This window comes from Gallinula chloropus (assembly GCF_964237585.1).
Source record: "Gallinula chloropus genome assembly, chromosome: 2".
Lineage (NCBI taxonomy): Eukaryota > Metazoa > Chordata > Aves > Gruiformes > Rallidae > Gallinula > Gallinula chloropus.
The window spans coordinates 65,761,151-65,988,353 of record NC_140086.1 but is presented as its reverse complement, the minus strand read 5'-3'; the positions used below and the strand labels follow the sequence as shown (position 1 = coordinate 65,988,353).

The 227,203-nt window shown below is 39.9% G+C and overlaps 3 protein-coding genes across 4 annotated transcripts; 2 read left to right on the top strand and 1 right to left on the bottom strand.

Moving 5' to 3' along the window:
• Positions 1-2,308: 2,308 nt before the first annotated feature.
• Positions 2,309-163,082, bottom strand: LOC311189043 (dynein axonemal heavy chain 5-like; the record flags this gene model as incomplete). Its single annotated transcript, XM_084260627.1, has 76 exons — positions 2,309-2,527; positions 3,884-4,105; positions 9,171-9,379; positions 18,629-18,761; positions 26,759-26,947; positions 30,077-30,424; positions 31,671-31,792; positions 36,354-36,621; positions 41,031-41,195; positions 43,047-43,318; positions 44,430-44,808; positions 45,219-45,389; positions 48,507-48,689; positions 48,960-49,115; positions 51,947-52,141; positions 55,859-56,035; positions 58,732-58,950; positions 66,653-66,820; positions 69,488-69,703; positions 70,059-70,339; positions 71,650-72,314; positions 74,798-74,952; positions 75,771-76,013; positions 76,101-76,307; positions 77,633-77,962; positions 78,888-79,094; positions 82,414-82,581; positions 83,044-83,280; positions 83,400-83,489; positions 88,173-88,484; positions 89,387-89,604; positions 92,719-92,908; positions 93,934-94,068; positions 97,117-97,311; positions 98,519-98,706; positions 111,099-111,277; positions 113,882-114,054; positions 115,576-115,722; positions 117,347-117,562; positions 117,963-118,091; positions 118,290-118,556; positions 121,844-121,997; positions 122,101-122,300; positions 123,649-123,777; positions 124,112-124,223; positions 126,624-126,786; positions 127,846-127,982; positions 128,711-128,829; positions 128,983-129,387; positions 129,471-129,551; positions 131,535-131,738; positions 132,536-132,628; positions 133,684-133,847; positions 133,971-134,094; positions 134,214-134,301; positions 135,100-135,304; positions 137,764-137,915; positions 139,717-139,856; positions 140,813-140,968; positions 141,674-141,763; positions 141,858-142,031; positions 142,753-142,848; positions 146,416-146,617; positions 147,306-147,425; positions 149,098-149,279; positions 150,521-150,619; positions 151,756-151,849; positions 151,951-152,116; positions 152,213-152,399; positions 153,266-153,367; positions 155,864-155,935; positions 157,245-157,331; positions 158,182-158,256; positions 158,356-158,544; positions 159,579-159,679; positions 162,920-163,082. The coding sequence occupies 76 exons, from the start codon at positions 163,080-163,082 to the stop codon at positions 2,309-2,311; spliced, it is 13,968 nt and encodes a 4,655-aa protein (XP_084116753.1).
• A 6,323-nt stretch (positions 163,083-169,405) lies between these two features.
• On the top strand, positions 169,406-191,464 carry EXOC3 (exocyst complex component 3). The gene is made up of 12 exons (XM_084280411.1): positions 169,406-169,582; positions 172,697-172,916; positions 174,074-174,755; positions 178,604-178,721; positions 181,435-181,560; positions 182,992-183,092; positions 183,583-183,693; positions 184,290-184,440; positions 185,748-185,870; positions 188,430-188,591; positions 189,972-190,099; positions 190,549-191,464. Exons 1-12 carry the CDS (start codon positions 169,439-169,441, stop codon positions 190,718-190,720), a joined length of 2,238 nt encoding a protein of 745 aa, XP_084136537.1. The 5' UTR covers positions 169,406-169,438; the 3' UTR covers positions 190,721-191,464.
• A 2,614-nt stretch (positions 191,465-194,078) lies between these two features.
• On the top strand, positions 194,079-208,121 carry PDCD6 (programmed cell death 6). Of its 2 annotated transcripts, none has more exons than XM_084279984.1 (6): positions 194,079-194,198; positions 197,214-197,275; positions 200,516-200,560; positions 201,692-201,844; positions 202,486-202,595; positions 207,574-208,121. In XM_084279984.1, exons 1-6 carry the CDS (start codon positions 194,113-194,115, stop codon positions 207,670-207,672), a joined length of 555 nt encoding a protein of 184 aa, XP_084136110.1. In that variant the 5' UTR covers positions 194,079-194,112; the 3' UTR covers positions 207,673-208,121. The 2 variants fall into 2 exon arrangements, with proteins under 2 accessions (XP_084136110.1, XP_084136109.1); XM_084279983.1 differs by having other exon boundaries at positions 201,692-201,850.
• Positions 208,122-227,203: the final 19,082 nt, after the last annotated feature.

Sequence of the window (227,203 nt, the reverse complement as noted above, 5' to 3'; positions counted from 1 at the left end):
CATCTCATATAACCTCTATCAAACACGCATTTTTTTTTTAATGTTTACTTTTAACTTCAGTTGCTCAGAGGATGATTTGTTTTCATAGCAAGCAGCGAGCTCTCCAGGTGAGCAAATTATTTCAATGTACGTTCTTCATTTGAAGTTATTATCGAAGCTAATTTACTGCATACCCCCTCATACCGGCAGAAGATGGGAGAACACTACGGGTCACAACCTCAATTTCTCTACAGCAGCACAGCCCTTTCCTGCCTCAAGCCCCTCTTTATCTTTTTCATCGTTTCCAAGAGCAATGATCTTGAAGCCTGATCCTCCACCCTCCTCAGAAACACAGTTCTCAATGAAGTGGGGCGATGTGCAGCTGTACTGCAGGGAGGGCTGCTGGATATTTTGGGAATAGGTGGTTTCCCTCGGTAAGACAATCTTGCTGTCACTGTGTGTGGAACAAGCGCTGCTCCCTGCTCAGTGGGAGAAAGGGACCCTGTCCCTGGCTGCTCTGTTTTCCAAGAACAAATCTGGCACTTTCTGCTTTGACGTGGGCGGGAGTGTGAATATCAAACTTCCTCATGGAAGGAGCCCTGCAATTGCTAGCTGCAGAGCAAAACTCGTTAGGGGAAAGGATGAACTACTTTCTTAGTAATAGCTGAAAAGAAACTGAAGTGTTTACATGAAAATTGAAAGTGTTTACAGGGAGGAAAAAAAAAGTGATTAACAAAGCACTCACTGCAAGTCCTCCCTTCCTAACATCCAACAGCAATTTCTTTTGCTTTGAATTTGTGCCACCGAAACAAACCAAACATTTTCTGCCAGTAGCTGTCCATCTATTAAAAGAGCAGAAGTAATCACCCTTCAATTACAGGGCAGAGCAGCGGTGGTAACACACAGAAATTTCTTCAACCATTTCAGCTGAATCTACGCCCAGAAACAACGGCCTGTGTATCTCCTACTTTCTTTCCCTTTTTTTAAACCCTAAACTGATGCAAAACACAGAACAAAAAGCAGTTCAGAGATTGAGTTTGCAGGATTCGGGTGCCAACACCAATGGAAACCTAATAGAGCCAGATTAGTGTGCAGATGTGCTTACTCTGAGAACTTCAAACCCTTTTTCTCACTAATAATGGGGAGAGTCAGTGGGTTGCAGGGTCAGGAATAAGTTAGTACGTGCAAAGGCCACTGCTGGTGCAAAATTAAGCTCCCATGATCATTCACATAAAGAAGTGACTTTCCAAGGTGTCGTGGTTTTACACCAGCTGAGAGCTGAGATCCACGCAGTTGCCTGCTCTTTAAAGAAAAAGAGGAGGGGGAGGGAAGGGAAAAGGAAGGGGAAAATAACAACCCAAAACCAAGAAACCAAAAGCCCATGGGTTGGGATAAGGATAGTTTACTAAAATAGCAGAAAGATAAAATATAACAATGTTAACAGGACTTTAGAGCAAAAAATACATGAAACTGTTGATTCACAATGCAGTTTCTCACCGAACCCAGAACTCAGGCCGTGCCACCCAGAGCCGTCCCAGAACCCGACCGTCCCCCAAAAACCGTGTGTCTTGGAGCCGCCCCTGCTCCTCCTCCCATCAGCCCCCCTTTATACTGAGCATGACATAATTGGCATGGAATACTCTCTTTGGCCCGTTTGGGTTACCTGTCCTGGCTTCATCCCCTCCTTTCTCATGAATAGAGAAATATGAAGAGCTGAAAAAGTCCTTGACTGTCTGACAGCAACTGAAAACATCAAGGTGTTATCAGCACTGCTTCCATTTTAACACCTAAACACAACATTCCATCCGCTGCTACAAAAGAAGTTAACTCCATCCTGACCAAAACCAGGACACAAGGAAATAGTAGTCTCTGTAAAACCACTCAGTAAATTTGAAAAGGAAAAAAAAGCCCAAAGGAACCATGCACTGGATTATATGCAGATAAAGTTTTACCATACATTTAATTCACTTGTCATTACAGCATTCATAATGCTATGGATGATGAGTTTTTAACTACAAAGTTTATTGTATTATGTTATAATGTATTATGATGTCTTGTATTAGTAAGAAAAGATAACGCCTACAGAACCACCATACGTGTCAAAGCAGTCGTCACTGTCAGAAGCTCCTTTTCCCCAGTGTTCCCACTATGAGCAAGCCAGTCGAGTACACTCTCGCTTGATTTACAACAGCTGCCAAATTTTACACCTGCAACCTTTTCCTCTCTGATACTCCAAGGGTAAAGACACTTAGAACTGTGCACAGAGTAAACTACTGGCTGCAGGTGGACCTTCCTAGGCAGTCTGTTCTCTACAGCTATCTGCTGGTCCTTATTTTGAATTACAGAGCAGTGCAACCCCCCGTAGAGTCCAGTGATCGGGGTTCCGCGTCGTCCTCAGATACAAGGAGAAAATGTAGGTCAGATCAGTTCTCCGAGGCTTTTTGTAGACAGGGCAGGAGTAGACACTTCCGGGCTGCTTCCTGGGGTCGGGGAGCGCCGTTGTGCTAACAGCGTACACGTGGACTACAGGGAGGCTTGAGAACAGCACCTGAGGATGTACAACAGAGGCACGGGGCTCAGCCTCAGAGCAGCAGCACAGGGTGTACAAACTCCAAACGTTAGAACTACATTCAGGGATGGGCTTCAGCAAAAGCACCAGCACCTCTAGTGGGGGTTCATGTGAGAGTACAAGTCCTGTGCTCACTACCACACTGACCCTAACTTTAAGCCAGTGGCAGCTCAAGGATAACAGATGCCCAGAATCCTGGAAGGAAAAGAAAGCAGCAGACACTCTGAAAATTGCATGCCATGGAAGCAGATGGAAATTGGACAGGGTGGTTCAGGAGGGAGACACCAGTGCCTTTCTCCCTATCCTTTGCCCCTTTGGCTAGTGTTCCCCATTCTCTCCCACCTCCTGTTGCCTGAATGACAGGACTGGAGCTACAAAGACCAAGCTGCATTTAGCAGGCCTCCTTGTTAGCTCTGCACTGCTGGCAGTGGAGCTTCAAAGATCCAAGGTGCCCCTTAGGTGTTTATCCAGTCTAGGTCCCCTCAAATCTCCCTGCAATATAAAGCAGTCACTGATGCGGGGGGAGGGGGAAGAGAAAGACCGAAACCCAAGAGCAACACGGAGGCTTGCTAAATGCTCCAGAGCACTTGAGTAAACACCATGCTTGGGGGTGTCTTTTGACAAATCAAGCAACAGCTCTCACCAGAATCTTCAGCTGGCAAGGTTTGGTTTGGAGGACTTTGCTCTCAGCACAACACAGAAGAGTTTTACCTAGGGTGAGGAATTACCTCAACTCCAATTCCAGGACAGTTATCACCAGTTTGGTAAAAGTCTATAGCAGCCTTCCCTGGGCAGCAACCACAGTATCTAATCACTACCCCATAGCTAGGTTTTAAAGCTGCTTAGTCTCAACAGTAAAATGTAACTCCATGCACAAACAACTGAGCATAAGCCCAGAACTAATACTTTTCCTCCTATTCAAAAACAAATGCCAGGGATTTTGAGTCATCCAAACAATGACCTGCACAGCAGCTGTCACCAAACCCAGTCCCAGGCTTTGGAAGTTGTGACCGGATCCTGCTTGGTCAGTCAAAAGAAGGCTGACTGTGGGCTATCCAATTTTAATCAGACAGAGCTGTGCCTCTAGGACCCCTGAAGCCAAGGAGCTCAGCATCTGTTCTGCTCTAGTGCTGTGCACCCTAAATTCATTTTCTGACAGAAGCCTGTTTGTTCTGTTCTGGTAGGTAAACAGTCTTTGCCTTCCCCAGTTCGGCTAGTGTTTTACCTTCTTAAAACCTGCTGTGAAACCAATGCTGCAGGCACTCGAAATGTTTCCTGGTGTTCTCTGAGCACACCACGCTATGCCAGAGTCAGTCATGCTCACTTGATCCTTACCTTTGGTGTCGACTCGACCAGCTTACTATTTCTGCGGTCCCAACCTGCCCCTTCGAGGAGCAGCCCATGTATGTAAACCCCGCCGATGTCAGCAGGAGGAGGGCCAACAACATCTTCTTTCATCATCTTGGTCACTTCGTTGTGTAAAACAACACTGTCCAGTGCCCACCCTTTTGCTAAATTCATGCGGGTTGTCTCTTGCCTCATAGCAGTTAGGAAGCCCTGAGGAGAACAAAACAGAGAGTTTAAAAAAAATACTTGAATTTGCCCATTTCCAACTTCTTTTTTTCCTATGTAGGTGACATCAGCAGTATAAAACCTGAATCTTATGTGCACATAAAGCTACATTCAGTCGTGTAAACGTGAAGCTCTCCTACCCTTGCCCAGTACCTCGCATTCTTAGGTACTCAGTGTGCATGTGTTGGTGCTAAGAAGCCACCAAATCTGCTTGCTGAGCAGATCAGAAGCCGCAGGTACAACTCACCTCACATGACACACCTGCTTTACAAGCAGCCGGATGGAGAGAGGCCGGCACAGCTGCCAGCTGTGCTTTGTGAGCTCCCCAACACAGGTAATTGCTGTGCCACAAACAACGCTGGTGTTCCATGTGCTGTATTATTCATCTTTTTTCATACCAACATTGTAAAAGGCTTTTCAGTCAACAAACCATGAATGGTTTTAGGGCACACAAAGGAAGTACGAGCCCAAACCACGCGATTAAATAGCAAAGAGCCTCTGTCGCTTTGCTCGGTGCAAAGGGGTCAATATACTACAGCAACCTCCCATTGTAGACACTGGCAAGATAAACTTGCAGCACTTCAGCAGCACAGAAGGGAACTCACTCTCTGCTCTGAAGAGCTATGATCTCATGATATGGTTACACAACCAATAAGCTGTCAAAAGAGAAGCCAGTCTGAAGATGCCGGTTAGCTACTGTCCGCACACAAATGCTGCAACGCATGAGAAGTGCTTCAGCCCTGAAGAGGCAGGAGGGTAGGCTGCTTTGTGCTTCCAGTGGCCATGCTGTAGATCCACACCTTATTTTAACTTATGGAAACCCGTTTTCCTAGCTGGGACACAAATGAGTCAAACACAAAAATCGAAGATACAGGAGCAAGAGGGACTTACTGAGAAAGTCAGCTAGGAAGGAAGATGTTTCAGGACAGAGGAGAAAGGTTTCTGGGGACAGCTTTTTATTTTTCTTCACTATTCACAGTACAGGATGCTCTGTTGAGCTACTATTAGGGTGAAATGAATGGAAAGAAGTCAGTTGTGGAAACATGAACACGTTGGTCTACTGAATGTAGGGGCCAATCTTTGGCTGCTGGGACCAGAGTGCTTGTTGCACACACTAGGTACTCTGTAGCTGCACAATACCCTTCAAGCTGTGAGAACATGAGATGACATTCATGAACTCAGATGTTTCACTTAACTGACATTGGTTGCTTCTCATTAATGTAATTCCAAAGACCCCAGGACAAGTGTTTTCAAGAGGTTTTGTGATAGCAGAGATAATTCTAATTGCATTTGAAGGAGTTGAGAACTCTAGCATATAGTTAAGGGAGACAGGATTAAAGGCCAAGTTCTTCTATCAGAAATGCCATTAAATGAAAGCAGAATCCCTCTAGTTAATTTGCAGAATTTTAATTTGTATTAACATGCTAGTACCAATAGTTTAAAATACGTGAAGTGTTCACTGCCAGAAAGCCCCAGAGGGCTACTGGATCCCAGATAAACTGAAATATTAAAGAAAGAAGAGCCTGAAGAGGACAGGACAGAGCAATGACTGCATTAAGGGAATCAGTTCAAAGGCACTGTGGAAACACTGGAATAAAAGCAAGCTCAGAGCTGTGAGTTGTCTTCAGGGATGAGATTTAGACTGTAGAGATGCAGATCCCTTACTGAGATGACAGGGCCTATGTGCTGCCTGCAGTGGGACTTCCAACATTCACCTGCTCATTTGAATGAATCCTAGACAGTGCTTAAAGACCACGGCTGTGAGCAGCAGGCCCAGACGGGTGTCCCAGAGCAGGTGAACAGTGCAATTAACAGCAAGAACCAAGTGGCTTGAGGTGTCACTATAAGGCTCAGGTCTTGGCTCCTCCCAAACCCCTCCTTCGGGGACATAATGGACCACTTGCCATGACATTTGTTTTGTTTTCTGGTAATCTTGACCTTCTTTTTTTTTTTCTTTTTTTTTTTTTTAGTTGTATGGGTTTATTCTATGTGTGTGTGTGGATGTGTGGATGTGTGGATGTGTGGATGTGTGGATGTGTGGTTGGTTTGGGTTTTTTTTTGCGAGGGACATGTTGAGATGTCAGAAACGGGACAATTTATTTCTTCTTTCTTCACCTGCTGTTTCCTGAACTTCTCCTGGCCTGTTCACTGAAGGCTGCTAAAGCTTCCTCCCTTTGCCTTCTAACAAACCAAGCAAACTAACTCCAAACCTTCTACTGAGGAAGAAGCAGGCATCCATGGAAGCTGTGAGAAGAAGTACGGAAATCACTTGTCTATTGCTCACAATCATATTCCCTCCTTTACCTTGCTTAGGAGGTTTCTTGTTTGTCACTTATTTTGCAGTGAGTTTCTACAGTGGGCAAATGATGTCAGGTTTGCTAGAACTAAGAGGGCAGTGAGGAATGAAGGCATTGTACTTCATATTCTTATCAGCATTCACATTGCTTTGGCACCTAAGGGTCTTAGAAATGGGGTGAGGGTTCATTGTGCGAAGTGGTATACAACCAGAAGGACAGTCCTGCCTCACAGGGCTTAAGATCCATGTACAGGGCGAGTGACAGCAACTGGATTGAGAGATGCAAACAAGGAAACAATCAGACATTACCAGACACAATACGTAAACTGTGAGGGAGAAATGAGACCCATAGAGTGTCAAGGTTTTTTAAATCCAGTAACATCAGAGTAACTTCCAGAAGAGAAGAAAATTCATGGCATTTCTCATTTTGTTCACCCCAGTTACCTTGGCCCAATGAGGAAACAGGCAGGCAATCAGATTGCTTTTACATAGAAGCCTGAGCCTGCTCTCATTTGTATTGCTATAAATAAAGATTAATTTCTGTGAAATTACTGAATTTATCCTAGTGTATAAACAGTCCAGGAGAAGGCAGAGTTGGGTCCTATATTATTTTTTATTGCCAGGATGCCCCATTCTCCCAGTGCGATAAATCTACTTTATTGTCCTGTGTTATCCATGGCATTTATCCATCGGCTGTAAAGCAAATAGATCCATGCAAGTAGGCAAATTACAAATTACTCAGGAGCAGCATTTCATCTCACAAATGAAAGGACTTTTATAAACGTGCCATTGGAACTAATACTTCATCACTTCAACCTGAGAAGATGAAAATTCATTTTCTTAACGTATGAAATGCTGATTTTTAAACCCACCTATGTAACTACTAACAAAATAATAGTTAATTAAATAGGAAAGGAGTCTACTTAGGTGAGTTTCTGGTAGAATCAGCCACTCCCACAGCCTGGGTTACAGAAAATGGAGATGATATCACTAAATATCTGATTCTTAAGCTTGTGATGGTCAGCAGAAGTACATTTTAAAATCAGGTAAGTGTATGTCCTACTGGGTTTTTGCTCTCTGCACACTATGTATTTAGGGACTTTTAGTGTTATGAAGTGTTTAATTTCTGTAGTGGTCTACTAAATCACAACTTGTTCAGGGACATTGGCAGAAATCCAGATGCATGTATCCAAAAAAATGTAGGGTGCCCAACCTGGGCTGGCAAAATTTCAGAATGGACACAACCCCAAATCAAAAAAAGCCAGCTAACACAGCCAGTGCAAACTCTGTATCAGCTCTTGCTCCTCTGTAGCACAAAAGCAAACACCTACCAAACCAAATGCCTGCCAGGGCTGCGTCCAGCCCCATCACTGCACAAGTTACTTCGGGATATTTTCAAGAGCCGCTACCAATGTGTTGCTGACAAACCAAGTATGGAAGCACAAGCATTTTATTAAAGCTCCACCTTCTCTCCTTCACGCTTTTGCTTGGGAACCCTTTGCTGAGGGATTCTATGACCACATTTCCATGCTATAAAATGGTATCAGCAGACAGCTGACACGGAGAGGATAGATGATAGATGGCTATTTCCCAGCAGTAGCTCTAGAGAGTATTTGCCACCGTTACTTTCTCTATTCTAGGCAGCTGTTTCAGCTAGCTTTTGCATTGCTAACAAGTACTGAGATTAAAATAGATCTTTAAAATAGCTTTTTGCTAAGGCTTCACAGAAACCTGTTGGCTGGATACTCTCACAATGACTCACTTCCACAACTCACACTTCCCACAAACATCTGTGAATCGTAAAAAGCTTTAATGAATGTGGATAGCTGTGCAAAAGAAACTACACATCATCTAGGTATGTATACTCTCCTTCTTTTAACTCTGCTCTCAGCTGTTCTCTTTTTTGTGTTTCATTTTGTGCCAGGTTTTTATTTTAGATGGTGCTGACGAGAGGCTGTATTTTTTTATATGTCTCTGCAGACCAAGTCTGGCACAATTCTGGGGTGGTATAAATAACAAACCTTCCATTTCAAGGAACAGATTTGCAAGGATGGAAAGCCAAGTCCAAATCTCTTCTTCCTATGTCAGAGTCATGAAACTTACCTTGTTTTGTACTCAAAGGGATTTCCATACAATGAATGAAAAACAGATTACTGTAACAGAGGAGGGGGAAAAACACTGAAGTGTGAAAAGTTGTGTTTATCCAATTTCCATGATGCAATTAAAGCAACCAGAAGACACATTCCATTATTTCACTTACATTATTTGGTCAGACAAAAAAATTTCTTCAATAGAAGTTGAAGAAAACAGGTATTTTAAAAGGGTAGACAATGGCAGGATAAGGGGGAATGGACTAAAGCTAAAGGAGGGAAGGTATAGATTAGATAACAGGGGAAGTTCTTTACAGAGTGAGTGGTAAGGTGCTGGAACAGGCTGCCCAGAGAGGTGGTGGATGCCCCGTTCCTGGAGGTGTTCAAGGCCAGGTTGGATGGGTCCCTGGGCAACCTTGTGTGGATCCAGGCCTGCAGGTTGGTGGCCCTGCCTGTGGCAGGGGGGTTGGAGCTCTATGATCCTTGGGGTCCCTTCCAACCCAGACCATTCTGTGATTCTATGAAGTGAATTTATCCTACATTCCTCTTAAAAGTTGAATTTAGATTACAGTTCACATAGTCGCAATTGAGCCGGGCTGACGTTCTCTCAAGGTGTACTTTAACCATTAGACAGGAGTTAGAAAGATCCATCTGTCAGTCTTACCTGTGGATTAAAGAATCCCGTCATCCAGAAGACATTCGGTCGGCCATCCTGCAGCCAGCTGCTGAACTGCTGGTTTCTTTCAAGAAGCTCAGTAAACCAAAATCCTAAAGTAGCTGATTCCCAGGAAATCCTAAACCAAAGTTTTGGAATTCTAGCATCATACATGTTATCTAAAGCATCTTGCAACTCTTCTGACATGATTATGGTTCCTGGAAGATAAGTAACACATTCAGAATGAACTTTCCCCTGGCTCGCAAAGGTAATTAAAACTTCCAAATGACATTCTGAGTCTAATGAACCCTCTTTTGTTTTGCCTTAATTGTACACCGGTTTCCCTACAGCCTTATCAGTTTGCAGTTAATTTGCTCAAACTTGTAAGACCAGATTGAAAGTTAAAGGTGACGAAATAAATTATATTTTTGCTATTTTGATTGGAAATAAAGATTTTTTTAAAGAACAACTCCTTCTCCTGCACATATAATATCATGTTCACACTGTGTTTCACATTTAATTCACACATTTAAATTTTTTAATACATTTTAATGGTTCCTACATACATGATCAATGATAGAGATGTATTCTGCAACTCATCTTTATCCTAAACGTGCACTGACAGTGATTATATTCATGAAATTCACTGTTATTAATGATAACTTTGTACATTTCCATTATCAAGATTCCCAGTGGGAAGCAGTACATAGAATAAACCTAGAGGCAAGGTTCTCTTTTTCTTTTTTTCTTTTTTTTGGGGAGGGGGATGGGCAGCAGCAGTGCATAGCCTTATATTTCATGCACAGTACTGTTGTGTCCATGAACACATTGCCATTTACTAAGACAATGATTTTTCAGTGACACTCACTGGTCCATGTGCCAGAGGTTCCTATACCTTAGGAGTTTGTATTCACAATAGTGCTGAGAGCTGGCACACAGCAATGCCTCAGGATGTCTTCTCTATTCCAGCTAAAATAATTTAAGTTGTAGAAACTGGTGTGGTAGACCCCATTCCAATTAAATGTTCATGCAATACCAATGTTCAATGCATCGTCATATTTGCAACTGCTGCAGTTTCCACAGGGATTGCATGAGATACCAAGCAGAACTGGGTGGCTTCTACCACAGGACCCATAAAAGATAGGGAAGTGGTCTGAGTGACTGCACAAGAGCTGCAATGGCCCATCCAAATGTATCTGTACAAAAATGTGGCCTCAAATAAGTAAGCATTTCAAATCCCTTCCTTCCATTAAGGTTGGCAGGTCCCAGTTCAGGGGAAGGAGAACATGCAGAAACCAAACATCAGCTTTTAATTTAGGACAATGCAGTGACTACCCTAAACGCTCATATAACAGTGTGTGCAAATCTAGTACTTTCTACCATACATCAGTGGCAAATAGGTTTCATTTTCTTCTAGCAGATAATGACTGGCTCTCATTTATACACACCTGTTTTTGTGCAACAAATGTCATTAGGAAGCCATCAACTTACAAAACTGCAAATGTTAAAAAGAAACCACCTATCACACACTCTCTGTAATGGCTCTGTAGTTCAGGTGTGGAATCACGTTTTGGGATAGCTGAGAATCTTTCAGAGCACAATTAATAAACCTTCTCTTTCAGTATAAATCTTCTCCAACATATAACCAAAGGCATGAGCATTTAGGAAAGAAGACACTCTATGTCATGACACCTTTGCTCGGAAAAATGCGATATTAGCCCATAAATTCTATTCACACTCTGGAGGCAGAAAAAAATCATGCAACACATGTTGGTTTCAAAATCAGAGCAACTGTAATGAGGGTAGGGAACAACTGAAGAGTGTCCCGTTGGAGCCCTGGGGATCATGACCATCCAGACTAAGAACAAAGTCTTTCCTCTGTGGTTCTTCTTTGTTTTCAGGCTGATGCAGCCAACTTTCTCCTGCACCAAGCAATGTGACAGAGCCACATTTTCTTCCCTATTCCTGTGGGCAGGCTGGAGATTTTCAAGTAGGGAGATACAACCAGCCTCTGCCCCGAAGCATGGTGAAATATCTTAGGATGTCTGCCTGTTATGACTCAGAGCAGCTGCTGAGAACGCTAAGCCAGACTGTTCTTGAAGATGAGGTATGTTCACAGCTCTAGCCTTGCCCATATAGCTGCATAAATATTCCTAGTGAGTGGGTGTCAGCTCTGGCAGTAGGCATACAGTGCTTGAATTTCATCACTAAATGACATCTGTGGGTGTTGGGATGCATTCCTGCAGCTAAAATACTCCAATAAAAATGAAAATAATAATAAATAAAAAATTAATTGTAAGAAATAAAATCAGGAACACACGAGGAAAATAATGGTATCTTCCTGGAGAAAGGTGATAAATGCATTTGGAAAACTATATTTGATACATTCGATGAGTTGCACAAGGCTGTGTGCTTCTCACATTTAACTTCTGAGAAGCTCAGAGCACTGGTTACCGTATGAAGAGACTGAACGTCCTATGAACTTAACATGACAGGCTTGAACGTTCTATGAACCAGACGGGCCAGGTGTTTATAGATTGGTTATTTTGGGGTTTACTTCATGATATTCCCTTTCTTGAACAGCATAAAGCCTGTCTGAAAGTGGCTGATGAAAGGTCAGTCCAGCTAGGGTACCTCTGTGCTTCCAAAATAATACACACTGTAACCATAGCTTTCGCCAGTATATATACAGGTTTGAAATTAGAATTCACCTTTTCCATTACCCTAAATTTAAACCATTTCACTCTAAACCACATCTCACCAATCATGAATACTCTGAAAAAAGCTATGTAGTTCTGAGTGCAACTAGTTTCTATTGCTAATTAAAGTGATTGGCCCGTTCTTTTAAATTGATTTGGTTTCAGGGTGCCTCATTCAACAGACATACTGGCTTGAATGGACTATGTTTGGACCTTGTGTTATTTCAAGGAGTTGTCCCTTTTCACTACCACATCTACCACAAACTGAATCTGAAAACTGTGGACCTTGTAAAATTTGGATCTACATTTTGAATTTCACATGTAGGAAAGCCTGTATCTGGACTAGAGAAAGTTAGAAACAAAGGAAAAGGATCTCAAACTGCAGCATGAATCAAAAAGGGCTCAGTCCACTGGCTGATTCTCTTCCCACAGGCACAGATGTGAATCAAGATGATAATAATAACTGGAATAATTATGTAGGATATAAATTAGATGAGAAGAAGCTAGTATCTCCATCAAGTACAGTTTGCCAATAGCTGACATCATTATAATAGAATTGGAGACTATCCCTTGAGGACAATGCTTGATAGACAGTGAGTCTTTTAAGCTAGCCTTAAGAGTACACAGAGGAAAAAGCCCAGTGAAAGCATCATTCCATTCTTGACTGTCACAGTTGCAAGTATAGAAGTTGATCTAAAAAGCCTTTAATCCCCACTCAGGTTTACCTGCCAAGCAGCCAAGTTTTGTTATTGGAGCAGTCACTCCTTGCTTCCACCACAGCAACTTGTGGAGTTACAGCTGCCTCTTCCTCATTGAACATGTTGAAAAGGAAATCCCAACTTGCTTGCAACTTTGTAACTTCTCCTCCCTTTCTGCCTTGCAGCAGCAGCTAACTTGCTAGTGCTTTCTTTGTTTCAGGCAGTTTTTTGGGTGTTTCCTTATTCCTTCATTTGCACCACTTGGGCACTTCAGCACAGGGAACTGATTCCCAGGAAGCTCTCAAAAGTTTGTTTAACTTCATCACACTGTTTTAATCCCAAGACCCTCAACATTTCGTCACCTCCTTTTGCTCCTGGTCTCCAGAACAGGAAGAGTAAATCAGGCAGCTAAGCCTTGCAATGTACAAACATTCTCCATTTTTTACTGGAAGACTGTGGTATTCTCAGCTATGTCTAACCCGTGCCTCTGTCCTGTTTTCTGTTTTTTCTCCACCTTCATTGTCCAGTGCAGAATACCCTGATTTAATTCTTCAGAAGAGATGAAAGGAACTGAGAAACTTGAGCAGTGTGCAATTTTTCACACAGAATAGCTCAAAAGTCCCAGGTTTTCTGCAACAGCTAATTCCTTCGGTCAGGAAGGAGGCAATTTAAAGTAACCTTGCAAATTGTTCTGAACACTTACCAGATTCAGTAACATATACACTTGGCTACACATTCCAGAGGACTGAAAATAAAAAATCTAAAGCAATAAGTTGAAGATGAAAAACCATGCACACCCCCAAAAAGTAACGCAGATCTCTATGCTGAGCTAAAGCAATAGAACAGGAGGCAAACTATTTTCTGCAGTTTGTCCTAAATGTGCAGTGTTTGTTTCTAAACAGTTGTCCTGGCCAGCATCATGGCTAGTGTGCATAACACTTATTAAGAAGTCCAGAAATAACATGCCACACTTTGTAAAGAGAACAGGAGGCATTCTGGCATCCTTATCAGGATGAGAGGTAAATAATGGATAAGAGCTGCCAAGCCAAGAGTAACTACACCACAAGACCCATCCTCTTCATTCCTCATATGAATTCCCCATTGTAACATTCCATTAACATCCTCACTGAGTACTCTTAATCATCTTCAAATAAAATCCTCATCCAAAAGTGGAATACAGAGATGACCCCTGCAAGACTTACATACACACATACTACAAGAATCAGTAAGGTAAGTGCACAAGATCTTTCAGTAAAAAAAAAATCATAGGCCAAACTAAAATTGTATTAATAAGCAGTCTTAACGCATTACAAAACAAAACAGAACTTAGCCAGCCAGAGGGAATGAGTCCATGCTCCTTCCCTTTGTGTGAAGTTTACTTTCTTGCACACTCTGGCAAGACAAGTTTCATGAGCTGCTTTTTTTTCACCACAAAGATGAGAATGAATTATGGGCTGCCTCTTTCAACTCTTTTGGAGTTCATCTACATCCTTCTTGCAAGGTGCCACGTATAATCAACAGAAACAACTCGCAGCAATGCGATGCAAATGTTACTGTCATGATCACAGTGTCCTGACTTGGAAAAAGTGAATTTTCACCTCCCTCTTCACCTCCTGGGGGCTTAACACAAGTCTGTACAGATGACTTAGGAATTCTAAGTGCTTCCAGTTATGTATGTAGAACTATATGGTACTTCACGTCTACATGAAGTTTCACCATATCATTATATGAATGACAATATGGAAGCATATAAGCCTAACACTCCTGTTAGCATATGGCAGAAGGATGGTGAGGAGCTAAAAGCAGGTAACAAAATAGCTTTTGATAAGATAGTAAATCAATGACTGAGATGTATAGAAACTAGAGAAATGCATAAGTATTCTTCAAGGCTTCGTTATTAACAGGATAGAACTGAATTCCAAACATATTAGAAACACATGCAAAACCCCATAATTTTTTACTCTGTGATACCTGTAGTCTCACCTGTATTTTCTCAAACTTCAAACTGTCATAAAATATACCTGAAACATGTTAGTGTCTTAATTTTAATGAGTTTTTATGCATATAATTTGTGCATCATGTAAAGAATATGCACAAGATATGTAATAGTGTGGGTAAAAAGAGGAAAAAAAATCAGTCTCATTGCTCCTTAATACTATCCTTGTTCCTGATTCTACTGTTCCAAAAGCTCTGACTAACCTCTCTTTTAGTGCAGGATAAAAGTAATCTGTGATTTTTTTTTCAAGTGCTGGCATGTAGGTTATGAATGGTGTGCACTTCATGCATGAAAATATGCTAGCTGTGTAACATGAGGGGTGCCATATCACAGTTGCAGGGAAAAGATTGCTAAAGCCTGGTGGAGCTTCTCCAAGACAAATGGCATGAGGACTTCTGAAGTAGTTATTTGTATTGATTCCACCTTTTTGTGTTTTATGTTGGGCTTACTGCTTATGGCTCCCATAGGTATTTGTACAATGCTTGTCTTGCAAGTACTAAGAAAAATGCAACAAAAAAACCCTTCTGGACCTGTGTAAACAAATCTTTACACATTGCAAGTCATGTAAAATCTTTTAGAGGGATTGCTATAGTCTCAGGAAATACGTTAACAGGAAAAGGATTTCTCTCTTCTAACTTTGCAAGCACTGCACAAATAGCAGTGGCATGTATCATGAAAGGATAACAAATCCAAGGTTTCCAGTATGGCCTTCACTTGTTCATGCAGTAGGCAGTTCCAAAGGATTAGTCTGAAAACACAAAGCTATAACGTACAAGAAACAAATGCCAAGTGGATGCAGTTTTATGACCAAAGTAGAATCTAGATATACTCATAAATAAATGAGCTAAGCATTTGTTTCCTTCACGACGAGCCCTTAAGCAGAATGTTAAGTAGGTTAAAAAAAAAAAACCAACAGGAAATAAAACCAAATTAAAAGCTGGGCTTATTTCCATTGCCAAGGATTCAATATCCACTTTCAGTGTGAAGTTACTACAAGCATGCTTCACTGCTGAGATTCATGGAAGCCACTCAAGGGGGACTAGGGAAAACTGTCACAAAATCTCTCTTCTTAGTTTCTTCACTGATAGGAGACCCATCAAGGTGCCATCAAAACACTTACCACTCCTACTTCTTTGCATTGAGAACTAAAGAGAACACACACACACACACAGTCTCACAGATCAGCCATATTCAGTTCCCCTCTACTCAAAAACCTCTAAGAGAACAGGAATAACTTAATGGGTCATTACATTTTACTGCATCTAAAGAAACTATCTTCATTTGCCCGCTCCCAAACAAACATCCAGGGTATTAGTATTCTGTGCCAGAGGTCTTTATGCTTCCACAGAAGGAAGATAAGGCACATACACAGGAACGCTATAGCTCGTGTACTGCCCTACAAAGAACACGCTTCACCTTCTGCCAGGGGTTCAAGATCTGATGTTCATAACCAATTAAAACCTGTAGTTTTGTTTAAAGCCCCAAGTTTTACTGATCCCCAGATGAAAAGATGAGAAAACAGCTCTTTTCCTTGTCTCTAAAAAGGTTTCTCTATTTGGAACATTGCCTCTATTTAGGTCACTTGAGAGGACAATCATCACCGCTGTTTTCTGATTTATGTGAAGCTCTATTATACCAACTGTGAAAGGGCAATCAATAAGTAATTAAAACAGAACTAATAGTTGGGACATAACTGAGAGTACAGAGTGCTGCTACAATCTAATTATTAAGATTTGATCCAAAAAAAAATATCCCTCCGGGCAGCAATGTTTATTGGTAGAGATGCAGGCTTGTGGGACATGGCTGCCAACAAACATGTTGAACACATGCTGAGCATCCTCACCGCTCCCAACAGCTGAACACAGTTTTATCTGCCCTGTGGAGAAAACTGGCTCTGCTAATTCCCTCAACACCCCTCATGTTCAGCTGCACATGGGCTCTCACTTAGGTGGGCTTAATATTACCTCAAAAGTAACTCAGTGAGCAACAGTAAAATGACAAGGCTCATCTAGTCACATCCAACCTGCAGAGTCAAATATTCAGACCTCCTTTCACAAAGCTACCTGACACAACATGAAGATGTGCTATATTCTTAAACATAAGATTAGTTTGAAAGTTTAGATCTGCTATAAGCAGGTGCTCAGGCCTCAATAGGTTCATGAAGCCAGATGCATAACCAGGGCAGATGTCCACATTCACATGACCTGTTTAAGCAGACAGGTCAGTTTACCTCATTGTAAAGAAAAAGGAGCACCTCAGATGATCCGAGACTGCAGTTGACCAGTTTTGGGGAAGAATCTAGTATGACAGAGTTCGGGATTCCCCCCTTTGCTGAGACAAAAAAAGACTGCCTAAGTATTCTTTCCATCCCCAAATTAATAGCCTACGGCATGTACTTGATATATCACAAATCTGACAGAAGCCATTAATTGCTATTGTAAACTATACATCCAATTTTGTTTTCAGAGCAATTTTTCACTATATTTAACTTGCCTGTCCCTAGGAAAATGATATGCTGTAGAGAAGTGCACAAAAGTTACAGCATTAACTTGATTAAACACCTGGTAGAGGACTGTGCCTACCGTGGAACTGAATACTAAGTGCAAATGAATTATGTTACTCATCCACCCCTCTGCAGAATATTGTACACTTTGAGATTTAAACTGTACCTGTCACAATCAAGGAAAGATTAGTACTTTCTTGGATGGAAAGCTTCATTATAATTTAGTAGAAAAGGGACTCTATGCACATACAAAAGGAAATTTTCATCTCACTATCAAAACAGAAGACAAATGTTTCTCCCAGCTTGATCCTTGCATAGGTTATTACAGGACATGGAATCTAATTAGCCTCAGGCATACTTATGAACTTCTTTCCTAAATTCAGGGTATAGGCATGATGTTTCTGAAGCATGCATCGTTGCCTTGTAAGTCATACAAATGACAGGAAAAATCCTTGCTGATTTTTATTTAACAAAAATACCAATTTTTAAAAATCTCCCTTCATGAAAGACTTATTGTCAAAAGTCTAGAAATAGCCAGTAATACAGATCACAGTACTGCCATCACCTGTATCCAAAGGCAACAGTTTTGAGGCACTCCCCATGTCTGTGGGGACAGTTTGCTGTCTCAGACATTTTCTGCCTCTGCTGGAGGACAGCGGAGGTCACGGAGATCTTAACCAGTGGAACCACACTGTCCCTGCTTCATTTTCAGCGATTGTTAATTCAAGAAGCCTGGCTGCTCAACAGTATGCTTTCCTTCCTGGATATTTCAACTCTTGCAGATGAGCAAAATGGAAAGTGAAAACAAAAGCAGACGGTAACATCATCATCTCTTCTTTTTCCTCACTCCTTTTCTGATAAAATTTTCCATCTGCTTCTAGTTGCCTGTACTCTTGTTTTATTTTAACTACACTCGCCATTGCTCACTTTCAGCCAAATTCTCCTGTGTCTGAAAGACAGAGTGTACTGTTTCCAACCTCCTGTGCTGGCTAAAAGGTGAACCCTATCATTCTCCTTTAACTGGCACTCCCACTCACTTCAGCTTCAGTTTAGAGACCTCCTATTTGGTAAAACCAGTTTTGTGAACATTGAAAATCTCACCTTAAATTAGAGTCTTTACCACCTGTCCTCCTGAGTGCCCTGTCTCTCAATTACTAAGCAGCAACACTTCTACCTTGCTCTATATAATTATGTCTCGGCTTAATTTCATAAATGAGTCTGACGCATGACCCGTGAACCTAATCACACAATTCAGCTTCTCTGAGCTCTAGAGATCCTAGAGAGAATCACAGAAGTGTATTAGTGCTGTGGGACATGAACTGCAATACTGAAGCCCAAGCATACAGAATAAATTCAGGTAGAGTGTCCTTGGAGGTGCAGTCAGGAGGCTGTAAGGGACAGAATTAGTGGTCATATGATAGAGAGAAAAAGGAAAAAATGGGGGAAGGGAGAGAGTGAAAGAGAAAGGGGTAAAGAGGGAGGTTAGGAGAGGAAATAGTTATATCATATAAGCAATCACTAGCAATAAATATTGCACCTTAATTAGTATGATTTTTAATGTTGTAACTTACCATCAATAGCCAATTTGAGATCAGTCAGCATAGCTCGAACTCTTGATATAACGTGTTGCATGCGGTCAATTTCTTGACGGAGAAATATGTTTATGGGTTGTAAAGCTCCCATCTTTTGAAGCTGGGCTTTCACCTAAAGAATAGCACAACAAATGTAAAATTTAATCTCCTGTTTCCCATGCAATAATTTTTGAAAGCAAAGGGATGTTTTTTCAATTGTATCACACAAACTCCAGAGAACAGAAACTTTTCTGTAACAGATGGCCATGCAAGTCCTGTGCCAACTGTAAGATTTAGCACGCTGTGACTCATTAGCTTACCAAAAGGAGCTCCTCCATCATTCTAAGGAGGGAAAGTTCCCTCTTTTTTGAGGGGACACAGCAGTTCCTTCTGTCTTTGTTAGGCTGCAGGGTTTTAGATCTTAAAAAAACCCTCTAACAAACCCTCATGCTATAAAAAAGCATGTGTGATTGTAACTTCTGCATGTTTCCAAATTGTGCTAGGTGAACTTTCTCACCTCTTCTTGCCCTGCTGAGTTGAAATAATGCTACAAATGGTGTTCAACTTAACAAGCACAAAGATATATAAAAGCTGCTGCTTCAAATAGCATGTGACTCACACATAAGACAAGGTGCTTGTGTATGCATTATTTGAGAGGCAAGATTCCCAATAGTAATACAGATGACACAGAATCCTGTGCACCATTATGTGCACCATTTTGTAGGCCTTTTGGCCTTCTGAATTTTTAAGGGTTACAGCTTCAGTCATACTCAACAAAGAACATTTTCAAAACAGAATTGGTTGTCTGTGTTACTCAAGGACATGTCCCAGCAACAGTAGCAGAAGCATTCCTTGTCTCACATTGGCATACAATGCATATACAATATGCTTCAGGCATACGCTCTGTGTTCCATGTACATCAAAGGTCACCGCACACAACCGTGCATGAGAGAGGATTTAGTGGCATCTGCAGAAATCACGGTGCCTGTACCTTGCACAGTACCAGAATTTTTGACTTTTAAGACTTCAAGTGTTTTTCCCCACTATGACTAAGCTTTCAGAAAGCCAGTGGCCTTCTCTCTGTGCTTGCTACCACTCAGCCACGTGCATCATCTTTCACATTGAAGCAATGTGAACCCTGATCTTTGCCATAGTCTCTCCTTCTCTCCACAAGTGAAATTCTGGAAGGGGACTCTGTAACCAAAAAGAGATCTAAATAGTAAAATAAGATCCTGAATCCAGATACCTATATAGCCATTAATTTATTATAAAAGAGCTGGCCCATAGGATCAGCTTGTTTTAATAATTTAAGGGCTTATTTTGATCGTACTAACAAAAGACAAAGTCAGAGGTAGAAAGTCTATTCTTTCAAAGAGCAGAATATCATTGGAATTCTACTACAGCCAAGTAGAAGCCACAAGATTTGGTATAATGAATGCTATTTCATCATGGCCAGAAGTCCGCTGGATTTCACTCTGTGTTTTTTCCAGATGTACTATTATATCTCATTGTATACATTGTCTACTATACATTGTATACATATAGCAAACATTATTAAAAATCTTATTACATTGAGTAGCAATTTTCTGCATGAAAATACAGCAGTTGAGTAGTTATAATTGCTAGTATAAATGAATAAATGCTTTGACAATTTCCAGTACTCAAGTTTCAACTCCAAGCCAAATAAAACACTAAATACTCTTTTTCAACCTTATATGCTATTCTCCTTGTGAGACAGCTATAGCTATCAGCAAGTTTATTCATCATATTTAAATCACAAGGCCCCATGAGTTTGTGAGACAGAATGCCCAAGAAATAGATGCCAGCCAATTATGCTAATGAGTTGCAGTGTGACAGTTCACTTTACAGACGAGGTTAATGCGTTTCTTCCTGTAAAAGAGAGAAAACTACTAAAATCAGCTGTCACAAAACTAGGAATAAGACAATAAACCCTTTTTGGATACAATACACAATGAGGCATTCTGATTTTTTTTAATACAAAATCAAGAGAAAGCTTCTGCTTTCTGAAAATTTCACAGGAATTGATAATTCTTGCCATAATAAAAACAACAAAAAAAGTTTGATTTTTTTTTCCTGGAGCTTTTAGAAGTTTAGTGCATGGCACTAATAAAAAAGGAATGATAAAGAATATAGTCTATACATTTTCTCCTTTAAATAAGAAATCCACTTTTTTATAGTGTACAAAGCATGTGTTCCTTCTTGGGGATCATTTGGAGGAAGAATTTCTCCTATTTGAAGAAAAACTGCATGGAAGATTTTGTTGAAAGGGTTATTTTTAAGAATACCAATATTTACGAATCTACAAAGAAAAGATGAAGTATTCTAAAATATTACTGTTCTGATAATCTACAGTTTGTTTACTGAATTATCAGAATTTAAACATTCCTGATTTTTTTCACATATGTACAAATATATCTGCAATATTTTGAATTATGGAGCGAACCAATAATGCAGAAATTGTTAATCCATCTTAGATATGTTCACAGCACTCAGCCTGGAGCATTGAAGCATAAACATATATGAAAGTTGAATAAAGCTACATACTTCCTACCTCACTGTATACAAATCAATCCCAATATCCAGTGAGATTTACTAGGGGTAACATAGTGCCTTTCTTCAAAATCTTGCTGTTAAGATTAGTTTTAAATGCCAGCTCTGAAGTATGATTGACTGGTTTTGTATTAGACTTCTTATCAAGCAATCAGATGACTTACTTCCAGTGCTGTATATATTATGACATAAGGAGATAGATCCCAACTGACAGAAAAAAACTCAAAAGACAAACCTTGCTAACCAAAATAGCCTTTCTCAGATTAATATGCAAATTCCATAAATCCCACTTACGTCATCTCTTTTTCATTATGCAAACAGCTGTCATCTAACATAAAACAAGGTGATTTTTAAAAGGAGCAACTAAAATCATAATATTAATAGCTTTGTCTACATGATTTTGCAGTACATGTCCCTACTGTGTCAGATTCCTCTATGCACATTTCTTAGCTGTACTCAGGTCACCAGCTCCTTTGTCACCACATACTTTATAGGACATTCAGCAGAAAAGCAGCTGCTGAACTCATGCCATTTAATGATCAGTGATCAAATTACTATAGTACCAATGACCTATCATTTTCAGTAAATGCTATTATTTTCAATTAGACTTGGTTACTTGCTATACTCTTTGTCAGAATATATATGGGAAGTCCATCATTCTGTGAGATCGTCTAAATAAGAGGCCTGAATAAGAAAGACAAACTGAAGTCCTGTCCAAGCCAAAGCTCTTTATAAGTGGTGTCAAGGACCATTTTCCTGTTGTATACAAAGGAAATGGGTAGTGAAATATGCAGAAAATAGCTGAAGTTCTAGAGCTGGGTGGCCACTATATCTGATAGAGTTGGCAATTAAACCAGAGACACCTTAAAAAGCATCTACATTAGTATTTAAATTCAGTGTTTAAATTCAGATCCTCTCTTTTTTTTTTTTTTTAAGCAAATAAAACGCACTGAAAAGTAAACTCCAGGCATACAAACTGGCTTAGCTCCCTTCAAATTAAACTAACCCAAAAGTTATACTTCAGGGAGTCTAACGTACTCCAACTACTAATTGGTTCTCAGCCCACAGGCCCAGACTAGAGTTAGACCAAAATAAATTCCCCAGTAAAACATCTAACGCAGGCCCAGGGTCCTCAGATGCACTCTTATTTCCATGCAATACTTGCCAGAATAATCATAGCCTTAGCAGAGGATAAGACAAAATCAATACCACAGAAAATATTTGGGAAAAAACCCCAGTGCTACTTGGGTTAAAAGCCAGCCTCCAATAAAGTGCAGTGTCTTTGGAATGTCTCCATAGCTATTCCCTAGCAAGCTGTTTTTCAAGCTGCAAGGATCATTTTCATTATAAAACTCTCTGTGTGACAGGCTGACATTTATTCTTGCATCTGTCTTCACTCAGATGGACTGACTGGACCTAATCATTTTAGCATTAATCTCTCTGTTACCTGTGAGGCAAGACCCAGAAGCAAAAGGGGTTATGAAAGCAGAACGCTGCCTCTGCCTTTGGAGTGAGAAAAATGAAGACAGTTTTAGGTCAGGAGGAAGGTTTATTTTGCTTTTCCACTACTTGTGTCCAACTGCAGTCTGATAAAGAATGCAAAGGTGAATTGTTTTGCTTGTAGTCTTTTGGGTGGACGTTGAGTCAGTAGTTTGACTGGTGAGAGGAAGCATTCATTATAAGAACACAAAATCAAAAGAAGCAGCATGGGGTAAAATAGTTGCTCTGTTTTGGAATTGTTGATTCCAAAGTCATTGCCAAAGGCTAATAATTGAGAAATGAAGCCCTCTGTGTGACAGTCTGAATTTTCTCTGGATTCACAGTGCATCCAGAGCTCTGAATGCCAGCAAATAATTGGTTTCAGTACTGTGGGTCCCTAACTTAGTCTGCTGGGGTTTTAACTGATCAAATTCACTCCACACTTTCAAAAGGCAAACACACGGTCTGATCAAAGATAGCAAAGGCACCCAACATTTTCCCTGAGGAGTTTTTGCTTTTAATAACTTTCATTTGTTTCCTAATTTTTGTTATCCCTTTTCCCCACTGAGAGTATCTCTGGATTTCCAAAGACTATGACATGGACATCATGGCCTTACTGGAGCACAATATTCTAAAAGCAAACTCAAGCTGCACCACTAGGACTAATGAATGTTTTTCTTTTTACTGCTCTTATCCAATGAGGCGTGCATAGGAACTCTGTTTTGACACATTCCCTCAGTCTCTTACAATTTAGTACATTAGTTTTATTTGTTTCAGGATTGTTAAACTGATCTAGTAGGTAATAAAGTTCTGAATATAGGTAATAATGTCCCAAATGACCAAATGTTGACTTAAATTGACAAACAACAGAATTCATCTCATTCTCTTTCTTTCAAACACCACAGCAAGTAATTATAAAATCCATTTCATTCCTTATAGTTTTAAGTTTAATTTTATTCACTTATTCTTTTGTAGCTTCTGAGAAATTCTGATGTTTCTACCCTCAGAGAACATCTAAACTCTAAATCTCCTTTTCTTCTCTGACTAATTAAATTCTTGGTTATATATTAGTGAACTTTTTTTTTTCTTGGTATTTTAGACATCCCTCTTTTTAAACAATTTATGTAAACTTTCATTTAACAATTTAGCTTTTTTTAGAGCTTACTCCTGCCCTCTCCACCCAAGAGGTTCCAAAGCTTCAGCTCAGATGAGAAACATGTTTGATACAGATTTTTTTGCTTATTGTGTAGAGGTCACCACACTCCTGGCACTGTAAACAACTGCCACAGATGTGGAACTGGGAACTAATAGGAGAAAAAGAAAACTCCTCTGACAAAGAAAGCATTGGTAAAGACCCAAATGAGTTTTAACATCTAGAGAATAAGAGAAAGAGTAAATCAACCACACAAATTTAAAAAGTAAATATTGAAGAATCATGAACTACAAGAAATAATGTCAAATCTCTTAATACTGCAGAAGTAGAATCCGAAACTGTTGGAAAATGACCAGAGGATGCTCTGCAGAATCTCAAAGCAAAAGAGTGACTACCATGATACAGAAAGAAAGTGTAATTTTTTATGTTTCTGTGGAAAAGTACCATGTCATCCATCAGAAACATTGATTGAAGAAAGAGCATGTAAATAGAATGGTGTGATTAATCAAAGAGAAGTACACAGCCTGAGAAAACTAAAAATTACCTGGAGCAGTGATATCACATATTGGTGAAAGAATAAAAGAAACTTGCATCCTGAGCTCAGAATACATTTACACAATGTGTAATTGGGAGAAAAAGTAGATCCAACAGGATATCCTCCTACTGTGCCTGTAAAAATGAGGCAGGGGTAGGAAGGAGAGCAAGCTGACACTAACATATTAATACCTAATATTTGGTTTGTGCTGTACAAGCATGAATCTCCTTACTTGAATCATAAGAGAGCAGCTGTCAAGCAAACTGAAGCAAAAGAGGTTTCCTTGAAACTCAGAGAAGATATCAGAGTAGTGGTGCATAAGCAAAGATCTAATTGTGAGCATCATTATAAAGATGATTGCTTATAAGAAAATAAAAACCTGCATGTATGATTGGCAGACTATGAGAAAAGATAATAGCTTGTCATACTACTGAATGATGAGAGTGAAAGAGCTATGAAAATAATTGGTGGTGATTTTTTTACACACTCACATGGATAAAGTATATAAGCTTCCCAAATACAGTAGTAAAACAGAGTCAAGGGTGCAAGGTAGAACTTTCAAAAGAAACCCTCCATACTCTTTATCCATAACCACAGCTCCTGGCTCCGTAACTGGTTGTCTTCAAAGCCAAGACATCCAAGGAAGTGTCCAAAAAGGGGAGGTCAACTCTCCCTGTGTTATGTGTGGTTAACAGGACTGAGTAAGCCAAGAAGCAATGAGAGTGAATGAGACCAAGATTAAGCAGAAGAAACGCCAGAGAAAAGTACTAGTTGTTCAAACCATGTGGAAGTGAGATTTGGATTAAACAAGTGTGTGTGCATTTTACAAGACTAAAAGGCACTGTACAAATTCCCCAGGGGAAAAATCTGAGTGCAGAAATACCCCCTGGTTACAATATAAGTTCAGAACTATTGATGTCTTCAAAGTGTTACAAATTCTTCAGGAGGAAAAAGTTTTCTATTCAACAAGGGAATGAAGAAATGATCCTTTGGAGGATTTAGCAAATATATTGAAAGAAATTAGCTCAATACACATATTACAAATATGGCAAAACCATATAAGCTACCCAGGCATTCAGTATTCTATTGCTACTGCAAATTGAAAAGAAAATAGTTTGAAGGAGATGAATAAAACTAGGGGAAAAAAAGCTAGTTCCATAAAAAAAGCTTTATTCTGATAGTAAGGATAAGGGAAAAGGACTGAGAACAATCCAAGTTGTAAATTACAGGTGTAGATCCAAAGTGTAAATTATTAAATTTATTAAATTAGTAATTAAGTGTGCTTAACATACTTAATATATATAATTTTATTTATTTATCATATTTATTTACTATTCAATAATAATGTGAAAACTAGAAAAGTAACTCCATTCCAAATCAAAATCTACAAATAAATGATTTGTATACTATCACTGGCGATCACTTTAATAAGCAGGTGACAAGAAAAAGAGAGATACAAGTAGGCATGAATGGAAAAATAACTGCATGAAAAAAGCTGTTAAGAAACTTCACCAAAAAAACTTGCAGACTGTAAGGAGCTTGCCAAGAGGGCAATGAAAGGAGAAGTTCTGAGTAGACTTATGACAGCAGAAAAGAAGCTATTTATGTAAATAGTATTACATCTGAGACGAATAGTAAAACAGAAGACACAAAATATTGTCAGGGCCCCAAGACTTTTGGTTGTAACCTAAGTGGACTTTCTAAGTTTGCCAGAGAAGAAAATACAGTATAACATAACAAGCTGCAACACCGCATACTGGGGCTTTATAAGCTTGGACTGCAACCAGGGAACAAAAGCAATATCAGTGCAAAATGTAAGTGTAAATAATAAAATTGTAGAAATTAGGTGTTTTTAACAGTTATTGTTGAAGCACATGGCAAGACACCAGACCCTACTTACAAACTGATGCAAGAGTGCTTTATGCTGGATTTTTCTTCCTAATGAGACTGTTAATCAAAACTGAAGAGATCGGCAAATATATCAGTTCTGGCTCAAACTCCAAAAATCAGAGGCATGAAAGGCTCAGTGATAAAATCCATTATTCATAATGGTAGTATCATAATAAGAACAGGTAAATTGACAGCTGGAACCAGTATAAAACTATTGATCCTTCAGAAAAAGAGGCGCCAGTATCCTTCTCTAAGCTACTAAAGAGAACTTTCTGAAGTCTCCAATGACATTGCTGAGTTGACTAATTAAGTGGATTATGGCACCTGAAATATATGTTTCCAATGTAGCAATATTTTAGACAATACACAAAACCAGACTTACAAAACCCTATGCATAATTTTAAGATCTTTTTAAAACACCTGTCAGTTAAATTTAAGAAGCTCAATAAAGCTTACAAAACATGCATACATAAAACATCTGTACCTATAAAACAACACATACCTCATGAGGGTTATAATCTGGGGGTAACTTCTCTAGCATCTCATCAGCAAGACGCTGCACCACCGCTTCTCGGGTTTCCCCTCCTCCAGTGCTGCTGTCTTTGGGCTGGATGCTCACTATTGTGCTTAACGTCTCATTAGCCAAGTTAGTCTGGTAAGTTATATCTGCATTAGGATGAAGTCCAAACACCTTAAAGTAAAATGGGAAAAAAATAGAAGAAAAAAAAACCCAGACATTTCCTTCTAGATTTGAATCAGTGAAAGGATTCTTGAAAATGGATAAACAAGGAAGGAAATCCTCAGCTCTATAAAACAATAGATATTAATATGTCAGTGGAAGCACACTCACTTAACTGACAAAGGACCAAGCCTAAATTACACAAAACCAATAGAATTTTCATTCATATGAGTGTTGAGGTTTTTTTAACCAATCTTTTGATTATCTTCCCATGGCAGGCTTTGGATTGTGCCATGGAGTGCTGTCAAGGAACACAAACTGATTTCGTTCCACTGAATCAGACTAGAGCTTGGTGGAAACAGTGTAGACACTGACCCCTCACTACTAGCTCCTTGTCTCTACAGATCTATTGCTGTTTAGCCAGCTCAAGTAGATGCCCCTAATAATCAGACCAGTTACCATTTCTAACACATTTTGTTTTACTCAGTCTCTTAGGTTTATAAGGGATGCTTCCCAGTGAATAAAACACCACCCCTATCTGAAGATTTTATGACTGGTGATATATTCAGGATATTTTATGGTTTAGCTATTTTAGGTGCAGGTCTCCCAGTCCTTACTTCCCCTTCTTTTCAAATTGAATTATTTTATTTAAGATACAGCTAGCATAGAGTTACTGCAAAGCTGCCCTTTGTCTGAATGATAATAGCTTGCTCAGAAACTTCCACTGAAATATCCGTAAGTCTATAATTGTCAGGATGAGAATTGCAACTCTTCTCCAGGAGGAATTGTACTGTGACTTATTTCACAAGTCCTCATTTAATTATGGTCATTAACTGTCTCTTACAAACTTTGAATCACTGATCCAACAATGAGGAAGGCTTGTCCTCCAACTGAGCATCAAAGCCAAGCAATCTTCCATTTCTCATTTTTCACATTTTCATATTTTACATTAGATTTGGCATAATACAAGGAGACACTTCTAGTAGCCAATATTTATATACTCTAAGGATAGAATAAAAAGAGCCATATGTAATATTGTTGTGCTTGCAAATCTAGAAACTCTAGACAAGAGCGTCTGTGTCAAAGCCAGGAAACTGCACTGATTTACACCAGTTGTAGATCCAATCCTTACAATAGCACAAAGAACACAGTACAGATCTAATACCACATGTGAGAGAAAGTTTGTCTGTAACTGGCATAGAATTAGGTTCTAAGTAGGATTTAATATGTTTTCCACATAGCAATTTACTCAATCTGACTATTTAGTGCTTAAAAAAGTTAAAATATCAATGCACTTTACCTATCATGGAATGAAATACACATTTGAATATACCATCTTTTCCACTCTTGCTCTTGCATAATAAAGGCTGGTTGGTTTGGTTTTGCTCTAGCAGATTTTGGGGGAGTTATAGTTCAAGTTAGAAATACAAACAATATCTGCTATTGTGAATGCAAATTGTAGTGCTAGTCCAAGAGCTTCATAAATGCTGCAATATTGTCAAAGACAACGATGCTACATGGGAGACAACTCCAGTCCTGTGCTTTATGCAAGTAATGTATGAAGGAATAAAAACAAAGAAACCAGAGTAGTAAAGCAATGGGTGGACCAGTGCCCTGTATGACCTGTAAATTAACCAAGCATCCAAATTTCTTATTGGACCCAAAATCTCTGGGAATTTTGATTAAAAAGGGGACATTGAATTTTGTCTTTCAGGTTTTTCTAGTTTGATAAATCCTCAAAACCAATTGCTAAAGCTGTATACCCTTCTGAAATCAAAGTGATTTTCAAAGGGATTGCTGAGTTCAACAGCCCTCTTCAGAAGTCAGTGTTTATTCTGATCAGGGGTTGAAATTTCATCAAAAGAGCAAGGATACAGCAATCAGAGTTATTCAGTCTCTCTTTCTTAAGCAAAAATGGAAAGGGGCGGAAACAAAGATACGCTGTTTTGACTAGCACAATATCCTTTGTGGAACAAAGATGACTGGGAGCTTGAAAGGTTAAAGGTTTCCATAAGCAATTTTGACAGATTTTGGAATGACAGAAGAAAGTCATAGCTTTCTTCCTAACCTGTGTAAATGTGAAGAAGGAAAAGACGTTTGCATTCCTTGACTTGATCCTATTTACATAAAAGTCAAAGGTAAAAGTCCCCTCCAGCTAAATACATGCAGATATTTCTACAGGCATCAAAATACTTAAAAAATACATTGTAACACTGTGAGAGGGGAAAAGCAGATCCATGAAAGTAGCACCTGAAACCTGGTAGAATCAAAGTCAATACACTGACAGGAACCACTTCATGAGCTGGGCTCAAATGGAACCCATATGTTCATTATCATGGTTATATTTGCCTTCTACCTAAAAAAGGTGTATCATTGCCTTTGCATTCCACTTTTACTGAGTACCTTTGAAAAGACCTTGGTTCCATCTTTATACCCTCCCAACAGATATTTGATAAGATCCCACTTGAGCTAAAGACTTCCAGCTCTCTCATCCTTTCTACATATAACTGATGCCCCAGTCCCTAAATCACATTCACAGCCCCACTTTGGACTCATGTCAGTAAGTCCATATATTTCTTACACTGGGGAGGACAGAACAGGACACAGTACTTCAAATACAGTCTCAATAGTGCTCAACAGAGAGGAAGGATAACATCCCTCACCCTGTCGGGTCACCTTCCTCTTCTTAATACCACATAGGATAATGTTGGCCTCTTTGCTATGCGGGCACATTGACGGTTCATGGTCAGCTGGTTGGCCATTAGGACAACCAATGCAGGAATTTGCATTTCTCCTTGTCAAACTTGAGATTCTGCTCTGGGACAAGATATTTAGCCAGTTTTCAAACCACCTCACAGCACTCAAGAAAACCCCTAGACTGCTCAAACCCCACTGTATCACTCTCCCAGCAATAATTAGGATCATTAAAGTCCTCCAGGAGGACCAGGGCCTGTGAATGTAAGACTTCACCCACTTGTTTGAAGGCAGTCTCATCCACCTTTTCTTAGTCAGCAGATTCACACTAGACACCCACTATAATGGTCTGCCAGCTAATTTTGACCTATACATTCATGGCTTTGGAATATATACCTGATTGATTTATTTACTTCAAACTCCCTTTAATACTTTGAAATATTTTACCTGAGGTGTATCAGTCACTGGCAATTGCTCTATGTACTGGAGATAGTCTTCCACTGTTTTCCCTCTTGGAATAACATAATCTTTGTAGAAACAAAAGTTTTCACTAAACATATGCTCTCCAAACCACACCCTTGCATATGTATTCAGCAATGCTTTGTCAAGGTCATCAGTTACACGACCACCATACTGTACTTCTCCAAGCATATAGCGAACGCAGCTCCAGTTCACTCCACGTTTAACGTCCATGTCATCCAAGTGGTTCTGCACAAATTGCACACTGGCTGTGAAATCTGCCTGATTAAACTCATAAGGAATATTCCAACCCAGTGGACCAAACTTTCGTCTTTCCTGCAAAATAGACAGAGGTAAAGGTAAAGGTAAGAGTAAAAGGCTGAATTATAGTACTTGTGAAGACAAGAAGCACAGAAGAATACTTGAAATAGGCTAGGAATACAGTAGTTCAGTTGGGGGTGTATTTCACCAACTTTAAAAAGATTCTTAACACACAAGGCCAAATTGTTTGATTAATCATCTAGTAGTTAAATACTTCTTCAGTTACCATAATCAGTAGAGAGATGCAAACAATGAATACAAACATTAACAGGAATATTAATAATCTTCTTTTACAAAGAAAAAAATCCTCTTTGTTGAGTACAGCAAATCTGTGAGTCTAGAACTACAGCTTTTGGATTTCAAAAATGAAGCTACTTTTTCTGCAAAAGGATGTCCAAACTCACCAGCCATGACCACAGGCTGTTGTCCTCCTATGGACTAAGCATATTCATACCACTGATGTCTCTGCATGGTGCAGATGCAAGTAGCAAAAGCTGCTTCTTACTGAGTCTTTGACAGATGCAGCTGGCAGTATGTGGTTGTTAGGGCAATATCTGGTATTTAAACATTCTTAATTTCCAACAAGAAAGAAGCAATGGGCCAAAGACAAGCATACCACAGGCTTCTATTGGACCACAACGCATCAGTGCATGGATGCCAGTGAGTCAAATTAACTAGGCACCAAATATAAACTAAAGATTCTGCAGAATCTATCAATAGAATGATGAAAAGCTGTGGTTAATCCATAAAGCACATTCTTTAATGGAACTCTTGAAAGGCAAGACTCAAAATCATCTTCCACCTTCATTTCCTCCTACAGGTTTCTGTGCAGAAAAAGGATTCATATTCACCTGCCTAAACCTTCTCCTTGTGAAAGCAGCAGTTTTAAGACTATGGTTTTCCACCCCAAGTTGTACATTTTTTTAATGTGCTTTTATGATTTAAAATATTAGTAAAAATACAGTTGAAAGTCATATCACACAGCCATGCCCAGACTTTAACAGAAGAGTACACAAAATGATCATTGGTTGACTGTCCCTTTTTTACCTGAAATACCATCTCTGCTGGGGGAACATGATCAACATGAGCAGAGTTCTAAGACAGCTGCAGTAATAGAGGTGTGTTATTTTCTTCCTTATTTTATTTGTATTAATTTACTAATGTGGGATATCCATTTAAACATGTCTTTCATTCAAAAACTCACTGCATTATTAAATGAAAGATCTCTTTATGATGGAAGAAAAGAAGCATATTTTTTAACCTGAACAGTTGTGTGAAGAAAGGCCACAGCATATAGAAGTGGTTTCCACTGCGGCATGTTGCTCACTTCTAGGTGGTCCTGAGTAAGAGCTGAGTATGTTCGTTTTAAGCCAGCTTTCACACCTAGAAAATAAGCATAAAAAGGTATTATATGAGAAACAAAAAAATGCATGGAACCCGTAACTACAACTTCCATTAAGCAGAATTCTCTATTCAAATTTACAGTGTCATCTTATTTATAGCTTCAGATAATGTCTTTGAGTCAATTATCTGTTCATCTGGTCAAAGCAGTCAAACTTAAATTGCATTTTGTTTCAGGTAGATGACACTCCAAATTAAGCTCAGGAGTCTGGAAGAAATTACACTTACATAATCATATTCTAAATGTTACCAATAACAACTGAAACATAACTATTCAGCAACTATATGGCAATCAAAAAGACACCTAATGTCATATGAAATATGGTACTGAATATACAAAAGTTTGTTTTCAAGATTTCCATATAAAATGAGATTTTAGCTATACCAAAGGCATTTTTATTTAGATTTCATTCCTATAACGATCTCAAAATTCTGTATGTGTCTTCTCAAACTGGCATACAAGTACCAAGCTGATGACATCAGAACCCAAATTCGTAGTGGAAATCCTAATACATGGGGAGTTTTGTTTGGGCACTGACATTTCAAATCCCAGGAGCAGCTTTAGGCAGATGATACTGATACAATTTCAGCTTCCATGGAATACGTAAGCTCCACTACTCTCAGACGCTTTCAGGCAGAATTGTTGGAGCATCATCTGCCTTTGGCTGACAAGACCAAGTGTGAGTTACTGACACCAGTTCCCTCTTATGAAATCTTGCACCTAATCAGTTTAACACACGTCTGAAAAACATACAGATTTCAAGTGTAGTGAATAGATTGCTGAAGTCATCACACTTTCTATGACACAATAAAAGCCATTTTGTTTCTTTCCTACTTCTCAAAGATTCTGTAGAACAATATTCAAACCAATAGATTTTCAAAATATTATAAAGGTGTCATAAGAGAGTTCCAAAATCAAGAGAAAGTAATCAAACAGAAGTGCCTTATCACATTATGTTACCAAAATGGCAGGACAGCATCAGAAAACTAAAACTGTTTATATTTCATCCTGACTTAAATTGTTACGCCAAGCATATTTCTGTTACTAAATGCAAGTCATAAATTTGCTATAACCTGACAAAATAGCCTCTTGAAGCTATAGGGTGTGATCATCTGAATGATAAGGAGGGTCACAGTACAATAAAAGGATGTTGAGCACTGAATTTAAAAGAGGGGAGAAGAAAAAGAGGTAAGACACTTTTATCTGAAGACTAACTGCTCTTAAGAGTTGAGTTTATACACTGAATCAGGATGTCTTTCATAGGATCAGACATTTTGTAGACATCTTACTAATGTTCAAAGGAAGATGAATAGTGAAATAAGAGCTTTAAATGACTGAGGCATTAAATACAGCCTTGGATAAAATTTCTCAGCTCCTCCTGACTTCATTAACTGAAATCAGTGGCAACACATATATATAGAAGTGAAGGGTAAGTTAACACATAACACAGTTAAAGATGAGGCAGTTACAAGACAAAATAAAGTGTCAGGCTTGAGGATTTCTTTCTGCCATAGTCCAAAATAAGTAAACTAGTAAACTTTCTTCAACTCACATAACGAGTAGATGCATGGCAGGGTAGTAAGTTGCTTCTATAAATGTATAAAGGACATCTGCAAGCATGGCATAATTTGGGTAAGAGAGAAGGACATTAAACAGCAGAAAAGTAACAGGTTAGAAACAACTTAGAAAAGCTGGATGTTTTCATATCACACCAAATAGTTGAGGATGGAAGGGGCCTTTAAAGGTCACCTTGTGCAACACTCCTCAAAGCAGGGTCAGCTAGGGCTTGTTCCTCAGTGCCTTGGCCATGTGGGTTTTAAGGATGGAGTCTAAAAACTGTTCCAGTATTTGACCACCCTCACAGTGGGTTAAGTTTTTCCTGATGCTCAAATAGAATTCCCTGGGTTTCCATCTGTGCCCATCACCTCTCTTTCTGTCACTTGGCACCATTGAGAAAATTTTTGCTGTTTTCTTTACTCGGTTCCACCCCATATTTATATGTATTTATAAGATAATCCTTCTCTCCTCAGTGTTAAACAACCATAGCACTCTCAGCCTCTCCTCATATGTCATACTCTCCAAAACCTTCAGCATATTTGTGGTCTCTCACTGGATTCATTCTGTCCATGTCATTGTCGCACTGAGACGGTCAGACCTGGACACACCACTCCAAATTTGCTTTCACCGTGGCTGAGCGAAGAATCTTCTCCCTCAACCTGCTGGAAATGATCTTCCTAATGCAGCTGAGGGTACTTCAGGCCATCTTTGTTCCAAGGGTGTATTTCTGGTTTATGTTTCACTTGACTTCAGTGAGGAATCCCAGGTCCTTTCCTGCAAACCTGGTGAGTCACAGGTTCTTTCTTTCCAGGGGGAGTACTTGTCATTTCCCTGCCTGACAGCAGATTCCTGTCAGACCACCTCTCCAGCTTGCAAAACTCCCACTGAACATCAACAAGACCTTCTGGTGTATCAGCGCCTTCTTCCAACTTTGTATCAACTATAAACTCAGTGAGTGTGTTCCAACATCCAAGTCATTAGTGAAAATTTTAACCACTGCTGTCCCAAATATTGACCCCTGGAGTACATCACTGGTGACTGCTCTCCAGACAGACTGACCACAACACTGAGCTGGGGGCTGTGTCAAAAGCCTCCTTGAAATCAAGATAAACAACACCCTATGCTTTCCCCCTCATCCACTAAACCAACACCTTGTAGAAGGCTAGCAGGTTGGTTACTAGGCTCAAAGCACAGTAAGAAATCAATGTCTTAAGGTATCCTAGCAGCCAAAAAAAAACAAAGTACACAAGGGACAGATATTCTTCAATATCTGCATCAGTGGTTTGGATAAGGAGACAAAAGAAAACCTCAAAAATTTTGCAGACAGTACTAAATTAGAGAGTGTGGCTGACATACTAAGTAGCAGAGCATCAGTCCAGAGGGATCTAGAGAGACATGAAGACTTAGCCAGCAAAAGCTGCATGAAGTTCAACTCGGAGAATTGCAAAGTTCTGCCCCTGCAGCACAATAACCCCATGCATTTGTACAAACTGAGATCTACTAGCTAAAACCTACTGGCATTATTATTCAGGATTATTGCAGATGTCAGATTGACTGTAAGATAAAAGTGCACTCTTCTTGCAAATAAGGCAATCCAGATAGTGGGCTACCTGTTAAGAAGCACAGCTAGAAAACTAAAGGAAGTTCTTATCACTTGCCACTTAGCACTGATACTCCTCAGATATATTCTCCATATTTGGCACACAAGGGAGGTATGGAGAAACTGCATGGGGCAATGAAGTTGGTAAGATACTGAGAGTGCATGACCTACAAAGATAGGACAAGAAAGCTGAGTTTGTTTAACCTGTTGAAGAAGAGGCTGTGGAATGAAAAAAACAAATTAATCTGTGAATACTGAAAAGCAGCAGATACTTGTGTGCATGTATGAGGGATGGTGGCTGTCCAAAACTGAAATTTTGAACTCTTGAGGAAAAAACAGCTACTTGCTAACTGTGAATGGTACAGGCTGCAAAAAGCAAAATGTCCTGAGTCCTCCAATTAATACAGAAACATGAGTAGGAATTGCCAATTAGGACACCAGTCACACATTGTTCTGCACTTAGACTACTTAGATTAGGAAAACTGGGGGTTTAGAGGCTCAGAAACCATGAAATGAACATCCTAGTTTGAGGAAACATTCTGAAAGTGGGTGAAAATCCTGGAGGTAGGAGAGATGCATGGAAGAAAATGCCAGGGGATGCCCAGGGACCTAGGCCAGTAGTGTCCAGGACTGGTAGCCGCAAGTAGCTGCATAAGATGAAACCACAATGACTCTCTGCCTGACCTTTCTGGACCAGCATTTCCCATCTTTCTGATGGGAAAGGAAGTAAATACAAATGACTGCAATGCAGGAGGCTGGGAGCATAAGCGAGTGAGTATGTAAAATAAGTAAGCAGCATCAGTTCTTAAGTAAACCTCAGTATTCAGATACAATAAAGGTTGTTATTAAATGCCTTTCCTGTGGCAGAGGCTAAGGGGTGATTCAGTAGCAGCTCACAAATACTTGAAGGACAATTACAAAGAAGCTGGGGTCAGTCTCCTGTCAGCAATGCCAGATATTGTAACAAGAAGCAGCATCCACAGCTACATACTGCACAGCTTGGGAGGTTGAAGTGCCCAGAAGAGTCCTTTCTTTTCTTTACCAATAGAGCACGGGATCAGGCTGGGTCCTTGGGTGGGGTCAACAGGCCAGAAAGCAGAGAGTGAGGGAGTGTACTAAGCTTAAGAAAGGACCACTGACCTGGCATTCTCCACAGGTTCTACACAAGCAATGAAATCATTATCAATTCCTGTTACAAAAGAAACAATGACTATTCTGTCCACAAGAGAGTCATCCTCTCGCAAGACTGATTTACATGGTGCTGTATTTAGCAAAGGAAACAATAGAAAATAAAAACTAGAGCACTGCAGAGTACAGTGATACAGAGAGGAGGGAAAGGAAAGCAAGCTTCCAGACTGGAAAAAAATAAAAGCATGGTTTCCTACCTTGAGGGGGTTCATTAGTAAATTTGATAGAGGTCTGTAAAAGATTAATAGGAAACCCGGGGTGAGCCTCTGTGGTGATCCAGGTTCTGAAGCCTTCATTCATGGATTCTGTTGTTGCGATGGTGTCCATTAATTCACCAAGAAACTCCAATCCGAGGTGGCAGTTCTGTAGAAGGAGCCATCCTCCATCTTGAATGCACTGATTTAACAGACGCCTTGCATGGACTTCTTGTCCCTGACCCATTGAAATGGCACGACAGGGAATGTTCTGGAAGGAAAAAAGAAAGTTTATTTTATATTTCGTTCTCAAGAATGATTATACATATGATGCATTGCTGATTATATTAAAACAGAGCAAATAAAAAGCAAACCACTCCAAGTTTCTCCTATTTTCCCCATCCTGAAAGAAAACTGCACCAGACATAATCCTGGTTTTTTGCTAGTCTGACAGAATCAATGCCATAAGACAACTGAGACATTTTCCCTTCCTTTACCCCACTTTCCTAAATAAAGCAGGACACACACAGAGCAACACAGCTGCCTGACTATTCTTTTTCTTGAGAAAAAGACTATCTTGAGAAGGACAGATATTAAGGCTCCACACAATAATTATTGTACAGAGTAAAGCCAGAAATGTTAGTGGTTTTTTACGGTCTGAACATAGTTATTCAATTTAACAGAGAACTGTCAAGGAAGCAGGCAGGAGAGGAAAGATTGGTTCACATTAAGTCGTTCCTTAGCAAATCTCCTGTATGGTTAATTGGCAGCTGTGGAGCCACTGATTCAGAGGATTCTACTCTGGTGATCTGCTACCTCTAGCTAGTTTTCCAGCTGTTAGTTTTCTGGATTCCAAAGAGACAAAGCGCATCAGTGCAAACACAAGAATTGCAGAAATTTAAGGAGTCATTCCTCCAGAGTGTCATGGGAGAAGAAAGCCCGTAGTTCAGAAAAACAGAAGATTATGCAAGCTCTCATAAGGGGATCTGAAAAAAAGACAGGTCCAATTAGGACCATACAAGACTGTAAGCAACGTGCAGGCAGACCCTCTGTTGTTTATTCTTACTACCCTTGTACATAGTCCCCTGGCTTAGGTTGGCTGCCTGACTCCCATCAGGGAAAACAAGAATTATAAAACCCAGGTGAGAATATGATTCCATATACACGTTGAGGCCAAGGGAATTATGAAAAGGCTTAGTTTCATGGACAGCTTCAACCTACAGAGAAGTATCCCTCAGGCTGTGGGCAATGAGCTGGATAAAAACTTAGCAATCCAGGCCTATCTTTAGCTGGCTGAGTGCTACAAAGGTTAAACTTTTCTTGCTACAGGGACTCTCTCACTACAAAGCAAAGAAGAAGGAAACCATCCAGTCCTAGACAGGATGCCCTACATTTGCAGGAGTAAAAGTGTAAGAGTATGAATACAAGCTGTGCTGGGTCACTTGGCCTCGGGGTCAGAGAACAGGCCCCGACCTGCTTTTACTGAACAGTATAAATACGGGTGCTGTATATGATCCTCCACAACCTGGCAAAATATTTAAGGAGAAGAGAATGCCAAAGATAAGAAAGCAGTTAAATCCTACTCTCAGGTCAGTGAAACCGGAAATTGCAGCTAAAAGAAGCAAAGCTAAATAGCCTGTGAAGATGGCTATGTGCTGGAGGAGCAAAAACTTTACCTTTCCTAGGACGTATCTGAGTACAGACAGCACTCCCGTAAGTCAAAGACTGTGATTACCCCTGCAGAGTGCATAAATATTCAGCTGGTATGTTACTCCCTAACAAAGCATCTGCTCATTACTTTCTCTTCTCACAAATGTTACCTCTCAAATGTACAATCATTAAAGGTTATAGAAACACCAAGACAAAGAAAAAATATTTTTCACTATGGATTGTCCTCATTTTACTCCTTCTGAAAGAACTCTATCAAAATGTTTGAGTACAGAATGCTTCTCCCAACAGTGAGTCATAGCAATATATCTGTGTCATCCTAATACATCTCTATCCAGGTGAAAATACTATCATTTTAGTTACTACTGTGGCTCTGATAGCTCTGTTGAAGGTTCTGTGCATCCTTCCCTGAAGGAAGAAACTATCTCTACAATAATAAAAATAAAGACAAAGCACTAGGCATAATGAACTTCATTTTAATTCAGAAAGTTAAATTTTCACTCCATCTTCAAATGCAGGGGGAAGAAATCAAACTAGTTTTAAGATAGAGCTTGCTTGGTTTATAAACAAGGTTGTATAGCTCAGCAGTCACAGACACTTTTCATTTCTTTGGGAGAAGACCATCTGCCTAACTAAATTTTTAGAGTGAAAAACAAATTGTGTTAAAAAGATTTCCAACTGCAGATAACTGATTTATATTGTTAATATCATACTAATACCATCAGTTCTAACAATCCATTTTAAGACTACAAATTATGCCTGTAAAAGGGAAATTGATGAAAAATAGCATGTCTTTTGGAAGTTTTCTGGAATAAAGAGGAGGAAGCCCAGAGAAAGACAGGAATTAAGTACAATTTGTTGTTAAACTAGTGAAATAAACACAAAGCCCTCTTGCAAATGTTTCTGAAAACTAAATGGTTCCTAGATATATTTTTCAAAAGCTAGAGAACTACTGGTGTGCTACTTCAGTCCCACAATGTTAATACACTTAAAAAACATCTGTGTGTGTAGTTTGATTTGCAGAGTCAGGATGGCTTTTGTAAATTTGAAATGTTTCTATATGCTGGTTGTTAATATCTTCACTTTTCATATAAGAATTTTACAGTTAAACATTACTGTTGAGTTGACATTTACAGTGGACATTACAGATGAATTTCAGGTTAGGACAGCCTAGCTGATATTGCCTTGTTCACAAACCATGTGTGAATAAAGAAAGCAATCCCTTTAGCTCTTTTGCAACCTTACTTTCTGTTATTCTATACATTTCCTTAAAGCATGAAAACATATTAAAACTGTCCACTGCAACATACTTTCAGAATGACAGCAAAAACTTGTCTTTTAAAAGTCATGATTACAGAGCACCTGCCAGCACCTGCCAGCAATTCCCAAAAAAGACTAAGGTCTTGCTTAATATTTGACAGAACAGGAGACCATTTTGTTACACTCCTTTCAAGAGCGACTCAAAATCACCTGCTGAGTTCAACTGACTCTATTAGGAGGTTAGCATCCCTCCTCCCCTTACATGACCAATGGGACAGAAATACTCAGCTCCTTGGTGCAAATCATCAGAGTTAAGTTTCAATCCTATGCTCTGAACAGCTTTTAAAGGAGACACTCTTTCTCTTTTTTGATTACAGAAACTAACTCCTATTGGTACCTGTCCAAGAGTCCATTTTACAGGATGCATGTGTTGAAGAGCCAAACAGGTGAATGAAGTCACAAAGCTGTCACTCCATTTGTATTCATAGCATAAGCAAACAGGCTGCCCAGGGAGGTTGTGGAGTCTCCATCTCTGGAGATATTCACGACTCATCTGGACACCTACCTGTGCAGTATGAGGTAGGGAGCTGCTTTGGCAAGGGGGTTGGACTGGATGATTTCTCGAGGTCCCTTCCAACCCCTATGATTCTATGAAAACAAGAATCCAATCACAAACACCTAATGTGTTTACTTGGACTTGAAAAGGGATTTAAAAAATTTGGCCATTTGTAGTCTACAAATATTCTTGCAGTTAATTTCAAATCATCTACAAAGTCAAAATGTCACTCTTATCTTAGAAGAAAGCATTAGAATATTTTGTGAATAGGAATAAAATTGTTCTTCCGAGGCATTGCTTCCACTAAACCTAAAAATCCTGCTCACCTAACCCATCCTTCTCACTCCCTATGTGCGTATACTGGCTGGCTATCTGGCTGCAGTTTTTGGGTACAAGAATCATGCCAACAACTTCAGACTTAAAATTCTTAAGTTTGAACATTCAAATGATTTAGATGATGATTTAAGCACACTTCATCACAGTCAGACCAATAAAATAAGAGAGTCCTGATGTTCAAAGAGAATGAGCATCTGAACTATCTAATTAATAAGCTAAAGAGATTTGTGGTTACTTCCCACTTTTGCAAGCAAGTCCTAGTGAATACCAAAATCCTTCATCCCTAAATGAAGCTGCATTCTAACAGGGAAGAAAATTTATGGAAATCTGCTGTGAAAGACTTCTTGGGAAAATTATACTTGCATCTACAATGTGAACCACAAAACATAAAGCACAGTGTGCCTTAAATTGTTGCTGCCCTGTAAGAAATGTTGAACTTCTCCATCAGGTGAACTGACTGCATGGTAGGCACTCCAAATTAATTTCTCCTGTCACCATATTTATGATTATTTTCTCTATGTTCCTGTAATCATCATTACTTTCAGTTCCTACAGTGAATGCGACACAGTGCAAACCACAAGTATGGCTTTGTTCTCAGAGCTAAGTACTTTCACTAAGTAATGGACTATCATAGTATGCTAGATAAAGACAGAGGGCTCATTGGAATCAAATAATTGGAAAAGCAAGAATGTAACATTTCCATTTCCTCAGTAAATGCATTTTGGCTACTGGTAGAAATTAAATGCCAGAGCACACTGTATGAATATAAATATCATAATTCGAACTTCTCTAAAACTTGGAAATGCCATTTCTGGTTCAAAGGATAGTGTTGCTCTAGCAAACTCAGTTTATGAAGATACCTTTGATTTTGCAAGACGTTCTATATTTTCAGTGGGGTCAGAGCCCATTGATAAAAGGCATGTCAAAGGTGTTTGGCAGTTGCTTTCTGTCCACATTGCTTCCATTTCAAGAATGAATCCTTCAGCGTATTTCCCTCCAAGAGACTCTGCAATGTAGTGTCGAGCCTGAAAAACAAGAAGTTCCCAGAAATATGTAACTTATATTTGCTAAATTTTCTCGCATTAATCACTGATGTGGAATTTACCAGTACCTACATGGGAAGGCATCAACTTTCTAAACTTTCATTTCCAACTTTAGTCTAACAAAAGTTAGAGTCCACAGGAGGCAACCATTGACATTCTCAGAGAGCAAACTTCAAACAAAGAGAAGAAAGAAAGAATTCTGCTCACACAACAACCATCTTGTGAACACTGTGGCTAGGGGATGCTAAATGTTTTTTAGAAAGAACTAAAGAAATCCATGCACAATAGATCCACTGTCGTCTCTGAGGACAGCCCAGATATTGCCCCTAAATTACTGGCCGCTAAAGCTGGTGCATAGCCAAACAAAAGAGTTTCTCTGTATCAGTCACATTCTTAGCTCCTCTAAGCATGTATTGTTGACACTGCCTACAGCATAGCAGATTAGACTGATCTTTCATCTGACCCAGTTACTATCTTCCATATATTTGTTGGAACTTCAAACAAACTCTCCTGTCCAGTGGTTATCCAATTCAAGTCAAGTCTCTTACACCAAATATCTATTTCTACAAAACATAAACACAGCTCTGACTTTATCCTTCGAGGTCAAACGCTCCCTATTGTCCTCTTTTCACAGACATTTTCTGAAAGGACTTCTAAAGCTATCCGGGTGTATGAAACGCTTTTTTGACTGACATGATTTTCCAACTGTGTAACTACTAGCACAGATTCTGAGGCATGTATTACAGAGAAAAACACCCAGGAACAAAGTGGACTGAGGAAGATGCCAATTCCAGAAAAAAATAACTCAATCTGTCACTATTAAGTGTAACTTCTGCCTTAGCAAAGAGAGGTAAAATTTTGTAACAATTGAGGAAACACAATAGGGAAAGAAGTGATAAAGAAGAAATCACAAAAATTACCCCCTCTTTTCTGAATAATTAAAATAATAATAGATTTTGAAACCACTGTTTGGAGACATTCTTTCTCAAAGATGGTTGTGCAAGACAACAAGAGTGTTGATAAGTTAACAGCTTTATTATTTTGGTCTGTTTAAATTGTGGCAGGTGGAGCTCCCATACTTCCCTCTTATTTCCCAGCTGAAGAGAAGAAAAAAGGATGGAGGGGATCTTGTTGAAAAAGAGGTCCATGAAAAAAACATGTCCCCTAAATAAAACACAGACGCTATCAAAACACGTAACATGTAAATTTGAGGTATGCAGGAAATCGGAAGTACTACTTTCCAATGTAGCAAAAGACAAAAAAAAAAAAGAGTAAAAAGAGGATATTCATAGGCTCATCTGTCTATTTTAGACCTCCATAGAGGAGAAAACTCCAAATACCATAGACTGTGGAGAAACTGTTAGCCTACTGCAGTTTCTTTTATAACATCGACCATGATAGAACCTTAATGATTACTTCCACAGCATGGAGGGCAAGTAAACAGTTTATCTGCTATTTTAGTGCAACAGTCATCGAAGTGAACTGTTCTCTTTCTGCCTTCACAGTGAGAAAAAAATGGGGATGTATCTTCTGATCCACCAGAAAAATACAACTGCTTTACAAGTCTCATAACTCCATTTTAGAAGCATCACACAAACCAAATTGCATTCTTATAACTCCAAACCAATTTATTTCATTTCACAGTGTTCTTTCTAATTTACTAATTAATATTTCTTACACATATATTAGTTATAAGTGTTTCCATATCCAATTTTCAAAACAGCTCCTTGCAACTAATACCATGACAATAAGAAATTCAGAGAACATAACTTTGCAACTAGCAGTTCTACAGGAGATGCCACATAGCATAACCATTGTACGAAAGCATCTTACTTGGGCAACAGTGTGATCAGGGCACCAGCTGCGGACAAGGAGCAGTTTACGGAATTGATCCAATAAGCTGTTGTACCCATCAGGGATAACAGCTTTTTCAGGTGCTTCTTCATCAAACCAAGCTTTCCAAGACTTCTCATTCCTAACAACTTGCACCAGAAGTTGATTAAAAGGGTACAGGCTTGATAACTGCACGAGATTGAGCCATGTCATGTCAAGGATCCATTTTTTTGGTTTTGGTTCTACAGAATTTAGATCCAGACTGGCACCTCCTGCAAAGTGAAAAGCATTATAGAGGAAAAAACTTGTTAAACATGAAAATGAGAAGTAATAAAAATTAATTATTTCTGCAATCTAAGGAGTAAAAATCTTTATAAGCCAAAACATAGAGACCTAGAATTTGCATGGAAGAGTCATGTAACGAAGACCTATGGGGGAAGCAGTCTCAGTGCTTCCCAATGCTGATATCCCAGTGATTTTTGTGCTGCTTTTTCTCCATCTGTAGAGCTGGAATAAAACTTGCCTAACTAAAAGGATACCCAAACCCCAGTCTTCAGACCAGATTCAGAAAGAACTTATGGTTAGTCCAATCTCCCTTCACCTAGACTACGGAATAAAAAAGCACACGATGCATTTATTTCCAGGGTGATGCAACTTCAACAGCCTCTTACCAGCTGCCGCTCCAGAGTCTGCCCATCTCACACATCTGAGTCACAGCTGAACATTCAGTCAGTGTTTGCAAAGCAAATTGAGATATTTGGTTGGCAACTACCTGACTGTACTTATCTCAGTACCTGATTGTATTTATCATATCTTGGAGGCAGTGGGGCTCACCACCATCGAATTTTATAAACTTTACTAATTTTTTTCTTTATTGTGGTGTCTGAGTAGTGACATGAAGTGGTGGCATAATGCAGTATGATACAGCAATGTTTTACAACATATAACACATTTCCACTTTTGTTTTATACTGACACTTAAGTGTGGTACAGGGTCCTTGTGCATTCACATGCCTGTTGACCAGCCATCAAAAGAGATTTATTTTGATGACTATCTCTAAGCTCACAGACATAGGTATATGGCAACTCAAACAAGAGGCACACAGGAGAAGTCTACAGCATCTCTTAGAATAAACTTTGATGTTTTGCAATACAGAACAGTTAAATATTCTCATCTAAGCATTACTTTGATAATAATTAAACTATATTGCTTGTTTTAGAAAATTTGTTTCTTAATTCCTTCTTGGGTATACATATGCTTTTGTTCTCCAGATATAAAACATTACATCCACTAGACAGAACATGTTGTTAGTGCAAGCACTGGAGAATCTGGATTTGGCAGTTCAGAGACTTATGTTACAAGGAACATTTTTGGAGAAATTACCTTTGATCAGTGTCTCAAATTCAGCGTGTGAAATTTTCTTGGCCTGCAAGTCAATCTTCAGAGCCAGAAGCAACGTAAACAGGAATCTGTGATTTTCATACAGTCCTCGAACTGTGTACTTGAAGACTTCATAGGTGAGATGCTCGATTATATATACCACCCTTTTTGCTGTGATCTGAGATTTCTGAGACCTTTCCACTGAAAGGTCAAAAATGCCAAGGAACTGCCGTAAGGATGTTTGGTACATAACATTGACCAAGCTCATTTCCACAATTAGGAAATAAAGGATGCTACCACGACCAGCAACAGGACGATACTCTTCACGGGCAGCATTGATTTTCACCTCTGTCTCCGCTGCTATGTTTAATTTTTCACTGACCTTAAAATTAATGGAAAAGACCATGAAGATTAAGTCACGTCACTTGTGATTTATAATGCACAAGGAAAAAGAAAAGGTCTTGATTAAGATCATGATGGCAATTTTAGTCAAGCTGTCAGGGTTTCAACAAAGACATTGTATCTTCATGTGTTCAAACCCCAGGCACAATGGGATTTGATTCAAACTTACACCTCCAAAGTATGCCTGGAATATAAAGCTCTATTCAGGTAATAGTTTTATTTTGCAGCATTTTACGAAGAAAAAATGATAGTGTTTCTACCATTTATTTGTTAGGAAGCCATGTTACATAATGGCCCTGAATGGAAGAAATAAAACCAGGAAAAAATCTGTCTACAAAAAATATTTAAATTACAATTACAAAATGTATGTGCAATACATTCAAAATGTACCTCTTCTGCTGTTGTTTTAGTGATTCTTAGGACTTCTATCAGAGACTCATCTTCAACCAAAGAGCCCTCTGTACTTGTTAAACGGAAGAGTAAATTATCTTCAAGTTCCTTCATTTTCCTCTTGTTAGATGTCACTTCTTCCATTAGTTTGACTCTTTCTGCCTCCAGTTCCTGTATTCATAAATTTTCCTTAGGTTATTTAATTCAAAGAAATATTCTTTATAATGACAGAGAAAATGTGATTTCATGATAGATTGGAAGCTTTGCTGCATACTGAGAAGTAAAAACACATCAAAATTACCAGGAAAAGTAGATGCACAAAGCACTAAACCTACTTTCCAACAGGAAGTGATAAAAGCCACATTCATTATGTACTTCAAATTAAATCAAAGGACTGAAAGATGCATTGTATGGATGATTTTTATGTCATTAGGGAAGTTAACTGGATGGCCATTTCCATTTCTAATTTCTATGATTCTGTGACTTTGCAAGACACACTCCTCTACTGCCTACAAAATAGGAAATGTTACAGTAATTATCTATGTCATATGGAATTTTTATGCTATTTCTACAAGGCAGACAATGGCAAGGGAACAATGACAGACTGGTCAACACAATGCCAAGTGAAATGAGGCATCTATACTGCACAGTCCAGCACAGCTTAGGGCTACCCTTGCTGGCTACCTCTATTTAATCAATCAAGTCAACCTTCCTGTGAGAAAGGGGTAGTTAATAATACTGGTCTACCCACACCTATGGCTTCAGTTTATTTTCATTCTTGTCAACACGCCAAGTTAGAGAAAAAGACCTACAGAGTTATGCAGTGCAGAAGTTGTTCTCCTGTATTTCAAAAAAGTAACAAATTTCTTTACTCTCACAAACTTCTTATTTGGAAACCTGTTTGCAATATATTATAGGTCTATAGAATTGCTCTGTGGAAGCTACAAATAACTGCATCCCAAATAAGAGTATGACTTAAGCATCAGTCATACACCTTCAAATTTACTGTATTTTCTCCTCTTTCTTTACCATTAGTGCAAAAAAGATTAGAATTAGACAAAAAGGAGTGGTTCTACAGAACACTCAAATATGCATTTAAGTACACGCTTAAGTTCTATTTAAAAACACTCTTAGTTTGAGAGAAGGCATCTCACTCATTCTATTTGTAAGCCTGTAAAGAGCATCTTTCAGAAAACTAGCAAATATACCAGATGTCAGGCTTTTGTTTGCAAGGGGACTTCACAACTGCATTTGTAACATAAAAGATAGCTGTTCTGAACACAAATAGTAGCAGCAACTTTATTATCAAAGTACAAAAAGATGCTGATAACTTTTTTCTTTTCATATAGTTACAGGAGTAACCTCTAAAGCTGGGAAGAATAAACACTTCTTTGATCATGTATTTCATTGATCACTATAGTGATCTTTAAGAATGTCTTGGTTGCTTTAATCTATTACTTTAGCTCAGCGATCATAAACTTGAGAAAACCTGTTCTTCACATTCTCAGTTCATGCTCTTTCTTTTCTTTGAACTAAATTTATCAGAGCTCCATTGGCCTTGGCTATCTACACCAGGACATCTATATCTTACTGAGACAGAAGAGAGAGAACAACCGTGATTTCTTTATCTCTGCTAAAGGGAAGAAGTTCAATAAATGTGGATCACCTGTAACCATGTTCCTGTGCAGCAAGTAGTGATACCAACCAGCTACCCTGCAGCACTCTTCACCTGAACCACAGCACTGGATGAATGGATTTCAGAGACACTATTTTTGCCTGAAATGCTACATACATTCAATACGGATTCTCTAAAGGTTTTGCCCAGGGAAAAATAAAACAAACTACAGAGTGAGGGTATCTTTGCATGGGACGTGAACTTTATATGTAGGTCATGAGAAACTAATTTCACTTCTATCTTGATTTAAACCTCTGTCTCCTGTCAGGGGTAAGTTAATCAGGACAGTGTCAGCCACTCCTGCTGACACTCTTCAATTTTGCTTACATAAACATACACCTACTGGAGTAAAGTTTCAAAGTCTTGCATCCCTGCATCTGGACCACCCTGTTAATGGGTAACTTTTCCTCAATACCTGCTGTTCTGGCTTTTCCATTTTTCATGGAATGATTCATGGGAAGTGTGAGCATAACAATAACGTCTCTAGCCTCTGCTTGTTGCTGTCAGACTGAAGGAAGGGCACTTAGATTCTGGTCCTTCAGCAAATGCTTGTTTGAGCAAAGTGGAAAGGTGCTGGCTGGAGGAAGTGACAGCACCACTAAAGCACACTGATTAGAATGTGCTTTGGGAAGTCGAAGAAGGAGGAATGGTTTCCCTTAGGTGGGGAATAGCTCTCACATGAGTAACTGAGTACCTGAGTTGCTTCTGGAAAGCAGCAGCTCTGCTAATCCAAACCTTAATTTTTGCTACTTTTCTCACAAAGACACAATTATAAAATGTTCCATTTGAAATAAATGTCAGTCAATTTGATGTGAAATACAACTTCTGTGCTTTCACTTTAATGAAAAGGGAAGAAAATATTTCTTCTTAGTGTAATTGGATCATAACATTCACGTATTTATTGATACTAATGCCATAGTAAAAACCTCACCTTTGTCCCCACTGCCTATGATGAATTGACTCCCAAGTTTTGGGATAATTAGTCTGTTAAATGATATCAAGCAGAAAGAAATAGGAATAATCTAGGAATTAAGTTATTGTAGATGATGTCTCAGACTTGATATTATGAAATAAAACTCCTGAAAAACACCTGAGAGAGGATTCTTTCCCTTATCTTTGCTTCCACATACTCAGTGGAAATTTTAGTGAGAGCAGACTCAACTGACTCTTCAGGGATCCTTAAAAGTCTCATATCTGCTTGCACACTAGAGCCTGACTGCCAAAAGTAGTTCAAGCTTGTAAGCATTTTTTTTTTAATTCAAACTGAATTTAAAAAGGAATTCAGAAATAAAAGCGGTTTCTGACTGAACAAGGAGCTTTTACTATATAAGAAGGAATAAATATGCTTTATGTAAGTCATGTGTATGCTTGTGATGTATTTTTAATGAATAATTTTCTTTCTTCTCTTTCCAAGGCCAGATCTTAAAATAAATGCTTAGGTCCTTCCATTCAATTAAAAACCAGCTCCACATTGTCTTTCAGCAAATTTTCATTCACATTTTTGTTCTTGCACTTGATTTCAACCAAGACATTGACTACCAGATTCCCATCACACATGGTGCAGACACTGAACAAACTTTCTGCCTATGCAAATACTGCAAGCTACTAGATACCTGTTTTTCTGTGAGGATGACACGTCCAAGGAGCTGATCTTCCAGCCCTTTCATAGTAACAGTAAAGTCAATCACAGTTGTTTTTGCACTGATTTCTGGAGTATATGCAGGATTGGCCAATTTTGTTGTCATATAAAGGGTAAACCCCTTCATTACATCTACCTCCTTGTCACCTACTTTCACCTGAAAAGAAAGCATATTACTCAATTTTCAAAAGCTGAATTCAGATAAACAGTTATCTTATTCAGTGAAAAATAGATTTAATTATTTTGATGTATTCATTTACATGTTTTAAACTTCCTGCTTAAGGTTTTAAAAAAAATCCAGCCCCGTGAGTTCACTACTCATCTTTCTAAGTGTTGCCTAAGTGTGAATCTTGGCAGCATCCAGACTACCAGATTCCCACCATCTGCCATTTTGGGTTTTTAACTGCATGTTTACAGTCCACCTTACTTTGTGTGCTGAACCGGACTTTATGAAATTTTTTTCCAATACGTTGTCTAGAGCAGGATCAAGTTCCTCTCCAACATCTTCAATCAACAACGGTCGGCCAAGGGACAGGCAGTCTTCTACATGACTTCTGAAGAACTTGTGGTTCATGGCTGTAACCTAGTAAGATTGGTTCACAATATAGCACACACTTGCAAGCACATAGGGAGCAGTATAAAATGTATTGCAATTTTTAAAGATGACACTCATCCTGGGCTATCTATACAAATGTTTATATTTAAAGGAACAACACTTGCCTCTGCATAAAGTGATGGAAGTTTTGTTTTAAGCTTAACAAAACAGGAGAACACTCTTCTTTATTGTTAGCTATTTATCCACTTATCTACACATATATCTAATCACAGTAGTATCACCATACTTTTCAAATATTAATGGTTTATGCCCAGAAAACTAACATGAAGTAGGGAAATATTTATAGGGTTCAGACAGGGAAGCAGTGTTACATAGGAAGCCCAGTCTCACATCAGATGTTTAATCTCCAATTCAGTTCCCATTTCATGATATAAAGTCTCAGCATCATTACAAATCACATTGACCTCTTTTCATTTATTTAAATGTAATAACGTAAACTTTTGAGATGATAACTGAAAAGGCATCAGTTAAGCCATGGTTTTGGGGTGGGCTTTTTACTAGAAGAAACACCAGGATAGACTTGTTTTAAAATAAACCCTGGTCTTGCAGGCTGCACTCTTTGAAAAAGGTATAATTAAATATCTAGAGGAACATTACACAATCTTAAAACAGTATCTCATTTAAAAATACTGTGTTCCACCACTCTACTGGTTTTATATTTTTTATAATTTAAGCATATATGGATCCAACAAAAACTGCATGTTGCCTACATTTTTAGTCTACATAAAATCAAGGGATGAAATTAATGTCTTACTGACCAACAATAAAACCCTAACAAGACCATAGTAGATCACAATATCACAGATGTAAAAGAATAATCTAAGCACTTGGGAGTTTAGACTCTTGACGGAGCTGTGTTCCTCCTGGAATTTACAGCGGGAGAACTCAGATTCACCTAACACAGCTGAAGCCACAGCCAGGATATCTAAAAGCCCATAACTGAGTGTATTTTCGTCTGGAAAGCTCCCTCTGCATTTGGAGGCTGCATCTGTGTGCAAATTTTGAGATTACTTGTAGTTAAACCCCGTTAGGATTCATTAAATTCCTAGGCTGGATATTCACACAAGATGAGCCATTTTTCTCCGGCTTATCAGTCAAATGTCATCATCACTTACTGTGTATGAATAGCAGGGAAAGAGGAATGGTGTTTTCACCTACACCTCCCAGTTTCTGCTTTGGTGAGTATGTGATAGAAGATCTTTAGGCAATTACTGTGTTCACAGTCCCCTTCCGCAAGCTGCACACTGACACGTGGAGAGAGCAGCCATTTGGAGGGATAGCAGTACAGACTCAGTGCCAATTAAAAGAGGGAACTGAGGTTGCAGCTTGAAGGAACACATTAAAATCATTGGGGAGAAGGCTACAGCATGGCAGAAAGAGTCAGAGCAAGTTTCTGACTGAAGGAGATTCACTGTTCCTAAACTCAGTCTGGCAATCCAGAATAGGAGATGCAAGTCTCAAAGAGAGTGAAATAGGACATAAATCCTTCTCTCAGTTGTTTCCCGTTGGTTACTCACACTGGCATTTATTGACCCAGTCTGCGGGGGCCAAAAGTCTTTGGCAGACGCCATGCTATATACTGTAAGACAGTACATATCACGCAGGCACAAAATGCTTCTATCACAGAATTCTTCTATGAATATAACTCATAGGTTTTAGGAAAGAAATTCATTATATTTTTAATAAAGATATCAATTTTTCCAAGATCTTTGAATGCTGTACATAATTTTCCTATCACTACTTCGTGTTTCTAGCTGTGTTTCTACACCATTTTTTGAGAATGTCCAATTTACCAGCAACAAGATTTGGTGTGGGATTGAATGCTGGGCCTTTCTTAGTAATCCTAGGAAATAGAGATCTAGGTCAAGCTCTGGAAGCTAAGGATTTAGCTAATGACATCACAACAATGTCATCAGCTCTCTGGATGTCACCAACCTTGCCTGAAAACTCAATTTCTGTTTCTTATTCATAAGTCTCATTTGGAGTGAAGATAGTATACCATGGTCTCCATGTGTTAATCTACAATTGTAGGGTAGGCTTGATTTATTAACTGGCTGTCTAGGTATCATGTTTGATCTGGCCTGAAAATATGTCATGTGTTCAGATCTTTATCACAACCACTCTCACCTTTACAGGCATAAGAAAGTATGGAGGCTGATTGGAAAGAAAAAAGAATATTTTTAAAATTAAATAGAAGACCGAGATCCCAAACAGGATGAACTGCTTGAAAGAAACAGAGGAAGGTGGATAAATTAAGTAATAAATAATTTTATCCCCCGCATCTAATCATCAAGATCCAGCCTAAATTTGGGGTTTGCATTTGATATGCCTCGAAGATCGCTAGTTTTCCATTCTACCTCAGGCCACCATATTTTTCCAATTTTTCCGTTTTTCTCTCCCCTATTTTTCTCCTAAAATGCTTTCCTTAAAATATTATTGCCATGCAGCGCCAACTGCCTGATCCCGTCTGGTCTTAACTCTGCAAGTCATTTACTTCCCTCCACATTTCTCTATCTGACAAGTAATTAAAAGATTCATTATAAAAATACATATGGCATAACATGCAATTCAAATTTGCTCTTGAAACTGTCTTCCTGGGAGATGACAAAGGAGTACAAGCTATTTCACACTGACACAGATAGGTCACAGATATTGCAAGAGTCTTATTTTAATTTCTGCCTAACTCTATACCATAAACATCAGATTTAAATTACACATGGCCAAAGTATGAAGACAGAAAAATAGTTTTCACTGCTAACTATGATGTGAAATGACACACACATAAAATTATTGTTTACCTGGAGTCCATTATCTTTTTCCTTATTTTTAATCCAGCTTTTTCCTTGACCTTGTGGATCAATCAGCAAAGGGTATCTAGATGCTTTGGTGACAATTATGCCATTTTGAATTGAAAGGTCATCATTTGGAAGACCCTGGAGGTTCCATTCACCCACTGTAGCATTGTCAACAAGCATACCTGTAAGGTTCAGGTCCTAATAGAATATATGCAATTACAGAGTTAATACCAGTCAAACAAATTATATGAAAATGTTTGATGGAAAGTTTTTTCTTCTTATTCTGATTATAATAATCAGAATGTATCTATTCTAGTGATAGAATGCATTTAGTAGTTTTCATTTATTTTTTTCCTCTCTTTAAAGTTCAGTGCAGAAACCATTTAAGTTGGGCAATAATGACAGCGAAATCTGTTGAGGCTTTGATGTCTATCAAAGAGTACTTGGGAAACTCTGAATACAGTTCAATATCTAATGACAAACTAAATTTGTTATTGGCAAACTCCTTTCTTACTAGATCAAAATGAAGGGTTGTTTTAGTCACACGAGCTTCCTCCTACTGTAAAGTTGTAAAGTGCCTTCCAAGTACGTATATGAATACAAGATGGACTAGATGACCTTTAAAGGTCCCTTCCAACCTAACACATTCTATGATTCTATGACTCTAAGATGGCTTGTGAAAAACTCAGAGAAGAAAGACAAGATATGCTATGGATCAGTAACCATGAACTATCATGAAAAGTTGTGTTGCTATGGTCATAACTATTCACAGCTCATATTTCCTCCAGAAAAGTCTGATTTGCACACATCAACTAACCCGCATTTTTTAATTCAAATGGAATAGCAACTGGCCTCTCAAGAACGTGTATGTGAAGGAAACAGTGCTTAAAATCACAAACCAAGCTCTCCAAATTAGAAAAGTAGCTAACAAGAAAAGCCTTTAACTCCTGCAAAAATCATGTAATTCAGCATCTGCAGCCTAAAGTAAAATTTCATGTACTGTGAGATTTGTGATACAACCATGAAAGTTAGTGATAGGAGCAGTTGCAATACTCAAAAGCTTTTTACTTTTGAGTAAAGATTTTTTTAAAAAATATTTTTTTACTACTCTGATTATTGAATAATCTGAATGAAGCAACACAAACCATTCTCAGAAGACAGAGAAACTTTAAGAATCCAGTTGCCATTTGTGAAAAGGACAGTAAAGCATATAAGAACCAAAATTTCCAGCAACTGGAACCTAAAACCATATTTAACTCCTCAAACAGATTAGTAGGGGCTAAACAGCCTTCACTTTTTTCTCACTGCAGCAGAATTATCAGTCACTCTGCAACTCTGAAACTCAGCTAATTTAAGTGCCTAACTACACTGATATATAGCTAATTTTAAACAGCTTGCTTTAAATTGTTATGCCTAAATGACTCATACACCCACTGCCAGTTAGTCTCTGACAAAGTAAGGCAGATGTCAAGCCTTTTGCTTGAACTGCAAAGCTGCTCTCTTTCCTGCGGTGTGAAGTATCAAGAGAAGCCCATATGCTGTCTTTTGTGATTGCTTAATTCACTGGAAAAAAATAAAACTCTCTTCTGCATGCTGTCATTGAAATCATAGTCTTGTCTTTAACAGCAACTGTCTAAACAGAATGCTGATTATGGTATGAAAGTTGTTAATTATTGCATTCTATGTCTAACCTGTCCATATTTTAGAAAAAAAAAAGCAACACAGAAACAATCAAAAAGTATTTCTGAAATTTTCAAGGATGTAGCTGAGTAGTAGCGCGGTCAGAACATCTTCACAGAGGCAGAAGTTCAGTTCTTTGTATCTTGCTTTCTAAAGACATTATACATCCAAGTTCTTATCCTTAAATGGTAAGAATCTTGACAGATATTCTCCAAAGTAAGTAGCTTTGTAAGAACATTTGTACACTGAATTTGTGAAAGAGCCTCCCTGGGATGAAGGTATGTAGGATAACTCCCATACCACACTAGTAAAGAATCTTGCCTGAGACTGCATTGCTACTGGTACTGTATTAATAAATCCATCTTGGCCTTATGCATTACTTATCATCAGGAGCTTTCAAAGAGCTTTGATGGGCAAGTCAGAATCATTCATCATTGTAAGTCATAGCACACATTGGGCTGGACTGTGAGGTTCACTCTGTCAGGTCAAGGTTAATCACTGTTATGAGAAGCATTATGCACCACCTTATGTTAGAAAAACCCCCCAAAGATTCACAAGTAATTTCTATGAGATGAACAGCATGACAAACCTCTCATGGCAAAGAGGTCTCCCTAATACAGGTTTTAAGTGTCAATACCTTAAGAACCTGAAAAGAAGATGCAGCAGGGATACTAATTTACATTCAGCTGTTCCACAATGGTATAACAACAGCTGTACAGAGGTTGCTCACCTTCTCCCAGCAGAGCAGCCCCTGGTCTGTCAAAGACTTTGACAGCTGAGGACAGGAGCTATGCTGAGAGTAAGCTCTGCTGCATTTTAGGCCACCTCTGCCCACAAAAACTGGCCAGTTAGGGAGAAGCTGTAATGACAGACTCACTGAGAACAGCCTCACTGGTGACAAATACATGGGTTTGAGAGTTTAGATGGGAGTGAGCTCAATTAGCCAAAGCCAAGCTTTACAAAACCCAGGTTTTAACTGCATAATTTAAACAACACAATTCAAATTAAAACTAAACTAATGTACACAGCAGAGAGTATGACAGGAAGGTATTAACTGATAATACACAGAGGTGGAGAGGTGACATTTCCTGGTTCAAAATGTGCAGTATTCTTTTCTATAACTGGGTGTAAGAGTATTTCTATGTCAATCAAGATTTTACCAAGTTACACTAAGTTTAAAAGTGTGAATTTTTAAAAAGTAAAAACTTTTTAGTAGCATTTTACTGACAGTTTCTAGCAAATTAGATTGTTGTACTTAGCTAAGTCTAAATTAAAATAATGGAAATTTTTATTCCTTGATTAGTTTGATGTGTTAAAAATTTAATATATTAAAGAATTTATGATGTAATATGTCAGAAATACAAAATATATGAAAAACCTTTCATTCAAATTCATGCTTTATATCCTAGAGTTACAGTTCAGAGTGAAAAGTCGGTATCTAGAGAGACAGAAGATTTTTAGTGGCAGGACATAAGGCTGCAGGTGGCAAAAGTAGAAATAAGGTAAATCTTGCTGAGTCCCTGGAGGTTGGTTGGGGCACAACTCTCACCCAACCCAAAAGCCATAGACCAATCTCCCCGCCTCTGTGCCATTCTGTGGGACTAACTTGGGAGTTGCTGTTTCAAAGACTGCCTGAAAAACTATAGGGGCACAGCAATGCCAGTTGTGGAGTGGCATTCTCAACCACATATTCATAAATTATTCCTTGTAAGAGGGTAACTTACTTAAAACGTTGAGGGAAACACATGCAGCTGGTGCTTTCATCAATATAGATATTTTTCAGTATATGGTCTATGTGGCTGATTAGTTTGTGATTGAAATTATGGACACAACATGGCATTTGGAAAAAAACGTAAACTTATGGGGAAAAACTTTGACTACCTCATGGAACCCCTTATGATAAGGTAAATCTATTCTAAGCTGGTAAATTTTACTTCATTTCCCATATTATGCAATTTTGTCCCAGGGCTGCCGACCTCAGAGAGCATCTCAGATTTGCCAGAGCGATCTCCTTTGTATCAATCTTGCAATGCCTGACAGTATAAAGAGGATCTTGTAACATGGGCTTTTAGAAGCTCAGTTGTCAACTGTTCGTTTTTTTATTTATTAAAAATTTAATGGAATGGGACAGCTTGTAAATAGTCTTCTGATCATGTACTTTTCTGGAACATAATGCTCTGAACATCATTTTCTACAAGGCAAAAAGTAAGGTCAGGATAGAACATGAACACTTACGTTACTGTAAGGGATCTTGCAGTTGTCCATCTCCTTCTTCCACAATTGGAGCAGCAAATTCCTGTACTCCTGATTGAAAGGTCCAGAGTAAGAGAGAAATCCAGTGGCCAGAAGAACATTCCCCACCAAATTAATAATTTGATTTTGAAAATTTTTGCTGCTTGCTGTCCAACGGAGCTGTATATGAAATATTATTTTAAAGTTAGGTCAAGCAGACAGATTTAGATCTTCATATTAAGTTCTGCTTTAAGAATTTATCTGTTTCTGATAAATAATAGTCTTCAAACCAGGAGTATTTGGGGCTTTAAATCATTCTTTGCAGAAATAGAAGTTTGATTGGAAGAGATGGCAACCATCTGACCGAGTGGAGAAAAAACCATCTTCACCAACAAGCTGGACAAACTAGTAAGTGCTTTAAAGAAGGAACAGGGTCGGGGCAGGGGAGAGGATGACTGACAATCACATGAGAAAGTGGAGGACAAAGCTGGCAAGCAAACTATGTGAAATGATATAAACATTTGGGACCTTATAATCCAATAAAACAGGGCTAATTGAAAACCATCCCAACCATAACCACATAAACAAAGTGCCTACGAGACAGAGCAATGAGGACAGCTTTCATACAGCTTCACAGAAAAGAGTCCTAGAGTGGTTTGGGTTGGAAGGGACCTTCTAGTTCCAAGACCCTGCCATGGGCAGGGACACCCTCCACTAGACCAGGCTGCCCAAAGCCTCATCTAACATGGCCTTGATCACTGGGAGGGGGCAGCCACAGTTTCTCTGGGCAGCCTGTGACAGGGCCTCACCACTCTCACAGGGAAGAATTTCTTCCCTGTATCGTAAGTATCCTGAGAAATTAGCACAATTGGACCCCTCTCTGAAGTGCTTGTACACTCATGTGCACAGCATGGAGAACAAACAAGGATTTAGAGGTCTGCATATGGTTGCAGAACTATGATCTCATGGGGATCATGGGGACATAGAAGCAAGAAGTGTATACCAAATTGTTAGGAAGGACAGGCTGTGAAGGTGAGGAGGGCAGTTTTATGTGAAAGAGCAGGTGCAATGCAGGCAGGTCTGCATGTGAGATTCTGCGAGGGACAATGAGAGTTTGTTGGTTAGGATTAGAGGGCAGACCAGCATGGTGACGCTGTGTGTCTCTTACAGACAGTGTGATCAGGAAGAAGATAAGGTCTTTTTCAGACAATGGAAAGAAACCATGCATTCACAGATCCTGGTTTACCCAAGGGGCTTTAAGCACCCTTCTGGAAGGACAACACAGCATGACACAAGCAATCCGGGAGTGCACTGACAAAAATTTCTTAGCACAAGTGACTGAGGATCTAATAAGGGAAGGAGGTGTGCCGAACCTCAGACTTGCAAACTAGAAATAACTGCTCAGGGATGTAAAGGTCGGGGGCAGCCTTGGCTGACACACTTGAGATTGTTTAGCCTTGAGAACAGATGGCTGTCAAAATGTGATCATTGTGACGTACAAATATGTGACAGAACAGTGTAAAGACGATGGTGCCAGACTCTTTTCAGTGGTACCCAGTGAAAGGACAAGGAGTAAGTGGCACAAATAGCAATACATAAACTTCCAACTAAACTCAAAACACTGTTTTACAGTGAGAATGCTCAAAGACTGGAACAAGTTGCGAAGACATGTTGTGGAGTCTCCACCTTTTGAGATATTCAAGCCCAACTGGAAAATGACCTTAAGCAACCTGGTCTATTTGACCTTGCTTTGAGCAGGGGAGGTTGGGTTAGATGATCTCCAGAGGCCTCTTCCAATCTCAATTATTCCATGATTCTGTGATTATCTGAATATTATTTTTGAGTTTTCCTTATTCTTTTCTCTCCAGATTTATGTTTCCTTCCAATCACTCTGCATGTAGTCTTGGTCAGGACTTACTGGTTTTAAATTTATAAAACACACTTTTAACCCAGTGTCAGTTTTGTCCAAGGCTCCAAGTGCCACATATAGTCTTTTAACTTTTTGTCTGAATTTTCAAAAATAAAATGGAGTAACAGCTCTTACAAGACCTCGTAGCATAAGACTTCAGAAAAGCCACAATAAAGCATTTTAACTTCCTATTTTGGTGTTGTTCTTAAATTCAGAAATTCATTGAAAAATAAAATAAAGCATCAAACTTTTTTTACTGATATATTTTGAAGTGCAACTATGTAAACAAACGCTGATGTCCTGGCATCATCAGAGGATGCGATGGCTGAAATCAATTTTGGCTCTTTGTGAAATCAACCAAGGAATTATCAAAGCAAATAATCAGATAAGAAAAAAAAAAAAAGAGTATCCTGCTTCCTCTGGAAACCTGCCATCTGAAGCCAGAAAAATCTGCATAGGAAAGGTAAATTTCAAGCTCAGTGCAAAGGATAATGATTAGACCATAATTCTGTAAAAAGCTCCAGCAGAAATCTGAACTTCAAATATATTTCAGGAAATTAGTCAAGCTTCAAATTCCTATTCTTATATACATGGTGAGAATAAGAAGGTAATCCTTCTTATAAATATTTTAGGGCAATTATTTAGGTTAAGCCTAATTCCTCTTCTTACTAAAGCTAAAAGGAATTTGGCTCCTTGGCTTTAAATCTGAATTTTATCCCAATACAAGCCATATGACATGACATAAATCTTCATACAGAAGAATCACATTAAGACAAGCAATTGTTTTACTTTGTTAGATACATTAAGTTCAAGCAGAAAAACATACATTTGTCCAAAATAAAGTATCATATGATAGCAAGTTGTCATCATGCCTTGAATTTCTTGAGCACTACTAATAATCATTATGGAGTATTCCCAAAACTGAGCACCTATATTGAGCTGGAAATCTACTCATACGTGCTAGTACCTTTTCTCCACCTAAACCTTCAATCAGAGCTGTGGCATTGTTCATCTTCCTCCTGCATGCCTCGGCATCATCAAGTAAGGCCTGCTTCTCTTTCATAGCAGTATCATACATGGCTTGTACTTGATCCAGTTCCATTTGTTTCTCATCCAGCTGAATTTGTGCGTTATTCAGCTCTGTTTGGGCAGCTGCAAGTCTTCCCTCTTGCAAAGCTAAATTTGCCTACAAACATTTAAAAGGAAAGAGCACTTAATACCTATTATTTGTCAAGAGCAAATTACATTCATTTAATGGCACACATATTGTACTGTATTGGGTACTTAATAAAATAATAGATTTTTAAGATGACAGCAGGGTTCTTTTCTTATTTTTTTACTTTTCAACCAAAAAACTGGAACACAAGCATAATATTAAAGTTTTTCAATGCAATGTTAAAATGCTTTAATAATATTTTCAGAATGATCTATTGATCACCCAATGATCAATGATTTGAAATCACAATGCACATGAAACGACTGTATACTGGATATAAGAGGCAACACAAATTCTTCTGTGACATATTCCTAGTAGAAAAAAAATTAAGATTGTCCTCATGGTTTATAAAACAACAAGAATGATAATGAAACTACTTTTCTCCTCTCTTTTACCATCAATTACTTCTACAATAGAAATTCAGGAAACACATTTTTTCTTTCTCTGGAAACTAAGACTGCAGAAAATTTTCCCACATCTCTATATAAATTTGAATGATGAGTTGCCAGTCATTTAAATATGGCCTCTTAACTTGTGTATTCCTAACAGGGGAAAAAAAAAAAGTATTCTGTGAATTCAGAATGTGTTTCCAGAGACGTCTGCAAAGGATTAGAGACTGACAAAGTTCTTAGGAAATTCACACTTACAGATAAAGGTTACTCCCATTTACTCTGAATATTTAAAAGACTTGTTTAAATATCATGTATCTTATTTCTGTTTTTTCTGCTGTAAGAGTTATGAAGATGGAAACCAAGAATCTGTAAAACCTGCCTTATTACAAATACGAAACTTGATATTCACGTTACATCACACCAGAAGAGCAACAGTACAAGGAATCTCTGGGATGACTCTTAGTAAACAGTATAACCATGGGCTGGGTTTTTACATTAGATCTTGACTAAAAATATAGAGTTAATTCTTATCTATATATGCTAAAGTCAGCAATTCACACCCCCCCGCCCCCCTTAAAAACAAGAAAGAGGCATGTTTTTGATATCTAGGCATGATAAAAAAAGTGCAACATGAAGTCTGGTGGATTTCAAAATCGCTTTGAGTAGGGAATGAGAGAAGTATATATGTCCTAATCAAGAAAGAGGTACTGCTTTACGAGTTACACATCTTGAGAATAGCACTGTCAGCAAAAAAATTCATTTACTGTAGCTGCTGTGTCTGTTGACAGATCCTAGAGATAAACAAATATTTTATAATGGAGATAAGCCAGCAAAACTGCTGCTCATAAAATTTCCATCATGGAAGGATGCAGAAATATTTTTACTCCACTGTTTATCAAAGAGCACATTAAACAGCATCTCCTAGAAATAAACACTGTTAAACCAGTGAGTCTTGTTAAGACCCAGCTTAGCAGGTTTCAGAAGCACTGCCATTATTTTTTAGTGAATCTTGGAGTCTAAACAGTAAATGAGTTTTGAATAGGTGATGTAGTGCTAGTGTGACTGTGCCAGAGAAGAGCTGGGGAGGGTGAGGTAAGAGTACAGGGCTCTGTACAGGGCTCTTTCTGGATCTTAATAAAAAAGGCATGACAACAAATGGTTTCATAAGGTAACTTTTAAAAATACCTCTAAGAAGAAGAGGAAAATAGATAGTGTGTATATCTTCCATCCTTTCAGATGCCGGGCACCTCACATTCCTGCAGCCTCAGACACAGCCTGGGTAGATTTTTTCCATGGCAAGCTTCGCAGAACAAATCCTGTCCCTGGCAAGAAGTCTCTCGTTTGGTCACACCAAGCTATTAAAAACTCCTCTTATTATTCTGTCCTATTAAAGCAGGTACTTTATTAAGCCATCTGTTGTCAGGCCTCTCTTACTGAGATGCAGAAGGAGCAGAGCACCCTCTTACCCTTAAACTCTGTGAGGGCTAAAAATGGGAGTTAACCAAAGTTCTAACATATTCTTTCACCCCCAGCTGACAAATCATGGGGTTAAAGAGAGAACAAGATCCTTGGAGAGTTGGGAAGAACAGCCTAGGCAGAACAGCTGGAACAAGAGAGAACTTATACCTGGCTGTGTGGATTCATATTTCAACTCAACATTTATCACAGCGGGAAGTGAACCTCAATGGAAAAGAACGGCCACATGAACTCCTGATACATATGAACAATGATGCCTTGTAAATATGAAAAACAGACTTCTGTGCAGCAATAAACTACTCAGAAAGGTCCTAAAGACTGATAAAACGGAAGTCCCTTTTCTTAAAATCTCTTAAGAGGCTACCAGCCTTGAAGATGTAGGGACACTAAAAAATATTTCACACAAGCACAAAGAAAAAATATATTGTACGCCAACATGAAAAAATCCCCAGAAATTATTTACACAAGACTTCAAGGGATCTCTAGAAGATGACTTAATAAATTATTTTACAGACAATTTAACATTTTTTTCCAAACAATTTTAAGGTAATCATAATAAAACAGTAATAAATTTTGGTATTAGTTTGATTCTGGCTGCTTAATCATGTGTGATGAATAACAGTTGGTTGCAAAAGAACGACTGCTGCCATACCAGGATGACCAACCTATGTGATTCCCAAAGGCAGAAAGACTACTAGTTTCAGATTACCTGATGAAATCACCCCTATTTGCTCTCTCCCTGCCTTTCTTTCCAACTCCATGTTTCAAAATTACATAGGTACAGACACTGCTTTTGTGTTAACATCACTGGCATGTTGGCTGGCAGCTTCCTGTGCATAGCTTTGCCATGAGACCAGGAGGCAAGTTCTGCTGCCAAGGAGAATCTTCTGCAGAAGAAGGCTGTTACAGTCACAAGCAGCTTCATACAAAGATTTCCAGCCAATTTCAAGCAGGGAGGAAAAGTGTCTCCCAACCACAGAGAACCACTGTGGCCTTTCTAATTTTAGTGGCATTGCTATGTGAGCAAGCTTCACACCCTTCATTTCATCCCTCTGAGTCACGCAGCAAAGCACAGATTCACAATTTGTTCCAGTTGGATGCAGCGTGAAAGCCTGAATAAATGGATATTATGTGAATGAATCACGAGGATTTGAGACATGAGATCCACTTATTTGCGCTACCGGACCGGGGTGGCGGGGGGAGAGGCTACCCTAGAACTCAGCCGGGCTTGCGTGAGAGCAGCAGCTTCAGCCTTGTCCTGCCACTGGCATTGTGGGGAACCACAGAAACAATCCTCTCAACTTCTGCTCTAGCCAGAGCCTCTACCTGCTCTCTGCATCTGTCTGCATGGGGCAGAAGTGGAGACAGTACCTGTGCCAACCAGGCCACAGACTGAACTGTGAAGGAGCTATTCTGCCTTCTTCTGAGATGCCCTCGGAGAGGACTTCCCAGCAGGAGGTGAGATGATCCTGCCCCTTTCAGTTCTTCTGAGATGCCCTGAGAGAGGACTTCCCAGCAGGAGGTGAGATGATCCTGCCCCTTTCAGCCTTTTTGCACTCCACATAAAATGAGGACAAATAAGCACCTAGTTACAGTCCACAGCTACACTGTTAAACACGCCCAGGACCTTTCTCTGGCACTGAGGGTAGCTAGCATAAAACAGCTCCCATTAAACTCTCCCAGCCTCTAAACCAATACAGCACCATGCAAACAGCCTCATGGAAAAGGTGCTTGGACTAAACTAGTTCCTGAAAGGTGCCCAGAGACTGCTGAGGAAATTCACACTAGGGATCAGCGCAGATGATCACTTTCCAATGTCTAGAAAAATTCCCTAGCAGTGTTCAGTTTATTAGTATTACGTAGCCATAAGTTTCTCCTTGATTCATTGCAAACTCAATTGTGCAAAGCACCTAGTATATCTGGCCTTGATCCAAAGAGGCATCTAAAAAAAAAAGTATTTTTTTAAAAAAAGACATTTTAAAAAACCCTTTCTGATAAAAAAAATAACTCTCACACCATTTTGTGCTATCACCAGTCTTGAATGGAATGCCCAGATTAATCCCAGACCACTCTGAGGAGCAGCTGTTGCTAGGTAAATTCAGGAAATGTTACTAAAAGTAGAGGAACCCATAAGAAAAAAAAACAACCCCCTAGATGCAACTTTAGAGTTCATCCCAGGTAAAGAAAATTTGGAGCTTTCATAGTATGTCTCTTGTTTCAGGAATTCTAAATTCCCAAGTTCACGATTCTTACAGTCCATTCAGCACTCACTACTGCTGGACCAGGCCAGAAAGCTTCTTGCACTTGGACACTATCACTCTGCTCTTGAGCCTTTGTGGATGTGTTGGGTGGCCACTTTTGCCTTTCACTTCAGTCCTGTCCTGGGCACATGGCATTTGACTGACAACTCCTCATGCATGTCCTATCACAAGCTGTCCCTGTCTCAGATCACTGTAGATTTTTCACATAGACACTCCATTGGTTTTGTATCAACTTTCTCAGGGAATCCATATCACAAGAAGTTTGGATTCATTGTTATTTAGGGAAGCATTCTGAGAGAGCCAAACACATACAAGGGTTTTGCAGACATTGCAAAATGAATGTTTTCACCAATCTAAAAAAACTTAAACATATACATATATGCAGATGTACACATGCAAACAGATCACACATAGTGACATTAATAAAATCTCAGCCTCAATTTCTTTGCTACCTCTGACCATTCTTTGAGATTAAAGCAATCTTTGAAGGGCACAGAGGTCATGCCTCTTATCTGGTTTTCACAGCCTCTACTAACTACAGAAAGATTCTCCATTTTTTCAATTCAGTTACATGTCCTGACTTCAATCTGTCTTGTTAGGTGATCTAATCCTCCCATTCACCCCCCAGAGTATATACTTTCTTTCCACAGTTATTGTGGGCCTTGAATTCACACTCAAGTTATTGTTTTACTGCCCAGTGGGCATCACCTTGACAAGGGCACGCTTATTTAAATGGATGACCATCAAATTTTGACACTCCTTAGTTGTTACATCTTTCTCAGTTGCAAAATTTCCTCTTATTGCCTGCTGTGGCTTTTAGTTCAGCATGGAGACAAGTGAAAGCAGAAAAGGAAATAAAGTCTTGTATTTAAAACTGAGTTTGGCAGGGAGACTCCTCAATATCAAACAGAATTTATAAACTTTAGACAAACTTCCCTTGATCATCATAACAGCCTAAGGAGAATTTAATTAAAAGCACTGGAGACATTTCTAAGGGAAATTATACCCCTATACACAGCTTTTTAATTAGAGGCTAACAGAATCACAGCAAAAGCCAGGGCTTCTTCATTCTGTTGTTATATTCTTCAACTAATGGATAAATAGCAGATGGTGTTTCAGAATTATCAGGTTAATCCAGCAGACTTGTTTACAAGGTAACAAGCTAGAGAGGAATGGCTCACGATCGTGCTGAAGGTTTATAGGAAAGAAGCGTGCACACAGTGACTACTATATGATAGGCAGCTACACAGCATTGTCTTTGCAGGCAACATTTGGTTACAGTTTCTATGTTTGGTTCTAATTAATGACCCTTGGGCTGCAGGCCACATATCTAAAAAATGAAGATATCCACTTCTAGGAATTAGTTAATTTTTGCACACTGTATTTACTAAAATATAAATCACTATTAATTAGTTTTCACAAGTTGTCACTTTTAAGATAAATGAGGCACCAAGTCTCAGGTAAGATGCAATTTAAAAATATATGAGATGGATTTTGCAGGTGTTGAAGGGGGGGTATCTCCTAGTAAGGATAAAGCAGCTTGATTAATTCATTCAGTAAACCTGCTTTTAGCACTGAATGATTTAGCCTGTGCTAGTAGTTTGTGCAATTTAATTGTACATTTATTTTCAATTATTTTCTTAGCAACACTCCAGTGCTTCCTGCAATATCTCCCACACACTTTTAACATGTCCTCCTTCTGCCATCTTTGGTTTTAAAATATTTGTGACTGTTGCTACACCTAATAGGAACCACTTTGCTAAGAACCACATGTTTCTGCAGTGTGACAAGAATGTAAATACTTGAATACAAAATTAAATTTAGAGATAACATTAAGTCATATATGAAAATAAAAACTGCAAAAGCACTTTTATAGCTTTCATAGTTGCATCTGCATATAAAGCCAGTAGTTTCCCTAGGTCTTACTTTCTTTCATAGCTCTCAATAGCCACATTTCAAATTCTGTTTTCATTAGTGCACATCACAGAATTTGAAAAGGGAATTGCTACTTATATATCACAGAAATATAGTATTCTCTATCAGTTACTTCAATCAAAAATATCATGCTTTTAACCAATTTGAATTAGATCTGTCTGGATATACTGAGAGAATATGCCCAGTCTTTTAAATATACCATTGATACAGTGGAGCTTATACAATAGGACACTGAACATAGGTACAGTGGAAGCATAACCAACTGAATGTATTTCTTCAGAAAAGAGCCATAAAATCCCCTGTAGAAGCAATGATTATGTATCACTATATAAATATTCAAAGTCCTTTTTTTCAATATGCTCATAAATGAAACATTTCCAAGACAATAAAGTCATCTGTGGGAATGGAGACAATGGTAGCTGATCCCTTTCTACTCTAGTTCAATGTTACAACACAGTTCTATGCCAGGTGACTACTTAATCATATATACACTCACATACACAGTTTGACACTATGAAGTTTTCTTAGAGCTGAATTCTGCCAAGAACAGTGTCTCCTCTCTCAGATTCCACCAAGACCACGACGAGACCAGTAAGACTGAGTTTTCTTGACACCATGACTGGAACCAAGTCTGAGAGCAGAGACAGTATCGGTGTCCCCCACGCGCAGACAGCCAGGCTCTACAAACATGAGCCGGCACGGTGCTCTGGCAGCTCAGAAGGCCAACTGTGTCCTGGGCTCCATCAAGAACAGTGTGGCCAGCAGGTTGAGGGAGGTGGTTCTGCCCTCTACTCAGCTCCTTTGAGAACCCACCCGGAGTCCTGTATCCAGCTCTGGGGTTCCCAGTACAGGAAAGACGTAGAGCTGTTGGAGTGAGTCCAGAGGAGGGCCACAAATATGATCAAGGGGTTGGAGCACCTCTCCTATGAAGACAGGCTGAGAGAGTCGGGCTTGTTCAATCTAGAGAAGAGAAGGTTCTGGGGAGACCTACTTACAGCTTCCCAAGACTTAAAGGGGTCCTACAGGAAAGTGGGAGAGGGACTGTTTACCAGGGAGTGTAGTGACAGAACAAGGGGTAATGGCTTCAAGCTAAAAGAGGGTAGGTTGGGTTAGATGTTCGGAAGAAATTCTTTGCTATGAGGGTGGTGAGGCCCTGGCACAGGAGGTTTCCCAGAGAGGCTGTGAAAGTCCCATCCCTGTCAGTGTTTAAGACCAGGTTAGATGGGGTTTTGGGCGACCTGGCTGACTGATGTATCCCTACCCATGGCAGGGGGGTTTGAACTATATGATCTTTGAGGTCCCTTCCAATCCAAAGCATTCTATGATACTATAAAGAACCTGTGCACTAAAGGTTCCACTGAAAACTGACTGTGTTCATACAAGTAACCACTGTACCACAGGGTAGCTGTGTGAGGGGTAAAAGTTGCCAGGACATATTTAAATTCTGTATGCTTGACTTCACAACTGCATGTGAAGAAATAAGAATCTCTTTTAACTTGCAATTTTTTTAGCCAAAATAACATGAGTTTTTATTTTTCCATTCAACTATTATGCCTCAGAGGTGGAAAAAAAAATTAAAAAAAGAGTAAAAGGAGTAATATGAAATACCTTAAGGGGAAGAACTTCTTTATTAATACCATAGAAGTAAGCCATTGCTTGTGTCCATGAGCAAAGACCTGCCACATTTCCACAAACTTTTTTAGCAGTCTCAAGATTATAATCCTCCATATCCAAATACGGCTCTAAAAGCTCCACAGTTTCTCCTGTAATTGAGTCCTAGTCATGGAAAAAAAATATTTTTAAATGGATTTTTGAATAAATTCTGCTTCAGAGAAACATCTTTCTTCTTAAAATCATGGTGCTACCACTTCTTAAAGCAGAAATTAACAAAACAACCCTGTTGCCTCTCAGAAAGGACAAATTAGTTGGATTTTGTGAACTCAAGGGGAAATAGCTCCTACTTCTATTCCAACAGATTGACTTGAGTTTGCATTTAATATCCCTATTCGACCCATAAGATTTATAGACATTACTTGTACTCATATCTCCATGACAACTTAAGCTGATCTAAGTTATTGCTGCTACAAGACTGTACTTTCTTTATTCTCCCCCTCAAACAGATGTTTTTCCCCCATCCTTAATACCATCACCAAAACAATGCTCAGTGAGCTACTTTGAAAGCTAATATGACAGAAATCTAAGGAAACTAGAGGATAGTTTTTCTTATAGGTGACTTCCCTGAACAGGCTCACTATGCCACCAGACAGACACCAGTGTGAACGCAGCTAAGGGAGTCAAACATGAAGATGTAGGAAGGAGAAAGGTAAAACTGCATAGCATTGACTTCATTTCATCACAGTTAACCCTTGTCCTTAACTGTAAAAGTGATTTCTTTCAGCTGTTCACTTCATTATTCTAATCTCAGATTTTTCTCCCCTTCACAATCTGTTGAGAACATGAAAAGCCAGATCTTTGATGATGGTAGTTAATCTATAATTATATGTCAGAAGAAAATTGAATTCATCTCCTTAAGCAATGTTAGAGAGTAGAAGAGCTTATACAGGGCAACAATGGTTGCTTAACAATAGAGGCATTAAGAATCTTCCTTTTTTTGGCAATGTATTAATGCCTTTCTTTTAATGCATCTAAAAATCACCCTCCATTCATACTGTCAAGCAATATACCCTTTTCCTGCTTTTCTGCATAGCAGAAAGGAACGTCTTGTACCTGTTGGATCCCTAGCTACTATAATAACAAAGACATTCATCATGTGATTCCAAAGATCAGCTCAAGTTTCTTCTAGAAGCATTTCCTATAATGTAAAATAGTGCTGGACAAACATTTTGATTTTTTTATTCTCCTACTAAAAATTATGAGCTACAAAGATGAAACAAAGACCCATTAGCGGTGGCCTAAATCTCTGTTCAAGAGCTTGAAAAATGGCATGCTTTTCCTTCTAAATAATGAATTCTAAACCTGAGGAACTATTTAATCAATTAACCTTCCTTGCCTAACAATAATTTAGGAAAGAACAAAAATCTCACAAAGAAGTAAACAGTGCAATCTACTCAGAGCTCCAGACATGAAGAACTTTATTTGCATGTATCTATATCTATATCTATATCTATATCTATATCTATATCTATATCTATATCTATATCTATATCTATATCTATATACACTCAACTTCAGTAAAAAGAAATGAGGCAGGAGGACAGCATGAGAAGTACCTCATCGGGGATAGAAGTAGTCTAGTGTTGTTCACTGCATTCATCAGTATCACTTCCTGCAAGAATTCAGTCCCACAGAGGTTGTTCTGACTCCTCTGAGTAAAGTTAAATGTGCTGCAAACTACCAGCAGGAACACATGCACTATTAATAAGTGCCAAAACTGGAATCCTCATTAGAGAGAAGCTTCAGTAAGGAGTGCATAATTAGCCCCCATTATCTTTAAACTCATTTCTTCATTTTGTTTAGTGAAGTTAACACTTGGAAAAGTGGCCAGATTGAGAGCCCCAGGAAGAGACTGTCTACAGAGGCAGTGCAAGTTTCCACATGGTGCCTTATCATTATGGCTCACTGGGAGAAATGGCTCCTGGGGACAGTGAGAATCATGGTTTTGAGCCTCATCTGTGCAACAAAACCACTCTAGAAGCATTTAACAGGCATCAGCAAAGTGCACATCTGAAGCAGAATAAAAAATCGGTGTACAAATGAAAGAGCATCTTCTGCGATGTTGCAGAAAAGCCAGGTTTTGCCAGTTTGCTTGGTTTTCTGGATTTTGAAGTTCAGCCATGACTCCAGCATTCCATATTCCAGCCTTGCTTTTTTTCTGGTCCAGCTACCTGTGACATCTTTCCTCTATTCCCTCTTTGCTTTAAATGGGACAAGGTTCTCTCCTGATTTTTTCTTTACAGTTGATCCTAAGATTGTCAGCTCATGCTGCATGTCACTACTTTTCTAGTGAAAGGAATTGAAAGGCCCCAAATATTTCAGTATTTTTCCTAACAGGATGCTTAATTTCTTCTGTATTTCCTCCTAGCTCCACACCAAACAATTCTGGAGATGGGGTTCTAGGCCACCTTATATGTAAACAGGCATGGTAGCACAGGAGATTTTGAACCATCTGAAAAATCAACAGTGAGCTCTTTTAAGGCAAATTCCTCCTGAGAAGCAGGAACTGCCTGAATAAACATAAAGCTGAATAAGCTTCTCAGGATTTGATCTAGTTTTTTGGATACTTCTCTCTGCCATCAAAACTGTGTGGCCCAGAAGAGAGATTACTGAAATAATAAACCAAGAAAATGGATAGAAGTAGTCATAAGAGTATCTACAACTAAAGGTACACAAAAGCCTCATCTGTTTCAAACTATGTTGGAAGGTAGAAGACACATTCAAATGATCTCCAAAGTTAGAGGAGTAATGCCACAATTAACTTCTTACCTTCTGGAAAGTAAGCAACATGCTAAGAAATCCCGAGTTATTCATTAATTTCAGAGCCTCGGTCCATGAGGGCTTCACACACGGGCGTTCTTGATCAAGAGTTACTGAGTCTATTTTTCTTTGGAATAAAAGCAGGACACAATCCATAATTCGCATTATCAAGTGAGGAGGTTTACCTAGTTTGCGAACAGTTGCAATGTCCGAAGGTTTTATTGTCTGAAAAATTAAGAAAGAAAACAAACCATTTATTTAAGCAATCACTTGATGGTAGAGGAAGATGGTTTTTTGGGAGGGAGGGCTGTGTATGTAATGCAGATGCTGCCATTTCGCAGGTCACCCAGAAGCAGTACTGCAGAAGGTTCTTAAAAGTAGTAGCTCTTAATGACTGCTTTATTACTTGAGAGTACAGAAGGTACTGCTCATCTTACCTCTCCACTGCCTCTGTTTTCTACAATGACTAACAGGTCAATTCCAGGCCTTCAGTATTTTTTTTTCCAATCAGAAGCATAAGCTGTATTATTACAAACAGGAATCATTAACAACATGCATGTTCAGAATCTTTAATTCTGACCTGCAGGGCTGCTTCTGCTTCTTCCAGTGCAGGTCGTGCAGCTTCAAGTTTCTCTTCTGCTGCTGCTTTATCAATGGCAATGTCATCCACGATGGCCTGAGCCTTGTCTTTTACCTTTTGCACCTGCATTTTCACCTTTTCGGCAGCTTGGGCTTTCATAGTTACTTCCAATAAAACTTCATCAGCTTTCTTTGAAGCTACAGCCAAATCTTTCTCCTTCATCACCAACTCTTTGGAGAGATGATTTACCGAAACCTCAGCTTCCATCAGTTTTGCAAGACCTGTGTTGAACAAATTCCATTTTAGCAATAGGGAGTCCTATTGAGAGAGAAACCTCAGTGAATCTGGATACTTAATATAAAGCACTCAGATTCATGTTTAGGAACTCCAGTGAATGATGCCATTTATTGAATACCAAAATTAAGCAGATGTAACATTAATTTGCTATTTAAAGGTTTTACTACTTTTTTTTTTAACGGATAAGAATCTTCAGAATCTGTCACTTGATCACTCGTTTGTACTCATATATGAGGTACACTAAGTATGAAACACACACAATGAAAAGTGTTAGTATTGTGAGCAGCACTCTTAAGAATTAGGTGTGCAATTTCAGAAATCCATGAGTCCATAAGAAGTACCAGCATGTATGTTCTGTGCAAAACAAAGAGGAGTAACATGGCATCCTGAGCGATCCAAGTAAAGACACAAGAATCCTAGGCTGAGCTTCTCAGTACATTACATGAACATCCAAATTAGACAGGGTACAAGAAATTAAAAATTCTTCAGCAATGCTATGCTGCAATCTTTTCATCAAAAGATGAAAACATCACCTAGAAAAGCTCAAAGAATCCTTATATACAAATGCATGCATCTAAATGCAAATGCATCATGTAAATGTTTCTAACCTTCAAAAAACCCCACATATGTTCCTTACAGGCACCCAACCACCCTCTGTCTATGGGGATAGGTGTACAGAGCTGAGTTCTGCAACTGACAACATTCACCTCTAAACAGCATTCAGTTTTAGAGACTACTGTGTGTGCCCTTGTGCACTGACATATGGAAATTTTACATGGCATACAGAATCATACAATCACAGAATGGTTCGGGTTGGAAGGGACCTCAAAGATCTCATTCCAATCCCCTGCGATGTGCAGGGACACCCTTCCCTAGACCAGATTGCCCAAAGCCCCATCCAACCTGGTCTTGAATACTGCCAGGGAGGGGGCAGCCACAGCTTCTCTGGGCAGCCTATGTCAGTGTGACTGAATCTGAACATAAGACTTACCTTCCCTTAGATTTACTTTTAGCATATTTAAATGTGAAAACTAGGGTCTCAGCAGTTCTTTGGCACATGTCAAAGCAGGAGTTTCAGGTATTTTAACTGCTAACTAGAACTATTTTTGAAACTCCTCTGCAATTTGCAACATTGAAACAAAGCCTCCACATATACTGTAATCACACACAACACAGTTGAAAACTTCCAACTGAATGTGAGCTTAGAATTTCAATCCATACTTTTACATTCTTTTCCTCAGATTCATCTCACCTTTTTAAAAAAACAACAAAAATCAAACAGATTTTACAATACCTGTTCTCATGCGTTCAGACAAACTTGCAACACTGGCAAACTTCTCTTTGTAAATGGCTTTGTAGCCTCCAATGAAGGACAGGTAAGATTTTGGAGTCACAAATGTGCGTCGTCTATATCGTTCAAAGTACTCAACACACTTTTCAGCTACAATGTCTTGAAATGTTCCCATGGTGTTAACAACACTCTGTTTCACTTCATCTGTGCACTCAATGTGGTAGGAAACTAAAAAATGCTGTGCAACTGCTACAAGAGCATCTTTAGGCCAACGCTGGAACCAGTCCATGGTACAGCCTGAGATCAGACCTGGAAATTTGAGTGCCCGAGTTCTGAAGTTTTCCCCAACAGGAGAAAAACAAAGAACAACATGCAAGTTATTGCGAACCCGGGCAAGAAAGTAACTATAAAGATTTTCAGCAGTCGGGGTACGCCTTGGATACTCCTTCTTCATTGCTGGTATCAGATCTTGCGTGATTTCACCTATTTCATCTCGTGCAAAAAGATTTGAGACCTCACCTGAAGCCAAAACATTGTTCATATACTCAAGAAACGATTCATCTCTGATTTCACTGTCTGTGAATATAAAGACAATGCCCTTTCCTTTTTGCCCAGCAGCGCGGTACAAGATTTTCAGATCATCCAAAAGGTTATTGGTGGCATATGTTCTAGGAAAGAAAAGGATTCAAGAAAGACAGAACAAAAATTACAGATCTTTTAAAGAAATATCTATCATCTGGTTCAGCTTTCTTAAGGCAGGAAAAAAAATCCACATTAGAAATCATAATAAATTAATACCATATCTACTTGTTTAATATTTTTTAGGGTTTTTTTTCCTTAAATATTTTCCCAAAGTGAATGATTCACTTGGTACTATAAATCAAGAGAAAGGAGGTGAAATTAACAGAGTAACATGATAGAAAAAAAGATAGTAAAAGCAATACTTTGTCTAAGGTAAGTATGCTGCTTTGCTTCCCTACAGTCTGTGGAGATACACTCTTTATTAGAACTGAAGGTTAGTACAGCTGGATTAAGATGCCGAGTGGATTCTGATACCTATAACTGTTACATAAATGCAGCTGGATTATCTTTTGAAGATATTGAGAGCAGGTTAAAGGAAATCATTAAGAGACAAGAATAACAAAGACCGAGGTTTTATTGCGTCATTTGTTTTTACTGAAATCAAGCCCCAGAACTTATGTTTGAACATTATCGTTTGGGCTGATTAACTCTGCTGCAAATAGAGTGCATGACTGCTTTTTTCATTATGCCTTTTACAGCTGGTGCATACAAGTAAGAGTCAGATGAAGTCCAAGCACATTCAACTACATATTTCAGATTATGTAACATCAAATGAAGCAAATAAGATTAATAAAATGGCATATCTTGTCCCTTATGTTCTTAGCCAATTAAAGCTGAAGTTAAGAACCTCTTTTCTTTGAAACCAGTTTTTTATTTCCAAGAGTCTCTTCAAAGTCATAAGTAATACTTGCAATACAAATAGGTCCCATTCTTCAGTATTTGAAAACAATGCTCTATTTTAAATTAAATATGCCATACAGAATGAATCCCAGTCCTCTTCCAGCTCCATCTTACCATTGCTCTATAAATATCCCTAATGCAAGCACTGCAGAACTTGGAAAACAATCTAACTCCTCAGTTTGCATGTGTCAGCTACAGTTATTACAGTGATTGGTGGTATTCTGAAAAGAACATAAGAAGTTCACTATTGAATAAGAATCATAGAAACATTTAGGCTGGAAGAGACCTTTAAGATGATTGAACCCAACCAACTGCCACCAAACCAGAATAGCAGACCATCTAGCTCAATACACTTAACACAAGCAATGGAAAATGCAACTTAGAAAACATGAGACAGTGCCCACTCTCCATTGCTCATTTCTTTCTTCCCCTCTCCATATTCACAGACATTGCAGAGGAATATTTGAAGGTATGTATGTCCACCTTGTCCTCTCAGTATCCATTCTTCCCTGTGAGGGCAGTGAGTCCCTGGCACAGGCTGCTCAGAGAAGCTGTGGCTATCCCCTCCCTGGCAGTGTTCAAGGCCAGGTTGGATGGGGCTTTGGGCAATCTGGTCTAGGGGAGGGTGTCCCTGCCCATGGCAAGGGGTTGGAACTGGATGGTCTTTGAGATCCCTTCCAACCCGAACCAGTCCATGGTTCTATGATTTATAAATCTGCTGGTATCTTCCTCCACAGTTGCCTGTGACAAGTCACAAAAGGTGACTATCCAGTTTGTAAATTCACACTTTCAGCTACCTGTTTTTAGCCGACTCCCAGTTAGCTTCCACAAACGAACCTTTCCTAAGTGACTGAGACATTTATTTGCCTTATTAATGAATTTTGAATCTTGCAAAACTAGGGACGCTATAGCGTGACTCCACGCTTTTTTCTTTCCTTCTTTTTTTTGTTCCCACTGTTCCTTCCTGCTGCTTATGGGGCACAGGAAGACACTGTGGTAAGTCTTTCTTTCCCCTTCCTTCTACCAGAAACCTCATAACTCTGTTCAAAGTCTTGGTGCATATCTCTAAGGAAGATTTCTCAAGTGTGTTGTGTAGTTTTCAGAGTGAAATACACACTGCCAGCCCACAGTGCTTAACCCTGTAAACCCTATGACAAAAAAAGAAACAGATGGAAGGCAGTAGTAACTCCCAGTCACTCCAGATTCCTACAAACTACTAAATTCCAGCACTATGTACAGTTAACTCATTGACAGCAGTTGCAATAATACAGTCTGTGTATATAACTATCTACAGAAAAAGTTACCATTTCCCTTGACCATCAGCATTTGCCCACTATGCAGAAGATATCAGCAGATTGTTCCATGTTATCTTTAGTGCAAAATGGTATTTTAGTGAGATATCACAATGGTGCATTGTGATATCATTCCAGACAGAAATGCTGGAGGATAGACAGATTTCTTGCCAACAGTGTAAAGCCACCAAAACAAAGACCCAGAATCTGTCATCTGTAGACTGCATTTCCACAGATGCTTTTGATTGAAGTTCACAATTTATTGTAGTTCACAATTAGACATTAAATGTTTGACAGGTTTTAATTTCTTAATTGTGAGATGCTCATTTCTATGGCACATTAAGGAGCAAACATCTATGTACACTGCATTGTGTTACCTTGTTAAAGTAATCTGAAAGCTTTCATATCCAGCAATATATGACGCTAGTCTGGTCAGACTCTGTTTTCCAGATCCACCCACACCCACCAACAATGCATTTCCTTGTGGAGTACGAATAATCCGTGATATTTTAATCAAATGGATGATTGCATCCTGTGTATTGAGAGAAAAAGGGATGAAAAGATGTAAAAATAATATAATGTAAATTCAACTAGAAGCACATCATCAAGCAACTGCCTACCAACAGCTAGAAAACTTCTGGCTAGAAGATTTACTCCAATACCCTCACCAAAATCAACAAAACATTTCCCCCTGACTTCAGTGGGCAGCAGGGCTAGGCTAAGATGAATGCTCTTGCTTCAAGCTCACATGAAGCAATGCAACATGCAGTGCCTGTACTTGGCAGAGCTGAGGACACGTTCCTTAGGGGACAGAAGGAAAAGTAGAAATGATGTGGATTAGCACCCTCCCCCAACCTTTTAGCTGAGCTATTTACAGGGACTCTAAATAGGCTGCCAAAAGTAAAATACAAGTACACTATAAACAACCCTTATTCCACTGCTGTATTTATCTTAGAGCAGGCATTAGTGTGAAATGTCCTAAAAATCTATCAAACCATCCAGTTTAAAGCTGAAGAAAGCATCGTGCATCAAGAGACCTTTGAGGAGGAGGTAACTTTCAGAAATGCAAGATGACACTCACACTGTGCTCTGTAGAAACAAATGAGTTGCGCTTTGCGTTATGCGAGGCAGGAGGAAGAAAAGATGGGGAACTGCAAAGAATAATGTGTGAGAGCGAAGGCAGCCAGGAGACAGCTGCATGGCTTTGCAGTTTATCTATAAGGCTTGTTGGATACAAAGCTAGCCATTCTGAGCTATCTCCAAAATAACTGGATAGAAACATACAAGATCCATGTATCAGTAAGCACAGAAGACCCAGTACTTTATTAATATAATTACAGGCACTAATACCTTGAAAAACACTAAATCCATCTTTGATCCTCTGATGGTTTCATTGTACTGCTGCATGAACATTTGTAGTCTTTCAGCCAAATAATCCAAAGATGGGATAGGCTCATAAATTTTAGGAGCCTTCAACTCAGCATCATCAGGCTCATCTCCAGTAGCTTCTGGAACATCACGCAAGAAATCCACGAAGTATAATTCTGTGGATTTATCTTCAAATAGATTTTGACCGTGTTCTTCAGAAGCAATCTACAGTAACACATTAAGGATTGCTTTAGTAATTAAACATTTCATTGACCTTTTTCTTTGGCAAATACTGGAACACTATTTGCCTACCTTTTTCATCATATCTTCAAACCAGTCTTTATCACTTTGGCTGATGAACCTGTCTGCAATAACACGTCTGCATTCATGCTGGAACAAGGCTACCAAAACACTGATGCTCTGGCAGACTTCAGAAGTAACTGCAAGTATTCCTTGCCAAATACGACTGAGGTCTCGTAAATTAAAGATGTAGTGAAATTTAGCTGGAGTTGGTAACATCTGCAAAATAATGTCATAAGATATATTCAAATAACTACTAAATAAAAATATTTTCTATCTAGTATTAAATGGATATGCAAATTTTTACAAAGTTCAAAATTAATATTGCATTAAAGCAGAAACACATGCTTGGCATTTAAGAGGCAATAGTAATATTGAAGAAATGACAGTAGCAATAACCAGCTCTTTAACTTCGTCTAGATTTCACTCAAGTTTCTTTGGATCTATCAGGTCCCAGGAACATGGACTGAAGGGCAGCCAAGACAGGCTAGCTAGTGACAGCATTAAAGGCCACAGTAAAAATGTCAGTATTGCTTAACCTGCAGTATTGCTCCTGCCCTTTCTTCCAGATCATTTCTGTCACTCTCTCTTGTCCTTTCCAAGAACGTGTGAGAAAAAGTTCACAAGGAAAAGGAAAAGTAGATGAGGAAAAGCAATGAAAAGAGAGCAGAAAAATGACAAAAGAATACAGGAAACAATGAGCAACTTAGCAAAAGCTAAATCTTCTCTATAGGCAGTTAATTAGGTGTAGTTTGTTCCATTCCTGGTCAATAGTAGACTGGACAATAGTTTCACCAGAACTCTCTCTATTTCTCTGTGCTAACCAAGTTTATGTCTGCAGTTGACTTGTTTGGGAAATTTCACCAACATTTTCAGACTAGAAAATATAATTTATCAAATCCCTGCCTACTCCTATCTTCTCACCACTCTCCTTCACTTTCTTCATTAGAATATTAAATTTGGCACACATGTTTATGCTGCAATTTTACTCTTTTCAAATTTCATTCTACACATAAAATTTAACTTCTATTCCAAAGCAACTTGTTTTTTTCTGGAATAGCAGTTACATGTTTCTACAGTCTGTTCAAAATAAAAGTGGCAAGTATTTAGAATTTGCTAAGTACCAGTTTGCAAAAGCCATTTGTTTTGAACTCATTCCTTCTCCACCAAATTTCATTTCTTGCTCATAACCCCAAATACCTTTATTGAAGATTCCTACCTAATTTTAATGTATTTTTCCTTATGCCCTTGACATTTTCTCAACCAAAAGACCTCTAAATGTTTCTACCAGCTATGGTTATTATATTACATAATGTAATTCTTACATTAGCTATAGAAGGTACTGCATATGATTATATTTTTAGTCAGCCAACTATGTGCTGACAGCAACAAATTCAGACCAGAGGCATCAGCCAGCAGCTATAGGTACAGGTCACGGCTTCATAATATGAAGTACGAACCCACATGACAATACAAAAGACCCGGGTCTTGTTGCTTTCTCATGGTACAGATGTCCCAAAGGCTTCTTACAGATGTAATTTTACCTTTGATTTTGTTGTTTGCCAAACTTTTCGAGCTGTAGATACTAATGCTGAAGCCAGTTTACATATTTCATTAGGAAAACCCCGTTCTTCACAGAAATAGCCTTCAGCTATTGTTCGAAATACTTTGTCAATAGAGGAGCTGGAAGGCAGCGTGCAGTTGTAGATCGTGAACTGGCGTTTCAGGCGCTGTGGGATGTCATTCCGACCTCCCCCAGGATGAATCATAGCAGCCACAAACTGGATGTCAACCACATTTGTGAATTCTCCTGGCTTCTCCAAATTGTAGAAACCTTTCTGTTCCATTAGCTGTCTTACAATCTCATTAGTGATCTAGTTATCACAACAAAACAAAATGAAACAACCAAAAAAAGACATGGAGCAGTGAAGTATTTCAGGGTTCTAAACTAAAAATAAATTTAAAAAAGAAGAAAACTCCAGCATAAGAAATTCGTTTACAAAGACATCTCTTATCTTTCTTAATTTCTGATATTCCACTAGACACTTAACTATGCAAGACAGTACCAAGCATTCTGATGCAATAGATTGGCTGTACATACACTTCACATATTGTGGACATGAGGCCAGACATTCAATCGGATTTCTGTAATGCAAATCTAAGAAAATTCAGTTGAAATTTAAAGTTTCAAGTCAGACTATATATTCAGATTGTCACAGCATAGTGACAAAGAAAGGTTAGTGTAGTGCACAGTCACATGTTCATTTGTATAGAGGTAGTACAGAGATATATGGGAAGCAGGAAAATTACAATTTTCTCACTAGTCATTTTTTTGAATTTAAATCAGATTTTCAGAGTATAGGTCTGTAAGTGTTCATTGATCAATACCTCAAGACATCTTGCTAGCCTTGGATGTCAACTGTGATGTTAGATTTTACCTAATAACTATACTTTAAGATCCAGACTGGATGGAAAAAGGAAGGAGTCTCCGGTTGCTCCGGGGATTTGCATGCTTCCTTTCACAGACTGTTTCTTAGTACAGCCAGTTTGGAAATTCGTCAAGCTCTCTACATAATCAAAACAAAAGGCTTAAAAGCTACAGTGATTGCACCAAGTGACTTGGTGATGCTGACCCTAATCTTTTGGGACTGACAGCTTATCACGCTTTTGTTTTAGGTCTAGTCCACACTAAAATACCTTTTCCCTAAACTTTCCTATTTTTGCAGTCCACAGATCAGTATTTCCAACAGTAGCAATGGTAAGACCACCAATTCCCAGATGCTAACATTTTTCTTTTACCTGATCACCCCATTCATTAATCACAGGCATGTTGATGTCATCAATAAAGACAGTCATTTTCTTCCCTGCTGGTGGACCATATGTGGTGCCCATTCTTTTATCTATGTAACTTTCTATGCTCCTCTGGAACATATTTGGCAGAGTTGCAGAAGAAAAGTTTAGGCATTTGGTCAAGTGAACATCAGGATCGTACTTGCTTGTATAATCCTGCAAGATCAACCAATTTTAAGTAAAGTGCACCAGTAACTCCAGATTAATTCAGCCAAACGGAGATGCAGATGCTCAATAGCCCTGCAAAAAACAGACATCTACAAAATGTCAGCCCTGCTATTAAATTCAAAATGTCAAATAGCAGTTTATTAAAGACAAATATACCATCTCCAGCCTTTCAGTTAATGTTTTGCATAAAGTTTCTAAGTATTAAAATTTATAAGCTTTTAACAGACTCCACTAAGTGTTACAAGTAGATGTGACAACTCAGGATGCAAATAAACTCCGCATTAGCAATTGTTAGGGTTTTTCTAAATTCAAGCAGTTAGTGACAATCTGTTACTGCAGTCTGCAAGGAACAAGTGAAAAATCTTTTTTTCACATTTACACTACAGGAGCATATTTTACAACAACGGTAGTGTAAAATTAAACCCAGCTACATCACATTTACTGTTATTTATCTTAACGAAGAAAAGAATCTCCGGGTTTTATGAATGAGTGCAATTCCTACAGCTGCTGCCCATGCCCTAAAGCAACAAAGCTCCACTTTTTGTATTTAGTGAGGTTTTATAATAGAACTGGTGAGAAAAAGATGTAACCCTGGAGTGGCACCAAGGCATATGTATAAAGTGTGAGAAATACTTTGCTTAGGAAGAGTCCTGGGACAAAAAATAGTATTAAAAATTCCAGACTCCCAACATTATTTCTTTTTAAAGATTCAATTTTCCTGCAATGATGACAAAGTTGAGTATCATTTAAAGTCTTATCTTTAGAACAGCGTTGACTGAAATATTCCTATTTTGGCAGCTCAGAAAAATAACCCTATATCATTGCTGATTAAGTGCTCTAAGAACAAATCCAGTGAGACATACAGAGTGTGTCAATAGAAAAGAAAGCTAAGCCCCCTCAAAATGTTCTGATGAATTGTGTTAAACTGTAAATTTCCTTGATACAACACCAATACAATGATCTTAATTTAAGAAAAGTTGGCCTTCAGAAGTAAGTTTTCCTCAGACATCACACAAATGAAAGTCTACACGTGCCATCTACATGCAAGAGTCCTGTATTTGGTGAGTACTCTTGAGAGCTGATGGGCTGGTGCAGGTCACTGCCCAGGTCTCTCCCTGGGACTCCTACAGTTTGTTCAATGCTGTTTGGTGAGCAACTGTATACAATGGAAGTGAGCCCCATGAAGAAGCAGGGACAAGCATGAGGAAGGAGCGGCAGAGAGGAGCTTTTCTGGACTAACTGCAGACCCCATTCCCCATCCCCTGTACTGTTTGGAGAGAAGGACTTATAGGATACAGGAGTGAAGGAGGGCCTGGGAAGAAGGGAAGGGTGAGGAAAGTGTGTTTTTAGTATTGACTTTGTTTTTCACCATCCTATTCTATTTTTAATTACAAGAAATGAATTTTTCATGAGCAAAGTCTGTTTTGCCCTTGATGGTAGTTGGGGAATGATCTCCCTGTTCTTCTCTTGACCCATGCCCTGCACACAACCATTCAAAAACTACATTTGTGTTTTATTCATCATGGCATTTCAGAATCTTAAAATGGTTAACAGCAATACTCAACATTACATAAATGAGAACTATCTTTGAAACAGAAGAGGTTATTTGATGGGATTATTTTTGTTAGTTAAATTTTCAAATTCTGGGTGAAATTTTCAGCTCTACCATACCAGTTTCATGTTAAGTTCTGGGGTTTTTGCAATACAGGAATTAATAGTACAGAGAGTAAAGGTCTTAACACTCTAAGTTCTTCATTTTGGTATATATTAGTACCTTATCAATGCTTAAAATTCCTTCAGATTAATTTAGATTACTACCCAAAGTGCCTTTAAATTTTCATGAAACCAGCTGCTTATATCTGGAAATTTCTTTTCCAGAAGGTATAGCAAAGCAAAATTCTACAGGAGGTGAAAGCAGAAGAGGAACAGATGTGAAGGCAGTTAACTTTCACTCCTAAACTTAAATGAGATCAAATATCCACTGTCATTATGATCCCTTGTGTAAGGAACATATTCTACTCTATAGAATAGACACAGGGTAAGCAACTCCCAAGAACCATCTCCAATTATTTTTAGGGACAGGAATGGCAGCTGAAGGCTGGAGGTTACCAGCATCTGGCCAAAATCCAGTATGCAGAATATCAAGACCACCACCCAGACCTCGCCTCTTCACCGTGCTAAAATAGTTCTCCAGCTGGTGCCAGAAACAGAAGTTGACATTACACCGGCATGCATGTTGGCATCAACAGCTAAGCTGAAAGAGTAGTATTGATGGCTGCTGGCATTGGTACAACTCACTTTAAGTTAGGACTCAGAAAGCACATGGCTGAGGGACACAAAATGGCTACAGATTTTAAGAAAGCCAAAGGTCAGTCTAGGCCAGTGTTTTTCAGTTATTTTCAATTTTAAGATCTCTGCGAATCATCCACTGGGGGGACAGATGCCTGCAGGGCAAATTCAGCTGTCCCAACAGCATTATTTAGCTGCTTCTTGTCGATCAAATTGTCTACAGATTACCCTGGAAGTCACAGATATCATGCTGAAAACCATTACACTTGCATTTTTCCAAATAAGGGATGCCAAGTTTGGTACAACATCTGGGTTTGTTCAGCCTTTTGATTACTGGCCCTTTTGTAGTATGTTAATAATTTTTTTTTGTTCAGCCTTTTGAGTACTGGCCCTTTTGTAGTAAATTATTAATTTTTTTAAGTGTCATATGATTAACCTGCACTGTTTTATAATGTGGAAAGCATGTATTTGTTAATTTAATAGTGATCCTGTTATTTTCTTCTACAGAAAGAACAGTACATCATTTTCAGTGAAGCAATTTAGGCAGCAGATACCAAACATTAAATTTACCCTCTGAAAAATTGCTCTGTGCACAGAAGGAAGTTCCTTATTTTGAGAAGAAAATCTGTGCAACAAGGATGTATAAAAGATCGGTTCGCACACGGCATCATCAAAAAAGCATGGGGAAATAAAAAATCCATCATCAATATTTTCTTAGAAAAATCTCCACTTTGACTTCTCAAAATAAAAGAAAGCCTATGAAAGAGTATTTACCAGATGACCTTGTGGTCATGGTTTGCACAAAGTTTAAAAAAAACCTGTATACTAAAGTATAGATAAGACTTGTGGGTTTTTGCTTGTAGGCCATGTGAGTACTAGCAAAATACCTCAGTAAAAAAGCTAGTAGGTAATCTGAGGAAAACCCAAATTACTATCACACTTCAATTTGTACTAACCTCTATTATTGCAGTATTAGCATACAAAGATATTACATACATGTTTTTTTCATTCCACCTACCTTAATCATAACTGTTTTTGCTGTTCCCTGTTCCCCAATTAGCAGAACAGCTTTTCCTTGCCTCATGATAGTGTGCATTAGAAAGTCTGTTCGGACACTGTCTACATTTGGTACTAGAATGGAAGTATATTCTGGTACTGTATCTTTAGGGTAAATGTATTCAGGGACCTGCATGAGAAACACACACAAAAAAGGTTGAGCCTTTCTACTTGCCCACACAATCATTTTGCATCAGAAAACAAAACCAAATGTAGTTTAGAAAATGTAAATTAGCAAAACTTTTCTTCCTGAAAGATAAGGATCCACTTCTAATCAATCAATTTCTTGCCAAGATCTTCTAAAAGAGGTGTTAGACTAATAGGATATTTTCACTCCACTGTTTTCTGTTACATGAAGAAAGCTTTTCCTTGCTGGGAGCTCTTAAATAGTAGGGCAACAGACCATAGACAAAGCTAAGATCATTTCCATTTCACTTCCAAACCTATTTCTAATGCATGAGCATTTGGTAGGGTTAATATCCGTTTCCAAATTATGCAGGGTTTTAAACAGCAAAATAATATGCCTCTTACCAAATACATCTTCTTTCTTGTATACTGATTAAGAAAGCTTAGCATATCACAGCATACAAACCTTCATTGACCAGTGCTCCCACTGGCCACAAGCATTGATACCAAATTCAAACATGGTCTCTTCTCCGTTCACAGTGGGAAGCTCTTTCACTGCAGAGTGCTTTCGTAGGAACAGCTCCATTTTCAGCCTGTCATCAGGTTCCAAAAGGGCTCCAGCTGACCACATCACAGCAAAAACAAACAAGCGAGAAACATGCTCCTCGCTGAGCTGCTTCTCGTGTCGGTCGGAGAGTAAACCCTGCAAAGCAGGTGCAGTATGTAATGGCTGTCCTCCTAGAACAATGTCCCCACACAAGTAACAGACTGAGAGAGAGAAAAACTGAACTTCAGAGAGAAAAAACTGAATGTCATATCTACCTGTAGGAGGTCAATCGCTTGTTTGATGTACATGCATTCTAAAATTGGCATTTTTGGTGTCACAGCAGAGAAAACAAAATCTATCACATCCTGGAAAGGAAAAGCATAATTTAAAGAATCTGTCTACCAGCTTCAATGAGACAGTTTATTCTTTCATGAGACTAGTTTCTTAATTTCAAATATTTTCTAAATTATATTCCAAACAACTCTTTTCCCCATTTCCAGTATTACAAATATTATAAATATTCAGTCTTCGACCAGGAAATTTTGCCAAAAGTAAAATATTAGAAAAATAACTTTGATGCACTAGAGTCAGGAATTTCCTGAAGAGCGATGTGAAGACTGCATTTCAGTTACATCGGGGATGTGTCATTTGTTCCCTTCACTGGAGATTTTAATATATGATTGCCATTTTTGTAGTGGGAAGATCAATGCACTGGAAAGTTTGTAATGATACATATATGAAGCACAACCTCACCACTTTAAACTATCAAGCTGATCTTTTTTGACTGCACCATAATGTACCTCTTGAAACCAATACTGTTGTTTTACTGTGAAACCCTGGCAGGATCCTAAGTGACTTTTGTAATCTTTTAATGGAACTTGGACTTTCCCCAGGTTACTCCACAGTGACATGTTTAACAAGTGTAACATCTTTAGTAAAATTTCCAACTGATGTAAAGTCCTCTCTGAGATTTACATTGCAGAATTTTTTTTGAACATCAATTGCCATCCATAGTACAGACTGGTGTAAATTATAAACTACTTTCACCTTCATTTAGCAATTTTTAATATAATTCCCTCCCTACAGGTTCCATTTGACTTCATAACCTTTGGAAATCAACACTGCCTACTCCTTCTGGGAAGTAAAAGTACAACAGGGACACTACAGGACATAGTAGTTTTGAAGCGTTTCCATTTACAGCTCCCACGTTCTGTCAGTAAGGATGCTAAAACAATGAAGACATTTGATCACCCAAAGATGTAAACAATCACCTAGGTATTTTTGAAAAATCAGTGAGTTGTTTACCCACATACTCAACAGCTTTATTCCAAATTACAGTCTATGTTTTTGCCACTGAAGTTCTCTAAATTCCCTCAGCTGAGTATTTATTGGCACAGAGACTGAATCAAGACTTTTAGCCATCATCCTGAGTTCTGCCTCACTGAGTACTGGGTAAAAGACACACAACAAAGTTCTATATTATGAGGAAAAACTTCACTTAAGCATCTTAATCTAGAATAGACTCATGGATAAGGGGTCTGAGAAAGAAGACAGTCTGAATGCAGGCATACATCAGAGGACGGAGTCTTAGAAAACATCTGGTTTTGTGTTATTTCTTCTTCACTAGCAAAAGTGCTTCCATCTCCATGTGTTGCTTTCTGAGGCTTGCCTTCTACAATGTGTGCTTTGCCTCCAGCATTACAAAGGGGGATCAAGTGACTAATTGGGGGGTTAGGGGTTTCATAAGGAATGGGTATGAGAGTTTCAAATCTACAGACCTTTAAAATTTTGACCTAAATCTCACTGGGATTCAGTTTCTTTATCTGTAAATAGACTTGATGTCTCACAGTGAACTGCAAATTGTTTAGTTAATGACTTGAGACATTCAGAATAAAGAGTGAAAGTAGTCTGTACTTTCAAGCCAAGTTTTCACAATAACAAGTTATATGGTACTTATTATTTCAGGAATGTTTATATAATTATTCTTCTGTGAGTTAAAAAAAACCCAAACAACCAGGTCTATAAATGCTAATAGTTTGTTACAACTACTTTTAAGACAATACATGACAGAAAGAAGGATACAGGATCAAGCCCAAGAACAACAGAATAATGCAAAGTTATTAATATTTTCAATACTAATTTGAGCATCAGCATTTAAATATTCGCTAAGAAACTCTGCAGTATATATTCAATTCTATGCTCCAGAGGCAATAGCAGCCTTTAAATCTCACCCTAATCTTATTTGAGTAATGTGGAGGGAGGTATAAATCACTTCTGACTAGTCTGGTGTTTTTAGGACCTTTCTGAAGTCTCCAGAACAGTCCAATAAGAGATCCAGGATGCCAGATACTACATATTAAAAAAGTATGGTACAAAAAATCACTAGATTTTCCTTTTTTCATTTAAACAATACATAGACATGCTGAAACTTACTTTACTCTCATAAAATCCATCACTAGTTTGAGCTTCATACTTTGCAGACAAACTAAATAATGCCACTTAGGTAATTATTTTAATTATTTCTGTTCTTTGAAACTGTCTCAGATAATTACTTCCATCAACTAAGCAATTCTGTTGCTTATAGGTAGCAGCATCGTTCACAGAGAAAAAATTGGCTTCTAAATTTAAAAGAGTAGAGACTTTAGGTGGGGATGGGAGTTTATTTGAAATTGCTACTAAGAATTCAGCGTTTCTGCAAAGAAAGAACTAGGAAAGGGAGGGTGGAAGTCCAACCCCTCAATCACCATTTTAGAAAAATTCTGTGGAAATAGAAAGGACTCAAATACAGTCTCAAAATAAGTTTGTTTTCTGGGGGGCTGTTTTGGGGTTTTTTGTGTTTTGTTGTTGTCTTTTGGACTATCTCCTTTTATATTAAAAATAATGACTTCCAGTAAAATTTATAATATACACGAAAAGAATAAATAGATTCTTTCCCCTGATTCAAAACTATTGTTCTCTGGTGCTTCCACCTGCATTATTGTTACTTGCTGTACCTCCATTAATAATTACTTTATCCAATACCCATACACTTTCATATAGACTGACTATTGTTTATTTGGCTAAATAATGAGTGTTTCTTGTACACAAATTGGATTTACTATAGCAGTTTTCTTACATCTATTTTTGTTGAATGTAAATAAATTGATTTCACTAGGTCTTTATATGGGTACTCAAAGACTGATTCTCCTTAGTTACTGTGTTTCCATCTATAACCTAATCTTCATTTTCTTCTAAAAATCAGGTATTTGTAAGCTGTTTACACCCATGCTTTTCTTAATGCTAACATTAAATTCACCAATGTCTGTATTTGGGGTTTGACTACCACAGTTGATGCATCTTATCTCACAAATTTTCTTTTAGAACTTATTTATCCTTTTTTTTTCATGTAGGGGAAATAATAACTGTAAAAAGAGCCACACGAATACAAAAGTCGTGCTACTGTCATCTGTAAAATCAGTTACTGCTTCCATTATTTGAGAAGCAAAGATAGCTCATTAAAAGTGAAAAAAAACCTGACATTGTGACAGCTTTCATTTACATTTCGATAGTTCCAAATGCAGCCTTCAGCAGAGAACTAACTTCATATTTCATTGTGTTTTTATCTCTCAATCTAATAAAATACATATTTTTCTGGACTTTATTACTGTTGCTTCAGGCTTGGGTATTTTAAATGTTGTTATTATGTTTTCAGAGCAAGTTGTAGCATAAAATATAAATAGAATTGTGGTAAAGCAGCAGTAAATTGACCCACATATACATTACTTCAGAAGCATATTTTAAAATTCATTATCAGAACCATTTCTCTGGCTGCTGCAATAAATACTATGTCATACCATTATGTGTTGGAGGTAGAACAAAATGAATAGCTTGTTAAACATTGGTTTTCAAGTAAATGGGCACTGAAATGAAACACGTCTGTAAGACGACATTTGTTAACATTCAAGACATTCCAAAACTATATTAATAATTGCTCTTATCATGATTTATAAATAAACTTTCTTATAAATGTCACTCAAAGTTCATTTAAAAATGTATTTGTAAAATCCAACAGGACAAACCCCTGTGAAATCCAACACCAATGACACCACAAAACCAGCAGGAGAAAGCCAAAAGGAAAGCAAAGTATATACTGAATTTGTATTTGTTCCACAGATGGTGAGGAAACCAGAAGATAACACTGAAAAAAATGGCAAAGCAATAACTATTTATTTTAAAATTTCCAAAGAAAAAGTAAGAATTTCAGTGTAACTAAAAGCACTACACTACTGAGATTATGCTTTTAGATACACCATGGAGTACCACCATCCATAATATTAATGAAATCTTTTTAATGATTCAGTATGCTAAGGCCAAATGGAGGGAAAAAACCATTCAAAATTCTCCCTCTGGACCTACCCACTGGACACAATTTGAGGATGTATCAAAGAGATGGCATCTCAAAATTCTCCTTCAGAGCAGAATTGTTGATTATAAAACTAGAAGAGATGATGACAAGTCACCTGCACTGAGCTTTGGAACACCACAGAGACAGAAATGCTCTTCATTAATTTGAACTGCAGTATGTCTTTTCAAAATAAATATTGGGCCAAATGCATTCATGTTGCAGCCAAAATTGAGAAAGATTCCACCAGAGTGAATCTAGCTTAATTTCCTTCCTCATTTACTTCTTTACATTTAAAACAAACAAGGAAGTTTATCCACTGTTTTCATGCATCCTAACAAGAATTAAAATTTCAGTAACAATTACAGCCAAAGGGAGTATTGCTGTTTTGCCAGCATACATTATAAAATAAACACAGATTGAACAATTCATTGCCAACTAACCTATGCTGACAAAACAAAGCATCCAAAGTATTCATCTGTTATAGTTTCGTTCATTTATTAATGTTACAGATAATTTTCTCTTTTTTTTTAAATCCTTCATCCTTGTTTTATTACATAAACAAAGAGAAGTAATTAATTGAAAAAGCATTGAGGAAGAAACAACACTTCATTAATAAAGAATAAGAAATGCAGTATTTTTTTTCTCCAGTTGTTGCATGAAGTACCTGAAATACAGCATTAAAGCAATTCCACAGGACATCAGAGTATGCAGCAGGTAGCGTTTGCAGCCAAGCTCTTAAAACAGGCTTCCAGTCTAACACTGAGGAACTCATGAAGACCATCCCATTACGAGAAACTGTTGCAGGGGAAGCATTGTCAATGTTGTGAGGTTCAAAAACTATCTTGCAATTGGGGGACATTGGAATACGATCACCGTTGGCCAAAGTAAGGGTCTTATTATCGTCCAGAACAGAGTTCAGATTTTCAATCCATATAGCATCAACAGGTCCATCCAAAACTATCCAGATATGCTCACCCTGAAAAAGGAGAGACACAGACACACAACTTTACCCACACTGACAAAAAATAATCCTTTATTTAATCTCAGAGACCATACTCTTGAATATAAATAACAAGTCATAATTTGCTGCTGATTAGCTCAGCATGAGCTGCAGTTTTTATAATTTGTTTGGTGGTTTTGATCCTTTTTTTGCTGTGCTGTGTCACATCAAAGAGACTATTAAGGAATAGTGACAAAAATTGTGTTGTTCTAAGCATAAAGCTGTCCTTTTCTTCTACAGAAGTACATCAGCCCACCCAGCATCTATCAAGTTGGATGAAAACTTTTCCCATTAAATACAGTAACAGACACAGTCACACAGTCAATCCTTGTGGGATGTTACCTATGCATTTCATGTAAGATTTCACATTTTCCAAGTGAGAACTGAATTAAACTTCAGTGTAATTATGATTCCATGAAACATCTCCTGCAGGTTTGATAAAAGAATTGGGAAATGTCTATATTGATTTCTTATCAAAGCCTCTTAAATTCTGATATAAGTAGTGAAATAGAGTGACAATGACATAAAACCAACCAGGAAATACTAACTTTCTTCTTCTCATGTCAAAACAAGAGCAATCCTTGATTTTGTGTTTAAATGGTAGGACCACCTGGTTGCTGAAGGAAGCAAAGCCCTTAAAATCTTTTCCAATTTAATTCTGGAACCTCTAGTACTTGGTAAGCCTTGTGCTCCCTGGCATATACACATCATTCTGGCTCTTGCATATATTGGGCTAGTCTGACACAAAGCAAAACTAACACTGTATTTTCCCATTTGATTTTACAGTGGAGGATCTTTCATAAAAATGACAGGTAATGAGATCATATGGAAACAGTATTAAATGTCCTTATTAACTATCATGATACAATATCTGTTACCTTCTTTGTTTTTAAAGTTTTTCTCCATAACGTAGAGAAAATACCATCTGTCCAGTCATTCGTAGCAACATCAAGGGTACCAAACATCTGGGAAGCTGTGATTGCCTTTGGGTTCATTCTCATCTCTTTATGAGGAGCACCACAATCTGTCATTGCTTTCATCAAAATATTAATGCATTTTGTCTTTCCTGCACCAGTTGGACCTAGAGTCATCATACCTTAAAACAATATAAACATGGTTTAAAATAAAATGTCAAAATGTCGTGCTACCATTTAATGGTTCTTTGCATCAATAATCTTTGTTTTATTTTTCTCAAAAGCCAATACAAAAAAGATGTTTCTCACTCCACTTGATGTTGACTGAAATGGAATTTTAAAATATTATTAAAAGGCCTCTGTAAATGTCTGCTCTATTACAATAGGCAAGCCTATATGGGTCTGTGTCCTCCCTCAGGCAGTTCTTTTCCTTTTTCTAATTGGAAAACACAACTGCCTTTTGATGTTCGCATGCAGTGACATTGACATGACTGGTGGTAAACAAAAGCAGTAATTTCTAAATGTATTTAATGAGAATGAGTTGTTCCCAATGATATACAAAATCAAGTGTATCTTCCTGAAGCAAAAGTAACAAAAATATGTACCTGCATCCATCCATGCTGACATTTTAATGCATCTTTCCTACAAAAAAACCCAGTTAACGGCAACTACGCTTACAATTTCATCAGTGTATGAACACATTGCCTAAGGAAAAGAAGCCATGTCTTCAACTATAAATTAAGCCTACAGTTGATACTTTTTAGCTGTATTTTCTAAATCACCTATTCAAGGGGCCCAGAGTCTGGCCAAAAGCAGATAGGACATTCAAACTGAGATTTCCAAAGTCACCTAAGGAAACTCGATAACTTCTATTAACCCTTAAGGCCACTGGACAAGATAATCCTTAGTTGGCTTTGAAAACTTCTTCAACAAAAGGATGAAACAATCACAAACCCAAGTTACAGAAGTAATCTGGCACAATGCAATCAGCTTGATGTTTTCCCTAAAACTAAAGGGAGCTGAATGTTCCCAAAACCAATTTGAACACCCAACCACTTACTCATGCCATATGTCACATATGGGGAGATCTAATCCAAGCCCCTCAGCGTTAATGGAATGGCTGTTCTGCTGGTTTCAACAGCATTTCAATGTAAAATGTTACACAAAACAGATTTGAGGATTCATGCTCTGAAACTCCATGCATATGTCTGTGTGTGCGTATGCCTCTATCTTGACCAAAAGAAGTCATTCATGTTACAGATTTTTCCTGATCATTTGAAGTTCCATTCAACAATCACAAGACCTCTGCAACAATCCCAAGGTCCATGAGTAAGGAAAATGGAAGTCAATAAAACAGTCTTTTTACCTCCATGCAATGTGTGACATAGAAAGGCTTTGGCAGTCCAAGGGTTACCTTAGTCAGAGCTGCATGACCCCTGGAAATAGCAGGGATGTGTGGAGAGAAGTGGATTCTAAGCAGAATACCACTGTGGACCCTGAAGATTTTTGGGGAATAGTGATTGGTCTGTGATGTCTCACAGAACAATCAGCTGCTTCTAACAAGAGGCATGTTTAATCATGACTGAAATCATTAAAACTCTCATGGTCGCTATATAGATATAGGTGTTATGATTTGATACAGAATACTGAACCCAGCAATCTGAATATAAGCTATTAACTCAGCACAGCATTTGGTCTAACCAATAATCTGAACTAAACATCTGAGGCATTAAGGTCTCAGGATGTGCTGTGCAAATGAGTATTTCCTTTTATTTGTTCCATTAGTTTAAGGTTACTATTCTCTCATTATGACATGAAAAGGAAGAATAAAAAGGATGATATCTTTATAAATCTTTGCTCCTTTAGTTACATTTACTTTATGTTTTCTCCTTCATATAAGAAAAAATCCTTAGTTGTTAGAGTTTAGGGGGGGTGAGGGAACATTTCAAAGTAGGGGTATGTTTTTTCCATTCAGCCGTGAATTGCACAGAATCACAGAATTGGAGGGGTTGGAAGGGACCTCGAGAGATCATTGAGTCCAACCCCCCTGCCAAAGCAGGTTCTCTAGGACAGGTCACACAGATAGGCGTCCAGACAGGTCTTAAATATCTCCAGTGAAGGAGACTCCACCACCCCCCTGGGCAGCCTGTGCCAGGGCTCTGTCACCCTCACTGGGAAAAAGTTCTTCCGCATGTTGGTGCGGAACTTCCTGTGCTCCAACTTGCAGCCATTGCCCCTTGTCCTGTCCCCACAGACCACTGAAAAGGGGCTGGCCATTTCCCCTCATGTCCCACACTTCAGATATTTATAAACATTAATAAGATCCCCTCTCAGTCTTCTTTTCTCCAGGCTGAACAGTCTCAGCTCACTCAGCCTTTCCCTTATAGGGGAGATGCTCCAGGCCCTTAATCGTCTCTGTAGCCTTCCGCTGGACTCTCTCCAGGAGATCCGTGTCTTTTTTGTACCAAGGAGCCCAGAACTGGACACAATACTCCAGGCGGGGACTGACCAGGGCAGAGTAGATGGGGAGGATCACCTCCTTTGACCTGCTGGCCACACTCCTTTTAATGCACCCCAGGATCCCATTGGCCCTCTTAGCCACCAGGGCAATTGTAAACCTGATTTTTACTACTGTCTTTGGTACCCTTCCTAGGACAGGATAGACTACTCATTAGCCTTTTGTGCACTCTAAAAATGTATTTTCATAGAATCACAGAATGGTTGAGGTTGGAAAGGACATCTAGAGGCCATTTTGTCCACCTCTCCTGTCCCAGGTGGGCTTATTTCTCCTCAGTGTAAATAGCCAGAATTGAACACAACGAGCAACATATTTAGAGTTACATTGCATACTTGGCAGGATCTATCAAAGTAAAAGTTTGGGTGATTATTTTTTATAATCTTCTCAGTATCATAATCTCACAGTAACATTAAACTTGAGCTTCATGACTGAACTGTTTCTGAGGGAAAGAATTGTTTTCAGAACACTGAACAAAATCGTCTGTGAATTTTAATGTATAGTCTGCATTTTAACTTGTTCCACAGAAATTTCAATCACTGAAGGCCACACTCATATTTCCTATAAAAATGTAATGCAACAAAGCTAAAATCTCATCATGTGTGCACTGCACGCCAAAAAAGTCACAACAATTTCCTAGCAAAAATCCACATAAACTTTAAAAATGACATCTGTTCAGTTTTGAAATACATTTTTTGTGAAAATAATCTGCTTTCTGAGGCAGATAACATAAAAAGCTACTGCTTTTATGTAGTCTCAAAACCTCATCTAGCATGCTAACCGTGTCTGACTCGTTGAGTTTCATACAGCTGAATGAGTTTAAGTATCCACGGTGGATGATGAATAAGCCCTGCTTCCTCTGTCCGTTTCTGGATGGCTGACTGTAGTTCAGGATACCCAGCTTTATCCAGAGTAATTCCAGGGAACAGGTCATTAATGAGACTCATAAATAAAGGTTCATCTTCATCCACCTGTCAAGGATAAAGTAGAGGGAAATACATTATTTATTCACTGAAATTATTATTACAGCTGTAAACAATATTCAAGAACATTTCATTTAAAAGATGGCCGAAAACCTTGTCCTATCCAAAGCAAATATTACAATTATGAATCAGTTTTGTTAAGTGGATTTCATACAGTGTAATCAGAACTAGTAATTTCTATATTAAATACTTAAAGCTGCTAAAAATGTTAACATCTTAATAAGTTTTCTTCAATACACACAGACACACACATTTCTTCATTTATTAGATAAGCCAGCAAGACTTATTCAAATCATAGTTTGCCTGGGATTTTTTATGATTTTTTTTCCTTCTGTAAATCACTGAAGCATACCTATAGGTTTGAACACATGTACCAATGTGCTGAATAGATTAACATCAGAATCAGAATAATTGGTTTCATCACAAAACTGGCTCCCAAGGTAAATACACAGAGTCTAGATGTGCTGTAACCTTTCAATTACAGCAATAAAAAGAGATATGAATACTTTAAATAGTAATATGAAAATAGATTAGACTATACAAGTAGGCGTTAGCTGCTTCCAATTACCTTACTCATTGCAATTCTTATGATGTTCTGAAAAGGCAACAGACTCCCAAGAAATGTATAAATTGAAATTCTGGATTAAGAAGGATCTTTAATGATGTGATTAAAAGTTATTACAATGCATTCTTCCTTTGTCTCCTTATATAGGGTAGGAAGAAGAAAAAAAAAGAGCCAATTAGAGGACCAGGTTAGGTCCCCTAGGATCTGATGGTATTTCCAATGATTTTTTCAGTTAAGGCTTCTGATGTGTTTTCCTCTCCTTAAAAGACAATCAGTGCTCACACTGTAACTGCATTCTGATTCTTCCCTCACTAACAGACCATATTAAAAACTGCAAAATAATATATCCAGCTGCTGAAGGAAAAGAGCTTTCCAAAGTGTATAATAAATATACTTTAAAGTGCAAACAATATATTGTTTTCTGGGAAAGTCACCAGTGACACAGTACCAGTTTGGAGAGGTTCATGTCCCGCAGAACTCTCATCACTACAGTTTTCTCTGGTTCTTTGGGATTAGACCTTTTCACTGCTCCAAGTGTTCTTAAAACAGACAGGATATTTCTAAGTCCAAAGTCGTAGTGAACCTTGAAACAACACATAAACACAATGGCTACCACAAAGATTAAACACTTTAAAATCAAGGGCTGAAAATTAAATTCATTAAACAAATAAATATGCTATTGAACTTTTAAATATTACTAATTTCACATCTCTCCATGTTTTCAACTGTATTTCCAGTTCTGTTGCTACTGTGAGGCTGTTTTCCAGTGTTGCAAGTCCATACGTGCCAAGTGTCCCTTTTGGTGGTAAACTACTACTTTTACAAGTCATCTGGGAGCTGCAGCTTCTAGCATTGTCCTCCATTGCCAGATGCACAAACAGTAAACCACACATCTTCAGAGTGCCTTGTTTTCTGCTTGTGCAAGGACTGTTGCTATCTTGATATGTGGTACTGGAATTCATGGCTAAAAGGGGATTCATGACTATATCTTGTTGATATAGGGAAACATACTGAAATTATTGATACAAATTGTATGTAAGCCTATCCTGAACTTAAGGACTTCCTGCTTTGTGGATGGTTTCACAACAACTTGGTGTAAACAAAAGGATTTACTTCCAACAGCCATGTACATACTCAAGGTGAATCAAACCTGCTTTGAACTTAGGCAGGTAAGGGCTAGAATACCTTCCCTTTCACTACAGGCACAGCTGCATATTTGCAGAGCCATACAGGCATACTCAATTAGCACTTGTACCTGAACATGCAATTCTGTCTTAGCTAACACAGATTTGAAAATATATGCAAATGTTCTGTAATGTGTTACAGCACATCCTAGACAGAAAGCTATCAGAGTAAAGCTTTTAAAGTCTCCACCACTACCAGCTGCTTGGAAAATTAAGTGGAAAAGACAGACATGGAAGGAGACAATAAAGATTTTCTTACATTTGGAGAATATCTACTTCCTCTGATCAGAAATGCTTTTGAGATCAAGTGCACAGCCTCATTTTTACTAATGTCTGATGTAAATCCATCCCCTTTTTGTTTTCATCCATTACCCCTTGATCTATCACTCCATGCCCTTGTAGACAGCCCCCCTCCAGCTTTCCTGCAGGCTCCTTTCAGGTACTGGTAGGCTGCAACTAGGTGTCCCAGGAACCTTCTCTTCTCCAGGCTAAACAACTCCAACTCTTTCAGCCTTTCTTCACAGGAGAGGTCCTCCAGCTCTCTGATCATCTCCATGGCCCTGCTCTGGATTCACTCTACCAGCTCCATGTCTTTTTTTATATTGGGGTCCCCAGAGCAGGACACAGTACTCCAGATGGTGTCTCACAAGAGCAGAGCAGAGGGACAGAATCATTTTCCTTGACCTGCTGGTCACATTGGTTTTGATGCAGCCCAGGATAGGGTTGGCTTTCTGGGCTGCAAGCATGCATGTCCAGCTCATGTTGAGCTTTTACTCAAGACTGCTCTCAATTCATTCTCACCCCAAGCTGTAGTTGTCCTTGGCCTTGTTGAATTTCATGCTGTTCACATGGGCCCACCACTCAAGCCTGTCAAGGACCCTCTGGATGGCATCCCTTCCCTTCAGGATGTCAACTTCACCACATAGCTTGGTGTCATCAGCAAACTTGCTGAGGGTGCAGTCAACCCCACAGTCTACATTGGTGACAAAGATTTCTTAAAACAGTGCTGGTCCTGGTATCAACCCCTGCAGAATGCCACTCATCACTGGTCTCAAATTGGGCACTTAGTCATTGACCGCAACTCTTTGTGTGCAACTGTCCAGCCAATTCCCTATCCACTGAGTGTCTCTAATTTAGAGCCAAGGATATCATGCAGGACAGTGACAAATGCATTGCCTAAGTCCAGCTAGATGATATCTGTCACTCTCACATTATCCACCAGTGCTGTAACCCCATCACAGAATGCCACCAAATCTGTCAGCCATAATCTGTCATTTGTGAAGCCATGTTGGCTGTCACCAACCACCTACTTATTTTCCATGTACCTCAACATAGATTCCAGAAGGATCTGCTTCATGATCTTGCCAAGCACAGAGGTGAGATTGAAAGGCCTGTAGGTCCCCAGGTCTTCCTTTTTTCCTATTTTAAAATATGTGGGTTGTGTTTCCTGTTTTCCAGTTAGTGGGAACATCACCAGACTGCCATATCTTATGTGGAGGTATGGGCAAAAGAACAGAAAATCTAAATCTGTACATTTGGTTTAACTCTGAGATAATGAGGGCAATGTGATGTATCACTATCTTATTTTCTGGCATAATCCAAGATTCCTACATGAAAGTCCACACAGTCACTAATAAGTATGTTATAGAACTGAAATAACATAATGGGGAATGTAGTCAGTATCACAGAATAACAGATTCACAGAATGGTTGAGAATCTCCACAACCTCTCCAGGCAGCCTGTGCCCGTGCTGTGTCACCCTCAAAGTAAAGAATTTTTTATTCATATTCAGATAGAACTCCCTGTTTTCCAGCTTGTGCCCATTGTCCCTTGTCCTGTTGCTGGGCACTACTGAAGAGTCTGGCCCCATCCTCTTGACACCCTTCAGGTATTTATAAGCCCTGATAAGAAATATGCCTGGTTCATTAGGATCCAACCAAAGCAGGCGTTTGAGCTGCAGCTTACCTACTATTCATATGATTTCTCTTTGAGACCATCTAAAGGACAGTTCTTACCCTTCATTTCTACTTAAATACCCCAGACCAAACACAACAGAACTTTTCTGGTAGCACTCAAGAAGATTGTGCCTTCTAGGTACTCTCTTGTTATTACACTTCTTACACTGCATCTCCAAAAGATCTAGCCTTCAAAAGTGAGGATACTGAAAAACATATCATCTACAAAGTTCAGCAGAGCAATATACACAACTCCTCATAACTTCTCCAGTAACTGTACACTGTTCAAAAATTACAAATCCTATTTTCTTTACTACACAAATTAGTGTGAAAAATAAACCACGTGATGGTTTCAGATTTCATTTTTAGAACCTGAAAATCCTAAAAAATGAATACATCCACAAGTGTAAAAATCATTACATAGTCTATGAAAGTATATTCTCTCCACACCCTTCCAGTGACAGCTTACAGTTGGACAAATATTTATTTTACCTGTTTAGATAACTGCTCTTCACAGAGTTTGTAGAGTGTATAGAATTTTCGGCTAAGGACCTGGTTGTCTCGGAAACCAGCACTTGCCAGCTTGACTCGCATAATAATGCTACGGTCAGGCACCATCATAGCAACTGTGCGAAACTGAATCTTCAGATTTTCTGGAAGTTCCTGTCGTCCTGCATAGCCAGGGTTCTGAAAAAAATGCAATACACAAAATAAAATCTTAGCCATTGAAAGCAGGATAAGGAAGTTCATCTTTTCTGATAGCTACTTGGCAAAGACAGGAGAACATGCCGGATTACAAAGGGTAACTTGAGCTTGTCACAATTACACATAACTACATGGTTGCCTAAATACTGCAGTTCTTGAGCATATGGTATCACTCGTGCCATTTGGAGATGTCCAAGACATGCAGACATAGACAGACAACCACATACAGATCTTCTTGGAGCTGTGTTAAATGGTTAGTCCCTCAGGGTCCTGATAGTGTTGCATTGCTGAAGGTTACTGTCCCTTGTGAGCACTCCCAGGCCATTTCAGAGCAAAGCCAGTCAAGCAGTGCAAGCCATTACTGAACATAATTTAAACTAATGGACCTGACCTTTCACTCAAGATGTCTAAGTCATTCATGTGACTATCCCATGCCTCAACTGTGACAAGAGAAGTCGATGGCTACGCAGTGATAACTTCTGAAACTCTTCCAGCTTTTTCAAAACTGCCTTCCCACTGGCCTTTGTATGCCACCAATTCATCCTCTTTTTTCAAATTGAAGTGATAACATTAACACCTTTTCAAAGGTAGGAAACCTTGAAATAAAGACAAATGCTTCCATTCTGAGTTGTAGGTATGTAGCCTTCAGCCAAGTGAGAGAAGAGGCTTTTAAGGTATTATGCTTTCCTGCTTCTTGGCCTCTTGCACTGCTAGAACCAGTCCACAGGCATCGAAGATAAATCTTCAGGAGGCCAGTGAACCAGATTGAGGGTGTTTTCCTTCATGCTGTCATAGAGAAGGATTGCGGTCAAAAGTTCTTCACAGGTGGTGAAATAACAATCAGACCAAGTACAGTAGTCCTTGCAGTGGTCAATTATTTCACTTTTATTTTGACAGGCTTTGACTAAACATTTGAGATGGTTTAGTCCCAACCTGTCAAATATTCAACTAAAAAAAGCCCTTAAAATATGTAGTCAATGATAATTGCATACTTCAAATCCTAAACTCCAGTTAAAAATACGGGGAAGAGAAAAATATCACCCCTGCTATTTGACAAAATTACTGTTCCAATTGTATTCAGTATTTTCTAACAGACAATTTGAAGGATTTCAACAGGGGAATTTCAATGGGAAATGAAATAGGGAAGATTTTTCACAATGATGTCATTTACACATATTCACACACATACCATAGTCAGAAATATACCAAATTCTCTGTCCATGTCAACAACATCACCATCAGTGAAAATGAACTGAGGTTTCTTATTTTTCTTACACTGGAGCACGATATATATCTGCTGAGCCGCTACTGATAAAACTGGAAGTTCAATACGGTTGAATTCATCAAAACAGCCCCATGCACCAGACTGGGCTAAACCTAAAAAAGACAAAGAGAAAAAAAAACTTGTTAAAATATTAGATAAAACAAGAACATGTAATGTGAGAAAAACAGAGAGCATGAAGACAGAATAAAATTAGAAGAACTCAAACCAGACATTAGTATCTACAAACATCATAAAATGAATGTCTTTTTGGAGAGTCAGGTGGGATTGAAGTGGGAGAGCTACAGTGGCAGTTTTCCAGAGCACTAGTGGGAAAGCTACCTAATCCCCTGCTATTCACATCCACTTCACAAAGACAAAGGCTAGTAAATCTGCACAGGAACTTCATGGATGCCATCTCCTTCCTTCCCAAACCCCACAGCAGACTAGTATTTCCCATTGCCTGGGTCCAGCAAGGACCTGGATCAGTACTTTAACTAGTGCTACAAATGTTCAGAGATGCTTAATTCATTCCCCTAGGTTTTGCTTAAGCCATTTGAAGGCAGTGCTAAGTGCAAAAATAAAGCACATGTCCAAGAAAAGGCATTTGTGTGTTTGCAGTGTTGCAGAACTATGCACAGAGCTTCCCCAAATCTCCATACTTTGCATGGCATTGCCTAAAGCTCTGGTAAAATAAATCAAGGTGTGGTTTATGTGTAATGTTAACTCCTTAAGACATTTAAGCTAATGGAAGAGAATGTACTCAAAAAACAATAATAATACTATTAATACATACTCTCTCCTTTGTTTTGTTTTCTCTTCTATGTTTTTTCTTCTCTTGTCTTTGCTCTGGCCTGTTCTGCTCATATTATCCTTCTTCCCTTCCCTCTACTGTTCCTTGTCTGATCTCCTGCTCTTTAAGATGTTCCTCTAGGAGCTCTCATCTTACTTCAAATCTCCTTGAGGCTCCTTTTATTTTTCTTCTCTGTCCTTCTTCTACTCTGTCCCATCTTTTACTGTGATCAGGTATCACAGTCAAATCAATACCCGTCAGGTTTTGCAGACAGCAAAAGAATGAAAAAATACATGAATATAATTCTTACCTTGATTTTGTTTTACCTGTTTTTCATGTCAATTGACCACTTCTTTTAATAGTGTTGTATTGATTAGTCTTTTTTACCCATGCAATTTTGGAAGAACTCTTCAGCAAAATTGATGGACTTGCATCAGATAAAAAACATTGGTAGTAGAGCCAAAATCGACTCCTTAAGATTTTATTCCATCAGGACAATATTCCAGATCTCCCATGAAATTTAGTTCCAGTCCATATGTAGAGTAATCTTTTTCCTAAACTGCTTCTAACTCATTTCTGTGACATTATAGGAAAAACATGCTCCAAAATAAAGAATTTTAAAACAAAATGTCACACAGACTTAGTTACAAAATTTAAAAGCAAATGGAACATATACAAATACCACAATGCCACAACAAAGCCAAGATCAAAGTGATTCTATAGACAGGTACCAAATGTAAAACATGACTCAATCCTACTGTCTAAAAACAAAGGAAAAATGTTCCTTGACTTCACTGGTGTGTCAGCAAGTCCTTTAACTCTTGTAAGTCCTCTTGTAAGAGGAATATCAGGGCTCTGGATGCACCAACAGGACTTAATTTCCCTGACCAGTTTAACTGGGGGTTCTACCCACACTCTCTGTCTTCCAGTCCAGGAGACCCATTTCAGGTCAAGCAGGTCTAAGACCACTGTCATTGCTTGAGCCATGTAGGGCTGGGTGCAGCTCTGGCTCACTGACTGAATTCATGGAGGATCCCAGAATTATGCATAGTCTTACCTCCAGCCCTGCCTTCTGCTCTTTCTGACTGAAATTCCTAGATAGACCCCGGATTCAGCTTGCTGTTTCACCCTGTCTCATGGTCATCAAGCTGTCCCCACCCTGCTCTGCTCAGGCACTGTGGGACTGTGCCCTTGTCAGTGAAGCCCCTGCCTCTGCCTGTGTGGTGGCTTTTGGCTTCCCTTCCCTCATGGAGCTGCCCCACTCCTGCAGCTCCCTGATGAAAAATTCTTGCAGACATTTTTAGAGTACATTTGGCCCCATTTATGACATTTTACATGACTGCTAGGTTCTATTCTTTAAAAAAATATGGCTTTGCTACTTTGTTCATTAAACACCAATATCTACTCTTTGTGATACAACAATGAAAAGCCCCGAAGCTGGACATTCTTTCAGAAACAGACTTTGCTCCATACACTATTGTCTCTTACACTTACTATCACTATAGCAAAGATTATTTAAATTAAATTCTCTACAAAATGGTGAGGTGAGGTTCTAGCCAAACAATTTTTCCTTGGGGAAAAAAGAAATAATAAAAATCACTTGTTCTGTGATGCCACCTACTGCATGGGCGTAGGAAACCTGACTCTCAGGCAATGCCAATATACCACAGCTTTGAATAAATTCAGTTCTTACAAACTTATTTCATTCTGGTGGTGTTTAGAAAGAAAAGGCAAGAAAATACACACATACACACACACACTGAAGGCACAGCAAGCAAACTATCAGCTGCATAGCAGCATAGAGACAATGTAATTTTCTTGTGCCCCATCATGCTGTGCATTAATTGTTGTCCCCACACAAAACACAGCATGGTAAACAAATACAAAAATAAAGGCAGAAAACACAGGACAATAAGATTAAAGAGATTTTTAACTATGCCTAAGAAACATGGCACGTGAACACCCAAATGAGAGCAGAAATCCTACAGACCTGGTGGCCCTTGTGCAATACAAGAGCCACCCAGCATAGCTACTTCAAAATGCAGCTCTGCAACGCAGCGCCACGTCCCCTTCCATGTCAGTAACTCTGTGCCCTATGCGCAGTTGGGTGGCCTGACCCTGGTATGCTACACTGTGCCTACGGTTGCTGGTGCAGGTCCTAGGGGTCCCCACACAAATAAAGTATGGTACAGCCTATAGTGACCACCTCTGTTCTACCAGCTGACCCAATAAGCCCTATATGCTGCTCTGTCCTGGGAGGTCTGCCTAAAAATAGTGTGACAGTGCAGTAATTAATCATGACAAAGCAGCTATAAACTCTCTTCTGTACTGAAAAAACACATAAGATTTTACACAGAACTATAGTGAGACAATTTGATACAAATTTCACTAAAACAGATCTCTGTCTAGCCAAAGTGCAGCCCAGAAGCAGTAAGCTACAAGGTACTTGTTGGTCCTGAAAGAATTTACAAAACTCCATACTCATTTATTGACCTTCTGAATTAAGATAAGTGTAAAATCTTACATTAAATGCTGAATTAAATATAATATCACAAAAAGATACCTCAGGTTATGACTGAAGTTGGTTGCCTGTATCTACAGAAAACAGAACCAAAGCAAACATAATTTTTATATTCACCTACAGACAACCACAAATGAAAGGTCTTCTAAAGGGAAATTTATCACCAACACTGATAAATACTCTTGATTTGCTATTCCTGGGCAATTGTAACATTGAAAAATAGAAAACTGGGAGAAATCACCTTCTCACTTGCTTCCCTGGTACTTTCATGGGTTATGTCTGGTCCAATTCAGTTATATCTGAACCTACTTTATGGTTCAAATTTCAAAAAATGAAACTATCAAGATAAAAGCCCAGGCCTTGGATATTTTGACTAGACCATTTGCCTGTGAATAGCTGGAATTGCATGAGAAAACAAAAGAGACAGGAAGGCAGAGAAGTAGGGAAGCAACCTCAGCTCTAAGACCATCAGGAGAATTTAAAATTATAATATTATAGTATATGTTATATTGCTACATTTTGTTATGTTTTTCTATTTCTTTATTATGAAGATCAAACTTATTGTCCCTACAGAAAAAATCTGGAAAAGAGATTGCAGACACAACACCACCACTTCCACACCTAATTTTTCTCCTCACTGCAAAACCTGCTCATACCTAATAACTTGACCCACAGCATCAGATGATGTGAAAAGTTTTGAAGAGGAAACACTGGTGATGGAGTACAATGCCTACCTGTCGGTAGATAGGGCCTGGCGGTCGGAAGATTTCGGGCTGTACGGAAAGGTAGGACCCCCCCCTCTCTTTAGGTAACCAATAGTAGGTAGCCGGTGAGGTAAGCGGACGGAAGTGACATCCGATCCCTGGGGTATAAAGCCCCGCGCCCCTCTCTAATAAACGCCATTTGCCGTCCACCACATTGGTGTCTGTGAGCTGAATGGACCGTGCTGCCAGAGTGTGGCGCCGTTGCCGTTCCTGAACCAGGTCGCCATGCCTTACCAAAAGGCAACAAATGGTGCCGGAAACCCGGGAGACTCGCCTGCGTCAGGTGAACGGCGGCCGGGCGGCGGGACCAGCCCGGCGGAGGGGACGCCCTCGGACCCGCAAGGAGGATGGAAGCCCTTGTGAAGGTCGTATTGGTATTGAGTGTGCAGTGGGATATTGAGTGTAAGGTTAAAGATTTTATTCTCGCCGTTGCGAGACTTTTGAAAATCGGGGTCATTGACCAGCCGGTTGATATTCTCCATCCTAAGGTGTGGGTTAAATGTACTAAAGTTTCAGCCGAGGAAACTATGTCCTCCGGCAGTGGGAAAAATCTGAAATCGTGGGGGAGAGTCGTGCAGGCACTCCGAAAAGTGATACAAGAGCAGGACACTTGGAGGGAGGTGAAAGAATGTTTGTCGGTCATCCCAAAAATTGGGAATCGGGGCGGCCACACAAACTTTGCAGCCCCCAGACGGTGATAAGCCTGCCGAGCCCAAAGATCAAAAGGGTGATATGCCTCATAAAAGTTCATGTAAAGTATCATTGTTTTGTTTTCCTCCAGCCCCTGAACTACAAGGGACAGCAATATGACGTGATTTGGATTTTTGCAATTGGACACATTCAAATTGTTAATTAATGTCTATCTAATGTTAACAGTTGTTACTGACTATTGCAAATGCAATTTGAAAATTGTTAATTGTTTGAATGTTTTGATTGTAGCTATTGAGCTATTGCGCACATACTTTTCTTTTCCTTCCTCCTTAGTTTATCTCTATCCTCTATCTATCACGGAGTACCATCAATAAGATGGCAATGTTGAGCCACGGGGTGGTGTGACATACCGTGTCCCTCAACGAATGCCTGTACCAGAGGACTTATGTCTCAACACTGCTGAAATGTTGCATTGCGATGCTTGTAAAGGGTTAAGGAAGACTTGCTAACAGGATAGCTTGAAGTGCCCTAGCTGTAACCTCCCATAAACAATGCCTCGCTTGAAGGCCTCTGCCTCACTGATAAAGAAGAAACTTCAAAAGGGACGTAAGTTTGGGTCTAACACCATATCTTAAGTAAATTGCACACTCAAGGACTATGTGCTCTGTGGAAATAAAATGACTTCTTTGATGAGTTCCAGTACCCCCCTCCTCCTTATCTGTTCATGAATTCCTTGCTTGTCTCTAATTGGCCACAAATGCAGGCAAAGCATTCCACTTTAACTAGCTCAAGCTCCCCTTTGTCCTTGAAGGTATACAAAACCTGCTAAATCCAAACTTGTAGTTTGGATCAGAGTCAAGGGGTAACTGAATCTGTGCAAGACAGAAGGTTACTTGCGGTGATGAAGAGGAGCCATCCGACTTCATCCCCACGACCCTCAACGACCACCACCAAACAGCAGTGCACAGACGCAATGGGGAGGAGTTAATGGAAATCACTTCTTGGGGTACATTTTAATATGAAGCAGGACAAGTTAGGAATATGTACAGGGGTATGAGGTAACCTAATGAATAAGTATCATTGTTAGTGTGTGGATGTTGCAGGCTGAATAAAGTAACTTAAACCTTGACTCAGTTTTGAGTCTTAATTCTGTTCCCGAGAATTGTGAAGATCTCCTCATGATAAAGCACCTAATTGGACATCACTCAGGGGTTAAACCCAGCCACCCCCAGCCACCCAGAGCAATCTGAGATCGGTTGGAATGCAAGGGGATTTAACCTCTGCCAAAGCCGTTTATCTGGGTGTGGATCGTGACATTTTAATAGTGTAGTCAGCAGGATTCTCGGAGAACAGAAAGGTGTGAGGTCCTGAAAGTGAATAGGAGAAATTTGATACTTAAGTTGGACCCTCTCAGGATGTATTGCCCCTTTGAGTTGTATAGAATGGCTGCCCCTATGGCAGTCGGTAGAAGTAAACAAACAGTTGCTGCTAAGCAAGAGAACTCCTGCCTGTCACACAGGAGACCGGGGTTCCATTCCCCAACAGGGAATCCTTTTCTGGTGACATTGATTTATTGGTATTGACTTCAGATATTGCTAAAAGGAACTGAGTTTTGGAAATTGATTTAAATTTGACGAACTATTTGTGTGAGTGAAATGAGTTAACTCTGGTGTGAGTGGTGAGTGACTGAGCTGCAGCGTAATTGCGAGAGAGAGAAAAACCTTTTCATAACCATTGTTATGCTTTGCATATGCAAGAAATCTTTGTGCCCGGTACCGTGTGTTGTTTGAATGATTTAAGTGTTTGACTGAGATGCAGTCTGACTGTGAAGCGAGTGTGAGTTCTGATCGGTGGTTCTGTGTCTCTGCAAAGAGAGCAGCTGGAGACAGACAAAGCAAGTGGCAAATTTAAGCTGTTTGTGTGGACAGGAGTCACACTATGTGTTGAGAGTGTCCCTGTCAGTAGGAGATGGAATTTTGTTATCAGAAAGAGAAGAAAAAGGGAAATAATTACGGAAGGTATAGAAAACAAACATAATCGTCTGTGGACCACAGGATGGCAAAAAGGCATTCCCTGTGAACTCATGATGGGGTGCCAACAGATAAATTGGTAAAGTTAGTACTAAGACAACCCAAAAATCCACAAATCAAGGTCGAAAATCCTGTTCCTAGTGCTCTTTTGTTGCATTTAACCGTGTCCCCCAAGCTGCTGGGAGGCTAGCTCCTTTGTCCCCTTGTAAGTGAGTGGGGGGGCAAAGGGTGTATATATATATCAGAAAACTCACTGGAAACCACTGACGTGATTTACTGATTACTTGTTTTGTAGAACATAAGTTAATACCAGTAACATGTTTGGTAGACACTACAGTTTATCTCCACACTTAGAACAGAAGATTCTATCTGCATAAGGAATTGCCTTGTTGCTGCCTTTAACATTAAGGACTCACTGTTCCCCACCTCTTTTCCCACCTTGCTGTTTTTTCCTCTTCTCACCGAGAAGCGAATTTGTTTATTTTCTTTCCAGGGAGAAGAAAGAAGTCACAGTGAGGATGCCTGCCTTATCAGCTGTGTTTATCCCTGCCCTCATTTATGGGGGTAGAGGGAAGCCAATGGAATGTAGCAACTTGCGTCTTGCAATGTCGCTTATCTGATGGGTCGGTTTGCAGCATTCACGAATTAGCTAACTCAGAGCAAGGCTGGTTACGTAGCAAAGAAAATGGAAAATAACAGGAATTGGTATTAGAGGAAATACAAGCCTCAACTCAGCAGCTGGAGTACAAGGCAGTTGTAAAAGATTTGTCGAGATTGAAATAGGTGGAACACAAAATTAGGAGGAAAAATGAGTGGCCTCCCAAAAGAACAAAGCATTACAGGCTGGCCACGTGGAAGCCTAATGAATTGATAACAGGGGCATGGGAACTAATTTACAACCTGAACTACATAATTCGCTTGCAAGCAGTTTTGGAAATAATTTCCAACAAAACTGCCAATGCTACAGATCTCCTGAATCAACAATCTTGAGAGAGTATGTGGCAAATTCAGTATTTCTACCGTGCCTGATCCTATGGATCCAACACGTGGTGAACCGCATGCAAGCAGTTACCGTGACAGAATAAAACATCAAGTTTCTAAAAGCAACAAAACAAGTAACTGTTAGGATCATATAAGACTGACTGCATTGCATATTCCAAAACTGATCAGTTTTGCATTTCCAAAATCACGACAAACAAGGAAAGGACAGCTTGCCAATTTCTACTTCTGTTTCAAACAGTCCCCTACCAGCTAAACGAAAGGTTCCCTTAGGCAATTCGATCACAGACTCTCACCTTTCGGCTGGCAAATCATTCTTAGGTGTGTTAGATGCTACTTTCCTATCATTAAATCGATCCAACCCCAATCTTACTAAGGCATGTTGGCTATGTTATGATGCTTATCCCCCTTACTATGAGGGTATTGCCCTCAACACTCCTTTTAGCTACTCATCGAAAGATAACCCGACTCAGTGCAAGTGGGATACACCACAGAGAGGAATCACTTTGGACCAGGTTAAAGGCCAAGGCATATGTTTTGGTAATGCTACCTTAGCGAGCTGGAACAGCGCGGTCTGTGCAAAAACGGTTGCGATCGATAGAACCCATAAATGGGCAATTCCATTCGCATCAGGGATGTGGATCTGTCATCAGACAGGCCTAACCCCTTGTGTGTCCATTAAGCGTTTTAACTCATCAACTGACTTTTGTGTACAAGTTTTGATTATTCCCAGGGTCCTATATCATTCGGATGAAGAAATGAGCCATTACTGGGGAGATGCAGACAACAGGATCCAAAAGAGAGAAATACTGACAGCACTGACAATAGCAACACTGCCCGGCCTGGGAGTAGCTGGTATAGCTACGAGAGCGACCGCTATGCTGAACCATCACCAAGACCTGGCTCGACTACAAACTGCCATCGACGAAGATCTGCAAAGACTCGAGGAATCTATGACCCATCTAGAAAAATCTGTCTCTTCACTCTCAGAGGTTGTCTTGCAGAACAGAGGAGGACTAGACCTCCTGTTCATGCAACAAGGAGGCCTTTGTGCCGCCTTGAAAGAGGAATGCTGCTTTTATGCTGATCACACAGGATTAGTCAGGGATTTGATGGCTCAACTGAGAGAAAGGTTAGCTCAGAGAAAAAAGGAAAGAGAGGCCCAACAGGGATGGTTGGGATCATGGTTTAGTTACTCGCCATGGCTAACCACCTTAATATCTACCTTGTTGGGACCAGTTGTAATGATCATAATAGCACTGATTTTCGGACCCTGCGTACTGAACAAGCTCACAGCATTCGTCAAGAGTCGTCTAGAGAGGGTTAACATTCTCTTTGTAGAAAACAGACAGATGCTTTAAGAAAGTAACCACTGAGCACTACCCCTACTGTTCTGTAGTTGTCCCTAGTATACCCTACTGTCTAAGCTACCCCTGACTATCATTCACTTAATGTGCCTTATGCTACTAACATTATAAGCTATCACTATTATTAGCTATCAATATTATAACTTGCCACTATTATATATTATTACTAACATATTATCACTATTATTATCACTATTATGTATTATCACTATTATATATTGTCACTACTGTAGTCCAACACTGTTATAAGCTATCACCTTTTTATATATCAGTATTGTGTGTCACTTTTACACTTTGCACTATAAGTAGTTTTAGTGAGCACAGGGAGGGGGGAAATGTCGGTAGATAGGGCCTGGCGGTCGGAAGATTTCGGGCTGTACGGAAAGGTAGGACCCCCCCCTCTCTTTAGGTAACCAATAGTAGGTAGCCGGTGAGGTAAGCGGACGGAAGTGACATCCGATCCCTGGGGTATAAAGCCCCGCGCCCCTCTCTAATAAACGCCATTTGCCGTCCACCACATTGGTGTCTGTGAGCTGAATGGACCGTGCTGCCAGAGTGTGGCGCCGTTGCCGTTCCTGAACCAGGTCGCCATGCCTTACCAAAAGGCAACACTACCACAGACATGTTGAATTCTCAAGAATTTCTCAATGTGTCCACTAAAATATGTAGTATGTTTCATGAGAACTTTCTTACCAGTCTGCAAGAAAGCCCTTCTACAGCTGTGAGGAACTATCCTCCTTTTCTATTAAAGATCTCATATGCATTAATGACCCTTTCTCTAAACTCACTTTGATCCTATTAAACAAAGAAAAGCACTCACTTCCTGCTCCAACTTCAGTATATCTGCTCTTCAAGAAATACCAGACATCTTAAAGATGTTTCAACATAAAAATCGTGATTCAAGTCAGGCTCTTCCAAGTTGTGAAAGTAAGTCCAAAGCAACTGGCACCCTTCACAAATGAAAGCATCAATGACTTATATAAGAACAGAATTGTACTTTTCCTCCCAGATACACAACAGTCTGATGAATGCTGATAAAAAATCACCCTACCCAGGCTCTATTGAGTTGGATCTATTATCTAATTCCCAGGCAACACCATCCCACTAGCAAATTGACCAAGGTAAGCAGTCACAGACATTGGGCTTGCTTGAGCACCAATTTGTTGAGTTTCTATAGACATCTTTTTAAACTCATATTGAACACCAGCATGCCATTAAACGAAGCAGCCAGGTAACAAGGGCACATTACACAGCACTGCTTCGCTTTTGTTGCATATGATGACAATACTAGATGGAAAATGGTCAGCTTATAGAAAACAACAGACAATGGAAGCTGAACCCTACAATTCAGCTCATCTTTAAATACAGCCATTGTGTCCAGTTTTACTAAAAGAAGGCAATGACAAGCTGCAGTTATCACTATTGCCTCAATCTGAAATAAGAAAGGGTAAGTTAACCACTCTACTCATGATAAGAAGGCAGGAACAAAGCAAGGACACGCCAGCTACATGTCTGCGCTAACACAAGTCAGTAACAGTTTAATACAAAGAAGTGAAATCACCAAGGAGTTGAGAAAAAAGGTAGTGACATAAAGAGATACTAACATTCTCACAGAAGGAGCAGAGATGGAAAAGACAACTGTGATGAGATCAAAGACTAACCTACTCCAAGGAGAAACAAAGACTGACATCCCCCCTCCCGACTGCTGACTGCAGGTACAGCAGAGACCCAGCAGGTGACTGTGCTTGGCATTATGAGATATTCATGCTTATTCAGACAGCAAGCTGGTCCCAGCCCTCTTCTGTTTATTACCAACAAGTAAAATAAACTTGGGACAGCCTGCAGGCATGATAAAAAACATGCAACTAAAAGTTGGCCAAAAGATCTGGGAGTTAGCAGGAGTTGCTTTGAGAAACTCATGACCTTGACTGAAGGAAGGTATTCATATGAGCAGCCCATTCATTTTCTAGCTCAGAAATACTCCATATTTGCTTGGTATCATATAAATGAGCAGTTTTCCATAGCTTCTTGTCACTAGGTGACTACTCTCTTGATATGTAATGATCTGGTATTGGTTATAAACACACTATTTACCTGGGGGTAAGGACAACAATGACAGAGTATATTCTGTACAAAGTCATAAGCTTCTACAGATTTTAAACTACATCCCAGTGTAATTTAATGGGATACTATGAAACCCGCCTTCTGCTCTTACTGCTCATAGGAGCACCAAGCTAGTTTCAGCCTTCTCCAAGGCAGATAATGTCTGCATTCCCCTTAAAAAGACCAAAGCTCAAGCTAAAGCTAAGATAATAGCTAAAATACTGCTTAATGCTTTAAACAAAGACTATGGTCAATTTTTTCATTCTTGTGGCATTAGCAGAACATCCAGCTAGAAGAGTGGGCTCTTCATGGGAGTGGTTCAGGACTGGGTGTTAAACTCTCCCAAGAGCTAAGGATAGTCACCAACTCTGCATCCTCTGCTTCTGTATTTACTGCACTACCTCTGATTCCTGGTATGGCAATGACTGAGCTTCTGCAGCAGGGGACACTGGATCCTCTCTTTATTGTAGCAGTGTCTCTTTGTCTTCTCCAGCTATCCTGCTTGCTCCAGGCTGCCCCAATGATGGGAATCCCCAGTAGAAGGGAAGGTAACAGATATGCACAGGCATCAGGGAGGGAAAGGGAGACAGAGAGATTGAGAGCACACAGTGCCTTTTTAAAGCTCAGTGAAGCTCTTTTGTCATGGCTCAGAGGAGTAGGGAATGGAGGCTGGCTGCAGCAAAGAAAACAAGAATGGAAAGATATTTTTCTTCTGCATTTTCATGTTCTTATAAATGGAGCTAATGTGTTTGGTTAGTGAGAAGCAGAGCATTTCTGCAGAGCACACAGGCAGCTACTAAACTTCTGAGCCATCATTAGACAAACTTGTCCGAACTGTTTGAATTCCCCACACACACACTTTCTCAGCTCTATTCTTCACATTTCCCTCTTTTTGATACAGCCATTAAAGAAAGGTAACAAGTTAATGAGGCCTAAAAATGTCTGTAAAAGAACAAGAGGTTTATAAGAAAGAACAGTAGTCCAGTGAAGTCAGTGCTTTCAACACAGTCCTTCCCCCAAATACATGCTATCAGTCTTCTTGATTTAACTCAGCCACAAACCCACTAAGACCACAGAAGTGAAAAATATGGAAAATCTTTTCCAAATTAATTATAAACTTAAGAAAAAAAGAGAGAAATAATCAAATGTCAGGAAAATTTTCTGGGTGCCTGCAAATAAGGGGAATCAGAGAGGAAAATACCCCAGTAATCATTGCTGACTTACTAGTGAAGAGACAAAAATTAATGACACTAAAATGAACAAACAAGATTAATTCTTACCTTTATAGATACGGCCAAGACCTCTGTAGTCCATTTGGTCCGAGCAATTGAAAACAACAACATACTTTCCCAGACATTTGCCCATGTCTTTAGTTGTCTCTGTTTTCCCTGTCCCTGCAGGTCCTGCTGGTGCACCACCCATACTCATGCCCAGGGCTTGAGCCAGAGTGATGTAACACCTAAAAGCAGAACATAGATCTTCTTTATTAACCTTTTTCTACTGTTAATTTCTTGAAGACCGTTAATGTAACCATAGCAGTGGTATTATATAGAGCTGGGGAAGGAGCAGAAATGGAGTAAGTCCTGTAGTAAGTCCTTGGCCACCCCCTTTGCATGTTGTGAAGCTGAGTTACCGGGTATCACCTTTGCTGCACCTGCAGAAAAGCACGAGTCCAGCACAGCAATAAGTGCATCAGCCCAGGAAACACACAAGCCAATTCTAAATGCTCAATACCAAAATACTGTAGATTTGGAACTCTTTTTTCACACTAATCATACATACACTCTCCTTCCATGACTTGGCCTAACACAGCAGAACCCAGACCTGCCAGGTCTCTGCCTTTTTTGCCCCCGTCTTCATACCCTCTCCCCAGAGGACAGAAGGTGGGCTCTCTCATCTGGCAACAGAAAGATCCAGAAGCTTGAAGCAGCTCCAGTTCTTGCTATTTCCCTACCAGCATGCCAAACCAGAGCAATGCTGCCAGACACATTCGGTCTTTGAGTTCCAGGAGGAGAACAGACAAGAGAGAAGACTGTAATGGAAAATAGAGAAAGAGGAGGGACCCATGAATCCTAGTATCATCTTCTGCTTCAGTCTCTATCCTGGGTTGACATCGCAAGGCGTAAGTCTCACTTCTCCAGACAGTGTAAGGACTACAGAAAGGTGCTGGAAGTCTGCTGCTCTAAGCTACAATGTTCCAAAATCCCAGTAAGCCCATTTCAACACTGTGAAGCTCAGTAGCTTTATGATATATCTGGGGAAAGAAAACGGGCACTGAAAAAAGCCCAACAAATTATACCAGCTAGTATCCCTTCCCATAAAGTAATACAGTACTCATTCTAATATAATAGCAGTAATAATGCTTTATTGCCTTACTACTCAGTTAACACTGTTCAGTTAACGCTTAAAAAAATACCACTCCAACAATTTTGCTACTAGAAATGAGGTAAGAACAAACCATATGCATAGTTGAAGTCCTAAACAGAACTTCCATTTCATTTTTTGTATCTGCCATGCCACGGTCAGTGTCTGACATGATGCTTAGGAGCACTTAATCTCAGCCCCATTATCTTAATGTAATGTACTACTGCCAGCATGTACTTAACATGTGTTTTGGGACTGAACACAAAATCATTAGCCAAACAGCACTTGACTCCAAACTGATTAATGGAAAGCAAAGATATCATTATCGAAAAATTGTCAGCTCATACAAAATGGAAAAAGCCTATAAGGAAAATAAAATCTGTTCTTATGCAACACTGCATGGGTACGTAAGTTTCCCATGCTAACACTAGAAAAGATCTCTGTTTCAAATAGTCCTTCAACATGACAGTGGAGCCACCAGCTGTGCAGCTCTATTTGGGTCTTCTAGGTTTGCCTGAAGACAGACACCTCTGATCCCTTTTGTTGTTATTATTATAGTTTGAACTCATTCAAAAGACTCGTTCCCTTCAACAGTGTCACCCTGTACTAGCTTTCAATTCTGTGTGACGTAGTGCCTTGAATCAGTCTCTAACCAATTGCACTTTAATTCTGTGAGCAAACTTTGAATGACAGCATTTTCTTAATACTATCTCTCCTGGTGAGCAAAAATATTGTCTGTGTGGTAGTGCTGCCATAGCCATTAATAATCTGCATGTTTACTGCAGCAAACAGATCTCTATCGAGCATAAGTATAATAGGGCATATAACAGAATTTGGCAGATGTGTGTTACATACTAAAAGCCAGATATCCTAGCACAAGATTTTGGCTCTCCTAAATAGCTCACTAGGCATAATTTTGGTTCAGAAATTGGCAGAAGTCTGAAGTGGCACTAGTAAATAAAATTTCCAGTGTTCATTTAATGGTCTGTAGTCATTCTGCACACAAGAAATGACTGAATGTGCCCGGTATTTTGACATTCCTACCCACTCTTAAAAGAACAAGCTCTGGCATAGCAAAACATCAGCCTCTTGTCTCACTGAAGCACTACCAGGTACATTAGGAAAACATGAATCTAATGAAGTTTGTGCTGTGCTGTATAACACACCAACAATAAAAAGTTCTCCTTATCTTTGACCTTCAGAGCTTTTCCTGTGTTTTTAGTCCTGTAATTCTCCACAGGCCTTGCTTAAAACCATATTGGCACTAGTTATCCAATGCTATGTCCTGAGTTACTGCTATTTCCTCCAGGGTGAAGCAAATCACTTGCCATAATCCCTAATTCTCATGCAACCATTACCTTACTGAAAGCAGCAATATATTGTTTTTTAGATCCACTACGTTCAGGCTGGCAAAGCGTATGGGGTTCAGCTATATTTATCTTGAGCACATTTTAAGTTCTTCAATGCCTACCACAGCACATGCAGCCCAAGCAAACACTTCAAAGAGATTTCAAGACCCCTCCTAGGAGTGGGAGCTTTCGTTAGCTGAATAGATAAGCACTGGCCTCTGCTGTTCACCGTCGATGTTGCAGCACTATAGTGCAACCATAGTAAAAATTCTGGCTTTCACCACAGCCAGAAAGTTGAAGGAATGAAGTTTTAGCTCCAGTACTAAGCACTGCATTGTTTTGGTAACTACCTGTCAGTTAAGGGAGTTATAACAAGCCTGTCTGTGCACCCTAAGTATTCATTGCAGTAGGTGAACTCTACATCAGTGATTTGAACAACGCATTTATCCAAGTCTTCCAGAAAATAAAATCGAGACTGTTTTTGCCATTCAAAATCAGATGGAGATTTAATGTTCATACGGACCTAAAATGGAAAAGAAAAATCATTAATAGAGAAATTAAACAGTATAAGAATCTTAATTTCCATACCAGAAAAATATGTCTACTATGCATAAATTACGGATCTGGAAGAATGAGCACAGAATCTTTCAGGAGTCAAGACATCCAGAAATAGCTTTTCAAATCCGTCTATGACATGTTCTGAACCTTTTGACCAATTTGTTTTTCTTCTGAATTGAGTACAGAGATTATGAATTGTGTCTTAGAGAGATAATGAAGAACAGTGATGGAAAATTTCATAAAAAAATAAGTAGCAATACTGGCTACACTGCATGGTGTCTGATGCCATTACTCATAGAAATAGTAAATTGTGGATATATTGCATACAGGCCTGCATGTTTGTGATGTATCTTTTGGTGTTGACTTCCCACACACATATGTAGATTTGTGGCAGATTAATAGAGCTTGATTCATCATTTTTGGTGACCTCAAAACCACCAGCTTCATACGGAATATCTAGTCCTGGTTATCAGCCTTGCAGACATAGTGTAAGGTGAAGATGATGTTCTATATTCTCAGCCAATTCCCTCTACTTTCTATCACAATAGGATGTGTTTAGCAGGGAATAGAACGTTTTGAAAGAAAAGGATAACATTACATGTACCAACTGATAATCATTTCCCCAATTTTGAACTTGCCTCCCCTTTACTTCACATACAGACTCTTAAATTGAACCAATTTTCTGTGATTTAATTTTACTATAATATGGCATTATACGAGTTGATTATGAGATATCCAACTCAAAAAATAATTATGAAAATAATTTAAAACTTACACAGGCAGAGGATAAAACCTGATGCCTATCTTAGAAGCTGGCAGTTGCCTTTCTAAGTTTCAGTATTTTTTCTTTACAATTTTCTATCTTTACACGTGCACTTAATTTTTATCTAAGATACATGCATAAATTAAACAATGCAGTACTGAATTATTGACCTTTGCATCACACAAGCTTTTTGAAAGTTATTTTACTTCCATTTCTATAATTCTAGTTTCATGTGTTCATTATACTTCCCTAAAGGAATCCTGAATTATAAAAAAAAAATTAAATGTCTGTTCTGGTTATTGTTGCTACCCTTCTCAAATACAGGGAGTCTCACCACTTCAACATTTGAATAACTATTACCTTAAATCAACACATAGGCTGAGGTGGAAATCATATGATTGATAGGAATATTAAAGAGACTTTTTTCCCTTTTACATTTCAATTGAAGATGTATTGCATTTTAAATCTGAAAGAATAGTTTAATTTAAAAAGTTAAACTCCTTTGCTCATAGTGAATTTGTGTCTCCTGATGCAGTTTGAAAAACTGAAATCCAAACCTATGAACATATCTATATATAATTCACTCTTATCTGTGTGTGACTTTGATATGAAATCAAGCTAAATCTGATATTCTCTATCACAGCACTAATGTCAGAGGCAACCAAATTGATATGTACAAAAGCTTCCATATAGAAAGCTCCTTAAAAGGTTTAAAAAACTTACCAAATCATCAAAGATATCCTGCTGGTGCACATGGATGGTGATTAAAGTCTCGTATTTTGTGCGCTCCATTCTTGTCAGATTGTGTGTTGTCATGTCAATCAAAGCATTTAAAAGTTCCAAAAACTTCTGATTTGTTGCCTGCATTACCTTTTCCACATAGAAAGAACAGTCATATTAACACAAACATCCTTTTTTCCTTCAATGTTTAGAAGAAAAAAATTTACAACATCTGCAAACATATGGGCTCATGACATCTCTGATCTGCTTTGTATTTATTAGACTTGGCATCCAAAACGGGGCTTTGCAGGCTGCAAAATGCACCATGCATGCATTCTGAGCCTAACAGACCACAGTAAGGTTATATCTAGGTGAACATGATAAGATTTTATTCCAAGACTGTTGTTGCTTCTGCTGAACATTACATCTTCAGCTGATTGCATCCCTGCATATTTTCAGAACCATCAGTCTCTGGTTTTGGGTACTGCACGTCAGCCCAGGCAGTATCTGTTCTTTAGGGGGAACAGGAACCTGGAGATCTATCACATCTGCTAACCAGAGGAGGGGAAAATGTGTAATTTCAGATGCCAATGCTAAAATAATAATTTATTTTGTGGCACCAGATTCTGTTACAAAGTTCCAGGAAATACAATAATGATTATACAATACTGGCTTAGGCAAACTAAGGCATCAGCCTAAGTTCCTGGTACACAACATAAAGTGTTGAGGTTTCAGAAAGGGCAGCTCATATATAGTCCTGTTACAAATGTGTGAGAGAACAATCACAGTAGCTTTCCATAAATAGATGAAAATATGTAAATATATCCTAAAAATCACTCTGTTGAGAAAAAAAATGCTAAAAAGCACTGCAAAAATAATAGAGAACTAAACAACCTCCCCACCCCCAAACATAAACATACACAGTTCATTCTCAGTAAAGGAAAGCTATTTTCTAGCCAATGTAAAAGAATCTTTGTGGCTAGTTACTATATGAAATGGAGTGGCCTAAAAGCACCCTATGGCCTTTTCAGACTTTGTACAATGCAGAAAATGTAATGCTAAGTGGTCTTCTCCATAGTCTAGGGACTTTGTTTTCATTCAATATCAAAGTAGATCATGGTCCCTTCCCCTGCATTTACTTTTATGGTAGGGATGTTTTTTACTAGTTCTTATTCCAATCTCACTGCATATCTTTGATTAATGGTAATTTGCAACTCTTCAGTTCACATCCTCTCCCTCCTTCTTCATAGATTCAGTGTTTGTAACACCACCTTGGTGTTAACAGTATCTTCTCTACATGATTGAGATTAAACTTCCTCAAATGCCTTCTATTCTTTCCCTTCCCTAAAAAAAAAGAGCTCAGAACTGAAGAATAGAACACGCTCTCTTACAGTAGCCCAATGCCCATGAAGCACACTCCTTTCCCCAATTTTTGAGAGCTCTTATTTCTTTTCAAATTTTATTTTTTTAAGGAATAAGATTCCCTATATTCCCAAACTGAGAAATTATCCCTTCCCAAGATGACAGCATTGAAAGAATGACAGAGAAAATCACAGGACTAGGAACAATTCTAAAGCATGTGCTGGGGGATGGGGAGGAGGTCTGACCTCTTAACACATATTTTATCATTCTGTTCTCCTGTTAGTTTATTTGTGATTCTGGTAACTTAACTAGTATTTTGTGCTTTTTCCTCGACATTACTTTTAACTTTTCACAATATATACTGTTCCAAACAATGCTTCTAATTAATCCCCAAAGATTCATTAAATATTACCTTTTTGTCTGTTTTGGCACTGTTCAATGCCTTCTCTGCATCTCTGGTCCAGATCATTTGAATTCCCAGAAGTCCTATTTGTGCAGGAAACATTGCCTGAAAGTCATACAGCTTAAATCCTGAATCGCTAATGGCCATTGATGCTTGTCTAATGATGGTGTGGATTGTTTTCCTAATCCCATTCAGCAGCTGACCTAACCAGAATTCCACATTGCCCTGAAATAAACAAGAAAGTACTTTCAAAGAATTAGTTCATGAATAATTAACAAGGAGAAAAAGCCCTATGTGACTTTTTTCCCAGTCCTTCATACTCCCATTTCCCTCTTTGTTATTCTCTAACCTTTAAAAGATTCCCCTTCTCCTTCTGCTCTACTGCCCTTCTAGAGATATATGATGGATTTGGCACTTCACATCAGTACTGCTGAAAAACCAGGTAAAGTAATAGTTACAGATTGACACAAATGTCCTGTCCTTTCTGGCCTTTGCTCTCGCTGTTCACATTAGGAGGTTTTCATTCAGCTACTCCAATAATAGCATGATGCAATACTGTTGGTCCCTAAAACATAAATCTACTTTAAATCAAGTCATTAAAAACTGCAATATATACTTCCATTACCTGAGCTACAACTGGTTCGATAATATTGACCTGTTCTCCTTCTTGAGATTCAAACAATAAAATCTGGTCGTAGTTTTTTTCATGAAATCCCACTCGGTTAACATTGTCAAATAAACTTAATAAATGTGCCTACAATAGAATCAGAAAAAGAAAAAAAAGCTCCATAAACCACTCTGATATGGCATTCTTTCTTTGCCTTTAAATCTTGTATTAGAAGATTCTATAAGTCTTTCCATAAGTGAAAGAAATTCTCTCCAGTAATAAAGCCTACGTGGTCCTCACCTACTAGGATTGACCATAAGAACATTATTGCCTTATCCCTTGTACCTGAATAGTGTGGGAGTCAGATGCTTGACCGAGGATTTCCAGAAGAACAGGGTCAGAAACAAAAAAAAATCTTGGAAATATCAACCGTTTTTTTTCCAAATAACCAGTCAGTGATTTCTGACAGATTTCCAGTTGTTCCAGTAAATGTGGTAAGAGCTGAGCCAAAGTCTCATCTCCAACACAGCACTGCACGATGTTTGATGTTTCATGGGCTCTCTGCATAATTCTCTGCCATGATTTATCAATGTTCTGAAATCTTCTGGCTTCCTGAAGTACACGAAAAATGCATTAGCTCTTCCTCATGTTTTTCAAATTCTAAAAATTAAAGAATTCCATGAGACAAGGTAACAGTTTAATATTTCCCATGTTGATTAAGTCATCTTTGCAGGACTAATATATGCATATTTATAGCTGTGCTTATAATGGCCAGAGTTTAAATTACAAAAGAGAGAGTCCAATGGGACCACTCTGGAAATGTCTTTTAATTCATGTTGGGCACCAAAATTATAAAAGGATTCCAACACGCACCAGAAAAGTCAAACACCAGCCTCCTCAGAAATGGCAGTATTGGTATCAGCAACACACAATGTCACAAAAATGGCTGCTCCAAATAGGTTATGTGGCACCTGGAGTGCCTCCTTCCCCTCCTTCCCCTCCCCTTCCCTGGCCTTGGTGTCTGCACAGTTCCTTACATCTTCTCACTCCCTTCTCTGGTGGCAAAAAGTGTCTGCTTCCGGTTTTTTCCTCCTAAATGTAATTCCCAGAGGTGCTGTGACAGTCACTGATGGGCTCGGCCTTGGTCAGCAACAACTCTGGCCTTGAGCCAGCTGGTATTTGCTCTGTCAGGCCTGCAGAGAGCTGGCTGCTTCGTGCAGAACCCACCTCTGCAGCCACCTCCTCCACCAGAACCCAGCCACGCAAAACTATGACATAAGTAAAGCAAAAGCCACACATGCAAGCAAAAACATACAAGGAATTCCTTATTCCTTCCACTTCCCATCGGCAGGCAGGTGTTCAACCATCCCCAGGAAAGCAGGGCTCCATCACATATAACAGCTACTCAGGAAGACAATCATCATCACCCAAAACGACAATCTCCCCTGTGCCTCTTCCCCTAGCCCCATGCATGCTGAGCATGATGTCATATGGTATGGAAGATCCCTTTGGTCATTTGGGGTGAGTTGTCCCAGCTGTGTCCCCTCCCAACTTTTTGCACACCCACAGTCATCCTATTGGTGGGGCGGTGTGAGAAGCAGAAATGCCTTTGACTGTGTAAGCACTGCTCAGCAGCAATTAAAACATCTCTTTCAGTATCACAGCACTGTTTTCAGCACAGCAAGGAAAATAAACTATTTCAGATGAAACCAGGACACTGACAAATGAAAGCTGCATAAATAGTCTGAAACTGCTACATTTGTAATGTATTGTAGGTGAAAGAGAGATTCTCAAATACTGGGAGTTGGAGAACTTTTCTACACTGAGTGTACTGACTTTAAAAGCTCATTCTTTGCCTGCAACAAATGAAGTGTTACATGGATCCTAATTTATCTGAGAACTAGCAGAGATCTCCAGAGACCATCCAAAGTCTGCCACACAAAAGGATCCTATCCATGCCACTCTTGAAAAATACCTGTCTGTCTTCTGTTTAAAGGTGCTCAATGCTGGACATTCAGAAGCCTCTCCAAACAATATTTGCTACTGGTGACTCAGTTTTCATATCTAAGCCTAATTTTTCTTGTCTGTACAGTTACTTCTCATCATATTTATGGGTACAGAGAACACATTTTTGTCTTCTTATTGAGAGCAAGCCGTATTTTTTTTAAAAAACCACATCTTTGTCTCAGTTTTTCAAGCCAAACAAGCCTAGTTTGTTGAATCTTTTCTTGTGTGTCATGTGTGTAATGGCACTAAGCTGCACCACGACCGGTTCAGATTGGATGTTAGGAAAAGATTCTTCTCTGAAAGAGTTGTCAGGGCCTGGAACAGGCTGCCCAGGAAGGTGGTTGAGTCACCATCCCTGGATGTGTTTAAAAAAAGGGTAGATGAGGTACTTAGGGATATGGTTTAGCATAGGACAGGAACGGTTGGACTCGATGATCTTAAAGGTCTTTTCCATTCTAGTGATTCTGTGATCCTTCATGGACCAGTTCCTCATTCTTATCACCACCTTCTATGCTCTCAAATTTGCCTATGTGTTTCTTTAGCCAAGTACAATATTCTAGTTATGGGTTATTAATGCTTATGCATTTCACTTTTATGCCTGCATTTTATACACCAACAATCTAAACCTCATTTTCAAAGAGTACTAAGAGTCAGTGTCAAAAGCTCTATCCATAAAGCTTGTTGCCCACCCTAAAAATAAATGTTTGACAGATTTTGCTTCTAACAAATCCACACTGACTGTTATTCATCTCCTTGTTAACTTCCAGATGCTTACAGACAGTTATTTGTTGCAGTGTTCATCCAGGAATTGCAATTAAGCCCACTCATCTATCATTACTCCTCCACCAAGCTGTTCTTTCTCCTCTTCCTTTAAAGACAGTCACCACATTTGCTTTTTCTGATAATACTTGTTCATGTATCATCCTTGTAAGAAGTAGCTTTAAGCAGTTAACAAATGTCTCAGCTGTGCTGCAGCATTTGGTCCTTTGCAAAACCTGCTTATCAATTCTCCGATAAACTTTAACAATACAAACATATCTCATTAACTAAAAAAAGCAAAAACCCCACAAAAGTATTGTTATTTTAAATAACAGTTAAGAAAGCTTTACTTAACTTACAAAAATTAATCTTAGCTTTGGAAATTGTAACCTTTTCATTAAAAAAGATGTGGCCTGAAACAAATTCATGTTTTACAGTTTCCTAACAATCATGGTTTTGTTAAGTTACAGCACTGCTTGATCCAGTGCTGCTGAGCTGTGGTGTGCTAGAACTATATGAAAGCCTATCATTAGGGGATGCAACAGGGAGGATAACTTATTCTGGTATTTCTCTCCTACAGGAAGTCAGATCATTCCTTAACTCCTTTGCAGCTGCTATCACAGAAGGTCATAATTGCCTTTTGAAGAGGTTGCACCCGTTCAGACAGATTAGCACACATACAGCTGCTCAAGTCTTGCAGCATCTCTCTGTGGGATCTTATAGTGATACTGAGTCCTAGCAAGTACAGAATTCATGCAGAAAATTCTATTATTACAAAACCTAGAGCCTATAAACAGATGCCAACAAGAAGAAAGGGATATTGGCACATACAGCAGAAGTGACACATGAGTTTTGTAGCATTAAGTACTCCTGAGCCCTGTGCTATCATATGATTGACTAATATTACAAGCTGACGGGAACATTTGAACCTGAATTATAAACAATAATGCTCCTGTAGGTTTGACCAAGTTCTAAGTTCAACAAGACAGATCCCAGTTTGGCAAAACTTCTTCTGAGCTGCACAGCCCACAAAATTTATATGCAGTATATGCACTGGCAAGTAAAACCTGTGAAGCAGCTAATCCCTTGGAACAACATATTGTCATTAACATTGTTATCACAAGTCAACGTACTTGAGGTAGCTGCTTTGCAATGTCTCCACCAATAAACACAGCTTCAAGGTAAATCCAAAGGTTCTGCACAGTAATCCAGTTTTCAATTATTTCTGCAGTATTGGTCAACTTCTGAACCCACTGTTGTATAGTGGACTTAAATGGTGCATTGTACCTGTAGGGTCAGAAGTTACAGGGGCAAAGAACATAAGATCATCATTGTTTACTTTTAGGTTCAATTAAATTTATACAATATGTGCACATATTAAGTTTTGTACCTGTTGCTCATGAGTGACCCCAATATCATGAGGCTGTCCTCCACCAAAGCTATTTTCTCCAGTATGTCTGATCCTTTCAGAAGGAGTTCTCCTCGAGTTTTGAACTGGCCAAAACTGAAAGCATGAGTACTCCATTCACTGATGACATGCTTCAATTTTGCTTCGATATCCTTTTCTTTAACAGCACCGATGCAGATATCCTGTTAATTTTTTAAACTAGTAAATTACATTCCTCTAAGGCTAAAAGGAGGCACACTCATAAAGGCAACTTAAATTCACTGGTGACATCAATACCTCAGTATAAGTTCTGGCTAATGAAAATATACATTAAAACACCTCAAATTTCTTAAATTACAGACTAGATTACAGTGCTACTTGTATCTGGAACATTTTATGGGCTACACTCCATCTTCACTAGCACTATCACCTTAGACTTTTGAAAATTCACCGACTCAATGAATCTGCAGGCAGAATTTGCCTCTCCATGTGCATTAAAATTTGAAGTCAAATATACCTACTGAAGGGTTTAAAGGAAAATACACGTTACTAATGAAAACCAATAAACACTCCAGGAATAGAGAGCACCTGGACAACATGACTGCCTGCTCCTTCTTGAAGACAGTGATGGCAGGACTGTCATAAAATCAGTTATTGCATTGGAGAGAAAAGGAGCAGTTACTCAGATTTGAACTTAAATTCAGGATCAGGAGAATATTGGATTCTATCACAGGTTTAAAGTCTTTCCTTGAGTGTAAGGCTGTCATGCTGAACTTTTCCCATGACTTAAATTCTTGCCTGGAAACTGGGTACAGAAGAGATATCTCTGTCTTTGAAGCATCCCTTTCTGGGACAAGACAAATCAGGTCACTACTATGGAGGGACCACAAATTTAGCTAAGTGACAACAGAACTGAAGTTAGAATCTGTTGGGGGGTTACTTCTTTATTTTTGATACTTTGTTCTTGCAAAAGGTAACAAGAATAAAGATAATGTACTTGCTAGAGAACTACTGCCCTTAAAATGGAGGGGGCAATAGCTTTGTAGCTTGTGCACATCACATAAGGTGCCTCATCTTGCTGTGCTCTTGTGAAAAGTCACTTTTGAAATACAAAAGAACCTTGGTCTCCTTTAATCATATATCCTCCACTTCTACTGTGTCCCAAGGATTTTGACAACTTCATGGAATCAGACTTACATCAACTATTTTTTTTCTCTCTGATGAAACATTTAAGAGGAGGAAAAAAATTATAAGTAGGCAGACACTAAACCAGAAGCATGACAGAATCACACTGCTCTTAAAACAACAGAATTCCTTCTATGGAAGGATTAGTATAATACTATCTATCCACTTAATCCTTCTCCAGAATAAAAAGGAAATGCACTAACCCTCACTGCTAATACCAGCTACCAAATTCCACTCTTCAAAAGAATTCTTCAACTAAATCCAGATTGTTTTAATGTTACAAAGCTGACTAGAAGCAGGATTCCAAAAGCACAGAGCCCCAGATCACAAGTTATTCACTGAAAACAAACAGAAAAGCACATGTACCTCAATATCTTCTTTATATTTTAATAAAGAGGCATCCATTATGTTTTTCAAGGAGAAGTTTTCAGAGTCAACATCAAAGTGATGCCCAGTTATTTGTGCAATTCTTTCCCAGTGTCGTGAGAGCATTGCCTAGAGAAATCCATAGGAATTAGGGAAGATTTTTTTTAATTGTATTATTTTTAGGACTAGAACAGTCACACTTTCACACTGCATCTGCTAAACAAACAGAAGAGTCTTGATTTCCATTTCCACTCCACTGAAAGCATTAATAGTTCTTCTAATTACATTAAGACATCTTTTGTTTCATTTGTGTGTAACTAAGCCTAACTAGATTTCTGCCATAAATAGAGCTACTTTTATCTATTAAAAAAGAATTATGGAAAGCAACTTATAGTCATACAACATAGTCTTCAATAAAATTTTTCAGGTGAATCTTATCTCCACATTAATATGCTGAACCTACTTTGTTTGCCATCATTTCAAGCAAAGGACAGCTCTCTGTGAAGTCATCAATTTTCTTTTTTAGGTCTTGGAAAGCTTGCCATTCCTTCAATGCCTTGGGCAATTTACGGATTCTTTAAAAAACACAAAATAAGAAGAAATATTTTACTCTAAATAATCACAACCCACCATTTGACAGTACAATATATTCTCATTTTCCAACCTGTGGACTAGCAGACTGCAAATAAAAATCCAGTTGTAATCTGGAAAGATAATATACAGGTGATTGTTTCTGACTGCAGGCACGAAACACTGCTGAAGTCAATAAAAATCACGCTAGAATGGTTTGGTTTCTTTTTCAGACTGAACTAGAGGAAGTAAATTTCATGTGCAACCCCATGTCTGAACTTCAGCTTTTGCAGTGTCATTGTTTCACTGAAAATGTGAAAATGCACATGATTTTGTAAAGGAATTTTGTAAATGGATTAAATTGTATCAGGTTTTTTGAAGCAAAAGAAAGTACTTCCTACACCAAAACTGGCCTGCTTGCAAACAGAATACTTGTGTTAATCAAACAAGATACCTAGTTCGTACAGAAGATATTTAAAGAGAACTCTTCCTTTATGCAGAATTTCAGGATGAAAAAAGAGGAACTTCTTATATCCTGTGAATCGTCACAGCTCTACTTGCTTCTAACACGTTATGCCAATTTTCATTTGCCAAAGCTACGGACCAAAGACTGACTGCAGTTCTCTTACAGCTCAGTGGCAGAAAGGAAAAGCTGCAGAAAAGCAAGTCATAATGAAAAATTCCCTCAAAGAAATTCTCCATTTTTCACAGCTCACAATGAGACAGATCTGTCACACAACGCTGGAGCATGTGTGAATTCTTTGCTGCTTGCTGGTTAAGAGGTAGATGAACATATGTATACTGTCACGGCACTGCAATAATCTCTGTAGTCTTTCATCTTGAATCCAGCAATAGACAGTATTAAATGTGCTGAGGAAAACCACTGAAGAAAGGAAAGTTATACTCTATCATGTATGGATAAGGCAGTTCCTGGCTACTTCTATGCTGAAGCACAACAAGCGATGATCTTACAAACTTTACCTTAGGCTGGCAATCAGAAATAGGCTCTCAGCTTGGTAATGAAAACTGCTCATTTTTTTATATAAATATATTTTCTCTTTGTCTTGATGTCAGTCATATTTTCTAATAGCAAGTTCATGAATTACACACTATGTCAAAAAGCTACTTCACTGATCAGGTTTATATTTCCTCCTTAAATTTACTGGACATTATCTTTATATTACATTAGAGTAAAACATAAAGGGAAATTTGTCTCTAGCTATTATTATAAACTTTTATAATGTTTCTACCATGTCCATTCTCTCTAAATATTTATCCTCCTTATCTCTTTTTAAATGGATTTATTTTCCCCTACAATAATTTTTGTAATTCTTCTTTTTACAATTCTAGGTTTTCTATTAGATTACTCTTTTTAAAAGAGGTGGCAACCCACCCCCCCACCCCCCCCCCCCATTACACTAAAGAACTATGTATGTCTTTACAGTTATGCTGAAACACTAATTGCATTGCTGGTATTCCTGTTCCTTTCATAACACAGTTTACTGTCTTAGTTGTTTCTGTGGGTAACACCTGTACACTGTTTGAAATTCTCCACCTTGAAAGAGAATTGCTGGATGCAATAATGCAGAGGACAAAAATATTGCACATCTATTTTCCAACTTTTGCACCTGATTTGGTTCTCAAATATATTCTATACTTCCCATTAAGAGTAAATCATATTCTGGTACAGGTAACTACTCTGGAGGAATGGATGCACAGAATACTTAAAATCCCCCACTTTTGCATGTAACAAAATTCCCCTTTTCTAGAAAATCTGTCACTACTCTAGTGTCAGGAATCAGAATTCAAAGAAAGCCAGCAAAGGGGAAACAACCCAAGTCCTGCTGGTTCACAAGCCCTTGTCTCTGAGAGAAGTAATAATCTGGCAATTTTGCAGACCCAGCCACAGTTACTGGAAAAACAAAGGAGTGTCTTTACCAATGCAGTAGAAAAATTCCTCTGATTTCAGCAAAGCGTGATTTTACCTAGCAGCTATTTTGCATCAAATGTGGAAAACATTATTGCTCTCAAACATCATAAATGACCCCTCAAAATTTAGTGTGGCTACCTGCTTTTGTCACTAGAAGAATTTAAATCCCTACAAATGCACAGAAGCAGACAGTAACTTCAAACTTCTGTCTAACATAACAGAGGAGGTAATATGTGATCAGCCATGAAGTTTCTGTATACTTACAACCCCCCTTGCCACAGGTTTACACACCTTATTTATTAAATAAGCTACAACCTACCATGTTGGTGTACTCCCAACAAGCCTAAGTAAGGTCACACACTAGCTGCAGTCTGCAACTACTGCAGTTGTGCTGAGCTCGTTTCACAAATTAATTAACATAGAAACACAAGAAATAAAAACTGTGTGCATTGCATTTCAACAAATAATAACTGACCTGCTTTGAAAATCCAGAAGCTCACTGTTGATTTTTTCAATATTTAAATCATTCCAAAGCACTTCATTGTATCCATTGATACTAGCAGTAACAGAATTATAAAGACTGTAAAGTTTCTGAAGCAATGAAAGCTCACGTTTAATTTTGTGCAGTTCAGGATACTCTGTTCCGAATTTTAAAAGACAAAAATTGTGGATTTTAATTAGGTTTAAATGTATTAGAGAACATAAAAATCAGTTATTTTATAAATTTTTATAAAAATATATATTACTTTATATTATTTTATTTTATAATTATAAATATTTTATAGATATTTTATAAGATTATAACAGTCTTTTATGAAATTATAAAATTATATAAAATGTCTAAAATCGGTGTTTAATAAATGTCTGAAATCAGACTGGAGGTCTTCTACATAGTGTCTAGTAAGACAAACTTTTGCAGTTACATTACATATGAACATCAGATTTTGATGCACAGTAATTATTTATATAGACGAGTTTTTTTATAAATATTCATTTTATAACAGCAAATGTAACTTTATATGGAGGTGCTGCACCTATCTGTGAGGAAGATGTAAAATAAGTAGTTGAAATGGCAAAGAAATGCACTATAAAGACCCCCCCCATCACAATTTACACTACTTTACAGAGGTTGAGGATGGGGGCTGGCTTTCAAAATAAAAATACAGAATATTTTACACAATCACATAGAAGTTATAAATATATATATATATGTATATGTGGACCTCCTTAGTTGTAGTTTCTCTCATATCTTTGGGAATTCCTAGTTAAATATAAGTTAATATTAGTTAAATAAGTGTGTCTGACTAAGAGACATAAGGATATTAGAGACCAGCTGCAGAGCCCAGGGGGATGCATTCTATATCTGGAGCAGGCACAACATGAGTACTTCAGCAACAGGTTTCCCAAATTTGGACAAGAAAGTATACAGACAGGAGATGCCCAGCACTCTCAACAGGAAAAGCAAGAGTGTTAAGCAGCTGGATCCTGAGATGCGTGGACCTGTGCAATATTTTTCCACCTGATGCTTATATATGTGCAGATTGAAAGTCCATTTCACATACGTGATTTTCATAGGACAGACAATGATAATTTACTGCAAGGAATTTTTCCACAATGAACCCAGAATGCATCTGGTAGGACCCGAAAGAAAAAATTAATAACCTAGCACCAGATATCTATATCCCCTGAGAAACCACCTGTGATTGGAAGACCAAATAATTCTTCTCCATCAGAAAGAGAGATATACTTCCTCCATAGTTCATCAAATTTGGCTTGAAAGATCTGTAATCTTTCACTTGCTTCACAGGGAGGAACATTTTCCTCAGTGGGGCCCCTGTAAAAAGCAAAACAAATTCAGTGCAGATATCAATCATACAGGTTTCACAAAGCAGCACAACAGAATCCAGACTTTACTCACTTAACTGTATTTAATACTTTCTAACATGTTTTCCGACAAATTTCACAAAAGACACTATAAGAGAAAATGCAAAGTATATTCAGCATCCCAACATCACACACTGAGTAGTCTCTGAAAGAAAGCCCTATTTATTTACTAATGATAAAATGCATCTGGGTTACCATAAGCCAGATTCCAGACTTTGTTGCTAATACAGAAATGTCCAATGAAGCACACATACCCCAAAATTTAAGTTTATAAAGAAAATAAATCTTAGAAGTAAGACTAAGACTTGGTCAACTTAAAAATACCCAGAACTGGAATCGCTACTCACACCCAAGGAACTTCTTCTATTCTTAGTATTAAAAATCTGATTAAGTGCTTTATTGAGTTTAGAATTCCCCCCCAAAAATTACATTTGGATGTGGACTGAACTTTATTTTTTTCCTCTCTTTTGGAATTTCATTGCCTCCAGCATCAGAATTATAGGAATAATTCTGTAACAGTAAGAGTATCTACCTCTTATATTATTCTGAAATTAGGCTTTTTAATCAGCTGTCATGTGTACATAGAAGCTGTGCTGTGTTTACTTTTTGAAGCCCTTTAGATACACCATTTTTGAACAATCACTAACGTACATAGTTGTATTGTAACATGTCACCTACTTTTCATCATAATCTTTGCAAAATTCTGCAGTATCCATCTGGAATTTTTGAACACTACTCAGTAAATCTGTTTTCATGTCTGGCTGTACCTTCAGCAGCAAGTCCTCAACCTGCAGTGCCTACAGGCAGACAAAGAGGGAAAAGAGGCATAAAAGAGACAAGAAAAAAAGCACAGAGTTTTAAGACTTTTGTTCTAGTGTTTTAACATTTAAAAAAAGGCTGACAATAACTTTGCTATTCCTATGATTTCAGAAATAATACAGCTATGATACCTGTGTGTTTAGGTTCTTCCAGGCATAAGCCAATCCGTCAACTCTTTCTGCATTTCCATCTTGAAAGAGCAGATTGTATTTTTGAAGCACAGAATAAGATTCTTCTATAGGTCCAACTATCATGTCAATTTTTATCTCATTCTCTCGAATTTCCTTTAGCGCTTCCATTGCTCCCCGTACGTCGTCAAGGTCATGGACAGGTCTGCTCAACCTCTTGCTAACATTTTCAATGAATGCATAAATTTCATCCATGTCTGTTGCAGACTTTTTATTCAAAGCTAAACCAAATGTTCTCTGTCTTGAGCGGCATTCCTGGATTAAGGCTATTTTCAATGGCTCTGTTGCAATATCCACTGATTCCAGTACACAGTGATTTGGCAGTTCTCTGATTTGCATTTCTAATTGCTAAGACAAACACAAGCAGTCAGTTTTTAATTTCACTACAACTTCTTAGAGCAGTTCGTTTTTATTAAAGACCAAATACTTACAGAAAAATATCTGATCTGAGTTTGGAATTCAGCCATTGTTGGTTTAGCATCTATAAATTCCCTCATTTGTTCCTCTGGATCCTAAATAAAAGAAGCTCAATTATTTTTTAGCATTGATATGATAATAACCTGTGGGAGACACAGCTTCCTAATGTACTGTGCAAACACAAATGATCTGGCTCTAAAAGAGCTTAAGATACATTAAAATCAAATTATTTCACTTGAACTGCTTTGCCTGACTCTTACTCCTTGTACAGTACTCTTTAAAGCACTTAAAATCTGTAACTCAAAAGCTGACACAGAGAAGAATATCACTTATCCATCCAAATATTACTATGAAATTTACAGCATAGTTGCTAAAACTCCTGCCCAATCTCCCTTCTGTCTGCCAACCCCCAGAAGCAGATGACTGATAGCAGTTGCACTCAGCCACCTTCACTCTTCCTGAAACAGTGTATTTAACTGCACTTTCTAGCTACCACTGCCTGGCTATTTGGAGCAAGCACATGCTGTCAGGGAAGGGCAGGGCTAAGGGAAAGAAGGAGCATTTAGGTTGTTGAAGCTTGCTTCAAGGGAAAGAGTACTGAGCACTCTTGCTTTTCATAAGGTAGGCCTGTCTCTGTGGAGGTGAGAACTTCAGTGTCACCAGCTCAATAAATCTGTCAGAGTCTCGGTGCAATTACAGACAAATTATCTTCACCCAGGTCAGTGATGTTCATCTATAGACTGCCCTATGAGGTCCCTGAGAAGCTGTTATGGTTTGTCTGGCCAATAATGAGTTCCCAGTGGTCCCACAGAAATTATAAAGCCTAGAGGGAAACTGTGCCAATTCCTAATGAATTTTAAGGTTAAGGAGTAGATTAGTTGAATATTTTAGAATATTCACAAGACGCTACAGCAGCCTTCCAGTACCTGAAGGGGCCTACAGGAAAGCTGGAGAGGGACGCTTTATCAGGGAACGTAATGACAGGACAAGGGGGAATGGCCTTAAGCTGCAGGTGGGCAGACTTACATCAGGCACAAGGAAAAAATTCTTCCCTGTAAGGGCTTGGCACAGGCTGCCCAGAGAAGCTGTGGTTGCCCCTTCCCTGGCAGTGTTCAAGGCCAGGTTGGATGGGGCTTTGGGCAGCCTGGTCTAGGGGGGCGCATACCTGCCCATGGCAGGGGTGTTGGAACTAGGTGATCTTTGAGGTCTCTTCCAACTCACAGCATTCTGTGATTCTATGATAAGATTTTAGTAAAAAGGGGACATTATCATGCTACTGCATCATCCAATCTGATTGTTCCTTGTCTGGGTAACATGACATCCCATCATTATCTCCTAAACCTGAGGTAACTATGCATTAAGAATTGGAACCCCAGAAGAGGTGAAAATTCCCCATCTTAGCCTGAACTCTGACTGCAAAAGTCATCTCTGGGAATGTGTTCATCTGTGAGCTGGTTAGGAAGGGGAAAGTAAAAACAGTGAGCAGTTTCAAAGAGATGACTCCTGTTTTGATCGCTTCTCAGACAGGTAAGAGCGATAGTTGTCCATCCACACAGAGTTGAAATTCACTAGTCAGAATATACACAGTTTTATTTAAAGAAATAGTTCCTGTCAAAGCACTCCTTGGAGGTTTACCATTTATTTGACTGGACCCACTTCCTAATGAAGATAAGTCCATCAACCATGATTCTCTTCTGCTTTAAAATCCTTATTACTGGAAAGATTTCCTAGATTTAGTTTATAATTTTTCTAAAGAATTCAGATTCTGCTAAATTCTTTTTTCTATAACCTGTGTGGACAAGATGTGGGAAAGCAAGAGAGCTTAAGATTCTTTATGCCCCAATTTTAATTTTTTTAATTCTGCTTTCTTCCTTAGATGGTTTAATTGGTAAAGAATGACAAGTTCTGGTCAACACAAGAGTAGACAGAGGAGGTACTATAGGTATATGGATTCTACCATGAAACCAAGCATCTAGTAATGCTCCCTCCTGAGAACACAGTCTCCTTATGCAACCCAAGACAGTTTATTCAGAAGATTTTACAATACAGCAACATATTTTATTAAATATGTATTTAACCTTGTTCCAGATGCCTGAAAATTCAGAAAAGCTGCTCAGAAGATCCGATGCTTCAGTTTTAAGAGACAAAATAATTGTATTTAGTTGGATCACAACTTTGTTCACATCCTTATGTTCAATGATCTGTTTGTCTAAAGGTTTCAGTGCCACGATCCTGGTGAGTTTGCTCTCATCTCCTAGCTCTATAGCAGCAGCTTGTTCAATCTGTCACATATTAAACAACAACAACAAAAAAAAGATGTTCGGTAGTTTTATATATATTTTTTAGATTATAGAATCCCCAATAATGCACACACTATAAGTGTCTCTAAGAACAAAGTGCAGAGAAAGCATCCACAAGGAGACTTGCTAATTCTTAGCTTGGATTTTTGTGGGGCTAAATGTTAAATTTGATTTTATCAAAAATTGCCATGTGGAGCTCTATACTTATCTACACACTGAATGAAATCTACCAAATATGCATCCTACACAGCTACAACTGTGCTGTTTCCTGCTCTTACACAACTGCTCAGGTATTTCTACTTCACTTTGGTATGGTAGTGTAACCATGCTGGGCCGAAAAGGGTCCTGTAGGTGCTGGGGGACTGACTGCTTGTAAATAAGTAATTCTGCTTAAGGAAAGTGAATTTACCCCACTCAGTGTTATTTTTTATTTATTTGCAGGACTTTAATATGTTTTTTCCATTGAAATGAGCTGATCTAGTACCTATGGATAATGTTAGTTTTCACACATTACCCACACTATCATCATCATACTTTTATATTTAAAATATTTTTAAAGCAAGTTTTATTATTAGAAACCACCAAACATAAGGTTTATGAATTATTACTTTTATGTTCAATAACATGGTATAGAGACTAAAAACTAGGCTTTCATTTAACGGGAAGATCCACCATATTACATCTACAATCAACATATTGGTACAGAACATATTCTTATGAGATTAAGAAATGTAAAGCACAAAACTAAGATTTGAAAAAAACCATAATAAAACACTCACCTGCTGTTGTTTATGATGTAAGTAAGCAAATTTCCACAGGGGGATATCTTTGGTGATTGATAATATGATATTTACTGCTTTGCTTACAGCACTCTGAAAACAGCAAAACATTCACCTTGAGTACACAAAAATTATAATAAAATTATTCCTCTATCTTTACAGGAAACATTCTAATATGCATGAAGTACCTTTTGTAAGGAGAAAGAGTACTCCATAAAGCTTTATCAGTCCTATGTTTATGTGGTTTTCAAACAAGAACGCAAGATCTTTATGAGTGGTAATAGTGATGAATCACTGGGGATGAGAACTTAATTGTTATACTATTTCCCCTTACATTGGTTATAAACATAGTTATTTATTATTAATAATAATTGTTTTCACATTCACATCACAATGCCTGAACACATTTGTCTAAATTCATGATGGTATAATCTATAAGCTATACAAACAGCTATATAAATTATTATATAACTTCTTCACTCTATGGTCTTTTAAAATTGCACTTGGAGATCTGATTTCTTACACCACCACAAAGGCTGCAAATGAAATCTGAGGGAGAATTCAACTACTGATTTTCACAGTGACAAAGCCAAATGAAAAGCCCAAAAATCACCACCATAAACATCTAATACCTTGTGAATAATGTCAGACATAGGAGGAGTATGTGTGTAAGATTTTTGCTGAGTTAGTATAAATGTTTAATTTTTTCCACAGTTTAAGGCCTCAGGCTGGTAGTATTTCTCTTTACATTTCACTACAGCAGAATGCTGATTTATGATTGATACTTTAAATTGATACACTGTTTTCTATTCTGAAAGAGTCTAAGGAGACCAGGAAGTTAAGCCATGCTGCACCAATGGCATTCATTTGAATTTCCCTTTGAAATGTTTCCCTCTAAGTAGAGGTTTTTGAACAAGAGTTATTGAGCTTTCAGGGAAACAGTTCCTTCAGCTGGCCTGTGTAACAAACCTGATGGATGTAGTCATATCTTAACACCCAGTGATGTCACAGTCTCAAGTGACTTTTAATCTTTTTTTTTTTCCCTTCTTAGTTCTCATACCAGATGAAGTTTGCACATGTAGTTTTAAAGCAATGCATTCATAACTGTTTTTACTATAAACAATCAAGACATACAATTATTTTGTTACCTGAATATCTTCAAGACTTGGTTTCAAGACAACATTTGGAATAGCCAGTTGAATTTCAGCTTTGAACAAAGGAACTGTCTGTGTGTCTACAAACTTGGTCATCTGATATCTTGAGTCAACAACACGCAATCGATGTCTCAAGGACTCTAAAGAAATCTTCATACCTAAATAAATAGAATGTTTAAATGAGGGGGCTGGGTTCTTTTTTTAGCACAATAAGCTTGGGGGGCGGGGGGAAATCTCAAATTCTATTAACAAAATTAAGCATATCTGAAAGACATACTCACATCTGACCAAACTGTCAGTGTTTTTTTGACAAAGCTGTCCCATCAGATTATAGCAACTGCAGGACAGGCATTCTTGGCAGCGTGTTTTCTGTTTCATGTCGAGATTTGTACAGGCATATGAATCCTGAAGAGTTAAAGGGAAATTCTTTGGAAAATAACAGTATTATCCATCATGCAAGTGAAATATCACACGTCTGACTAGGTTATGAAAGGTTAATTTGTACACTGTAGAGATGTTCTTACCTCTGGAGTTCTGCTGGCATCTGCCTTCAGCCTGTGCTTAAGAATATCTACCAGTTCGTACACACAGCATTCCACTTGCTGACTCTGTCTATAAAAACAACCTTACAGTCACCCACAAGGAATTAAACAGAGGGAATTCTCATTGCTGTTTTGTCGGCCCACACCCCAAATCCCACTGCACTGTGAAGAATTCTATGTCCAGGGAAATATCTTTATACTTTTCATTTTGTTCCTATTGCTTGGGCATACAGAGAATAAGACATTAACATAAGCAGACTATAAGAAACCCATTTGTGAGACTCAGCTTTATCTGATTTAACTGGACTTCATAAATAAAGAGAAATAAGTTATTTTCTAGCTGTATTTAAGAAAACAGTTTTATCATGATGATGCTATGAAATAATCTGTGAAATCAGAATTAGCAAAAGAAAAGCAAAAAGTTAAGTAGAGAATGTATCTTAATATGCACAGTCTCTCTTGGGAGAAAAAAAATTAACAACTATTCTGCTATAACTGGAAAATAAGACCTAAAAATCTGCAGCACTAGGACAATGGGAAGTCTTATATTAGCTAGCTAGCATTAAGAATCAAGAAATTAAAATGGGGATGAGATTTCAAGTCTTATCCATCTTCATTTTTCTTGCTACTGATTAGAGTGCCATAAAAAGAAAAATATGAGACACTAAACAGTACAGCTGCAATCCTACATCTGCTATATTGAAGATACTTGGGAGTTTCTCCCTGCATCCTGAGACTATTATTTTGCATTAGACTATTACTCTGTTAAAATAAAATTTTAGAAGTAAATTCTTTCCGTATAAAAAAATAATACATAAATAATTCCACCCAAATACAAACTTAAAATCTATGCAATGAATAAACCTACTGAGACAGTTTGTGAGCAGCAGAGACAGCAAGCTTTTCTGTCTGTTCCAGGAAAGAAAGCACATCTATAGGTTCATCTGGCAATATTATCAGAGTGGTGTTCAACATATCCTCCAGAATTCTTTCAATTCTGCATTCCAGAGTATCAGCTGCTTCTTTGACTACATAGTCCAACTCCCTCAGGGTACGGTAAACATTCTCAATAACTAAGCAAGGAAAAGAAAATTAAAATAAATAATGTAAAATTTTAATCTCATCTTCCCCTCTCTTTCCTCCCCCAATACCCTTTCTTGATGTATGTGGAAAGAAATCAGTAAGATTTTTAAGACATGGCAGTGTGACAGTGCTGTCTAACTGCTGATGCCTAAAGTAAAAACATAATTTATTCCTATTAGAAAGTCAATGATAGATCTTGTCTTTTTATTTACAAAACCAAGCAAATAATCCAACCACTTCCTTAGAAGGTTGTTGGGGGGGGGGGGGTGTAGGGAGGGGTTAATGTATAAATTTGATAAATTAGATAGTACAAAATAATTTTTTTCAGCTTTTCTCCTGAGTTTTCGTCTAGGAGGCAACCGTGGACCCTCATACTTCTTCACACATTAGATGGAAACAAAGCAATTAAGACATTAAGCATTAAGTGAGTTCAGCACTCCACTGACAGATCAGAGTTCTTTTGTACCATTGAACCAATGGCTCATTTGTAAACATCCAACACATGTTCTGGGCATGCATCCTCAAAAAGAGCTGATGCACATGGTCATGAAGAGCATTCCTGCCTAGGGGTGATTTGACTCCAGCTGCAGCAGCATGCATCAGGAGGTAGTGCAGATACTCTTGCTGCATGACCTCTACTTTAAAAAAGGGCAATTACCACCAGAGCAAATGCTGACCCAAAGAACCATTAAAACCTGAACTACAGTTATTCAGATACTTAAAATACCTAAATGAATAAATAAATTAATAATATTGTAAAGACCTTCCTTACGATGCATTACTAAACTACACAAAAAATAATTTTAGAGCTATAAAACAAACATGGAAAAACAATTGCCATTGTCTAGTCAGGCAGAGGTCAACTAAAACTAATAGGTGGGCAGCCCTGCCTTAAGCACTGGTCAGAACCACATGGCACAGTCACAAACAAACAGCTGCACAAGCCCACGCTCTATTTCACATTCAGATTTAGGTTGTATCTGTTCCTCTTTATTCCACTACTGTTCATTTTGAAGAAGAAAAGTGAAAGCCTAATTAAGTCTACCTCAACTGAAAGCTGATTTCACAGCATGAACTACTGTTTTCCCATGGAACTGCAACATAAAAGTCTTGCTTATGGTTTTATATATGTCCTTTTAAATGATAATTTCATAACAGTTAAACAATTTTCTGCTGTATTTGATGGGGATAAGATTGTACCTTGCTGACTGCATGGGAAAGGCTCAATGTGGAATTAGGGATAGAAACAAGTTTTCTTCAAAAAATTTAGGATTTGGGCAGAAATCTCCAAATACTGTATCTCTCTCTCCAATTTCAATCCTGAAGATAGACCTGTCACTCATAGATGTTTGACATAAGTTATGAAGATTTTGCAATAAAAAACATGAGACATTAAAGCACTCCACGTGCATTCTCTTGTCTCACATTCTTGCACCATCAAGCTGTCATTATCTACCTGAAGTGGTCAGTACACAAACATTTTTTCACAGAGAAATAAAAACAGCAGGCATGAGACGAGCCCTTAATGTTTTCATTATGTGGTCACTGACTTGGAAAAAGATCATAAACATACTGATAGGGGTGAAAAACGTAAAAATGCATAATAATTTTTATAATGGGATGCAACAGCTTAAGCTCAAAGAAAATGCATACAATTCAAAAATGGAACTGCAACAAGAGATGCAACAATTTGATGCAATGTTACAGCAGCTTGTGAGAAAATTCACAAGTCAAGGCTCTACACGCTCTCCAAGACATCAATACAGATAGCAGTCAAACATGACAAACCATTTACTCAGTAACACAGCTGTAAATTAACCAATTCAGTGACTATGTACTCTCAGCATCTGAATCTGTAATGCCTCAGTTGGGGCGGGGGGGGGCAAAGCCAATCCTTATACAACACTAATTATTTTCCAAAAGTGATGAGCCAGAAAGCCCACTTCTCAAGAATAAAAGTGAGAACTATTGCCTTGGGTTTAGGTTTTTTTAGCACCAGAGCACTTATCCTCTCACTGCACTCCTCACCATGTCATTTCAATACAGTGACATTTAGTAGGATTAAGAAATTCTGACTAATTTAAAAGAAAATTGTGACTTTGTGTTCACTTTATCACAAGAGTAAAAAAGGATTTTTTTTTAATGTGGAGCAAATAAGTGTAGTAACAGTGCATCACCAGGGAGGGGAAAAAAGATATATCTGGTGAAGCGTTGTTGACTTAAGCGTTGTTCAAAGATAGCTGTCAAACAGCCCTGGCTTAATCAACCTCAGTTTAGAGCAGGACACCATTTTCACCTTACTCATGTCTGATTTACTTCCATAATCAGGAGGAAGGGACCTGATATGCTTTTCCCTCATACAGATGGAGTCCTCACCCTAAAATCAACAAGGAAATATCTGGTCAGCACCACCTAACAGCATCAACAGTTCACCCCTTCCACTACGTACATTTACTGATGTTCAAAGAAGTCCATGACAGCTGCATCAGGCCTGGAGTAAGGGCATCCTCAACTTGTCCTATGAATGGTTTCATGAGTGGTTTCAACATAACAGGAATCCTATTCAGATGCTCTTTGTAATCGATCAACAGATTCTGGACTCTGCAAGACATGATCATGTTGAGGATGTGCTTAATGCAGATATTTGAACCAAACAAACAAAAATTTGGCTACATTTTCTGTTAGTTCTGACCTCATGTTAAAAATAAGAACTCTTCTCAACTCTTCCTAGCTCAAAGTCTCCTTTTCCTCATTAACATCAGAACTGGATTGGGGAATAAGTACCTCCATTAAAGCGACTGTGATTGATTTAGAGAAACTTTATTCTAAGGGAAATTAATTGTAGTTAAAAAAAAAACCCAAAACCACGAAATTTAATTTTTCTTCTCTTCACTCTATCTCACAAGACATAGTGTGAAATGACACTGCTTACAAGAAAAAATAGATCCAAACCACATAGGACACCGAATCCCAAAGAGAAAAGCCACACTGAATAAAGACTTACTAACATAGCTCAATGAGGATGGAACTACATAATCAAGCTGCATAAACAGGAGCTAAAAGAAAATGCAATTCAAAATTCAGAAACATTTTTTGCAGCAGTTCTTGTAAGGAGCTCATTATGTAATAGGTGTGTTCTGTGCCAGATTAAAATCATGATTTTAAATGTTAGAAACCATGTACTGAGATAACCGATTCACAGTGTACCCAAGTGGTTTTCCAGCATTACCTAAGCAAAAATCTACAGTCTGAATAGTCTGCTTTTGCTTGAAGAATCAGTCTGAAGTCTTTTGTAGCACAGAAAGTAAGTTTGGATTATTTTTTTTTATTGCAAACTTGTGCTGTACTTTTTTTTGACTCTGGGATGGCAAAAGTTGGAGCTGTTCCTTTTTAGAGGACTAGCACAAACTTTGCCTTGGACATTAGAAATTCGAGGTGAGTTTGAAATAAAAGACTCCACAAAAAAAAGAAATTTAAAATGTGGTATTATAAGAGTGAAAGACCAGAAGCTTTAACAATAGAAAAAGGAAGAAGAGGTTGAATTCAAGTGTTTATGAAACTCTAAGGTTTTTTTTAAATCTAAAGAACATAGACTTACAGACTACCCTGAGCTGGAAGGGACCCATAAGGATCATCAAGTCCAATCCCTGGCTCCACACAGGGCCAGCCAAGTCAGAGCATGGGACTGAGTGCAGCGTCCAGACGCTTCTTGAACTCAGTCAGGCTCAGATCTGTGACCACTTCCCCGGGGACCCTGTTCCAGTGCCCAACCACCCGCTCAGTAAACACTCCTCATAAAGGAGATTTTTGCAAGACCTATCATCCTTGCTTAGTGAGTTAATTATATAATATATAATTAATCCCTGAGGATGCAAAGAACTCTTCCACCACAGAAATGGACTGTTACAAAAAGCAGAAAGAAATTATTTTAAACCAACAAAAGTTATTTCCAATATTCAGCACAAGAGAACAAACTACAACTGTGATATATACCCATGCAAAATGTTTAGGTTGTGCCTCAATCAAGTGGAAAAATTCCAGCTTGTTTTTCAAGCAAGAAAAAAAAAAAACCCTTTTCATGTTCACTGTAGTATTCTGGAATGCAATCCCTATGCTATAGTGCATAGAGGCCTTTCCAGTAGCTAGGAGCCCCACTTACACAGCAGCTAGTGTAGTAATAAAATAAAAGTATATAGATGTTTTCCAGTAATGAGATACTTGTCGAAACAGAAACAACTGCATGCTACCAATATTACTGTGGGAATGTAGGGAAAGCAATTAAATTTCAATTAAATTCCAACATAGAGAAAAAATTATAATAAATCAAAGGCTTATGCAACAGATGCAAAACTAGGGATTTCTAGTTGCAGATGAGAATCACATGCACAAAGTGTTCACTTACTCCATTTGATGCCTTTTAATCTGTTCTTCATCTGCACACAAGTCAAGGACAACATCTGGAACTTCAAAATCCATTTTTTTCAGGTATTTTGTTTCATAAAGTACCTCCAGGACCACTGGGTCCAAGTTTACAAGAAATTCCTTCATAAAACAGTACATGAGGAAACAAAAACAAACAAAAAAACCCAGAAACTAAGGCAGTTGTTTGGTGGCTACATGTAGTGTGGTGATATGATGATAACAAGATGTAGACAATTAGCGAAGATTGTTTAAATGGATACCCATGTTTCCACACAGACCTTCATCCTCCTCCACACATGGATGGATTTTCTGAACTATTAACCAACCAATATCTTACACTGATTTCAATTTCCTGTGACTCCTTCACTGTGCCACAACCACTTGGCTCCTGTGACTTCCTCAGTTTAATTCTAGTTCTGGAGCTACAGTCTATGGAAACTAACTTGCATTTTCATCTCAGTTTCTCCATCAGTAGATTAGGGACAAATGTGTAAAGATTAATCTCTCTGCACTTTTTCAGGCCATAAATACTATCAAGATGCTAAATAAACTTGAAAACTATGTTCTAGTGGTTCATTATGGAATCAGTAGCTCCAAAATATGCTACACAATTTCTCTGTACTACAGCAGAAAAAATAATCTATGAAGTAAGAATGGTAAGCTTTTTTGTCTCAACAAGCAGTTTTGAAAGCAAATTAATGAACAAATGCAATATACTCAACTCAGTGATGTTGACCACTACAGAACAGACCATGATCTAATTAAACATTCCTTCCTCAACTAAAATTTTCGTTAAGACAGAAAATAAAACATGAAACAATATCTAAAAAGATGTAGATATGTCAATAATAGATAAATATTTTCTGAGTACTGCCTCTTTTATACCCCAAATGAGGCAGACCCCTTACGAAGAGGCATGATGAAGTTTGGTACCATAAATACAAAAAGAAAAAAAAAACCAAAACACCAATTTCAGTAGTTTATTTTTGAACCATATGTCTATCCATGATATGATTAAAGTAGCATATGTAATACTAAACAATGTAACAGTAATACAAATAATAGATGATTTTTACCTTGGTTTCTGGGTGCCTGACAAGCAAGGAAGCACATAGAGACTTTCTAGCCCGGTCAGCAAACCTGCACCAGGCTCTGTGATGAATAACTTCAAATTCCAAAAGAACTGCAGCCATTTTATTGTAGCTTTTAATAATCTTTTTCATTTCCAGTGTCTGCATTTAAAAGGACAAACAAAAAAACCAAAAAAAAAAGAAAACACCATTTAATCGATTCAATGAGTTTTAGCATAGTAGGAATGTCCTCCACCAGGCTTTTTCTCACCACCATCAGGAAAACAAAACAAACAGAAAGCTTTAAGTTATGCTATTAAAGACATACAACACAGAAGTATAGAAATGCATTTAGGAATTCAATTTTTTAAAGTATTTAACTGCTTTAAACAACATGGTTCTTCGTCCCTGTCTTGCCCATAAAAGCAAGTCTGTACTATGACCTATACAAGGCACTGATGTACCACTGAGAAAGCAATAAAAATTGTATTTTTCATAAAGCATCGCTAGTGTTTAAGGTTAAATATCTCAGTCCTCTTCATTTCAGAGCATTGCACACAGAAGACTAAGCTTAGGTGCATGCCCAACAGTGCTGCTATCAGGATTAATATCAGTCAAGCCCCAAACAAAAACACTGGCCTCAATCATCAGCTTAACATTTCACAGGAAGCAAATATCCTCAGCCACAGAATGATGCTGCTGCAAAAAGAAATTCAAATCCAGGAACAAACACTAACACCCATCCTCTTGGATGAGCTTGAATACAAATTGCTAGAAAAGTGAGTTTAGGAGGATAAAAATAAATCACATATCTGTTAATAGCATTCTCAAAAGCTTAGCAGAAATCCTCCTCTGCTAATTTCCAACCTTTAAAAGTGTGGTTTTCTTTTTAAGGAATGTCATTGGATGCTCAATTTTTCTGTATAACTGCTGAGCCCACATGATCTTCCCTGTTACCTAAAACACAGAAGATATGAGGTTATATTTCCATTATCTTAAAAACAGTCAAGAAGCAAAGTCTTTTTTTCTCTTTCATTTATTTCATCCTTACTGGTGGCATATTACGTGGTATAGGTGGATCTTCTTTCTGCTGCTGGTAGAGTGTTCGAACAAACTCCAAGTCTTGACTGTACTGCTGAAGGACAATGGTATACTTCTCATCAAGATCAATATGGTTTTCCCCTATTCGTTCAAGCTTCATCAGAAGTCCCAGCATCTGTTCAGTCTAGAAAGGATAATGGAGCATTTACTGCAGATGTTATATAGTTCAGAAAGTCATCGTTTTATAACTTATAAGTTTTGTAATTTATAATTTATAAGTTATGTAAGTCCATCCAGGCAAGATAGTGAATTTTACTTCCATATTTTGTCCCATATAGAATATATTTACCACAGTATGAAACAAGAAATTGCTACCACTAGAGTATAATAAAGTGTTTAATTTTATTCTAACTCCCAAATCATCACTTCTTTTTATCACCAAAGAGTTGTGGTCGAACACCCACACTTTTACTCATGCTTCATTAACATCTCAGGATCAGGGCCTGAACAAATGAACGGTACTGATGTTAGAGTAACAGAATCCAGAAATTATTTCATTACTCTCACCAGTCCAACAGGAATAACTTCAAAAGGCACAGGAAGCATGGGTAACACCAGGATGGAGAAAAAAACCAAGAAAAATTAAAAAAAAAATAGGGCTATAAATTTGGTAAGGAAAGGTGGAACTTAAGACTGTCATCAAGTAACAATGAACATTATCTTCCAGCACTTCTGCAAGCAACTTCAGAACACTTGGAATAGGCTTCTTGTCCTCTTACATTACTTTCAGCAGCCACTGGCACAGTACATAAGACTGGAAGTAGTGAAGGAGTTCAGGAGGAGCTGTGGGTGTGCAGCCTTTCTGTGCACCAGAAAATGGAGTTTGCAGCTGTAAAATTACTTACAGTTGCAGTCTTGTCAAACCAGGAATCCACTAATGCTTGTATGGACTCGTACAATGCTGCAATTTGGTTCTTAAATTCAAGGTAATCTTTTTCAAACTAGAAAATGGTAAAAGAAAAAAAAAAAAAAAAAAACCATCTGAAGTGTTGTTTTAATTTCATACAAAATTCCCTCCCTGAAGTTTTTGGGGAATTTGCTGTATCTGCCTAGTACATGAGTTCAGACTGACTTAAAGAGAACTGGGATAACACCAGTAACAGGCATCTATATTCTAAGCAAAGTAAACTAAAAAAATACTAAGCATTAGGCTTTATGATTAAAGTCTCATCTTCATGAGCACAAAGGAGCACACAGAACAAGGATGGGCTGAGGACATCTAATATCCTACACAGAGTGTACAGAACACAGTCACCAGCAACTCCCAGCACTGCCACAGAGAGCACTCAGCTCAGCTCTCCAAGTATGAAACCCATCAAGGTGAGCAAGCCAGCAGGCTCTCTAGACCACCCTACAAACTAAGAGAGGTTATTGCCTAGGAGATAAGGGACTCGTGGCAGTTTACCAGGGAAGAGCATTTTGGGATGATACTAAACATTTAGATATTAGGAAAAAATCTTTGACTGAAAGAGTTGTCAGGACATGGGACAGGCTGCCGAGGGAGGTGGATGAGTCACCATCCCTGGATGTGTTTAAAAAAAAGGTAGGTAAAGACAGGTGGATGAGGTACTTAGGGATATGGTTTGGCATAGGACAGGAATTGTTGGACTCAATGGTCTTAAAGGTCTTTTCCACCCTAGTGATTCTGTGATTCTGCAAACACATTATGGGACTCAGGGGAGAAGGAAAGGCAGAGATCAGTGTGGTTTGTGGGAGGACTAAGTGTGAAGAAATGGAGGCATGATGAAACAAAATGAGTTGGTCACATGTGAAAAAGGTTGCTGGATGGTAACCTTGCCTGGCTATGTACTGCACCAAATCAACATAGTCCATCTTGTCTTCTTAATTATCTCCACTTCTAATGATTTTCCTGGGTGAAAGTGTTCTCTGTTCTGTGCACATGAGTATGTATGGGAATCTATGCTCCAGCAACAGGAGTGGAAGGGGCTTAAAGGCAACTTACACTAAAGATGATGAGAAACTTTAACAAGGCCTGTAGCAATAGGGGTAACAGTTTTAAATCTACTCAAAAGAGGGCACATTTAGATGAGGAAGAAAATCTTCCCTGTGAGGGTGGTGAGGCCCTGGCACAGGCTGCCCAGAGAAGCTGTGGCTGCCCCCTCCCTGGCAGTGTTCAAGGCCAGGTTGGATGGGGCTTTGGGCAACCTAGTCTAGGGGAGGGTGTCCCTGCCCATGGCAGGGAGGATGGACTAGATCATCTTTAAAGATCCCTTCCAACCCAAACCAGATTATAAGATCGGGACAGTTATAAGTCTGGGCCAACTAGAAGAAAGAGCTGTCTTTGTATATGTCTCTGCGTGTCAACAGCCAGGACAGCAAAAGGATGCAGAGGGAGTCAAGTAAAGGGTAGACTGATCTCCTAACACCAATAATTGGAAGGACCCACAGCACACGTATCTTGTATGTGTGTGTAAGTCCAGGAACTGGAGAGACCTGGGTATCCAGAGACCAGTTACTGGACACACTAAGGGTGTAAGACCAGCTACTGAAAGGATCCATGTATTATGTTTTCTACTAGCAGGCCTTTCTCCTGCTCAGCCAGAGAGGTACAGGATGAGGCCATTAATACTTTTGGTAACTGTATGACTGCCGTGTTTTCAGTTCATGTTGAACTGTGAGGCCAGATCTGTGTGTAAATGTACTGTGTGCATGGATGCATCCCTATTGGGAATTACACAACACTGCAGCTGAGTGGACCTGGGGACAGGGAACTATGACAGCCTCACCTCTATCAACTTTGGCAGCTCCTAAATGTGAGTAATTTGGGTGCTTATCTGTAGTAATTTTTCTTAGAAGTCCAAAATACTGAAGACCTACAAAGGGTTCAGTGCAAACTTCCTCTTGAAGAAAGCACTCCGTAAGCTTAGTGAGACAGTCCATGATACAACCTGCTCCAACCATTTAGATGTTGAAAAGCCAGATACTATTTTAACACCTCCAAATTCCAGTTCACAGTAAATATTCTTTTTCAGAAAACAAAAAACCCCAAAACCACACCAAACACACAAAGCAAATATTACAGAAATGCAAGCCATGAGCCAGTTAGAAGAAAGCCAAAGGTACTTTATACTTAAATGTTTGAAGAAAAGTTCCTAACTGTTGCAAGCTGCAGTTCATGAAGGCAGGAGAGTAATTCAACTTTTCTAGGACCTCTATTGTGAGGCTATCAATCCTGCAAAGCAGGCTACAGCCCAAAGAAAGCAGCACAATTCCAGGACAGGCTAGAGCATTGGGCAGGGAGAAGTTTGATGAAATACAGCAAGGGCAAGTATAGAGTTTTGCCTCTGGGGAAGAACAACCCCAGGTACCAGGATAGGTTGGGTACAGATCTGTTGGCGAGCGGCATAGGTGAAAAGGACCTGGGGGTCCTGTTGGATGACCATGAGCCAGCAATGTGCCCTCATGGCCAAGGGCATCCTGGGGTGTAGTTAGTGGGTCAAAAGAGGTTCTCTTCCCCCTCTGCTTTGCCCTGGTGAAACTGCATCTGGAATATGGTGTCCAGTTCTGGGCCCCTCAGTTCAAGGATGGGGAACTACTTGAAAGAGTCCAGCGCAGGGCCACTAAGATGATTAAGGGAGTGGAACTCCTTCCTTATGAGGAGAGGCTGAGGCAGCCGGGCCTCTTGAGCCTGGAGGAGACTGAAGGGTCACCTCATCAATGTCTATAAATATGTAAAGGGTGAGGGTCAGGAGAACAGAGCCAGGCTCATCTTAGTGATGGCCAGTGACAGAACAAGGGACAGTGGGTGCAAGCTGGAGCATAGGAGGCTCTATATGAACATAAAAAACTTTTTCACTGTGAGGGTGACAGAGCATTGGAATGGACTAGTCAGAGAGGCTGTGCAGTCTCCTCCTCTGGAGACATTCAAAACCCATCTGGATGCATTCTTGTGTGACCTAAACTAGATGATCCTGCTCTGGCACGGGGTTGGACTAGATGATTTTCTGAGGTCCTGTCTAACCCCTAACATTCTGTGACTGTGTGAAACTGTACTGAAACATGAGTCTGAAGCACTTCAAAAGCCACTTCAGTACTTACCATCCTACTCAGCACAGGGTATCATTCACTTCTCCCTCTAAAATGTTCCCCTGATTGCCTTTACTAGCTTTATTATAATACTGCCTTTACTATTCCACTATTTTCAGTGACTCTTGCAAGCAGATAAACTATATTTAATGCACTGACCTGCCCCAACTGGTTTTCAGCCTGCAGTTCAAAATATAAGCATCTCAAAACAAACTTGAGAAAAGTTGTTTGCGGCATTACCCACCACACAAAACCTAGATTACCAACAATTAACAAAAATATTTGCAATGAAAGTAAAATTTACCCATACACTTTCAAATGGTGTTAGAAAGATATGAAATTTTTAATATGAAAGCAAAATACTATATGAATTGTTATATAATTTAATCTTCTTTGACTAACTCCAGTGAAAAGCACAGAATTAAGAGACTGATTGTCATACAGGTGCTGAACATCTATACCTCTTTTTTTCTGTGATCCAGAACATCATACTGTTTGGATATGGTGTTTGCAGCAATGCTTTGGTAATGAGTACTGATCTCTTCAATGCCTTCTATTTTTATACTCTGGAGTTCTAAAAGGCTTTCCATAATACTGCTCATATCTGAAATCTTCTCCAAGCGTTTACAGAATGTATCAAATTTTCCAAATATGTAGTTTTCACTAACAATAAAAAAACAGCAGGAGGACTGTTATGTCAATCTATTAATAATAGATTTAATCATATATGTTTAACCCACATACATTCTTTCAGAACTGCTACCAAATTTCACTCTATGCTATAAGAGTTATAAATCAAGTAAAAAGCATTTTTAAGCAAGGGATATAAACCAGAAACATACTTAATCAATTAAACCCCTTTACCACATTTTACAGGAGTTACTCTTTTAAATAAGAAATTTGCTGGAGATCAAAATGTGAATGTACATTACTAAGAAATGCTCCATACTTTAAGTGCCAATACAGGTAAAATCCCCCTTGACATTGTGATAGACAGCCCAGCCCAAAGCTGATTATATTTCCCTGGAGTCTTTTCACTTATATTCATGACTCAAATTTGTTGGGATTTCAGATCATACATAAATAGATGTATTAAATTAACACATGCAGAAATTCCCCTTAGACATCAGCTAAATCAACAAGTAACTGGCAAAAACCTGTCCCTGTTTTATTCCTGAATTAAAAAAAAAAAACCAAAACAAAACAAAAAACCTTTGTAAGGTTATACTCTGGTTATAATAAATACATTTCAATTGAGAATTTAGCCTTTCTGATAGCCGGTAGAAAGAATGACTTCTCATTTATAAATTGTATAAATGAGTACAATTAAATATTAGAATGAACTGTTTACCTGAACTCAAATTGCCTCTCACTTGGATTTTCCTTTAGCTCCTCCCTAATTCTCTGAAAGGATGTCTGGTACTGTTTTTTGAGCAAAATACATTGCTGTATCCTCTTTAGCAATTCTTGCCTGAAGGAAAAAGCACAGAAGACAGAAAATTATCCCAAGGTGGTCTTTAAAGGCATATAAATGATACAGAACATTTCAGTCACATATGCAACTTTGCAAAATAAGAACAAAATTATACATTACCTGGAAAGTGTTCAAAATACAAGGATCAGATGACAAAGTTTTGTTCTAAATTTGCTATCAACATAGTACATTTTTAAGTTTAGATTTATTGCCATCAACCCAAAACCTTCACAGCATTGGTCAGAAAGGACTCACATCAGGTAAGCCCTGGCTACTGAGTGCCTGTAGTTTGGCCTTTTCTCATTCTCTGTAACCTGGGTATTGTTCATGGATTATTCTTTTTTTCTTTGCAGACAATACTAGAGAGGTATTTTTCCAGACTACAGTAAGGATGAGGAAAATCTTTTATCTTTACAGAGACAAAGCAGGAAGCTGTTGGTTTCAAAGGCCACAGATAGTTACATCTTATACACAGTTGTTCATTAACCCAGAGGTACATGAGGTACTATACAAGACATACAGATGAAGCACGGAAATCAGTTCCATGTCATTTAGCCAAGACTGTTGCTCCCCCTTGTCTGTTGTCTTGGGAATTAAAATGATAGTCAAACTTTATAGATTAAAATCACTACCTGAGACAAAGAAAAACTTTTGCAAGAACAGCAGCGAGACAAATGTCTCAAAAATAAATTCAGCTAGAATAAAAAAAAATATGTAACCTATTTTTATTTCCATTAATTGTTTAGAATAGACAGAGCAAGCACTTAATTGATTACAGGTACTTTCTGAAAACTTCCCTTCACCCACACCAAAACACAAGAGGAATCCAAATTATTTGTTAAATTTACTTTTATGTCTCCTAGCCTGTTACCTCAGTGTCAACTTTGACTCGGCTGGAGTTTAAGCACAGACATCCCGACTGTCTGTGTCTTGATGAAGCTTGTAACAGCTTTTCCTTCTCACTTCCGTAACACTAATCTTGCTCCATTTATATTCTTTCAAGAGACTGTTCCAACCATTACCTTTCAGGCTGATAACTTGGGATGTCATGCTCATCTTAACCCTTCTCTGTGGTTTCTCCCTTTCCTTTTGCATGAAAATTATCTATATAGTATGTGTTCTTTCTGAGCTATCTTCACTTATTTCTCATCCTTCAGATACACCTATTCTGCCAGTGACATCAGCATTCGCCACCCACTTGTTAAGTTTCATACAAACAGAGTCCAATCAAATTGTGATTCTAGTTCTGGCATATATTATATCCCCTTCCTCACTCTGACTTTCCTGTCCACTATCAGCAAAATAGAAATCTTAGATGGAACTTCTCCAGTCTGTCCTTGGAGCTTCTTTATGAAGAACCTTAGGTCCTAGTTCTAATTGCTCAAGTGTGTTTTGGTCTAAATAACAGCCATGGGAACAAAATATCAAGTGTTGTTTATTAATATATATAACAGGTTTTCCATTAACAGGTTTTTCACAACATGTAGTAAATTTGTTTTTGTGGAGTACATAATTCTACACAAAAAGATTAGTCACAAGCTTAAAACTAGCAATGGAATCAATGTCTGGTAGGGCTTCTTAAATTTTCCTTTTAATAAACTTGATGACTAATCTATAATTTTACTTCTATTGTTAATAAAAGAAGATGAAAATGTTAAAATTCTATCACCTGTCCAGATCCCAGATTTTTGAAACACCTTCACATAGATATGTCCTGCATGTGTTAATCATTTGATTAGTGATTTTAAGAAGAAGAGAAGTCATGCGCTCTGATGTGTTGTAGTATGGTGATGTAGTGTAGATCATACAGACAGTATTCATTAAACTGGGTACATGTTCCATCATAGTTATCTGCAACAGGAAAAAAAATGGGAAAGTCAGCAATTTGAATTTCTTAAGAATTAACACAACAGAAAATATGACATCTCTGGGAATATGTTCCTCAGTGAAGAAACGTCTTTTTGATTGTAACACACTGTTCTTGTAGACATCACATTATGAATTGGACCATCCAATACATTTGCAGGAACCTAGCACTCTATGACCCAGGGGGAAAAAACGGGGGGTGGGGAATGAATACATAAATATGTCTTGTTCCAGAGGAAAAACAGAGACTGTACTCTTTTTGGCCATGACCTGCAGTATATGGAGAAGAAGAAAGTTGGCCTTTGCTCATTTTGCCTAAATCTATACAGAAGAAAAAAACAGAAAGCAGAAGCAAAGCAACAACAATCTCTTTCTTAGAAGGAAACAGAACTAGAGAGTTGTCTTTTCCACTGAAATTCATGCAAGCCAGGTATACTGAGAACCCAGAACAAGAGACAGTGACTGGTCTAGAAAAGGATGAATGTATGATACTTAACAGTCAAGTTCAATAGGCTGAACAGAAAATATTTGTGGAAGAAAAGCCATGTAAAATAGTGCAATGGATTAGAACAGAGTTCAAGCTTTGAAAATAATGTTTAGAAAATTTGTCAGCAGCTGGATTACTGGTAAATAAATCTCCTGACCCACGTAATCTTGGGCAGCTTTGCTTGGTAGCTGTATCTTCAAAGTTCACTTTAAAAAAATGAAATCCGAGACTCATATGATTATGAAAATATGTATTACAATTTGAACCAGGATGAAAGTAAATACATGATACCTGAAAAAAAAATATCTTTAATCTGTACAAAAAGTGGAAGATACACAATTTCAGCTCAAAAGATGGCTTAAGATCATTTGATGACATTTCCATTAAAACAAACACGAGTAGCTACCAACTGAAGCAGGGAGAATAGAAGAAGTACTGTATGTAAGGCCCAACCTCACAAAGACAATTCAGCACAATACCAGGTTTGGAAAAATATAAATTTTTGCTTATTTTGCTTCAGTTATCTTCAGGAATGACAACTGCTTCCCACACAGAGTAGTATTATCTCTGGCTTGCTCAAAATCTGTAAACTCAATTTTATAATGCCAAAGGAGTTAAACTGTCCATTAATGAACAATAGGAGTTAAATACTGAAGGGGAAAATATCTTTCTTGAAGCAGCAAAAGCCTTTCCTTTCTTTTCTGAATTTCATGTTAAGTGCCTTTAGAATACTACTTACAGGTGAAGCTTTGGCAAGTGGACCAAAAAATCTATCCAATGTATATAAATATCTCACATTGTCTTTAGCTTCATTGGCAGCAATTGTTATACTACCATCCTGAAGGGAGAAAAAAGACAGGGAAATCCATATTGTTAAAACTTCATGAACAGGCTCTTGCTCTTTTAAATTGCATACTACTGCAAGACTATAATTCCATATTGCAAACATCTTCTCAAAGTTCTCTCAAATAAGGCATTTCTTCTTTACAGAGGAAATAGTTGCTTTTACTTGGAAAAAAATGTAAGACCTACCTGGCAATCAGCAACATTTTGGATGTCATCTAGAAAAACTTCTTACTTAGACCCCAAAAGCTTTTCCTTCCTGATGGAAGGGCAATAGCATGGTTCTGATAATCCATGGTTCTGATAATATTATATTTTAGAATGGTTTTAGCATGGTACCCATTCTACAAAACTTAGAAAAGAACCCTGAAATATATCAGAGTGTTTCCCATCATTTAAAAAAAATTATTGTTAGGACAAATGAGTTCAAAATGAAAGCTGGTGTATCCTTCTGTTCATGCTAGGTGGAACTCTCTGGTACTTAGGAGGCAATTCTGTATGAAGAAAGAAGTCTAGTTCATTATCCATGGCTTGTACTAGCTCTGTACAGACTCTTATCTATAAAAGCCCACATATATGTTAAGCACACACACAAAAAAAAATCAGTAAGGTGACACTATTTTCCTGGCCTTTTCAAGTGGTAGAAGAACAGCATTTTGGTGGTTTTGGGGAATCAGATTGTTTGTACCTGGTCTACAGCTTATTTTCCAGCTTGCCTACAATTTTCACTGATAAGTTTATGTTACAGATACCCATTTATCTGAAGCAGCATTTATACTACAAAAAAGTCAGCTGTCACTAATCCTACAAGTAATATAATGAGCTTCCAGGCATCTCCACAGGGTACAGCAAGAGAGAGAGAGAAAAGTGTCATATTGCTGCACTGCTTTACTTTTTTGCAACCATTCCGCCCACGATGTAATTCAAGACATTACAGAAGCATTGACTTCAAGTTATCTGTTTAACTTGAGAATCATTGGTGTTACATGTTTCAACAAATGGATAAGAAACCACAGTAACAAATCTGCATAAACACTCAAAACTATTTTTAGCATTGTGTGCTCAGTTCAGTGTTTGTTATAAATGCAGTACTGTACTCATTTAAAGCTTCTATTAAAACGTAGTAATTACCAGCTCTTTCCACTGCTTTAATGTCTTTGATCTCGCTGCTTGAAGAATACTTATAATTTTCTTTACTCTTGAACTCTTGATCTCATCTAAAAGGCTTTGAAGAAACAAACACATTCAATTCTCCTTGGAATTAAGGGTTACATTTATTTCTTAAAAAGTTTTTTTTAGACTCTGAAAAATTATACAGGATTTAACCTGTTAAATGATGACATTCTTGTCTTCCAGTGTTCCAGCTCTGCAGATGGACCAATGTCATCAGCTTCTCTTCTCATTTGTTCACTCTCCAACAAGACCTGTCTGATCTGTTTGATCCAAATCATGACCACTTCTTCAAGTTTTTCAGTAATCTCTGCATTACTGCCTTCAGAATCATTAAATGGGACAGTCTCATAAGTACCAAGAAATAACATTTATTTTATAAACAGCATCATTGTGTTTACTTTGCAATAGGAATTACCTGCAGTTATGTAGTCAGATGGGTTCTGTAAGTTGCTGACATAAATATCAATATCAACTTTTGTGAGCTGAATTTTTTCTTCTATATTCTGTCTTGATGATAACAAAGTACCCACAAATTTATCCACTGAATACAAGAATTCCTGTATCTCACAGTTCTTCAAGCCTTCTTTCACAGCTCCCCAGTTCTAATTATTTTAGAATTTATGCCAAAAAAAGAGTAAAGGAAGGGTCACTTGTTTTTTGAACATAAAATGTATTTTATTTTTCATTAAAAAGGTATTTCTTACTCATGGCAGTATAAAGATTTATCAGTACACCCTTTAAAATATGCACATTGGTACAACAGAGCAATTACTTTAAAGTATGCATTGATTTAATTGTTCTGTTAGACAAAGAGACAAACAAGCATGAGGCTAAAGAAAAAATGTCTGCTGTTATTCTCATACTCACTTATTGTCCAATGTGTTGCTCTCTAAACAGAGAAAGTTTTCTAATCTCCCTTCTTGCACCAGGGTCAAAGAAAATGGTAGCATATGACACCATCATTCTTAGCCATTGAGCTTTATTCTATTTCCTGCCTCTGAACACATACTTCTAGGGACAATGGAATAAACTCTGATGCTTAGTGAGTGCCACAGAAAATGACAACTTGAAGCAATGAAAACAACTATGTCTGTGGAACAGTGTTTGCTGTCCACAAACTAGAATAGAATCATGGACTGATCTTTTGCGCTGCCAGAGACTCTCAGCACTTGTTTCAACCCAGCCTTAATCTAGTTTTAATTAAATCATCACAGGTTGGCCTTAGTAAGTCTATTATGCTATGTTCTCCTTTGTCCTGAGCATTACAGCTGGTGCTATTACTTGAAAATAAACAGTAACTACATGAATTTCAAACATACACAAACTGCAGGACTCTCAGAGAGGCCTACATTAGACTCTCATCTTTTTGTATCTTGTTTTATGTTCACCTGATGCACAAAGGGGACTACAGCAGAGAGTTGCCTTCATTCCAAATGTTCTTAAGAAAAAAGACCAACTGTTAGATTACCTGTTGGGATTTAAGTGCTGGTATCATGACATGGGATAAGAAAACTTCCAGGCCCTGAAGGATATTTCCATTAGTACAATCAAACATGCCAAAATTCACCTCCTTCAGGAAGAAACACAAGTTAGCAGAGCACATGTAAACTTCTGCAACATTCTAATATTTGAGTAAAATTCAAAAGAAGATGGAAGACATATATACAGTCAATAACTATGTAGGCTCCGTAAGAATGTTGTCCTCCAGCTGCTGAATCTGGATTGGACATAGACTAAAATTAAATTGGAAATTCCAAGATTTGTCTTTAAGTTTGAGCCACAAGAAATACCATTCCCATACTACAGCAACACTCCAGCAAACCATTTATAGTTAACCATTTAACATCAATGCATTAATTAATCCTAAGACAATTTTGTCTGTATTTCTTTGAGAGGAACATCTTCCATCTATTATAATACCTAAAAAAGGATAACAAATGTATGAGGCAAGAAATGCCTCTCACTCACACAGTTCTCTCCAGTTCACTGTTAGTGCAAAGCAAGCAGCAGCAAAGTGCTGAAGCTGGGGGCAGGGAGAGACAGTACTGGTGGAAGGAATTTTACTGCAGAAGTGAAACCAGAAATTGGAAGAAATGAGAGATCACTTCTTTTCCCAACACCATCCACTTACGGACCATTTGGCTTTTCTGCTACTGGCATTTTGCTTATAAACGTACAGGTCCTCAACATGGGCCATGAGCTCTCTACAGCCCCTACTGAGTAGCCATTCCTGCTCTGGGTATATCTGTTGCTAGCAGGGAGGGAGTCTAATTCAGACCTGAACTGCACATACACCGATTTTCCCCTTCATCATAATGAAGCCTTCACTCCTACAGGGTAACGCACACCGAGTTCTTCCCAGAAGTTTCTACTCCACGTTTTTGCCCACGCAAAGACAGCAACTCCAAAGTGTTTCAGGAAAGGCAACTACAAATGAATTTTTGTAGAGGCTTTGACACTCTTGGCTATCCTGATTATTAATTTCACTAAAGGTTTTTTTTTCTTGCTAGTTTCCCACTTGCATGCAAAAGAACATTTAAGACATTCAGTTTTTATCCATTTGTGGAATACTGCAACCTAAATATATTATAGCATTATAATCCCACTAGAGTGCAAGGCCATAGAAAGATCTTTCCCAAAAAGTGGAGGAATTATGGCTCACAATCAAGGCATCATTCTGCTTGAAGAATTGGTTATAAGGAAGACCAGGTTTCTTTACGTGCCTGAACATGATCCCTGGGAGACAAAGTCCACAAGGGTGTTAACAAGGAAACGCTCCTAAATCACTTCCCACAAGAGGGTGTGTTAACAAAATAGCAGAGGGAAAGGACAGGAGGATAATGAAGAAATGCAGCGACCCCCTATGTTTTCTATTCAGATGCATTTAACAATGTCTGATTCTCCACTGTGACAGTGTTTGCGTTTGTTGCAGCAAAGGGGAACCAGGGAAATAAAAGGACTCTCAAACTTTAGGAGAACGTCAACATACAAGCTGATCCCCTTCTTTCCACAGGACACTGAAGATTCAGCTATTTCTTTTGAGAACCAGGGGACAAATCCATTTATTTCCTGGGGGTTCTCAGATCTTCTTCCAACTGTTCCTTTGGCTTATCCTGAAGGATAAACCAAAACTTGCCTAACCAGTCTGAGCTCCACACCTCATTGGTGTGAAGACTGGCTCACTAAAAATTAGGGCTTGCTTTACTTTCCATAGAATCTAAAAGTATTGACTCACAACGAATGAAGTTGGATGACAGCCACATGATGGCCCCCCACCACAAGAAGGTGATCACAAGAGAATCAAGAGAGAAAGACAACAAGGCGAGCTCACTGAAGACTTAGAACAATCATTCTGACAGCTACCCAACTGAAGCCTACAAATTACTTTTGCACCCCTGGACCTGTAAAAGTATTTTTGTAATGGAAGGGACTGACAAAGACAAGTAGTAATTTCCATTACTGTAGCAGGACAAAACACTTACTACAGCATTGACCTGCTCAAATGGAAGACATTAACCTATTAGTGACAAATAACAAGAAAATATGTACAGCAACAAACAATTGCATCGACATTTTTATGTTATTTCAGGTTTATTACCTTTTTAAAATGTTTATTCTTAAATGTTAGTTTGTTACAGTACTTATATGCAACTGAAGCTATTATTAGGGGCAGGAAGAGTTTAATTAATTTCAAGTATGATCTTTATTTTAAAAGCTTAAAAGATACAGTTATTTAAGTGCAGCATTTCCATAATTTAGGTTTATTAATTAAAAGGAAATCTCCTAGTTTTGGTTTTTATTCCCTATAAATTAAAAAAATTAATGACTGATTAATAATTAATTTCTACTAACTAAAATCTCGGGTTTAATAATATTGCAGTAGCTAATTTCCAAATCATTTGTATGTTACTTTTTCATAAATACTCAGATGAAAAAGAACTCCTGTCAAACACAGAACTAGACATTATCATGAAAGCACTCCCCACTTTTTCTGATCCCAGTTGTGTGAATAAATGTCTAAAAAAATATGAAGTACACTGCAAACACTGAATGATTTTGGTCTGACCTGGGAAACATTAGATGCAGTTATAACTTTATCTGATGTCCTTAGGAAGAATGCACAAGTTCCTGTAATGTTCTGTAAAAAGGACAAAATGCATACAGTTAGAAGGAACGTAAATGTACAGTAAAAATAATTTACTTAACTTTAAAGGGTGCTGAATACAAAACTGTAACAAAATAATTATGAAAAAATTGTGAACTATTTATGGGATATTTGAAAATCTGTCCCTTGAATCAAACATTTTTTTTTCCACCTGATATAAGAATGTAAAAAATACCCTTCTGGGCAATATCACCTCTCTACCAATAAAATGCAGTTCAGGGAGAGCTTGTGAGCTAAGCTACCTCCTGGGCTCCACTCCTCTTTGTTCCCTGGCCACCTGCAAACATTGTATGCAAGCTGTTAGATGGCCTTCCTGTCTAGTCACCTCAGCATCCATTTGTGGCCCTATCTGTGAGATTGCCTAATCCCCTTCAGTACCTGCCAACTGAAAAAAACTAAAGCTATCCTCAGCTTTCAAACATTTAAAGTACTTCACGGTGGATACCTAGACAGAACAGATCTCAGCATGGCATTTCATTTTTTTAAAAAGGAAACTTAAAGATTACTAAAAACTTCTGATCCAAACACTTTTGAACATGTATTTCCATCTTTTTGATGGACTGAAGTAATATGTAAGTTTCAAATCAGTACTGCAACAATACCTATTTTTAATCTACTAAATCTAACAACAGAACTATAACAAATTTGGAAAGCCTTTACAACTGGGCCAACAGGCTGAGAAACGCACCTTACTTCTCTGAGAGCAACAAAGCATTATTAAGCTATGTCTTTTCTAACATAACAATGTTAATGTTAATATAAATTCTTTGAGAAAAAAAGAGACATCACAATGCCTTATTCAAAGAAAGATTGTATACAGTACACCTCAATCCCCCCGAAAAGTTGGAAAAGGAGAAAATTGATCAGAAATCTTAACAATTCTGAGTACACTACTGAATAATGCTAAGACATTACAGTGAGGAGATTGTTATAAGAATTTGAATGGAATAAAGGAATATTTTGAGTAATGTGCAGTATTATTACATGAAAGGAAATACAAAACCACTGAAGAACCGCAATTTTGAAGTAAAAGTGTACAAGCACAGAGGAATACTCAAACATGCAGTCATTAAGAAAAATGGAAAAGTGCTGGTAACTAATTTTTTAACAAGGGCTTATTTGACCTAATCTCAGATGGACAAATTCATTCATTGCTGATGAATTCTAAATTCAGTTCAAAAATTGTGAGGAACAAAAGCAAAGTGCTTACATTTTTACATTTAACTGTTATATTTTTTCCAATATTTTACCACATGTCATCTAATGAATTTTTCAACCATACCTCAGTAGAGCCCATGGCAATAAATAACTTTTTCTGAAGCAAGCTGTTTGTTGACCCATCTGACCTCAACAATGCATTTGCCTTCTGCTAGGAAATGAACCATAAATAAGAAGTTAGATTAAAAACTGTTATCATAAAAACACCACAAGCTATTTGAATATGTGAATTATAACTAAGCTTATTCTGGCTTAGTTAATAATTCTCAGACAGAAATCTTGAGTTTGGTGCTACCTGGAGATGAAGCTTTTGCACCACCATCCCAGGAGGTGTTCAAGGCAAGGTTGGATGGGGCCCTGGGCAACCTTGTGTAGATCCAGACCTGGAGGTTGGTGGCCCTGCCTGTGGCAGGGGGTTGGAACTCCTTGGGGTCCCTTCCAACCCAGACCATTCTGTGATTCCATGAATCTCACAAGCCCCACCAAACAGTTTCATAGCCCTGTTCTTTCAGACCACATTCAAAGGAGGGGGAAAAAAAACCCTCTGAAAACATAATGAAATTAAAGTGTTTCCTAGAGCAACTTCGTCTGTGGAAACAAACTGTATGGGAGTCTATTTCTTGCAGAAATAACAGAAAGACACTGATGCATGTCAGCCCCCACCAGGAGCTGAGCACTCACACACCCCCCCTCTCCATCCCCCTCCCCATCGGTGGGGGGCCGGGCAGGCAGAGGCCGGCCACAGGGTGGGGTAGGGGCAGTGTGCCGGGACAGCACAGGGAGAGGGGACCACCACCAGGACAGAGAGCAGAACATACACAAAGGTTATAGCACAGAGCAGTTACCAGCCTGCGCCTACCCGCCCCTCCCTGCCTGGCCCCTTTTATGGGGGCATGACGCCACGTGCTAGGGAATCCCCACCTCCCCTCGGCCAGCTCGACTCCCCTGTGCTGGCTCCTGGTGGGAATTAGCTCTGTCCTAGCTGGGACCAGGACACATACCTGCGGTACGTCTTGGTAAAAGAAGAGCAACTTTTTAAGTCCATTAGGGGCGAAAAATTGTTCTATAAGTTGAAACTAAAAACAAAATTACAATTGTAGTTAATTATGAAGTAGCCTCAAAGGACTGTACATTTTGGGAACATATTTAGTAATAATAATTTCATTAATACTTACCTTGTCATCAGAAATAATGGCGGCCTCCACTTGCTGCTCACTTAAGCCTATCCCATCGGCTAGTGTTGATATCAAATACTTGTGTCTTTCATCTATCTGAGCTCTTCTCTCCTCTTTGGTGACTTTGTCTTGCCTGGCTAGTTCTTTCCTAGTTTCACTAGGAAGCAATATACTTTTCTTTCCAGTTGTCTAGGAAATAAAAGTTAGTTATAGAGAGATTCTTCTTCCTCTCTTAAAGATTGTACTGTATATTGCTGGGTTTTAGGCTGGTTTCATAAGCTACTTCAAACAGGAATGTAAAAAAACTGCAGCTAAGGAATGCAGAGGGAAAAGATCAGTAATAATTAACTGGTCAGGCCAGAATTATTTCTCACTTTAAAGGTGCTACAATAGAAACTTCAGATCTGAAACTTCATATCAGGACCTCAGAATCAGACGTGGATCCAGGCTAAAGTCACGATACAAATTTAGCACTTTTAAATCAACAGATAATCTTCAGAAGCTACACAGAAAACTAAAGACTTGGCTAAAAATGTCATCACACTGAGCAATTTTTTCTACTCACAGCTCCCACTGACCTGAGTGTCCGGAGCCTGTGGATGTCTGGAGTGTTTCTGTACCTCACAATTCTTATTAAAACAAAGAAAAATTACATCCTTGTCTCAATACTCTAAACTAGGAATTGTATTTGATCAATTCTGATTTACTTGTGGATTAAAAAGTCAAAAAGTTGGGCGACATCCATCTTTCCTCCTACCATTTGGTCTTATCCAGCCTCTGAATGGACGTTTTACATAACTCCTGTTTCAACCTGCATCTCTTTCAGACCAAGAGACACCAGGAATGCCTGAGTAACTGTGTAGTTGGTCAGTACTATTCTGACATCTCTATAAACGACTTATTTTCTGATTCACTGTTATTCTTCTCCCATGTAGGTCCCAATGCACCTATGTCAGTTTTCTGTCATCTCTGTCTTCCATGCCAACAGCTGTATCCCTTGTTTTGCATATGCCTTCCTGATGCAGGTATGATGTTATTCAAGTATTATTAACCAATATTAATTTTCATTTTGTCAAAGAAAGGGGATTAACCAAAAACCAAAAACCACAATCCCAGCAACACACGTGAGCAGAGAAAGTAAATAGTCTACACTGAGTACACTTTTGACTGGTTCACTCTTCCCTTGTAATTGCAGGAACCTATTTTAGCATGAAAACACTTGCCGGAAGAACAGCAGTCAAAGGTGATCCTGTGACAGAAGATCCTAGCTCAGTGCTTCTTGTTTTCAGGTCTCCTCCACGTCTACGATGCTTACTTTCTGTGTCTGGTTAAAAAAGTTACAAGTTCTAATTATTCAGTTGTATGCACAACAAATGCACTTAAATTCCTGCAGTGTTGTGCCCTGGTATCTGCTGACTAAAATTTTCTCAGGCTGGGGAAAATGAGACAAGAACATTAGAAAACCTCTGCCCCAGCAGAAACCCTCAGAAGCTGTCAGGGTGAAAAGATGGAAATAATGGCTTTGATCTCCAGTTCAATTGCAAACAATCTCTAGTGGCAGCAGCAGATGTGAGGAAAAGCAATTTAAGGTACAAGCTTGAAGAAATCAGTTACAGAAAAAACAGAGACTATGAAATATTATCACTTCTCACACCTGCTGTTGTCACCCAGTTACTTCTGCACTGTTACCTCTTTACCTAAATTCTGACAAACTTGCTACTTTCAGAGACTGGCAAAACAACATGAGCATATGGAATATCTAAAGAATAAAGTTTGCTAATCATAGAACTGTTGGGCTGAACCATTAACCTAGCACTGCCAAGTCCACCTAACCACATCCCAGAGCACCACATCTATATCCAGGATGGTGACTCAATCACTTCCCTGGGCAGCCTGTTCCATCAGAGTGTGTAACTATATTATGCTGATTGTTTAAGCCTTCTTAAGATCTTTTGAAGCTCTTTAAGTTATTTAATAAAAATAATATTTCATGCTTTTGTTTCTCCTAAAAATTAGGGTTTGAATATTTTAAGTAATTTAAGCAACAGAGTATTTATGTTTTCCTGATAGTAAGTATAATGACTTATCTCCAGCCAGCCACCTTTAAAATGTTAATTGCAAACATTCTTAAAATATTGCTTTATCTCTCCTTAACAGACATACTGTTTTAATTGGCTTAAAAAAGGTAATTATTTGAAAGCACTGAATGCTATTTGTAATTGCTACAGCTTGCATTTACTCCAAGAAAAAGCAACATGTTTAATTCTCAGAGTATGATATTTAGGTCCCATCCTTGGAAGCAAACAGGTTCCTCTGTGGAACATGCACTAGTAGCTCACTAAACTTTCAGTAACTGCTGTTTATTTTAAATAAATTAGGAGATTATGACTAAAATTATGACTCTGGTAGCACTGATTTCCCTGTACATTTTTCTACAGATTGTCACTTTTCCCCTGATTATAATGTATTAGTCAGGCAATCATAGAATGGTTGAGATTGGACAGGACCTCTGGAGGTCATCTGATGTTAACCCCCTGCTCAAACAGGACCACTTAGAACTAAGACCATGTCTACATGGCTTCTGAATATCTCCAAGGACAGAGAATCCACAACCTCTCTGGCAAACCTGTGCCAGTGCTCAGACACCCTCACAGTGAAAAAGCATTTCCTGATGTTCAGAGGGAACGTCTTGTGTTTTTGTTTGTCCTCACTGCCGCTGGTCCTGTTACTGGGCACCACAAAAAAAAAGCCTGGAATGACTCCCCCGTCAAGTATTTCTACAAGTTGCTGAAAATCCTCATGATCATGCTCTTCTCCATCCTGAACAGTCACAGCTCTTGTAAGCTTTCCTCAAAGAAAAGATGTTGCAGTGTGTTGCAGTTTTGCGTAGCTGTGCTGCTGAGATGGCTTCTGCAAGAAGCAGCTAGAAGCTCTCTGCAGGCCCGACTGTAAACATCAGCCAATTCAAGGCCAAAGCTGCCGCTGACCAAGGCCAAGCCAATCGGCAATGATCACAGCGCCTCTGGGAATCACATATAGGAGAAAAAAAACTGCAGTCAGAAGCATTTTGCCACCAGAGAAAGGAGTGAGAAGATGTAACAACCCATGCGGACACCAAGGCCAGGCCCAAAGGAGAGCGGGGGGAACAATGAGGCCCTTCAGGTGCCGGAGAGAGAGATCCCCCTGCAGCCTGTGGAGAAGACCATGGTGGAGCAGGTATCCCCCCGCAGCCCATGGATAAGGATGGGGAGCAGAGACATCTACGGCTTGTGAAGAGATTGATCCACACCTCAGCAGGTTTGCCGGGGGACTTGTGACTCTGTGGGGGACCAGGCCAGAGCAGTATGAGCCCGAAGGTCAGTACCCCATGGAAGAGAGCCCTGCTGAGGTGAGGAGATGACTCCCCAACAGAGAGGACTCACGCTGGAGAAGTTCATGGAGGACTGTCTCCCATGGGTGGGACCCCACATTGCCACAGAGGAACGGGGTGTGTGTGGAATGCCCCCCCCCAGCTAAGAAGGAGGACAACTTGGGAGAAACGAACTGAAAACCCCCATTCCCCATTCCCTGCCCCTCTGCACAGGGGGGAAGAAGGGAGTGAATTTATGATTAAAGTAAAGTCTGTGAAGAAGGGAGGGGTGAGAAGTAGAAGTGTTAAGATCTAGAAAAGGAAAGCAGCTTGTGAGGAATTGCCAGAACCCCACTCCCAATTCCCTGCCCCTCCCAGCACCATATTGTGGGGGGAAGAAGGGAGTAAAATCATGATGAAGTTTAAGTCTGATGAGAAGGGAGGGGTGGGGGGAAGATGCTTTAAAACCTGGCCGCACTTCTCATTATCCAATTCTGGTTCACTGTGTGTGTAGTTGCAGTGTAATAAATCACTTTCCTTTATTCTGTGTTGAGTCTGTTTTGCCCATTGCACTAATTGGAAAGTGATCCCTCTGTCCTTATCTTGAATCCTAAACCTCCCAATATATATTTTCTCCCTTTTTCAGCTGAAAAGGGGAGTGAGCAAGCAGCTTGGTGGGCATTTGGCCTCTAGCCAGGGCCAAGCCACCACACAGTGCCTTTGTCATCTTCATGGCCCGGTATGTTCATGTCTGTCTTGTACTGGGAAGCTACAATTGGACACAGTACTCCAGGCAAGACCTCACCAGTGCTGAATGGAGATGAATCACCTCCCTTGACCTGCTGGCAACACTCCTGCAGCCCATGGTCTCATCACTGCTAACTCATAGTCAACTTGGTTCTAATCATGTTATCATGATAAAACCCTAGGAAGTCTCCTAAGGCATCAGAGTTGCACTGTGCATGACTCTGTAAATCCATGTATATATATTAAAAAATCTGCATTTGTTTACTTTTATGTACATATTTATTTAAAAAGCTGAAAATTGTACATTGCAGTCCCTACACTGGCACATTCAGAATAACACGTATGCACCCAGTATATGTAAGTACCTATTATACTTAAACACACTACTTCATAACTGCTTTCTCATTTTGTTCCTGGAATTTATTCCATACAAAGCCAACATTAATTACTTCTTATTTTCTCCCTTACCTTTTTTTATAGCAATGAGAGGTGGACAGAGATCAGTGTTGGGTTTGGAAGAAAGTTGTGTTGCTCTCAGTTGTTCCGATTCCTGCTGTGTGGAGCAGCCAGGGAAAGAACTAGGCTCGACTCTTGCCCCTAGCTTAGTCTCACCTCCCATGGTCTCCTCCATCTCCACCACCACACAGAAATCACCCTAAATCAACAATACAGGAAATTATTGGGCAATGTTACATTGTAATGACCAACAACACCTTTCCTAGTTTTATCCCTACTATAGCACCAATATGATAGACTAGCAAGGGACTGATTTAAAAAAGGTAAAAGACCTCCCTGCTTCTGGCTCCTAATTTAAAATTAGACTATCTCAGCATTTTACAGGATGACAAAAGCTCCCCCAAACTTGCCCGTACACAAAACTTTATTTCTAATTGCATAACTGCCACTCCTCTCTGATCAGACTGCGGCAGGTGGGAACTCACGTGTTGAGGGACAGGTTAAGCTCCTTCTTACACGACAGCTGCAGGTCCCACTGCAAAACTCAGGGTGCCGGCTGAAGCATTTCGTTAATCTCAAGCGTGTTTTTAAGCCTGAAGTCTGCCTGGGCACTTGGAGCTGCTGGCAGCTGCTATGGCAACCCCTACACAAACCCAGCAAACAACCCAGTCCCCAGGAGGCACCTCCTCCAGCCCTGCTTCCCGCTGTATCCACCAACCCAGTGCTAATTTTGTAACTACTTTTCTTTTTCAGTGCACCACAGTTTTCCCTTGCATAGAGTTTAAATGCTAAGCAAGCAGCTTCCCTGAGCCTCAGCATTTGTGTGGTGCAGAGCCATGGGAGGCTGTAGTGAGCTGCACCCCAGCTACCCTACCACTGCTCAACACAGCCTTTCTCAGCAGCGCAACATGTCAAGAGACACAGCTGAGACATGGAGTTGAATGAGGTCTTTCCCTTTTCATCTGATGGGCAAAGCCACTTCCACACAGACCTGAAAACAGGCAACACTATAGTGAGGGGTCTGCTACAGGCCACCAGCCCAGGGAGACAAGAGCGGATGAGGTCTATAGACAGATAGGAGCAGCCTTGTGTTCACAGGCCCCAGTCCTGGGGAACTTCAACCACCCTGGTATCTGTTGGAGGGACAATAGAGCAGGGAACAAGCAATCCAGAAAGTTCCTGGAATGTACTGATGACAACTACCTCCTCCAAGTGATAAGAGAAGCCAACAAGGAGAGGACCTTGTTCTCGCCAACAAGGGTTGATTGGTAAGGTGTGTAAAGCAAAAGAGAAACTTTGGCTGCAGTGACCATGAAATGGTGGAGTTCAAGATCCTCAGGGCGGCAAGGAGGGTGCACAGTAAGCTTACTACCCTGGACTTCAGGGACCATCTTGGTAGAGTACCATCGGACAAAGCCCCAGAGGGAAGTGGGGAAGCTGGCAAATATTCAAGGATCACCTCCTCCAAACTCAGGAGTGATGCATCCCAACAGAGAGGAAGTCTGGCAATAACACCCAGAGGTGTGCATGGATGAACAAGGAAACGCTGGACAAACTCAAATGCAAAAAAGGAAGCCTCCAGAGGGTACAAACAAGGGCAGGCAGCCTAGGAGGAATACAGAGAAACTGACCGAACAGCCAGGAATCAGGTTAGGAAAGCTAAAGCCCTGACAGAATGACATCTGGCCAGGGATGTCAAGGACAGCAAGAAAAACTTCTATAGGTATGGCAGTGATAAAAGAAAGATGAAGGAAAATCTGGACACTCTCTGGAATGAAACAGGAGACCTGGTTACGCAGAATGTAGAGAAGGCTGAGGTACTCAGTGATTTTTTTTCCTCAGTTTTCACCTGCAAGGGCACTAGTCACACTGCCCAGAGAACAGACTGAGAGCAGCCCTGAGGAGAAGGACTTAGGGATCCTTCAACAAGATCAACATGAGTAGGCAGTGTGTGCTGGCAGCCCAGAAAACCAAGCTTATCTTGGGCTGCATCAAAACCAGCATGACCAGCAGGTCAAGGGATGTGATTCTGCCTCTCTACTTTGCTCCACCAAGTACTGTGTCTAGCTCTGGGGTTCCCAGTAAAAGAAGACACAGAGCTGCTGGACTGAGTCCAGAGGAGGGCCACGAAGATGATCAGAGGGCTGGAGCACCTCTCCTAAGAAGACAGGCTGAAAGAGTTGGGCTTGTTCAGGCTGGAGACAAGAAGGGTCCAGGGAGACCTTAATAGCAGCCTTCCAGTACCTGAAGGGGCTTACAGGAAAGCTGAAGAGGGATGCGTTATTAGGGAGTGTAGTGACAGGACAGGGGGGAATGGCCTTAAGCTGAATGTGGGCAGACTTACATCAGACACAAGGAAAAAATTCTTCCCTGTGAGGGTGGTGAGGCCCTGGCACAGGTTGCCCAGAGAAGCTGTGGCTGCCCCCTCCCTGGCAGTGTTCAAGGCCAGGTTGGATGGGGCTTTGGGCAACCTGGTCTAGGGGAGGGTGTCCCTGCCCATGGCAGGGGGTTGGAACTGGATGGTCTTTGAGGTTCCTTCCCACCCAAACCAGTCTGTAATTCTACGATACTGCATGATTCACAGCTGAGCTACCAGTAGTACCCTTACTCACCACAACTCCTTTTTTCCAGACATACCACACAACAGAGTTTTCAGTGCAACAGGTTACCATTCAAACCCAAAGGTTTAAGACCTCAGAGGACTCCTGCCTTTTATTTAACTGATCTCAGTGACCTTGAGTCAGGCCCCAGAAGTACTGACAGTTGCCTCCTCGCTGAAGCTGCAGTCCCGAGCCCTCTTTGAGGGGAGGTTGGCTCTCCCCTCACTACCATCTCTCCCGTCACATCAGCAACGTGTGCAAGTACACAGTCGCCTCCCCACCGGGACGAAGCTCCCTAGGGAGAGCAAGCAGGGGCTCTTCGCAATATGTAACGCAGCCTGAGCCGCTACCGCTCTCCCCAAAACTTTCCTGGCCGCCTTCCCCCCTCCCTCCCAGCTTCAGCGGGACGGCGCAGGCGCAGCACGCTGCCCCGCACAGGTGAGAGAGCGAGCCCAGCCCGCGTGCGCGCGCGCCAACAGCTGGGTAGCGCGGCGGTGGTGGGGTGGGGGGGGAGTGGTACCGAGCGGCTCCGTTCTGCGCCTGCGCTCCCGGTCGTGCCCCCGCTGTGTGTGCTCGGCGCGTGCGCACTGGCGGACTGTCAGTACCTTCCGCGGGGCGGGCTGCAGCCGGTAAGTGGCAGCTGCGGCTCCTTCTGCCCCCGCCGCTGGCTCTGTGCCAGCGTCCCGGGCAGCGAGCGCCGTCGTACCGGCTCGTGTCAGGCGGGTGTTGTCGGTAGCGGCCCGAGTCTGGCTCGACGGGAAGCGGAGGGGGGATGGGCTGGGCCGGGCCGGGCCGATCCGGTCCGATCCGGGGAGCCCCTCGGGCTGCTGAGGCTGAAGGGGGTACAGAGGGCTGGCTCCTCCGGCGCTGCCGCCGGAACTGGGTCTCCGCCGAGGCCGGAGGAGCTCGGCGTAGCGGGGCTGCAGCCTCGCCTGCGTGCCCGGGAGTAGGTCTCCGGCCTTTGCTCGGCAGGGACGGGCACCTGCATCGGTGCAAATAAATGGAGTTGAGCCGCCTCCGTCAGGGAGCGCGGCCGGGAGGAGCCGGGCGGAGCCGGGGCTGCCGGCCGGGGGCTGCCGCAGCTTCCTCTGAGCTTTCTGTTGCGGGGTCGTGCCCCGCGCCTGGGTGTCCCTGCGCGCCTCCAGCCCAGAAGCGCGTTGCTGGAGCGGGCAGTGGCCTCCCCCAGCGAGCGTATCGTCCTGCTGGCTCGCTTCGCGGCTCCCGGCCGGAGCTTGAGTCTGGGGAGGAGGTTGTGCTTGTAGCTGAAAGCTTTCCAGGGCTGCTCGGGGCTTTATTTTGTTCCCTTCTTCCAGAGAAGAGCTCTGCAGAAGCCTGTGGTTTTGGCTAACAGCCTCTGTGTAAAGTTGACACGGTTTCTTAAAGGCTGCTTTTGAATAGTTAGTAGTTGTGCAACAGGCTCTTTACCTCAGCAATTTAGTGTTATCGGTTAGGAGATTACAGTATCCTGATTACCAGTCTTGTATGTGAGGTCTGCTTAGTGCGCCTGGGTAGTGGCCTGTGCAAGTTAAAGCTGTTGTAACTCTGTTGAATGTGTCAGGAGCTGTTAATAGAGGCAGTAAGTAACTCAGCATAAAGCTGTCTACTGCAGATACCATTTCTGTAACAAATTCATACTTAAAAGTAACTAACTTTTGATCGTACATATAGCCTTGATAACGTGGATCTAGATTGAGCTAAAGAAAACCTGAGTATTCATTCAGAAGTGCGAGCGGTAGGCAAACATTTGAAGCAAACAGGCCATTTGTAGAGAAATGATGGGTATAGTTGCACAGCTGAGGAAGTGAGTTTAAGCTGTAGAAATAGTTCTGAAATAAGCGCATAGTTCTGCATGTAACTTTTGAGATACTAGAGGTATGGATCTTGAAGCATCAGATGAAAGAGATAAAGACTTAGGGCCTTGCAGACTAGGTCTTAGGTAACCCTTGCCTGGAATCTTTTTTTTAACCTTTTTAAGTTCTAAAATGACTAATTCTAATAATGCTGTACTGGGTCTGGCTGGGGTGGAGTTAACGTTCTTTATAACAGCCAGTATGGTGCTGTGTTTTGGATTTGTGGCTGAAACAGTGCTGATAACAGTGTTTTGGCTGTTGCTGAAGGGTGCTTGCACAGTATCAAGGCTTGCTCTTTTTTCCTATGTAGCCCTCCATTCCTCTCGAGTAGGTTGGGGATGGACAGTAGATTGCAAGGTAACACATCCAGAACAACTGGCCCAAACTGGCCAAAGGGATATTCCCTACCATATAATGTTATGCTCAGCAATAAAAAATGGGTTGGAGGAAGAAGAAAGCGGGGAGGTGACTTCCAGGGTGGCTGTTGTTCAGAGACTGGCTGGGGTAATGACTTGCCTGTGGTAGGTGGCAAGCAATTTCATAGAATCACAGGTGTTGGAGGGGACCTTGAGAGATCATCAGGTCCACCCCCCCTGCTAAAGCAGCTCCCTAGCTCATATTGCACAGATAGGCATCCAGATGGGTCTTGAATACCTCCAGAGAAGGAGACTCCACAACCCCCATGGGCAGCCTGTGCCGGGGCTCTGTCACCCTGTGTAAAAGTCCCTGCGGGACTTCCTATGCTCTAACTTGCAGCCATTGCTTTGCTTCATTTTGGGGTGTTAGTTGGTTTGTTGTTTGCTTTTGTGATGGGGGGGGGGGAAAGGGTGTGGTTTTTTTGGTTTATGTTTTGGTTTTGTTTTTCTGTTTATTCTGCACTAGTTGACTTTCTCTTGACCCATGAGGTTTCTCACTTTAGCCACACCAGTTATGTGCACCTGGTACAGTTCATCATCGTTAACCTGTTGAGATTAAGTGACGCATCGAAAGTGATACTTTCAAGGAATAGTATAGATATGAGAGCGTATAACCTATAGTCATGGCAGCAGAACCTAAAATGTCCTATTTGATTTTAAGAGTGAAGATGAAGGTATAACATGTCCCTTTCCATTTGGAAGTAATGAGGAACTCCAGATGTGTTCCTTAGAGTTCTGTGGACATTATGGTTTTACATCTCTGTTGGCTGTGATCCTCCCTGCCTTCTATTAACTAGCAAAACTTGAGAGGTCAGGTCTGGTTTGATTGCCAGCACGTTGTACCTTTTCTGCATTTTACATCTAATACTAGTTTGGATGCATATCTCAACTTCACAGAAGTTCCACTGGAGACTTAGATAAGGCACTTGGTTAACTTTTTCCTGCAGATCTGCACCTCTGGACTGATGCTGTGGGAAGAACTGAAAACAAAGAACAAGAAATACAATATTTAAACTTTAAAAATCAGTTAAAAGTGTATAATCAAAAGTTGTTTTAGTTAAATCTCTGGATTTGGAGCTTCCACAGCTGTGTTACCCAGTGCTTTTGGTATTACATTTGAGCTGCTGCTGGGAGACTATGTGGTTCTCTCAGGTCTACCAGATTCTAGTTCAGGAAGAGTTACAATTTTTGCTTGGACTTGCCACAAGATTTCTTTATTCTTATCTCATTCCCCTTTTAATAAGCAAACCTACACAAGGGAAAGAGAACTTTTCAAATTAAGATTTGCTCTTCTTTTTCTTGTTGTTGGTCCCTTTTTTCGGTACAAACTTAATGAGAGCAAGATAAATGAAAAAACAGTAACCAGAGAGTATTCAGGTAAACTAATGAAACAGAGTTAAGTGACTTAGATGTGATTCTTTTAGAATTCAGTTTTAGATGTGATTTTTTTTTTAGAATTCAGAAGCATGATTAAAAATCACCTGCTTGAGGTGATTTCTAATCGTGCTTCTGCCAAGCTGCAGTTTCTGTAGCTGAAGTTAGTTCTCAGGTTGTTAATTTTGAAATGGCATGTAACCGTCCACTGAAAATGTATTTTTGAAAAAAATGTCCTGTTTCTTTTCAGTGCTGTTAAATTATGAAGGCATTTTGAAGTCCTAATCAACAATGGAGGAGACGGATAGGGAAGCGGTCGCCACAGCTGTTCAGAGAGTAGCGGGAATGCTGCAGCGCCCCGATCAGCTGGATAAAGTGGAGCAGTACCGCAGACGGGAAGCTCGTAAGAAGGCTTCAGTGGAAGCTCGACTCAAGGTACAAAGCTTGATAAACCTGAGTGTCTGTGGTACAGCATCTGTGTGTTTTCTCTTTTTTCATTCTGGGTTGTTGGTTGTTTTGGGGTTTTTTTTGTGGTGGTGGGGTTTTTTTCTTCTTCATTTTCATCCAGATAATTTTTAACCATGGACTTAAATTTTTGCTCTTTGTCTAAAACAGAAGCTTTGCATCCTGAAAGTAACACAAGCTAAACTATATTCAAGCATTTCAAGTGTTTCTATGTCCTGTAACTTCTACATTGGCAGTTACCTTTGTGCTGTGTAGCCTGTCAGACATCAAGCCTTTATCTGAATGATTAAATACTGAACTTGTAACACAGAATTGATGATTGCATCTGATAAAGAACAGTCAGTTTTTAGCCTCTGACTGTTACATGGGATTATGGAAGATAGCTAAAAATCTGTTGTGTTCTTGTCTCTTGTGGAAGTGTAACCCATGATTTGCACACGTAGTTAGCCTGAAATGTGGGTAAGGTCATTTTCTGTTTAGTGTCTGTGTGGTACCAAGTTCTGTGAGTTTTTTTCCTTTGGAGGCACTCACTAGCCAACAGTCATGTTAGACCATTATAATAAATGATTGGAGCAGAGCTGTAGGACAGTGGTTTAGGAAATACATTTGAGATCACCAGATCAAAATAGCTGGTGTACACTGTATCTACTCTTACTATATTTCAGAATGCATTAGTTTAACTTGCAACTGTTTGATGGCTTCTTTTTTGTGGAGTCCATGTGAAGTAGAAGGGAACCCATCTTCTTTCACAGTGGAAAAAATCAGTTAGCACCTTAAACATTAATTTCTATCTGTAGCATAGAAGCAGAAATTTTCCTGATGACTTGGACTGGGCTTTTCAGATTTAAGGCAGGAAGCATATAGTGGAGTCCTATTAATAATGGATTGACTGTGTAGTTACTGTGATCTGTTCATAATATGCAAGCACAGGCATTTGCCTGCTGGCTGCTTCTATAGACTGTGATGACTAAACATAACTTTGGAAGTTTTGTAAATGTCTAAATCCACTTTACAGCTAGGAGGTTTCCGTGTCATTTTCCTTCAGTTCCCTTAACTTCAGCCATCTGTAGATGGTCAGAAATACCTGTGCAGAAATGCTAGTGAAGCAGTATATTTAAGGATTGGTATGTAGGAGAACCTTGAAACTGTGAGTGGGTAAGCATGAGCTAGGACTGTAGCCTGGTACTTCTGGGCTCTGCAGTCCAAAATGCAGGTGAAGAGCTGCTTGGACTCTGTTCCAAAGCCTGAAAAGTTGTGGGCCATCTTGGTGCATTTATTCAGTCAGAGCACGTAGGTTTGGGTCTCTCTCACCCTGAAGAAATACTGTATACATATCCTAGAAGAGTTCTTCCTTGCCCTCCCACATCCTTCCCTGGCCCCAGCGGCTCTTAGAAGACAAACAGAACATGGCTGTGGTTTTAGAATTTTCCTTAGCTGTTTTGTGTCTGTGAGCAAGATTAGTGATTGTTTCTATTTAACATAATCAAGTTTCTGCAAAATTCATAAATAGGCAAAAATTTGAATATTTAATACTTGGAAGATCTGCCTCGGAAGAAATTGACATATCACATCACATGACCATTAAATGTTTAATACTTCTGATTATTTCTTATTTTATTTTACTTTTAAAATACTTTGTGGTCAGCTTCAAAAGATTGTATTTGAGTATCATATTGAGTGTCTGAGTATCTTAATTATCTTAGTACCTATAGGGAAAAATTTGTTAATGTGGCAGTTCTGTAGAAAAAATGCCTTACCATTGCTTAATTGTACTGAGTCTGGCAGGAAAATACACTTTTATCAATAAAATCAGCATGTTATAATGTGACAATACATTAAACAGCAGTAGTTTAAGAATCACTATGTTTTTGTGGGACTTTCCCAGTACATTTAAAACACAATAAATGTCGTTCATAGTTACCAGGATTTCCTCTTTGGCTTCTAGTAGCAGAGAGAAAGTTCCATGACTCCCCGAGTTTTTTGGCCTTAGAAGTATAGCAGAAAAACGTGTTTTGGGCATAGCAAAACCATTGGTATCTCATTTCTTTACTGATTACTTCAAGTCCTTGAGGTAGGAGTTGGACTCAATGGTCCTTATGGGTCCATTCACAACTCAGGAGATTCTATGATTCTACGCAACTGAATTTTCATGGATATCTTGATTTTTGGCTTGTCTTCGAAGTCTCTTATTTCTGGTTTCTTTTTCCACTCACCTGATTTCAGCTTAGTCACATAATTCTAAAAACACATATCTAAAAAACATTCTGTGGATGTGATCTGATTTCTTTCATTGAGGTACACACTATTACGCGTTTTCTGTAAGGTGGCTGGACTGTCAAATGATGCTCAGGACTAATACTTAGTTTGAAGAGTCGTTATTTCAGATGTCACCCGTCACAAGACATCTGTATCAATAACCTTTATGCTAAAATAATATAGTAGTTGGATTGTTGGTCTGTTAATTTTATTCAGTTTGTGGGGGTTGGTTTTTATTTTGTCTGAATTCGGTTTTAGTTGTGTATTTGGGGTGGGGTTTTTTTGTTTTGCTTTCAGGCAGGACAGGCCATAAGGTTTGGTAGTGGTTTTTGTTTGGGTTATTTTGGTTTGCTTTTGTTTTGTGTTTTTAAGAACATTTTCAGTTGTAAATTAAACTTCGTAATTGCTTTAGTAAAATGTTTTGTAAATCTGTACATACAAAGCATTCTGTTAAAACATCTTGATTGTTTTTTTCTCATATACCACTTTGAAATTAATTTGTGAAGGAAACAAATCTCATTCTGCCATCCCATGATCCTGCTTTAATATAGATTTATAAAAATAATGATCTGTCTGCCTGAGCTCCTATGTTAGCTTTGTGTGTGAACCAGTTGTATCTAGGTCCTTTATAACTGAATACAATTTCAGAACTTCAGGAAAAGAATTGTAAGTTGGGCGTTTCTAGTAAGCTATGATATTACCTTTTCAGGTTTTTCCCCTCTGGAAATGTCAGATAATGAAATGAAAATTTAATTCTTGAGAAATGTTGAAAATAGGAATTTTTATAATGATTGTTATGGATTCCATCTTATTTTCTTTGTATTTAAGGCAGCAATCCAGTCGCAGTTAGATGGAGTACGAACAGGTTTAAGCCAACTGCACAATGCACTGAATGATGTAAAGGACATTCAGCAGTCTTTGATAGATGTCAATAAGGACTGGAGGCAGAGCATCAACACCATAGAAAACCTCAAGGATGTTAAGGATGCTGTAGTGCAACACAGCCAATTGGCAGCTGCTGTAGAAAATCTCAAGAACATTTTTTCAGGTAATCTAATGTTCTTTTATATAACCCATCACATGCTGAAAGCTCTTTAAAGTAGTACTAACAGCTTTAAGATTATAAAGTAAAGTTGAGAACTTCAGACTTCACTGGTAATGAAGAATTAAGGAAGAATGCCTTCCACATGATATTTTACGAAGTAGCTGGTAACCATTCAATATATATTGAGTCTAAATTGTGCTGTAAGAACTTCTAATCTGGCCTATTTCATCATCAAACACAAGTCACAAAGAAGCTGTATTTACATGCAATGTCTAGCAATAAAGATCAAAGAAAAAAATTTAAGTGTTCCAATGCTGAGTTGTTTTGGGGGTGTTGTTTTCTTTTACACTGATGAATGCAATTGAGGCAATCAGCCTTTTCTTTTCTGGCTTTCTGAGAGAATTTAGTGTGAAGCATGTCCCCCAGGATTGTTAAACAATATAGTTGATGATAACTCCAAGCAAAATAAATGTTTTGTGAACCAAGTGGTCTTCAACATGACTAATGATTGTGTAGAATTGTCTTTTGAAACCTTTTTGGGGGCTGCCAGTTTTAACACTATCTGCCTTTCTTTTTTGCAATAACTATTGTTCTGTTGAGTTTTTTCAGTTCTTTTCCCCACAGGATCCTAATTCTCTTACAGTAATGCTCCTCAAATATTGAAAAACAATAATGAAAAAAGTCTCCTAAGTAGTTTAGGAGCATAGGTGGTTATCCTTATTCTTCCTTTGTGCCTTAGGCAGGCAAAAACTGTTCCTTCAAGGTGGTAAAATTTAGTATTATGTGGGTATGTGCAGCCTTATGTTCAGCGGAGTAAGTGACTTTTAGGCAGGTTAAAAGCCTTTTGTATTAGATACAAGAAATCTAGTACTGCACTTTGTTTCATGGAAAAAAATTTTCAGTGGGAAGAGAAGGGAAATTATGCTTTCTTGGCACTCTGATCTTTGTTTAGCCATGAATCAAAATGGAGCATTAGAGTTAATAATTTATAACAATATATAGGATTTACTAACAATTTTTTAATACATAAAAATAATTTCCTTTAAATTATTTCAGAATAATTAATGCAGTTGTTTTCCAGCCTGTTTCCCAGTGCTTTTATTGTCTTGTATTTTGATTGCATTATTTTGCTCTTTGTTTCTTTCTTCTTTGCCTTTCAGTTCCAGAGATAGTCAGGGAGACCCAGGATCTGATAGAGCGAGGGGAACTCCTGGAAGCTCATCGCAAGCTGATGGATTTAGAGTGCTCTCGAGATAACCTGATGTACGAACAGTATCGCATGGACAGCAAGAACACACATGACATGAACCTCATCCACACGTACTTTGGGGATATGCAGAAACTTTCTGAGGAGCTGGCCAAGCAGCTTTGGATGGTAGTTCAAAGGTCTCTCGTTACAGTCCGCCGAGATCCGACTTTGCTGGTTTCTGTTGTCAGGATAATTGAGAGGGAAGAGAAAATTGACAGGCGCATGTTAGACCGGAAAAAACAAACTGGGTTCATACCCCCTGGCAGACCAAAGAAGTGGAAGGAGAAAATGTTCAACATTTTGGAAAGAACTGTGAGCACACGAATCGAAGGCACTCAAGCTGATACCAGAGAATCTGATAAAATGTGGCTTGTGCGCCACCTAGAAATCATACGCAAATACGTCCTCGATGACCTGCTCGTAGCTAAGACCCTGCTAGATCAATGTTTTCCTCCACATTATGACATTTTCAATAAATTGTTAAACATGTACCATCAGGCTTTGTCCACGCGGATGCAGGAGCTTGCTGCAGAGGATCTGGAAGCAAATGAGATTGTTAGTCTTCTGTCTTGGGTTTTAAATACCTACAAAAGGTAAGGTCCCTTTATCTGTTCAGTTAGCGGTAGTTAGTTACAGAACACAGTTTGTGCTAATATTTGCATGCCTATTAGCATATAAGAAGATCAAATAAAAGAATTATAATAGTAGAACACTTGCTGGTTTGCTATTTGTTATGCATTTTGCCTTCTTGAAATTGTTCTTTAAAACTTGAAGCTGCAGTCAGCTTGTGTTTGTGTGCTGGTTTGGTGAAGTATTGGGCAGAGTAGATGAAACTGAGAGGCGTGTATGAAACAAAATGTTTGCTGTTGGCCACAGCCCCAGAAGATTTGTATGGATATTAACTTTCTATTGTTCTTTTTTACAGGGGTTGGGACTGTTTCAGTGTTGCTTCGTTACTGTTAAATGGAAAGAATGTAGTAATTTCCTTCAGGTTTTCTCTCAGAATTATGTGGTCAGTTGTTTATTTAGAAGAATTTCTGCTTCCAGATTGTCTTCTGTGACACTCTTAAACTCTTGAGTTGTGTGATTTATTGGGATAATGTAAGCATTTTGTTTGGTTGGGTTTTTTAATCTTCCAGGTAGAAACAGCTCAGATGGCAACTGTTTAGTTTTTGCTGGCATGTAGTTACTAGGGCGACTGATTTGTTTGGGGAAAAGTAGTGGTGGCCTTTCTGTGGTTTATGAGTAACCGTGTTCTCAGCAGCCAGCATTGACTCAGATTCTCTATACACTTTTGCTCTCTTTGATTGTTCAATCTCACTAGTTCAACAAAGCAAGGGCTTATATAGGTTTTGAGTATGATACCATAAAGCAAATAGGTAGGAGATACTAATCTTCTGTAAAATGTTCATATCTGACTTGAAGATTAATTTTGTATTTAGAACTGCGTGCTTGGTTCTTCACTGCAAAGTTCTCCTGCCTTTCTTCCCTGCAGGGAACAACCAGGAGCGCCCACTATTGCATACTTATCTGTCCTTGCAGGGTATACAAGAATGCAGCTATTTAATAAGGGTACAGCTACTGATGTGATAAAGGAACTGAGTTTGTTGACCTGATCTTATTTGTTAATAAATAGAAGACCAGAGGAATAACCCCACAGTGTATGAAAATCAGGAATGTGGGAATCCCCCTACTTACAGGGGCATTGCCTCAGCAGAAATCCTGCTTCCAGGTCCTTTGTTTATGTCATGGGGCTGATGTTCCAGGAAGGCAAGTTTTGGTCTTAAAATTGCCCTTCTGACCTTCCCCCAGAACGTGTAGAGCAGGTTGCTATTGAGTTAGGTAATTCAGAACTAAAGCTCTCTCAATCTATCTGCTTATTGTAGGAAGGGCAAAGGGAGGAGCAAAGCCAGCTTTGCAGCTGTTTACAAAGCAGATGACTCCAAAAGGGATAATTCCTGCCAAAGCAAGTTATGTGGCTCTTGGCACCTGGTGGCAGAATCTTGTAAAGGAAGTGAAATAGTGAGTAGATACAGTAGAAGATATTTAAGAATGTACTTTGCCTCTATATATCCATGTAACAAGCGTGGTGGAAATTAGAGGAAATACCACAGGGAAAATATAATAAGGCTTTTCTTATTCTCTAAAAACAAAAAGCCTGAGAGAGCAGTGCAGTAATTGTGTTCTTACAGATTACAATAAACTTTTAGAATGAGAACAACAATTAGCTGTTGTGTGTGTTAGTAATGGACAGTGGAAGAAGAAATCAGCTCAGGCTTCTGTCTGGGAGAAGTGGAGTACTCAAGTGGGGTACTTGCTGAGCTTACCAAATCTCCTTTGCTGGATATCTCTTAACAGTACAATAACCAAGTCTCAGTAGGGATATATGTATAATAAACTGTTAAGGAGGATAGTATATAAGGCATCATTAGAACTGTGTGGTATTCCCCCCCTGCCTTTTCCCTGCATAAAAAATAGGTGCTAAACAGCTGTTCCATTCCTTGTTAATTTCTGTGGAACATTGTATGCTGGAAGATAGTTTTGTCCTTTCTAATCTTTCTCTACTTTTATTAAATTTAATCGAATATTAGAGGGGACATACAAATTTGTACTTTTACTTGCGTATTACAGCTGTTCTTCCAAACCAGCTGAGAAAATACCAACTGATTAAGAGAAGCAGTGAAGTTTTTTTCCATTAAATTAATCAATAAGAAACCCATACATAACTTGTTTCAATTATTTGCAAGATAGGAATTTTAAGGTAATTGTGTTTTACTTTGCCAGAACATGTATGGGAAGCTGGTTTTAGGATTGTATTCAGCTCATGAGTGAGAAATAAAGTGATTCTCCATGTGAAATAATAGCCTTTAATATTTGAGTGGGATGCAGTTTTACTGTGCTAGAAATACTGCTCTTTCATATTTAAGTCAATGAGAGCTTTGGAAACATACTCCTATGTGTCCTCAACCTGTCCTGAGTTGAGACCAGGACTCTAATTTGTGTTTTAGGGAATGTACAAGGCTTGTAAGACCCTGATGCACATATTCATAAAATCATTTAACCAGGTACTGATATAGAATCACAGAATGGTCTGGGTTGGAAGGGACCCCAAGGATCACAGAGTTCCAACCCCCTTGCCACAGCTGTTGACAGAACAGCTAAGAGTTCACCAGCATTGTTGCTACATTGTGTCAACAGTCTTCCAGGAGTTGTGTTATGTAGCTAGTTGGAGGCTGTACCTGTTTTTCTTACAAGATAGACCAGTATCAGTGGCAAGCATAGCACAAGAGGCAGAAGAGAAGGCTTACAAAAAGTTAATTTCCAGAGAATACAATTCTGGTTGAAATTTCAACTTGATGATAAACTTTTTATTCAGGGGAAATAACTTCCCCATGTTTAGAAGCCTTCTGACTCTTACAGGAGAGTAGTCTGATCACTTCCTTTCCACCAGAGGCTTTAGTTGTGGCAATTGGGAAAGATCTTGTGTATAGAATGAATTTTTGTCTTTGGGGGCTAGAGATAGAAGCCTGTGATCTTTCTTGGGGGCTTTTGGTGGACAACCATTGCGAAAGGTGTAATATCTCTGTGGCCTTGTGAAGTAGAGATAATGGTGGTATGATGAGACTAGAAATATCTTCTCATGCAGCACGGTGCCATAAACAGTTTCTCACGTTTCCCCCAAACAAGCCTAGAGCCAGTTCTGCTATTCCCTGTATTCTTTATGGAAACAGCAACAGAATGGAATTCACTTTTTCAGTAGCTTGGGCCACTTAAAATGTTTTCAATCTCTTTTCCCACAGGCTCAGGAAGACACTGCGAATTTAAAGTGTTCAGTTATAGTAGCTGTTATGACTTTAAAGATGAGAATTGTGTTTTTTAACTAGTTAACCATGGTGTGTTTAGGGGATGGTAGTGGGGTTTTTTAGTGTTTTGCGGGTTTTTTCATGATACAGAAGCGCCACTGTGGTGAATCACTTCATGTACCCAGAGAACAACTTTAACTTGCAAAAATATACAAACTAAATGCTTCAGGAATTATTTGTTTATTATTTGCTATTTGTTTATTTATAGTTGCCACTGCAAACATAGAATTTTTAGCCTCCTCCTGAAAAGTACACTGGAAATGGAATGTGAAGCAATTTATTTTATTATGATTGAATATGTTTCCATTGACTGTTAATAAAGTACTCTGAATAGTGTGGTTTTGAGTTATTGATTTGTCTGAGCATGAAATATTAAGAGCTCTTGCTATGTTGGGCTTTGGCATAGCTTTAGTTTTTGTTTTAGCTACACAAGCAACTCACATAATCTTATAAATTATAGATGGAAAATGTTGCTGTAAAGTATTACTTCATATAAACATTATTTTTGGGGTTGCTCTAGTTTCTTTCTAATCCTATACAAATCAATCATTTTCCTTTTTGTTTGTTTTTAAACTCAGTGCAGAGATGATGGGAAATTCAGAACTGTGTCCAGAAGTGGATGTAAATTCTCTGAATCCTCTGATTTCACAAAATGTGGTAGACCAGCTTCTCAGCAAATATATGTCAACGCTTACGGTGAGTAGTAATAAGTCAAAGAAACCTTCAGGCTAATATGTAGCAGTGTTAGGGCCTCAGTGCTGATCCTCCATCAGAAGAAACTACTGTGACAAATGGAAACTCAGTATCATTAATTTCATAAATTTTCATACACTATGTGTAGGTTTATTAATGAAGTTATAATGAGATTATTTTGTAGATTTGAGTCATGGCGTTTCAAGGTATAGTTATTCTTCTCAGACTGTATCAGTCATGTTTTACTTGAAAGGAAGGAACTCCAGTGTTCTGGCTAAATTCATAATGCTATTATGTTAGGTATTACTATACTTAGAAGCCATCAAATGCAGCTTGGCTCCTGTAGCAACAACATCAACATTTGATACAGATGGAATCTTTTCAAGGCAATCAGGATGTTCATGTTTGCCTGTTGGATTCTTTCGTCTTTTTCTCTTTGTGCCTGTTAGCTGCATGAGCGTAACTTCCTCTTGTGGATGCCATTTCAAATGCATCTTAAGTAAAATGACACTGCTCCTTGGTTATGCTGACAGTCACTGGAAATTCATCAACTCCATGGCACGGGAATCCGAATGTGATTGTTGGGTTTTTAAGTGTAATTTTCTCTAAAGATCCGCTGTTGATTACCTCTGAGACTGGGATGGTTGGAACTTTGGACTTGCTGTTCCTTCATTGTTCAGTTGAATTCCTACTCCTCCAGATTTCAGGAGTTCTGCCAAGTGGAGGAGGGAAAGTTTTTGCTGTTTTGGATGTGTTAGCTACTAAAACATGCCCAGCAACAGCAAATACTCGGCCTTGATGTGCATCGCAATAATATGAACTGTTCTTGTTATGTCTCTTTACTAAGACTTTTATGCAGTTTATTTTTCTGCACTTACCTTTAGGACAAAAAACCCCAATGATTTGTTTTCTCAAGCTGCTTTTGGCTTGACTCAGGAAATGACTTTGAATTCAGTTTTGTCCCCTCAAGATGAAAAAAATGTACCTTTGTTTTTTCAGAAATGTTTTTCCCCCTACTTATTGAAAAATATTATTTCAGAACGTTATTGTATTTTCTGTAAATAAAGTGAAGCAAAGATGTTCTTTTGATAAGCACAGAGTTGTTTTCTTCTGCAGGTTTGGGGTTTTGGCTGTATCTTCTCTCTAAGGCAGAACAAAATGAAACTGCCTATTTCTTTCACGGGTCCAATTTTCTACCCATCGCCCACTTGCACTTCTACTTTATTTCTTTCAGTGTTTTATTTAAAACTTTATAAACAAAATATAAATAGTTCTGTTTGGGTAAATGAAAGTATTTCCTGATTGCAACTATCAATTTCAGTATTGATGTTTAAGTCAAAAATGTCTCATTTTCATAAGAAATAAAATGGTAATAGATTTTAACAGATTTTTATTGATAAATTGTTTTTTCCCCAAGCACCTCAGCTTGAAAAACAGTTTTTGTAAATAACAAGGTGAATAATGTTGATGTTTTCAATGCTGCTGGTTTAAAAGATGAATTCTTCTTTGTAGATCACATCTCATCAGAGCAGCTCATGCTTATGAGGAATAAAGATAGTACGTTGTTTCACAGAATTGAAGGTGGTGCTTATGTACTTAGCAGATAGAGTAATTGACAGGCCACTCACTGTAGTCAGAAACAGAAGAAAGCTACAGGTCTATGTTTGGCACAAGAAAGGCTGTAGACCAGAAGGTTGTAGAGTGTTCTTTCGGTTTCTTCCTTTGTCCATTCTGCTGGTAGGAGTTTTGACCAAAGGATACTGACTTAATACATTTAAAAAAATAGTTACCTAGTTTAGAGTGTTTCACCCTTTCTGTGTATGCCTGCTGGTTAGGTTTAATTTTGTGTGGTAGGGCACACGTATACCTGTTCTGCGTTGGAAAGAAGGGTCAGCTGGGGGTTTCAACTAAATATGAACAAAGTGAAAAAAAGAGGAAGAAACCTTCAACCATTTGAAGACATGGGGATAATGATTTTTGATGGACAGAAATCAAAGAATCCAGTTGCCTATTTAGCAAACATGGTCATTTTGACTAACAGCTCTTGCAGATATGCCCATGGTGTCTGTTTATGCAACTGATCAGAAAACTGACTTAATGTAGTTTTAAAAACAACTGTTCTTAATGACTATTTGTTGGATGAGAGGGGAGCCAGCTACTATTCTATCTCCATCTACAGTTCAATCTCTGTAACTATATTCTGCAGCACTTTAGTTCCAAGAGATACAGCTCATTTAATCCGGAGGGTTTTGTAACAAGCATCAGTTCCCTAAAATGCACGTGAAAGGAACTACAGGCAAATATGTGCTAATTTCCCTATTGTAAGCATTACCCAAATTTTTTCAGTTGTTGAAAAATGCCATTTGAAACCTAAGCTAAATGTGAGGCCTTAAGATATGCTTCTGAAGTCGGTGAACATGCTGATTCTAACAAACTGACTTGTCTTCTTCTAAAACATGCCAAAACTTGACTCTGACTACATCACTGGTATACCAGTACTAATTTTTGTCTCTGTCAATGCAGATTTTAATTAGTCTTTATTACCTTTATCCTGTAGGAACAGTAAGAGTGGTGAGCATTATCTGTTACTATCCCACTCTTCATAATGGAAATGGCTGTTATTCAAATTATTGTAATGTGGGGGTTTTTGTTGTGTTAAATTAGGAAAAAAACCAAACTCATCTGTACTTTTTTTTGCTTGTTTTATTCAATGTAGTCTAACATCATTGGCTGGCTACGAAAAGCCCTGGAGACAGATAAAAAAGACTGGATAAAAGAAACTGAACCGGAAGCGGATCAAGATGGGTACTATCAGACTACGCTTCCAGCTATTGTTTTTCAGGTATAAGAGAATTTGGTTATTCTAGAACTGTATCCAGAAGCTGTACATGGATTTGGTAGAATGGAGGGGTGGAGGGAGGGTGAAAACCAACCTGTGTGGAATCCCGTTGTTTCAGTGCCTGTTGATGTATAGGGTTTTTTCCCCTGTAGAGTTGTTAGTTGGAGGGGTTGTTTCTCCTGAGGTTTGTATTTGCCTCTCTCACTTTAATACTTGGAGACATAGTTAATTTAGTTCATTTTATGTCTAGATTAGAAACACACTTTTCCCAGCCTATGTAGTTGATATTTTAATTGTACTTGGGTCTCTTTGTGTATATTTATAACATAAACCTGCCAGTTGAGCTGTTTGTAAGTTATTAGAAAACTGTTTGTTCATATGATGCTGTGGTAGTTAGGCACATATTTGTTACTATAAATTGTTACACGAACACCTTAATACTGGAAAGAAAAGTTCTGTTGCTGTTTAAACACTACTTCTGTTAATATTAATGCCTCTCCAAATTACGAAATAGACTTAAAATGGAAAATATAAGATTTTAAACTCAAGACACCACCTCCACCCTGTCAGTCTGTACCACCCTGTCATTAGTAGAAGTGGGAAGGTTTTGAGGTGATATTTATCAACCAAAAAAAAAAGTCAGCTGCTTATGCTAGTTTTTTAATTTTTCTTTAAAAATAGTGTTAGGCACCTTCAGTGAAAGATCAATGGTCTTTTCTTCCTGCATTTGTTTCCCACTTTATTTTTTTCCTGCCTTACACCAGGATTTTTGGTACATGCTTTCACACTTCTACAAGTGCATAGGTTGACTTCATCTAATCGTTTTCAGAAAGAGTGTCAAAGAAGCTGGTTGCTGCTTGGCTCTAGTGCTGCACTGTCAAAGGCTGCAGTGTTGGAATTCATGTAACAGTGAAACTTTCAATCCACTCAGCACAAAAGCAGCTCCTGTCACCATCTGGCTTTGTAACCTTCCTTTCCAGGACCCTCTCCTCTCAAACACAACTCCCTGTAGGTTACATATACCTCTGGCTTAGCTGTGTTTCTAAAGTTTAGGGGTTCCTTCTACTTTAATAATGTGAACTTACTACTATCTTATTCTTTACTAGCTGTAGAAGCTGACTGAAAATCTTTGATACACTGTAAAGCCAAATTCCTACTGAATTAGAAATACTAAATACTTTTTTTTTTTTGCTAGAGAATGAATGTAATGGTATCAGGAGAAAACTGCAGTATGCACTTACGGTTATCAGTAATTTAATAGTTCCATTTATAGAAATAGTGAGCTTTGGTTTAGTCAGCAGCAATTTTCTGGGCTTGCTTAAAAAAAAAAGCATATATAGAGCTGGTGCTAGTGACCATCTCAAGACAGGAGTTCTGTCTTTAGTTTACCATTGATAAAGGCTTGTCTTTATAACTAAACTATTTTTAACTTAGATGTTTGAGCAGAATCTTCAGGTGGCTGCTCAGATAAATGAAGATTTGAAAACAAAGGTACTCCTTCTGTGTCTTCAGCAAATGAATTCATTTCTAACCAGGTAATGTAATTTTTAAAATACAAATGCTTTATCCTGCCTAAGCCTCTCTTTGTTCATACAATTCAAATGTTTTGGGTTTTTTTTCTATGGATGTTTGTTTATTGCTTTGTCTTTCTTCTATCACATCTGTGTGCCAAACAAGCTGTTCTTCCCTTTCCTTATCTTGTTTTCTTCCTCCCTTCCTCAGTTGCTCCATAGAAGTTCTTCTGGCACTTTCAGTTCCTCTCTGAAAATGACACTGTTTTTTGGAACCAGTTCTACTTCTTTAGGTCTCAAATTTCTATCCCTTTCTGACATGGAAGACAGAAAGAAAACACCTCCTTGGGTGGGTTTGGCACAGAACAGAGACTAAACATCACATGAGCAACAAGCCCTTTATAAAATACTTCTAAATGCCTGACAGGCCCTTACAGAGCACTTGGTCCTACAGGTGTACTTCAGTTACTACAGATTTCTGTCTCTTTAATTCCATTCCTTGTATATGTTACAGGTACAAAGATGAAGCACAACTGTATAAAGAAGAACATCTTAAAAACCGTCAGTATCCTCAATGCTACGTTCAGTACATGATTGCAGTCATCAACAACTGTCAAACCTTTAAGTAAGTCTGAATGTTCTTGAAGTATTGTCAGAAAAGTTAGCACTGACATTTCATTTGTAATACTGTGTGTTTCCGGGACCCTCTCTTGTGTATATAGAGGGTTTCAGGCCAAGCCACTGTTCCTCACCAGTGAAAATTCATTTGCTATTCCAGAAGCTTGCATTGCCCAAGAAAAAATTTATCTTCAACTTCCAGAATTTCAGAAAGTCATTTCAATTTATGTGTGGCTTGCCCATCTTCTCTTACATTTGATCTTTCTCACTTCACTTTAAAGCAGTGTGACTAAAGTGAACTGAACTGGAGAAAAGTAAAAAGTAGAGCTTACTCTATTATGAATATGAAAGTAGGAAGAAATCCTTGCCTGTTTCAGTGTTCAGCAGTCCAACCCCATGTTCATCTACATCTGCTGCCATTCTCAGGTTTACGAATCAGCAGTGATTTGTTACCAATATACAACAAGTCTAAGCTGATCACTCTGAAATCATGCTGGAAAAAAAAATGAAGGCTTTCCTGGTGCAAAAATTAGACTAGTGTGTGTTTTTCTGTATATGCACTCTGAAAAGACATTAGCAATGCAGTTGTGTTCTTTGTCACAGAGAATCTATAATCAGCCTGAAAAGAAAATACTTAAAATCTGAAATGGAAGACACGTTGTCAAGCAGTCACACAAGCATGGACGCGACTTTAGATGTCATTGCCAAAGAAGGATGCTCTAGCCTGCTAGATGAAGTCTTCATGGATTTAGAGGTTAGAACTTTTTTTCCTCAAAAAACCCCAGAAGTGTTATTTTTATCAGGAAAAATAATGTAGGAATTCAGTAGTTATGAAGCCTTTTGATTGCTAAACATACAAAATATGTGGTGTGCTAGCAATGTGCCAGTAAACATCAGTATTATTGTTCACTAGTACAGTTTGCATGTAGGAGACTTGCAGATTGTTTAATTAAATGTCACAGGATGACTTCAGGCAGGTGCTTTGTGTATAGGGAATATTTTCTAGCAGATTGTATTTAATCTTACGTACTTGTGTTTTAGCAATTATTTCAGAAGCTTCTGCTGATATCGTTATCGTCTTTGTACAGGTGAAGTATCCTGTAATTAAGGTAGTTAACTGACACTAAAGGTGGGCTCTTTCTGACTGAAATTTCCATGTTTAAGAATTCTAGCATCTTGCGTAGAAATCCTCAGAAAAAAAAAATGATAGCTAAAAAGAAATGGGGAGTATGGGGAGGGAGGCAGGGAAATTAGAGAAATAGGGGAGGCAAAGAGAGATGCTCTGGGACTTGTTAGATTTTGTAACAATCTTTTGACCTAATCTCAATGCCTTGAGTTATTCACAGTAAGAAATATGTGGGAGAAGCATTTGTTTAAAAATTGGAGCTCTTAAGCAGAACCTTTATTTCTCATTAACTGCTCATTGATTATGAGAAGACTTCACATCTACTCCAATAAAAATTATTTGAAATTGATGAACCTCAAGCTCCATGTCATTAGTAGTATTTATAAAATACCATGCTCAAGATGTTAAGAATTTTTCCTCTGGGCAGAACAAAGCAAGATAGGGGTGTAGATGTAGAGGATACTGGAATTATGTATTACAGGCAGAGGTGGCTTGTGGGATCATCAAAGGGGAGCAACTGAATAGCCAGTAGCAGTTCAAGAAATGAAGCACGAAGTTGTGTTATCCCAACAGTTTTGAAGTGCCTCTCATTTAAAGTTGGAATCACCAGCTCTTAAATTAGTTTAGTCCTTGGGCCTTAAATGTTTTATTTAGCATAGACTTTTAAACAGAGAACTCATATGAAACAAGCACTCAGGTTAGGGCAGTTGGTTTGCATACACTCACAGAGTGTATGTCAGGGTAGCCCTCTGTGGCAACTGTTGTTCTTACAACTGGTCGCATCTCTTTTTTCTACACTAACTGCTTAAACCTTTTGAAGGAGTGTTGCTTAGAAATGTATGACACTAAAAAATAGCCTCCTGGTTTTTGTAACTTCACTGATATGATGAAATTGTCAAAAGACTGTTCTGATCAATTGTTTGTTACCTTCTCAGCCACATCTGAACGAGCTGATGACAAAGAAGTGGTTAATGGGGTCTAACGCAGTGGGGACTATCTGTGTCACTGTAGAGGATTATTTCAATGACTTTGCAAAAATAAAAAAGCCTTATAAAAAGGTAGGTGCAAAACGTTCTATATGCTTGCTAATGTACTCTGAATGTCATGTTGGTTTGGAATTTCTGAACACTGAATGGAATTAAGAATTGGAATGTGGAAATTGGAATTGATTCATTACTGGGAATGAAAAAATACTCATACTGAAAAAATCTCAGTCTAATATTTTGCTCTCATTTTTGTTCACAGCCAAAGACATATCAGAGTTTCAGAATTTAGTTCAGGTATTGACATGTTACTAGATTGTATTCTTACCATCTTTTGTTTCTACTTCTCCTCAGAAGTGTGTAGGCAGATAAAATTAGCTCTTCTGAGACCAGTTTTCCTGGACTGTAATCACTTTTTTTTTAAGTAAATGTAATGCCTATTTTATTATGTACAATGAGGCACAGTTAAATAGGCACCATAAGGTTTAACAAATTCATAACTTACATTTAAAGTGCTGTTATGGCAGCCTTATATGCTAGGCTAGGTCATTTTTTCCCTCCACACCCTCAGACTGTTGAAAAATACCTGGATTGTTGTATTACTCTTTAATCTTTAGTACTATTCCACTTGTTTTCCTCCCTTATTGAAAAGTCAGATTTGTGTGTTTAAGATAGCATGTCATAAATGATTCACAAGGACGTGCAGTAGTAGGACAAGGGGGGATGGCCTTAAGGAAGGGAGACTTAGATCAGATATGAGTAAGAAATTCTTCCCTGTGAGGCCCTGGCACAGGCTGTCCCCTCCCCAGCAGTGTTCAAGGTAGGACAGAGCTTTGGGCAACCTGGTCCAGTGCAGGGTGTCCTTGCCCATAGCAGGGGGTTGGAACTGGATGGTCTTTGAGGTCCCTCCCAACCCAAACCAGTCTGTGACTGTATGATTCCCTAAGATTTAGGAAGTATTTGAGGCTAGCAAAATCAGGAATTTAGATGAGGTCTTTGAATAACCTCTTAGTAAGTAGAAGTGCTTAAAAGACAGTCTCAAAATCATACACTTAATCATTTATTTAACTCTTAAAGAGATAAAGGGACTGATTGCTTTGCTTTGATGACCTCTTAACCTCCAGTGTTTGCTGATCTTGGAGGCCTTACTGAGTAAGCGACTCACACATTTTCAGTGCAGAAAGAGTACACAGAAGTTAGGTTGGTTCCAGAATTAGTTTATATACCTGGGACAGCTTTCTTTTCCAGATCTAGTTTGTTACTGTGAGGTATAGTGTTTGGCACACGTTTTAATGCTGATCTCTGCACAGTCTGTGCTGTGGGCTTAGTTTTGCCGTTCAATTGGCCTCATGGAACATTAGAGTTGGAAGGGACCTCAAAAGATCATCTCATCCAACTCCCCTGCCAGAGCAGGGTCACCTAGACTAAATCACACAAGAACACATGCAGGCAGGTTTTGAATATCTCTGGAGAAGGAGACTCCACAGCCCCACTGGGCAGCCTGTGCCAGGGCTCTGTCACCCTCACTGGGAAAAAGTTCCTCCTTATATTCATGTGGAACTTCCTATGCTCCAGCTTGCATTCCACAAACGCAGAGAAGCCATCTGTGAAAAACCAGTAAACTGGTGTCTGTGCACAGTCTTGAGAGCAGGACATGGAGTCACATTTTCTACTTCCTGGGTGAGAGCTGTGACTTCCAATACTTTGCAATCTGTCATTTTCTCTATTTTCTTGGTTTATTTTCCTTTTCTGAAACCTTTCTCCAACCTGTTTGAAACTAGAAGCACGTGTTGATTGAAACTAAAGCTTAATATATACTAACAAAATACTATGAAACGTTTGTGACTGTGTGTTATGCAGGCTTTTTCTTAATCATCACTAACTTTGCCACCATGCTGAGGGGAAAGAAAAAAACCTGTTTTCTTTCGAAAGAGGATTTGTGGGATTTAAGGACTCTCCTTACACTAGAGTTGAAAAGGCATTCTAAAGTTTTGGGTTTCTTGTTGAGGTTTGGCAATACAGAACAAAACATTACTCTTGTACTGATACCAGATGCTTCTCTCAGTCACCAGTAGCTGTTTCCTACAAAAACACAAGTGCAGAACGGCAAAACAGTCAAGGAAGATCTGGGAAAGTGATTGCTGCTGGCTCTCCAAGCTTCCTGCCAGACTTGGCCCAGAGCACAGATAGTGCAGGGAAGATTTGTAATGCTTTATGCAATGTACAGGAGGTCTCCAGCAGCAGCCTCTCTGATGGATGGCTGGTCATTCCTTGGCCAGATATAAAGAGCAAGGCTAAAGGGCCAAGCTCAGCTCTATTCTAAGGGTCATCCAAACTATTTCATGTTTGTTCTATTTTCGAGTATGCCTGTGCTCCTCCAAAAATAATTTGAATGTATCAGTGGAGATACCTTGCTTCTGTTTCTCCTAAGGGGCACATCTTTTTCATTAGGGAAGGACAGAATTTTGTTTCTGTTAAGCCAAAGCTGCTCAATATGCAGCATTAGGAAAACTGTACTGGTGTTAAAAGTGCCAATATGCATTTCAAGGCCTGGTAATTGTTCAGAGACTAAATGGGATGGCTACAATTGCAGGTATTGCTGGCATAATCCACCACCTTATTCTTTTCTTTCAGACCATGACTATGGAGGCCCATCGGAGGGTGGTTGTGGAATACATCAGAGCAATCATGTTGAAGCGGATATCCTTCAGAAACGCAGAGGAGAGAAAAGAGGGTGCAGAAAGAATGATCAAAGAAGCAGAACAGTTCAGATTTCTGTTTAAGAAGCTTGCAGCTGTAAGTGTTTGCTTTGGGGAATGCTCTTAGCCTGGTAATTCAGAATAAACCACACGTGTTTACTGCTTGGAGTTGGGTCTCCATGTCTCCAAAGTGTTTGGGTGACTTGTGGATATCAAGGATGCCAACTGAAGGCACAGACAAGAGTTTTTGTAACACATGTAGACCTGCAAATGAAGCTCCTGAGCACCAGTTTCTACTGTTTTGTGTTGTATACAGCTCTCTCAGCTTGACATTTGAATGACCTCACAAAGATGGCACCTTGAGTTTGTAGTAGTAAGTGAAAGGAAAAAGCTGTTGTTTGTTATTAAAAAAAAAAAAAATTGGCTTTTTTCTTTTCCTGACTGGAAGAAAGGGTGATACTACATCAAACAGATGTGCTTAGTTACTACCTAAGTAACATGCAGTGTGTTCATTCAGAAGCAACAGGCACGTTGACCTCATTCTGTGTGCCGTAGAAATAGAAAGGATGGGGCAAAAAAGGTAGTTGAGAAACAATGTACAAGATAAAGTTAGTACCAGATCTTTTCTTAACTGCATAAGGAGCAGGAGTCTGCCAGAAACCTCCAAAGGTTTCTTAGGAAGAATGACAAAATGCAAAAAGAATGTAGAGAAAGATAAAGCCTGAAAAACTGGGGGAGGGAGGAGGAAGAGGCAGCATTCATCTCTGCACACGGTGGAAGACATTGGGACAACTCCTGCATCAGGGTTGTTTATTCTGTGGGGTTCTGTGTAAGGTCTGTTTCAGATTAAGGCATTGCTAGATGAGGTTGTAGAACAAATCAGAGAAGTGTGGAATTGTTTTGTTTGGAAGAGACCTGTAAGATCATTGAGTCCAACTGTTAAATGAAATGAACCAGATCGGCAGGACCAGATGACCTGGAACTAGAAGCACTAAAATATTTCAGAGATCAAATAGATACCACAGTTCAGTTCATGGGTTGTTGAAAGCTGCCTTGGTGGCCAGGTGACTAGGAGGAAGCGAGTGCAGGGCCAGGTTTTAAACAGTGTTTCTGAAGAGATCTGGCTTTCACATCAGTTGTTTCCAATGTTTGTGCTGGCAAGCCAGGAAAAGCAAGGTTAGAATGTGGATAAATACAGGGTATTGTCTGTAAAACATGACGTTACTGGTACTCTTGAGGGTAAGTCTCTGGGTGAAGAACAACCAGGAAAGAGGGAAGAGGCTGATGGTGACAATTCATAAATATTTTGTTTTCTCAGTGTTGGCAAATTCAGCTGTTCGGACAGCTCAAGAGCATTGTCAGGCAAAATACTAATTCAAAGGATTGATTATTGATATTGGGGGGTGCTTTTGTTTTGGGCTGAGGGTTTGGGGTTTTTTTTAAGGTTTGGGTTTGTTTTTTCCTTTTCATCCTGCAGGGCTCTGGAGAGGACACTGAAGGACTCTGTGACATCATTGAAGCCATTGCAGAAGTTATCAAGCTAACTGATCCTTCACTGCTCTATCTGGAAGTTTCAACTTTAGTCAGTAAATACCCAGATATCAGGTAATTCTTTTTGTAGTCAAAGTTGATGGAGAGACAGACAGATCGATCACATCATAGTTTCTTCATATACTTGAGCAAATTTGAAAACTGTGTAAATGTGATCATATTTTTCACATTTCAAAATGTTTCTTATGAGAACTAATGCTAAATGTTAAATGTCTGTGATCTGGACCAGGAGGTACATGTGTGTAAGTACTCAGTGGTACTGAGTACTCTGCAAAGGGATAATGAAAATAATTCCATTCTGTGTTTTGGGAGGATAAAAATCCTAAGAGCAGCCAAAATAGTATTTTCATATTGAGCTGGAAAAGCCAGTTCTGAGGAACTAAAGATCTGATGAAGGATTGAAGTACAGGCTGCAGCTGAGTGAGAGGATTGCCACCAGAGTGATATTTTTTGTGTGTGTGGAGTTCCCTGCTGATGCCAGTTTTGCTGTTTTCCTCTGGCAGGGATGACCACATCGCAGCTTTGCTGACGGTGAGAGGCGACGCCAGCAGAGATATGAAGCAGACGATCATTGAGACTTTGGATCAAGGTCCAAGCCAACCGAATCCAAACTATGTGCCAATCTTTAAAGAAATTGCAGTTCCTACTCTAACTGTGCCAAAACTTCTTAAGTAACTGACAGCTCTGTGTTTGTGTGTCATTGCTGGTCTGGGATCAACGGGTTTGAACTACTCGAGGGCAAATTTGGCAATGCAATTTTGAGAGAAGTTCAATATACACCATTGCTAAGCATGTTTCTTTCTGAAGATTTGGTTGTGGGGAAATATAAGAAAAGTTGTGGAAGAAGATGGTCATGTTTGAAGAATGAAGCTTCTAATGGCTAGGGAGCTTTTTCCTGACCCATTTGTTACAGCTGATATATTTTTCTTGTGGAATATGCTTGTACAGTGCACTGCAGTACCATATGAAGATATCTATACCAGAACCAACAGAGCTAGGTAAGTGGTGGACATACTAACATACATATGTTGCTTACAATACTGAAGCAGACACCTCTGGAACTGTCTTTATATGGCACTGCATTGAGCATACAGTAACATCCTACATCCACTTTCACAGTATACTTTTGTGTATGTACTTACTTTGGTGTAAAATAGTTTATTGCAGAAAACTTAATTATGAAATCAGTTTCCTGACTTGAGGGACTGGATGAAAATGCTACTGTGCAATTTGATTGTAGGGTGAATAAATAAAGGCACATAAGGTACAATCTTTTTTTCTTCCTTCATCGATTCACTAAAAGCAGCCCATAAAGCACGCCTGCTCACTAAGATGTTAAATAAACCGTTGCTACCTTCAGCTATGTATTTTTGCATCCTTATAGATTTATGGTAACTTTAAATCTTTCTGTTGGTTTCATCTTATGTGTGAATAAACTTTGGATTTAATAGTTTTCTGGAACTGCAAGATAGTGTGTTTTTTTTTGTATTGCCACAGTATTTTCTGATAATTAACTTTAAGCAGTAATCTTTTCTATTTATAAAACATTGGTACAAAATGTTGTTTAAAACTATTTGATGGGCACAATGGAGATATGTTATCTGTTAGTAGATTTGTCATAGACACAGGCCTCTGTTCTAATGAATGCGCCAGAGTTGTTAACTTATGGCTTGTGCCCACCCAGACCTTGTCCTGTTCCTCATCAGGAAAACACACACACAGATGAGATCAGCAGTTGGCACAAGGATGAAGCAAAGACTGATTGTGGCTTTTTCTCATTGATGGGGAGCGTGTCCCAAAGGATGGGATTGGTTTAGTAGAGCATCAGGTCACTGTGCCTGTACCAGAGGAGTTTCAGAGAGGTCCCATGGCACCGTACGCTGTACCTAGAAACTGTGACTAGGGGGAGGGGAATGAGGCTGATTTTTGGAGGTTTGTGTTCAGCCTTTGGCAAAGAATTTGGCAAAGAATTTGGCAAAGAATTTGGCAAAGAATTTGGCAAAGAATTTGGCAAAGAATTTGGCAAAGAATTTGGCAAAGAATTTGGCAAAGAATTTGGCAAAGAATTTGGCAAAGAATTTGGCAAAGAATTTGGCAAAGAATTTGGCAAAGAATTTGGCAAAGAATTTGGCAAAGAATTTGGCAAAGAATTTGGCAAAGAATTTGGCAAAGAATTTGGCAAAGAATTTGGCAAAGAATTTGGCAAAGAATTTGGCAAAGAATTTGGCAAAGAATTTGGCAAAGAATTTGGCAAAGAATTTGGCAAAGAATTTGGCAAAGAATTTGGCAAAGAATTTGGCAAAGAATTTGGCAAAGAATTTGGCAAAGAATTTGGCAAAGAATTTGGCAAAGAATTTGGCAAAGAATTTGGCAAAGAATTTGGCAAAGAATTTGGCAAAGAATTTGGCAAAGAATTTGGCAAAGAATTTGGCAAAGAATTTGGCAAAGAATTTGGCAAAGAATTTGGCAAAGAATTTGGCAAAGAATTTGGCAAAGAATTTGGCAAAGAATTTGGCAAAGAATTTGGCAAAGAATTTGGCAAAGAATTTGGCAAAGAATTTGGCAAAGAATTTGGCAAAGAATTTGGCAAAGAATTTGGCAAAGAATTTGGCAAAGAATTTGGCAAAGAATTTGGCAAAGAATTTGGCAAAGAATTTGGCAAAGAATTTGGCAAAGAATTTGGCAAAGAATTTGGCAAAGAATTTGGCAAAGAATTTGGCAAAGAATTTGGCAAAGAATTTGGCAAAGAATTTGGCAAAGAATTTGGCAAAGAATTTGGCAAAGAATTTGGCAAAGAATTTGGCAAAGAATTTGGCAAAGAATTTGGCAAAGAATTTGGCAAAGAATTTGGCAAAGAATTTGGCAAAGAATTTGGCAAAGAATTTGGCAAAGAATTTGGCAAAGAATTTGGCTAAGAATTTGGCTAAGAATTTGGCTAAGAATTTGGCTAAGAATTTGGCTAAGAATTTGGCTAAGAATTTGGCTAAGAATTTGGCTAAGAATTTGGCTAAGAATTTGGCTAAGAATTTGGCTAAGAATTTGGCTAAGAATTTGGCTAAGAATTTGGCTAAGAATTTGGCTAAGAATTTGGCTAAGAATTTGGCTAAGAATTTGGCTAAGAATTTGGCTAAGAATTTGGCTAAGAATTTGGCTAAGAATTTGGCTAAGAATTTGGCTAAGAATTTGGCTAAGAATTTGGCTAAGAATTTGGCTAAGAATTTGGCTAAGAATTTGGCTAAGAATTTGGCTAAGAATTTGGCTAAGAATTTGGCTAAGAATTTGGCTAAGAATTTGGCTAAGAATTCCTGGGGTGATACTGATTAAAACTGAAGTACAAGCTGAATTAATCCTTTATTTCTCTCTGTACCCCTTCTTCCCCTGCAGCAGCAACCCCGTGTCTCTTGGATGTTAAACTTGGGCTGTTTCCCCACTGTGCCAAAGCGCTGCCCCGGAGCACGGATCCCCTGCCAGCCGGGGAACGGTCGCAGGGGCGGCTCCTGCCCCCGGCAACACCCTCACGGCGGCTGAGGCTGGTGTGGCGGAGCGCGGGTCCCCACAGCCCGCCCCGCTGAAGCCGGAGCCCCAGCCGCCGGGCCGCCGCAGCGGCCGCGGTGCGCTCTGGGGGGGTGGGGGCTGCTTCGTCGGCTTCTGCCCGGCGTCCCGGCAGCCGCTGCCCCGCCCTCCCTCCGGCGTCCCCAGGGGTTCCCGAAGCCGAGCAGTGCCGGTGCCGGAGTCCGCAGAATTCCCCTCGGGACCTCCCGAAGGCGGGATGCCAGGGGGCAGGACAGGGATCACCACCCCCAGCGCCGGCCAGCGCGGGGGGAAAGCCGCGCTACGTCCGGGCCGGGCCCAGGGCCACCAGCCCAACCCTGCGCCGGCCGCCACCGCTCCGCAGCCGTCGCCGTGGCAACGAGCGGGCGGCGCAGCGGCTCTTGTCGGGATTCCCCGGGGCGGGGCCCGTGCGCCTGCCCGGTTCATCGACGTCACGGCCCTCGTTGCGTCAGGCGGTCCGTGCCGGAAGAGCGGAGAGGACGGCTCGAACTGCCCGGCGGCTCCGCGGAGGGGCCATGGCGGCGGGGTATCAGTACAGGCCCAACGGTGGCGCCGGCGCCGCGCTGCCCGACCCTACCTTCCTGTGGAACGTCTTCCAGAGGTGAGGCGGCCGCGCCCCCGCCCCACCCCGGGGGTCCTGGCGGGGCGATCCGCGCCGCCCGCAGCCGCGGGGAGCGGGCTGTATGGTGGGGGGGGGGCTTCCCCTTCCCCCCCTCCCTCCCCGCGGGGCCGGGCCGAGCCTGGCCTTGCCCGGCGCCCTGATGCGGCCGGCGCGACGTTCGGTTGTGGCCGGGCCGCGCTGTGGAGTCGTGCTGGGAGGGCGAGCCGGGCCCACGGGCGGCAGCACCGTGAGGGAGCGGGGCCTTGGGAGGTGCCCGGAAACGGTCAGCCGGCTGCCACGGTGAGCGAGTCACCGGCCTTGGGCACCCAGCGCGGGACGTGGCTGCCTCGGGCTTGGGGGGGCCTTGCGAGGCGGCTGGGCGGCCTTGCGGAGCGGCTGGGCGGCCCGGCGGTGTCCCCGGAGGAGGAGCCTGCGGGGGGAGCTTTAGGAAAGGCTTGGGGAGCAGTCGGTGTGGCTGTGTCCAAGGGTGAGGAAGGAGGATTAATGGACGCGAGGAGGTAACCTTGAAAACGCTGAAGTATTTTTTGACCTGAGAATCCAGGAAGGGTTGTTAAGCCGGGAGGGTACGTGCAGCAGCAGGGGAAGGAATCTGATAAATGTTTAATGGGAGCCTTGATGATAAATACCGTTTTGAATGTGCCTGGAGCGTGTTTTGTAAAAAAAAGGAAGCACCCTGTCGAGACAGCGATAGTTGTGAAGCTAAAGGGGTTCTGCACGTCTGTGTCGCATTGAGGAAACTGGGGAGGTTCCTCCATTGGGTCCGTCTTTATGGGAGGTGTGTCACAGGATATATCTCGACTCCAGTGAGCAAGAAGCAGCTAAGGAACACACAAACAGTGATACGTTGCTAAAACTAGATAGTATTTACTTAATAACTCAGGAATGTGGAAGCTTACCTGCCTAGCCTTCTGTCAGAGCACTTTGTCTGAGAGCTTGGAGGAGATGTGCAGGAATCACAGTATCACAGAATCAGAGGGGTTGGAAGGGACCTCAAGAGATCATCGGGTCCAACCCCCCTGCCAAAGCAGCTCCCTAGGACATATCACTCAGATAGGCGTCCAGACGGGTCTTGAATATCTCCAGAGAAGGAGACTCCACAACCCCCCTGGGCAGCCTGTGCCAGGGCTCTGTCACCTTCACTGGGAAAAAGTTCTTCAGCATGTTGGTGCGGAACTTCCTGTGCTCCAACTTGCAGCCATTGCCCCTTGTCCTGTCCCCACAGACCACTGGCTGCCATGTGAGTCTTGGGGTGTGGATTTGGTATGGACATAATGCTAGAACTAGGGTGGTTAGTTTCCAGAGTCTCTCGATGTACAGAAGTATCAAAAGCCTTTCAAGAAACCCAGGGTGCATAGAATGAAAGGGAGAGGCCTTTGGTAGTTAAATAACTGCCTAAAAAGAAGAGTGGGGTCACCTGCCACACTGACAGATGAAGCTGTTCTGGGATCTTTATTCAGTGTGTTCAGGAGCACCTTGTGGTCATAGAATCATAAAACATGTAAGGTTGGAAGGGACCTTTAAAGGTCATCTAGTCCAACCCCCCTGCAGTAAGCAGGGACATCTTCACTAGAGCAGGTCACTCAGAGCCCTGTCCAGCCTGACGTTGAATATCTCCAGGGATGGAGCCTCCACTGTGTCTCTGGGCAACCTGTTCCAGTGATCCACCACCCTCATATTGAAGAACTTTTTGCTAATGTCCATCTTAAATCTCCCCTTTTCTAGTTTAAAACCATCACCCTTCATCCTATTGCTCCAGGCCCCCGTGAACAGTTCTTCCCCAGCTTTCTTACAGGTACCTTTTAGGTGCTGGAAGGCTGCTATAAGGTCCCCCAGGATGAAGAAGCCCAACTCTCCTAGGAGAGGTGCTCCAGCCCTTTGATCATTTTTGTGGCCCTCCTCTGGACAAGCTCCCAACAGGTCCATGTCCCTCTTGTGCTGAGGGCTCCAAAGCTGGACACAGTACTCCAGGTGAGGTCTCACCAAAGCAAAGTAGAGGGGAAAAATCAGCTCTCTCGAATCCCAGTCGTATCACCCTGTCATGGTCAGATGTAATCCAGAGTAGATACCTGCTGTCCATCAGGAAGACCTGCTTTAACTCTGCATCATTTTATATGCTGTTACATACAGTTTATGCTTGCAATTTGAATATTACGTGTGGTTTATGTCATTTCTGAGATGGGGAAGGAATCTAGTAGCAGGAACTGAGAAGGTTTAGAAGAGACACTAAGGGCTAAAGGGAAAAAACAGCTTCTGCAGAGGGATCAGCTGAGCAGGACTCTGCCTTGGAACGGTAGTAGCCGAGGGGATTGTCAGTGTCCAGGGGATACAACAGAGGGAAGTCACTGCTGCTTTCAGGCAGCCTTCTCCAGAAGGCACAATCCTGCTTTATTTGGGCAGAAATCACTTCGTTCATTAATCTTGGGGTAGCACTTCACTCTCCAAGTGGCCAGACTGTAGGCTCAGTGGAAGCTGGCACCTGCCTGTGCTTTTTCACTTTTTGAACCCCTGAGGCAAGGGGTCAGGGCCCTGCACTTGGAGTCCTTGCAGGTTCCTTCAGTACTTGGCACCGGTGACATCAGCATCTCCCTCTCCATTGCCAACATCTTGCTGAGTGGCGCTGGGTGCCAAACAGCTCCGTGTTGTGGCATCCGGCGTTCTGTGGATTCAACCAGCGCGGCGCGCTCGGCTCTTCCTGTAAACACAACCATGTAGGTCCTAACGCTGGGTTGTGTGGGCTGTACCCAGGGTCTCTCATTGCCAGGGTGTGTTTGTGCATCTGGCTTCACTCCTAAGTCAGTCTTGCAGCTGTGTCAGGCTCCAGCATGTCCCATCAGTCTGAATGAATCTGCAGCGATGGTCACTCCATTAAGGTGGTGACTTTTCAGGAAAAGCTCGGTCTTACCTGGTGAGTAACAACCAGAGTGTTGAAGACTTCTGTAATTTCAGCCCTCTAAAAGCTTATGGCTCCTTGTTTGTCGGCTTGTGTTTCCCCAGGGTTGATAAAGACAGGAGCGGGATAATATCCGACAATGAGCTCCAGCAGGCGTTGTCCAATGGTAAGTCTGGAAGCCAGCAGCGAGGTGGGTGGTTGTACACCTGGTGCTCCCTGTCCCGTGAGACAGCTCACTTGATGCCACCATTCTTTGATGCTATTTAACCTACAGCAAAAGGCTGAAGGGAAGGAAAAAGTGAAAAATCCTCCTGATGATCAAATCATTTATTGAATGATGTATTATTGGGGTTTTTTTTCCTGTTCTTGGGGTTTTCTGATTTCAAGGGAACTCTGCTGGGTTGGGTCCATGTTAGTCACAGTGCATTATAAATCGAGTCCCTGTTGTAAGCATTACTGACTTGTATTCTGGGGAATGAAGGCACACACATCCCTTTATTTTTTTCCATCTCTGCTTCCTGGAAAACATAAGTAGTGATAGATACAGTCCTCCCTCATCACGACGCAACCTCTGCTTTTTAACCAGGGTCAGTGTGTAACCCGGACTAAGGCCAGATGTTTACAACCAGCCTGCACATAAAAGCTTTTCGTTGCAGGAATTGAAGATGGTAATTTGAATTTAATTTTTTTTTTCCCAAATGAAGCATGTTTGTTGTTGGGTTTTTTTTTTCCTAACCAAGTAGAAAGATGCACTCTAGAGCTATACTAAAACTTTATAGTAACTTGTCAGTTCCCTGTCACAGCCCTTAAAGAGTAACTGGTCAAATAACGCATGCAAGCAAAATAAAAAATGAAACTTTTTTTCCAGTAGCCTATTTTTTCCAGTAGCCTATTTTTACTTTCCTCTGGTGACTTAGGGTGGGTAGGGTTTTACTCTGTGGTGTTTATTTTCCCTCTCAGAAATGTGACAAAGTGCATACTGAAGCTATTTGTGCAGTTTGTGCACTTTTGAATCCATAGCACGGTCCCCTTCTCCAGAGGTTTAATTCCTTCATCCTTGCTGTGCTTTGTGACCGTGAAGGGCTTAAACCACCATTGTGAGCTGTAGCCCAGCCAGCCTGAAAGGCTCCTTTTTGGCAGTAATCACCTGGCCTGAAATAAATGTGGGCTCTATTTAGTAAAATTGTGGTCTTGGAATTAAACTGGATTTACAAAAAATGGTTGTTTAATAATGTATCTGATAAATTAAAAGCAGTATATTGCAGCTGCTGATCCATAACAAAAATACTATTTTGAATAACAGCTTCAGCAAAAGCTAAGGTAAAATGATTGAGTCATTGTTTTTAAGATTACTGTCTCTAACAATGTGGGAACCTGGCTTTACCTGCTGTTTTAAACTTAATATATTTTAAATATCCTCTCATCTGATTGAATTTGAGGGTGGTAACATAAGGGTAACAGGCAGTGATGACTGTCTGAACTCTTTAATTACAGTGCAGATTAGCAGTTTCAGTGCTTTGGAAGAATCCCCACCAAGTGAATTCACTGATAGACAAAACACTTATGGAATTAGAAGATTCCTTCATTCCAGCAGGTTCTAGACCCTGTGCACCAAAGTCACTAACGATTCCCTGTATCTTCAACATGTGTCCTGTACTGGATGGTTGTGTGTAGCTGTCCTGTAACCTAATGTGGGCTCAAAGGCTGCTCTGTGTTTATTTCTGAAACACTGAAAACAAGTCTGCATAGTGCTCCTTAGAACTTGCAGTTCAATGTGGTTTTGACATTCAGCTTTTCAACATTCCAGGTTTATACAAAAAGCAGTGTCCTTACCTGGGAGGGACTGATCCTCTCTTCATGTAGTTGTTTGCACAATAAAATCCCACACTTCCTTCTTTGTGGGGTTTGCGTTCCCTTCCCCCCCATCCCCCCCCCCATTTTCCTGTGCTACCATGTGAAGTTAACAGTGAGGTCAGGGGAGGGGAACAGTCTTTTACTGGTCCCTGAGTGGGCTGAAATGAGCACAGGCCTTCAGCACTGGGGTTGCTCGGGTTTCACATCAAGTGTTTCTGGGAGACTCTTGAAAATTTCAGCATGGAGTAAGTTAAGTTCCAATCCCTGTTTTCCCTCTTCCCTCCCTTGTGTTCAGTTAAATGCTGGCACCCCATTAATAATTCTATTACTTTTTATTTTGTCAGGAGACATACAGCTCTTAAGGTACTGATGTTCTCTGCCTAAAATACTGCTTAAGCTTTTTCAGAGCCATTTTTACTCTCTTTCTCTGCTTACGTTTCTCTTCGTGTGCGAGTAGTAACACGGCCTGCCTATGGCCTAGAGTCACTGCCGCACCTCTGGGCTTAACTCTGCTTCAGTTCCCCTTCTGTGGGAGAAGTTCAGCACCACATACACTACTGCAGCTTGGTCTGGCAAAGCAGCCATGCCTTCACTAAGCCTGCCTGATACCAGCACAGCCTTCCTCTTAGGTCTTTGTGGTCAGCTAACTGCATTGTCCCAGCTGCCTCTGCAGCACCGCTGGTTTTCCTGTTTCCTCTGTGGTCCCTGAGCTCGTCCACAGTTAATTTAATACGTGCTGCTTGGTCTTCCTTGTTCCCTCACAGGCTCTGGAGAACTGATGGTGAAATTCCAGATGTGATGCTCAGGATTTCTCTTAGTTGAAAGCTTAATGCTTCTGAGCACTCTGGAAAAATTCTTCCAAAGTGCCCAGCCTCTAAATACTCCCAAGAAGTACAAAGCTGCTCTTCAGACCATTCCTGCTCAGGCCCATTTAAGCAGCAACATTCCCTGGTCTGAAAATACTAATTTAAACTAACACTTCAGTGATTTGGCAGTAGAGGTGGGAGCCATACTAATCCCAACTCTGAATTGCACTGTGTGGTTATGCTGTGTTAGAAACCTTTGCTTTTCATGTGTCAGAAACTAAACGCCTGTAGTCATCCACCTGTAAAACAGGAAATAAGCAGATGGGGTTTTACAGAGGGATAAATATGGGGCCTTTTGTGCGTTAGAAAACTCTTCTGCTCCCATCAGTAGAAAAAAATGGGGCTTCAGTTTTGATCTCGCCTCTTATCCAATACCCCCTGACTACTCAGGGTGGAAAAAAACCCCACCCTTCTTTGTTCTTCCAGCGTTTTAGGTTTGGGTTTTGGGGGGTTTTTTGGTGCAGCCTGGGAAATGTTGGTTTCCACACCCATAAAGTGTTGGTCTGAAGTCATCCCTGAATAGTCAAGAACATAATTCCTTCAAAGCAGCCTTGTTTTATAATATGCTGGTTCCATGTCATCTAGCTCTGAATTCACTGTCTAAGTCCTTACCTGGTTGTTGGTTGGTTGGTTGCATTTAAAATGCTACCTAGTGCTGAGGAACTAAGTCATTCTTTCCATTCCAGGCACGTGGACTCCATTTAATCCAGCAACAGTCAGGTCAATTCTTGGTGAGTTGCGTGATGCGGGCTGATAAAGATGCTGTTTTGTGATCTGCTGGGGTGACTGAGCACGCTGCCAACTGCTGCACTGCCTCAGCAGAAATAAGCATGCACAGATGTTGGCACACATGTACAGTGAGAGGCATGCAGGATGTGTTTCTGCTGTAGCAACACGTGACTGTTTAAAGGACGTCTGAACGAACCTGCAGCGTTGGGAAGCTGGTCTCTCATTGTTCGGTGGTGTGTTTCAGCTTGGCTTTACTTGGGGTTTTCTGTTGGTGGTTGCTTGTTTTCCTGCAGGCAGCCCAGCAGTAGGAAGTTAAATCTTTTCCCTTTTGAATAATACAGGAACATCCTTTGTGTGCACATGTCTACTTACCAAAGTTGCCTGAGCAAATGTTACTGTATGACTGAAGGGACAGTAAATGTCATTCACGTGTGGGGAAGCTCCCAGCTTCAGTAGTCTGCAGAGTTACTACACAGAACGTCTTCGGAACTACTTTTTCCTGTCTTGCGTGTTAATCCTCTTCTCTGCCCCAAAAAGAGCAAGCAGAAGCTGTACAATGTTTGAATTCTTTAGCCTTAAAATAATTGCCATAATAAGATAATGGTGGCAGAACAGAAGCATAAGGATTTAAGGACAAAAAATTCTTTCCTACCATACAGTTCATAAATCCAAGGACTCCATTTTTAGCCTGTTACTAAGAAGTACTCAGCAGCAGTCACTGTGCGAGATGCTGTTTGTGTAAAGGCAACAGTGTCAGTTAGCCAGACGCAAAGGAGTATCCCAGAGCTTCTGGCAGTCGGTAGGTGGTGTGGGGTTTTCATGAGTCCCTGGAAAAGAACTGCCCTAAATCCTTTCAAACTGGAAATGAAAACCCAGGACAAAATTCTGTGGTTCATTCTGGTCCTCTTTTACCCTGCTTCATCTTGACTGCTGGCAGTGGGTGACTGCTTTTTTGGGGCAGAGCTTTCCAAAATATCACTTGTATTTTTGCAATTTCCTTTGTCTTCAGTAACTTCCGCAAAGCGCGCCCGCCTGCTTCTTAAAACACTAGCAGAGCTCTCTTCAGAGTAGTACGATTCATGTGTTGTTTACACGTGGTTTGTTTGTTGTTTGGTTGTTCTATTTACTTTCAGGCATGTTTGACAGAGAGAACAAAGGTGGTGTGAACTTCAATGAATTCACAGGAGTCTGGAAGTACATCTCGGACTGGCAGAACGTCTTCCGAACGTACGACAGAGACAATTCTGGGATGATTGACAAGAACGAGCTAAAGCAAGCACTAACAGGTTTTGGTAATTCATTTGTAATTTTTACGACTGGGTTATGTCATCAGGAGAGCTCCTTACTGTCAGGGCTGAGCTGCTCTGACAGATGGGACTGAGAGTGAGGCAGGTAAGATGCAATTACCTGTTTAGGTGTAAGGTACCCTTGAAAGATCTCTGCTCCACAAGCACTTCTGTCCGTTTCCATTAACGGAAAAAATGAAGCTGGATATGTCAGCACACGTGTGGAATGATTCCCATCTCCCCTTAGCCACTCTGAGTGTGCTACCCCTAACTGAGGTACCTACAAAGGTACTTGATGCAGCTCTACGCTGCTTAAAGCAGGGCCAGCTCTCTATGCTACAGGAGCATTCTGATGGCAAAAGGAGCTTCCATTCAGGTAACTCCCCTCACAAAACACTGAGCTGGAGCTCTACACCGCTCTCCCAACCAGCTAGTCACTTTAATCAGTAATTGTGTTAACTGGCTGTAATTACTAGCAAGCACGGGTTTTACTGCATGCCTCTTAATTTAACAGATATTTGAAGAGAAAAAAAAAAAATCCCTCTTGTAACTGCTTACTGGGTTTGTTATAAAACAGCCTTGTTCTTTTCAAAGAATGGCTGCAGTAACTGCACCTTCTTAAAGCCTTTCTCTTTTCCAAGGTTACCGACTGTCTGATCAGTTCTACGATATCCTTATTCGGAAATTTGACAGACAAGGAAGAGGACAGGTTGCTTTCGATGACTTTATTCAGTGCTGTGTTGTTTTACAGGTAAGAAAGGAGATGAGCTTTAATTTCAATTGGGAGAAAAACAATCTCAAAGCATTTTCAATGTAGCTTTAATATTGGACCTAGAACTTGGTTATAAACCCATCATTCGAATGAAGTATACAGGAGGTGCTGGAAACACTTTAATTTACTGTCCTTCACCCGTTAGCCGTTCACATCACACATAAATTTGATAGATTTTTTGACCCATGATAATATTTAATGGGTAAAAAAATGTACTTTAAAAGGAATGTGCTTTAAAATGAAAACACTTAACAATAATTCCATTAGTTTCACACACAAACTTCCTCCAGATCTTGGGTGTGTTAAAACTGGACTGTGTCATGGCCCACCGTGCCCATAATTCTTCTATCAGAATTGTGAGTTTTCTGTATCTCAGTTTAAGGCTCTGACTAAAAGGAATTTCACACAGCAGCTGAATTATTCAGTCTTTCATCACCACTGTTCCTGCAGGGGCAAACAAACCCCTTTCAGTAGCAGGAATGCACGTGGTTTATATCGAGACAGAGAGAGAACTGTAAATTTACAGGTGTGTTACTTTGTTGAGAAATCAGTTGCCAGATGATTCCTCACCTCAGTGCTTAAGGTTTCTCTAGGTGTCTTCGACTTCTCTGAAACACACATAAGACTGAGGAAAAGTTGGGAAACTGTAGCTGAGTTTTAGTATCGCAGAGTCACAGAATTATCAAGGTTGGAAAAGACCTAAAAGATCATCCAGTCCAACCATTCACCCATTACTACTAGCTCCCACTAAACCATGTCCCTCAATACAACATCCAGTCTTTCCTTGAACACCCCCAGGGTCGGTGACTCCACCACCTCCCTGGGCAGTGCATTCCAGTGCCTGACTACCCTTTCCGAGAAGCAGTGCTTCCTAATATCCAGCCTGAATCTCCCCTGGCGCAGCTTGATACCATTCCCTCTAGTTCTGTCGCTGTCTACACGGGAGAAGAGGCCGACCCCCAGCTCACTACAACCTCCCTTCAGGAAGTTATAGAGAGCTATAAGGTCTCCCCTGAGCCTCCTCTTCTCCAGGCTGAACAATACCAGCTCCCTCAGCCGCTCCTCGTAAGGCCTGTGTTCCAGATCCCTCACCAGCTTAGCAGCCCTCCTCTGAACACGTTCCAGGGCCTCAATGTCTTTCCTGTAGTGAGGGGCCCAAAACTGAACACAGTACTCGAGATGCGGCCTCACAAGTGCTGAGTACAGGGGGACAATTACCTCCCTGTTCCTACTAGTAACACTATTTTTGATGCAAGCCAGGATGCCGTTGGCCTTCTTGGCCACCCGCGCACACTGTCGGCTCATGTTCAGCCGTGCATCAATCAGTACCCCCAGGTCCATTTCCTCCACACAGTCCTCCAGCCACTCCACCCCAAGCCTATAGCGCTGCCTGGGGTTGTTGTGGCCAAAGTGCAGGACTCGGCATTTGCTCTTGTTGAACCTCATGCCATTGGCTTCAGCCCAGCTCTCCAGCCTGTCCAGATCTCTCTGTAGGGCCTCGCTACCCCCAGGCAGATCCACACTCCCAGCCAATTTAGTGTCATCTGCAACCTTACTGAGGGTGCACTCAATGCCCTCATCTAGGTCATCAATAAAGATATTGAAGAGGACAGGCCCCAGCACCGACCCCTGGGGAACACCACTCGTGACCGGTCGCCAGCTGGATTTAACTCCATTTACTACCACTCTCTGAGCCCGGCCCTCCAGCCAGCTCCTTACCCAGCCGAGGGTGTACCCATCCAAGCCACGGGCTGCCAGCTTCTGCAGGAGATTACTGTGGGAGACAGTGTCAAAGGCTTTGCTGAAGTCTAGGTAGACCACATCAACAGCCTTTCCCTCATCCAGCAGATGGGTCACTAGATCATAGAAGGAGATCAGGTTGGTCAAACAGGACCTGCCCTTCATGAACCCATGCTGGCTAGGCCTGATCCCCCGGCCATCCCGCACATGCCACATGATCTCCCTCAAGACTATCTGTTCCATAACCTTCCCTGGAACCGAGGTCAGGCTAACAGGCCTGTAGTTCCCCGGATCCTCCTTACAACCTTTCTTGTAAATGGGAGTCACATTGGCGAGCCTCCAGTCTTCTGGGAGCTCACCAGTCAACAAGGAGAGCTGATAGATAATGGAAAGCGGCTCGGCTACCACCTCTGCCAGTTCCCTCAGCACTCTTGGGTGGATCTCATCCGGCCCCATGGACTTGTGGCAGTCCAGTTGGAGTAGGAAGTCTCTGACCGTTTCTTCCAGAATCACAGGGGAGTTAGCATGCTCCCCAGCCGAGACTACCAGGTCAGAGAGAGGAGTACCCTGAGCATAACTGGTCTGACCTTTAAAGACAGACGTAAAGAAGGTATTCAGAACCTCCGCCTTTTCCTTATCCTCAGTGATCACATTCCCAGCCTCATCCAGTAAAGAGTGGATATTCTCCTTTGTCCTCCTCTTACTGTTAATGTACTTATAATGAGTTTGTTATTCCTTTTCACCCCAGCGGCCAGGTTAAATTCAAGCTGGGCTTTTGCCTTTTATATTTCACCTCTACACATCCTGACGACTTCCTTGAATTCATTCTCAGTTGCCCGTCCCTCCTTCCACAGGCGGTAGATTCTCTTTTTCTCCCGGAGCCTCAAGAATAACTCCCTATTCATCCACGCCGGTCTTCTTCCCCGCCGGCTCATTTTGCGGCTCAGGGGGACCGCCTGCTCCTGCGCCCTTAAGACTTCCTTCTTGAAGAGCAACCAGCTCTCTTGTACCCCTTTGTTCGCTAAGACTAAATGCCAAGGGACTCCCCCTACCAGTCTCTTGAACAAATCAAAGTCCGCCCTCCGGAAGTCCAAGGTAGCAGTTTTACTATTCCCCCTCCAAGCTCCACCATGAATTGAGAAATGTATCATTTCATGGTCACTCTGTCCAAGGCAGCCCCCAACCTTCACATCTCCTACCAGACCTTCCCTGTTCACGAACAGCAGGTCTAGCGGGGCAGTTCCTCTTGTGGGCTCTCTGACCAGCTGCATCAGGAAGGCATCCTCTATGCACTCCAAAAACCTCCTAGACTGCTTCTTCTGTGCCGTGCTATACTCCCAGCATATGTCAGGGAAGTTGAAGTCCCCCATGAGGACAAGGGCTGATGACCATGCAGCTCGTGCCAGCTGCTTGTAGAACACCTCATCTGTCTCTTCATCCTGGTTTGGCGGTCTATAACAGACGCCCACCAGGATGTCTGCCTTGTCAGCCCTTCCTCTGATCTTTACCCATAGGGATTCAATGTTATCATCCCCAGTCACAATCTCAGTAGCAGGAAAGGATTCCCTAACGTATAGAGCCACACCACCACCCCTCCTTCCTTGCCTGTCTCTCCTGAAGAGTTTGTAGCCATCCATTGCAGCACTCCAGTCATGGGAGCAATCCCACCATGTTTCTGTTATGGCAACCAGGTCATAGTTTGCCTGCCGCACTATGGCTTCCAACTCTTCTTGCTTGTTGCCCATGCTGCATGTGTTAGTGTAGACACACCTCAGCTGAGCCCCTTGCCTCTCTCCTAATCCCAATACCACTTCCCCAGGCCGATCTCTAGCAGACCTGGCTTTATCCCCTTCCCCCTTCCTATCTAGTTTAAAGCCCTTTCTACAAGTCCTGCCAGCTCCTGGGCAAGTATCCGTTTCCCTTTCAGAGACAGGCAATTCCCATCAGCTGTCCTCAGGCCAGGTGCCGAGTAGACCGCCTCGTGATCAAAGAATCCGAAATTTTTGCGTTTGCACCAGCCTCTGAGCCATGCATTTATAAGATGGCCTTTTCTGCTTATCTCAGTGTTTGCCCCTGCCACCAAAGGAATACTGGTAAACACAACTTGTATGCCCGCTCCATCGACTAACTTCCTCAGCCTCCTAAAATCATCTTTTATAATCCTCAGGCTTCTGTCAGCAATCCCATCACTGCCAGTCTGAACTACCAATAAAGGGTAATAATCGGAGGGGCGGATAAGGCTGGGGAGTTTTCTAGAAATATCCCTGACCCGTGCCCCGGGAAGGCAGCACACCTCCCTATGGGTAGGGTCAGGCCGACATATTGGGCCCTCTGTTCCTCTCAGAAGAGAGTCGCCCAGAACTATCACCCTCCTTTCTTTCCTGGAGGAAGCAGTCTTCAAACGTGGAGCCGTCCGCCTTACCTTGGGCAAGCTTGGCGGCAGCGCTCCTATGTCATCATCACTCACGTCTCCCTCTGGTTTCAGGGCTTCATACCATAGGATAGGGAAAGGTTGCTGCTCTTACACTGGCCAGCAGTGCAACAGTATCTTAAAGGTATCCTCTGATATGCAACCTGGAGAGAAAGGAGTGCCCTGTAAAAGTAGTGTCTGCTATTTGCAGACAGCTGTTTGGCTCTTTTCCTTTATGTCTATAGCCAGAAGCCAGATGAAACTGTAATCGAAGCCAATTATACTGTGTTATCAACTTGAACTCTGGTAAAGAGAGCTGTGAAATGAACTGTTGTTCAGCTGGCATTAGTGAACCCATGCTGATGGCCACTTTGGTCTGCTGTCTGACTGTACTGCCCGGCCCCTCAGGGGTCTCATGGAGACAGCTCAGGTATCACTGACAGCCAAAGCATGTTTGGCAAGAAGGTGAGAAACAAACAAGGTACTTGCTGGATTTTTGTCTCCAGAAGACTCTCAAATGTCTCATGAGAAATGTGCAGTGTTTCCCCCTCCTTCAAAGCCAGGTAACAAGCTACCTGTCAGTAAAGGGAGCCTTCAGTACTGCAGCATAAGCTGGGTGTAAAATCAGATCTGCACACTGCCCAAGCCCGAGCCACGGCAAAGAGCTACCTCGAAGCGTGTGAGTTCTATGTAGGGGTTGAACGGAAGGTGGTCCTAAAGGTGTAGAAACCACTGTGGCAAAGGGAACACACAGCAGTCTGACCTCTCCTGATGTACAGGAACATACTTGTCTTTCCCCCGTTTCAGAGGCTGACGGATGTGTTCCGGCGTTACGATACTGACCAAGACGGCTGGATCCAGGTGTCCTATGAGCAATACCTGTCCATGGTCTTCAGCATCGTATGACACCCGTAACTAGGAACTGCACACTGGCATTACACAGACTGGAGTTGCCAAATCATCCTGTACTGAATAAGATTATTGATGTATTATCATGGATGTAACTTCACATTCTGAAATTTTGTATGTTGGGCATCACCTCCAGAATCAGTCCTTGAGTTGGGTTTTATTTTGTATGACTGTACGATATGGCCCTCGCTGCTTACTGTAGTGCAGAAAGCACAGAACCTAGATGTAACTGGTGCACTGTCAAACCTTCTTCCACATATCCTGCATGGGGACAAGTGACTCCTCTTTAGAAATGCCAAATTAAATAATGCTTGTTAGTTTATAAGGGAGTTGAAAGTCAGAAGTTGCACAACATGTCTTGCATGTGCCTTACTTTTATAAGAGTTTAATGTATTAATTTTTAATACAGAATTTAAAATTAAGTAAAAATGTTAGATCGACTATTACAGTTACTTTTGTACAGCTTTTTTTTTTTAAGGGGGTGGTGCTGTTATTTCTGTTTTCTGGGGTTCAGGGGTCCCTCCCACTTAACAGCGATGGCCTTTTTCCTTATCTTTTGATTTTTCTAGCTGCTGCTGCCTCCTTTCAGGGTATCCTTGCGCCATCTTCAACTAGATCTTTACTCCTCTGTCCAATGCCACATATCCCTCAATGAGGACCCTACAAAAATAAACTCTAATTACCCTGCCTGTATACTTCCCTCTGCCACCACTTGTCTTCCTTGTTGTGCCAAAGCATTTGGTTAAGTGGCCTCAAGCTGACAGTCAAACCTGTCAAAAACCTTGTCCTCCACTTCACCCTTTACAGAGGGAGAAGCCCACTGGAAAAACTGAACCAAAACCAGCAAGGAATGATTCCTGGGGCACACAATCTCCTGCAGTAACTTCAAGGAAACAAGAGAAGTTTGTAAGTTGTCTTAGATTGTTCCCAGAAAACCTTGCACCACCACTAGCTAAAAATACTGGAGCACCTCTCTCCCTTACACACTACTCCTCAGGCTACGTTCACAAGTGAGAGTTTTATCCAAAGCCTTTTCCTCAAGCTGCAGCAATGCTGCTTTAGCCCCAAGCCCAGCTCAGGGTATGCAGGCAGCCCCCTGTCCCACCCCCCTTCTCCTTTGTTTCCAATTTCAGAATTGCATGCAGCTGGGGGCTGATGAGCTGTGGTACCTGCACTGCTGCTGTCCGTGACAGCAAGCAGCATTCTGAGGGCTTTGGCAGAGAGGGTGTGGGGCTGTGGACAGAAAGGCACCCTGCCTAAAAACAGCAGCAGCAGCGTTAGAATGGAGTCCCAAGTGCCTCGGCCAGAGCATAGTATCCAGTGCGCAGGTGAAGATGGCCAAGTAGCAACTAAACATCTGTCATGCAAAGAAGGTGTGACCAGCTGTCGAGTGATGATAGACCAGGCCCTTACTGACAGCTCAGCAACGTTCTCTGAACACTTCTGGGGGGAAATACCCGGGGAGACCGATGGTCTCCACATTCTCAGCAGACAGGAACAAGGAGGTCTCCCAAAGCAATGGATCATTTTCCTGGGTGAGCTGGGAGTGGAGGAGTAACGGCCAATGTCAGAGACCACCTCACCCAACAGCCTTGGGTGAAGCGTGAAAACTGACTTGGAGGTATAAGGGAGAAAGAGTCCCAACAGCTACTGCTTGAACCGTACCTCCCCAGCAGGCTGAGGTGAGCACTGGGTATGTTCTCTTCAGAAACAAAAGAACCACCCCAAAAGTTTTGGGTTCAAAAGAGCTTCCCCCCTCCTTTCCCACTAAGGATCCCTTTGGATCATACACCCACCCAAAGGAAATGCAGTCATTCTGGGAAGCACTCTGAGGATCACTAATGGGTCCAAGGTAGCAAGCTAAAACAGCTGGAGCCTGAGAAAATTCCTAGGATGTCTGGTCTGAAGGCTGTCTCCTTTCCCAGCCAGCCTCGTTACGCTCCCCTGTCTTTGGCATAGAAGGGCAGACTCCAGCGCTTCCTAAAAGAGCCTAAAGGCAGCAAGTTGCTTACCCACCACAGCATGTTCTGGTCTGGCTTTTTAAGGAAACATGAAGCTGGTTCAGAGGGCTCTGGTGCAGCCTAAAAACTCCTCTTGCCTCAGTGCCAAAGCTTGCAGAGTGGCTGTGTTAGTGCTGATGGATGGCAAGCATCAGAGGTGATGCTGCAAAGGCTGTTTCTTGAAGAAGGACCAGAGTCTACAGAGACAAGAACAGGCTCCAGAGGACTCATCCTGCTCCAGTTCTATACTACAGGGAAGCAACAGAAGGTAAAGAGATTTCTTGTGAGGAAGAGGTAGCCAGAAGTTGAAGCAAACTGGCCAGTGCAGGAAATGAGAACAGGAGGTCTCTGCTTACGCAAGCTTGTTGATGAAGTAACTGGTAGAATGACACAACTTCCAAGGCATATTTTACCTCTTTTTCCTTGAGGTCTTCTCACCTAGGGCCTTTGTGGACACTGCTGGTCAGGTGCCAAGGTCAGAAGCCTGGACTTATGCTTTCCTTTTCCTAGAGTCATGTGAATCCCCCTTAAATGTGGCAGGGTCAAACTGCATGAGAATGAGTAAGCCCGAATCCAAAGTCACCATCTCTCCTAAGTCATGTTTGTAAGATGAGCCACTGGCTGGAAAGAAAGAAGTGAAACAGGCAGATAGATCCTCAGGGTGGATCCGGTAAAAGAAAAACTCTGTGTTGCGAAGTACCTGGCCCTAGGGAGAAAGAGGAGGTGTCTCAGAAACCCTCTGAATGACACAGTGATGCTTAGTACTTGCAATCCTACACAGCCCTGGAAAAAAGGAAATTCATCACTCCTGTTTTGGGGGTAAAAAATCCCTTTCACACTTGCATCCTCAAGATGCTACTATTTTTTTTTCCCCTTCATTTGAATACTAGGCAATGGGTGAGTACCTTGGGGGTACTGGTGGATGAAAAGCTGGGTGTGAGACAGCAATGCACACTTGCAGCCCAGAGAGCCAACCATATCCTGGGCTGCATCAAAATCCAGCATGACCAGCAGGTTAAGAGACATGATTCTCCCACTCTGTTCTTGTGAGACCCCACCTGGAGCACTGCATCCAGCTCTGGGGTCCTCAGCACAGGAGACACATGAGCTATGAAGAGAGGCTGAGAGAGCTGGGCTTGTTTAGCCTGCAGAAAAGTAGGGAGAGGGCCACAGGGAGACCTTACTACAGCCTTTCAGTACCTAAAGGGGCTTATAAGAAAGATCATAAACCCAAGACTGGTTGTGGGGTGTGGGAGGGTGCATATTCCAAATTACAGTCTCATCATAAACCCTCTCTATCAGTAACCAGGAATGTGCTCTACACCACAGCTGGGGAGAATGGCCCTATCCAAGTCTCTGGCAGAAAGCACCAGGGGAGACTTGAGGCCGACCCCTGGGTTTTGGAGTTTGGGATACAGATGATCTGAGGCCCGTTACACTCCAACTGAAAAGAGATACTGGCAGCATATGAAGGGGCTGGAGCTGCTTCAGATGTGGTTGGTAACAAAGCCCAGCTCCTCCTGGCACCCCGACTGCCGGTGCTGGGGTGGATGTTCAAAGGGGGCTGATGCTACGTGGAGTAAGTGGATCATGCTGACCACACTGCAAGCTCAAACTGCAAACCCCAGGCAGCCAGGAGTTCTAGAAGTGACCATGGACTGGCCAGAGGCAAAGATTTCAGAATACTGCCAGAGGAAGAGGGGACACATGCTGAAGAGGCCCCACTGCATAATGAACTACTGGAAAATGAGAAACAATATGCCCTGTTCACCAAGGGTCTTGTCACTTGAGAGAAAACTCTGAAGGTGGGAGGCTGTGTGGAGTCCCACAAGATGAGCTGCAGAAGCTGCTGAAGGAGAAGGTGAATTGAGCCAGTTTGCCAAGGTGAAAACCATCCAGCAGCTGGTAAGCAATTGTGCTGTGCATCACTTGCTTGGTATGCTGTACTTCTTGTTATCTTCCTTTTCTGTCCTATTAAACTATTTTTATCTCAACCCACGGGTTTTGCTTTTTCTCAGTCCTCTCCCCATCCCACTGTGGGGAGGAGTCAGTGAATGGCTCTGTGGTCATTTTAGCTGCCTGCCAGATTCAACCACAACACACAGAGAAGCTCTTAATTTCCAAAGCTAAGAAGATAAAGGACAGAAGATAAAAAGAGAATAAAGGAGAAAGCAGAGGTGCAGCTAAAACTGGCACAGCCAAGTGGATTGAAAGAAACTGAGGGCAATACACTGGTAGTTGTGCCTACACATGTGAGATAAGGCAGGCTGGAAGTGTCTATTACAAGCTACCATCACTTAAAAGAACGCCCAACATGACAGTGTTCATGACATGATCTTCACTGACCTTCAAGAACTCCACTGATTTTAGCAAGAACTGAAATTTGAAACAGAGCAAAGGGCATTTAGAAGACTACAAACTCAATCTACAGCCCAGGAAACCTTTAGTAAAAACAAAAGAAGGGAATGTGTAGGTGGAAAGAAAGAGCAGCTAATTTGGGCACAGATCATCCAGCTGCTGTATGCCACTGGGACATACGATCATGGCAGTAAAACCCCAAAGGGAGTGAGAAATAGGAAAAAAGAGCTCTCTACAACAACCTCAGATGAAGAGGTCTTCAACTCAACTGACAGAGTTGTAGCAATAACATTTTCTAGCAATATTTTTCTATTACCCTACACTTTCTGTGGAAAAAAACCCCCAAACTTCCAGCAGTAACATTGGTAGAAGTAATTCCTGATGGGCTTCAAATGCAGGTAACAACTGACCTGCCCCACAGCCAAACTGAAACTTTGGCAGACACCTGCAGCAGAGAAGAACATTTGCCCACTTTCTGCAAATTACCTGACAAGCTCAAAAAAGTTAATGTAGCAACTGCAGAAAGATAAGTGACAGCCCTGGAAGATCTGCCCTGGCTTACACAAGTATTTAATGCACAGAGACAGAGAAACATTTCAGGTGTGGTTGAGAAGGAAAATGGATACCTGGGAGTCAACTGTCTCATGTTACTCCTTTTCTTTACCACCACATAAGCTGGATTTGATTATATGAAGTAAAAATCCAAAGCCAGCCATTCATGAGCATGTGGCTCAGAAGTGTGGCAAAAAGAACATTAATTATGGGCCACCAATAAACATCAAGAGCTGATATTTCTCAAGTATGTAATTTTGATTGCACTTTTTCCTATTATTTTATCCAATTGACCCATAGTTTCTACTATTTCTTAGTATGCTTTTGCCAGCACAAAGAATCTAGATTTTTATTTTAGTATGGATCAAGGTTTTTTTAAGTTGATCTGTAACCATTTCATTCTGAACAACGTAAGAAATCCTTTTTGCATGTATTTTCCATTTCTTTTTACTCTGCAAAAATGAAAGCAAGTAGTATGCCTGGTTACACACCAATCCCCTAGAACAGATCACAATTTCCTCATAGAGCATCATGCTACGACAGAGAATACCTTTGCTGTGACATTCTTCTTTCTTTGTTTAAACAGAAATGTAGTGTACCAATTTCTAAAAATATGCTAATTATAAAGCCTTGAATTAATTGGACTGGCCTTGCATTTGTGTGGAGAAAACCAAACCTGTATTTTCATGCAACAGACCTGTATTTTTGTTGAATAGTCTCCCTAAATAGATAACATTAAAGTAAACCTTTTTTGTTTTTAGAGTTGGGAAAGGTGTTAAAAGAGTTATTAGCATTTTGCTGACAGAATAACATTAACATATTTCAAAAAATAACAAAAGATTTTCTCTGTAATATACTCAGATATAACGAATACGTTAAAAAAGCCTAAACAAAATAGTATGTTCTCCTCCATTATGTGCAAGTTTGTGTCCAGCTGTATTTCACATGTTAAAAAATTAAACCCTACCTCCCTTTCCCTTCCAAAACAAGTCAACCACAGAATTTAATGCAGTCTCTTTCCTGAAAGCCAAGAGAGGGAGATTCTTGAATCTGTTCCTCTGTTTCCAGTTCAGCTGTTGTTGCTCCTTAATAGTTTCCTCTAGTTTCTACTAGCACATTGACTTTTGTCTGAATATTTAGTTCTAGAAAGGGGAGATAAAAACGTTTAAAGTTACTTTTATTTCATGTTATTTCACATAATACAGCAGAGAGAATGTTAGAATGACATTTTCACTATTTATTAACTACCTAGTTAGTTAATAAATTCTTGTACCATAAGCTGAGTTTGCATTTGTCCAAACCCACTCCCAAAGGCAGCCATATAGTAGCGTATCCCCACCTCCCTTTAAATCCATCTTATAATCTATTTTCAAAGGAGAAACTTGTATTTAGTATATCACTATTTTTAACATTTCTACAATAATTGGGGAAAAAATTGTCATATAACAAACCAGCTGTCTGATGACATTTCTCTTTTGTTATTCCAGCATGTTTGGATCCATCTGGAGTATTTTCATCTATTAAAATGCCACCCAAGTTTGGTTCTGCATGCATCCCACTATGTTTCCTCTATGCTGATAGATGTCCTCCCCAACAGTACAACCTCTCAACCTCTGATCATGAGATGCTATTTAGCAAGATGACCCAGGACAAACCTTTCAACTCAGGAAATTTTTGTGCTATCAAAATTTCCTCCCACTCTCAGCTCTATTTGGTTGTCAAGAGGCAAACTCTCCCCAGAGAGACAATGTCAGCCTTCAGCTGATGTGGATGCTGAGCAAAATGAACTCAACGCCTCTGAAGGGAGCGTTGCTATCTCTGCAGCAATCTCCTGCTTATGTTAAAGCAACTATGTTGATGTTATTCATTTTACATGAGAACTAATCACAATCTTACTTTGAAGTGCTGGATAATATGGAGCCAACTGTTTGAGTATCCTGGTCCTTGTCGGCATATCCTTTCCTCGTAGTCTATTCAAAATGTTGGGGGTAAAACCAACAGCATCTTCATCAAACATCTTATCTGAGCTTCTGAATTGCTGGTAATCTCTGTGTGAAGCACAGCCAGAAGAGTATTGATGTGAACTCCAATCACTCTTGTAGCCTGCCTTCTGATGCCTGAATCCTTGACACCTGGAGTCCTCGTCCCACCTAGAGTCCTCATCCCACCTAGAGCCACCTCTTCCTGAAACAGCAGAATTTGCAGAAGTAAATGTATTCACAGACTCATCACTGTTGTAAGAGGAATAGCTTTGTGAAGGATAGTTTGTGGAGTATCTTCCAGTTGAAGAATATGAGGCAGAAGAGTTGTGGTAGGGTGATCCTTGACTCCTTATACTCCTTGCCTTTGTAAATCCTTTCTGATTCCTCCAATTTGTACCCTGCCCACCATATGAGATCCTGTTGCCAGGGAGCTTGCTTCCTCGCACGTCGTCAGACATACATTCTGCCCAGTACTCACTCACTGGACTTGTCTCATAGGAAGAGGCCCCACCAGCTGAATTACTGCCTGAAGCAGCCCTGGTGAACTCTCTCAGCCATTCACTGATACCACTGGCAGCACTTCTGGTCTGGAGAGCAAGACAGTCCCTGAGTGCAGACATCACTGCAAAGTGATTAGATCTTAGTTCATAGGAAGAGGATCCATCGTCTGTTTGGTAACTGTATGAGTTAGCAGGAGCAAAAGAAGCACCAGCAGAACATTCTTCATACTGAGACAAAAACCCTGGATTCCAGTTAGAATTTCCTGGATCAATAAATAAAAAAGGGCACTAGAAGTCAGCAAAATCTTAAAATATCAACTGAAAAGACAACTACTCTGAGATTTTAAGAAATGCTTTTCTGTTTTTTGGCCATTTCGTGTCTTCATGTCTTACCTGAGTCCAGCATCTTTTCACCAAAAACCCCTCATGTTCAAGAGGTTAGGAAAGGTTACTGCTTGGATTAGCCTTTAGTGCTGTAATAACTCTCTAGTGAGACAGAAGTGGTGTTCTCAGACAGTCAGGGCAAAGTCATTAAGGTTTCAGAAAATGATACCCTGACCTGACTCAGAGGGCAAAGACACACAGTACTCTAGCAAAGAATCACTACCATGGCTATAAAAGTAGATTTTCACAATTCGTGCAGTGTGAAGAGTAGCTGAAACTAGTAGAACAAAATATCTAAATTACCTTTGGATTTTCCATATGGCTTATAATGTTTTGGGATGCTTTTCCTTACAGAAAATTCATCTTGAGATATTGACATCAGTGGCCTCAGACTGCTAGTATAATTAACCTGGGTAAAGCAAAAGGTCAGAATGTCCATTTTTAAATCTTGAGCATTCTAAAAAAACCCACCAAGCTCCACACAGAAAGTTAGCAGGGTACAATTTTAGGTTCCAGCAAACTCTGATGAAGGATGTGCTGTTCGGTTGTTCACAACTGCCATATCCAACCAGAGTCTTCAAAAGGATTATTTGGAAGAGGTATGTGTCTAGAGTACAGAATGAGGTTTCTGGGGATGACAATGTCACCTATTTCAAATTTCTTGACTTTATTGCCCCATATCCTTCAACATAACCTGGCTGAAATACAAAACAGGTACATATGTAAATCCTGTCTCTAACTGAGGAATGCAGAATAGAAGGCTCAGCTACCACCTGAGAGCTTTAACCAGCTCATGAGAACTGTATTATATTCAAATGCATGACATTTGGGAAGTGTCGCTCTCAAAGGTGGTGGTGGCATGTGCACAGAGATGGCCAGAGTTACTGTAGGTCAGGTGACACAGCACAGATTATTAATGCCTAAGAAATCAGACTGAAATATCAGAAAACACTTTGAATTTTGTGAACCAGTAGCTGTCAGAGCTGATTAATAGTTTTTGTACTGATTCTGGTCCTACTTCAGACCCTTTTTTCTACAGGCACCCCATTTTTATACACAGAAGCTGCAGAGGTTTGTAAGGGCCAGCAGAAAGACAGGAACATCTTGCCTACTTTTGTCTTAACAGATTAAAGCTCTGAAGTGGGAGCAGAGCTACAAGTCACCAGAAAGAAAGGCTTATCTACATGCCCACAGAAAGTGACACATTGGTGTAGCACTTCAAGCCTGACTCAACTTAGAAGAAAAGCTATCCTGCAAGGCACTAATTGCAAAGGAAGGGTGACAACCAGACCTCATGAAGCAAAATGGTGCCCAAAACAAGGAGAATGCATACAAAAGAAAACCAAAACTGATGGAAGATGATGGGAAACTAACAAAAACGTGCCACACAATTTAGGCATTTGGTACTTAGAAACTAAAACTTTTTTTTTTTTAAAAAAAAAGGTATATTTAACTGAGGGGTTTTGGCCTGCACCTGAACTGTTACAGTTTACTGTATGGGGAGTTACACAATGAGTTCAACCACTCCTTTCCTCCCCATGATTAAAAAAACTCCTCTGGTCAAGATGAAGTTACTTACTGCTGCTTTCCTTTCACAAAAGGCCTTCAAAGCTTCTGTGAGTTCCTGTGTAATATACACAACAAGTGTTGCTTCTGAGTCGGAGGTGATGTGAAAAGTCTCCTGTGGAAAAGCATTGTTAGAGTTGGTCATTAGGATGCCAAAGAGTCATCTATACAAACAGATCAAAGTTGTACTTTGATTTTGGTGTAATCAAATTTATACTATCTGTTGACATAAGACATATATAAGACATACACACGTATGACAAAAGTAAATTGTGATGATAAAAGGGAAAATATAAACCTGGATGTCTGTGCCACTCCCATACTGTCAAACATGAACATGTTGTTGCAGATGGAGAAGGGTACAAGTCCTATTTTTATGTTGTGTGTCTAGAAATTTAATAAAAGGTAAGCTTCTGCACCAGCAACCTTTGATTCCCCCGTTTCAGTAACAAAAAGATGAATGTTTCCATTATCATTTTCTTATGTGTAATTCTGGGAATAAGAGATACCAAAAGGTAGCAATACAATTCTGTAAAGTGCAGTACAATTACAACTGTCTTTTTAATGTCCAAAGAGACTGATTAATAATTATATATGAAGCTAGAAGTCATTACATTAAGTTAAAATAATATAGGCAGTCTACTGTTAGGAATAGTTGTGATTCCCATAGATAAAAATCTATTAACTGTCTATCAAGCATTTTTGGTAGTCTCCTGATTTATCCCCAAGGCTGGCTGATTCCTAAAGTCACAAGTAACCACATCTGAAAAGAAAAAAAGAAGAAAAACTGTAAAAGAAAAAAAAATGTCTCTTCAGTTGGTAATGAAGCACACATCTCAGAACACTCTACGTGGGACTTGGGAGTTTTGTAAATGCCTCAGATACAGAACATGACTTTCATGGAGTAAAGCAGTGAGTACAAACAGCCAGGTATTTTCACAATGTAAATCCAAAACACACACCAAGTCTTACTAAGCCACTGCTACCAGGAACTGAGCTGATAAAACCTCCCCATTCCAACACCGACAGCTGTGCCCCAGTATCACCCAGTTTCACTTGGCTGGCTGGTTCAGTGGCAGCCACAGCCAGGGCACCACAGGCAGCAAGACCAGACCTGCTCCTCCCATTCAGCCTTATCAACAACCCCATTAGATACAGACAGCCAACAGCATCTGAGCAACAGCAGTGCTGCTAACACAGCTTGTCAGGGTGGCTCCTCAGCAAGGGGAAGAACAATCCAGAGAACAGGCAGACAGCTCACATTATATCCAGCAAGTTGTTCTGAGCTGCACTAGCTTTACAAAGAGCAGAGTCCATTGAAATAGAACTTACAAATCAAAGTTGTGGTCAAATGAGTTTGATCAGTAGTCAGAAGCTCCTTCAAAACAGCCATTGCATCATACTGGTAGAACTGAACAACTCTTGCCACAATTATTCTCCAGACTTACCAAGAACTCTAGAGCTTTCTGTTTCCGGACAGGATCATTCTGTGGGATTGCAGAATGGTGAAGAAAAATAAAAAGACTGAATGTTATAGTGTTTGTTGCATAATCTTGTATGAAACAAGACCTTTTAATCTTTTAAAAAACAACAACAAAAGGCAACACAAAGAAAAGCATTCCAGGTCACAGCCAGAAACATGTAACACCAGACCCTCAATAGCAATTAGGTAGCAGCTACTACAAATACAACTGCAGTCCTTACAATGCCAGGAAGAAGACACTTCAGATTTAAGCTACATACCTACAAGAGCCATCTGTCCCAGGCTATCCTCACCCAGGTCCAACCTCATGTTTAAAAATGTCAAGTGCCCACCTGCATCAGGCATAGCACCTGACCAGCCTCAGATTACACCAACCACAGATTACATCATGGAATCATAGAATCATAGAATGGTCTGGGTTGGAAGGGACCCCAAGGATCATAGAGCTCAGATCACACCACCACCTCTGCCACTAAGATAGAAATGGGGCAGTTTTCAGCATTTGTGCCCAGTGCCACCAGGACAGATGCCAGAGGGATCATTCTGAGTTTCACCTTCAAGTTAATAAAAAAAAAAAAAAGGATTGTAAATTTTTAGATATATCTTGAGATTTAAACCAAACCTTCAGAACCTTCAGTGCAGAGTACCTCTGAACTGAAGAGGGGCAAACCAAAGACTTGAAAACTGCAGCACAGGCTGGGAAACCTGGCCTGCAGATACCGTGTCTGAGGCTCTCAGGGACTATGAACAGGAATTATGAGAGCCAAGTTACATCAGCATCCTAAGGTACAGTATTCATTTCCCCTCGGCTGCGATGAACATAAAGCTCTGGTCATTGGGTCAGTTATTTTGCCTCTGCAATAATACTGGTAAAAAAGCAAATGAAGCCAAAGTGTAAAAGTTTTTCAGAAAAATCAAAAGCAGGCATAAGGAAGCTGCTGCAATATAAGCTTGCAGAATTACTCCCTTTACATACCTCATGCTTATAATCATCTTCCCACCTTAAAAAGAAATGAAAATATTAAGATGAATTCTCAATATTACTAAGAAGCTAGGTTTACTCATACTATCTAGAATCAAAATACTTCAAATTCCAAATTTGTATCTCTTACAAATACAGGATTTTTTCTTCTACAGCATATTTAAAACACTATTATTTACTAAACGTCCTTACTCTGACTGACTCTCAAAGAGATGAGTAGCAATGATGAACATCTTTAGAGCTAAAGGAGATGACTAAAGTAACAGAGGGGTCGTTTTTTCCCTCTTCCTGTATGAACAGAAGTGCTTTTTATACAACTTAGGCAACAGCATCCCAAATAAAGCAGTAACAGCTTGAAATTTGACTTGCACTTCCTTTGTGTACATCAGACTGTTACTGAACTGCATAACTAGTGCAATATGTCAAAAGTCATAGCTACTTATAGACCAAGTACCAAATTTTATTTGAAGATATTTCCTCACAGACAGAAAGGAACAATTTACACAAGAGGAGTAAGTACAGTGGAAAGACAATATAAAATATTTCCCCCATACTTTGTTATAGAAAAGTAGATCTATTCAACATGTAAAGAGATCTCAACAACATTCCCCTCCTATTTCAATTCCCCTGTGGAGGAAGTATTCTCACCTTGCTTTCTTCTTTGATGGGGCTAGAAAATTAAAAAGAATTATTAGCAACATCACAGGGTTTCCACCATACTACTGCAATAGAAGCACTACACAAACAGAACAGTTACTGGCCCTGAAGTGGCTTCAGTTTTTGTAACAGGTAGGATTCAGCAGCCCAAACCTAAGCATACATGGCCATTTTAGAAACCACCAGTCATCCTTGACAAAAGGTCCTATTGGAGAGTTGTGTTCTAACAGCTCTGCAGGGTACCCTACAGCACCTGTGCTCAGGTGGCCAAATTCCACTCCAGAAGTCAGTTCCACACTGAGCTGAGGTGGGCATGACTCCTCTACACAAGAAGTTTCAGGCTTTTCTCTGTGAACATACCAGTGCTGCACATACTCTAGGTCAGTCTCCAACAAGAAGTTATGGACAACTGGTGTCTAATCATGTTACTTGCCAGACCAGTGTACAAGCATGAGGAAGGACCAAAAGCTGAGTAAAACAAGGTAGTCTGTTTAAGACATGTTTCAGAGAATCAGCCAGTCCATGGTACATTACTTATCACTTCTTAGCTATTTATCAGCACAGGAGTTTCAGGATAAGCAACAGGATAAATGACATCTTTGCTCCTACAGTAAGAGGCTGAAGGATTCAAGTTAGTGATTTAACCACCCGATGTTGAACACATGCTGATGAGCTGAAATCACAAGTTATACTGTAGATCTCAAATGGTTTCTGAATGTCAGGAGAGAAAAAGACTGTCACCATTTCAGAGAAGCTATCCAATGAAGTAAGAATCATGGGAGCGTACAATGGGAGAGAGTTATGAGCTCCCCATTCAAACACACTAGCTACTTATGCCTGCCCATATTCTGGGACAGCAGAATGGATCATTTCTGCTCTTTCAGGGGGTGCTCCTTGAAGACTGGTAAGTTCCTTTGGGTTTCAGTCTGTTTCAAAGCAGTCTCTCAAGGGATCCCAATTAATAGCTTTTGAAGAAGCTGAAGTCCTCTCCTGAAGCTCAGTCATTAGTCTGATACTGAGCTTCCTCCTTCTTCCATGGGTTTTAACCTGTATCTTCTCATGATCATTCTGACCACTGACCATCATTTTCCTGATTTTCTTTCCTCAAAACACTTCCCTCTAGTTGACTCATCCAGGACCTGCATGAAAGTTAGTTGCAGCTAACTTTCACTTTTGTTTGTTCTTCCAGTTCTTCACGTCCTATAGGACAGGGTGGGATTTCTCTTTTTGACATTCCAGTTTGATATCTGAACACGTCTTCCAGCTCTACAGAAGTCAGGAAGCACTGATGTCAATTTACTCTGAACCGGGAATTACTGAGCTAGATTACTGGGGAATTACCTCTCCTTCACAAGAGACAAACACTGCTCAAAAAGGGTCTCTGCCACCTTGTTTCACAGAATATTAAAAGCTACAATCCACAGAAGCCACCAGTGATCAACCCAAAAGAGCACTGCTGTGGTTGGCACCTACAGCCGGATTCACACTGACAAACTCAGTTGCTCTATTGAAACCTACACCCATGTCAATCCAACCTACCTTCCCACTGACATTAGTGCTATGGTCAAATGGAAGCAAGCACATATTTCTTCAGGCTGGCATTATTAAGAATCAGTAGCTCATCTACAGTGACAGAGGACATAAACATACTGTATGTAAGAGGCAAGATGCTGGTTTTAGGTTTGAGGGTTTGGTTTCCATTGCTTGTTCCAGCGGACTTGCTAAAGAACTGTAACTTCTACTTTCACCAGTGATTCAACATGTGTGTCTTTTGACTCCTGAAAGGAGGATGAGGCTTTATCAGCTTATTCAGAGAAACCCATCAAACAGCAATTTTTTCCATACTTTTTCACTTTCTTTGATTAGCAAATTACTGCAGTTATCTTAAAAACCTCCAGAACCAAGCACTTATAAATGTCTTAAGAAACACTGCAAGTCTGGCAATTCCCTTCTTCCCTGATTTCAAATTCAAAAAAACTGAAAAATCTCTGAAAATAAAACATTTTGCCCTATTACAAATTGAACATTTTAAATCAGTCAAACCCTTCCAGTTTAACTACTAATTCAAATTAGGCCAAATACGAATTACATTGCATCTATTACATTCAATTAATTCACAGACTTACGTGAGGTACTTGATTTTACGTAACCTTCGATCTAGAAATAGAAACAGTTTTGTATTAGATTTTCTAATTAAAGTTTCATAACAACAGTCTCTACTTCAACTGCCTTTAGAAATGGAGCAAGTACTTTTATTTATCCCAGAGTAGTGGAGCCCATAACTTTACAGATATGTGATCTTAGCAATAAGAATGAAAATGGAGAGAATATTTGCTTACATTTGAGAAAATGACATTGCAAACACTAAAAGCCACTCAAGTAAAGCACTAAAATTTCTGACCTACTGAAATCAGGCTCAACATATTGTATCTAAAAAGACCCAACTTCTTAAAACTAAACTAAACAACTGCCTTTTTGTTTTGGTTTCGGATTTTTTTTGTTTGGCTGGGTTTTTTTTCCAAGGAATTGCAAGACTACTGTTCTTTTCCCCAGGTTTTTTAGGGACACTTTAAGTCTTATTTCAATTTACTACTACACTTCTTAGAAAGACACAGAAATTTAACAAGCTTTTTCAGCAGTACTTTTAAGATTTACTAACTCAAACATAAATACACTGATGAAAGACACTGGATATTTTCCATTTACTTTCAATTACCTTATACATTTTTAATCCTTCAGTTTTCTCTAGCTCTCCTGCTATCCGTCTGAGAAATGAGACTTTGCATTCTTTCATATCTGTTGACTTTCTCTTCATCTTATCTGGAAATTCTTTGGACTGTTGATAAAAACAGCTTGAAATGGTCAACATCAAAATTCTTTACATTAAAAAACTGGCATACCTCACCTTTCAGACAAGCTTCCAAAAGACCAGTGCTGGTAAACATAATTTTTAACGTTATGATCTAGTTTCTCCTCTGTAACACAACTAACTACATTTTAATGTAAAAGTTGCTCAAACAGTATTCAAAACAGAAAATGGATACTATGCAAAGCTTGCTACCAAAAAGTAGCATGCTCTGCACAATATCCAACAATGCCATGGACATGCAGGCTGAGGAACAATAAAGAACCACAACATGATGTTTCAAGCTGGAGCACAGGAAGTTCCGCACCAATATGCAGAACTTTTTCCCAGTGAGGGTGACAGAGCCCTGGCACAGGCTGTCCAGGGGGGTTGTGGAGTCTCCATCTCTGGAGGTATTCAAGACTCATCTTGATGCCTACCTGTGTGACCTGTCCTAGGGAACCTGTTTTGGCAGGGGGTTTGACTCAATGATCTCTGGAGGTCCTACGATTCTGTGAATGTTAGGAACTTGTTCCTGGAGACAACCAAAACACTCAGGAACAGACTCTGATCAGATACAGACCTCTGGATCACACTTCCTTGACAGCTCACAGCTTCATAGCTATTGATGTTGATCTGACCCATGAAGAGTCAACCATACATGTTTTAGTGATTCATCATACAGGGGTTTAAAATTCAAACCTGATATAAGTATTTATAGGAAAAAAAATTGAAGGGTGGTATCTTAAAGAAATTGTGGTCAAAATCCCAGAAAATTACTTACAATGTATGCTCTTCTGTGTTTATATCCACTAAGATGTTCTATCATAGGTGCCATCTCTCTATTAAACCCGCACAGCTTGCACTCATAATGCGGCTCTTTTCTTCCTTCAAATCTGATTTCAACCACATGCTCTAAACCTGTAAAAGTAAGACTCCTTATTTTACCATAGGCTATTTAGAAACAAATACATTCTCTTCAATGTTGCTCATTAAAAGCCAAAATTATTAAATAAAAGTATTCTATTTTCAGAATTGCAACACTTCTTCAGGATCACACTTCTTATCCACTCTTTACAGTGCTTTATTCTGAAAGGAAAACCACTGCCCATGGCAGAGTTGCAAGCCCACCTTTTTACCTGACTGGGATATCTTTAAGAAACTAAGGAAGTGCCTTCCATTCAATACAGTCATGTAAGAGAATTCATGGAGAAGTGCATATAAAAAAAGAGAAAGATAAGAGGCAATGCCACGCATATGTCTACATTAAAAGACCACAGTTCAACTATGTAGTCAAACATAATTTGGGCAGTGCAGAGAGTACACGCAGGAAAGACCACCACTTCAAAAAACTAAGTCTCTCATAATCTAAAAATATTCCATAAACTTTTAAGAATTACAGGAATGAAAATAGGATTTATCTTCATTTTTCCCAGAAATGACTGAAAGACTCAGTGTTAGAAGTATTCAGAAATCTCAAAGTCTGAAGCTTACACCTAGCACAAGAATTTTTCCTCTGAACAGCCTAACTGTAACAAGTTTATAAGCAGCTTATAACAAATAGGAAAAGCCTGCAGCTGTTCCCTATTATCATTATTTCCAATACTCTGTAATTGTGATGGGCTGACCCCAGCCAGCAGCCAAGCACTGCACAGCTGCTTGCTCACTCACATACAAACCCCTCAGCAGCCTAGGGAGAAAAGGGGGAGAGCAAAAGCAAGACAATTAATGGGTTAAGGTAAAAACAGTTTAACAGATGAAGGAAAGGGGGAGGGAGAGGGGGAGGGAGAGGAGCAGAATAAAAAGAAACCAACCCCAAAACCCACAAGTGAAAACCAGTCACTCAGATCCTCACAAGCAGACCAGTACCCAGCCACCTTGGAAGCCCACACTCCCCTGCCTCCTTTTCTTCCTTTACCACAGCTGTGATTGCTGAGCATGACATTATGTAGTACAGAACATCCTTTTGGGCAGTTTGGGCCAACTGCCCTGGCTGTGTCCCCTCCCAGCCTCGCCCAGTCTCGCCCACCCTCAGCTTATTCAAGAGGTGGGGGCCCAGAGTGGAAAAAAAAGTCTTGACAATCTGCACTGCCCAGCAACAGCCAAAACACTGGTGTGTTATTAATATTGTTATAGTCACAAATCCAAACCACAGGGTTGATTTTCTTCGTTGCAGCCCCATATCTCACACCCAGCACAGTATTGTACTGCTAAATCCTAACTCTGAAAATAAACTAACACTTTGTTATTTCACTTTTTTCTATTAAAAATGCTTGTAATAATAAATTACTATGCTTTTCAATATTAATACTGTAGGTAGGGTAACAGCAAGGCAGTTCACTAAACAGAGAAAGTCCCTACTCATATTAGGAAATTTGCTACTTAGTTCTTCAGGGAACGTATCTCTCTAGGCCACAGAGCACAGGCTAGGAACACCAAGGCCACTGACAAACATCATTGCTTATCCTCTCCAAAGGGTTGCCTAATCTAACAATTAGAAAGAAAACCTTAAACTTCCTCTCATTACAGTTTGTATTCCCTAAGACAGCAGGAAAAAACTCTCTTGCTACACAGAAACACCTGTATTTGAAACCAACTGGAAAACTGCAAGGAATTGCCAGATGACAGGGCATCAGTGGCATGAGGTTTGCTGGAGGCCAGTAGGTAGTGGTGTACCACAAGGGTCAAGGTTTAGTTCTGTTTAACAGCTTCATTAATGATCTGGATGATGGGGCAGAGTGTACACTCAGCCAGACTGCTGATGACACAGAAGTTGGACAGGTGGCTGATACACCGGGTGTTGTACTGACATCCAGAGGGGCCTCAGCTGGCTGGAGAGTTGGGCTGACAGAAACTTCATGCACTTCAGCAAGGGGAAGTACAATGTCCTGAGCTGGGGAGGAACAAACCCCAGACACCAGTACATACTGGAGGCCAACCAGCTGGAAAGTTGTTTGGCAGAAAAGGACCTGAGTGGACACCAAGTTTAATATGAGCCAGCAATGGGCCCTTGTGGCCAAGAAGTCCAATGGTATCCTGCATTGCATGAGTGTTGGCAGCAAGCTGAAAGAAATAAAAGACCCTCTTGACTCGGCATCAGTAGGGCCATGTCTGGAACATTCTGTCAAGTTCTGATCTTCACAGGACAAGAGACATGGACATACAAAGGGTCATAAATATGAGGTCACTGGGGCATGTCTCATGTGAAGAAAGGCTGAGAGAGCTGGAACTGTTTAGCCTGGAGAACAGACGGCTCAGAGCAGATCTCATGAGCATGTGGAAGTACCTGAAGGGAAAGTGCAAAGAAGACAGAGCCAGGCTCACTCCAGCAGTGCTCAGTGACAGGACAAGACAACGGGCAGAAACACAGGAGAGGCTGGCTGAACATCAGGAAACACCTTTGACTGTCAGAAGGCTCGGTGTTGGGTCCAGTCCTGTTTAATATCTTCACTGACAACCTTGATGAGGGAATAGCATCCACCCTCAGCAAGTACTCCAATGATACAAAGCTGGGAGGGGTGGCTGACAGGCAGGAACACTGCGCTGCCATCCAGCGAGACCTGGACAGGCTGGAGAGCTGGGCAGGGAGAAACCAGATGAGATTCAACAAAAGCAAGTGTAGAGTCTTGCACCTGGGAAGGAACAACCATTTGTATCAGTACAGGCTGGGGGATGACCTGCTGGAGAAGAGCCCAGTGGAGAAGGACCTGGGGGTCCTGGTGGATGACAGGTTGACCATGAGCCAGCAGTGTGCACTGGTGGCTAAGAGAACCAACAGGATCCCAGGGGACATCAGGAATGGTGTGGCCAGCAGGTCAAAAGAGGTGATCCTCCCCCTCTACTCTGCCCTGGTCAGGCCCCACCTGGAGTATTGTGTCCAGTTCTGGGCTCCCTGGTATAAAAAAGACAGGGATCTCCTAGAGACAGTCCAGAGAAGGGCTTCAAAGATCATTAGGACCTGGAGCATCTCCCCTATGAGGGAAGGCTGAGTGAGCTGGGACTGTTCAGCCTAGAGAAAAGAAGACTAAGGGGGGACCTTATTAATGTTTATAAATATCTTAAGTATGGGACGCAGGGGGAATCAGCCAGCCCCTTTTCAGTGGTGTGTGGGGACAGGACAAGGGGCAATGGCTGCAAGTTGGAGCACAGGAAGTTCTGCACCAACATGCGGAAGAACTTTTTCCCAGTGAGGGTGACAGAGCCCTGGCACAGGCTGCCC

Excerpts from the sequence above, each read along its gene's own strand:
- PDCD6 (XM_084279983.1), top strand. The coding sequence starts at position 194,113 with ATGGCGGCGGGGTATCAGTACAGGCCCAACGGTGGCGCCGGCGCCGCG. Across the intron at positions 200,561-201,691 it reads AACAGTCAGGTCAATTCTTG|GCATGTTTGACAGAGAGAAC; the intron begins GTGAGTTGCGTG and ends ATTTACTTTCAG. Across the intron at positions 202,596-207,573 it reads AGTGCTGTGTTGTTTTACAG|AGGCTGACGGATGTGTTCCG; the intron begins GTAAGAAAGGAG and ends CCCCCGTTTCAG.
- EXOC3 (XM_084280411.1), top strand. The coding sequence starts at position 169,439 with ATGGAGGAGACGGATAGGGAAGCGGTCGCCACAGCTGTTCAGAGAGTA. Across the intron at positions 178,722-181,434 it reads AATATATGTCAACGCTTACG|TCTAACATCATTGGCTGGCT; the intron begins GTGAGTAGTAAT and ends TATTCAATGTAG. Across the intron at positions 181,561-182,991 it reads TTCCAGCTATTGTTTTTCAG|ATGTTTGAGCAGAATCTTCA; the intron begins GTATAAGAGAAT and ends TTTTTAACTTAG.